The sequence below is a fragment of the Cinclus cinclus genome, chromosome 2, assembly GCF_963662255.1.
Source record: "Cinclus cinclus chromosome 2, bCinCin1.1, whole genome shotgun sequence".
NCBI classification, from domain to species: domain Eukaryota; kingdom Metazoa; phylum Chordata; class Aves; order Passeriformes; family Cinclidae; genus Cinclus; species Cinclus cinclus.
The window spans coordinates 88137573-88425930 of record NC_085047.1 but is presented as its reverse complement, the minus strand read 5'-3'; the positions used below and the strand labels follow the sequence as shown (position 1 = coordinate 88425930).

Genomic DNA, 288358 nt, shown 5'->3' with positions numbered 1-288358 from the left:
TCTCTGGAGATTAATCTTTGACTCAAAACAATTTCTACAACATCTGCATATGACAAGTGACTAAAAATGGCATTGATCTTTCAAATGTAAAAAAGATCAGGGAAGAGTATTTAAGCTTTGTCAGGTTCAACAGCACTTTTGGAGTGCTGGGATTCTCTCTTACCTTTTCTCCTGGATGATAACGCACCGATGCAGTAACACAGGGGGATTTACCTTTCTGCCAACTGAACAAGGCAAATAACAAACTTCTAACAAAGAAAAGTTCTGTGCCATTTGATTAAAAAAAAAAAATATTTACTGGCACCAGCCATGCACGTTACATAATATCACAACCATAATTAGTGTAATTCCCTTCATATTGAAACTTCAACTGTAGAAAAAAAAAATTCTTCATTGGTTTCAATTTTTTTGAAGTTTTTTGTCCTTTCATTTTTAATACAAGGGAATTTCACAGAATCACTCTTGGAAAAGTACTTGTGTACTTCCTACATTTCCTACTGATGATATTTCAAAGTGTTCTGTTGATCCAGCCAAAAGTAAAAACAATTCACATCTGTAGATGAAGCTGTAATACCTTCACTCCAGTAAATCTGGATGAGATTGCACAAAACAGACACATGTGACATCCAATCAACCCATCACCAACTGTGTGAACTGAATCAGTCATTAAGTGTCATTTCTCATTTGTTATTTAAGGCAAATTCAAGTCTTTTGGTAACAAATGCAAACCTGATAAAGAGCCACTTTTTCTGGATGGCATCTGGTAGCGCACCTTCTTCCAAAATCTGGTACTTGCTGAGTGGGACCTTTCTGAGAAGTCCCCTTTCCATCGGATAGCCCCATGCTTTTGCTTAATATATCTGATGGATTCTGGCATGGTTGCATAATCTTGTATTTTTTCAAGTTCAATGAGAATTACTTTAATGCCATCTTGGATAAGAGCACTGTGCATGGCTAGCTGCTTTTCAGACTCATCTTCCAGAATGCTGTAACAGGAGGGCTCTGGTACTAAAACAATTATCACTCTCCTACTTTGACGGATTTTTTCATCAGCAACACTGATCACAGCTGTAGAGAAAAAAGTTGTGCAAAATTAAGGTTGCACATTTCTATTTCCTGTTACCAGTATTCTGCAGCTGGTTCATTAACTATTTGATATTTAAGCCAACACACTTTACATCAAAATAGGGAAAGGATATGAGCATGCAAGCATGCTCTTGGGTTAGCCAATCACAGAGATCTGGCCAATGCAACACAACCTGACCCCATCAAATTCTATGTCTATAGCCCTTTTTACCAGAAACAGAGAAGAGCTACCAACTATCAACTTGCTAATGCCATTTTATTACCATCATAGGTACAAATGCAAAAAAAAAAACCCCAAGTTTCACAACCACAGGACCTTTTTACTTTAAACAGTCTGTTCTGATACATGTACAAAACCAGTTGAGTGTATAAGTGGAAGAGAAAAAAAGATTCCACCCTTCAATGGCATTCCAGTCAGTTAACTCACAAACAGTGAAATATGGTAAATACCACACAAAAACTCCAGGCAAAATCCTGGGAACAGACTATTGCATTTTTTCAAACTGGAAAAATTAAGCAGCACTTTAGATTCTACTTCTCAGGGAACCCTTCCTTCTCAAACCACTACTAAAATCCTTCAACTGTTATTAAAAAAAAAAAAAAGCTCATTTGATGATGAGAGATATTTAGAATCCCATCTGACTGCCTGCTTCTTCTCAGTTGTATTCTCAGGTCAACAAGAAAATTCAAGTCAAATTTGTCTTCAGCTAACTTACCTTCTCCTGGTAAATCATCTCTCCCAAGTATGAAGAGGTTATAGCCACACTGTCTTTCTAAGACCTCTGGCAGTAACTTCAGAGCAAAAATATCTGATGAATACGAGCAGCTTTCTCTGTTCTTTGGATACAGAACATAAGCATCATAGATCTTCTCATCTGAAACTAAGGAGTGAGCAATAGAACTTCCATGAAAATGAATTCTGATGTTATAAGAACAAGCAGGCAAACAAACAAAATCTCTAAACTCTGGGGGATTTTCCCTTACATGAATCATTGTTTTAAGTCCTAACTGCGATATATTAGCTAAGCATATATGACTATACAAAGCCTGAAATATTTGTAGGATCAGGCCTTCTATAATTCAGAATGCTGAATCTGAATAGGCAAAAGAAACCTGCAAAATTAAGTTGCAACTTTCTCTTTTGAACACTAAATTTAAAATGTCATCATTGAATTACCTGGAAAACAGTGAACCCAGTGGTAAAACTGATATTTAAAATTCCAGTTGCCATGTAATTCATAGGTGGTGTTGCAACCTGGAGTTCCAACCCACAGCAACCACTTAGATATGACAATAAAAACAAAGTAAGTGTCAAATTTCAAGATCCAAATTGTTTTGGATATTTTGGATCAAACTTTTCAGAAGGACCTAATTTAAGAGACTTCCAAGAAAATCTAAGAGAATATCAATACCTGTAGAAGATACTTTCTGTTTCTCTAGCCATGTATCTCCTCTCAGATGTTTGGAAATTATCCATACTTCAGCATACTCTCATAGACAACATTCCTATCAACATTTTTTTGAATGCCAGAAAAGCAAAATTTGCAGAAAGTAAAATAATTATGTCTTTAAATAGAAAACAAAAGAAAGTTATATTTTTCCTGTGTCATCTATGGAAAATAAAAACCACTTAACAATTCTAATGCATTACTGCTTTCTGTAACAACAGTAATTAAAAGTAATCTGAAAAACTGATGTCTGAACAGTATTCAAACCACTGGGGTGTGTCTTCAGGAAAAGCAATGATAGTTCTGGATTCCTGGAAAGTTGCTGATCTTTTTCCCCTTTAGATGCTTTTGTCATCTGAACTAATTCTAAACATCCTATAAACAATATTATCCTTTCAAAAACCCCAAGGAAGATCAATCACGATCCATGAGAGTAATAAACTGCTTTACAAGTAAAGGTGGAAACTCAAAACAACACTAAGCACTGTTACATAAACATACCCTTTTTCCCCAAGAAAGGATGGCAGGAGTCCCGATACCAAAGTACGATATCAATCTTGAATATCTTGTAGATAAAGAGAGTAAAAAGTACTAAAAATACCAAGGAAACTCCTCCTCCAATTAAGTATCCCTGAATGTTTCGAGCTGCAGCAGCACAGGATAAGAAAGAAAACAAAGTACAACTATAAACTAGAACCAGAAAAAGACAAGGATTATACAAAGTTGTTTAATCATTCGAATATTTTTGTTCTAACAGGAGTGAAAGAACAGGACAAACTGTTTAATGTATGCTTTCTGTTTATTACTGTTATCTGATAAGCCTACTTTATCTTTCAGAGAAAAAATACAATATGGTAAATGAGACTGCTCTTCAGCTGAAAAACCAAAATAAAATATTGACATATAACCCAGCAAAGCAGTAGAGTGAGAATTATTGTACAATCAGTCAGAAAGCAAGGAAGTCAAAGGTGGGGAGGTGATTTCCCGACCTGCTAATCTCCCCAGACCAACTGGCCTTCCATTGTCTCTGCCCCTTCAATGACCTGTCAATGAACCTACTCATTTACTGTCCTTAAAACAAAACTGCACTTTTTAGTCAATACATTAAAGAACTTCTGAGGGTAAATCCTACCCTGATAATCTTTATGAAGAAATTACAGCCAAGTAACAAGTTAGAGCTCATATCCACTTTCATTCCTAAAATACTGAATGAGAGAAGACAAAGCAAATCAAAAGTGTCATTTTCTTTCATTTTGCTAAGAATGTGATAAAAAAATTCACAAAGAAAGGTATTGAGATGCACTGCCCATTTTGTATAAAAGTACATCACACAGCTTTAAGTAGGGCATTGTCAAACTAAACTGAGAAGTAAATCAATTATAGCAATTTTATCGAGAGATCTCTTACCTGGGTATTCCAATTTGATGTAGGCTGTAAATTGTTGAGAACCATATATGAAGTGGCAAAAGAATTTATGAGCATAGTCCTTTACTTTCACATTTGAAATGTTAAATTTTGTTCCAGATACAGCAAGACCATGAGGCAACCCCTCTCTGTCATTAAACAAGGTAAAAGGGAAACATCTGTACATATCTGAATATCTATGCTGAATAGAAGACAGATTTATCTATTCAAAGACACAAAAACATTAATTTTTTTATCTGTATAAACCTAAGAAGCTAGTGAAGCACAATAAATATACCCCTGTAGCAATTTCATGAACTAAAAACATACTGGACTTAGTTGTTTTAGGGGTTTTTTGGGTTGGGTTTGTTGTTTTTTTTTCCCCTGAGTTGGACAGAGTGCACCATTCGCAGTTTTTGCAGGTGACACAAAACTCAAAGGGATGTCTGTTACAACAGCCAGCATCCAGAGGAACCTTGACAGGATGGACAAATAAAAAAATACCTCATAAAGTTCAAAGCAAAATGAAAATCCTGCATATGAGGATGAATAACCAGATCCCAGGCATCCTGGACGGCATTAGGAAATACACTGCCAGCAGGTTAAGGGAAATGATCCTTCACCTCTGCTCAGCACTGGTGAGGTCACATCTGGAGTAATGGGGCTGGTTTTGGGCTGCATAATACAGGAGATGGATTTGCTGGAGCAAGTCATGTGCAGTGATGTGACAGATAAGGAATTGGAGCATCCATGACACAGGAGAGCAGGGACTGCTCAGCCTGGAGAAGAGAAGGCTCAGGGGTAGAGGATGGATCTCATCAATGTGTGTGAATACTTGATGGGAGGAAGGAGTGGAGAAGAGGGAGCCAGGCTCTTTTCAGTAGTGCCTACTGACTGGACAAGAGGCTATGAACACAAATTGAATCACTTTCCCATCTGAAATTCCACCTGAACACTTTTTAACTTCAGGGCAGTCAAACACTGGAACCCAAATGTCCTGCAACAAGAGTTTCTGCCTTATGTTCTTGAGGATTAGCAGCTGTGTCTGTACTTTAAAAAGGACCATTTCCACAAATAAAATAAGCTGGGTGACTTTTTATTTTGGAACAATCTATACTACCTGTATTAATGATAGAGGACAGGCTTTAACGTACTAGTAAAAAAAAATCATGTAAGAAATCATGAATAAGCGAGCATTACAAAACTGTACTTCACAACACCATTATAAAAATCTACATGATTGCTTCATTCCATTTGTATCAGACACAGTATTTATAATAAAATTTTATTCTTTTAAAACCAAGCAATAAGAAAATACTGTGTTTGATACAGACTTCTAATCCACCTTTCAATGACTAGTGGCATTTGACCAGTAGTCTACTTTATAGTGAATTTACTGTAAATTACTGCAGATTACTTCACCTACATATGCACTACACATTCAGTGTATAAAAATACTTACTCATAAAACTGTTCCCTGTAGGTTTTATCAAAGATATCAACATCCTCATCATTAACCTGCCAGAATGGAATCAAGCCATTTATGCCACTTGATATGTTACATTCCATAACTACATGAGAACCTACAAAAAAAAAGTAAACACAGCAACTGAAGGTCTTGTAATAAGAGGAGAATCAAGTGATGAGGGAACAGCTGGGAAAAGGAGGAATATAAAAGAAACCTCTTCACCTTATGAAAAGCAAAGTCCTTAAAACTCATCCATTTGTATTCCAAATATGGGTGTCTATGATCTGGATATAAATTCCAGCCTAAATGTAGGTGTTTAAATGTTTGCATCTATATGCAAGCTAGATGTCTAAGCTAGTAACAGAGTTCATCTCTGCTGAAGTCCACACACACAGTAGATACTTTAACTGAATTACTCTCCAGACTCCACTGAAAGACCTCCAGGGCTCAAATCAGTTGCATGTACACCTATGGTGACATCCAAGATGCTCTCCTGCATCCAAGGTATCCACATGGAGTTGTCACACAGGACTCCAGATCTTCAAGAACACCATAGATAGCCAGACCACCCAAAACAGCACTCTATGTGTAGGCAACTGAACTGAGCCCCTGTTGACACCTGCCTGAGTTAAGGACCTCTGATCATGTGCACATACCCATGTGCAGACAACTGCATCTGGGAGCTGAATCTCTTTCTTAGTGATCATGTATATCTTAACTCCAAATCAGGGTTTTGTGGCCTGTCCACTGGCACTGGAATGGTTTCTGAATATTATCACACTTTATTTCCAGAGCAAGCTCACCTGTCACTCAGCTCCTTTGTGACCAAGAGTCCAGATCTTACAGAACACCTCAGTATTAAGCAAGCCAATTTGCAAAATATATTTACTGCCAATGTACCTCAGCAAGCTCCATGTACAGGAAGGTAAGCAGCTTTCTTGGATTCCTTTCCTTCTGTATTTTACCCACGGAAGTTACGATTTGATAGGAGAAGGTGGGCTCTCTCAGCTGGCCTATGTAAAGATCTTAGTCTTTCATTTCCTAGAACCGCATCAGATCTAGATGCTTCCACCAAGGGATGGTCTCTAACAAAAGTATGGAATAAACCTTTAGCTCACATGGAAAGCAGTTACTTGAAAAAGAGCTCACATAGAAAGAGATGCTCCCCGATCTCTTCCCTCACATCATTCCACCACAACAATTAATTTTTTTAAAGATGTGGTTTAGTGCATTGCCCAATTATTCAAAAAAAAAAAAAAAAACAAAACAAAGCCCAAAACACCTCAAGTGTTCCATGGCCTTCATGGAACAATATGAATGTATTGTTACATTTCTACACCACCTTTTCCTGACACTTCTCATTCAAAAATCAGACAGGTGTTTCCATACAGGTGTTCATGCAGCTGCTTAGAGATTCTGCCCCACAGCCTGACACATAGTAGGAGGATTTATTTTTTCCCCCCCAGTACCCCATTGAAGGTACTGGACAGAGAATATCTAATAATTGAATACTTGAATAGCAATGTCATTTCAAAACAAATAAAAAAAAAAAAATCTCACCAAATTCCTTTAAAAAGTGCCCCCCATGTGCCCCTGTAATAGGGAATCATTTGTAGATCTCAGTAGTCAAAATAAACCCACTTTGTGGCTGGAGCCTCCTTTTAGTCTCACCTGTGGCTATTACCCTAATGTATTCAAGGCAATCAAAGTTTGCTCATCCTAGGTGGTCCAAAGCATCCAACAATACACCAGCACAACTTTTAATTAATGCTATGTGCAAGCCATAACAAACGTGGACCAAATTCTACAATAAGGAATCTAAACAAGATGTCCCATAACACAGACTTAATGACTTAGGCTGAGAGCCACAGGCAGCCCCTGGAATAATAAATTGCTCAGAAAATACTATCAAGTATAGAAAAAAAACTAACACTGCCCTCAGTAAATTTAAGAGCCTGCAGATCAGACTCCTGAGTGGAGGCTGCATCAGTAAGAACTTTTCTGAATTAAATGAGAAGTCATAACCAGTCAAAACTAGGGATGAGACTTGCCTGATACTTTAATGGGTGGGAGATACAGTACAGGGAAGCCCAACTGTAACATTACTTAATTTCTTCTATAGTTACAATTACAAAGAAAAAGGCAAGTTTTCTCACAAAGATTAGGGTTATGTGAGGTAAAATAATTACTATGGAAAGTCTCCCTGTTTTAATCCAAGATCTCTTAAATTTCCTCAATTGTGAAAGAACCGCAAGTTTTGTAATGAAGACAGAGAAGTTGTAATTACCAGAAAATTAATATCAGCTCAGTGGCTGCTGAGCGATTTTAGACTATTTCAACAGAATTAAAAACCACCTGAAGAGCACAGGAATGTAAGCCTTTAAAACTAATACTTTTTGTATCGGATCATGAATATTCTCACTGTTTAAAACAAAGCCTTCTGAACTTCAGAGGAACATAAGTTCTATTAAAGCTCATTCACAATTCTGGTCAAAATCTATCAATGCTCACCAGAATCTGGCAACTTCAGAGTGAGTTATCTTTCACAAGTTATTGAGGCCAAAAAGAAAAGAAGAGAACAAAACAAAAAACCACCAAAACCCCACAAGACCCCCAAACACACATACACAAAATCTACCAGTGTTTCAGTGCTGTCCAGTTTAATACCATATATTCAAAGACAGAGTTTGGGACAGACAAAAGTGTCTCACATGATATAAAAAGAAACATGAAGCTTTAACAGGAGAAGAAAACATCTGTTAAACACAACATTTACAAGCTCACTGTCAGAAAAAGCAGCAGCAAAAGTAGCTGTGTTATGTGAGATTCCATCAGGGTGACACACATAAAAATAATCCACAGTGCTCTGGCCTGACCTCACAAGTGGTGTCAGAGTCCAAATGCAACCTTTGCTCAGAGTTTCTCTGGTGATCTAATTCCTCAGAAGATTACAAAACTGTTTCCTGTACTAGGAAATTCTAGCAAATAGCCAATCACACTTCTCCAAAATCAGTTAATGCCCATTTAAATCAAATATTTTGTTTGAACCGCTACCTTTGGTACAAAATGATTTTAAAAAATACAGTTCAAGCAGCTCCAATCTCATTCTTCTGGACTTTGTCACTAGAACACAACTCTGTCCAATATGTGGTGCACTTTAAACACATGCAACTTTGCTTAGGAAAAGACTGCAATATCATATACTTGGCCCAGAGAATTACAGAATAACTGAGGTTAAAAGAGAGGTCTTCAATCCAATTCCCTGCTCAAAGTATGGCCTGATTCTGAGGTCAGACCAGGCTGCTTAGAGATTTATTCAGTCAGGTTCTAAAACCTCTAAAGACAGCACAACTCTTCTGTGCAGCCTGCTGCACTGCCCAACTGTCCTCCCTGTGAAGAAGTTATTCTTTATACCCAGACTCTTTTATTTAAGAAATTTCCAAATAAACAGTACCTGGGATATGCATCAACTAGCAGCCCTTTCAGAAAAGATCAGTACTGAAAATTTTTATTATTCTAAAACAAGGAATAAAATCCAGGCTGTGGAGAGGGGAGACTGGAAATATACAAGAAGAGAAAGAGCTGCTACTGAACTGGTCAACTGCTACCTATCCTAATATGGTTTATGTACACATAGCACATCATGAGGACACATCATGACACAAACACCGAGAAGTGGTTAAAAGGACAGATAGCAATAATAGAAAATAAATAAATAAATAACAAATAAATAGTTGCATCCTGCACAACTGCTGGTCAAGAGACCCCAGTTTTAGGCACAGTCACTTCCCCCTACAAATTACTTGTGGGAATCATGTTCTATTATCTATCCTCTGTCTTCCAGATATTCTCAATCCACATGGTAATCTCCCAGTCTTGCTGAAGTCTGTGTAACTGTTCCCATATCATTTCACAAAGACCAGGAGCTTATTTGTTTCAGTTAAAGTTAATAATCTCTTCAATAGTCACTACTTACCAAGTTCAACTTCAATTGTATTGTTCCTTGGATAAATAAACTCCGGTTTCATCTGCAGTGGTTTTTCTAACCAAAACAAAGAAAAATAAAACCTTCAGGCAGGAAAAGTTAGTTCAACTTACTTAGTTCAACTGACAATAGTTTTGGTTTTACAGTGAGTCTGGTTTTGTCATTTGGTATTCTTGTAGTGCCATAATTACTACAAGTTTCAAATTTACAACAGAAATGTCTCATATTAGCTCTACTCTCTCCAAGTTATTCTATTTTAGCTCCCAAGTTAACAAAGAAAAAATTACCTTTAAAATTCTTTTTAAAAAAATCTCAAATTTACTGGTAGCAGAAAGGAAAGTAACACAAAACCAGAAAACAAAGACAAAACCAAAAAATGCAGTTAACTTTTTCAGAGATGGTTAATGAAGAGAAAAGTGGTTGTTTCAATGACCTCCTAGATAAGGTGAATATTTTTTAAAGTAAAAGTTTAAACAAACATGTACTTTAACTGGGCTGGAATTGTATCATTCTGCATGATGTATAAATTGGTTGCCAACAACCTACTATTCTTTTATCACCTATATAAAGTCAGAATTTTGGTTTAACCTAAAAAGATGGACCTGCTGTCTCCAGCCAACTATTCTGATAGGACTATTATCATGTTACTAGTCCAGTCACCAGCATCATTGCCCAAAAAGACATAATCACAATGGTAAGAGCAGTAAGTGACACTACCAGCAGAGTGAGACAGCAGAAAAGCACAACCAAGTGCCAACAGTAAGCCAATCCTTTCCAGAGGAAGATTTATTAACTTTATATTATTTATACAGCTTGTCACATCTTCTTTCCCATCAACAGAGGAGCAAGCTCACAAACAGGGCTTCAAGCAGGTCACTTGCTGTGATAGTCTCACAATAAAAAAAGCTTCTATTTATAAGTTTATTTACTTTAATGGTGCACTATTTGTTTTGGCAAAGCAATACCTCCACTCCAGGAGGATACCTCCAATACCTCCACAGCTTTCTTGTAATTCTCATTCCTAACCCTGCACTACTCATTTCCCCACAATTCTTCTTCAAAAGCAATGCTCAATGGTAGCAACATGCCTCACTGCCTTTCAGTTTTATGTTCAGGAATAAATTACAGAAAACTTACAACTCTAATTTCACAGAGCAGAAAAGCAACATGCCAAATACCTTATGTCTGCATACAAATGTTTAAAGCAGAGTCAAAAAGAGAATAACCTCATGCACTCACCTTTAACCTCTAGACTTATGGTTCTTGAAACATTATATTGTTTTCCCATATATGTGTATACCATATGGCAAGTATAGTTTCCTCGGTCTTGCACCGTGACATTACGAATCAAGACAGCATTTTCACCCTCTGCCAAAAGAAGTCGCTTGTCTTCAAGAAATCCAGGTTTACACTCCTAAACACAAAGGTACCTGTGATTTAAAGGGAACTAAAACAATCTGACAAATCTGTTACTGTACTCTACTGATGATTAAAATATTTGGCAAACACTGACTTCATTGAAAGCCGTGACATAGATTCTTTTCCAAGCTCACTACAGTCCAACAAAGTCTGATATCTTGCTCTTTTAAAAAAAAAAAAAATCACTGCAGTCAACCTTTTACATTTTCAAGCACTGTGTTTTAGTTGATAGCCTTCCTAAATAGCTGACACTTTCCTAGCTCAGGTGTGGCAGAATTTATTACACATGCAGCAGAGTATGAGAATACATGCCTGCACCCCTACTTCTCTGTGATGAAAGAGCTGCTGTAGCAGTGCCTTGTGCTGTTTGGGTGTATTCCCATTTCTGTGGCAATGCAAATTCAGGGAAAAAGGCTTCCTTCTCTTCCTTTACCTACAAACAGTGGAGAATGTCTTCACCTCAAAAGATGTATAGGTGCTGCACCAAGGTTAGTTAACATGTATAGGCCCATGTACCTGCTTTATTACCAGCATCAGAATTAGGAGTTGAACTGTTCAGAATTTTACCTTAACACAGATAAAATACATATTTTCAAGCTTGCACAGTCTACAGAGCATTTTCATAGAACCAAAGCAAGCAGCACAAGAATCATCAACAATGCCTAGTATTCTGAGAAACTGAAATAGCTATGACAAGCCTTCCATTTACAGAAATATACAAGCTTTAAAACTTATTATCTACATAAAAAAAAATCAAAGGATAAACCAGAATTTCACAAATCTTATTCACACTCAGGCCTTACTCAAACTGTAGAGAAAATAAACCTTCCCTTCCAAAAGCTGCTTTACACAGTTACTTCATAAGACATTTTAAATAATAGATTTTGTATCTTGTATGTATGAAATACACACGTTCAGTACCTTATACCATTGTACTTCAGGCTGATTATTGTCTTCATCTTTAAATTGCTCTAGATCAGGACATATAATCTTTCCAGTATTCGTGCTCATCACTTTTTGTTCAAACTTCATTTTTCCATTAAAACACAAACCATTATCATTCTTAAAAACTGTTAAGTTTATAGTTTTTTTGTTAGAGTGGTTAAGGCTCCTGTAATTAAAACAGCAAACAAGTCAGGTCATTAACAGTAAGGTTCATTATTTCCAGCAAGTTAGGGACAGGGACTTCAGCATCTCCACCAGTCTTGCCTCTGTAACACCCCTGCTATATTCCCTTAATTCGTAAACACCATCCTCAGCCTCTCAGCCCCTGTTCCAGGTGAAGAGATGGGAATAAGCTCTGAGTTCGTGTTGTGAGCAGAAATGGAGTTTGCTCTGGACACATGAGGGGGGATGTCAGGACTTCTCAGAGCTGTAGTTAAGGCTTAAGTGTCTGATGTACAAAATGTTGCTTACAGTAATACAACTGAACCTTAGCAAGTTATTTGTTCTGCCAATATTATGCAAGCCAAGGATGTGAGGTGTCCACAGGAACACATCTCATACCTCAAGAAACTAAAACCATAGCAGGAAAACTTAAATTAAAATTATGCAGCTGGGTAGCTTTGAAAGGATTACACGTTATTACATTATTCTGACTTCCAGTTTTGGTTTCATGGTAAACTCCAGTGAAGAAACATGCCTATGACATTGGAAGTTTTTACTGACCATTGTTACTACATTCACAACCCAAACTCCCCCAGCATAACGGGTGTACTCTATGCACACCAGTACACACAACTACACTCTACTGAAACAAATTTAGGGCCACCTGAAAAGCCTGTATTGGCTGCTCTCAGTGTGTTGTGGCAATACCATGAGGAAAAGAACATTTTATGCATGTCTTCCCAAAATTAATTTCCTGTTCAGCACACAGTGAATTTCAACCACTGTAAAAAAGATTTAGCGACCTTAGTAGTGAAGCCCACTGCATTAATCTTAGATATTGATCTAGCAAGAGCTTTAAAGAACTATAAAAGCTAGATATAGATTATTTTCAAATAATCTGTTCCTTTTTAGTTCTCTGTGCTCAGATCATTTGAGTAGTACAGGAGACATTATTTTCAGTCTCTAAAGCTGTCTAGCACACTGCTTTGCTCTTTTAATGTATTCTCATTTTTGATCAGTAACACATGGTAATATTTTAAAATTAATCATAAAAACTTCTTTCAGCCTTTTGATTCAGCCTTTTTCAGCCTTGTAGATTTCTAGAAAGACTTCCAGAAAGCTGCTAGGCTCTCCAGAAAGTCTGTCCGGTGATTAAAATGCAGAGTTTGCTCCTCTTAGAACCTTCCTGCATTTAGTCTTGTCCTAACAAAGAAACCAGCGTTCTTCTGTCAGCATCAAACAGCAATTTTGGAATTGCCACAACAGGAAGAGCCAAAGAAGTTAAGGCATTTTCCTGTGACTTTACACTTCATCCAAAACAAACAAAGCAAACAACCAACCCCACAGACCATTTTTAGTATGGTCATGCTTTAAGACAAAGACAGCCTTCTGTATGACCCACTTTTACAGTGCTAAATATGCAGAATAGCAGAGAAACACAGGCATCATGCAGAAACAAAAAGCATGGTCCAAACAGTGCTTTCAACTGATCTAAGCATTCTGGTTAAATTTTGTACACTCACGTTCCACAAATTAATTGTCACACTTGCAAGCACAAGCAACCCACTTGTTTCCTTCCTTCCTTACCTTACATTGCATTCATAAAGTCCAGAATCTTCCAGCATTGCAGGAATAAACCAAAGCAAGCCCTCTCGCTGGTGGATCCTGGCATCTGTCTCTGTGGTCACTGGTGTAGCACTACCATTTTTATACCATGTCAAATTGTAATCAGAGTGAAGCATTGGCAATGTAATTATTGGGCAAGTAATAGCTGCAGGCTCTCCAACAAGCACAAAGTAATCACAAATAACACACCCTTCTGTAAAAAAAAAAGGAATAAAAAAGAAAAATAAAAGAAAAAATTATTAATGCTTTTAATTTGCATACTTTTATGTTTAAGAAGTATTACTATCCATTTCAAATTACACAGAATTAGAAAAACTTTCTGTGACAATTAACCATTCAAACATCAAAAGGCTATTATTTTTTCTTTGTTACCACCTTCTGGTTGAGATCATGAACACATATTTTACAAACTTAAGGTACAACTTCCCTCTGTTAAGGTATCCAGCAACAAGCACATGCAAGCCAAACAGCCTCACTGCAAACCAGAGTGTAAGAAGATCCATGGCATTCATCAGGCAACTCCAAGCTTCCCAACTTACCTGTCATGTCCTTGTTATTTAATCATGCTAGTACTTTTGCAGAATTACCAGATTCTTAAAGTAAATACTATCTATGCAAAACACAGTGCAACCAGTAGCAGGGCAGAGCTCCCGACAGTATTCTGATATTATGACTGGAGGCCAAAAATAAATCAGGAAAAAAACTGGAGAGAAAAAGTATTTATATTAAGAAGTCTTGTCTTTAATATATTATTTCCTTCTGACATTTGCACCTTTATCCAGAAGGCCTATTATTCAGAACATCACAGAAAAGGCCAATAACATAACATAGTTTTATAATTATGCCTGTGCAACAAGTTGACAAAAAACAAGTTTGCATATCAAATATGCAAACAAAAACTTATGGGAAAATATTACTGTAGCACACAGAGAGCTGACCATTTGGCTATAAATCAGATTGTAAAACTTTCAAGCTTTTGCATACATTTGTCCAGAGAAGCTGTGGATGTCCCATCTCTGGAAGTGTTCAAAGTCAGGTTGAATGGGACGTTGAGCAACCTGGTCTAGTGAAAGGTGTCCTGCTCATGGCAGGGGCGTTGGACTGGTGACTGATGATCTTTAAGGACTCTTCCAGTGCAAACCATTTGGTGATTTTATGTTCAACACTGAATTTTTATGAAACGGCAAAACATCTGGTTGAACTGATTTTGCAAATCTTGCTGAATAGCTGTACAAATACAAAGTTAACATATTCCATTTAAAAATAAATAAAATCTTCACTAATCTTTCTAATATCACTACCTTCCCATTTAAAGACTTCCAAATAAGTCTCTATATATTTCAATATAATTCAGAGACATTAGTATTTAGACTGCTTATGGAAAAGTAGCAAGACAAGCAGAATTAACTTATGTAGTTCTAGACTTTATTGAAATACTAGGCCTAGCTTAACTGTAAAGTAAACTCAGCCCTACTGCTTTCAGGACTAGACATACAGAATATCTCATAAAGAAGGCACTCTCTAGCTAACCTTAAGTAAGGAAGGCAATCATTTCGGGATTTCTTCATAAGAAACATGGAGAGGCTAATCCAAGCCTCAGAGACCTAAATTTATGTGCCTGGATTTTAAAAAAAAAAATTATCTCCACTTGTTCATGGCATCTCTAGTGCAATTTTAATCCACCAGAGGCATTCAGCTATCAACATGCTAAAGCAAAAACAAACCTCAAACTCAGTACTCGTTCTTGGTAACTCTTTCCTACTAAATACACATAACTAATCTCTTTCAGATGTTCTTTTTTAAAATGGTAATTTCAACAAAGTATTTAACCTACCAGCTCTGAAGAGAGGTATCAGTACAATGAGATGACCAATGAGCAAAAATACAGATGTCATATTTTGCTGCAAACCAGAAGTTTTTTCCATTGGTGTAGTAAGACTGTTCAAGCTGCACTGCCCTCTGGACCCTGCATTACTCCTTAAGAAAAAAAAAAAAATCAGAAGAAGCATTAGTCATCTTGGGAAGGGAAAACATGGATTTGGTAATTTAGCCCCAGACATTGAATATTTCAAGTGCAGAGACTCTTGGCTTTCACAAACAGCTGCTCAGTTTTCAGCTTTTGACTAGAACTTTTCCTGGAACCAGAACTATCCTAATGGAGTAACTCTTGCATAAGTGTTATATTCTTTTACCAGCATAGTTAAAAAAAAAAACAAACAAAAAAAAGCGATTTAAGCTATACTGCACATTTTAAAAACCAAACTAGATCAAGCTACTCTTCTTCATCTTTCCAAATGCTTACAAGAGAAACAATCACAGGGATTTACAGGTCTCCTTCTCTGAACTGTTCTTATATAGCTGAGGCATCTTTTAAGAGCAGTAACTTGCAGTTCTTTGCAGCAGGACAAGCATGTAACTCCAGTGTAATCTGCTACTTAAAACTGGCATCTAAAGTCAAATGTCTGTGGAAACCACAGCTAATATGAATTGCTGCGGTCAGACACAAAAAAAAAAAAAAGTGTCCAATAATTTTATTTTCAATTCACACCTCAGGTCTTTTTTTTTCAGTTTTCTCCAACAAAGACATGAGTGAACACACATCCCCTGCCCTCATGGCCCACAAGTGGCTTCTACGAAACTCTAAACTTTAACCAAGTCCTGCTTCCCTCTCAGATGCACAGCATTTTTTTGATAAGGTGTCATCAGAGATCTCCCCAAGCTTCCTATTGTCAACCAGCTGGCAAACAATTAAATCCTTCCCCTTCTAGTAGCTCATTGTAGGCTAAGATCTGCATTCAGTGGCCTTACCTTTCCTCAGCTTTTGATTATTTTGCATGCTGCTGCCTCTCACTCTAAAGCAAGCTGGTTTCACAAGCAGCAGTCCATTGCAAGACATTTATTGCACAGGTCCCAGTTAATATTTGCCTTCTACCCAGCTACAGACGGCAGGAAGAAGATAAGGTACTCCATGGAAAAGTAAGCTGTGACTTACTTTTATATACAACATAATTCACTTCAGTCATAAATAAGCCATAGCAGTTCCTTTTTTTGAAGCATTTCATATGCAGAAGTGCCTGGGGTATTAGGGAGGGTCACACAGTGCAGAGGTCAATAATTGAATATAACAGTCTACAGGTAAACAGTTCTTTTGGATAGTTTACCTGACAAAACCCTCATGCCACAGTCCTTATTTAGTTGCCTTATATGCGCTTTTCCTGTAACTGGCCAATAAGCAGCTCATCATTTTTGGAGTTTCAGTTTACCTGTAAAAAGCGAAGAAAAGGAAAAAAAAAGACGTTACAAAATATATCATTTGGACAGCAACGTACACATACAAAACCAAATTTTCTACAGACATCCTAAATGTAAAAGCAAGAGCATCCTCCTGTACATTAGAGATATGACTTAAAAGAGCATCAAATCTTGCAATAGACACTAACCAAGAATTGTAGCAAATATCTCAGGGAAAAGAACTTTCTGTCAAAAACAACACAATGCTACACATGAGTCAAGCAACTTTGCAAGACAGGTTCAAGGACTAAAAGGAAACAAATACTTAAATTTAGGCCAAGATAAGAAATAGCATTATAATAAGGGTATTCTGACATTGACACAATGACCACAAACTTTAGTCCTTTAGTCTCCTTTCCAGACAATCCTGCAAGCTGCAGAACTATAGAAAAATTGTATCTTTAAGACAAACCCATTATACAGGGCATTTTGGTGAAGCTCCCCCAAAATGCAGTCAAAGCGTAATAACAAAGAAGCCTCTAACAGCTAGGTCTTTTAAGAGCTAAATTCCAGTTCAACTTTGAGATGGTACTAACTGTTCTAAATCTGAACTTGAAGAACACGTACTTCTTCAAGTTCAGGTGACTGCCACAACTTTTACCAAAGAACAGCAGGAAGGAAACAAAAACAGTATCTGTAGCTGTATATAACTGGCCACCACTGATTGACTCTACAACAGTGAAGTTCTACCTATTCATTGTGTTCCACATCAAACTTTTCTCACATAGAGAAAAGAGCAGCCTTATCAATAATCAAATTGAAAATGGTACCTTCTTTCAGTATCAGGTAGAAGCTCATTTCACAGTCCACACTTTGAATATTTTTCTAAGCCATTATAACTCCTGATACCTGTCAATATGAAGCAATAAGAATTACAGTGTGGCACGTTTTTTGTTCAAATCCAAATTAAGTTATTAAATTTCCAATATCATTCTCAGTGTACTGTTAGGAGGCATTTAAAAGAACCTGAATAGCCTCATGCAGACAGAATTATATTTATAAAAAATGTAATTAAAGTATTAAAAAAAATGTCCTAACCTCAGAAGGAGAGAGGAAATCAGTAATACCAAAAAAAGTAATAGGTGCTTCTCATTCATCACAACATATGTGAATTAAAATATCAGAATTAAGGATTCTGCATTCTAAAACTTTTGTGCAAAACTTTTTAGTTTTTAAGGATATAAACATGTCCAAATGGTCCAAGTCAAAGTGCATGGTGCTGAATTTCTGAAGAAGAAAAACAAAACACATCCAGCAGCTTGCTTGAGTCCCTGAAGAAAACACTACAAACCTAAGAGCTACTGCTGGAGGCACACCAGAGCCTTGATTCAGCTCGTTAACTTTTAATGCATTTCTCCTACCAAGCTGTGGCTCCCCAGGCTGCTGGCAAGTACCATCAAGGCTGTGACCAGCACAGGTCTGGGACTGTCAGAGCACCAGCTCCTTCCTGGGTTTGATACAGGCATCTCTTTCACTCAAAATCTTGCTCTTGTCACACAAGCAGTTAATAAAGAGCCCCTGCTTGATCATCGTTATGCAATAAATAAATACAGAAATAGTTTTTTGTAATGTTTTACCAGGTCAGGAAGATTTACGCCAAGCATTATCCTGCTTCCTGTTACAAGTGCTTTAAAAAATGTGGCAGCGTTAGCACTTCTACAGCCTTCATTTGTCCATCGCACTTCCTACCTGAGCGTGTACAGTGCGATACAACGAGGAAGCAGACACAAAGGCAAACTAAAAAATTACTTCCACGGAAGGTATTTGGGGCATAAAAGCTGAGAAAGCAGCAGCTACAAAGATTGGGAGAGTGCATCCCGCAGGAATATACACGGCCTCAAAACACAGCAGAAAGTAACAAACCGAGGCGTTCGGTGCTGGTTTTCTGGAAGCCGTCAGCACTGCAGCCTCACCTGGCCAGGGCACCCCGACCGCCCTGGGGGCGCCGGCCCCGCCAGCCGCGCTCTCCACGCAGCCTAGGAAGGCAAACGGGCCCCGGCACCGCAGGAGAAGGAGAAGCCCAGCCTCTCTCCCCTCTGCTCCCCGTCACGCAGGCGGCACTGCGAGCCCAACCCAGCCTAGCCCAGGGACTGAGTGAGGCACTGTCCCCACAGCACTCACGGCCCATGCTCACCTCCCGGCGGTTCCCGGCGGCTGCCCCGGCCCACTCCACGTAGCGGGGTGAGAGGACAACGCTCCCCGCCTCACTCGGCAACCACGGCCACCGCCCCCAGACCGTCCTCGGGCTGTCCCGGACCGCCCCCGGCCCGGCCCGGCCCGGCCCGGCCCTGCCCCGGACCGCCCCCGGACCGCCCCCGGACCGCCCCTGGACCGGCCCGGCCAGGCGCGGCTCGGTGGTAAGGGTCCGGCGCGGTGAATGGCTGCTGGGATCCGGCGAACCCCGGCGAGCCCCGAGGGCGTGCTGCACCTGGCACAGGGCGAGCTGGTTCTCACGGTGGCCTTCTGTATGACCTCCTGGGAGGCATCTCCCCGCAGTTTGGCTAAGCCCGTTTTCTCGGGCATTAGCCCGCTTCCTCTGGCCGTCTCGCTTGGGTTTAGTTCCCCTTCAGGCTGTGGTCCCCTGGGCTGGCGAGCTGACTTCGGCGCGCAGCTTTCCCTCAGGCTGCCCTCGGGGCTGGGCTGACCTTGGAAAGAAAGTATGAGAGCCGGAGCAAAACCGAAGCCCATTTGGAGACGTTTCATACATTCAAAGAAACAGATTGTACCCCAGTGTATCCAGGGCATGCCAAGATTAACCGTGCCTGCTCTGGGGAAACTGTCACACAAGAGAAACCAGTCCCTGGCAATCCATCACCCCGCTCATGGAGTCCAGGGACTCTCACATCTGTCTGGTATCCACCGGAACAGGCAATGTGAGCGTCTGTTGCCACTATTCCTGTGTTCCATCACCTGAAATTGCTCAAGCTCTTTTTAGAGCAGAGCTCTTGTTTGTTCTCCACCATGCAAGTTGGACTTGGAAGTAGATGATCTTTAAGATTCCTTCCAAGCCAAACCATTGCTTGATTCTATTATTCTAAGTGTTTACTTTCTTTCTGGTTTGATCAGCCATCCTTCCACTGTGCCACGATATCACTTCTTTGGTTCAAACAACAGTTTCTTCCTTCAGGTTTGTGTAGAAACTCTATACAGTTCTCTGTTTAGTCTGGTGGTAAAGCTAAACTTATTCAAACAGAAATTGAATTTTCCAGGGTGAAGTTTCCCTGGAATTGTTTCCTTGTACATAGTTTTCAGAACCTTTTCCCCCTGTGCTTACCTTCAACTCCTTTGTTTTGGTTCTCATAAGCTTACTTTCAGTCACTCCTCAAAGACATGACTATAGGCTATTCAGTGATTGCTTACCCCCATATCTGCTTTTGTTCAAGATCCACATTCATTAACTTTATTTACATTCTGGTTTGAAGTAAACATATGCTTTAATAGGAATAATAAAAATGCAATGTAAGAAGAACCTTCAACTTGAGATTTGAACAATTTCCACATGAGTGTGAAAGGACTGTCAACTTGATTAAGGGTTTGAAAAAATGTGGGAAAGCATGTTTTAATTTTTTAAATGGTAGATGAGAGCTCTGATCCAGACTCACAGAACCACTCTTTTCCAAATGGGAGGCTTGGACATTTTTGTAGTAGAAGGGTTAATTTTCTTCCCTCTTGGTTGCAACACTAATTAGAGGAAAGAAGTGATTTTCATGCTGGCTTCTTCCATGTCTTCAATATCAGGATGAAGAGCTGGCTTGAGCAATGAAGCTCTCAGGGAGGAAAGCTGTGAAATGTTTACCAGCTTATCTGATAATGTAAATGGGGAGAAAGTCCTTTATGAGCTAAAGGAGTAAACTTCTATTCCTGTTGCTATGGATTTGTAAGCCTTTGCTAACTCTATTTTAGCTGTACAAAATACTTTTTAATCTGCTTTTGCCTTCACTGGTTTTGAGTCAAGTTTGATGTTAAGGTGACTGGCTCTATTGGGGAAACTTCATAGGCCTTAGAAATTTAAAAACAAAGACTTTTCCAAGTGTTTATCTGCCCAATAGATTTCTTCACAATATCTAACTAAAGGATAACAGCAACGCTTCAAATTAAGCTGCACAAAGTTTGAAAGTTGACTCGGAGGGGTCAGAGAAAGAAGAGTCTCCCAGTAGCCAGCAATGATCAGGAAAGCTCTCCACCATGTAGAAAGAGAATAGGGAGCATGCCAGAAACCCATCAGTCTCAAGCAAGTGTAATAACTTATATACTGGGTGTCCAGAATATTTGATAAATACTAGATAAAATGGTTATATGTAGAATGTGGCATACATCACTATATCCATATTCTGATGTGTGTCATGACCACACTTTTAAAGTAACTCCCCAAAGTACTCTCTGACACTGAGAGAACTAATCACTATGAACTGAAAGTACACTTCTGGAAGAACGCACGCAACAATCAGTACTGCCAAAATTGTGATTCAGGAGTAAAGTATGCATTTTTCACAGAGCAGAGGATCTTTCCTCGACTTTTTAAAGAATTATGTGAATGAATCAATCATGAAACATTAGTAAGATTCCAGTCAGAAAGCAGTAATTTTGCAAATTTCTGCCCTTCTTCCACTGTAGAGCTGTTTTCCTGAGTAGCCTTACAACCCAGTCTGTTACCTCAATTGCTCTGTTACCAGCTGAGTGTACTGTTACATGTGTACACATTCATATATAATTGGGAAAAAATGTGTCATTGTTTTGCACTGCAGGCCTCTGAGGTCTCAGATCTCTGGACCAATGCCTGTGTTTCTATCAAGACTTCATTGCTGAGAAATCAGTCAGCGCCAAGAGGCCAGACAGAGGTTTGTGTCCTTTAGTACTCAGGAGAAACTGGGCAGAGTGAACTTCAGAACAGCACAGTAAGATGTTCTAGTTGGCCCTGAAAGGTGCAGCTCCTCTCCCAACACATCGATCGCTGATGTTGTAAGCAGTGACTGTGTCACAGGAGTTAGTTCAAAGACTGTTAGGTAATTCCACCAAAGTTCTCCATGGGACTCTTTTGACTTGTAGTTTAATATAGGTTAATGTGGAAAGCAAGCAAGAAACACAAATTTATGTCAGAAAGACTATTTATACTTAGTTAAATCTTGCTATAACTTGCTGCATCACAAAAAGCTATAAATCATTGGAAAGACAAACCAGTTCAGAATCTCCTACAGTCTGAACATGCCTACTTTAGCACAACAACAGAAGTTGTGGCCACCAAGATCCTTATTCTGGAAAATCTTAAATCTGGAGGTTGTTGATTTTCTTATCTGAGTTGAAAGTCCAAATCAAAACTGGCTACATATCCTAGTAAATCCCATCCATTAATTTCCTCTTGTACAAAGCTCTCTCTTCTTAGAGAGGACAAGGTAGCAACAGAAGGAGGGACACTCATAACAGGGATTTTAGTATTACTCCTGCAAAGGCATGTCAGACCTATTTTTGGACACATGGCAGTAACCTAAAGCAGATTCCCATGTATTGAGATTTGTTCAATCACGCTGTTTGGCATTTCCACACGAAAGAGGGAGAGAGACTTCATTTTGATCCAGGCATCCATCTGCACTTAGAGCAAATTTATACTGGACAGAGCAACAGATCTCAAATTGACATTTTAAGTAAGTGAAAAGTGTGAATATACCAGTTCTCTCACGAGACAACTTTTACAATTAGAATCTGGTTTAAAATAAAAAAAATCAAGGTTTAATACTTCTTTTGTAAGAAAGCTAGAAAATCTACCACCAGTAGAAAATCTACCACCAGTTCCACAATCTAATCACTTCTTCACATGTCTCCAACTGCTGCTTAAGTAGGTGCAGAGGAGGTCTTGGCAATTGTGTGTGACTGTCACTGCCACAATTAACCAGGAATGTATGCTAGGAGCACCTTTCTCCTCCTGCGCCACCCAAGTTCACTGTGGATTTCTTTGCAGAATGCTTCTCTCCTGTCCTTTCTGTGACTCTTTTCCATTCCTCCTGAGAACAATTGTGGGGAACTTTTCCTTTTTTCCTTCAGCACACAAAGCTCTATAGCTTTGTTCATTTCCACTGTGACTAAACAGGCCCAAAGTTTTACCACATTACTGCTTCAGTAAATTAGCTGTCCTTGTATTAGTGACATTACCTGGATAGTTCTGTTTTGAACCAAAGCTGTTCACAAGACAGATCTGGAATGGTTTCAAGATTCTTAAAACTTGCTTGAGGTGGAGACAGTTTGTTGGCACTAACAAAACTCATCAGAGCCAAAGCAAGTAACGCCTTCACTAGCCAGTAGTTGAGTCATTGAAATGAAAATCAAGTTTCACAACTTCATATCTCTGCCCAACACTCATCCACCTCAAGATCTTATCCTGTTTTGTGGGTTAGAGCTCTTGGAGTCAGCAGAAGTGCAACTAAAAAGGCTATAATTAATTTGCAGTGAGGTCTGTAAGATGAATGCAGTGGTTTATCCCTCATATATAAGTGTGTATATAAGTATATATATACACACGCATACACATAGTGAGTTTAAAATGTGCTAATCTGTTAAAACCAAATCTGTCTGCTGTTATCATAGAGCAGCTCTCTAACTTCTGCTTTTGCAATTTGCTCATTACTTTGTGCAATGTGTGCTCAGAAATTACTCTTAAATATTGTACAGTAAGGGCTGATGTGCAGAAAAGAAACCCGGAACTGTGAGCAAAGGACTTCAAGATTTAGCCTTCTCACCCAACCAGAAAGGTACAGCACACAATAAACTCTGGACAAACTACAATGGCTGCATGTCTCTCATCAGCTTACCCAGTGTCTTGCTAGAAAACCACTAAAATTCATAGAATCACAGAATGGTTTGGATTGGAAGGGATCTTAAAAATCATGTAGTTCCAACATCAGTTCCTTGGACATGGACACTTTCCCCTAGACCAGGCTTCCCACAGCTCCATCCAGCTTGGCCTTGAACACTTCAGGTGATGGGACATCCTCATCTTCCCTGGCAACAGTAAAGAATGTTTCCTAATATCTAATCCTTTCTTTCAGTTTGAATCCATTCCCCCTTGTCCTGTCATTACATGTACAAAAGCAACAAGTAAACTGAAGTAATGGCCCAAGGAAAGCCATACAAGACTGTTCATGTTTAAATTATTAGAAGAGCACAGAAAGGATATCCACAATTACAGCAGACCCTGAAATATGGTAGCTGAAACAGAAAGAATCTTTAAAAGCTGTAACTTGCAGTGGATTGGTATTTGAAAAATAATAGGACTCCTATCTCATCAGACATTAGGATGTGTTGCTGATTTTATTCTAAATTAGAAGGAAGGCTTAGTTGCCTTAGAAGCATGTAGAAATTGCTGTACTGCTGCTTTCTTCTACCACTGTAAAAGCTCAGAACTGTATGAGACAAAAGAAACCAAATTCAGAGCTACTTTTGCCTGAGGTTTAATATTCCTTTCAGCTAAAAGGCAAGAAAATTGAAGTAGCAGTTGTTTGGAAGATAATGCTTGTGATAAAAAAATTAATTATCTGTAGCAATTGATTTCCCATGACTGGAGCATGAACCCTTTGCCTCTAGAGAGTAATCTGCTGTCTTTCTAAGGCTGAACATGAATCACTGTGCTAAGTGCTGCCTCAAATGTTTCCAGAGACTGGGCATAATATTTTGATTAATATAAGTCAATTTTTTTGTCTGATGGATATGTGTTTTGGGGTCTTGTGCTGGCATTGCCACTGTGCTCTTGCAGATGCCTTGTTTTTGCTAAAGTGTTGTAGTAAATAAACAGCATTGTTAGTAATTTTTAATTAGTCATCAGAAGCTTTGTGCACAAGCTAAATGGGGCTCTGATGTGAAACTAATTGCAAGGAAGTCTTAGGAAAAGCCTAAGTAATTTGGAGTGCTGAACACAGCCAGAACTACAACATGCTCATTCACTCAATAATAAGTTATGCTTCCTAGTTTTTTGTTTATTAATAATACCTATCCACTGTTCTTTAGTACGGGATCTTTAGGATCCCTTCCAACTCAAACCATTCTGTGATTCTCTGACTATATGTTATAAAGTCTAAAATCCATTTCTTGGCACAGCTATTTGTCTTTGTGACCACTCTGTACCAAACCTACCATAAACCTCGGTTGCAAAAATAGGAGCCACAGACAAACAGGAAGGACAATAGAAACAGTCTGATAAATAAGAAGTAGAAATAAGTAGTAGAAATTGGTTTGCAGTTATCTAATTAGCTGTACATGTGGAAGAACATGAGTAAAATCAAATAACTTTAAACAGAAAATTGCTGTGGTTGTGTCATGACATAGCTTTTTCTCAGTGCCTCTATATTAGGTCTAATTAAAATTGATCAGCCTTAAAAAAATGGAAATCTTTAAAGCCTATGAGGCCGATTTCAATTCCATTCCTGCATATAAACCAAAAAACTTACCTGTGGCATTTCTGTAATTCAGTGGATGCTGATCAGAAGCAATCATTTTCCCAGCAGGCTTTTAGTGATCAGCAGCATTCACAACACATAATACTACCCAGATGGTTTTGCTTCTTTGCTTTTCCTTACATGTCTTTCAAACACTAACATTAGCTCAAACTTCATGAGAGTAATTTGCAATTCTCTCATCTTACCCAAAGGAGACCAACTCCTTTCGGCACAACAGCTTCTCCCAAATCCTATTCTTGTCCTACAGCCCTCAGCAGGAATTAACAGTCTCCGGCTTTCCTTCTGTCAAGAGTGCCCCCTGCCACACTCTTGTCCTAAGATCTTCCAATTCTCCAGCTGCATATGTCACATTGTTCCTTATCCCCTTATTTTCAGGGCAAGGTCTTCAGACCTTTAAGTTCCCAGGTCTCTCAGACTTTCACAAAGACTTAAGCACTTAGAGTTCATCTCATCAGACAATTCACCTGTGGCCAGTAAGAATTGTGGGGAGCAGTTCTCTGAACTGCTCCTATCTGTCTGCTTCAACATTATCTCAGCCACAGAAATGTATCTGTACTCTGGATCCATATGCTGGGGAAGATTAACCCAGTCCTCAGACCTTCCAGAACAGCCTAAAGCATCTCTAATAAATCCTGTAGTTTTATTTTAATAATTTGTTTTATGATAATCCTTTTCATTGGGTCATGTTACAGAAGAGAAGGAAAATAATTTCCCTTGTGCGTTGCATTATGTTTTGAGACAGCAATTTCTTGTTGCTTCCAGAAGAACTTGTGAGAGCTTTTTTTGTTGTCCTAGGAAACTTTCCGTTGCCTGAAGACCTGGCAATTCTCCTCAGCCAAAGGAAAGCAAACGGTAATGTGAAATACAGAAGCAGTTCATGAGCTGGTTTTCTGTGAGTGCAACCTTTAAAAATGAGTTGACAAATGCTGACAGTGATGTTAAGCAATCCCAGCTCTCACTAACCTTATGTTTTCTCCCTTGGAGACACTCACTATGTGTGTTTTCATTGCTATAAAACACAACTGGACCACAGCTATAAATTGGCTTTTGAAGATAAAGGGGAACAAGAAAAAGAAAAATTTAAAGAACAGCCAAACAAATTCTAATACTGTTATTTTCAAGAGCCACAGGAGCTTTTTTCTCATTTTCATTAAAATTTCTTCATTTTTCCTATTGGCAGTCACTCAAGGACTATCTTGCTATGGGAGTAGAGGAAAGAACCTCGTGTGTATGCTTTTGTTCAGCTAGTGACATTTTTTTCCCATGATCCTTGCTTAATTGTATTAGCAACTGACTTGTGATATGAAAGTTATGGTAAAATACTAGTGCTCTGTTTGTCAATTTATTTGGCGTAGATAATATTTTGCCTGGATTTTGGTAATCAAAGATAGGTCTCCACTCACAGTAAATACAGCTGCAGACGGCACAGTAAGCTGCTACATTCCAGAAGCCATGAAGTTAATTTTGAAATTCTTTGAATTCAAATGTTTTTCTTCCCTGGATTTCCATGTACTCTTTTTGTTCATCATCTTTTCTCTAGATTCAGTGTGAGTACCTGCAGAGATGGGCACTGCATGAATTCCTGCCTGTGGGGGTTACCTGACTCATAGATGTGTAAAGATGGTGACTGTGTCATTCTCAGGATTTGGCAGTACTCGAGGACACAGAGGCCAGGGGTTGTGTGAATTTCTTTGCTACAAATTACAACAAAACTTATACTAATAGTGGTAAAAACAAATATAAATATATGCTAGAAGTAATTACAAAATTGCTATGAAAACAAGTATATATTTTGCAAGAGTAAAGCAAATATAGATATATTAGAAGCTATTTCAGAATTCCAATGAGTGAAACAAGTACATAAAAACTTTTAACTGTGTGCATGCCTGTAAGTATATTATGCAAGGTGCTACTAGTATGACGGTCACCAAACCACTCCAAAGTGTGGGTCTAATTGACAATGGAGAAGAAGTTTTACTTCAAAGATCATCTATGTGCATCCCCAACAAGGGTCTGGTCTGTATGGGAAATCACCTGATGATTAAGTCTTGCAGAGAAGTCCATTTTGGGTAGGCAGCAAGTTACTTTTTATACCTTTATGGCATAAGTATCTGTGTGTAGGATATCAGTTCCTACAACAGTTGTTACTGACTCCTGTCTTCATGGAAGGTCAGTTTGTTTGTCCTGCACCCATCAGGGATTCTTTGTTCTGCTGACTGCTCCCCATCAAGAAAGTTTGGACCGGGTTTGTCAGGGTATGAGTTTATCAGGGATGTCTTGGAGCTCTTGCTAAGGAGATACCTTTCTTTGTTGGTGTGTTGTCTTTGTGGGGGCTGCACTCAGGTGCCTCAGTGGTCAGAACTTTCATTCTGCTGTAGAGTGGAGGAGAGGAGCACACAAAGGCAAGAGGTGCAAGGTGTGGAGTGTAAGGATCCCCCACCTTCACTCAGCAAAAAGTACTTTGGTTCAGGCATCACCAACAGGTGGGCCTGGCTGAAATCAGCCTTGCTCTGAAAGCCAGGAGAACTGTGCAAAGCCATGTCTTCTCAAAGACCAAGAATTGTAGGCCATGTCTTATCAGGAATTAACAGTACCAGCCTGAGCTGGGTCTAGACAAAACTAAAACAACTAACCAGTGTAGTGTTTAATGCTGGTGAACGTAGAAGGTTAAGATTAAATTTAAGAACATATTTTATATTCAACTATTTTCTTCACCTCTTCCTGGTGTATCAAGTTACTTCATGCCCCAAGTAAAGTACCAGGTTCCAATATTATACAAGTTTTAGAAACAAAAGTGAACATACCTCCCATATGCATCCTGAATTCAAATATTTCATAGTGAAAACAATTCAAATAATTTGACTTGTCTCCACACCAGCTGAAGCCTGTTTTCTTAAGATGTCAAGGCAAAATAGAGGGTGATAGTATAGGAAGGTTAAAATCTTCCTACCTCCCAGCATCCTACCAAAGAAACAGCTTCCTCTGAAGCACCCAGAGTGCTTCTGCTGCATAGTGTAGAGCTTAAATTAATTCTGTAGAAAGCAACAGAAATGCAAGTGCTGGAGTCCCTTAATTATGCACCTTTCCGATTCTAGTGTCTCTTGCCTTTTTAACTGAGCTTAACCATTATATGTATTACTTAAAATAATCATTTTTATAATATTGCATTGCAGTCATGTCTTGTCCCATTATGCAAAGCAGGGCACAAACATCTGCAATGTACACTTTTGCCCTAAAGGTCATGGAATACATGTAAAATTAAAGGATATTACCAAGAGATTTATATGAGAGGACAACCGTGGTAATAACAATAAATGAAGATTCTTGCTATGGTCTCCCAAAGGAGATAATGCAATGTTTTCCAAATCCCCTATTCTAAGGTAAACCTCATTATATTTTGGTAATTTTAATTTTATAGGAAATATTACTGTCACTCTCTTTGTCTTAGACCTTCAAAGCCTATCAGGTCAGCCAGACTTATACAAGGAAGAGAAAAAAGTTGACCAAGACCTACAGGGGCAGTCAAAGACAGCCTTCTCAAAAATTTGATCTTATGCTGAGTGAATGGCAAGAAGAGTTTGTATTAGTAGAAAGAAAGGAGGATGAACCAGATTTCTGAGGCCACATCTGAGTGCAAAATTAAGAAAAGTGAAGTGAAATATTATTATTTAATAAAAGTATGGTACGGCTTGCTTGCAAGTAGAGAGAGGTTTCTTCATGATTTCCTGCAAAAGAGCAATGAAGAGTTTTGAGAACATGTTTGTGACAAACATGTGAACTGGAATCCTTATTCAAATCCGTCATTCAATGTTCATCATGCTGCTGTGGCAAGGGGGTGGAGCAGCATAAACAGGAGCCACAGCTTTGACTCAGAGGTTAACCACCGTTTTACAAGTGTAGCTGGAGAGAAATACGTCACTGTTTCCATTTTTGTCCATTTCAATGGAACTCTCTGGATTTGGGGGCCAGGGTGTTATTGTTTGTCCATGTAAAGTATCAAAAAGTTGTTAAATAATCAGGAGGTCCAAGTGGGAGCTAATATTTTTTGAGGAGTCCTGACCTTATTTACAGGATTCAGAGACATCAAAAGGAGATAATCACTGATGTAGATTTTTGGGGGGCTTCTTGTCTATTGTTTTGCAAAGAAAGCTTGTGACAGTAACCTCATAACCTCCAGTCAACTATCTGCTTTCTTTCATGCCATATAATTTCTATCTTTTACTATTTTTATGAAATCCACTTTTACTGATTTTATTAAATCAACTCTTGCTGATCCTGCTTTTTGCAGTACTCTGTAATGAATTCAAACCCACCTCATTTACCACTGCTCATAGCAGCCTTGCCATTTGTCCTGCTCAAAGTTAGATCACTGAAATGGGGAAGGTCGATGCCTGTGAGATTGAGCAATATAATCAATTTAATAGAACACACTGGTCACATCAAGGATTCCTCCTTTGGGGCATTCCCTAAAACTGGTACTAAAACACTGAGAGGCTGTTAGCTTGACCAGAGTATGATGTAAGAGGGGACAAAAGCCTGGACCAGGGTCTACCATTTAACTGGAGTCACAGTTGTAGTTTGAGCTGATGGTAGTGTAAGCTATTAAACTGGTAATAAAAGACTCTCATCAGTGCTAAGCATGGAGCTTGAAAATGAATTAAAATACTCAAAGCAGCTGTGCTTCTTCAGTGTTTTTTTTACAATGTATTAAAAAGTTCAACTTACTGTAATGACCAGTTCCACACATCCAGAGTGGTCTCTCCAGGTCAAAGAGTGGCCACTCCTTGTAGACATACCATGCGAGGAAGCATCTCTTCCAGCCTTGGAGCAAACATGAACAACAGTTCTGAGCTCTGAATGCTCCCAGGCTTCTTATGGCCTCCCTTATGCCACCAGGTGATGAGTAAACTTCACATCCTCCTGATTTCAGTTTCCTGAGCTTCTGCCTGAAGCAGGGGTAGAGGAGTCAGACCACAGCACATTGTTGGGGTTTTTTTCTTAAACAAGGACACACCAAGGGTGGAATTTCACATTCCAGGCAAACTGGAAACAGCAATTTTTGCTCACATGATTCAACTGTAAGTGCTCTTTATTTCCCCAGCCTTTGTGTGTTGTTGTTACTGTGCTGCTCAGAAGCATTGCAGGAAACAGTTGCAGGATTATGGCATACTTGGGTGGAGGAGCAAACAAGGCAAAGGATAAAAAGGACTGAAAGGGAAAGAACAGAGCTAAAGGAAAGAAGCCAAATCTATACTTTAGATAAGCTGTCTCAAACACAGCTCTTATTGCAGAACAGACTTTATCTGCATTTCCAGAAAATTAAGTGCACAGATTCAACAAGTTACAAAACTTGTCTTTTCCCTTGTTCTTTTGCTTAGCAGAAGCTTCTCAAAGCTTTTTTTTTGTTCTATTCAAGAGCAGCTTTTCAAGGACATGTTTCAGTTTGCAGAAAACATAAATCTGGCAGACTTTTGTGCTGACCAGGTGAAGTTGTTTGTTGACATTCAAATGCATCCAGCAAGGAAGGAGCATGATCAGCAGCATGTGTCCCAGTCAGAGGAGGTCTCCTGGCTTCCAGAAGATTCTGTGCTGGTACATTCCTCCCTGGACCTCCCCATGGCATTTGCTATCTGTCCCAGCTGTTAATCTCAGAGATACAGTCATTAGGAAAGTCACAGTAGAGAAGGGAAAAGAAATAGTGTAAACAGGGCAGAGTGGTATGGTGGCATTGATAGGCTGATGTGAAGGAGCTACGGTTTAGGGAAGCTTTTAGAGGGTTACTCAAAGGCAGTCATGTCTGTCACATCAAATATAGGACACAATAGCAATCAGTGCAGCACTAAGGCAGTTTAGACTGCAACTGGAACGTTTCTCAAAAGATGCCAGCACACTGTGCTTGGTCCTCTGTGGTTTGCCAGGCTTCCTGCCTCTCCTTGTGACATTCACTAAAGGCAGAACTGTCATGGTCATAAACAATAAAAGTATCATCAGCGTTTGCAGATGTTGCAAACTTGATTCTTGTTAAAGAAGTGCTTTATATATTTTTTTAAGTTCAGTATTTTCAGATATTTTATAGTATTTGTCAATTTGATTCAAACAGGATGCTATTTTCCTGGTTGTCTACAATAGATACAAGTTAGTTCACAGCTATGCTTAGCTCTGGACCCACATATACAATATGAATGTGACCCATGTGTGGACTAGCAGCTGGGACCCATGGGCAGATGCTGCTTTTCATTCCTGAAGTCATATTTCTCAAGCATCCACCATTCTGAAGAGCTGGGAGCCACTTGTATTGAATTTCATGTATCTCATCTTTGCATGGCCTTTCATTATTTATATTGTTTAGCTGATAACAAGTTTCTTGATGCTAAGATATATGAGGCAGGTAAGTTTTACTGGCAGGTTTATGATGTGCTCTTCTTTTTCTCTTTTTCTCTTTTTTTTCTTTTTCTTTTTCTTTTTTTTTTTTTTTGGTCAGTGCTCTCAACAGCAATAAAGAGAAAAAGATGCATACATCACATTAGTCCACAATTTCTTTATTGAATTGTAAGTGCCAGTTCTACATTCAGAATTGCATAGACATGGGCTAGATTATTTTTATCTGTATGCATTATGTTACATCTATCTATATGACATTTATCTGACCTCTGTTGGCCTACTTTTTCAGTCTTGGGAGATGGAGTTTCTTATCATAGTCTCTGTTTTCTTTGACTTCTATCATAGTCTTCTTACATGGGCAGTCTCATTGTCTTCTACTCCAAAGCAGGTGTCTCCAGTCTCCCTGTTTCTGGAGGCTTCCACAGTACATCTGTCCATGAGCTCCTTCCTCCCCAGTGACTACCATTCCCAATATATTCACTCACCTCCTCCTTCAAACAATACCTTCACCATACCCTGTATTCTCACCAGTCCACAGTTTCCTCTTCTCTAGTTCCTGCACACATTTATTTGTCTTCCAATCCCTGTATAACCATCTCCTGTCAAATTCCCCCATCTTGTTTCTCTCTTCCTACAAAAGTGGCTAATACCAGTCTCCCTGCCTAGACAGTCTTCACCTGCTTCAAAAAATTTATTCTCTTTATCACATTCTCTTTCCTACCACTTTTTGTTTGTTTATTTGTTATTCCTTCAAACTGCTCACCAGAATATGAACCACTTGATCCTAATCTTTAATGGGAGTTAGTTCTCTTCTCAGTCTTAGGCTCCATATTCAGTCTGTCCCAGTTCTCCTACTCTGCAGGCACACCCCTCATCCTCTTCTTTGAGATTCACCATGTACTTCTTTCTTTCACTCCTTTCCCTCTTGCCTAGGGGTAGGCCCCTGTGCACAAGGAGATCAATTCCTGCTGCCCTCTTTCCAGATGTGGGATTAGCACCAACATCTGAGGAGAGACCATGTTTACTTCTCTTAGTAGTAGTTTTCAGCTTGATTATCATATAGTAAATACAAGATGTCAACTTTTCTTCTTAAACTTCAGAGTCCTATTGCTGTGCAGACTTGTTCTGTCTCTCAGCACTAAAAGTCACAAAGCAATGGAGCATGTTCAGTAAGGCTAAAATCTTCAGAACTGTAGGTTGCTAAACCTCAAGACTGTCTTGAACACCATATCGGGCAATTTTACATTTTGTATTAAAGCAGCAATTTGACATTTGATATTTGATAATTAATATTTCCTCAAATACATTTCATAACTGAGCTAACAAGACTGAATATTTTATGTCTTTTCAGTTTCAAAGTTCCTAATTTTTCATAATGATGGAATCAAGATTAAATAAATCAGAGAAGAATAATGGGAAGGCAAACCTGAGGTAAGAAAGAAGAGGGGAAAATAAGTATTTTGAACTTGTAAATAATTGAGGATATAAGTGGAAAAATTGCCATGTGTGCATAGCTTTATCAGAGAAGCAGTATAAAACAAAGAAGTATGAAAGAATCGATAGAAACAAAAAATGCTTAAAGAAGTTACAGAAAAAGGTATTATAAGGAAAAAAAACAAAACATTCAAAATTTAAAATAACTGAACATATGAAAGATGAAAAGATTGAATTTTATTTTATTTTATTTTATTATTATAAAAATAGAAGAGCAGTAAAGTGGAGAAAAACAGAAGAAAAAGAAAGTGATAAGTGCAAAAGGAACATTGATGATGTTTCTGAAGTGTTTCAAAGTATTGCCATAAAGCTGCAACTTTCTGAGAAGCCACCAAAAGACATGCTTGAAGAGGAAATGAGGCATGTGCCTTTGCGGTTAGCTGACCCAATTAGTGATGGAAATTGTCCTGATTTAGTAAGAAGAATATATGCCTTTATAATACAAATATTTTTAAAAATCTTAAATATAATCAGCAGTTTACCCATTTTAACAACAGAGTGTGATTCTTTGATCCTTGGTTATACTTTCTGTTGAAGACAGCCTGTTGGGGCATTTTTCTCATACACAGTGCTAAGCAAACTAGTATTTTTGTATAAGTGCTCACTTCATAATGTCTTTACTAAAAATAATAGACTGCTTTCACTAGGTGAAATGCTTTGTGAAGTCTTAAAGATCAGATTCATTGTTCATTTTGAGTAGCTCAGTATTGAATAAACAGCTGAGCCATCTTCAAATAAAAATGGTTTCTTACCTTAATTTTACCAAAAAATACTGTGAATTATGGCATAAATTTAGTCTAAACTCAGGAGGACAGCAAAGATATGCTCAAAAGAATTCAAAAGTTCTTCCTTTGTCTACCAGTGAGCATAAGGTTCCATAATTAAAACATAAACTAGACAAACATTTTAATCTAGAATTTCTTTCCAGTATTACATAAAATCACATTAGACAATAGGTTTTGGCAATGAAATGAGATTACTTTTTTGTATAAGATAAAATGCAGCTGTTCAGAAGGGAAGGATTTTGCCCAGGCCATAAGAGGCACTACTTAAATCATGCTGTGACATTTCCAGTATTCAACTAGTTTTGGCTAAACCTTGAAATTTGTGCCTGAAATGATTGTCATCATCACAGCCCTTATACATCCTTTTCCTTCCCCACCTAATCCTTTTCCTCTCTCTGTCATGCCTTACAGTTCATAAACCCATTCATAACTTAGAAATACTTACAAATCTGTTAGAAGCTGGAAACTGTCATTTTCACTGTATGAGTGTATCAAATTATGAACCGCTAAGGTTGTTTTGACATTTCTGGAGATAGTCTTGGCTTTACCTCTTCACATGTCTCTCCCCCATTTCCAGGCAATTGGAAAAATAACAATGAAGGGATGTGCTGAAGGTTCGTGTTTTATCTTCTTCTGTGTGTGGGTGGGAAGAGAAGAGGCTGCCAAACCATCTTCCCCCATTGTCAAGTTCTGCATATTTTTAGATTAGAACAATAGCATTCAACTTGAGAGCAATTATCTAGCTGCCTAAAAAATTGCCAAAGTGCCTAAATATTTCCCTAATTCTCACAATATTTACATCCTTTGCAGGTAATCTTTCAGTTCTCTTACAGCTTCAGAATTGGAAAAGTGACTCAGTGCTCCTTGTCTTCTCACGCTATGCATCTCTGCCCTAATGCAGGAACCCTGGAGGTGTCCACAAGTTGCCAAGTGAGTGGCACTCCCAGGCTGATGCTTCTTCCCTGTGTGCATCAGCCTGCTCTTCCTAATAACTAATCTCCTTCAGCCCTGTGAGGAAAACAGGGGCTTCCTGAGAAATTCCACCTCTAACTGGGGAGAATATTTGCACCTCCCAGCAGCTGTATGTATACACACTTTACAAAACTGAGCAAAAATCTCTGCTGTGCCATGATAGCCCAATACTGACAGAACTGACCATACCTAGACTGGCTAGGGGTGGAATGTATTTGGTTTACATGGCCTGGTTTTTAGTAGTTGGAGTGTCACAGAGGTGGCTTCTGTGAGAAGCTGCTGGGAGCTTCCACCATGTCCAGCAGAGCCAGTCCCTAGCACAGATGGATGTGCTACTGGCCAAGGCTGGGCCACTTATAAATGGTGGTAATGCCCCTGTGATAACATATTTAAGAAAAAAATCAAAGCAAACATTGTGATGCAGTTTTAACTGGGACTAGAGAAGAATGGAGTGAGAACATGTGAGGAGAACAACCCTGCAGACACCAAGGTCAGTGCTGAAGGAGGAGCAGGAGGTTCTTCAGGCACTGGAGCTGAGATTCCTCTGCAGGCTGTGGTGAGACCATGGTGAAGCAGCTGTGCCCCTGCAGCCCATGGGGATCCATGGGGAATGCAGAGATCCACCCACAGCCCGTGGGGATCCATGGGGCATGCAGAGATAGATCCACCCTCAGGTCACTTTGAGTGGGGAAGGTGCCCACATAGGTGCAGGTGGATGCCTGGAGGAGGCTGTGATCCAGTGGGAGTTCCAGTGGAGAGAGGGGCCCTGGACCCAGGCTGGAGCAGCCTGTCCTTGGAGGACTGCACCCCGTGGAAGAGTGACCATGACACAAGCAGTTTGGAGAGGAGTGTTGCCCATGGGATGGACTTACATTGCAGCAGTTTGCAGAGAACTGTTGCTTGTGAGATGGAGCCACATCTGAGAAGTTCATGGAGAGCTGTCTCCTGTGGGAGGGACCCCACAGTGCAGCAGGAGAACAACTCCTCTCCCTGAGCAGCAGGAGAAGCCTCAGGTGATGAACTGAGTGATGAACTGACCTTAATGCCCATTTCCTGTCTCCTTGTGCTGCTAGGGTAGGAGGTAGAGCTGGAAGGAGGGAGCAAGGGGGAAAGGTGTTTTTAAGGGTTTATTTCACTTCTCATTGTCCTGCTCTGATTTTTTTAGTAATAAATTCACTTCATATCTCTAAGTTGAGCCTGTTTTCCTGTGATGGTATTTGATGAGCGATCTCTCCCAGTCCTTATCTCAACCCATGAATCCTTAGTTAAATTTTAAGCACTTTTTAAAGAAATATCTGTTCCATTGTCCTGGTTTTGGCTGGGATAGAGTTAATCTTCTTCCTACTAGCTGGTACAGTGCTGTGGTTTGATTCAGTGTGAGAACAGTGTTGATAACTCCCTGATGTTTCAGTTGTTGCTGAAACACCAGCAAGCAGGTGCACCAAATACTGGGGGGGGCCATGGCCAGGACAACTGCCCCAAACTGGCCAAAGGGGTTTCCCTTCCACAGAACATAATTTCCAATACATACACTGGGGGAAGTTGGCTTGGAGGGGCTGACAGCTGCTTAGGGGTGAGCTGGACATTGTTCAGCAAATGAGGAGCAATTGTATTATGCATCATTTGTGCATCTTGGGGTTTATTCCTCTCTCCTTTTCAGTACTATTATTTTTATCATCATCAATAAAATAATTAGATTTATATATTTATTGTTGTTGTAGTAGTAGTAGCAACAGTATATGTCTCCTTTTCAGCACTGCTATATTCATCATCATTTTATCATAATCTCTTTTTTTTAATTATTAAACTGTTGTTATCTCAACCCACAAGTTTTTCTTATTTCTGATTCTCCTCAACATCCCACTGGGGGCAGACTGGAGGAGCAAACAATTGACAGCGTGGCACTCAATTGCTAACTGGAATTAAACCGCAACAGCCATTTATTCCATTTCCTGTGACACCATCTTTCAAGTAATTTAGGGGTTTTCTTGCTAAATATTAAAAATAACTCAAATTGAATACACAGGGGTGAGAGGGAGAGAGCATCGGCAAGCAGGCAGCATTCTGACATCAGTTATCTCCAAGGGTAATCTCAAGGAGTGCAAGTACAAAGCCTGCAGTCACTTCCAGATTTGCAGAGCTTGTATCTTCATCCCCAGTTCCACAAATCCACATGAACTGAAGAACTCACAAAACTCTGTTGAAACCCCATTGAAAATTACCAGAGAATTCCATGGGAGACTTCACTTCTCATTTTGCAACATTCCATATAATTTCTTTCCTGTCATATCTTAAGTGCACTTAGTGCCTCATCCAATCTGTTCTGATTTTATCCAAATATTCACGGTTTTCCTTCTGAAAACATAATTCAGCAAAAAGAAACCCTTGCTGCTCTGGCTTGCCATGGATTTCCTAGAACCTGTACATGTGTGTTTTGACCACAGATACCCCCACTGAAGAAGAGGGTGAAGGACAACTGCTTAAATGTTATATTCACCATTTTTTCCCCCTTTTATAGTTGACATTTAAACATGCTTTTCTATTTTTCTAGCTAAAAACTCATTCTTTTAGTCTCTCTCTTACCCAGACCTTGTGCAGGATGCAGATTGGATATTTCCTGCTGGACAGCATGTGATTAAAGTTCTCTGATTATTCATCCTTGAAGCTCTTCCATCCTCTTTCACAGTCCTGGTTCTGCAGTGTATGAACCACACAGGAAAATACGTTCCCAGTCCATATGGTAAGGAGAGCTTGGTCCTTAAGGAGTCCATAAGAGCTCTCATCCATTCAGACTCCAGTTCCATCAGGATATACCTGCAAGGTCATCCCATGTTCTGTTAACAGCCCATGCTCTCAAATCCATGCCTGCTGAATGTCCCTGAGGTCAGAATGTCTCATCCCTGCCAGCTGGGAGCCCTACTGAAAAGAGCACTCTGGTACTCAACCTTGTCCCTTTTTGTAGCTGTTGTATTTTACTCACGTATGGGAAGACTACTTTCTGCTGTCCCACAGTTCCATGTCCTTCATCAGAAGAGAGAGTTGAGCAGAGAGCTGGGATCTTTAGCAGAACTTTGCAGGAAAATGATGACTTTCAATTCTATGGTTATGTGCCACACACTGTGTAGAAAGTGTTACATAAGCAACAAGGCATAGAATAAGTAGAGCTCAAACTATCCTGAAGTAATCACAAAAGCTCTGGAGGTAACAAGGTAGAGGCAATGCCTGTGGAAATGCCAGTCATCAGCCTTAGAAGGAATTTATGTCTACAAGACACTGTACAGATTTTTTTAGATGAACATATAGTAAGTATCCCTTTTCTATCTCCCTGCCAGTGTCAGCTCTATAAAAACAGAAAATAGTAAATCAGGTCAACACTGCTGCCTGAAGCCATCAGTTCCTGCAATCGATACCCTCTTGGTCACTTCTAGGAAACATCTATAACTCTTGGGATGCCAAATCCTACTGGGTAAAACAAGACTGTTTGCTCTGACTTTTTTTGTTTTGCAACAGATTGCTGGTGACTCCAGCAACAGTTTCAGTGCTGCAGGAATTCTACTTTGCTGCTTTTTGCTAAACAAAATACTGCTAGATGACCACTTGGGCTTTTGTTCCTGTTGTTCCACAACACAGCATTGTATAGCAATCTCACTTCACAGCCTTGCAAAAGATGCTTTTGTGTCTTGAAACAATTTTCTGTGAGCCAACTGGGTCAAAATAATGACCAATAGTTATGAGTCTATAACTCTGCTTTTCTGCAAACTGTTCAAACACAGCAACCATCAAACTGAAGCTTGTTAAGAAGTTACACAGCAGATATGCAGCATATAATTAAACTAAAACTGGAAATCACAGCCACAGTTAATCTAAAGTTCAAGAATAAATCTCATAAACTACCAAATGAAACACTCATAAAGAGGATTTGGAGTTGCGAGTAAAAACAGTTTCCTACGCAAAGCACTCTGTGGTGAGGAAATAAGACTTTATTTGCAAAACAAGAAGTGCATGAAAGATATCTGAGTCCATCATCAACCTCTCCTTGAGATAGAGACAACCCACAGGATGCTGAACTTTGGTTAACCAAGTAGGTCAAAAAAGCAACACAAGTGGGAGATTTTACAGAACATGTTGAGTTTCTGGAGATAAAGAAATCTTACATCCCTTCAAACTGAAATGGAAAATGGAAATAGTAACCCCATGAGGTGGCTCAGACACTACCATCATTCTGTGCTGTCTATTCCCAAGGGGATGGGATGATTTTCCTCCTGCAAATAGCTTTTGTAATGCATTATTCTATAAGGAAATACATAATGTAATCATATTACAGAAACGAGACCACATAAGCCACAGGAAAAAAAGTTTTGTTGAAACAGAAATTATTTCGTGTAACATGGCAACTGAGAGCACATTATAGCCCTAAACATTTGAAGTTTTCTGAGCAATGTGGACTGACTCTTTTAGGGAAAACCACAATTTCTGAAAATAATTTTAAACCTACCTTCTAACCATGTTTGTCTTCCCCCCACTTCCCATTATCATTTTGCACTGCTTTTATGAAGACAGCCATAGCTTAACTTGCCTCTAGTGCTGAGGTCTCAGTACCCTAGAATTAGCCCCAGCTACAGGCCTCAACCTCTTTGGGGAGGCACCTCAGAACATGGTAAGGACCCTTCATCCCTTGTTTTCTATGCAAATTAAACCTTACTTTGAGGGTTGAAGTGATACTCTTCCTTTATTCAAATTAACAGTAAAAATATATAGAAATTCAGAATTAAAGGGATGACACAGCACAAGCGTTCTTTGAGTCTAGAGGCTGAAAATGTTAGTTAATTAAGAGTTCAAGTAGTTGGTCTTTCACCTGAATAACTTTATGGAGACTGAGCACCAGGATTAAAAGTTTTAATTGCATGTGAGATTGGCAATATCAGGGGATTGTTCTGTTCATTTTAATGATGCAGCTGCAAGGTTATGCTATATTGAAATTTAAATGTAGTAATGATTATATTATAAAAGGAAAACAGAGAGTAAATCTGAGCTAACAGGAGGTGACCTATATGTGAGCTATGCAGATCTGCAGGTCTGGACTATTTGGTGCACAACCTGGGATTTAAAATGGTGCAGTTCATATTAGATTTTTCCAATTACATGGTCTGTGCAACATCTATGGGCCTATCCTGCATCTCTGAAAAACCATAAGTCTCCTGCATCCTTTACTCAGTAGGGTGATGCTTCCAATTTTAGAAAGATGAGTTGAGTCACGTCATTTGGTTTTCACTGGCCAGATGTAAACAGATCCCATTAACAGCTTCCATGTGTTTAGAGCAAAGATCTAAGCAAATGACATGGTCAGCAACTGTCATGACTTGGAGGATTCTCCAGAAGGTATCATGGGTATATATCTGGTATAATTCTCACTGTATTTATCGGTTTTTCATACCTCAGTAGTGAACTAGTGTTAATCTGCCTTTCCCCATTCACAGGTAACAAAATTCATTTAATCCAATTAGCTGTATATTCCTGTTACAATTCCTTCAGTGATGAGAAATCACTGGAGAATATAAATTCAACTTTATATCTATATTTACACCTTGCAGATCGCATCCTAAATTTGTGGTGTGGAAGAGAACTCTATTGTCCTCCAACAGCTCTGGTTTAGCTCCTAGCCAAGATCCAGAGGACATTCTGTCAGCTTAAAAACACTCACAAAAATGTCAAATGTCTGACTAACATTACCTAATCCAAAGATTGCTTTGTCACAAGCAGAGCAAGATCCACATCTTTGTTTCTTTCTTGCATGAAAGGCGCAACTTGTAACAAATAATACTGATCTGCAACAGGTCCTTTAAAATAAATTATTGACCAAATTCATGAAAAAAATCCTTTCATTAAAACATTCTGTGCACAAAGTTGTGCAATCCAGATATTGAAGCACATGGACAGCATGATGTCCCACTTTTGTGGCTCCTAAAAATTATTGTTATATTTGGGGAGGAGCCATAAAAAGAAGAGAAAGCACTGTCTGGATAATATTCCCTTCATTATGCTTCATCATTTATTACTTGTATCCTTTAGGAAGTCCAAACAGGAAACTAAGCAAGCAGTGTTCCTAAGGAGCCCCAGAAAGTGTCAGAACATAAGAATTTTTAATGTTTTGGTGACCAGGAAGCAGCACATTGTTTGTCTAAACCCCATTCTCCCATTTTTCCACTAAATAACTGAGTTAGAGCCTGGTTTAGGCACAGAGTTCTGTCAAATAACTAACATCCATTTGAAACCTTTTCATATCAACCTCCACTGCACTGCCTTCCCACTTTCTTTTTGTTAATATGTACAAATAAGGTGTTATCTGATCTCATGCTTATTCTGTATCAGTTCATATTTAAAATAATGCTTATTTTTCCAGAAGCCACTAGAAAAAAAAATACATTCCCTACATTTGCTCTGCATAGTAACTTACGTGTTCACAAAATAAAAACAATTAAAATTTGCCACTTGTTAGAGGCAACGTGCCAGAAGAACAGGCATATAAGGCCAAATTTAGAGGCCATACAACCTTTGACAATCTCTTGTCTCACACTATGACCAGCTGCAGGTACTTGTAAAAACAGCAGTTGAACAAGGCTAATTAAGGTTTTGTCTGTGTTTGTTATACTCTCCTATTTTCCAGTAATAACATTTCAAGCATCCTGTCTGCAAAAGGCCATGTTTGTATTCAGTAGTTACTAATTAACTTTCCCTTCATAGCTCTCTCTAGTCTCTATTTAAACTTATCCTCTTTCTTGCTTTCATATCTCATGGAAATGACTTGCACATTAATCATTCAACACTAGCCACACACTATGATTATAAAGGAGCACTGCTGCTTTCTCTTAGTCTGCCACTCAGTAATAGCTGGGCAGCCTTCACTCTGATTATGGGAGAAAGCATGAGCACCTCTTTTCTTGCTCACTTTCTCCATCACTACTGGTGACTCAGAAGATGCTTTTTGGACGCCCAAGCTGAAGAGCCTTCTGGCAAAGCCGTCCCATACCACCAATCATCTGTGACACCCTCCTCTGTGCTGAATGTGTTAGTGGTTGGAGGACTAGGATTGTGTGCTCCTTCCAAGGCACTGGTGTGCCTGCTTTGGTGCAGCCACTATGCACCTAAACCTACAACAAGTCTGGACCCTTTTAGTGACATTCTGCTTTCCTTTCCTAACAGCAAGAGAGCCCATCTGATCGACTGCTGCTCATCACTGAGCTTTTGCTTTCAGAGAACTAGTCACAGTGATAACCATATGAGAACATAGCTAATGAAGAGCCAGCTGTTTGGACAGTGATTACTGTCTTTCCGGGTACAGCTAATACTGGTTTTACACAGGATTTCTATTTTTCTACACTAAACTTAAACTTCTAATTTTCTCAGAAAGTTCTGTGAGAAGATTTAATAAGGCCCTTTCACAGCCTTTACAGTATGTTTTAGTTTATTGAGTAGCCTAAGTAATTCTGAAGTACATACAAAGTCTGTCACCTTGCCTTTTTGAGAAAAACAAACCTCAAGTACCAGCACAGAGGTCAGTAGGATCCCTCTGAGATCTCTCCTTATAGGTTAGCAGCATCAGTGGCCTGAATCTGCATAAGGCAGTATGAAACACCATCATTTTTTACTTAATAGCACTCAAATAAAATTGCAGGCTAAAGTACCCCTATCAACAGTGAGTGAGAGAGCAGATACAGCTCTTCTCTCCTTTGTAGATTGGGAGAGAAAAAGTAGGAGAAGAAAAGGAAGGAGAGGAAGGAGAGGAAGAAGAGGAAGGAGAGGAAGGAGAGAAAGGAGAGGAAGGAGAGAAAGGAGAGGAAGGAGCGGAAAGAGAAGAAGGAGCGGAAGGAGAAGAAGGAGAAGAAGGAGAAGAAGGAGAAGAAGGAGAAGGAGGAGAAGGAGGAGAAGGAGGAGAAGGAGGAGAAGGAGGAGGAGATCAGTGCTTTCTCATGTGAATTGCATTTGTCCTGCAGCTGACTCATATAAGCAAGCCAGGTTTGATGTTGCAAAAAGCTCCAGTTTCTCACACTGTGCTACTCTGAAATTGCCCCTGCTTCTTGCCAGTGATGATCCAGATATTGCAGTCTATGAATGAGGAAGCCAAGTGAGTTGTGAAAATATTGCTCTTTCTTCTTGTCTTATCAGTACAGACTGAGAGGAAATCCAAAAAGATCTGTGGCAAGCCACATACTCCAACAGTATCTTGATTTGGATATGAATGGGAAGTGCAACCACCAGAGTATTATCTAAATTAGGTCAAAAAGCCTGTGGAATCTCACTCCTAAATCTAAAGGATTTATGAGGAAACAAAAAAAAAAAATCCTTTTGGTGAAGAGATCAAAGCAATTGATATTTATTTTCTTAGCACTTTGGTTTGAAGAACAAATCTTTCTAAGTTTTTCACCAGAAACCTAAATAACATCCTAGTTCCTGAAGAAAAGCGAAAATTGCAAGGGTGAGAAAGATTCAATCTCATGCTTCACTTGCTTTGGGACAAACAATTCAGCTTGGCTCTCTCATGTCCCAGGGGAAAAAAATCGTCACAGAAATTAATTTGGCCAAAAATAATTAATTTTTATTATAAGCTTAGGTTTTAATAAATTAGTATTTTCCAGTAATAATAATCAAGAAAACTCTGTCCCCAGTGAAGGAAAACGTTCTATCTTTTTATGAGGTTGTCTGATTAAGTAAATTCCTGTTGTTTCTCATTTTTAAAGCACTTGCAGTCAGAACAACTTTAATTTGAGCCCAACTATACCAACTTACTCACTGCACAACACACATAGCCAAAAAGTATCCTAACTGCTCAGGCACTGAGACCAGAGGCTTCTGTCTTTTGCAGAGCATTGTTAAAACCAAAAATCCCTCTCTGTGTTTTTGTAATTTATTTCATTTGACAGTGACATACAAAAGAGAAAACCACTTCTTCCAATATTATTTGGATTACTGGGACTTTAAATGAGCCACAACAAAACCAAAGCTCTGGCTGGCAGTACATAAGCCCATGTTATGGCAAGGAAAGTCTACCTGGAGCAGTAATCACCTGCCCTCAAGGAAGAAAGCTTTTATTCTCTTACTTAGCTTCAGTCTTCATGTAGTAGGATCTTAACAGTTAAATATTTCAAGGGTTGGTAAGGAAGAATGGGAAGCTGCCAAGCCCACATTTATAGGAGTACAAGTCAAGTGAAATCTTGCTTTTCTGCAAGAGTATTGTCACATATCTCACTCATACTCAAAATGTGCCAACAGTGCAATTCTCACTGTGCATGCAGGATAGGAGCTTTGATGTTAGTGGAAGCACTGCCCTTAATCTGAGTGAGAAGAGCATTATACCCCATTCTGTGCCTCAGGTATCACTCATCCCTAAATATGCTCCATTCAGGTTCATTGCAGCATCTACTCCTGGGTCATGCCAGTGACTGGGAGCAAGCTGTGCTCTCTGGTAGCCAAGTGCATGTGCTAATTATTGAAACAAACCTTTAAACCCTGACTATGCAAGAACTGCATCAGCACGCTGTTTCCAGCATGAGTCCTATTTGTTCTGAGCCCTTTGTGCAAGAGTTTTGGGCAAATGGATTTACTGGAAAAGGCATCTGCAAGTCTTCCTTATCTCTCTCAGAAAGTCATTTAAAGGAAGAGCTGTCACATGTCACAACCAAATTCCCATAAGGAAAATCTCCCACCCTGTCCCCCAAAGTGTTACTTGCTTTTTTACTTCACCTTTGAAAGCTAGGTTCATTCCACAGCTTCTCTTTGCAAAGGAAAGTGTTATATATCCCAGTGAAGCATGCATGTATTTCATGCAGCTTCTTCTGCTTACAGACCTGATCTGCTTCTGATTAAATTTATTGGAAAGGATTGGCTACTTTCAGAGTGATGTTGGTGGAAAACTGGAAAAAAAAATGAGTTTTAAATAAGTTTGGAGAGCCACAGTTATATGCATATTCGTATAAAGGCAAATCAGATTTTCTTTTGCTTCTTATTCTGTGAAGTGCAGAAGACAGCCCTGATCTTGCTTGGGATACTGATATGAAATAATAAGCAGAAATAATGAGTAACTGCCAGACTAGACTGCTTGACTGCAATTACTAATGTATTATATTTTGTGTAAACTGCGGCTCACAATAACAATCCACAACTGCCTTTGGGAATCTCAGTCTTAGCTGGAAACATGCACAGTTTCTGCTGAAAATGTAAGCTACAGCTCTGGCTCCTTACACTGAATGTTTTTCCTGACCTAACTCATATAAGGCCCTTTCACTTCTGGGTTCATGTTATCCACTGAACTCATATACCCACTGAGCCCTTAATCTGAAGAGGAGCAGCATTGAAGCTAGCACAGTACTAAGGAAAAAATATTAAGGGATAATCAAACAAATACAGGTGCTGCCAACCTGACTGCCTTTTCTCCAGCCATTGCCTCTTTCTAGAATCCCAGTTTAGGGCATAGTTTCTCAACTTTCAGAATCATAGACTGTCTCAAGTTGGCAGGAAACCATAAGGATCACTGAATACAACTCCTTGCTCCTTCCAGGATTATCTAAACATAAATCATAGAACTAAGCATATGGAGACTAAATTCTGTTTTGCTTTTGGACAGGGCTGGTTTTATTCTGCTTGCCTGACCGCATTTAGCACAGTTTGCTCTCACAGGTACTTGATTAGGTAGTAATACCAAAGCTGTCAGGGTGGAATGTTCTTGTCTCAGCACCTTCAAAAATCATGCAGCTTCTTCAAAGCAGCATCCCAAGAGCCTTCTGAGCTGTGCTGGGAAGGGATATGTGCTTGAATAAGAGGCACATTTTGGTCACCAGCAAACTGGCAGACTAGGTGTGAACTGAAAGGACAGCTGTGTGTAATTAAAAATACATGCAAGCTGTACAAAATGAAGAAAGACCCAATTAATCTCAGGCTTGAACACTTGGTTTCCATCCAAATTATTACTGAACAATCTCTCTGACATATCTTATGTCATAGTTCTATTTTTTTAAGAGAACACTTGATGAAAACTCCAGAATCTTCCCCAGCACACTCCACTGCCATCTGCATTGCTTAATTAAAAGCTGCTCTGTGCTCTCAAGACCATGTTTTTTCTCATGGCTGCTAGTGAGGACAGCATCACAACACAGTTGCCAATAACTGCAAATTTCACTCAGCCTTTGATTAATCCTTACAGGAATTTCAGCCCACTGTAACACAACATGGATGGTTGCCAGCTTTGGCTGGGTGTCAAGCCACATACTCTCAGCTGGCACATTTGTGGTATGTTCAGCAGGGATGTGCAGAATGGGAGTGGATTTTGCTCTTCCTGAAGGGTTCTTCTCCTTGCAGCCCTGCAGAGGCTTCCTGCAGCCTCTCAGTCCAATGAGCCAGCTGCCACATGCAGGCAGGAGCTCATGGTTTGTGCCATCTGCAGCTTTAAAAACACAGGCTAACCTCCATCACTTGACCCTCTTGGAAGCAGGGAGGCAAGGTGAGGAAAAGATCTTCTTCCTTACCATATTATAATTGATTTTATCCCTGGCATACAACCTGAGTTGCTTTCAGCTGATCTTTAACTTTGGCATGTAAAAATCCCATAAACGAACTAAATGTGAGAAAAAAATTGTGAGGGAAATTATTTTGTTAAAGGAAGCTGCTTTACAATTAACTTCATTAGGCAACCATCTGACTAGCAATGATATTTTTTATGATGAATAACCATTAGAAAACTACACACTGGCTATGACCTTGTAGTTCTGAACTATTTCAGATCTACTTTTTGGAAGCCATTTTTATTTCCTTTGTAATTTCTTCCAAGGTGTATCAGTGTTTTACAGTACCTGCTACTGAAAATGCAAATGTGCTTATTTGAGACTGGTTACAGAATTACCAGAGGACAATCAGAACCCTAATTCAATAGAAAAGCCTTGAGCAACTTTCACAGGCTGCATGATCAATATGAGTGTCAATGTGAATAACCCAACCTGTTTGTTAACTGACTGCTGACGTCCAAATTCCTGCATCCAGAATAGCTGTTTGTAAATCACACAGAAATCAAACAGTGAAGAAACTGCGGTTTCTCTGATTAAAACAAATAACATAGGTCAGAAGCTTAGAAAGAAAGAAAATGCTGGGAAAAGGTCCTTAGGTTCTTTTGGAAGTACAAAATCACATAGTTAATTATAGAGCTATATTGTTATTTGATCTGTGAATCTGAACTAAAATTGAACTGCATGTTTATGCAAAATGTGAATTTGTGTCCACAGACTTAGAAAGGCAGAATGAGGAAGAGGTGTTAAGGTGAATTTTAAATCCTGCTATTCATAAATGTCACCAAAGGCTTGCAGAGAAAGTCTCTCAGATTTTATGGCACACTGAGCTCAAACATTCAACAATGAAGTTCAACCTTAGAGAAGCAGACTTGGTATTTCTGTCAAGAGGTTAAACTGCATCTGTCCCTCAACAGAAGCAAAGGAAAAATTTGGTCTACTGGAAGGGGACTCGGCCCTCACTTGCAGATTGAGTCTGGTTTTTGCTCGCTTAAATTTTTCTGATTAAGGAATGTTTCCAGCCTGCTTCAGGAAAAGGTCTGATGGATTATTAGGGGGGAAGAACAAATAAAATTTTCTCTGCTTCAGTGCACACAAAGAAAAGGTTGACTCTGAAGTAGTCCATAAAACTCTGATAAAGCTGTTTGAACTGCAGAGAGAAGCCTGACCTGACACGTTAACTGATGCATGTGTATATTTCTGCTTGCACAAAGAGGGAGTGACTCCATAAACCTTTGCACAGGACTCTGAAGCTAAAAGCTGGGATGAAGTAGATCATGAAGTATGTCTGGTAGATCTGTAATATTCAGATGGATATTTAACATACTCATAGAGATTTCTTAGTCCCCTTGTCATGGTTTAAATACCACCTGGCAACTCAGCCCCACATAGCCACAGCCATTCACTTACTTCCCCAGGCCCATTGGGATGCAGAAGAAAATTGAAGAGTCAAAGTAAGAAAACTTGTGGGCTGAGATAAAGACATTTAAACAGATAAACCATGCTAGCAAAGCAGAACTCCCCACTTCCACTGGCAGAGACATGTCCAGCAATCTGCAGGAAAACCAGGCTACTTCACACGTAATGGTGACTTGGAAGACAAATGCAATCACTCCAAACATGTCCACTACTTCCTTCTTCTTTCACCAACTTTTATATGTTAAGTGCAGTGTCATGTGATATGGGATATCTTTCTGGTCAGCTGGGGTCAGCTGTCCTGACTGTGTCCCCTCCTAGCTCTTTGTGTATCTTCAGTCTCCCCCCTCTTGGGGTGCGATGAGGGGCAGAAAAAGCCTTGGTGCTGTGTAAGCAATAGCTAAAACATCCCTGTATACACAGCACTGTTGTGCTCACAAATCCAAAGCACAGCCCCATACTAGCTAATATGAAGAAAATTAAATCCATCCCAGCCAAAACAGTGCACAATCCTCCCCATCATAGTCTACTTCTGCCCTTAAACTAGAAAAACTTGCTGTAGTTTCCCTAATACAGTACATAAGTATTTCTGTTCCTATGCAAAACTAAAGACATTACTCCTTGTCTTCATCCAGCCAACATGGAAAATGATTATGTCCTACCTTCTTGCCATTTTGGAAGTCTGCTATCATTTAAGCAATATTCCCTTAGTCCTTTCTTATATAAAAATCTCAGTTGTTTCACTTTGTTCCAAATAAATCATATTTTCCAAAAATCTCCTTCCTGTATATCTATTCTGGATCATCTCCAATTTATGTGCATCTCTCTCAAAATGTGATTTTGAAACTCAATGAATTTTCAGTGCCAGATAAGGTCTTCCCAATAAGGATACAGTTGTATAAGTACTTCTCATGTTACATGAACAAGAACACTGTTACTATATGCAATGCAAATTGTCTTTGTTGCAACTGCTTTGCATTATTTACTAATTCCATTTCTGGGTGATTTTGTTTTCCATATGCCTGGCAGAACTGCTATTGCCTAATCAGATCCCTAATTGACACTAATTCTTTTTCTGGTATTTTCTTTCTTGTATTTATAGTCACATACCATCACCCCAACACACCAAACCCACTTTGACCTTTGTGGTGTGTCTCCAGTGCTTCCACCCTTTCCTACTACAATTTGAAGCATAAATTCATTAATCTATTCCTTAGTCCATCACATACATTTTTAACCTGAATCACTGGATTCGGTAAAGTCAAGCCATTTACAGGAATTAAATCTGCAACATTGCCTTGAAGTATCTCTCATTTCACAGAAATCCATTGTTGACTCCTCTGTGAGCAGAATTTGCTGTCTGAGCATCAGCCGTTAATTCCCATAATCTCCATCATGTTTTCCAAGCTTACTTATGACATTCCTCTAAACCCTTCCTAAATCTGAGATAATAAATTACTGTCCCCTCTTTAAGCTGTTATCCTGAAAAAGAGGAAACAGAACTGAAAAGGCATGTTTTGCTCTTGGCAAATGCACTTTGTTTTTAATCAGCTTTTTGTCTCCTACTTGTGTTCTTGCTCCTTAGATACTCCTTGAAACACCTTCTAAAGATATCCTCCTACCTCTCTGCTGTAATTCGATTCAGCACTTCCTTCCTTTATTTGGAACACTATTGTTTTGTAGTGTCCTGTAACTCACATTACAATGTAACTTCTGTCTGAATTTAATTTCAAAGAGATATAATTACTGTCACTTATCTATTAACTTCCTCTGCCTCTGCAATAAATTGCCATTAACACATTCCCAGAACCTGCTGAATCACCTGTGTCCTTCTCTGTTTCTTTCCCAACAGATATTTGAATAGTTCAGGTCTCCAGTTCTGGCAAATCCTTAACTCTGTCTTGACCACAAGACTGATTATATGTCATATTTTATTTTTACCTGAAAGCATCTTAGTAGTCTGTCTTCCATCTTTTTCTGGACTTCAGAAGAATCATATACAATAAAATCGTGCAGCCAAAAACATCTCATGTGCCTTTTTTATTCTCTCCCATACCCTTGTTAATCAACATGCTAATATAATCTAGCTATGATATTAACTGGCCAAATTGTAATGAAATATCTCACACCATATTGTGAAAAAAATAACATAAACTATTATAAGAAACTTCAGAATATTTGTTGTGGGTTTATAGCATGTATATATATATATGTATATATAAAGATATAATAAATTCAGAGGTAATATATTTTATTTGAAGTAAAGGAACATCAAATCTTTTTTTTAAAGCGGATATTAACTACTATAGACTTTTTAAAATGTTTATCTTGAAAGACTTTTCTCATATGGAACATATCTCTCTGACAAAAAACTGTGAGCAGGAAATTAGCTAACACAAAGTATTTCTCACATTTCTTCCACTTTCTCCAATGGTGTTATTATGTATCAGGAATGACGTGAGTAAATCTGTACCACAAGTTGCATGAGACTGGAAAAATCTTTGATCCAAAAGAATGCAATTAGCCTACTACTCTACTACCCATTTGGAAGGAAATCTTAGGTTTTGTTATGGAATAAAAAAGAATATGGAAGAGCCAGCAGCTGCTGTCAGAATTTCCAAAATCATCAGTCTCAGTTCAAAGGAAGTTCTTAAGGAAAGCAAGGACCAAAAAATTTGCATAAGGTACTCTCTAAAGGAATTGTACAAGTGGATCAACAGCCATGGCTATAAATAAATAGGTCTCTGAATTCATAAAACAGAAAACACTAGCACAGACAGAACTAGGCCCAACTAGTTTATTTCTTCATATGAAGGACTGCAGATGGAGACCTAAGAAGGGCTAACCCTTCTTCATCCTTCCCAAATCCTACCAATTCCAGACAGGCAGAGGCACAATGCACTCCAAGAAATAGACAAAAAATGGGCCAAGGGAAATGGAGACAGGCAAGGCTGGAGAGCAGCACTCCCTGCCTGTTGGGATGAACCTGTCTCCCTCCACAGCCACTCATCAGAAGCAGCACACCATGCCAGTCACTGGAGCAGACATTCCCACCCTGTCCTTTTCCCTGGCTGTTTCAGGCAGGAGCAGCCTGGCACACTGCACCACTTTTCTGGGACAGAACTTCAGCTTCCTCACTCTAAAATAACACCTTAGATCTGGTCTTTCCCTTTCCCAGGGGACCTATAGCTGTGTCAAAGCCCAGATTTTCAGGCTGCTCTCAGTGCCAAATTTGTTTCTTGTAGAAGTCAGCAAACAATTGGCATAGGTTTAACAGCACATCATTCTGTAGCAGGTGCTTCTGTGCACATATCAGCATCCAACTGTAGATACTTAGGAAATTTTCAAGCCACATTGAATTAGACCTGGAGGGTTAGAAATGCTAGAAATTAGGAGGTGGAGTCACTGTTGTTGCCTTGGATCTATAGGCCAAGGTGCAGGATGCGCAGAATTTAGACATGCTGCAAGATCAGGGAGACAATATTCACATTTAAAGAAAAATATGGTGTTTCAGTCCATAGGTCTGGTTGGCCTAGTCCAAGTCACAATGGAGAAAGACAGATGATCTCTGTCTTGAGAGGTGCTTAAAAAAATATACTACAAAGCAAAACACAATCTCTCCACTTTGTATGTTCAGAAGCATGCTGTATATGCTGTGTGGAAGAATACAAGTTAAGATGCAAAGTGCTTAATAGTTTCTGAAAAAAAACAGTTCAAGAGCCCAATGGTCTTCAGCATTATCGTATGTCTTTCCAGAAGAAGTGTAGGCTTGTTCCCAGACATGGAAAGAAAAGTACTTCTCTATAGTAACCAAGGAACTAATTTCCAGTTTAAGCAGTCATCAGCTGGCAGATGCTTGTGGAAAAGCTTTCCTTCACAACTGGAGCCAGGAAAGCAGCACAGATATACTGAGTAAGAACATATGACACAATTTCACATTTTATCTTCTCATAGCCAAATTGCAAAAGACAGTGTGCCCAAAAACAGGAAGGAGAGATACAAAAAATATCAGGGTGGAGGCTGAGATTGGATGCAGTCAGAAGTGGACAAAAGCAAGTGGTCAAAGGATCAGGATCGGTGGGAGAAGTAGTCACTCAAAAGGCAAACAGTATAAAAGAACATCACAATCCCTTGTTTTGAATGTCAGTATTTTTCTGTGTTCACTCACAACAAACATGCCATATGCTGCAGTACTATTTCTCTGACATCCTCCATCCCTTTGATTTTAAATACAAGATACTTGATTTTCTTTTTTCTCCTTGGAGATCACAGGACACCCCAAACCATGGAAAACAATCAGACCTGCACCATACAGGAGGTTGTTTATGGGAGGATTCCTGTCTTATCCACTGTAAAAGCTGGAAGGTATGAAGCAGGGTTTGGAGTAAAAGCGAAGGATTTTTTTAAGGATGTGAATGTTTCCTTTGAGAATAAGATTTCATGCTTAGCTCTGCCACAAAGCTCCTGTGGAATGATAAGAAGTCACTTAAACCATGCACGGATGATTAGTCCACCCTTTGACAACCAGCTGGATCATTAAATTATTTATTACAAATGTTGCAGCAAAGAATTAATTTACTGGTCAAACAAGATTAGCTGCATGTATTACTGAGTTATTAATGGTTGTTAATGAACCTGATAAAATCAAAGACATTGCAGACAAGCAATAGTTTGGAGTATCTTAAGAAAGCTTTCTTAAGGGATTTTTCTTTTTCTGCAGTAGTATTTATCAGAGTCATCCTGTTGACAAAAAAGCTCAAAACACACAAAAAATTCATAAATTTCATCAAAATTAGGAGAACGGTTGGACACCTTGTTTCTTTCCTTCCATGCTGCTTGTGTGTGTATTCACCGTGAGGTATAGAAGCACAGAGCCCATAGAGCAAACATAGCTTTGAAAAACAGCATTTGAGACCCTGCCTTTAAACTACGGAAAGCCACAAGTTCCAGGCAGTAGGTACAGGAGACCCGAGCTTTTGTGGTGTTCTGAAATGCTCTCTGGGGCTTGTGAGAGAGCAACAAATAGCTCAAGTTCATTATAATTTTATTTTAAAGAATGCATTAAGTTATTTAATAGTAAGTTGCAAAAGTCTATAATACTTCAGAGTGATGCATATGTCCCTCAGGCTAATGGCATGCCAAGCTAAAATATTCAAGCTCTTCTGTTGGGTTTAGTCTAATTTTGCTATGTCCATGAATAAAGATGTAGATAAAGTCAATGACTTTTGAATACAAGAGGTCAACAGGTAAGCAAACAAATCACATGCAGCAAAAATGAATTGTACTAACTTTAAAATTGCCCCTTTCTTCAAACAAAACTTGCACATGTTAACTAGTTGACCTAAAAGGACAAGTTCAGACCAAGTGAAAAAAGCTGCAGCCATGTTAGGCACTACTTACCAACCTACTGTGCATCATTAGGAGTCTGGCATTTATTTTCATGATCTAAATTTAGCTGTCTTACATGAATCTGTAGTCATCATTTTTATAGGTTTTTAATGACATGAGAAATGCAGGAGACTGAAAATACTGTATTATCAATGTCTGGATTTAAAAATAATCCATTACAAATGCCTTGACTCATTTTATTGCAATACAGAAATACTTTCTGAACTCTGATTTCATACATTAGAACTTTACCCAGCTCACATGGAAAGGCTGAATGAGAGCATAAGACCACAAGCATCCATGAGCTGGTGATATATTTCTGTTGGTCTCAAAAAAAAATAATAAGTATGGGTCCAGTTTTAAGTTAGATATATAGTAAGGAGTCAAAGGCTCCCACCTCATGAGTTGATCTGAACTAGTCCAGCTCCAAGGAAAACATCCCAGGAACTAAACTCAAAGCAACTGCACCCAAACACACAGGAAGGGCAACCAGGCCTGGGGCACTTGGTAAGCTGGACATCACCTGGGACTTTGCTGGCCAAAGAAAATAGCCTGAAATTGAGTACAGTGCCTCACAGGTAGAGATGTGCCACTGATATAACTTAGACAGGTTCTGGAGGGCAGGCAGGGTGCCCTGAGGAAGAGAGGAAGCAGAACTACTGCTCACAGGTGAGCTGCACTGACACTTGTCTCTTTCCTCTCCCTCCCACTCCACCAACCTGAGGAGGCTCATTTTACAGTTGACCCTCTTGCATCTACTTTGCTCAAATATATGCTACAAACATAATAAACAAAAGAGAGATGGCAAAAAAGGAAATGCTGAAACTGAACCTAGAGAAATCTAGGAACAAGGATATTCTCTGAAGATTAACTTCTGCTTGTGCAAACAAGCTGTGGCATGCTCAGACCTCAAAGTATTGCATCATAATTTGTTTTCAAGAATAACAAGATTTCAAGATTTAAGTCATGATCCACTTCTAAAAGTCATTGTAAAAGGAGGATTTAATTAGTTTTTTTAAGTAAAAAGAAACAGAATGAAAGCAAATGCTAAATATCAGAAGAACTAAATCTAAAAGACAAAGTTGGTGATTGGCATATACAGTCTCTGCACAATCAGTGTGTCCCACACAGGGTAGACAATGAAAAACTTGAGTTACTGATTTAAGAGAGATTAGAGGATTGCATTTGGGTAAATCAGTATTCTGCTTTAATAGTGAAGGTTCTAAAAAACCATTGTGCAGGAGCAGGCAAAAATCCTGAAATGTAATCCCATAAACTATAAAATACTTCTGACAAGCCTCCAGCAGTCATGGTTCAGCAGCTGGTTTCTATGTTCTAAATCACTCTTCCAGGGATGGAAGTTGGATGCCACTGCCAAGTATCATTACTGCACTCTGCTCCTTGGCTCTGGTGACCTCACAGTCACAGAAGAGACCTCAGTCCTGCTACTTGCTTGTTTGCAGACTGCTGGCCTGAGCCAGGAAGCTCCTGGGACCCTCGCTGGGGTGACATAGCTCCATCTTGGTTCCCAATGCACAGCCAAAAGTGAATGCCACAGAAGCAGCCACTAAACAGTAAAATAAAATAAACAGAAAGTGGCACTTAAAAGAATGAGTGGAAAACAACAAAGTAGAATTTAAGGACTTCCTTCTCCTCCTCTTTGCATAACAGAGGCACATGGGCCATATGAAGAGCTAAATTATCTCTTACAACACAATTTTGTTTAGAGACTGAATCACTCCACCCTTAAAGCCATCTCTCATTAAGGGCTATTTTCCAGGGGCAACTGGCATCTCCTGGCAGATTTTAAAAGACTAGAACTTTGGACATATCTACAAAGACATATCCAGCAATTGTGTTTAGTGTTTAATTCTTTTGATCTTCCAGCCCTTACAAGCTAGTAAGGTCTGTAAATAGGAGCAAGGCAGATTTAACTGAGGAAATAATAATAATAACACAGTAATTAAACTCTTAGATGGCATTTTTTATCTTCAGCTGTCTAGCCCTTTTCAATGAAGGTAAAGAACACAAAGCCAGAGGACATGATTCAGCCTTGCAGGAAGACCCCCTGCTGTCACACGCATCAAATCCTATTCATAGCTGTACCCAGCTCTAGGTTTGAAGTAATTTCTTTTTCTACCATTAATCCTGTTGAGATGCTCTTTCAGAACTGCATTCCTGCAGTGATTAGAGGCATCTTAATTTTGGTTATGTATTTCTTATTCCAGTCTTACTATGCAGTCTCCTTCATTAGTGGAAATAATTACACACCCTTACTTTTTTACTCTCCCTTTGGATGAACTTATGGGCGGTTATCATCACCTGTTCTTGCCTTTCCAGGCAGAAGATAAGCTCATATTCCTTAGTCTCACAAGTTCTCCATTCCCCCACACTCTTCCTCCTGTGTTTATGTTCACCTACGCAATCCAAATTTCCTAAATGGCCACCATTCAACGTGGTAGTAGTAATAATCATCATCAACAAGACAGCAGTAATCATCATCATCATCTTATATGTTCTTTCCTATTGAAAAGTAATCAGTCATAGAGTTCTGCCATTCTTAGGTGGAATGAAGCTCAGTTCTTTCTCTACCATGCTTCCTCCTGCATTTTACTGTCTTAGATTCATCTGAAAAACTGCCTATCAACACCAACCAAAGGCAGGGCACTTGTTTTTTCCTGAGCTGATAGGATTTCTCTACTCATAAGAGGAGGACCTATAAGAAAGCTGGAGAGGGACGGTTTACAAGACCATGTAGTGATAGGACAAGGGAGAATGGCTTTAAAAAGAGAGAGTGTAGGGTTAGATTAGGTAATAGGAAGAAATTTGTCACTGTGAAGGCTGTGAGGCACTGTAACAGGTTGCCCAGAGAAGCTGCAGGTCCCTGAAAGTGTTCAAAGCCTGGTTGAATGGGGTTTTGAGTAATCTTCTAGGGGAAAGGGTTCCTGCCCATGGTAGGGAGATTTGAACTAGATGATCTTTGACGTCCTTCCAACCTAAATCATTCTATGATTTAATGATAAGAAGGAGGCCCGAGTCTCCAACATTCACAGGCTAGCAGTGTAGTGATGATGAGACCAAAGAAACCACTGTTGTCTTGCCCACAGTCTCCACTGGAATATTCTCAAACCCTCTGAAAGATCAGCCATGGTAAAGCCCAGTCAAAGCAAAAAGAGTGGTAGTAGCATACTGAGGGTACATATAATCACACCCTTTAATTACTTTGTTCAGCAGTGTTTCCAGCTTGAAAGCCACAAGTCACTTGAGAGTCCTTTTTGCAAGTAAACAAACATTATCAACTACTTCCAGTCATAGCCTGGCCTCCTTAGCACTTATGACGAAGCATGTTTGGGAGCCAAAGCAAGCAAACATTATGATTCATTTATACCACAGCTTAGCAGATGGATAAATGATACCTTTATAACCAAGGCACAACTGGACCTCTACATCTTTAAATGAATAGTACCATTCAAGCCTCATGAGACAGAAACACAGGCAATGCCTCATCATCCACAAGGGAATCAAAATGTGCATTTCTATGAAATTCATGTACATGTAAGTAAAGTTCCTAGGGCATGACTCAAAAGATGACAAACTAGCAAAAATTGTGAGAAAGAGAAGACATTCTCCTCTTATCTGGACTGAGATACTGGCCTTTTCAGCATGTTACAAAAGAGTTTGCTATTTACACCTGAAGTCATTGTCAGGTTCTGGGAAAATTTAAACTGGGGCAAAAACTTAAAATGGGTTGAACAGACACCCAACTATAGGAGCCAAACTACACTTTGCAGTTAAAGATTCAGAAGTGGATGAATTTCCCAGGCTCTAACAGCTGAGCTAGGTCCTACACGAGTTTTCAGAAGTTTCCTCATTATTATTATTGCCTGGCTGAAGAATTTCAGTAAAATAATATGCTCTTACTGAAAACTGACTGGAGTTCTATTTCAGCTGCTTTATTAAGCTCTTAACATTGTGTAGACTAGGTAATGTATAGACTGATAGAGACTAGTTTCCAGTGCAATGAGCACAGTAAAGCAGAAATACATACACATATGCATATATGTATGTAAGTGGTTTTCTTATCAACGACATGAGTTTGTGCACTGGAAGCAAGCTAGTTTTATGATATTTCCTTTCCCATATAACTGTTTTTTTCCAATTTTCTGCTGTAGCCCAGCAGAGACAGGAAGGAGCAGGCAGACACTTGTCTGCCATGTCTCAGCTGGCTGAGAGCTGTGGAAAGGGTGACAGGCCCCAGCTCACCTGCAGTCACTCAGCAGACTTCTTCCTGGTCCCAGAAGAGCTCTCTGTACTTCAGCCATGCACACGGGACAGCTCTTTCTTTTCTTTTTCTTTCTGTGGCACTTTATGACCACACAATATGTGAAGTCACAAATGTTTTTCCAAGGCACCAGCTAGATATTTTCAGCCTCCCTCTTATGTTGGATTCTACAATATATAGCTTTGGGCCTGCCTCCCAACCTCTTACAGTATTTTAATTTAGTGTGAGCCTGCATTTGCACTGCACAGAGCTGACAGCATTAATTTCCCACGGAGGCCCAGAAGCGACTAGATGACAAGGTGTCTCTGGGTTTTAGACTGTTTCTTTTTGTAACCTCTCTGATAACCTGAAATCCAGTGATCCACAACCAGTCATTCGTGTATCCATGAAACCATGCAGAATGGGTTCATCTTGCTTTGTCATAAACTGGTGGAAAAAGACAGAAACAATTCATCCCATTTATTTTAAGCACCAGAGAGAAGTCTTTCTCCACTGAGTAGAGAGGAAACATCAGTGGCTATCTGGGATTACCTCTATTCCTTTAGGCGGTGAGAAGGCTGGATGAGAGGTACCCCACCCAAGGCTATCTTTAGCAGCTGCAAGGTTATGAGTGGACAGGGAGTACTCAGCTCCAAAACACAAGAACTACTGTTTACTTTGTTTTGCCCTGCTGGACCTGTTGCTTTACAGACTTGAGGCAGAATAATCATAAACACTTTAATTAACTGTTCATACCTAAAACACTATTCCTGGCAATGGTATTTCAATGAGGTCCTTGACCTCCTGCATGCATGCCTTCCCTCCCCAGTTAGCAGAGTAAAAAAATATCACTTTCTTTCCTTCATCAGCCAAGATCAACTCTATTGGCAGGTCAACCTTTGTTTCCACTTGCTCCCACATTTATTTAAGGATTTTTGTTTGGGAACCATCAGATTATTACTTACACCAGCAAATTATTTGGTGCTCTTCACATTATATTTAGGTTCAGTTTTGCTGCTGTTGTGGTCAAACATTAGTTATGCTGCCTGTTTAGGTGGATAAATGACATCAAGATCACATACACTGAAAATCAGAAAATAGTTGTTAATTCAATTCATGTTTCCTGAAAACAACTTCTGTATGAGAAGTCTCTGTCCTGGATGCTAACTCATGCCAAGACCATGTACACGAGTTTTTCCCCTCTGTAGGTGTGCCTCTGAAGCTCTGGCAGATAGACCAGCTCTCTGGAAAATGCTGCAAATGCACACAGTCCCAGGAAGGAGGTGACCTTGTCCTCATTACATCCATAATTTTTCTGAAGAGAAACATTGTGGTGCAGAGCCCTGAATCTTTGATGTGATGTTCCCTAATGCTGTACTTCTTTTCAGGTCTGGGAAAGAGTTGCCATCCTCAAAGAGCCATCTCATATCTCACATCGTTCTTCCCACTCAACTCACACACCAGCATTTTGGTTTGGGTTTATTTGTTTTCCATTTTTTCACATAACATTTTCTACACCTAGATAAACCATGTTGCCCTTGTGTAAAATGATACAAAACAGTACAAAGAACTTACATTATGTAACTCACTTGTTCAAATCTATCTATAAAATATTTACACTGTGTAGCTCACCTGAAGACATCTACTTATGAGGAAAGCCTTCAGAATATTATTATACTAGGAGTCAGAGACAGAAATATCACTTCATAAAAGGTAAGCCTTTGTTTCTTTACTTTTCTATTGTACTCAAGATGCCACTGAGTATGTAACAGCAATTCCCTAAATACCTAATTATTATCTTACAATCAGATTTTTTTCTCCTTCTCTGGCTTTGGAGAAGGATCTGAGGTATTTAACTTATGGCACCAGTACTCAGTATACAAAAAGTTCTGCTTCTTTTCCAGCACTTAGTGAAATCCAACCCTGCACCTACAGCCAGGTAGATGACCACACTACTCTTGGAGGATACAGATGGAAAGGAAGAGCAAATCACATTTTTAAACATCACAGTTATTGACAAGCCTAATGTGTTCTCTAGGTACAGATTAGCATTGCTTGAAAGTAATGAGCGTCCCTGATGCTCTTAAAACATTTTCAGTGTTCCCTCCAACACTGGTCAATTCATCTATAGCTTTCTCCCTTCAAAGAACAGATATCCAAGTGGACTGACTGTTCTCCACACTTGCATCCACCTTTTTCCCATCTGCCCATAAAAAACTTGTAGTCCTTGTAATCTTTAATGTTCTACACCTGGAAGTAGTGAGTCCTGTGCAGTTCTCTGGATGTCTTGGACCTAAACTGCGTCAGAACTCTAATCCCTGTGCCTGTATCTTCACAACAAGCATTTAGAGTTATTTAAAGGCAGCCTTTGGTTTAAATCTCATTACATATGAATGTTCTTGCTAATAGAGTGAAGATTTCTTAACTCAAACCACATCCTACTCTTTAAAATACTTCCAGACATTTATTGGGCCAAACTCAGAGCCAGCTAGAAGCGGTGGAAGAAAGGCATAAGGTCATGGTCTCTCCCAGGTGGATGTGAGCCATTCACTTCTCTAGTGTGTTACAATTTGGATTTTGGAGCCAAGGTTTTTCCTATTTTTTTTTTTCCTATGGAGTTTGAAAATCCTCTGGGATGATTTACATGAACAAAAAACTTTATATTTGGTGCATGTGAGAGATGTCTGTTATGGATCTGAACTAATCTAGGCCTTAATGCAGGTTCTCTTCCCTCCTATACAGATGAAGATAATATACATTATATATCATGTAATGATTTCTCCGCTGTCATGAGCGGTATCTCTTTGAAGAGGAAGAGAGGAAGTAACCAAATAATTTTACTCATTCTGAGCCTCAAAGTACAACATGGTCAATGATTATTTATTGCTCCCTTATGATTTATGCCAAGACTAGAATCTAGTTAAGTTAACCTAACAGGCAGTGTTTTGTATCCTATATAACCAAGTTGCATATTGCAATTTAAAGGACACAATCTGAAGCTACACCATACTGGTCACAAAAGGGCTGGAGGCACAAAGGCATGAGACTGTTCATTATTACTGCCAATCTGTCCAATCACTTCCAGGAATAAAACTTTTTATTAGTCAAATTATTCTCAGAACACTTAAACATCCCTCCAATTCTTTCCTTGGCAAAGATGACAACATGTTACAGCTGCCTATGAATCTCTAGCTACAACATATTGGTAGATAAAACAGAACTGAATTCTTCTGTGTACAGTTATCTGTTATACAGATGGAGTTATCTCTGGGGGCGGGATATTCTGAGACAGTCTATTTAAGCAAAGTGTAATCCAAATGGTGAACAAAATTAGTTTTTCTGTGGAGAAGTTCATAGATATACGGTTGCTATGACAACTGCATTTGGCTCTGGCAAAGGGAAAACAAGTGGTTCTTTTTAGACTGAAGTAAAATAAATTTAGTCTGGTTGCACAGAAAAATTGCTTTTTCACTCTAGTTTCAAATACTCCTTCTGTAGCAAGCTTCCTTAGCCTCCCTTTTTAGATTTTAGGGGAGTTCTTCTACTTTAAAAAAAAAAAAACAGTACATCTATTGGAATTACAAAGGGTGAGCGCACCTCCCTTTCCCTGCCCTTCCCATATCCAGAGCACAATTTTGTGTTCCAAAATTCTACAGATTGCACCCTAAGTGCAAAATAATAGAACCAGATTTCCTGCATCTAAGCAGCATAAAAATGCAAACTTGTATTCTTAACTTCATCAGATCATAGAAGACTGGGAAAAGTGGGAAAGACCTGTTATTACCAGTCTGTTGGGAATTCAGATATATGGGGACTGAAATGCCCTCTCTGTATCTGATGTGAAAGACAGCCAGGTTGATTTTTTTTTTGTTCTGTTGGCAGTTGGAGAACCAAGTGGATTTTAAGCCTCTGGTATTTTATATCTTTTTTCAGCTCTCCGCTTCCAGCACTTGTTCATGCATATCACTCCCACAATCACACAGGCCAGTGCAGCAGGTATCACTGCAATGTACCAGGACAGACCAACAGCTGGAAAAGTAAACAAATTAAATATTAGAAAAATTGAAAAAAAAACCCAACAAACTCCCAGGAGCATAGTCCTCTAAGCTCAAGTGGGGAGAGGAGAAATAACAATAAAAAGGATGTCTGCAAGTTAATCTTCCAGCAGGACTTAACAGTTTTGAAAAGAAGAGATCTATTGATTGAGCACTCTGGGAGATGTGTTCATGAAGACAGGAGGAAGGATTGGAAAACAACAGAGAGTGAGAATTTAAAGTTCAATCTTTTGCATACACCAAACTTTCTGAACTACTGATTAGAGCAGCTGTGTGCTTTCTATCTTGGTTTGTTAAAAGCAGACACATTCCAAGCAGGAAATCCAAGCACTGCATGGAGCAGGAATATTTAACAATTAGTCCACACTCAAGTCGTGTGAATATTTTTTTCCTACAGAGCAGCTTATAAATTAGTAACAATCAACCCAAGACTCAGAACTTCCTAGATCTGGCTAATTTCCAACATCATTGTCTGTCCAGACCATTCTGGATTATTCCAATGCATACTGCCTCCTCTGTAGTTATTCCTGTTTAGCTCATGGAAGACAAGGGCAGCACATGATCCAGCAAAATGAGTACAAAACCCTCATCATAGGGTGCTGGAATGAGTCATAACTGATAAGGAAGTCTGAAAGTGTTCATGTGCCTTTCTAAAACAGTGTGAGCAAGCTTTGGTGGTTCACCAACGTCATGCAAAGAAACAGTTAGCATTGCTTCACACTGTTTATACAGCTGGCTCTTGGCCAAAGGTGTATCACACTGCAACATTAATTGCACTGAGTTTAGGTCTTCTCTTCCCATGACTAGGAGCCAAAATAACAACACCCATCATAATTTACAGTTCTTGTTATTTTGGCAGCAGTCTGTGCATGAGGAAAAGGAACACTAATAATTCATTCTGTTACTGTCTTCTTTTTTCCCCTACTTGTTGAGGAGCTGGAGGAGATTTGGCACTGCTGCAAAGAGAGTTTGCCAGTAGTCTCACTGGAACAGTTATTTCACAAAATGTATCTAAACTGGAATCTTATCCAATAAACAGATATACCAGCACAGAGGGATCCTTATCCCTGCATTTACTGTAGGTCAGTAAATTACCTACAGAAGGTGCATTTTGTGAACGGGGTGTATCAAAGACTACAAGTGAAAGAGGCAATCAGATTTTCACTAGGCAGTAACTCATCCCAACATTAGCTCTTACAGTATAAAAAGATCAGCTGATAATTTAGCATTATAATAATAATAAAAAACATAAAAAATAAGCAGCAAAAATAACTACCTTCCTGCTTGACCCTTGTTGGCAGTACTTGGTATCCATATCTGTTCTGGGCCAGACAGGTAAAGTCTGTATAAAAGTCCACTTCTTCAACAGAATCAAAAATCAGTGGTACTTCAATGAAGTTTTCACCGTTTTCTACAATTTCTCTGGAAGAATAAGAAAGTTTTAATGTTAAACGTTTTAATAAGGTGTTTTTTCTCTATTTGATATGCTCATTCTAACAGCACATTGCAAGGAAATGCATTGGATATTGGCTCATTTCTGAACGAGCCCCTCACCATGCAAGGATGCCTGTTGTCTTCCACTCAGCAGTGCTAACTACTTGAGTCTCAGTGGGCAGTACCTATCCATTTTTTGGAGTCTAGAGGAAAAAAATACCTGGACTTGTCTTCCAAAAATAAAGAAAAGGCAGGGAAATATGGCAAGTGGAATTCTGTGTATCTTTGAGCTCACTTCACAGCATTGTTCAAGGACCTAATTCCTTCTTTCCCACCACCTGAGGTTAATTCTTACAACCAGCTGGAAGAGGACATATGGGGAACATAACCATGCAAATGTTCTCGGAGAAAGCTGAACCACTATTCCTGTCTATCACATACTCAAAGCCAAGAGCTCAATACAAGAAACTGTCCAAGAAGTTTCCAGCTAATTTCAACATAATTATTTTAGGAGTCCCACCATTTCAAAGTGTTTTTTTTTTAGCTGGAGTCAAACATTGTCCCATGATATCTTTTAGTCATTACCAGAGCAGTTGTCCAGCTGCTCTTTAATGATCTGATCATGAGCCTGCGCTGCTTGACAGCAACAGAATTCCCTGGGTCCTCCTTCTGGGAGTTCTGTGCCAGAAATTTCTGAAGGGAATTTGTTTTCCCAATGGTATTTGAGCTGTTTTGTCATGCTGCCATAATGAGGACTTCCAGCAGAATTTGGGTGTCTCACGCACTGTGGGTCCAGCAGGAACCTCAACTGTCACTGTCACTGTCACTGTCCTTGTGCAGTTGCCTGATAATATATAACAGCAATAATGATAGTGATAGGCATAAGGAAAGTAATTTTTCAAGTCCAAGTAAGAAAGTGCTGCTCTATTCTAAAGCCAGCAGAGATTATAACTGCCACACATTTTATGGTTTCTGGCCACAGGTTCAATGCATTTTCACTTATCCATATAAACAAGGTTATAAATCAATTTTCCAAACCATGCTGTGGGGAATGGGAAAACACCAAAAGGCTTGGGCATAGAGCTGAGTTCCTATGTTACCTCTGGCTGCAGCATGGCCAGGCTGTTACCTGGCACTGGTGGCCACGAATTGCCAAAACCATCTCACATCCATAACAGTTAAACATTCTTGTCCTTCAAAATATGGATGCCACATCCCTAAAATGTGTTGGAAACAGCCTCTAGTCCATGCTAAACCCTAATCAATTGGTAGAAACCCTTTGGGAAGGTGTGTGACTAGTTTAACAAGTAACAGATGAGGAAATGGCATCCCAGAGACAAGGAACCTTCTAGGCTCTGTCCACCAGTACAGGCAGAGCTACCAGGCAAGGGTAATGATCTTTTTGGACACTCTGAGCTTCATGAAACAAGAAACAAAACAAGCTAACTTGGTCCTCAGTGAAGAGATTTCAGTCAGAAAATTTAGCTCAAATTTACAAAAGCACCAGAGGTATGCCTGAATGTAGTGAGTTACTCAGGTAACACTTCACAGGTACAGAAAGCAGGTATCTTTCCCTTTCCTAGCGGGAAAAGCCTTGAGGTGTGCAGCTATGTAGCAGCTGAAAGAAGGCTCCTCAAGACTAGGAGACACAATGAATCACGGCAAAAGGATGTGGAACATCCTGTTTTTCCCTCCCACCAGCATTCCCTTCAGTGCTAACCTCTTCTAGCACTCAGCGGGTGCCTGTGTGAGTCAGTTTCACTCACTAACATGGAAAAGAACAAGCTTAGGGGGGAAAAACAATGTTATTTAGAAAACAAAACAAAAACCATCAAACCACTAGATAATTTTCTGTTGTCTTAGTGTATTCGAGAACCTCTTGAATGTCAGGGAGAGAATTTTGCCACTTTGCTGTTGTGGGGTAAGGAGACAGATAAGAGAGGCACTGGGAAGGTTCAAGTCTCCTTGCTTTCCACTACAGTCAGCCCCTACAACAGATCAGTTGTTCACGAAAATGTGCTTAAAGTTTGTCTCAAAGTTGCCTCATTTGCAAAATACCATGTAATAAAAACAGAGATAAAGAATTTATTTCACTGAATGGGGTTTTTTTGGGGGTTTTGTTTTGTTTTTGTTTTGGTTGTTGTTGTTGTTGTTGTATTTTTGGTTGGTTGGTTGGTTGGTTGGTTGGTTGGTTGGTTGGTTGGTTTTTTTGCTTGCCTGCCTTTTTTTTTTTTTTCTCAGCTCTCACCTTCACTTCAGATCTGTCTATTTCCCATTTCATTACCTGTCATTCACCTGCACCGAGAGCCCCTGTAGTACTGCAGTTTAGAACAATAAGCACAAGGAAGCACATTCAACCAAACTTACTGTCGTTCCCCTTCTGTAACTCTGTTTTGTTTATAAACCATGTCGACACTGGTGTCATTTGCCAGCCATTCCACATCAGTTTGAAAGTGGCTGCTCAACCCAACAAACACTTTGCAGGGGAGAGTCATCTTGGAGCCTGTCAAAAAAAGAGAAAGACTGAAAAGTAATTTGGACACATATGAAGAACTACTCTCCCTTTTGGTGGAAACCAACAACTCCAGTGGGAGATCCCACGCACCTCAAGTACCACTGCTTTCAAAACTGAAGTCAATCTCCAGATCGCTTTTGATCTCCTTGGCAGCAAGACCCTTGAGCGTGGCAGTCCGTCCTGCTGCTAAACAAATCATTTCCCTTTTGCAACATGTAGCAACTCTTGCACTAAACACACTTTCTGACCTACTGCCGCCCAAAGGGGAATGTGTGATTTACCCCTCCGGAGCAAATGCATCAAACCAGCAGCACAGCTTCACTCAGAAGTGATATGGGTGAGGACATTCAGCTGAAAGTGGGACTTCCAGGGATAAAATGATTCTGTAAAATTTCTGAAACGTTTTAATTGTTGTAAGTACTTTAACTCAGGGATAAGGAGACTCCAGACTGATGTGTACCTGTATTCTATGGAAGTATATCTATACACCCAGAAGACAGCACCTGGTCGTAGACATTAAAAAGCAAAGAATGCTCCAGCACTGACCCTCAAGTAATATAACTGAGATTAAAAATCTACAACAATTTATGCCAACAAATTATACCATTAGAAGACCTGCTCTAGTTTTTCTCCGACTAGCTGGGCCTTACCAAGAGCAGCCGATGTTGTCTTTTGGGCTGGATACACAATTATCGGTGTAATTCTCTTCTCTTGTTCTTGGCAAAAAAAAAAAGAGAACAGAGTCAGTGCTAAGGCAAGATAAAATGTGGGCATGGCCCCAGAACCAGAAACATGCCACTTCACCTAACACATGTCGTCTCCCAGGAAAGGATTTGATTGCTAAACCTTCTGGCAAGCAGAGATGCTGCGGTTCCAAGCCGGAGCCCCGCGGCTGCGGGGACGGGCGGGATCCCGCTCCCGCCCGAGCCTCAGGGACGGAGTGAGGAATGTGCGGCACGGCCGCCCCCTGCCGGCCGCCCTGCGCAGCAGCGCCCCGGGCCCGCCGCCGCTCTCCCCGCTCTGTGGCACAGCAGCACAGCGGCCTGTCCCTGCCCTGTGGCACAGCAGCACAGCAGCCTGTCCCTACCCTGTGGCACAGCAGCACAGCAGCCTGTCCCTACCCTGTGGCACAGCAGCCTGTCCCTGCCCTGTGGCACAGCAGCACAGCAGCCTGTCCCTACCCTGTGGCACAGCAGCCTGTCCCCGCTCTGTGGCACAGCGGCCTGTCCCTACCCTGTGGCACAGCAGCACAGCGGCCTGTCCCCGCTCTGTGGCACAGCAGCCTGTCCCTGCCCTGTGGCACAGCGGCCTGTCCCCGCTCTGTGGCACAGCAGCCTGTCCCTACCCTGTGGCACAGCAGCCTGTCCCCGCTCTGTGGCACAGCGGCCTGTCTCTGCCCTGGGCCACTGCCAAATGTCCAACCTCCGAGCTCCCCTGAAGCCCCATGCAGTGACAGCCCCTCCTGCCCTCGAGACATCAATTATTCCACTTAACAAACACAGCTACTTGCAGGACAGACCCCCGCCCTGCCAGGGGTGCTGTGGGAGCCCCATCAGGGACAGGACAAGCACTCCCTTGGCATAGCTGAAAGGTTGAGCATGAGCTCCTCTGAAGAGTTTCTTTAGCAAAGAAGAGATTTTCTTACATGCTGTAATGTTTTAATATTTCCATCATTGAATCATAGAGCCACAGGTTTAGGTTGGAAGGAACCTTGAAGGTTCCTAAAACCTTTCCCAAAAGGTTCCTAGGACCACTAGATCCAACCCTTCTGCCATGGGCAGGGACACTTTCTACTAGACCAGGTTGCTCAAATCCCCATCCAACCTAGCCTTGAACACTTCCAGAGGGGGCATCCACAACTTCTCTGGGCAATTTCTGCCAGTGCCCCACTACTCTCACAATAAAAACTTCCTCCTAACAGCTAATCTCAACCTGCCCTCTTTCAGTTTGAAGCCATTCACCCTTGTCCTGTCACATCATGCTCCCTAAGAAGCCCCTCTCCGTTTTTCTTGTAAGCCCCCTTCAGGTATTGGTAGGCCACAATTCAGTCACGCCAAAGCCTTCTCTTTTTCAGCTGAATAAATCCAATTCTCTCAGCCTTTCCTTGTACGAGAAGTGCTCCATCCCTCTGATCAACTGATACTATATTTACCAACAGTTTCCAGTTGAATTGTCCTGGTGATTTCATACGCCACACCTTCAAATGGAAATGACATCTTGCAGGTGTAATACCCCGCATCTGTTGGTAGCACAGATGTCATGATCAGAGATGCTGAACCTTTCAGAATGATGAATCTTTCATTGTCATCTTCCAAAGGCAGAGCATCCTGGAGAAAGGACAGAAACTGGTGTTATGACTCAGATAGCTATGGTTACACCCTGTGTAACGCTCAGACAAATTATCTCTGTCTCTCTGTTATTAGTTCACTTATCCCTGGGAAATCTGAGAAGTTCTGCTTTCCCACCAAAGCACAAGTTCTTTTAATGTGTATCCATCCCTAAAATACCTTATGGTGCTATATGAAGTGTGAAGAACTACTATTTTAATCTATCTATAATGTGTGTGCATAGCACATTTTAAGATGGAAAACATATAATAGGCTCTTCCTTGAGCCATCTTAAGAGCAATCACATATGATTTTAGTACCCATGGAGGTTTCCACTATGTTATCATTTTCCATACATGACCTCAAAAGAGTAATATTATTCTAAGGCTTAAGGAGTAATATTCTAATAATTGTCCTTGAAGACAAATACATGTAATCATGCAGGATTTCACGTAACTGTTACTTACCCTGTAAACTATTAGAAATTCCTGCTCTGTATCCCTAAGGTTCCGTTCATACACAGTCTGGAGACCTGCTAGGAGAAATTATGTTCCTTCCTCGTGAAGTTATGATAACTCTTTCTTGCATTTGTAACAAGAACCATATTGAGGGGGGCAGCCTTTTGCTTAGATAAAGTGGGTTATGTTCCCACTTCTGAAGGGAGTCCTGTGCAGCAACATTTTGCTGATATGGTACAGATCATAACCTAGGCACTGCAAGCCAGCTTGCATATTGCATCCTATAGTAAGGCTACAGCTTCACAAGGCAGAGCATGTGATCCTAGTGGGAGTGTAAATAAAAGCTAAACCAAGGTATTATGCAAATGGAAGAATCCCCTGCTCTCCATTGTGAAATTGAACAGCCAAGGATGTTGTATTTGATGCTAGAGTCAAAATCAATCTTGCCTACTTGAAAAGCAGCAAACTGGCCATTTAAGCAAGAGAACACTCCAAGCATTATGTAATTCATCCAGTATTTCCAAATGCTGTATTCCAGTTGATTAATGAAAACTACCCCACCTGAACATGATGTTCAGGATAAACATAAACTGGAGATTTATGTGCCAGCTTGGGATGAGGCTATGCACAAAGAGGAAGTAAATGTTCTACCTTGTACCACTTGAGCTCCAGGCTTGTCCTATTTGGTGTAAAATCCCACAGGTCAGGACAAACAATCTTTCCAGAGGTGAAAGTGAAAAGGACCTGGGGATAGGCAATCTCCTGAGCAACTGTTTTCTCCACAACTGTGAGGTGGATGGAGACCTCGGCACAGAAGGAGGAGTTCCTGCCAACAGAACAGGGAGGGATGAGCCCAGAAGAGTGATCGAGGGGAACTCAAATGACACCCTTGGTTTCCTCCTGACTCCATTTCCCTCCTTAACAGAGGCCAAGACTGAGATCATACTAGGAGGGATGCTGGAAAATCACTCTTCCTTTGGCATAATCTAAACATGTTGTTGGTATATCTGCTTTAGACCTTCAGTACACAAGTTTCCTGTGCACCTTTAGGCTACAGCACAATTTTAATTTTGTGAGGAGGGGGAACATATTAACCTGAACAGTAGCAGGTGTGTCGTGAATCCTGCCCCATTTCCTTGGAAGAGGTCTTGACTAATGAATAAAACCCTAATGATTAAATAAAAAGCTTAAAGCATGTATTACAATACACCTGCAGTTACTATTGCACAGCCATAGACATTTCTGTGAGTACATATAATTTTGTGTAGCAAAGAAGGCATTCTGGCTCTGAAAGGTTTGCAATATTCAACTTTTCTTTCTGGCCCCAAGGAAGACCACACTGGAAGAGATAGATGCTTAAATTCCATCCTTTGCAACCTCTGGAAGGCCTGTTTCAGAGATGCCTCTACTCAGGGCAGCACATGATCTTTGAAGGGGCCAGCAAAGCCAGGGAATGTGGGCTGCCACCTCCAGGAGAGCAGCTGCAAGCAGACAGCCTGACACTACTCCCAGGGCACTGTGGCCATCTGTCACATACAGGCCAGACACCCAAATCCAAAATATTTGCTCCACAGAACCAGAGATCTGTGATAGTTCGCTGCTACCTTCATTTTACTGAGTTGATAAAAAGATCTGCTGGCTTCCCTGTGGGATAATTTGCAAAGGAAATGCAATTTGCTTGCACTTTATTAATCCTGCAATAAAGTTAGCAATGAAGTTACCTACTTGGCTCTTGCATATCTTTTTCAAGCAAATTTCACAGCATTTTACTATATCTCTTAGTACGCTGCCATAGTGTTATATATTGACAAAGTGAGGCAGAATTGTCCAAAAAGGGGATTAAAAAGCACTGTTGAACATCTCAGGCAATACTCTGCTCTAGAACAGTATTTGCAACCTTTTGCCATTTGGGCTTTGCTGTTAACGTCTTCTCTTCTGCTCCACAACTGAAATTGCTGCTGAGACTTGCGAAAGGCCAACCTGACATGCTGAGCATGATTTCTCAACTTGTCCATCTCTTCTACTGCTGACACGCATCCCTCACAAGATGTGCCTTGCAAACAAGGAGACCATGCTCTCCACAAGCAGCTTCGGGGATGTAGAGATATGTTCTGCAGCATAAACCCCAGAGCTAGGTGCCAGAACTATACTGAGAGGCTGGCTGCCTGCAGGAGATGGCAGGGGACAGGGACCTGGAAAATCTTCAAAAGTTCAGGCTCTAAGAGTGGTGGGACTTTTTGCCTTTCACAGTCCTCAATAAATCCAGACCCTGGAACCTCTTTTGACATGGTACAGTGCGCTGTTAGATTGAAAACACTCAGAAAAAAATTTACCAATAGGGCTGAAAAGAGCCATGGCTAAAGTTTCAACTAACTGCAATATCACAAGTCTGGTACCAGTCTAGTAAACACACACTGGGTCTCGTGAACAGTCTTCCAACAACACCAAGTTGATCAAAATCTGGTTTAAAACGTGACTCCAAAGAAAAGTGAAGACAGGGATATGGAATAGGGAAGAGGAAAGCCACTGCAGAGCCACAATGCCTTATATATGCTTCATAAGGCATTCTGAGGTGCAACAAAGATATTTGTGCTCAGCAAACCTGCTGCCTGCAGCATGCCCCACTTGCCATAGCACTGACTGGCTCAGAGGTAACTAGAAAAAACTATACACTATTCTCCTGTGAGACTGTCGCCAAAGTGACAACCCTGTGTCACAATTCATCCAGATTTCAGTACTGGTAAGGATAGGAGACACACTATGCACTCCAAAGTTCTTGACTTCACATATTTTTTCTCTCTAATAAGGTCAGCAAGGGAATTATCTTATCCAGGAATACTCTAAATATAACTGGAGTTTAAAATCTAGGTAATGCATTTAGACTTAGTAATTTTGTTAGTGAACTAGATTTTCTTTTAAATACCCACCTTTTTGTGCAGATATATACTCCTGAGTCTTCTAGCATCACTGGTAAAAACCAGAGAGCATTTCCTTTTGCCCAGATTCTTGAATCTTCATCTCTTCCTGTTACCATGTTGTTTGAACCATTTTTATACCATGTGATATTAGGGGTCAAGGCAGAGAAATCCAAATGTTTGTATCTGGGGGAAGGGCATTTCAGAACCACAGGTTCTCCATGGAGTTCATAGTAGTGTTTGAAAAACACTGTGTGATCTTGGCAGTTTTCTATATAAATCAGAGATATTTTTTACATTACTGTAAGACAGGAACATTAAAAAAATGATAGGGGAAAGAGAAGGGAAAGAGACAAATATACATTTACCTGTGTTTTTGACTTGCTGGAGTCTGAAAGCAGAGACACCTACTGTGCATGTCACCAGGACTAAGAAGAGCCCATGCATTTTTTTCCACAGACAATCAGGAGAGGGTCGAAGGAAAGTGTTTTGAAATCTACAAGGAAGTTTAATACAAGACAGGTTATATAATCAAAATACTCAACATTATCTAAAGAATTAACTGCTATTTATCTCACTCTACAGAGTTTTGGTCCATCTTCAGTGAGCAGAAAGGTGTCTCTAGTTTATGGGGACTGAACTGTGGAACCAGAACAGCTAGCTTGGCACACACATATCATTTCTGGCCCTTCCCTTTCAGTCCAGAAAATCAAAACAGCATACCACAAGATGCTGCCGTCCCCACGGCTTTTCCAACCAACAGCTATGGGTGAAAAAATTTAGCTCTGCTTATTTTGCAATAAGATGTGACTGAGGCACAGGTCAGCTACTTCGAGTGAACTGTAGTGTAGTAGCCTGGGTGAACACAGGAGCAAAGTAGGCCAGCTAGTGTTAAAAATTCATGCTACAAGTAGAGCCAAGATTTCTTGTCTCCAACAAATGTTTCTGTTGGGACAAAAACCATTTACTCCCATGACATGTACACCTATCTTGCTGGCAGTGCAAAAATAAGTTTTCAGCATGGACACTTACCATCTGTTCTAAAAAAAACGATAAGGAAAACCCTGAAAAACCTCTCCTGAAAATCAGACAGGGTGACTACTAAAGGAAAACAAAATTCTCCTCTGCCAGTCATTCATCAAGTGTCATTTGTATGGGCCTGCCATATATGTATATACATATGGCAGCATCTGTATACATCACTGAATGCTTCTGCTCTGCCACGAGGCTTCAGCTCCTGCTACTCAGCTGATTGATTATGCTTTACCTCAGTGTGCCATGGGCAAAAATATATAAAACATGCTGGATAGAGGCACTAGTTTATGCTCTATGTAAGGAATTTATGAGAAATACAGCACACATATCTACATGATACATTACACTATTTCCATTTTATATACAGAAATGGAAATTGCATTAATTTAACATTACCTTAAAGTGATGGTGAATATTAAATGACTGTACAACTATTTCAAATCAAAACCAAAAGGAAAAGTATTTCTATCAATATAACAAAGCCATGTTAATAGGTATACACCTTTGGGCATCTTTTTTTATCCTGTCATGCTCATACTTCCATCATGGTTTTAATCCAAATTTCTCCATCTTCTAGTAACTATACTTACTGACATCTGATAGTTTGAATACAATAAACTATTTCCAGATTGCTGTCATCTCTACAACACCACAAAACCAACCTCTTGCTCAATAATACTGTTTCACAACCATGGGTTATCTCCCCTACTCTTAGGTCTGCATGGGTTTCCAGGGAATTGGTATGGAGCTCTAGCCTCTCTCAGCTGCATCTGAACCAGGTGCTAGAGGCATTAACAAGCCCCATGGTTCACATGGATACTCTGTAACAGGTGAGTTTATCTCTCTTCAGATCCTTTGCCTGACAAAATGCTTGGTTATTCTGTTCATGGCTTTCTTGTCCCTTTGGTTTAGTAACTAAAAATCTCCATAAGCCCCACATCATTTGAGGGTTTAGGGAAGGTTTTCTTTCCTGAATTTCAATCAGATTCACTTACCTGTGTTTCTGTAGTCTTTCTGACATAATCGTCTCACAAAAAGAAGGTATCAGACTGAAAATTCCTAGTGAGGACCTTATATAGGGTTGCGCTCAACACAGAGCGGAAATTTGTCTGTCATTGCCCAATCAGATTTGTGTCAAACCAAACAACCTAACTTTCTTTCCTTCCGTAGAGTGAGGATAAGAGAAACAGAGGCATAGACAGAGAGAAAATATGTGTTTGGATTTCCAAAAAAAGGGGAAATGACTGCTAAATATATGACTAATTTTCCTCTTTTCTGACGAATGGTCGCCTGCATACACTCATGTTCTCACATGACTATTTCACACACTACCTCAAGTAAAAAATTTTCATGGGTAACAAAAGGTGCACTGCAGCGTAGTCAGCAGCTAAATAATTGCAATCTTCACATTTTGTGGTTTAGTTAGCTCTTCAAGGACAACATAAATCTTCTGTGATTTCCCAGATCGCTGGTGAATCACAAATGTGCTGATTCCCCTTTCTTCTCATAGCATCCATTTAGTGTGACAGCCTGCATTAAGGCTCTCTTGCAATGATGTATAAAGAAGTAACAGCTAGAAGCAAATCATGGTTTCCAAGTTCATGAGGAAGAGTAAGAAAAGGATTATGAATTGTGGCAATTTGAGACTTTTAGAAGAGGTCAATAAAGTGAGGGACTGCCGTTCCCAGATAAACTAATATCCTCAGATACATCTAACAAGGATCAACGCTTTTCAACAGCTTTCTTCAGAAGAGTTCTGCCCTGGCTGTCATTTTATCCAGAAAATATCTTGATCACATGCAGCAGTATGAGGACCTCAATTTTCAATTGTTTATCTGGAGGTGCAAAAGTCTGTCTTAGAATAACTCAGGAAGAAAAAACAGGACAAGAATTTTACTCTTTTTTAGTAGATGTCTGCTGAGAAGGCCACGTCATTTTGCGGTTAGATATCACTGAGTATTTATAAACAGAAATATGCAAGTCTAGCAGCTAAATATATAGAGAGACTCTCTTAGGGAAGCTGGTGTCATTCTGTGGTTTCGCTCTGCTGATGATTCATTTATACAGTTCAAGGTGCTGGAGCGTAGCTGTGAAATTCCTAACTTGAAGACCAGACTATTCCCCATATGTCTCACTCGTTGCTCATCTCACTAGATAGATATGTCCCACACCAGGGCTACATGCAGTGCCTTGCCACAGTTGGGTGGATTTTGATGTCCTTGGATATGCCAATAAAATAATCAAAATATCAAGAAATATCTAGTGTTCTGGAAGTTCCTTGCAACTGAGAATTTTAAAAGGTCTCCACAAGCAAGCTGTGTCTGTTCATTATCCCTAGTCAGTTGAAGGGGAAATGGAAATTCAGGCATAATGGAATAGGGATTACACCATTTCTACACAGGGTAGTTAATGTGCCAGCTTCTTATAGCAGCTCCCAGCTCCCAGCAGCTCCTCCTGTCTCTCCTGGAGGAATTTACCCTGTTATAGTGGCTCTGCGGCTGATAATGTTTGGCATCCAAGAACTGCAATCCTTTGGTCTTTGTTATTTATTCTGTTATCCAGTTTGGCTAAGAGAACTTAATTCAATTAAAAACTGAAGAAAATTTCTCTGGTTCACATAAGAATAAGGTGACAAGACATTAGGAAATATTGAATGTTGAAAGCTGACTGGCAAGCAGATGCAAAGTGAACCACAACTATTGCACCAACACACTTTTTGGGCTTATTGATATGAGCAAACCTGGTTTTAATAATTTATAATACCCTTGTGCACAGTTCCAAGCTGGGGTCTTGAGGAGCACAGAAAAGGAAAGGAACTCTCCAGCTCTGAGAAACACCAAATAACTGGGACAGAAAGAGAAAGACTAAACAGAGGGATTAGCACAATGCACAACAGACTCTAAGAATACAGGAATTTGCATGCTTAGCCAGAGGAATAAGTGCTGACATACCTCAAGTGTATATGGCTAAGCAGGAGAAACAGAAGGTGATGTGCCAAACGATCTACTTTGTCATAAAGGAATGCTAGTTTGGCCAGAGCAGCCATGTCTGGGTTACAGATTGTCTCACCACTACAGGTTCCTGGGATTTCCAAAGACCCTTTCTCTGCAACAGAAAGCAGGCAGACTTGAAAAATAATTATATCTCAAGAGCTGGAAGGGTCAGGGAGGAGGAGATCATCAGCATAGAAATCAACAGGGTACAAGGAACAAAGTAACACGCAGAGAGGCCCAGAGTTCCTGTGCACAGGCACACAGCCATAGACTGGTGAAATAAAGAAATTATTTCTGAAAAAGTGGCGTTTTCTGGATTTTATGTACTGTAAAAACCATCCCTGGGCACAGCCTACTTGATATATGATGCTATGTGGAAAAGTAGTGATGGAGTATTGTTGCAAAGCTGAGTTTGTTGAAAGCAGTAAAGTGATATTAGTCTCCCTATAAATTGAACTGAAGAAGACAATCTAAATAGTGACAGTCTAAACATCAATGCATCTTAGTGTATCTCTCCAATGAAAAAGAAAGAAGTAAAAAAAAACCTCTTACTGCTCTTCCTTCTCTTATAGATAAAATGGTGCGTAGATATACTGAATTTTGATCAACTATATGGTTAGGCTTAGGGATTAGAGAGTAAAAAAGCCTAGGGCTCCAGGGACACTGTGGATGGAGAAGGCATGCTGAGAGGACTGTAGCAGGGTCCCAACATTGCTGCCCCTATATCTTTCTAATCTGGGCCATCCACAGAACCACTGAGTTTGGAAAAAACCTCTAAGATTACCAACCATTAATACAGCACCACCATGCTCATCACTAAACCAAATCCCCAAGTGTCATATCCACATGCCTTTTAAACACTTCCAGGGATAGTGATTCCACCACTTCCCTAGGAAGCATATTCCAAAGCCTATCCATCCTTTCAGTGAAGAAATTTTCTCCTATTATCTAATCTAAACCTTCCCTGCTACAACTTGAGGTAATTTCCTCTCATACTGTCACTTGTTACCTGGGAGAAGAGACCAACCCCCAACTTGCTGCAACCACACTGAGGTTCCTGCTTCTTTCCCAAGCTACCATCCATCCTCCCTACTCAGATGGAGCAAGCCTAGAGTGCTACCATGCCTCAGTGCAGGGCTCCAGGCAAGGCTGCAGCACCCACACAGTCACTTGCCATAGCAGGGCTGGGAGGTAGGGCTAGCTGGGAGCCAGCAGTGCTGAGGAGAACAGCAAGCAGACATTTCCTACAGCTCTGGCATCTTCTCAGACCACAGGCAGTGAGTCAGTAGGGGCACTAGGGACATGCTAGAGAAAAAAAGCAAACCTAAGACTACTGACTAGCTTTTTCTTTTCCACCAGTTCCAAAATCATAGTGTTTGCTTGCAGTCATGATCAGTCTTTTTTTATATATATATGAAAAAACTTAATGTGCTCGGTGGTCTTTCATGTGAGAAGTGTTGAGAGATTTAAAAACACAGCAGTCATGACAACAAGCCCACAGGAACAGCAGACAGAAGAGGAACTGTGTCCAGTTATCATATAGAGTTACATGAGCCAGAACAACAGGGACAAAAGAAAATTTCTAAACCAGTTATGATGCTTGACTTAAGCAGCCAACCCAGCAAACAGGGATTTCAGAGGCAAAGACAAAAGCAGATGACAGAGATTTCTGTTTATAATTGCCTTTTTGTTAGCTGAACTTAAATTTAGTAGGTAAAAAGTAACTTCATAGCTACAAAAAACAGCGACAAACATATGGTCTGTGATAAAGGAAAAATTGAGCTGGTACGGATCATACATTATTGTAGGTAAACTGGGAAGGTAATGTTAAACATTACTTTTTTATTACATGTTCCTGAATCAAGTATTTTTCTCACCAAGAAGATGAAGTAATTTATATAATGCAGACAGTAAAACTCCCATTTGTCTTAGATATGCTGTCCTTCTGACACACAGGTATATTTCACACACTTGTTTTAAGAAACAGTCATGTGAAATATGTGCAGCAGATACAACTACCCAAGGTATTTGTTCTCTACTCCACTACATTAATGTGTAATTCATTACCACAGGATTTGGAGGGGACTGGGTTCGGAGACAGCAAATGAGAGAAACACATGAAAATACATGAAACACATGCAGATGGTATAGAAACAGACAGCAAAGTTGCAGTTGTACTTGGCATTCTCTCTTTGTGCTTGTCCTCTCTGTAGTGTCACAATGACCAGAAATTCTGACTGGCAGCAAGAATTGCTTAAGAAAAAGTTGAGCAAGACTTGCTCTGGATCTGTGATATAATGGAAGAGGGGGTTACAAATAAATGAATAGCAAATAATTAGATGCAACATATACTGCTTCTAAATGAAGAGGCAGGGGAAGAACCTGTGTATTTGACAGCAGGAATTAGGAGAAATCAGATCAGTTCAGAAGAAATAGAACCAATCCCAGCAACACTATTGTTCTAAAAAAGAAATACCAAAGCACGCAAGTGATGTTGCAAGACCACAATTGCAATAAAGAGCAGATAGGCCCAGTCAATCTTTTCATCTTTTATCTGTTCAGTTGGTGGACAAACACTGTGAAGAACTGAAGAAAGTCAGATTTTGTATCATTATTCAGGTTAATGAACACATTTGTTTTAATAAAAACAGTTACCATCAGCCAAGCTTGGAGTGTTCTGTTATAACAGCTGACCACGTAACAAGAGTACAAATACACGTGGACTAGCAGAACTGATCTTGGGAGGATTTCAGCCCTCAAATGCACTTACTTATGCCCTTCTCCAGTATATAATGATCTGTACCAGGCTGAAAGGGAACTCATAATTACAGCAACTGTTTTTAAGGACTATGGGAGGATTTTACACAATAAATACAATATTGAATATTATTTGTTTACATCTTTGCTATCAGTCATATCTTGAAAAGAAAAGAGAGATTTTAATAACAGTATTGCTTTACTATGCAAATTTTCCTTAATTACAAGCTGGAAGAGTTTTCATTCAGACTTAGTTAATTAGAAGGCTTTACCGTTTGCAGGAAAATTTGGGTAACTTTCATTAAAGTTTGCAAGAAACTGGTGGGTGGGTTTTCCTTCAAAACATTCCTGGATTGAGACCTTCCTTCTCAATAAAACTCAGATCCCTGCTGGTCCTTCTGGCTGTAACTTCCAAGACCTATTATCTCAGAGACCTTTATTTCACTGGGGACCAGTAGAGCCCTGCATTTACTTTAATGCCAGTTCATAAGTGCTGAGCCATTCCCCTTGTCTCTGCAGAAAACTGAAAGATCCCAGGACCTTTACAAGTTTCTATTTTGATTAATGCACAAGTTTTGTGAATAGACTTCCCAGGTAGAAGGGTTTCAGCAAGGTATATGAATTATGGATATAGCTCTTGGCTTGATACAGTAGCTATGGGAACAAAAGACACACAAGAAAAGGGGAAACTAAATTTAACCCTTTCATATCATAATGATATGGCAGCAGTGTTTGGAACCTTAACCATTGCTGGTTCCCTTGAAGTTGTTAATGGCAGCTCTGCACAGCAAGGACATGGCACTCAGTGGTTCAGAGCTGCTGCCTGTTTCATGATGTGTTTATGATACTAGCCTGAGATGAGAGGCTTGAAATTACATGTCTCATGCAGAAGCCACAGGACCTTTTACTGGACTTTTAAATATCAAAGTGAAATACTGAAGATAACAGTAAGAAGGCACATAGTTCTTGGCAACTCTCTCCATAAATAGATTGAGACAAAGAGAAAGAAAAACTATATTAGAGACATATATGTATCCATACATAGAGAAATTTAGAGGCTGCCATGTGCTGAGAGGAAAGGATTGTATTCAAATTGAAAAAGTCCCCAAAAGAAGGGTAGACAAGAAAGAAAGGTAGACAAGAAAGCCCTGCAGGATTTCTGTTCCTGCTCTGCAATCTGTTTTTCCATTTCCCCCATGCAAAGTGGAACAGCTACAGGGTGCTGGCTGTGCTCTATAGGAACACCACAGTAATCTGGTCAACACTCCTCCATGTAAACTGATAAATGTTTGTGATAATTCAAAGCTATTTTACAACAAAACTCCAGCCAGAAAAAAGTTTACTTTTTATTAACACAGCTAATAGCATTTTAGTGATGTTTACATGTGTAGGGAAAGCCCAAGGGCTATACTAAAAAATATTTACTTTATATAATAGGGCATAACTAAAAATTTCAGTAGCAGCATTGCTGAGTCATTTTACATCAAAATCCATTAATCAGTTTGCTGATGATACCATGTCTATTAGGGGCTGAAAGTATCTGGCAGGGCCCCTGCAGCTCAATATTCACAGAATCATCAGAATGGCACCTTCCAGACCTTGCTCAGACCATTTTCTCTTTGTCTTAGGATAAATTTGCTTCTTCATTTTTCCAAAGAACTACTATAAAAGAAGACTATCATTTTTCTAGTATACCCTCATAAAATCACTCATTTCTGAATGCTTTGTGGGACAGGGGAAAGGTCTGAAACTTTCTGGCACTGCAATCTGCCAAAGGGATATTCTCATTGCTTTCTTAACAATATATGCAACCAGCAGTTTTAACACTCATTCTAACACTCTTAGTTGACCTTTCAAAACCTTGTAATGCTGTAATGAAGAAAAGTGCCTGGCAGAGCTCTGCCTTAAGGTTGTACTTCCTGAGAAGATGAAGAAATACCACCTTGAGGAAAGGATTCTGTTAATGTGCCAAATACGATGTTTATGTAAGAGGGCTTTTCATCAGAAGCTGGTGCACAGGAGGAATAATGAATTGAAGAGGCTTTCAACACACCTCATGCCTCATTTAGGATCTGCCATGGATAAGGTCATGTGGCTTTGGGTTGAGCTGTTCCATGTTCAATGAACAAAATGCAGAGTTTGCAAACCCTGTAGTATTTATGTGCATTATCCTGCCCCTTTCAGAAACAAACCTTTCTAGATATGAGCAAGTTCACCTGCACCAACTGGATGCAAATTTATCTACACCCTGAGGCAACTTCTGATGTGCCTCTGATACATGTTCTTGTCCATCTCTTAAACTGCTCTAATCCACAATCTTCACCTCTCTGCAGATCTGTGTCCTCCCCATGCCCTTATCAGTCATGCCCAGGCTGCTATAATCAGAACACATATTTCAGTGGGGATTTTGTACAGAGGTAAATTACCTACTGATACAACCACAATAAAAGGTAGGTCATGAGGAAATAGGCCAGGACGCAGGAGACAGACAAGGCGCAGTGTGGTACAAATGCAGGAGAGACTGTTGATCTCATGAAGCGTTTTAGTGCATCATTCTCTCTCCACGTTTGCACCACGGTAGAGAAGCCTCTCAGCCACAAACCTGGTTCATCCATGAAGGCTGTCCACACTGCAGCCAGCAGCTCCTGTGATATAAAGATGTTTCTCAGCAGCGTTCAGCAAGGATCACAGGGATCTCTATTTCTCTGCCCTGAAAATGCATTCATAGATACACCTATGTACATGCTGCAGCTAACCCAGGAAATAACTAACTCTTCTGCCAGCAAAAGGCTTTGTAAGACAAGAACAAAAGGTGTTCAGGATGTTTTGGACATCAGGAGAAAAAGCAATACATTGTATATGGAAAAATTTCCCTAATAAACAAAGTAATGGAAAGCACTTCCAGGTCTTCTTAAAACCCTATAATCTGTCATAGGACATTCAACAGTCAGGATTTGCAGGACCTGTTTGCAGGAACACTGGAGTTGCAGCAATAATACCAGTGGGCCCAGGACGTCCTGTGCTGTGTAGGGCACTGTGTGGAGCACGCATGAGTTTCCTGAAGACTTGTGGGAGCAACGCTTGGCAGCTGACGAGAACGCACAGCACTTCTCGGCAATCTGTGCTCATGCAGGAGATAGTGAAGCGGAATCTATGGACACTGATTGCAGAACAAAACGTTCTGTACTTGCACTCCTCACACAGCCTTCACCTGCTCCAGCACAAGTGTGGAGCTGGACATGTAGATGTTCACAACTGTGTGAACAGTTCAGCCCTTGCAGCCCCAGTTCAGCCCACACCAAACCTCACGCTTGGTACTCTGGCTTATGAAGATGTAAGGTCTCAGGTTTTCTAGGTGAGAGAAGTAGCCATGAGTTCAGTACCAAGAGCATCCCATTGCTACCCAAGTAATAAGAAAACACACTTGTGAAACACAACCCTGTGACTGTGGTTACTTAGGCAACATCTCCTTGCAAGTATTCATTGATCTGCTGTCCCTGGGGGTTGTCCAAGATTGCGTGTCACCTGCCCTGTTCCGGAAGAATTGCCACATATCAAGAGGCTTCAACTTGCTTCCTCTTTACAAATTTCATATGGTTGCTGGTTGGTTGACTACTAAAACCTCACCCTAGCTGAAATGATCCAGTTTTCAACTGGAGCAAGTCAGTAATGCTGTGGAATGAGATATAAGAGGAGAGCACTCAAGAGCATTCAGAATTCACTCCTGGAAATCCTTCCTAGAAGAAACCAAGCAAAATGGCCATTATAATCACTCATGTCTTAAAGTATAATGTGGCCTGCTGATGCATATTTGCAATTTCTTTTCTGCAGTCCCTAGGATATAGGAGTTTGGGAATCAAATTACTAATTATGACATTTGCAGGACATCTATTGCAACTAACATTACCTGCATAATTTTCTCCTAATAACTATGACAAGGAATTTGTTCCACATCGTGGCATGCTTCCAAACTGTTTTTTCTTTCCTGGCTCCAAAAATAATAGCTCTCTTCTCCATCTGTGATGCATAATAAATATTAATTTTATCATTAATCCAGAGGTTTAACAGCAGCATTAGAGACTAAAGCAGCTTGAAATATCTTCCCATTTGAACATCAAAAAAACCCCATACTTTACACAGAATATGGCCCTATTTGTTAGAAAAAATATATCTAGTTTTCATCTTTTTATTCTACAGGGTTAGCAGTGTTCAGTTAAAGTACATTCTTCTTTCTCACTTCATACAGTATATCTTAGTATCCACCAAAAAGACAGCTGGTATCCATCTGTCTTTGCCCAATGACACTTTTATTGCTAACTTTACCTTTTTTCGCTGCTTGAACCCTCCTCTTCTTTCATATATCACATGCTGTTCACTTCAAGGATGTGTACTTTATATATGCCTCAAATGCATCAGTTCTTAAAATTAATTTCCAACAGTGGTAAAATAAATGCGTTTCAGCCCATCAGTTTAAGTCCCAACACACCATCGCAGACTTGAGAGGGAAAACAAGTCCATTCATCTATCTATTTACTCACACAACCTTATGCAACAAGGTTAACTTAGAAGATCCAAATGGAGACATTTGGCATAAACAGCCTCAGATCTGGGCACTGAAAAAATCTGCCCCTGTCCCAGTACTACTGTAGTCACCTCAGGACAGCTACACATTCCAGCACTGCACAAGCCAAAGGTGACAGTGGGGGTAACTCAGTCAAATATGGCCAGACCTGTTTGCCCAAGTCCAGTTCTTGAAGAATTCAGACATATTCTCTCAATGAGGTAGGCTCTAGGTCTCTAAGCAGGGTCTGTTTACACAGCATGCTTATTTCCCTGCCAGTACCTTTTAAAGATCATAAGTAAGCTTAATATAATTTCTCTTGCAGTAAAAAAGCAATATAAAACTGTAATAAGCAAAGCAATATAAAAAGTGCAATGTATCTATGGGAAAAACTACTGACATTTACACTTGAACTATTTCAAGATTAACTTGTGAAATTATGCACTCACAGTTCTTCAGTACTCAAGAAATAGCAGACCTGCCAGTTCCTAGATCTGGAGATCATAGACTTAGAAGAGAACAAAACATAAGATCATTATACCTCAAAGGGACTCTTTTGGTAAATGACAGCAAAACGGACTACAAACCATTTCAAACCTTGAAGAAATCCAACTACTGATGCATTCTGCTGAATGCACAAAGGGCTTGCCAGTGTTTGGGTGCCTGTAGTAGGCTGTGAGCAGCACATTAAGTCAAAACATTCTGAGATGGCCTCCTCTCCTGAGTAGAACTGGACACAGTGCCTTTCCAAGATGGATGGATCTGCCACTCACATCATACTCAGATGAAGTAGGCTGAAACTTGTACATGTGGTGAAGTGAGAAGTTTCATCTCTTAACACATGAAGACATTGAAATGTATTCCTAACACATCGAACTGAAAGCACTTAGACAAAACCTTTGGAGGTTTTGGTGTTTGGGTTTTGGGGTTTTTTGGAAGAGAGAGAAAGAGGAATCTAAAGGAGAAGTTAGAAGGATGTCTCCAGTCTTACTCAATGTCTCTTTTAGAGGCTGTTCTCTACCAGCTTCTGCAGGCAGTGTTGTTCCACCAGTCTCAGACAAATATGAAGGGAAAAATATCAAGGTGCCACGAATGAATTTTCATGGTTACCAGCTTTGTCTCTTGAAACTTCCTCCCACAACACATCTTAAAAACATGTAGCTCCTCCAATCAACTGAGAATGTAAATTAAAAATGTGCCATATTTCTACTGCAAAAGGACTGTTACCTTCTATCCATTACTAGAGTTTGCCTGAAATCCTCATCAAAGCAGCAGTATAGCAGTGACATAGAAAGTCCTTCCAGGAAAAGTCTCCCTACTTTAGGAAAACCACAGCAGAAGTACCAAGTGCTAGACTTAATCAAACTGCTTTTTAACTGTGGATGGATGAAATTTTGGGTTTTCTGGAGGCCTTTTTATAGTAGGCTTACATGTTAAAATGTAATTAATCTGAGAATGGATACAGTCATCGTTAAAACTTTCCAAGGTGAGAATCACAACCTCTTACTATAAAATAGCAATGAAGACTTCTTCAGCTGAGATATGAACCTCTCTAGATTATGGATTGAAGAAGGTTTACTTCACATGCTCATCCAAACAAGGGGGGGAAAAGTGAAATGTTGTCAAGATATTGCAAGAAGTAGATTTTGGGCCTCACAATTAGAAGTATTTACATGCATAGCATCAATGTTACTCACCCAAAAAGGACACACTTTAGTTTTTTTTATCTCTGACCACAACAGCTTTCAAAAAAATGTTTACTGCCACTGCCTCTGCAAACTTCAGATTTTTAAGTATTTCCCAGTCCACTGTCATTGCACAAAACTCCCACAAGAAGCTATCTTGTGCCAGCAAGCACTGAGAGATATAAACTCATCCCAGATCTTATAGGAAAGAAACTGGATGCACTTTTCTGATGGCCATATCCTCACAAGAATTTGATGGCCACATCTTCGTAAGAATGGTGTTTCCTAGAACTTAGAAATTGAGCTTGCTTAATAGCATCATATTTCAAATCTAAAAGGAATTTCTCTGCATTTGGTGTGTGAGAAATATCAGCATAGACAACACTTTCCCAAAGTAGTGAAGGTGGCTATTACAAAATTCCTTAGTCAAGCCTCAGAGTTACCACAGTCAACTTGAAACTAAGTTGTTGTGAAAGTGAAAGTATTGCATTTGCTGATACACATTTTACAGACAGGTGGCAAATTTAGAAACAAGGTTTAGATTTTGCCTGCTCAAATCCTCTTAGAATCATAGAATAATTTAGGCAGACGCAGACCCTTAAGGTCATTGAAATTGAGTCCTACAATAAACCTAACACTGCCAAGTCCACCCTTAAACCGTGGCTCTAATCATTACATCTAAACTTCTGATGCTGAGCAAATGTCCCAGCTGCAGTTTGCTAGGAGAAGTCCTCCTGTTTCTGCAGCATTTATGTTTTCTGCAATTTGCAAGACAATTGCCAAGACAATGCTGCATGCAAAGATTCAGCCTCCAGCTAATATGTCTCAGACCTGGATTTGGCCACAATGTAAAACTCAGCAATCCACATAAAATCAAATGGGATATTTCCATTATTTGGTCCCCAGTCTCTTGCAGGTTCCCTCCAATCTCACTGCAGATCTTGCAGACTGTTACTAAATCTACAGAGTATCAAAACTTCCACAGAGAAGAAGAAAATACTTTTCAGCTTCTTGAAAATACTCTTTTGCTTGAAGCCTGAAGCTGTTTGATTGAAAGCTGGAGTGTCTGCCCACCCTGGCAGAGTTTGCACCAGGATATGAGCACAGTTACACACTGCACTGCAGAAATACAATCCCAGTACCACACAGTTGTGTCTTCTCTAGAAGCAGCAGTAGCTGCATCCACTAAAATAATCTCCCAAAAGAATGTGTTGCTTCAACCCATTACTTTGCAAAAAAACCACTGCTTTTTGGCAGGAACAGAAGTATGATTGACAGTTAAGGAAGGAAGGAAAGAAGGAAGAACAGAAAGCAAGGAAAAAAAAAACCTGATAAAAGCAGAAGGAAGCAGAAACATCAACAGAAACACTTCTTCAAGTAAGACAGAATTTACAGCAGCCACAAAAATGGAGGCCTCTCAGACTTCTGAGAAGTTAATGAGTCTTGCAGGGCCTTGAGGCATTGTTGGCAAGAGAAGAAAGCTGCATCTCCTGCTGCAGATGCAGCCAGGTGTGAGAAGATCCTAAACAACAGGGGTCACCCAGCTGTGGGATCTGCTGATGGGAGTTTCCCACAGCTGGTGGCACCCAGCTTGGCCAGCCCCAAGATGCAGCACCAGGTGCAGAGCCTTACCAGCCTACCCAGACCCTGTGACCTCCAGCTGTGGGGCACAGCCGTGGGCAGTATCCAACCACAGCTCCGCTGGCATATCTACTCCTTCCTCCAGAGAACTCTTGTATATTTGGCCTCATCATGCAAGCATCTTGCAGATACCAGGAAATCATGTTTTCTTTCCCCCAGAGCTGTTACCACAAAGAAATAGGGAGAAGATATAAGTTTAAGCCATTTCAGTTTACAGGAATGAGAACACCATGGTCTTCATGACTAGAAACAAAACTGAAGCTGAAAGGGTTGGTTCTATTTACAAAAGTGGGGCACAGAGGGTGACAGCTTCATTTGGTTCACTGCAGCAGTAAATCTCTGCTGCAAACTGATGGCAGGGGAACAATATATTGGACTGATTTCAGTTAAGAACCCAAATTGTGAGACATCCTCTGTGACAGTGTGATCAATGGCAGTTGAATAGAGCCCTGTTTGACTCGTAGACACATGTGCATGTGCCACAGGAACACCAGGGATCTGCTCCTTTTGCCCAAATGCTGTGGCATTAGGAGTTATGCTCACCACGCCATCAGTGATGCTTAAATTAACTGCTATTTAAAAGGCCCCCAAAAAACTGCTATTTAAAAGCCCCCAAATGAGTTTAAATGATGCCACTGAACAGCTGTGTGACATGAAATAAATCACTTCATAAAAATCCCTGGTGTTCTTCCTAGTGTAAAACTGAGATCTGGCACATTTTGAAAAGCACTAGAAAAATGTTTTTATCTGAATGGCAAATAATAGATGAATTCATGCTTAACTTGCATTTTTCCATTTTAGAAAAATTAGTTTAAGAAAACCAATCATAGCAGCACAGTAATGATAATTGCAGCTTAATTACCCATAACTGATTCTTTATGCCCTGAAATAATTTATTCTCCTTTTATATTTGTCTCTGATATCCATTAGAGTCATTACAACTGTGAGTCTATAATTACATATTTTCCATTTTAACATTCTATGCCAGTATGTGCTCTCTTCTTATCTTTCAGCTAATTTCATTACCGAAACACCAAGAAAATTTCCACATGAATTTTCCAGAAGGTTTGGGGGTAGGTCTAGCACTTAATGAAACCTAGAGAGGCAGTTCTTAGGACAGAGCTTTTGTAAGTGCCCACCAGTCAGGCATTGCCAACTACTCTGTATAGGCTACACCATGGTGGGATCATCAGGGCAGGAAACCTGCCCTGAGGTTTGGGATTACACTTCAGCATTAGGTGGAGGTTAGGACACAAGTGACTGGGAGGAGAGTTTTATTGTGTCTTTGTTTTGTTTGAAAGTAAAGCTGAGAAAGCTCTTGACAAGGCTCTTCTAGGAGGACCCAGGTCCATTTCTGCCTAGTGGCACCACCAGTAGGAGACCCAGGATTGCCAAAACCCGGGACTTTTACTTGTTGCACATAAATATGCTCCATGCCAAGCTAGATGCACTTGCATCCTTTAGCAGTGGTAAAAAATCTGGTAAAATCATTGCAATAAAGCAGAAAAAGTGATCTTTGCTCTCTCAGATCTCACCTTGCTAAATGCCTTCCTGTCTCAATTACCAAAAGGTTAGTCAGCATCTGGCCCAGAAATGTGACCATGTGGGCCACACTCCACTTCCTTCACCCATACCCAAAGGGGCCAAGATGGTATAATGGTTGACTTGAAGAATCTTAAAACTAAAAACCTGTTTTCTAACTATCCCTCTGACTCACTAAAAGCTACCAAACACATCATTTACTCTGTCTTTAAGCTTTGCCTGTTTGTAGGACTAGAGTCTTGCTAACTATACTGACAGGATTCTACCAGAAATTTACTGTAACTTCCCTGTGACAAAAGCTAACACAAGCAGCATTTACAATCCCTTCACTCCAACAGCTATTTCAGAGACAGAAATGCATTTTTTTTCCTATGGGTAACATGGTCTGGGCAAAATTGCTCGGAAGATGCAAATATTACAATAAAATGGAAGTATGGTAATGCCTTTCAGTGGACAAATTAGGCTGAGTGACAAACACAAGATTGGGCAATATAAATTTCACACAGAGGACAAGTAAAATCTGAGCTGCATGCAGCAATTGGAACAAATTAATCTGATTTTCCCATGCCACATATTTACCCCACAGAATCAGAAGAGCTTGAGAATGAAACATTAAAGTGAATTTCCTACTAGAATTTTACAAAGAAAGTACCCTGTCATTTCCTCAGCTGGAAAGGGCATGTTTTGATTGAGTCAGGGATTTATTCTCTTAAACAATGAAACACCTTCCTCCCTCCTTCTCTCCCAAGTTTGTTATTGTTTAGACCAAGAATGGGATAAACCAGTGAAATAAGGACAGTAAGATTATCAGTATTTCTGGGGCAGAGTTTTTACCCTTTTAGAACTTACGCTGCATGGAGCCACACAATCATGGAGTGAAAATTAAGTGACTTCAATTATTACCTGATGTTCATCTTTAATTTCCCCCAACCAGTAACCTTCACAGCAGTCCAAGTGGCTATAGTGGCTGTGCTACTTTTGGCCTGATGCTGCATTTTCACACCTTCCCAGGCAGCACCAACATAGCAGTGTGTTTAAAAAAAAAAAAAAAAAAAAAAAAAGAAAAGAAAAGAAAAAAAAAGTTAAGTCAAAAGAAGACAGTTGTTACTAGCTTTCATGCTTTTAATGGGCTTGAAATAGGCCAAAAGCTGGGTGCTGGGGCACAGCAGTGAATTTGTACATACTGGAAGACAGCTACAATTGAACTTTATTACAGCTGCTGAGCACACACATGTTTTTGGACCTGTATCTCCTTACACACCCCAATATAATAGTCTAGCAGGCAAGTGACACCCCTCATGTGCAGCTGGAACCCCGGCCACAAACCATATTCCTCATGGGCAAAAAAAGCCATCTCACAGTTAAGTTCCTGCATTGTTTCCCTGCTGGACTGGTTGAGATTCCCTGGCAAAGTAACAGCCAGCAGCTAAACACAGGCTGGCCATGACAACTGCTCATTGAATACAGCTTAGGCAAAGCGGCACAATACAGTGCTAGTTATTTCTTCAGTGATTATAGAAAAGATTAACAGCTTTGGGCTGACATGCTGGAGCTCACAAGGCACTGGATCTTAAGGTGGAAATGCAGTCCCACTACTGCTACTGTATTTGTTCCCACGGAGCATTTGAAGACTGCAGAGTCCTGCGTTGAATGAAGTCCCCTCTCTGCCATCAGCTTTTTTCTTGCATTTGAAGTTTCTGCAACTTCAGCCTCTTTTCAGCAGTATTGCAGTCCTCATCCCAGACACCAACATGAATACAAACAGAAGTATTAACAAGGTCTCTGCACAAAAGGTAGCAGACAACAGAACAGGACTTTCTCTCCTTCACATACATTTCTATGCAATCCCATTGCTTCAGCACCTGACTTTCAGCAGAGCAACCCGCTGAAAAGGGCTGGCTTTTTTATCTTTTCTAATTTGGATTTTTAATTTTCTAATTTGCTTCAATCTCCTGAGTAAGTGTTCAGTGTTTCGCTAATATTTAATTTTATTTTTGAAAGCTTTGTAAAAAAAATTGTTTCAATTTTGACATTTAATCATTTCTTTCGCTGGTTTGACTAATTCAGTTGTTAATTTTTAAGATGCCCCTTTGTTGCACTGTTTGTTCTGCCTTGTGAACATCCCTCCCTCCCTTACAAAGTAAAAATTTGTGTCTCTCACCACTGCTACCTACACAAGTCCCATAGAAGAATGAAATCCGCTATATGGTTTCCAAGGCTTTTTTATTTCCTTCTTACTGTAAGTCACCATTATTGCACCTTTCTTCACAGAAGCACAAAGGTTTTTCCCTGTTCTCCTTTGCGTCTGCCAGCACCTGCTCCACAACTCACAACTGGGGTTGCTGCTTTCAGCTACTTACTGTGCACTGGAGCGAGCATCAGCTCACATCTGTCTTCACAACCAGCTTCTTCACAACCAGCAAACAGTGCTCACCCAGCTGCACCTAAGCATGGTTAACAATGGGTCAGGGATGACGGAGGAAAACCAGCAGCTCTGAAGCAGCAACTGGAGCGGAGCCAGCAGGAACGTGACCAGCAGATAGCTGGTCCTGACTTTTTTAAGCCTAGTAGTATCTATCCTTGCAGAAGCGGAAAAGCTGTGAGGCTCATGGATTTCAGATACCTTTGTCTATAAGGAAGCAAATGAAACCCTAAAACATTTTTCAACTTACACCACATCCCATGCCTTCTGCAGATGAGAGTGAAAGGAAAGGCAGAAGTCTGGGACCACAGACTTCCTCCTCCTTCTCTCCTCACACAAAGACCAGCCTCGTCGGAAGGAAATGTCTACTGCTTATCTCCACTTCAGAAAACAGACACAGCCTGTGGTGGGGAAAAACACAGGCAAAGCCCAAGGGAAACCCTGGGGGTGAAAACAGCAATTTTGCATCAAACCTCCTCAGTATTTGTGGCTTACTACTCGGGAAGCCTGGCTTTTTTGGAGCCATGCTTTTATGCCATGTAAGAGTCCAGCTCAGGACTGCTGTTCATTGCACTCTTGACAATAAGCAATGCCAGCTTACGACAACCACATGCCAGAAGGCAGTGTGGCAGGAGGGCACATTCACAGTGCACCCAAGCTCTCCTTGTGCAACTTCTTTCCAGGCCCACACTCCCATTTCTAAGATTTTCACTCTCTCTGTAAAAGCAGTAACTGCGATTCTCAAAAGAGCAACTTTACTGGGAGATTGGGCTTTAAGAGGAAAAATAAAAAAATAAAAAAAAATAATAAAAAAAAACCAGCCCACATTTATTGTCAATGTCTCTAAAATTATGAGATTTGACAATAAGTTTTTGTTCATATGGTAACATGCAACTAGGCAACATGCAGCTTGATTTCTGCGGCCAGCAGGTATTCAAAGTACTTTCCACATACAGTAGGTGTCAATTTGACTTTATTTAAGGAAAAACGGGGAAAAAACAGTAATTTCCATAATACACAGAAGACAAGTTAGATAGCACTGCAAAAAAAGGCTGAGTGTTTTACTTGTCACCAGTCTGCTTTGCAGCTCTATGATTAGTAATTTTAATGCAGTTTGTCATTTTGTATTATTGTTTAGCATCTTTATAATCAGCAGAGTTTGGGGTTATAAATCACAAAAAGTGTACTACTACTACTATGAAAAACTAAAAAACCCACAAAAATCACTTTCAAATAAACCATAAATATGTGATGCACATTAGTGTAACAAAACCATTTTTGTAAACATTTTCTCCAACATAACATGTGCATAAGATAAAAAATAAAAACACTGCAGTCATACAAGTTAGGGTTACTTTGACTTAAAGATACAGAAAATTATTACTTATTAAAGCTTAAAACTAAACCTAGGAGCTTTTCTTTTCTTCTTTGCTTACAAAAGCACTGTTTGAAGAGTTCGATGTTGGTATACAAATTGATTTTGTAATACTGTTTTTACCTTGCCATGTTGGCACTTCTGTGGAGGCAGAAGCTGCCAGATGGGCAGACTCACTGAAGGAAGGAGATTTCCACCCTCCCCTGGAGCCTCAAAACTTCAACAGCACATATCCATGACCTGGGCATCCCTACAGCACAGGAGCATCTTCCTCTAGGTGAATAGCATCAGCTTTCAAGGACTAGATTAATTTTGACCACATAGCACTGGAAGATTTAAATCACGCAGACTGACATTCGATCGAATCAGCTTCGGCAAACTACACTACAGGGCAGCTCTGTGATTACACCCACGTCTACCATCACGCTGCATTTCCGAGTCCCCTTTAGTCATTATAGTACAAAAGGTTGATCGTTCTTCTGGCTGACCACACCGGGCCTGAAAAGAACACATCCTTCACCTTCAACACTATCCAAAAGTCATACAATTAAAAAAAAAAAATAGTTCTAGGTATTCCTCCGCCAGCAAATGTAAGGCTTTCTTGAGTTTTGATTCTTTTTGGGGGATGGGGGAGTGGGGGTTGCTGTGTGCACACGCATGCGCTGGAGGTACGCATTTACCGCTCGCTTTTCAACCATCTACGATGCTCGAAGGAGAGTCTTCAGCAGCAGCGCTGATCGGGGTTGAAGGATTTACAGCAGTCAGATTTGACACCAAAAGAAGGGTCTGTTGAGTCTGAGCTTTGCACACGTGGTGCTCTTGGCTCTTAATTGATTGTGTGACCAGTCGCTTGAGCCACCAGCTTGAGTGAATTGAAGAATACGTGTTTAAAAAGCCCTACCTGTCATGCCATGAAGGGAAAGTCAACCACAGCAGAAGACAAAGCCCATGAAACACTGAGAGCCTGTTCACTGAATGAACAGCTTAAGGCAGCTGTCAGCAAAGTACCCCACCGAGGGAATTAAGGAAAAAAAAAAGAAAACACAAAGGAAAATGGCTGAATCGTGACACTGTGCATAATTACAACACCAACGGATTATTATACACTCAAGATTTCTCAAGTAATGAACATGTAGCCACTAAACAAATTATTACTCTCAAGACATTTATTAAAAATGTCAGAACTTATTCATAAAATAAAACTGACTTAAAAAAAAAAAGAAAGGAAAAAAGCCAGAGCTGGGATCTTACATCTAAACACAGGTATACGCTGTTTTTATGAATAAGCAGTATTAACTACATTCTTAGAAGAGTTTTAGTGCATTGCATTCTTAAAAAAGAAAAACATCACCGCCCCAAAATGTTTCATACAACATTTAACAATTTATAGAACTAGCCTAGTTACTTTTAACCTGCCTGTTACTAAGCCCATGTGTTAGAAGAGTGAAACCTCTGGTTTAGGCTAAATTCAGACTTCTATTAAGGATGAAACTGGTTTACAAAATGCTTGCTTTACCAAATTTTGTAAGCAAATTACATTAATCAGTGTCTCACTGCCATATCGCTACAACTATTGCCCCAATGGACTACTCTCTCCTCCTGCTGAAACTTGCTATGCAATAACAGTCAGAAACCTTTCAATCTTGTAGTTTTGGTATTAAGATTAAATTAGACATTAATGGTTTTCTTCTAAAAACGTATAAACTAAACCACCTCTTTTATTTTATGCATTAAAAACAATGAGGTAGGCACAAAAAAATAAACATATGTAGTTTGGATTTTATTTCTCTTTTTTCTTTTTTTTTTCTTTTTTTTTTTTTTAGTTCTGCGAGTGCAGACTGTGGTAAAACTGTTCTGTTGTTGCACTTCTAGGTTTAAACAAAAATTAAACCTTTAACTGAGGCAGTGCTAATACTGTGACATAACCAAGTTCTGGCCTAACACAGAATCATTATAGAAAATGAATTTTTTTTCCTTATTTTTTTTAATCACCTGCACATGTTTCAGGCAACACCTGGTACACAGAAAATTACTAAAGTTATTGGCCAGGCCAAAATAAAACTGCAGAAACCAAACAAAACAAAACAAAACAAAACAAAAAAAAAAAAAAAAGAACAAAAAAAACCCCTAAGAATTCCACCCCAAGACCCTTCCCACCCTCCCTGTCCCCAAGAAGAAGATATCCTAGTCACTGTGTCTTTCACATTTTATAAATATTAACTTCTTAAAACCTGCACCTTCCTCTTTGTCCACATATTGTCACATTACAAAAAAGAAATGTCAATTAAATACATTGTTAACATTACTAGACTAGATCTGCCCTCTGTTTCAGCCAGTCTGACTCTCTATACCACTTCTCACCTTCTCTTGCCTGCCTCCTGTCCACTCAACCAACAGCATGTTCAAGGTAAGCCTGGTTTGTTTTTCTTCCTTTTTCCCCCCCTCCTCTGTTTTAACACTAACAGACAGAGTCCTTCAAATCCTAGGAATACTGGAGCTGAAGGGAAAAGAAGACCTGTAGCTTTCTAGCGTGATCCCAAATCTCAAAGACATTGTAGCACCTGATGGCAATATCTTTACAGCACCAGCTGCCTCGCAGCCTCAGTTGAAAAACATAAAGAAACCTAACACCAGTGATGCCTGCACACACATTTACACAGAGTGCTGCACTCGTGCAGGTCTGTACTCCAGTTGAAAATAATTCCAAGTTATGAAGATCTCAGACTCTGGATGTCAGCAATTCCTCTCCAAATCCCACTGCTTCTACCAGCTCAGAAGTGAAGTCCTGCCAAGGGTCATAAAATAGACTTGACTGCTTCCACCTGACCGCACGGAGGCAAAGAAAACCTGCAAAGAAAAGAGATTGGCAAATTCAACAGGTAGGATTCAACAGCAGTGGTTCTAATGTGCCTTCACTGTCACCAATACAATTGCAGTGCTGGTCTGGGCTGGTGGGGATGGAGCTGATGCTCCTCATAGCAGCCTGCAGGATGCGGGGCTCTGCATCTCTGTCAAACAGTGCTGTTAACACATCAGTGTTCTGGCTACTGCTGAATAACACCTACTGAACAACAGTATCAAGGCTTTCTCTCCAGCTCCCTCATCCCTAAAAGGCCAGTGGGCTGCGATGGGCAAGAGGCTGGAAGGGGACAATGCTGGGACAGCCGATCCAAAGTGACCAAATGGATGTCCCATAGCATACAGCATCACCAATAAAAGCTCAGGAAAAGGAGTGACACTGTGGTAGTGACATCTGTCTTCTCAAGCAAGCATTATGTGTCAAAAAGATCTGGACATCCACCTGCCCATGGGAGACTATGTCTTAACTCTTTATTTTGTCTGGCTTGCATGTAGAAGCTGTCTTATTAAACTTTTGCTACCTTATTAAATTGTCCGTATCTCAATACATGAGTCTTTTTGTCTTCTATTTTCTTCCCCTTCCATGGGAAAGGGGAGAGACCTTGAGGCTGGCTGGGTGTTTGGCTGCTGGTCAGGGTCAACCCAGCCTAAGTACCCAACTGAAGCACACGTTTATCATCTTGGCAAAAAGCTGGGTGGGAGGGAATGTACCTTGTCGTTGCGTTCACATAAAAATTTGAGTCTCTGTGCCCTTTTGTGCATGAACACACCATCCAAGTGTCCAGTTTCCACTGACCGGATCTCGATAGCTTTTTCTCCCCAGCCCATGATCTGGTTAGATCGGATGTATGCTTTGGAAAGAAAACAGCACATTAGGACAAGCAGAGGGCAACAGGAGGAATGCAAAAAGCACAGAATATCCTGACACATGCCAGTTAAAAATTACCTGCATGTGCGTTATTGTAGCTACACACATGTTCAGAGTGCTACTTCTGGCCTCAGAACACTCAAGATGCCTAAAAAATACCTTTTTAAAAATTTTAATTTCTTTTGTGTGTCTTCTATGTTATATAATTCTTCCTTGAGCATTCATAACAAAGGAAACCTTATAACCTTTAATTAAACAGAGGGAACATTGAGTTTTTACACAGGCCCTGTGTTCCAATTCTGGGACAAAGAGACATATTAATTAGGTGTTGACTAGGAGAAAGCAGAAGTCAAGGTTTAAACAGACTAAGCCATCCACTACAGTGTGTCCCAAGCACCAGCTCTACATCTTATGTTTTATTTTCCCTCCTTGATGGAGTTTGTCAGCAAAAACAATGAATGAGAGGGGAAGGTAAAAGTAGAAAAAAAATGACCTAGCCTCTCTTAATAGGAGTAATAATTGAAAAACTGATCTCCTTGAGAAAGCCAACAGAAAATCATTCTGTATCTCTCACAAGAGGTTCACATTAAGCTGTCAAAGTAGAAATATTATTATTTGACATACTGTGTCCCTTTGTGAGCAAATAAAACAACAAATCGAACATTTTTCCTTAGAGTGTCACAGGTAACACAGATTAGTAGTAGCATGAGGGAAAAAAATCTATTTTTGATAGCAGTAAGAAAATGAAATAAAAAGTAACGTCACCAGCATTATAAAAAAGTATATTCACAAAACAATGTGATGGACAGTCTTAGGAATGCTGTCAAAAATAACATAAGGGAATTTAAGGAAGACTAAGCTGTTACCTCTGATTTGCATGCATACTTAGCAGAAAAATAAAAAGGACTTCCTAGCCAGCAGAATTTTAAAATATTTAATTTTACAGTACTTTCCTTTTATATAACATATTCATATCAGCTTTCAGTGCAATTAAATCAAATTTTCTACAACAGTATAATGTACACCAACAGTGCATATACCATCCCAGTGGAAAATTATTTCTTTTTAAATATTCCACTAGTGCTAACAGGGCCAAATAGTTACTAAAAATTGCCAGGTGAGATGTTCAGATGGTGTTGGCTGCCTCAGTGCCATTTACTACTTCACAAGCATTCAAGTCTCCAAAGGCTCTAGAATTTGCCAGCCGATATATTCTGCTTGTTTTTAGATCTAGTCAAGAGTTATGCAGCACAGGAGGGAACATGCTGTGCATTTGACTTCTTTAAATCTCCTCCTGTGTTGTTGCTCCTGTTGCTCAAACAGCTACCAGCAGTCATCTCCCAATACAAGCAGCCATCCCACAGCCCATAAAATGCAATGTGCTTGCCCAACGAAAGGAGGGTGTGACTAGAGCTCTGCACTGAGTTACAGCAGCACAGGCAAGAGGGATTCTGGTGTGCACTTGTGTACTATACTCATTGTTCTCACTCTCAACCTTATTTTGAGCTGGACAGATGAGGGACAATGCTGCTAGGAGAGATGAGCAATCTGAAGGTGAATTAAAGACATCAAATGAGGTACACCTTTTGTTATCTACATAGACTTACCCATAATATTTTACTCATCTACCACTTTATATGCCTTTAGACTGAAAGGCAACGTTGTGGCTGTCTAGCAAAAATTCTGCAGCAGCCTACACAGGTCATGGTGAGTTTCTCAATCATGAACTCCACAACTTGACTGTTTGGCTTTTAGTCACAAAAACATCAGCACAAAGCGGATCCATATGATTGCTCTTCACCTTGCACAGCTGTTTTCCAGAAATAATACAGCACTGACTTCAGATGCAGAACCAGCACACTCGATGTTCCCTCCCTCTGCTCACGTGCAGGCTCGCACTCCCTTAGAGCTCACTGTACATTGCTCACCAGAAGAACTTACCAACTGAAGTTGGCATTTCTCCCCACTGCAGAACCACATCCTTGGTTATCCTTCCATATGTGTTGACGTAAACTCCTTCATCCTCATAGCAGACCAGTAGCTCCATCCCATCCGTGTTTGGGAGGATGATGATTGCGTGAGGTTGGATACTACTCTGGATCTAGAGAGACAGAAGTGTTTTAAGGCTGCAGAGCATTTGCTTGAAGAAAGGGGTGGGTGGTTTTTGGTTTTGGCTGACACATCAGGGATTCACAGAATCATAGAATGGCTTGGGTTGGAAGGGACCCTAAAGATCATGTAGTCCCAAACGCACTCATTTTACAAGTGCTGTATCTGCTGCCCTCAAGCTAGACACCACAGTGACTAAGGCCTGCAAACCCTTGGAGCAGAAATCCTCTCATCTTAAGGCAGACATCTAAACTGAGGAAAGATTAATTTCTCTGCAGGGGTGCCAATTTCTTTCCATGCACAGAAAGGGAGCCTGGGCCAAGTAGAGCAGATGCAGACCTCAAATCTCTGCACTGCATTGAACAGTGCTTGGGGTGGCCCATCTGACACATCTGTGTACAATGAACAACAGGAAATCTTGGTAGCCAAGGTCACCTGGTATTTGCCAACCCTTTTGAAACCCATCCTTGGGCTGTTGTGTCATTTGTTGTGTGGCTGCTGGACATCTGCAAGGTCATTTAGCTGAAACAGTCACACTGGTCCTCATCAGATCTGAGTGGGCAACTCCAAACCATAGAGACATAGTGACTACGAGGAGAGGACTGACAGTGAGACACAAACTCCACAGCACATGTGGCCATATCTGCTCAGACCCCTCCACCCAATTTACTACTGAAAACATCTGGCAGTGATCCACAGGGACAGCCTGACACATTGGTCATTTCGGAAAAGGAAAGGGTTGGATGTGGGTGGGGTGATCCACTAGAAAGAAAGAGAAAAACCCAGACACCACAGCAGCTCTTACATGTGTTGGTAGATAAATATCATAGACCGATCCTGAATCCACATCAACAGCATGGAAGCCAGCGCAGGAACCATAGATCACTTTTAGTCTCTGACCCTCTTCTACGGTTAGATCCACCAGCAATGGCTTATGTACCAATTCTCCAAATGACTGCGAGACAACCATCAGTGAGATTTACTTTACTGCTTAGAACAACCACGGGGTTTACAAAAACATGCTCGCATGCACACAATGTGGGTTTGTTTATTCCTCCACATCCCTCTGGTCCCTAGACACCAGACCCATTAGGCTGACACATCTCTCATGAACCAGGACAGATTACTCTGCAAATTGCTGCATTTCAATCACTTAAGCTATTTACTTATTATTTACTTGGTCCATTCCCTTTTTTAGTAAGAATTGTTTTCCCCAAAGTTCAGTGCAATTAGGGACTCTGTACTTTGATTTGTACAATCCACAGTAACTGTCTGGAAACCAGCCTGACAATTATACGAAGCCAACTAATTTCATTCTAGCAGTATTCAAAAACAGTCCCATAACATTGCTGAAAATCACTTCTTGGCTTGTTCTGCTCAAAGAATTTAGACTCAGTCCACTTCTCTCTGTCCAATATTTTATTAATAGAGAGAGCAAACATGAACTTGTGATATACTGTGTCATTATTAGTTTATGCTCAGTTACGATTTAGACCTTTAAATGTACTGACTCTTAGAATTTTAAAAAAAATAAAAACAACAAAACCCTCCTAAATTAAAATATAACACTATGTTTGTGGAGGTTTACCACAGATCTTGGAATGTGGCCATAACAGAATGTCAGAATATTTTTGTAAAAGGGATAACTGCAAATAGTTATGAGAAAATCCTACCTATGGCTGAAATATACTGTACCTTAAAGGCCATAAATTTATGGTATGGCTTTGGAGCCCATGCATAGACTTCCACAGAACTCTTCAATGCAATTACCAAGAACTTGATTCTTTCATATTTTACTGAAATAAAAGAAAACCAAAAAGAATTCAGCATAATTCCAAAGTCATTCCAGCTACATCAAGAAAGAAGACAATTTATCTAAATATAAAGAAATACTGTAATTTTGAGAGTTTAGTAGCATTACATTTTAGGATTGCTACTTCTATGTAGTTAAATTATTTGATATATTTATGCTACAAAAGTCATTATTCTTATTAGCAACTGACCATGTCACCACCTTTAGAATTATAATTAGTCAGTAAACATTTATTTCCACTCTTTTTTTTTCCCCACATTGGACAGTGCCTAGTCAACAAGATAGGAAAAGCAGTTTTCAGGACATCCCAATAAAAGAAGGCCATGACTCTGGAAGAGTCCACTACCAGCAGTTCCAGTCACAGCACTGGCAGTGCTAGTTTGAGCTGAGGGAAAAAATACCTAGAGGAAAGGAGGAAGAAAGGAAAATTACAACATAACTGAACTTCAAGAGCAAAAGGCAAGCTTGATAGTGGAGCACTTTGCTTTGTCCCTAAGTCTGAGATAACTCATTTGAGAAAAAGGAAAAAAAAAATCACATAATTTATCAGAAATAAAGTGTTATTATAATAGTGATCCACGCTACTACTTGGTCTTTTAACTGTGCAGAAAAGCAAGACTGAACTGTAAGTGTTAAGAGACTTGACACTTCTTCAACAGACAAAGAAAAAGTCTCTCAACATCCACAGCTGTACCGACTGAAAACAGAGCTTTTGTTCAGTCTTGTCTAGCTTACTGAGACTTCCTGGAATTTTTTCACAGGGAAGAGGGGAGTGTTGAACAAAACCACCTCATGTGTGAAAGGGGACATCTGATAATTCTTATTATTTGCTCTGGGTGCTATCTGGGAATTCACCCAAATCTTAGGTTTCAAAAGAGCAATTTCTCATTTAGAGGAGCCAAAAGTTGCCTGAAGCAACTTAGATCCATCAATTCCACTTCACCCTGACATCGGAGACCCCCGATTCATCAAAGAGACAAGGAAGTGATCAGTGCCAGCTGCCTGGGTGACAGCGTCCAGACTGCAAGCCCAGCTACTGGCAGAGCTCTCCTTCTTGGGAACTGAAGCGCAGCTGTCAAAGAGGCCTCTCACTACCTGAAAAAAATCTACTGTATTTCTGTGGTTCAGAGGGAAGTTCAGTGCCAGGCTGCAGCCCAGGCTAACAAACCCCTCTTCATCTGGCAGAGAATGCTCTTTGTTTCAGACGATTCCCTGCTGGAAAGCCTCCTTTCACTAGCTGTTGATGTATTGTTAACAGGCCACTTCATTATGCTGCGGACACCCTGGGGTATGATACCAGAGAAGTGCATTATTAATTGTTTTCGGGGTCAAGCTCCTGGTTCAGCAGTCACTTACTGCCATTGTTATTGATTACACCCCATTAGCAGGTGTTTCCAAGAGCACACGCTGACAGGAGGAGACTGAGAACAGTTTGATTGCTGCTGCTCTACACTGACTGACACAGCTGGAAAGGAACTGAGTTGGGAGAAAATCAAATCAGAGGCAACATCCAGTGCCCATTAGGAAACAGCAGAAAGAGCTCTTGGTTCATATTCCCACCTGCAGGGCAGCAGGCTCACTGAATATACTCTGTTGGCTGTGAATGCTACGTGTCTTTCATCACTAGCTTTGGTGGAAGTTTCTATAGCCAAAGCCATTTAAATTACGTAAAACCACTCCAAGGGCACCTGTCTGGCGAAAACACGCTTGATTCTCTAACTGTACTGCATCAGATCTGAGATGGATTAGGGAATTTCATGAGCTAAGAGGAATCAATGAATCACCCTGAAGTTACAGACATGCTTCTGTTCCCAGATTCTTCCCCCAAAGCTTGTCTGCTACCTGGGTTTCCCTTCTCCTACCACTTTTTTTTTTTTTCCTCCCAGTGTCTAAAATCTGCATCAAATAGAGACTTTTTTCAATCTATTCCAGAACTTAAATTCATCATGGTAAAAAATCCAGGAAACTTGTTAGTAATGAAAACATTTGCTGGGGACAAGAATCCTTCTATTACCTAAAGAGTCTAACAGAAGTGGTGAAAGGTTACCAGCCCTCACTGCCCATATCTCTCTTCTGGAAGCTGCATCCATTACCGGAAGGAGATAGATGGGATTTGCACACTCTCTGGTTCCCAGCCCATCATCCCACCACGAAACCCCTCTCATTTTCAATTTAGCCCTATAATTTGCCATCAGTGCTGGTGCTTTGCCAGCAAGCTCACCGTGAGAAACACATAAGACAGCTAGAAATAAAACCAACGAAACTGTAAATCCAATAGCTACATGCACTGCAGTTCTCTTTTTCAGCCATCCTCTATCACAACTATTTGATTAGTGCATTTGCTACTCACCAACTTTATAGTGCACACAGCCTTCCAAGTCGCCCACCGTTGTCCAGCCCTGTTTCTTTTCTACTTCAGGATCATTGTGAAGGATTTTGTTTCTTAACCACGACAAATAGTAAACTCGCAACTTGTTCTTCTTACCTGACCACAAAACAAAAAACAGGAATGGTTTATTTCCATAGGCAGATAGCTTCAAAAAGCCCTACCCAGGCAAACAGAAAGCTCTGCAAAACAAACCAAAACAACAATGAAGGAGAAAATGCTGCAACCACAGAAATCTCCCTCAGTTTTTCATCCACAAGAGCTTCACTCCAGACTCCACCCAGACACGCGCTTTCCTGATAATCAATGACAGATACACATGGTAATACTACACAAACAAAAATGACAAACTCAAGGGAACAACTCTTCAGCTATCTGGTTCTTAGGACCTAGAAAACTTCCATCAGAACAGAGGACTCCCACAACAAAAGCACCAGAGAGCCCTGCACATAGATTAAAAAAAAAAAAAGTAACTAAGTCAGAATGGGTCTTTTTGATACAAAACTGTAGGAGAGCAGCAGGATGGAATATGAGACCTGAAACTTCATCTACTTGCTGAACGCTGATGACTGCTATGTCAGCAGCCCTTCCCTGGAGCTGCAAGGGTGTAATACTGCACACAGAAACCTCCCACAGAAAAGTGAGAGGTGTTTCTGCTGCACGGGTGAAAGAAGCTACCTGCCTGGGCTGCCCTAGCTTTCACTGACAATGCATCTGCCACATCATCAAAATAGGCTCAGACTTTTAAGTCTCGATACCTGAAGGCCTCTTAGAATGCAAAGCAAGGTTCATGATAAAACTTTACCAGTGTTTCTTTAATAACTAATGGCCTACAAAGCATTAGCTGAGCTAGTGAGAAGATGGCCCTAAACACACATGCTCAAAGCCTGCATCCTCCTTTCTCCAGCTGCTTTGCTGCTTGGAACCATTACAGTTCCACAGATTAAGCTGTGGCTGAGGAAGGGAGATCATCCCTGCTCTGACTAGTAGCTATAGATTTGGCAGTAAACAAGTACCCTGATTTACTTCCTGACTTAATATTAATTAAGCCATGTTTACCACTCCTGCAGCTTCCTCAAGATTTGCAAGACTAAAGCAGGAAAAAGTATTTTCAGAAGTCCCACATATAACCCAGAAAAGGTCCTTCCATAAAAACACTGCAAACGATAGCCACAAGGGCTCTTTTAAAAACACTGAAAAAATAGGAAACATAGTTCAGATCAGAAGCCACTGCAGTTCTGGGCAAGAAAGAGCTCAGAGGGCTCAGGATCTCTACAATGCTTTCAAAACCATGCTGAATCCCTTCCCACAAGGAGACAAACTTCTGCCTCAGGTATTTCCATGGTTGTAGCTTTCCCAGTAGCTTAGTCAAACTTGAAGACTCAGAACAAACAGTACACACTGGAATTTCCCAGCATGTGGCTACATTTTTTTCCTTTTGGTTCACATGATATGCACCAGGGTATTTCTCTCCAACCAGAAATATTTTTCAAAACAACTGAGAAGTATCTCAAGCGTGTTCCCATTGTGTTTTGGTGTCTAGACCACAAGGAAAAGTCACAAGACAGGAAATTCCTCTGCCTTTCTGCAGCCTGACATGAAAAGAGCAGGACCGGTTAGTTATATAAACACAGATATGCATGTATTTCAACAGTTATGCTGCTCTTAATGTTCACATTTGGAGTGGGGGAGATTAGATCCTTCTCCTTGTAAAGCTCTACCAGCCAGTTTAGACAGCTCTCAAAATTCTGGTCCTCTTTATTTTTTGCAGGGATCTAGTTATTATGATCATGAAATAAGAAAGAAAACTCTGCTCCAGCTATCAAACAAACCAATCAGACAGTGAATTTTATCAGAACTCCCAGCTTGGATTCTCCCACAGACATAATTTCAAATGCAAAGTCCTTTTTCCTATATTGAGTTTTTTTTTTTATTGTCACTGTGGTTTTAATTATTAAGCGGGCAGATTCCAACCAGTTCTTCCACTCTGACATCTCTTCCTGCCTTCCTGGTGCCACCATCAGCCAGTTGGACTGGCAAAAACCCTCAGGGAGTCACAACTGGAGGTGTTCTGTATGCACGTTGCCATTCTCTCCTGCAGCATTTTTATGACTCTGCACTGTATCACCTGAGCAAATGAAACTGTGCTTTTGCCTCTCAACAGCAAGAACTGAAGAACCAATCAACTACTCTTGCTTTACCTGTGAGGCTTTCTTGTACCATTTCTCGCAGGCTCAGTATCTCAGTATCAAAAGCTTTGTTGTCAGAAAGTTCTGTATTTCAAAAATAAATTGGGCCAAGAACTGATTTTATGTTTTCAGACTCAAGAGTGTGTCTATTAAAAGCAAGTTCAGATGACAATCCTCTCAAAATCCTAACACACTGCAACTTCTTCGCACAACGCAGTGACACCTTTCAAACCCTAGCACCATCAGCATATCACTTCCCAAAAAACTTAGAGGAACATAGGGCTGAGTGCACCACACTGAGCTGAACAATGCTTCCAGCGAAGCTGTAGCAGTGCTGGGACAAAGCTCAGAGACAGTTCCATTATTAATCTGCCAAAACACACCATTTGCAGAAACATACCCTCACTCCAGCATTCTGATTTTGCCTGGAGAGGTAAAGCAACTCATCACAAATAAAAAGATATTTAGGCAAGTCCAGCATGAGGATAAAAAACTGAAATGTGCACCACAGAAGACAAAAGCTGGATATAAGGGGAAGCTTGGGCATTGATAGCATTATGTTTTCACTGAATATGCTTCCCAGCCCTGCCTTTCACTGGACAAGGATGCCTCTTCTGCCTCATACTCCAGTAACCTCCCATAAAACACAGGAGATGGCACAGGCACAAAGGCATAAAACAACCAAAACATCAGCTGATTTCTTAAGGGTTAATGTAGCGCGTCTCTAAAGAGGAAGCAATAGTTTTAAAGGAAACAAAGAAAACGGATGTGCCAGGGTACTCCAATTGTGACTGACGCAAAAATAAATAAACTTAAAACAATTATACACAAGACTGAATCACAGACACTTGTGATTTGTGTAGGGTATGTTTCAAACCAACAGATTTTACACAAGTTTGATTATACAATATTTTTGTTTACAAGGTCTGCTATAGAATAAACTTGATCAAATGGTGCCTTTCAAACAGCTTATATTTTAGCATACAGCATAAGACATCAAAAGGACACACAGCAGGTTGTGTATTTTTAAACGCTGCTTGATTTATCTCTTTCTTTTTATACATTTCACAGCATAGCTGTGTCTGAGAACGTAGCAAGTGACAAGCCAATAAAATTCAGTTGTTACAGACAGAAACAAATCCTGTGTTGATGACAGCAGCATGGGAATGGCTCTTTGGATCTGTGGTAACACAGCATCACTAATGCATTAAATTCCACTGAATTGTCTACTGTGTGTCCTTTTGAACAAGTGCTGGGAGAGCCAGAGACCTCCTCCAGCAGACTTAGAGAGGTTCCAGAACTTCGAAAAAATTTAGGTGGGTCTGAACAACAGCAAATCCTGTGAGAAACCTCATGTAGCATCCTCTCCCTGTCACACACAGCATAGCAAAGGCTGATTTCCCAAACAAACCAAAACAAAAGGTAAATGGCTGAGCAACACCTGTGAAGAAAGACTAACAATGCACCACATCAAATTGTTTAACAGCAGGTTAAACTTACGCCATAACTTTCTGGAGCCAAAGAGTCTGGAACCTCAAGCTTAATTTTTCACATTTTTCATCAGCACACACAAAACAAACACAAGCATCGTCACCACCCTTCATCTCCCATTGCTTTGCCATTCCCAAGTTGCACCCAGTGAGAGTCCAGGCACCAATCTGCCTTCTCACTCTGGTTATTTCCATACCATATACACACTGTACTCCTCTCTCCCACATTTTTACTGCACATCACTCTTACTTCCCTATTTTGTAAGAGCTTTCCCCATTCTACAAATCTTAACACACAAGAGAAACGTCTTGAAACCCAAGTAGTACATTGTGTTTTGGTTAGAAAGAGGCCAGGTTGAAAGCAATCATGACAGAGAGGAAGAATGCCATTTTCCCAAACTTCACAAAATGTTAACTTTCAGCTCTCAAAATACTGAGCAAGGAAACAAAACGAGACATTTCCCACAAACTCATGCAGCATTTTTAAAGGTCAGCCCACAGAAGGAAGGACAAGGAGCAAGCAGGCATGGGTGTTGTGTGGAAAACGATTCACTTGCAGAAATAAACTGTAGACGCAGAGATGAAATGATGGAAAACCCACTGACTTCAGTCAGGACTTCCCCCTCAATACACAGGCTGCCAAGAAAACCCTTCTGCTGTACCATGCCACAAGGAGGAAAAATACAACGTTCAACAGTTAACTTTACCAGAAATTGTCACCAAGACATTCAGCCCTTCAAGTACATCCATTTGCTGGAATCGTCTTCGATTGATGAGCGGATAAACTTTCCCCTGCCCACTTCTGTCTAGCAGCATCAGACCACTTTCAGTGCCCACCAACAAGTTCACTCCTAGGAAAAAAAAAAAAAAAACAAAACAACAAAAAAGCCCACAGAGAGCCAAGTTAGTAAGCATTTTTTCCATGTATTCTGAGGAACTGATGATTGATACAGCAACTGTCTTGTTTCAAGCAAGTCTAACCACTACTGGTTGGGTCTCAATTGCCTGTAGCCTAAAAGATCTCATGATGTAGAGGCTCTTTTCATTACCTGCCCACAGTGACTATTGACACCAAACAGTGTTCAAGAGAACGGTAGACCATGGAGAACTTTCTAGAGCACCAGATCCCAAACAAAAAGGCATGGTAATGTTGTAGGAGGGGTGAGGCACAAAGTGGTATGCAAGCCTATGTATTCCAAAGATGTATTAGGGGGATGGTAGCGGGATGCTCTTGACAAGGACATGGCAATAAAAACAGTTCCCACTGGGAGAAACAGGTTGCATTGCAGCCCTCCCACAAAAGGGTAGGCACCAGGTTTGTTCCCAGCTTCACAACAATCTTTTCCATCTGAGTGTTAAAACTAGAGCAACTACAGTCATCTTGTATTTCCACAGGCTTCTTCTAAAGATCAAGCAAATATAGATGAAGCAAGTCACTAGGCCAGCTTCTTTACACAAAGTTCCAAAGGTTCATTGGAACACTCCAAGTATATAAAACCTTACTATTTAGAATCAATTACATTTTTTTGTATCATAGATATATGTGGGACTCAGTTTTAAATATCTATTAATATATTATCACTCTTAAATTTCATAACTACTTATTTGTAATAGTGTTCAAGTACAGAAGCTAACAAATTTTGCTGACACAGTTCATCTTCAGTGCAGAAAATGGAAATCAAACCAAATGTATGACTCACTTTATTAGACTTCCATGTTGTAATCCCGATATAAAACTTGCCATGCTTTAGCACAATAAAATAATGAAGTAAGAAAAGCAAAACTCACACAAGAAGATCATAGTTACCTAGTTTAATGGTCTTAATCCTTAGTCAGACAATTAACCCCCACATACAACTATACTGGTGCCAATGGGCCATCTGAGCTGACCCCATAATGAACCTTTTCTGATAGAGCAGGTGGGCCCAGGGCCCAGATGTGGGTGTGTGTCTCAGTGCAGTCTGCACCTGCAGAGTGAGGTGCCTTCTCACAGTATTGAAAAAGGGCATTATTGCTCACCTAAATAACACCCTGGATAAGCAGGCATGGGAGAGGCTTGCAGAAAGGAAGGCACATTAAGCCAGACCCAGGGGGCATAAGGTGTGTTAGGGGGAAGCAGAACTGCAACCAGGAGCAAGTAATGATGGGGAGGGGGCTGAGCTGCTGGAGCACTCTCAAAAGCCTTTGGGTGGATGAGAAAAACAAATGTATCCCACAGTGAGTTCAGAAATAATTGTACCTCTCTCCATTATCCTCTCGCTAGTCTTTTCAGTAAGAAAACTTCAGAGGTCCAGGCAGTCCCAAGGCATCTTTGCTTAGATTTGCTGTTCTGCTACTTCTCCTGGGAGGCCTGTCGCCCTCCAGGCTCTCCTTCAGCTGCTGACACTTCCTTCATGCCTGTGCTGCCCACCTCTCACCTCTGCATCTCTCATGTGGTTTGCCCCCACTGGATCCCATCCCACAGCCCCCGCAGGCAATGGCCATTTCACCCAAGAGCATTTCACACAGACTGTCCCTCTTACTGGGAGACATCCTCAGGTTGGGAAGTGGCAGAAGGAAGCAGGGAGGGCGAGCAACACATGAGTCAGCTCTTAGCACAGGCTGAAGCAGCACCAAACCAAGCCAAGCCAAGGAAGTGCCCAGCAGATGGTCTCCTTCCTGCAGCTCCAGTACGAATTGACTAAAGCTGTAAGCTTCAACATGCATTTCTGCACTTTTTCCAGTGTGGGCTACAATTCAAAGCAAGCCACATGCAAACTGGTCCCTCAGGGTCCCTTCCCTTCTTTGTACATGAGGACTCCACTGCTTCTGCCTCCACCCTCACCTCTCCTGCCACTGCCTTTCTGGTGCAGTTGTTCCTGCTTTGAGCTCTCATGCACACCTGTCCCCAGCCCCTTCCCTTAGCTACATGCACTCTGAGATGAAGCTAACCAGGTACTACACTGGTGGCAAGCAGTGCTTGTATTTGACAATGCAGACACCCTCCTTACTCACAGACAGCAGAGCTTTTCTACTGCCACTCTACAAATAAGCAGTTCTGGCTTTTTCAAACAAATGGAAACACTTCCTGAAAAAGTACAGGCTGTCTGTGGAGGCTGAGTGTAAAAATCTGTGTTACTGCATCCATGTCATTAACACTGAATTTCACCACTCAGAGCTAGAAGGAACAGAATCAGAGACCTAATGCAATTATCCGCTTGCCAGATACTACTGGTGTTACCACTGGTAAAGGCAAAGCAAAGCAAGTCCTCCTCTTTTTTAACAGAAAACATCACCTCAAAATGGTTTAATTTTTCTTAAGGGTAAAGAAGTCAAATGTTATCAAGAAGTAAGCATGTGTACCAACCTGTATCACCATTGGTTTGGCCCTAAATGTTCAACCAAGGGTTGTTGTTACAGCTCTAAAATACCTCTAGGATTTTACACCTATTCTTTAAACCACCCTAACAGTCAGATATATAGATCAAAGAAATATAAACCCATTAACACAAATTGCTACTGGCAAAACAAGGCAGATCAGAGAATTTTGAGTCATCTTTACCGACATTATATGACTTCTCTCTACCTTTCTCATCTCACTGCCTAAAAGTTTATATTTGCACAAGTCTTAACTTTATCAGAGAATTTTACACAGGAAGTCAAGCAGAAATAGTGTAGGGGTAAAACTTCTTACCAGTAAATTTCGGAAATAAAGGAAACAGCAGATAGGAAGACAAAGTGTTGGGAGAGCTATTTCATTGACACAGCTTTGCAGGCAAGAAGACTGGGACTAAAGTGCTGTTCTGAGAAACAGAAAATGCTGGAAATAACCCCAAAGGAGAACTAAAGCTTTGGAAAGGGTATAAATATGTAAAAAAGAGAGGGGACTTGTTACCTTTACAATAATTGTGTGCCTTAGGGGAATGGCCAATTCTTGTCTTCCTAAGTTTTTTTAATGACCTGCATGTGCATTTATAATCTACCCAATTTAGGGATACTAGGTAAATAAGTATGTAACATACACAAGCATCAACTCTTAACATTTAGATAATGAAATAATTCCGGTGCCCCCATGGATTCAGGCCAGAAGACAAACAACAGAAAAGCTTTCACTAGGTGCAGCAGAAGAGTTTCTACACTGCAGCAGGCAACAGGCACTGCACTAAGCCTGATGAAATGTGGGAGCCTGACTGACACCAACACAAATTATCCCTAGTGACAAGAAGACCAGACACACTTGGTCAGCTGACATCTCATACCCAGCTTCCCTTTGCAGTAATCACTCTTAACAAACCTAAGTCTCAGAATGGAAAATCTTCCTTCTATTCTTTTCTTTTCCATCTTACTTCCTACATATACTGATGACTGACAAATCATCTTATGCAACACACCTTAATCAAGCCCTCCAACAATACATTAGCAAGAGCCTCAAGAAGATGATTATTTTTCAAAAGAATATCCTGTGTGCACCAGGTGTACACTGCAAGGACTACTACAAGCTCCCAAAAGCTGCAAGAGATGCACTAGCAGAGTTTAGAAAGAGCTGAAAAGGACATCCTGATCAACTGCATGAAGCCTCTCCCAGACAATCTGTGACAAGAAAAGAAGACACAGCCTCAATCTACTCCAGGGCAAGTTCAGGTTGGATACCAGGAAGAACTTTTTCACTGGAAGTGTGGTTAAGCATTGGAAGAGGCTGCCCACAGAGGTAGTAAGAGTCATCACCCCTGCAAGAGTTCAAAAAACAACTGGATGTGGCACATAGTGCCATGGTCTAGCTGATCTGGTGCTGTTAAGTCAAAGGCTGGACCTGATGATCCCAGAGGTCTTTTCCAGCCTTAATGATTCTGTGATTCTCAGTCTAAACTGTGCCATCAGAAGCGTATATGTACCAGTTGGAAATTACATCAAAGCAGAAGCAACATACTGTAAAAAACACAATAATAATCAGGTCTTGCAACAAAAAAAGATGTAAAAAAGCCCTGAGTAAATGCAGAGAAACAGCTACAGTTCTGGAGATACATTATCAAAGGCTGAAAGCTCCTACTGACATGTCTACATTTCAGGAATGGCAAGGGAAGAAGACTTTTGCATTACCCCATAAGGCTGCACACAGTATCTCGGAATTGAATCTCTTCTTGTATTTGCGGATCTCTGGTGTGTCACTCTGTGGCCGTGTATTTGTGGGATTCACATTGACAACTGATCCTTTCCGCGTAGGGTCTTGCCTTATTGCCTCTGATCTCATTGCTTCACTAGAAAATCCTACTGAAAGAAAAAAAAAAAGTGCATGTAATACCCTTCAAGTGCTAGATTCTGGACATATGTTTTTACCATCATACAACCCAAATCAGTAACAGAGAATATTGAGAAAGTCCTTATTTTTGTAAGAAATGTAAATGGAAAAAGAAAAGAAATTATGCAATCCATTGCAAAACAAATAAAAAGCATGATGGTAACATTCTTAAGTACTTTAAAGAGCCACTGAAGTCACTGAACCCTTTTTCAATTGTCGTCTTCAGCTGCTTTACTTACCCACAGAAGTCACAGTTGTCCCACTAGATGGAGAAATCTGTAGTAATCTGGGGTCTATAAAAGGTGTAAAGGAGGAGGAAGATTTGTGTTTCTGGAGTGTGTTACTAGCGGACTGAGTCTGCAATGTAAATTTCAACTTTATTAATATTAATGACAATAAAAAGCATGGATAACAAACACCAACATTTTAAAGTCACTATGGAATTATGCTACAGAAGCTCCCCAAGCTTTTACACTTCCTTTATATAGACACACAGTGCACTGCAGGAACCACACCTGAACTAGATACATACGCACACTGCACATGTTACAGCCAAATGTAATTAGCTGAATTGTCATCCCTGACTCTCAGCTGCCAGCAAAGCTTTTTACTACAGACCACTACAGTCAGGCACAAAACGAGGGAATGTCTCTCCTTTTGAAAATCTGCTTAAATGTATGTATGCTATTTTATCTGCAAGCTGTCCACTACCTACAGTTTCTGAATTTATGAAGCATCTCCTGAATTGAGGTAGTTAATTAAATTATGAAGTTTGATCTCTTGGCTTGTGCAAAAAAAATCAGAAGCGTCTGGGACTAGGCATTCACTTCTATGATGGATTATGTTTCAATGTTCACTACTGTTCTTTCTCCCTATTTTAACCTGAGCCTCTTGCCAGAAAGCTGCAGCAGATTCTTCCACCTTTATTTGACAAAGCAACATATTAAACCTGTATCGAACAAAGGGGCTCATTAGTGTGGAAGGTGCAGCAAACAGTGACATGACACTATGAATATGTGGTGGATAAAATCACTGGTGCTTGTTGAGTTATGAGGTCCAAACATGAAAAAAACAAAGAAAGAAAGAAGACAAGTGAGACAATGAGCTGTTAAAAGTGGAAATGGAACAACTTAAAAACCCTTGCCAGTTTAGTATTATAGTGACAACATATCATACTGAAGCAGAATGGGACAAGTGGAAAAAAAAAGTGTGCCTACATATAAAGGGTGTGCATGTGGTAAGTTACACCAAGCAGTACTAGGTTTTTGCTCAGTTGTATGCAAACGTAGGTACAAGACACTCCTTTAGCATCAACTAATCTTCAACCTATGATGTTCCTAAGCCTCTACAGAAAAAAAGAAAACCAGCAATGGGTCTTTGGAGTGTCTCCTTCCCCTGCACAGTCCAATACCATAAGGCTCCTTTGTCAACAGGCACTGCCCCAGCCCCCAGTTCCCAAGCTGAGTTAACTGAACCCTGCTTACAGATTGCTTAGACCAAAGAAAAGTAATAAGCACGCGTATCTCAGGATCTATCAACTGATCTCTATAACCTACAAGAATGTGCTTTGAGAAAGATCAAAGACCAATAAAGCATAGCTGAAAATGCTAAATTAATTTCCAGGAGGAAACTGGAAAGTTTTCCTCCTGCTATGTAGTTAAGAAGCATTTTTGATTATGTGGTAAACATGGGCATTGCCATAAACCTACCCAGCTCACTGCAACCTCTCCTCATCACAACACTTGCACACCTCCATGGCAGGACTCTACCCTGAGAAGCAGCAGCTTCTTTTCACCAAGTTTCACTTGCCCTGTACCAACCCCTGCTTGAGAGGATCCCCTTGTAAGCCAGGCTGGCCACCCAGCCAGGAGTGGAGACACCAGACAAGGCTCCTTGCTCTCTGCTGGGGTTGGTAAGGGGCGAAGGGCCCTTTGCTCATTCACATGTGTGCATCTCCTCTGCTGCGAGAGGTTACACGCGTGTGAAGGACCAGGCTTTCCCACCTGCACTCTGTAAAGGAAGGCACCATCCTGGGATCAGCCCAGGACAGCAAGAGGAAGCTTCCCCCATGGTATAGCATTCTCCACCTGGACACAATCAGCACTGGTGGAGAACAGTCATCTTTACACAGCTGCTTCTCAGAGTACACACATACTTGGAAAAAATCCCAAATTATTTCCCCCATTCATTATTCCCAAATACCTCAGACTTTTACAACCCTCCCAGGCAACACCTGATTTGTTCACCCAGCCCACATGGCAAGCTTTACTGAGCAAAATCCCTCCACGGCCACTTCCTCTCTCAAAGGGCGAGTTCCCACAAGCAGCTCCTCTTATGTGTGGAGACACTAGTCCAGCCTTTACTGATAAAACCAAAATTAACTGCTAATTCTGAAGCGGCACATTGCTTGCAATTAGCCCGCTCCCAGAATAAAACAGAATTAAAAAACAGTATTGGCTTGAAAATGCAGTAGTCAAGTTTAGTTTAAAACGAATGCCATGCAATTAATGACTCACTAAAAGGAAGCAAAAATAGTAAACTGGCAAGTTTGGCGTGGGACTGCTCTAGAGTTAAGGGCTTCTTACACAGAACTGAAATGTGTTACTTGGGAGGTGGGAACAAAGGTGACAGAAAAAAAAAGCAGGGGAGATTGGCTGGAGTTCCTTTGCAAACTAGCTACTAGGCAATGCTGCTATAACCCTATGAAAGCAGCCAGCTGTGGTGTAAGACATACCTCATTAGTAGTTAGCTTGTCCTGGGGTGTCTGTGGGGACATGGTGGGTGTCGGCTGGCTGGAGGATGGGGAGGAGGAGGTGGAGGAAGTGGAGGAGGAATGGCTTTGCTGTAAGAGATCTGGCAAGAGGTGAATGCGACCGGCAAAGCCATTGCTCTCATGATGGCTGGCACGCTTTTTGTCAACTGTACTCTGCAGAAAAAACAGGCACACTTGTCTTGCTCAAGTGCTGCTTAAAGGTCTATATCCCTAACAACCTCTCTCCTTCACTTCCTACTTTTTTACATCTTTTTTTTATTTGTCTTTTAAAATAAACTGATAATCCATGCTTTGATGCCTGCATAGAAAGGGAAAGTGGGCAGAGCTACTAACATTCATGAAATTCCCACCAGCAGGCAAAAGCTTGGTTCATGTGGTTGACTTGCACAGCCAATTCCGCCTATTAACAGAAGAACAACTGTGCTGCTGCTAAGTCCAACACCACAAAAGGGACAAGCGCATTTTTTGGGGGTGGGTGAGGATTTTTTTCCCTATTGTTTTGTTTAAAACTAACTTAGGCCCTATACAGATACCAGTTTGGACTTTCTGGAGAATCCCTTCAGCTAGCTATTTAAAACAATAACCATGAAATCTTAATTTTCAAACAAGAGGACTCAATTAAGAAATTGGAATTCAGTTATGAAACTCAGAAATGCGATTACTGAGGAAACTCCTATAAGCTAGCACGCTCATTAACACACAAGCTCATTTAAAAACAGGAAACCATTATCTTTCAGAGGCACAAGAATGCAATATTTTCAGAATCAAAGGCAACAACACAGCACTCTAGCTATGTCCACATTCTCTGCCTCACCACCTATTTTACTTCTCCCCCACACCAACTGTTGTGTGAATTTGCATGTACATGTGTGTGTATGTTATCTGGGTGGTCTGTATGCCCTAAACTACAGGTTCGAAACAATTTTACAAAACCTTGAGTGCTCCCACCCCAGCTCCCTCCCAGCCTCACTCCTGAGACACATATTTGGTTCTGTGGTAAAACTAAACAAGTTTTTGCTCCAGGTACTTGCTCCACACACCTGCAGCTTTTCTACCCTTCTCTTCCACAGACTTGGAAATATTCTACATGGTGCTGCCATGAGTGTCACTGGAAAGCATGCAAAACAGAAGCAAGGGGTGAAGGGCTACTCTCCTCTTTGCATGCATCAAACACCTTGCTCATCTGAAATTCACTACAGCTGCGTCTTTGATAACACGAACAACAAATATAATGTAGAAACAGCATGGGTGAATGAGCGAGTGGGTTAATGAGCACAGAAAGGGTGCAGCACTGCACAGGGAAGGAAAAGCAATACCTGTCGAACAATTAAGGTGCCCTCCTTAGAAGGAGTCAAGGCAGGTTCACTCTCCACATCATCATGGACAATCATGGTTTTTACTGACTCTGTTTCACCATTGCTCAAGTTCAACGTTGACCTATTTGTCAGACAAGAAATAACTGGAGTGAGATTACAGCACTAATGCCCTGGCTGTCACTGCCCTTCACCATGGCATATTCAGAATTAATTTGTATTGTGGCCAGAGTGGAATATTTACATACGCTGCCTAGAAAAGCCTCTCTCTTAATTAAAAAAAAAAAAAAAAAAAAAAAAAAAACAGTCAAGATATTACTAAATAGTTTCTTGTTTGGCAACAAATCAAGGGAGAAGAGCGAAAGGACATTAAGAAGACTATCCTCAGTGCTTGAATATATGAACATATGAGACTGCTATGTCTTGCTCATAGACTGTAGTAAGCTGAAAGAACTAACACACAAGCCAAAATGCTAACATCCTTTTCCTTCAATCCCCTATAAGGAAAAACAGATGCAAAAGACTGTTAGAAGGACTAACACTGCTCGGACATCATCTGGTCCAGAAGTAGATTCATCTGCTCCTTCTTGTTCCATATCATCATCTTCCTCATCTGTTGTCCCTGACTCCTCACTTGAGGATGAGTAATCTGTTACTTTATGTGGAGGTCGCACATCCTCTACTGCTCGCAACTCCTTTGCCAATGCAGTTAAATCCTGATGGGAAAGGAAAGAAAAAATAATTTAAAACTGATGTTGCAAATAAGAGAGAAGAAGATTTTGCAACACAAACCCACAGGATTAATGGCTGAGTTTGTTCACTTGTTCACTTCTGTGTTTCCAGCAATACTGTTTCCTTTGACTTACTCATTCCTAACAGTTACCAAAGCTCACTTTCTCATAAATTCAGGCACCAGAACAGTCAACCTAAGGGAATCTTGCTGTATCATAGCATAGTGTGCATACTCTGAAACCCAACTATCCTCATTTATGACTAACTGCAGTATCATAAGAGATACGGCTACTCAAAAAAGTTTCAAGGAGAGACAGAAATACTGTGAAAACCCATTGAGTTCCCCAGGGTACAACTGGACACAGAGCTGTAATAGCAGCCAGATGTACATAATGTCAGAAATTTTTCATAGAAAGTAGGAAAAATTTAAGGTCTTACCACTTCTCCCTGCACCATTCAGCCCAGCATTGGCACATTCAGGTCAAATGCACAATCGGTGGTCCATCCCCAGGAAGGAAGAACAAAATCAAAAGAGAGAAAGGCATGGATTAGGAAGGCAGAAGACCAGAGAGCAGAAATCAATCCCGGAAGCAGTGCAAAATCTAATGTCTGCAGTACTGATGTGCACAGACAATTGCATAGCTCAGAACATGCTGCTAGATCCACAGTTACAAACTCAACTCCAGCTGATGTTCCCCCCGATGGTACTGAACAAAGTTCTCAGTGTACTTTTTGTGAATCTGTCTGGAAGTGAAAGAGGACAGGGGAGGTGAATACAACTCACAGCAGGCTTGATAGGTCTGAAGACTTCCTTTTTCTCTTCAGGCTTTTTAGGTGCACTTTCATGGCGCTGTGATGGCGAACCCTCTGATTTGGATGATGCTGCATGTGCCAAGACACCAAAAAGAACACAGAACAAAGCAGATAAAGCAGGGAGCTAAATTATGTTTTCTTACTTCACTCTGGAGTGGGAAAGAGACATGAGATGACTGTTAGGGGTGTCTGGCCACTAGACTTAAGTTTCACTGGTTCACTGTTACATTGTCCCTGAAGGACTATAAAAAAACCACCATAAGCTGTGATTTGTGTAGGTGCAACTGACCTATGCTTGAAGCCAAAGTAAATGGTCACAACAATCATAAATCAAACACTCAGGTGTGGCTACAAGCTGGAAAACCTCCATCATCATCCAACGTAGCCCAGCTGAGACCTATCCATTGCAGTCTACATTCTACCAGGGTTCCAGACAACAAGTATCAGAACGTGCCCTTGCACACATGAGGAAGGGAAGGAGCTGTGAGGGCATGGAGACCGAGCTGCTTGCACATAGGAAAGTGCAGCAGTGGCTGGATGTGAATTAAAGAACAATGAAACAAATAGTGTGATGATGATTTCTGTGCCTAGTGCCTTTCCCAAACAAGGACATATGGCCAAGACCGTACAGGAAGCCATCCCATCTCTGACACTGCATGCTCAAAGGTTCCCTGTGCTGATAATTATGTTAAATTACTGAGTGATTCACAATGTAATAAAATTAGAAACACATGTTACAAAGTGCAGAAAAGGACTTACATCTCATCCTGAACCGCTCTCCGGACCCACTCTGAGAGCCAGGGTGGGAGCCAGGTTGGGAGCCAGAGTTGCTAGAGCCAGAAGAACTGCCACTGCCTGGTCTCGGTACAAGCTTCTCCACCCTTTCCCATAGCAGACGAGGCTCTATATTGCTGTATCAAGGGAGGAGAGAAATTCTTTGTCACACACACTTGAGTCCCCAGATCCCCAGCTCTAAACTGAAACATCACTGTTTCAGCAGCATTTTGCTAATAACTCAACTGAAAGAATACTTTAACACTGAGATCAGGGCATCAGTAATGCTTCACAACCCAGGCAGTTGCTCCCTTCAAAGTAATTATTACCTTATTTATGATGGTTAAAAAAGAAGTCTAGATGGATATAAGCTATTCCTTTTACCTGGAATTATCTACCTGCCATTCTTATGTATCTAACCTGAACTGGACAATTCTCTCAGCCTGCATGCAGCAGGTTTAAAATTGGGTCAGAAGTGTCCTAGACACTAAACACAAGCCAAAAGAACACCAGAATACCTTCACCCCCATCCAGTCAGCTAATTCCATGGTGGCCTGCCTATGTTGCTCTGTTGAACTCAGGAGTCAGCTCTCTCCTCCCGCTTCCCGACCTCGGGTGCTCTGTGTCACAGCTCATGGAGGATTTTTCCCCCTCTTAAAATCTGGTTCTGGCTAAGAGGCCAGGAAGTTTCTCAGGTCTCTTCACTGTAGATGTTACAAGCCCTTCTGCTGCCAATAATTCCCACAGTATACTCAAGCTGACCTGTTGCACCGAAGGGCAAGACATTCATAAACAGCCACATTTTTTCCAAAGTTTGAAGGATATTTGAAATTATTGCAAAAATTAGAGGGCAGGCAACTCAGATGAGAAGAGGAAAGAAGAAATTATTTCAGCATTTGTTGACACATGTGCTAAATCAAGAGAAGTTAATCACTACTGAAAAGGGATCCAACATCATCTTCCTTTCACATCCTACAGGCATTGCCCAAAAGCTGTCTGGAAATGCCTGGCTTCCCATATGCCTTTTCCTTCCAATTCAAGAAAAGCAAGGACACATAGGCTTACAAACCTCGTGGAATTTCTTTGACCTGCTTGGTTATTTTGCTGCCCACTGCCCTGCAGTGGGGAATCACGGCGGGACAGGACTGGTGATCGGGACGTTGTTCTCACAGGTACCTTGGGAGAAAAAAGGTTGCGTTAAAGCCACGAAGAGGATGGAGAGGACAGGAAGACAAAACTTCTCTTGCCACAGAATATATTCTAAGATCTTAACAACATGTTCTGAAGTACAAGCTAGCATCAATGACCAAAAGCAATAAACAAACACCCACAAAGCCAAAAGCCTTAGTTGTGATGCTGTTCAGAATTTTAATAGAACTCAAAGCTTAGTCTTAACATTAAATAGCGTTTAACAGTTATTACATGAACACGTACACGCCCCACTACCCTCTCAACTACTGAGACATTTGAAAAGAATATGGCATTTTGACTGAAGCAGGGGAGGCACAAAGCAATTTGCTGAAACAGCATGAGAATTAGGAGAATAAGCTCAAGGGAACCAAACAAATGCCTGGGAATGGATCAGCAGAAGGCAAAGACTGGTGGGGGGAGCAAGAATATACTCAGAAGAAGCAAGTCCCAGTGGATGGGAGGGGGGATGGAAGGGGGAGAGGAAGAGGAAATATATTGAATGTTTCCTTTTTGTTCAGATCCATCTCAATTTCAAGTAAGTGTATGATTCATAGTTTGGGTTGCGAACAGATGAAGAGGAATATTAACTCTGAGCAATAACCTCAGAGATATTTTGAATTCTTTCCTGAATATGGTAATGATTTGTTAACTTTGCATAATAAATTGTTTCTCTGAAATAGCTGCATTCTATAAATAATTACCAATTTTATATGAAGCTTCAATATTGTACTTCAGGTTGATTATCATTATTAACCCATTGACTGAATACCTACATAATGATTTGCCTTCCAAAATACTGTTACCAGTGCTGGCACAAGGGTACACTCTTCCCAGTGCCCAGGGTATCACATCCTTAAGAAAACTGTAATTAATAATAAAAAAATAGCACACATCTGTCTTTCTACTCCTTACCCTTGGAGGCACCTCGTCACTGTCTGATCTAGCCCAAGCCTTTTGGGTGGGGTCGGGTACCTCCGACTTAGAGTCAGAACTCTGATTAAGCACTTCACTGCGTGAAGGTGGATATGGGTCCTGGGAACGAAGATGGTGATGAGCAAATTTGGGAGAAGGGTCACTGAAGGAATGGGATCGCGAGACAGGGGAAACATTGTTCTTGAGAGATGCCAGATGGGACCACTGTACCTTACAAGAAAACAAAACATAAAACATTCAATGCGCTCAGTATAACCAGCTTTCCAATTAACACAGAATAAAGGCAGGTGGGGCAGGCAGAGACAAATTGGTTATGGCATTAGGTAAGCGTGGGGTGGATTCGATGCATTTAAAAGCAAGGCAAGCGCCCAAAGAACGTAACAGACTGAAAATACAGCACATATGCATTTTTTGTGTGATACGCTCTCCACATACATGTACACTGGTGCCCAGAGGAAAAAGGAATCCAAGATCTGCACCATGAGCCTGAGTTCAAAGGCCACTCAAGACAGAAGTCACCTTCTGTTCCCTGGTCTTCAGTGGGCTTTGGCCAGGTCTCATGGTGGGCTGGGAAATCTGAAGTGGACATCCAATTGGAGCAATGTATAGAATTAATGAATGCTGTAAATTGGGCAAACCAACGGACATTCACGTTTCCTAATAAATTCAGGGACTAGATACAGCTCAAAACTTTTGGAGAAAGACCATAACACAAAGCCTTTATTCCTTTACAGTTATTGCAATATATATAAAAAACCATAATATATATTGTGTATAGTATACATATGTACAATGCATATTATACTTACACTATATATGTACCATACACTGTACATATATACATATTTATACACAAAGTACACACACACACTTACGTGCACACATATTCAATTACACATACTAAGAAGGCATAACAGTGATTATGGAGTTAAAACTCCATTAGGATTTCCAGTGAAATCCACATTGACCCTTCAGCCTACTTCCTCTTTGTGCATAAGCCTGTGTTTCAGAGTTAATTTCTGAAACTGAGGAGGAGGAAAAGTCATAACTGAGGAACATGCTGTTTTCACACCTAATGATTAAGCAAAATTCTGCTTTCAAGCCCAGTTTCAGTAGGCTGGCTGTATTTGTTTTCATGTTATTATTTCCTCAATTTTAATACACACAGCTGTTGAAGAGCCTTATTATCCTTAATATGAGTGAAAGACATAGACTTTAAAAGTAACTGGCATACAGTATGAAGATACAAGTCCAATATTTTGAAATAGTCATAGAGGTTTGAATAAAAGCCAGGAAATAATGAGCAAGAGATGAAGCTCTGTCCTGATTTCTCCCACTCTTCCGTCTGTTCAAATTCTCCTGTTGTCCCTAAGATTGGCAATACCTAGTTACAATCATGGATGGTTTTGGCTTGCACTGTCATCTAGAGACTTTATTTGAAAGAAGAAAATTCTGCATGGAAACAGAGGTACTAAATGCAGAACTCTACTGTTTAATTTAGCATACCTAAATTGCTCAGAATTCATGGGCCATGTCTAAATTTTAGAGCAAAGGTTACTTTTACAATTCATGCCATAACTCCAATGAGATCAGGTATCCAGATCTGGAGGCTCTTCATTTGAAAACAAAACAGTGGCTACCATGCAGCTCAGTGGTTTTAATCTCTTATTGATTTTCCGGGGGTGGCACAGAGTTTTATTTAGCAACTGCAGGCATACTGGCAACAAATTTGCTTTTCTTAGACGTGTTTTGCAAACTCTTTGAAACAATGCTCACACTATTAAAACCCACTTGTTTAGTTAGCTTTTTTCTGCAAGAATTTTAAAAACCAAGCAAGTGTGCACTTTTTTCCTGAGCATCCTTTTTAGTTGTAAAAACCTTGCACAGAGCAAATTCTGAATTGGAAAATGCTCTGCAACTGCCACCAGCATTTAACCTACTAGGTCACTGCTGCACAGATAATAATGGGATACAATAATTCTAGTCGAGCTCTAACATGAAAAAAGCCCAAACCAAACAAAAACCACCAAACCCACAAATCTATCAGTTTGTCAATAAAATAAGCAAAAATTGACAATGAGCAAGTCCACAGAATAAGCTGTTTTGAGTAATGATACTACACTTTACAAAAGGCTTTCTAAGTGCAAAGATCTGCAAATTTGCAGGAAACATGTTAGGACTTCTGCATTCCCTCCAGGCTCACCAAGCTTTTCCTGGGCACTTACCTGGGGCTCCATTGGCCTCTGCAGGGCAGGCTGAGCAGGTTCTGAGTTTCCATTGGAAAAGGACTCTGATCTTGAAGGCACTGGTGGCTCCAACACTTTGCCCATCTGTTTAGACTGTGCTTCAGGGGAGCCCTGATTAGTTTTTCTAAATCTCTCCTCCACCTAAGCCAAAATAAATGGAGGTTAAGCCTTGAGTGAGTAAAACCAATTACAGTAGAAATACAAAGGAGAGTACCATCTTTACCACAAAGAAAGCAAATACATTTGGGGTTTGGCAGGATCTTTTCCCTACCACTTTTACCAGCACTATAAGTTCACTGAGTGAACTACACCAAAGCTCCAAGCACACCCATATGGATAATCCTTACTAGGAAGAGAGGAGATACAGGAGGTAGCAAGATGTGAGATAATATAATGAAAGATCATAATGGACCTTCTTTCTGCCTAAACCGATTATCCATCAGTACTTTCCTCACAGATAATAAAAAGGATATACATAAACAGAAACAACTTTACAATATAAAGGTACATTCCCACTGCTATCCCTTACTTTAGCTGCCCACCTTATGTAACCAATAGTTTTGGATTATCTGCTTTCCTGTGCTTCTCTCTTCAGCAACAGAAGAAGAGATAGGAGGATATGTTTCTCTACCAGGTAATACTGGAGTCTGTTCAGCTTCAGGCAAAAAAGTGTAGGACTTATCATCACCTCTCTCATCAAATACTCTGAGCACAAACTCAAAGGCTGTAGAGGACAGTCCCATCAGCTTGTTTCCTGTTCTCAGGAAGGTATAGAATTGATCTTATCTTAACCTCAAGAGCTTGCTGAGGGGAAGACTATATCAGAATGTGCTCAGTCCTCAAAAGAACATCAAGCAAGGTTCCTATGCAGAAATATCGCCTCTTTCAAGGCCACAACACTGAAAACAATGTGAGAGGTATAAAGGACAAGAGATGGAGGGAAGCTACAGGCAGAAAGGAAATAGCCTCTCATTTCCTAAGAAAGTCTGTTGCTAGAACCAAGGCAGCATGTGCCAGGTAAGCTGCCTCTGAGTAATGTTAAACTCACAGTATTTTATCAAAGCACAAAAGATCCGACTGGAGGCTTGGGATGATTTAATTTGCTCTAACCCTTGTGCCCAGAGCACAAAACCAGTACTGGGACAATTTCCTAATGTTCCCTAGCAGTGATGATCTGGAGAGACTGGCTTCCAGAAGACAGTCAAGTTTCCAGACTGCTCGCCTCAGGTGGGCTTCCTTTACAAATCCAACCTGCCTCTGCATTCCAAAATTTGAGGATAGTACCAGGTTGCCTATAGGGAGAAGCAGACAAGCTTCTCTAAGGTCTACACAAAACACACCATGTCTTGGAAAGTACAACAATAATGGAGGCAAGCATCTGCACCATGCAATCATTTTCACCACTGTGTTCGACTTCACAGAGCCATTCTTTAAAGTCTAAAAAACAGGCCAGACTCCTTGTTATGAATAGAATAAGGAAAAGCCTCAAGTCCTTCTGTCTGAAGAAACAGGTTTTTACATCTCTAGCTGTAGATGATAAGAAGTTTCTTCCACAAAGCACTTAAACTGCATGAGTAACATGTGCTCAAAACCAGACAAGAAGTGGCAAGGAGATAGACTGTATTCCTGGATAGAAATCCAGTCATTTGACTGTCTGGACCTGAAAGTGGTATTAAGTTCTAAGCTCCCAGCTGTTTCCCAAAGCCAATCTTGGAAGTCCTTTTCCTTACATCCTCATTGCTACTGCAGTGAGGAAAAAACCTAATCACCATAAAACTTTGCCAGTCAGGAAAGTTAGTCCTCTTCAGCTTAGCATCCCAATGGTCAGCATCTCTGTAGGTGGACACTTTCTCTGGAGAGAAAGTATGGCTGAAAGTATGAGGTACTGAACACTCGTTCCAGTTCACTATTTTATGTAGAGAATGATGTCAGAGTTAATGCCTGCTGTTAGGATTAACTTGTGGCATTCCCACTGCCAGGTATCAAGACATTATTGCTATACTTCTATTACCCTTTTTAAAAAGACAACAAACAATTACACAACAATCTCTGGGAAGATCTGACTACTAACCAATTTTTCTGTCTTTACTCTTCTGGGCTAGAGCAATAACAAAAGAAAGACTACGACAGAAAAACAGCTGAGTCGGTGGTTCTCCTAAAGGATGTAACCCTTGAATATTTTTGAGTTTCTTTCCTTTTCAGCTCTGAAAGGAAAATTAAGGAGATACAGTTCTACATCCCTCCAAACCCCAGCCAGCATTCAGGCTGGACAGAAGTGCTAGCCTGGCACTATGCTTTCATTGAAGTGGGCCAAGAGCATTGCAACAAGGACAAGAGGCTGGTTCCATGTCTGCACCATCACACACCAGACAAGTCAGAACTTCTTCCAAGTAAGAAACACATATCAGATATTTCAACCATCAAGTGGAATGGATGAGACAGCATAAATACAGTTTATCAAGAACTTGGACAACAGCATCTAGAATAAAATGAGTTTGTGTCCACCAAGCCCAAACAACAGTACTTCAAAGACTAAGAAGTGCTGTTGGATGAAGCTGAACTGAGAGTTATTTTATCATGTTTAGCAGGCTTAAATATATTTTCTGTTCTTGTTCCAAAATGTATTTGCCTAGTTCCCACATGCAGCTGATGAATGCCATTAAGAGCTTTGACTAACATTGCCCAGTCTGGTGGTTTGTGGGCAGTATGGTGCTCAAGGGAAACGTAAGAATAAGATCACTGAAAGAAAGCCAAATATACATCAAAGAGGCCTTTACTTGCTTAGCAATGTTACTCATGGACCAGCGAGATAGGGGACACTCATTGAGAGAAACAGCACTTCAGATCAACCTGTGAGTGCCTGAAGTCCAGGCAGGAAGGTAGCACCACAGAGTTTCAAAAGAGCCAGACATGATCTTAGAAGAGAATATTTACCATTTCAAAAATGAAACTAGCAAAATTCAGGTTTGTGTTCATGAGAAGGAAACCTTGAAAAGTGTAAGTTAAAACACCACATGTGGAACCGTGTGCTGAGTGTTAACATCCACCATCGGTTTGTGCTTTCCAACTGCCTCTCTGTTTCAAATCACCAGTACTTGCCAGAGACACAGAGCACTGCACCAATGCTTCCTAAGAAAACATGTCTGATGAAGCACACATATAACTTCCTGACATGATACTTCCAAAACCAGGTCCCCTTAGTCTGCAGCCTTCCAGACTTTCTTTCCAACTTTTACACCTCAAAAAGTCCGAACTCCAGTGATTGCAGAAGTACTCAGAAGTTGCCCTAGGGCTTGAAAACCAGTAACCAGCAACTTAAAATATCATGTCCCTTTAAGAATGGTGCTTTGTCCTCCAACTATACTGCAGCAGAAGTGCATGCTGATGCCAGCAGGCAGAGAAGCAGTTAGCAGACTCCTGTTCACAAGCAGGACTCACCTCACGTGCTCTTTCAGCAGGCTCATAGTGGGATTTTGGCTCAGGAGTATGATAGGTCTGTTTATTTCTTTCTTGCTGCTGCTGTTGTTGCTGCTGCTGTTGCTGCTGCTGCTGCCGCCTGTGATCGTGCTGCAGTGACAGGAGGTAGGCTTGCTCCTGCTGCAACTGGCGCTGGAGTCGCTCTGCCTGTCGGTGCTCCTCCATCTCCCGCCATCTGTACTCCTTTGAGAGAACGGGTGAGCAATTCAAGATGTGACACTGACTGTATGGTGGATGTGTCCCTACCAATCCCATTAAAAATGGTTTCTGGTTGCTGTTGCTTTTTTGTTTGTGTGGTTGTTCATTTCAATGTTAATGTGTAACCAAGAGCTATGTTAGACCCATATGATTTGTGTCTTATGTTGGGAAAGTCGTGAGTGTACTGCTAAGTTTGACATGATTGGGGAATTATGTCAAAACTGATTTTTATTAGGGGGAAAAAAAGAGTTGTTTATACTAAATCCAGTGTGAAGTTCATAAAACAATGATTTAGACCAACACTAGGCCATTGTATCCTGGGGTGGATTTACATATCATGTGTGCTTTTGATCTGCAACACAAGCACTCTAGTTCTTCACTGAATGCCAAGGTCTGTTCAGAAACTCGACCACCACACCAGAACTGTTCCACTTTAACATAAAGCCTCCTCTTATTGCCCAGAAAGCAGTGTGACCATACAGCACTTCTCATATGTGCCTGTCAGCCCACAACACTAGCATAAATGGCCTTTTAATCAAGCTCCTTTGTTGTCATACTGTCAGTGCAGCTGTGCCCGACTGAGGGAAGCCTAGGACTGGCCAGATAAATGGATCCTATTGCTACTGAACAAAACAGATACAGTGCTTTACCAGTAACATGGCCTGCTCCTGGAGCAGCTGCTGCTGTAGAATTTCCAAGTGCCGCTGCTCCTCTTCTAGCTGTCGCCTGATATACTCCTGTCACATAGAAATTACCCAGCAATAAATTTATTCAAAAGGAATGCATCAGAACCCCCTGGGTGGAACACCACACACTACTTCCCCAGTTCAGCTTTAATGAGAAACGCACTTCAGGATGGATTAGTGCCTGCAGAACAATTTGGGAAGCCCTGCCTCCTGAGCATTAGATTTTGGCCCCTTCTGTTCTGAAATTTGCACTCCTGCAAATGTTGCTGGCACAGGCCAGAGCTCATTTATGTATTTTGGAAGTGGTTTCAAGAAGCAGCAAAATGCACTTGAAGGTTTTGGGAAGTTAAAACACAGCAAGTCTGACTCAATACAGCCAATACAAAGTCACATGCAAGTTGTAGTAAACATTAGTGTGTTGCACTGGTGCGATGAACTGTTAGCAACAGCTAGAGCCAGGCATAGTGTAGGCAGAGCTGGAGCAAGCTCCCCCAAATGGGCTCTGCCAAGTGCACTGGGACCTGCCCTGCCGAGTCTCCCCTGCCGCCCTCACCAGAAGCCTCTCCTGAGCAAACACTGCCAGCCTTGCTGAATTATGCGATGGTTATGACACAAACAAACATCCACCAGGAAACAGATATTAGACCAAACTCGCTTGCTCCTGCCATCTAGCCATTTCTTCACCTGCAGCCTCAACGGGTCAAGACATTTACCCATCACCTCACCTACCCCCTACAAGAAGTCAAACTCTGAAGCACCAAACCCAAGCTGGTAATAACATCCTATCATGCAATTAATGGAAGTATGCAACATGTGCATGCGCACACACACAAGCACACGCACACATTTACAGTGTATGCATAAAGAAATTAATGGATCAGTGATACAGTGATGGGAGTTATAGAAAGTCTTGTGACAGACTGATGAGATACACCATACTGCTGTTACGCACATTGGCTGAGCCACAGTTTGAGTTAACAAAAATTCTAAAAGGGAACATGTCTTTTCTTCTGAAAAAAAAAAATAATGAAAATTCAGAGTGGTTCAGCTTGGCCACACCAATTAACCATTTGTCATTACTGGCACTGTGCGTAATTACAATTTCAACAGTTTAAAAAGCAGCTGGGGGAATACCCGGTGTCTGCCCAAAAGCAAATTGCTATGCTGTAATTAGAGATTTTCCATATATTTATTCCCATTGGTTAGTCTTCTCTCCTTTTGACTCAAGAATCTTTGAAACATACACAAACACAAGGAAATTTCCCAGTAACACAATCATCAGTGATCTCAAAATAGTGAATTTATGTACAAAAAAATTAAGGTATGTCAGGCCAAACCCAGCATATCTGAAGTTAATGGGAAAATTTACAATCAATCCGCCTCTAGAACATAAGTTTTGGCCCTTTATTTGCAATCAGTATTTTGCAGTACATGCACAGTAAATAAAGCCCTGATTATCACCTTGATTAAAGTTATTAAAGGATTTTAAAACATGCAGATTTCATGCATAAATATAGCAGCTGAATTTCACAGTTTAACAAGTTTCTCAGTTGTACTTTGAATGTATTAAGGCACACTGGCATAACTTAAGATGTACTTGTTGCCTGAATGGGTATATTTGACTGATTTTAAAGAGAGTAAGAAGGGAAATTGCATATTGAAGTTTTAGGATGGAAAATCCTCTGCAGCTCAAAGATTCCATCTCAGATTCAGAGTGTTCAGAGTTCATGCCAATGACCAATTCTGTGTGCCAGAAGCTGACACGTAACAGAGCTGCCCTTCTCTTGGGAGACCTTCTGAACAGAGGCATGTCCTGCAAGAACCACTGATCCAGCATGACAAGCCTAGAAACAGTTTTCAGCGCCAGTGATGATTTTGCCAATTCTGGTGATTTTAGTCTGGCCCAGGGGCACGAGCTGAATTTAGAATGAGTACAGCAACAAGACCTCTCTTTTTGAGAGAATACTGAGGCTGCCAGAATTTTCCATAAAGCCCTACAATCCTATGTTAGTGCACTTGCTGTCAAAAACAACGAAGATGAAAGAGTTAGTGTTATGTTGCCTCTAAGCTGATTTAGGCTTACTACTTTTTAAAAAATTAAATTAGAAGAAACAAACCTATTACACATATATCTGTATCATGGACTCACCTGCTCCCTTTCTACCCTCCTCTTTTCCTCCTCTGCTCTTCTTCTCTCTTCCTCCTCCTTACGCCTCCTCTCCATTTCTTCCAGACGTCTTTTTTCCTCCTGTTCTCTCCGCCTTTGCTCACGCTCCTGCTGCCTTCGAGCTTCCCTTTCTCTTCTTTGTTGCTTCAAAAAGGGAAAAGCAACCACAGAGTTTTACTTTTGTTGTTATCAAAGAAAGAGGTGGGGTTGTTTTCTATGGTGAAGAGCGGGATTTACCAGGACTAGCAAGCTCTGCAACAGAGTGACAAAATATTTTATGCAAGTGTTCCACCAGGAAACTAAACTCATACCCAGCACACATCTATCCCTAAAAGCAGCCTCACTTAGTCTCTCTGGTTTCTTCATGAACACACAGAGAGTCATGTACCATATTCCTGATGACAACCGAGATGTGGAAACTCACTCCTCTCTTCAAGAGAGGCTAACAGAAATCCCAATCTTCAAACAACTGTTGAACTCAGAGGTGACAATTTTCTTGACAACAATCTACTTGTTGTCAAAAGGGAATGATCAGCCCTACTGAAACAGCTAACTCAAATGCCAGCTACCTCAACTTTCTGTAAATAGCTTGTCTCTTACAACAGTTGCTGGTCTGCTAAGAATTTTGTAGTGTTGGCCCAACAATCAAGCTTAATTTAATGCACTGCCCAAAACTTTGCCTAAGTGAGAAGGAAGGCTGACCAACAGCACCTCAGCTCCTCCCAGAACATCAAAAGCACCTATACGTAAAACAGGAAAAGCAGCTGAAGTAAGATTTACACTTACACAGATAAGCTTCCACACATGACCCAAATACAAACTGGTGCTGATTAGGTGTGCTCAAGCCTGCAAAAAGCCTGGAAAACAGCTCTAGAAAGCATGAACTGACTCATTTATGTCTGTGGAGCACCATGTATGACTTCAGGGAAGACATTTAAAATGCCCATATAGTCGTGACCAATTCTTCCTGCACTTCAGCATAAGCATCCAGTTACTCCACCTACCTCGAAATCCCAGGCAGCCTCCCACAACTGCTTAAGTGTCAAAAAGACCCAGCTGTCTCCTGTTCAAGCATCAACTGGGAATATCACTACATTTACTTTCTTTATAGGTTTCTATAACATGCTAAAAAATATGGAAGAAATTTAAACCAAAAAACAGCATACACAAATTTAATCCCAAAAAAAGAAATTAAAACCTACATTGGTTATTCCCTAACACATTTATGTTAAGGTCAATACTATCCCCGACTTCTGTTGAAGCAAAGCTGCCATAGATTTGCCTGTCTTGGGGCACTCCAAATAGTCTTGGCAAGAAACAGCACTCACACTTAAGCTTTAATTTGGGTTCACAAATCCAGCTACTGGTGTGACTTCCATAGCTGTGCTCAACTGAAAAAGCAAAGGCCAATCTACACTTGTCATGTTACTTTGTGGGATGAGCTTTCTCTACTTGGAACATTTTCCTGCATTACTATGAAGTAACCGAAATATCAACAGCCTTTCCATCTTCTGGGATCTATACTAACATGATAGCAGAAAAAAAACACCAGGAGGGAAAAGAAGGATAGGTCTTGGGGTTTTCTGAGTTTCTCTGCCAAGAGAAGTTGTGGATGTCCCATCCCTGGCAGTGTTCAAGGCTAGGCTGGATGGGGTTTTGAGCACTGGAAGGTGTCCCCTGCCCATTGCAGGGGAGTTGGAGCTGGATGGTTTTAAAAGGTCCTTCCTACACAAATCATTCTGTGATTCTGTCAATTAGTAGCACTTAAATAATACAGGCTGCTTTCCAATTCTCTTTCATTAATTACAGTTTGGGGGAAGATGTGACTTTCCTGAAGACCACTGTTGAAATACACCCATCCTGGCCCCCCTTCCTGGCCCACAGTATCATCCTGGATTCACTACCACCTTCCTGTGCCACAAGACAACAAGCCTTTTTATTCCCCCACACTTTCTGTATCTTCTCACAGCTTCCTTGCTCTTGCATCTCTTCTAACTAAATCCATTTACCAGCCTTTTCACTTGTGCTTAAGCCAGCTCTCTTCAATGAATGTAGATATAAAAATAGCAAAAGTGCTGCAAGGCACCTACGGCACGCGGTGCATTTCATAGGTTTCACTGCTTCCCCTCCCTCATTTATTAAGCACTGTAAAAGGATTAAGCAGGCACTTTTATTTCTGAATATATGCATCAGTGCCAAGCAATTTCTACATTTAAGTCAATATATTCAGGTCCTTCTTGGCTAATCAAGTCTGACAGGCTTTTGTTTAAGAAAACTAAGATATGAAGTACAATAATTCTGCTGCCTTAAGGATGCAAGAGACAGCACACTGCTGACTGGTTAATATAATATGCACATTTATCAACTCAAACAATATTGTGTTGACATTGTTAAGTGGATATATTGCAGATCTCAGGATGGCATCATTCTCACTACAAGGAAGACAGGCAAATTTGTCACTTCTTGAATTAATTCAGAAGTATTCAGCAATAATTATAAATAACTGAACATAATATGAGGAAAAATAAGCTACAAACTGATTAAGAGAGCCAGTTTCCCATGGCAGCACAAAACAAACAAAATCAATTGTCAAAAGACGAGACTTTTAATGAAACCTTGATCCAAATATTTAACTCAGCACATCAGTAGATATTTATCACCCAGCAAAAGAACAGGGGGAGAAAAAGGATTTAAGTCAAATCTCACAAATGTGCTACTGTCTATGCACTGAAGTATGCAGGGAGATCAGGTTACTCAGTATCACTTCCACCTTCCCATCAGACACTGCCTCAGCCTCCTGCCAGGTGAATGGGAAGGGAGGTACCCAGCACTGCAGGAGCCTGCACAAAAACATTGCATGATCCCCTTATTCCCAGCCCTACCTGTAAAAGGAAGGTTTCACTTCCTTTGCACGTGGTCTTTGAAACCTCAGCATCAAACCAGTGGTCACTAACAAAGGGAAATTTACTTTTAACACATCTAGGGAGAGGAAACCTACAGTGACAACCATCTCTTGGGTCCTAGTCCACATCTTGTCAAAGCAATGCCAAAGTTGTTTGGTAGCCAGTTGGGTTGACCCAAGTGGCTTCAGAGCAAGCCCTGTAGCTGACTTTCTTGCATCCATCTGTTGGCACAAGGTTGCCTTCCTGACTGGCTCTAGCAGCTCCTCCAATGAGTACACCAAAACCCTGATCACTGTGCTCCTTAGGCTTGCCCAAAGGATAGGAGAGGGACAGGGAAAACCATTAATTAAAACCAATGTCATACTTCTGCATATAAAAATTTGCCTTCTAAATTTAGTTTGCATCACTGTCAGATACTGTCATTTTTTGTCACGCACTACAAAAAGGGCCTGACATAAAACACTGCTGTCCAATAAACAGCAGGTATAGATCTGTATTCCTGAACTTAAGGATGAATATCCAGATCTTCTTTAGTTCGGTATGGTATTACCAAGTTTCTTGCACATGTCAGAAGAAAAGCTTATTTCCAAGGACTGTTCCCAAACTGTTAGCCCGAAAATAAGGCAAGAACTCTTCAAAAAAAAAGTCAGACATACCAAACCAGAATTTTGACAGAGCCCATACTGCCTCAAATTACTGCATTTCACAAAATGGGCATTTACTATACAAACAACACTAAAAAAAACCCACAAGGAAAATACAGTGTCAATACTCTGGCTCCTTATCTGGCTTTAGGGTGCAATAACGATAATCTCATATGGAACCTGACATCTCCAAACTGTCCATGCAGTAAAGCATGATTTACCAGGAGGGGGCAATGCAACTACACATGCAGTCCATCTATACCAATGAATTCAGGCCCTCGTCCATACAGTGAAATGCTCAAGATAGATACAGATCCTTTAATTTTGAATTCCTAAAATATTATTACTGTGTCTCATATTCAGAAGAAGATTGATGATACCTATATTCATTATTTCTTTCACAAAGAATTAGGTAGCCTGGTATCAGCTTAGGGAGAGAATCGGCAAGATTAATGAAGAGATTTTTGCATTATCCATACTGGAGATAAACCAGAAGTAGAACTTCTTACTCAGTACCAATCCAAGCTGCAAGCAATTCAAGTTAAATAGGTAAGAATAAGCTCTCCCACTGTAAAAGAAATAAAGCCCTGGCAAAAATTGCCTGCAGGCACACCTACATTAGCATCTTGGTTCAGATCAGGAGTGTTCTTTTGAAGTGAATCATCCAAACATCTCCACTTATCCAGTTTTGTTTCGTATTTTGAGGATGTCTTGGAGTGCCAACCACACCTTTTGGATGAAATTAAAAAGGCTGATGCACTCCAACCACAAGCAGGCACAGAGTCTAGACCTCAATGAGTCCAAAGGAATTCCTCCTCTCTTTAAACACACGGAGTCTTCAGGTCCTCAGCACTTTAATTATTGTGCTCCACAGTATGCTTCTACAGGACTGTACTACTTGCCAGTGTAGCTATAACCTACCACTTCAAAAACATCCATCTTAGGTTCTCATAACCAGGGACAGAGACACCATTTAATGACACGATCCTGAACTGCAAAGGTCCAAAGAGAATGGGATTCCACCACAGCCAATTTTGAATTTCCTGAGCCAGACTCAATTTTGCAAAATACAAATTAAAAATGCCTTCTCATACCCAGCAGTTGTCTCCATGCTGCTGAACAGAATCACAGAATCACATTGGAACAACCAGGAACAGCTCAGACTTCTCGTTTAAACTATCTAAACACCTACATAGCTGAAAGTCTTTATATGTCTTTTAAAGGAGGGTTGGGGGTAGGACAAAATCCCCTTCCCAAAATTCTCAAGTAATTTTCTGTAGTTTGACCACATGTCATTTTCACCTCCTCAGTAACACACAAACTACAAGGCTCATGCAACAATAACTTTTAGAAGTCACCTATATGCCTTTTAAAAAGTAATCTTTTTTCTAATACTGCTGAGAATTACAGTTTTTGGCAGATGTCCTAAACACCGTTCCTGTTACAGTCTCGGTCAAAACTGTCTAGGCTCTGTGCCAGCATTGTAAGAACAAGCCTTCAATTTTAATTTAGGAAGTGGGGAGGGGGGGAAGTATATGCAGCTTATTCAGGAAGATTATCTAATGCATAAAATTATACCAAAGAACATTAAATAAGTATATGCATACATATTTTACACAAGCAAAAATTACAAGAAAGCAAGTCTGGTAAAAATATCAACGATTTATGAACACCCCAAGCTTCAATGCCTGACACTAATCTTGACTCCCAATACCAAGGGAGTCTTCATTGTTTACTGGCTTCATCAAAACAGGGGGGTGAGTTAAGGACAAAGTGACAACATTTAAATATTTTGGCCTTCAATTGTGTCACAACGTTGATGTTTATCTAAATTTGTGTCTACCACCCTTCCCCCATCTGAAAGATCTTGTTTTGGCTGCAGTTTTGTTAAAAAATCGCTTGGGATAATACATTTTTCCAACACAAGATCCAATTAACTAAGTAGGATTTTTTTGAAAGCTAAATGTGAGTCATTTTTTAAATGCACTTGATGAACAATATGCCCACACCATCACCTGTAAAAGGAAACTTTTGTAACTCACCATTCCTATTTATGCCTCCAAGGGAACCAGGCAGAGGTTACAGACCCATTCAAGGTAAGAAGCTTTGATCTTACATATTTTGCATGTTTTACCATGCAACCTTATTCAGTAATACAATCTACATTACATGCTGTCTTGTGGCTGTGGAAGCTGTCAGTCTTATTTTGGATTTTAAAAATCAGGACTGATTAAACATAATTTTCAGGTAACTGCCTTTTCTTTATGCTTGCTCAATCAGTTGTAACTGCAACGTCCCCAAAAAGTTCAACCCATGAAGGGAAAATTGTGCATTGCTTTGTTTCCACTACAAGCAGCAGCAGCAGCTCCTTTATTTTAAAAAGAAAATCCAGATTTTAAGAGTTGCACTGATTACTAAAGTTAAATGACCTAGATAATTTAATTGTAATCCTCCTCCTCCTCCTCAACAAAAAATACTGCCTGCAGAACCTTAGAGATTAAAGGGGCATTTAAAAGAAATCATTGACTCCCATATTAAGAAAAAATTGAGTGGTTAAGCAGTAGCTCAACTTTTGCCCACCTTTGACAATATCAACATTTTATTTCAGATTTTCCTAGTATCTTTTTTTATTACTTACTCGCCCCACAAACAGTCTAAAAACAGTTGGAAGTGCTATGAGGTTTATCTTGGCATTCTCTGAAGGGTGGGGAAGAAACATAAGAGAAATGGGGTTTATATGGCTTCCTCTCATCCCTCCCGACGGATTCATGTGTGGCTGAATCTTAGCTACCAATCCCTCCTTATAGCAGCACTAAACTCATTTGCACTTTGGAAGAGAAGGATAAGGAGCATAATGTGACCTGGAAAGGTATTTGGAACTTTGTATTACTTGTTATGCAAACAGGTCACGGGATGCAAATCAACATTTGGTCCTGGTTGCATCCTCATTAAACGCTACCAGGATTTGGAAAACCAGACTGGGTGTAGTTTTTCCATCACTGCTAAGTGAAAGGTTGAAACAGACTCAACCAAGAAGTCATTTAAGGACAACTGGAATTTGACCCTGCACTTCCTGAAGAGCCAGAGGATTGGTTTCACTTCAGCTCTGTGTCATACCCAGCTCTGGCCTGAAGAGATGTTTTGAAATCCTCCTACATGTGAAGCCCACAATGCATATTCCATCTACATATATATATGTATGTATGTATAAATGCACATGAGCTCTTAGGAGGTGAAAAGTATGACAGGACAATACTGTCCATGTATATTCACTTCCTTTTATCTTCCAGTAGTGCACAGAAATTTCATACTTCATATGCAATTGCATATCACAAAAGTATGATTTACATATTTGTAATTCCTGCAGAATTATAATTTTAACACTGATATACAAAACATATTTATAGTTCAACATTTAAAGGCCCCTTCCAATCCAAATAATTCTATTATTTTATGGTCTAGGTGGCTTTTAGTCATTAAGCTACTGTGCATGAGAAAGCAACACATAAAAAACAGGCTTCTATCTATGAATGAGAGCCAAACACAGATGTTTGAGAAAGATGTTTGAGCTTTAAAGGGAAATCTGAAAAATGTTACGGTCCTCAAAAAAGTACTCCTGAAAAGTACACCTGGGAATAATTTCTGTCTCCTCTTCTCTACAGCTACCTAAGCCTAGACAGAGACCAAGAAACAGCCTCTTCCCTAAAAAACACTTTCAAAGAACCCAGCTCTGGCTCCTATTGTCTTCATAGGAGCTGCTGGATATTCAAATGCTTTGGAAGGTATCTTTTATTCCAGTAGTCAAGTATGGATTTAAGTGCTTTGCTCTGCATTTGCAAGTGGATTTTCACATGATGCTTTCTTCCCCGAGATATCCAGGGCCTACAAGGACTTATTTTTAAATGGGTGCAGGAATAGGAAACAAAAGAGGGAAAGGGGGGCTTCTGCTCCCCAAACTCCAGTCTCCTGTTTCTACCTCTTCTAGCCGCCTCCTCTGCTCCTTCTGCTGCTCGATGCGTTTCTGCCTCTCTGCCAGCAGCTGCCTCTTGTACTCCTCCTGCTCACGGAGCTGCTGCTCCTGCAGCAGCTGCTGTCTCCGAAGGGCCTCAGACCGTTCCTTGTTTTCCTGCTGCAGCCTCAGGAAATCACGTCGGAGGGTTGATTCTCCAGGCACATTGACAATGGAACTGCAACAAAAGGAAGGTAAAGCCTTCTGGATGATAAAGCCTGATGGGCCATTAAATACCTTGGCCAAAGCAAGGGAACATTAATAAAGTATATCATGATGTTAAAGTTTAATCTCATTTCTTTCAGAGCAAAGACACCAGATGTATGTCATACACACGCTCTCAGTGGAAGGCGTGAAATGAGGCCAAGCAAAGTAAGGACGAATGCTAACATTGTGGAGACCCTGATCAGTCATATTTGCCATAAATCTCCTTCCATCCAGAGTTTGTTGGCTCTAAGTCATAGGAAGGGGAGCTTTCAAACCCTTAATAGTCACAGCATAGGTATTCAAACCCTTTGAGTGGCTTCTGCATTCACTTAATAAGAGACAGAAATTTAGCATGCTGGTTTATAATCACAGACCTTTAGACTTGACATGGACTGCCCAAAGCCATCCTAAAAGCAATTATTACCTTGGCTCTCCTTCTTGTTCAGGCACTTCCTCCTCTTCTTCCTCACTTCCACTATATTCATACTCCGTCTCATCTAACAGGAAAGAAACAAAGGCCTGAATAGTACTTTAATTTTAGGGCAGTGGGGAGTTGCAGTAGCACCTCAGTAAACCAGCTCCTGTCCCCTTCAGTTAGATCTATCACAGATTTAGAATACAGAATTCATTCGATATATATAAGCTCATCTTCCCAGCAGCACAGTGGTTTGGAGAAGACTTCCAGCAAATTCCCTGAACAACACCAGGCTTGACATGTAAGACAAGACACCTGGAGAACTTCAGCACCACCTGAATAAGGAAAAAAGGCTGCCCAAAAGATTTGCTTCACAGCTCTTGTGACGGGTTATTTCCTGTGAGTCGGATTTATGGCATCATTCCAGGAAATGAACCTACCACAGACTAAAGAAGGGAAAGGCATATATGCCAATATCCTCCTAAATACTGTTTAACACTTGTATGGAAGAGCCAGTGGCCAACAAGTGAGCAAATTTATTGTATCAGAAAATACAGCACTTGAAATTGATACTTCCTCTTTAAAGGACAGGACTAAATGAAGACTTCTGACAGGAAAACTATGAATTAAAAAGAATTTTTTAAGGATTTGGGCTATAGGGGCTTCTCTCGGGGTGGGTATTTAGAATGCAAAGCAGGACAAAAATAAGCATTTTTGACAACAAAGACCTGATTTTTAGAAACTGCATACCTTTCTCTCCTCTCTTCTTCCTGGTCCTGTCTATATGGTCCTTAAGTTGGATTCGCACTTGCCTTTCATTTGGCTGATCACGTATAAAGGGATGTTTCAACAACTGTTCTGTAGAAGGTCGCTGCATGTAATTCTTCACTAGACAACCTTCTATAAAGCTGAAAAACTTTTTTGACCTGAGAAAGCAGGAAGGAGAAAATAAAACAAAGCAAAAGATGAGAGGTAAAACTCAGCTGAAACATTTTTTCTGCTCTTCCTCAAATTCATTTCCTCAGAGAGCATCATGTCTCAGAGGACAGTACAAGTGCTGCCTGGAAGAGTACCTTCTAAACAGATCTGAGTGCATGCTAGCTGAGCATGGGGCTGGAGTGACACAGGGCTGGAGGGATACAGGGTGACATAAACATACTTGGAGTGCTCAGGCACAGCCTCACCGTAACGTGCCCTCTTTCAGAGGTATAATTGCTCTGAAAGTCAGGATCTATGAGTGAGGTAAATCATGTAAACTCAGCCCAGCTGCTTCTGGATCAGAGCTGGATAGAATCCAGCCTGCTTGGAGCAGAGGCAGGGCAGCTCTGGTGTGCCTCCACCTACCCATGCTACAGACAGCCATACCCAAAGTCAGGAGAACTGTGTCTGCCATTCTCCTGACACAACCAGCTTTTGCATGCACCTGGGCTCACAGAGTCAGATCTGCCAGAATTAAATTATTTTAGATTATTTTATTTTTTTACCTTAAGAGTGACACACAGGAAAATTTTTACAGAACAATAGGTGGGTGTTGGTCAGTGTTGTCTGTTCAACACAGTCACTTTGGGTCAAATTCTCCCTGATGAAATTTAAAAGCGTGAACTAAACTAAACCCCTCCGGCACACAGCATAAAGGGACAGGGTATGGGAGTTAGCTAAGCTGCAGCACCACCTTCCAAAATTTGCACTTCATTTGAACCCTTTAAAGAGGAACTCTCCAGAAAGAAGTTACAAGCGACCTGCCAAAATCCAATAGTGGATATACTCAAAACTGCAGTGAGGCACTGGAACAGGTTGTCCAGAGACGTTGTGGATGCCCCATCCCTGGAAGCATTCAAGGCCAGGCTGGATGGGTTTCTGAGCTACCTGAACTAGAGGATAGCATCCCTGTCCATGGCAGGTTTGGAACTAGATGATCTTTAAGATCCCTTCCAAACCAAGCATTCTATGATTATTCCACAACTTTGTCATCATTTGGCCTACCTGCCACTGAGCACATTATCAAAACAGTCGAGTGACAACAGCACTGCCTTGAACCAGAGCTGCTTTTTAATTAATAGGAGCTCTCAACCTGTTCCAGTGCTTGGAGAACAAACATCCTGATTACACAGTTACGAGTAAAAACAATTATTTCCATCCATCAGTTCACTTCGCCATTGCAAAAAAGAAAGGCTGAATCCAACATAACTTGGTTGTTCAGATTTTTTTATTCCTCACACCTGGAATGCTATTATTTCACATAAAAAAGTTAATGAAAGACTAATGCAAATGTTGTATATGCATCTCTATTCCCTTAATATATGCAGAAGGCAAGTAAGAGAGAGCGATGCCTTGACAGTATACAAGTGCATAAATAAGTCAATCCAGGTAAAGACCAAGCTCAGCAAGCAAGCCAAGTTTATACTATGTTGATATTGAATACACAGTCAAATCACTTCATTATTTTGACAGGACCACAGCATCCCATGATCACATTCAATCTATAAGAAACCTCTTTCTAGGGAGTATTTTTGTTTCATATGTGCCAGTAGTAACCAGTAACTGGGAGGAAATCCTCTGATACTAATGGATTCTTCTCAGCTGGCAAGAAGCAGGCACTCAATTCCAACGGTTTACAATAATTATAGTAAAAGCCTTCATTAGTTTTAATAGCTCCTTTCTATTTAGCAACTAGAACACCATAGTACTGTTCTGTTTCTGTGTTATGATACATCTGAGAAAACATACTGCCTATTAAGAGTGCTGCAGGAGTTTGTATTTTTGTATTTTAAATCATGGATCCATTTATCACCTTAATACAGATGCTGCTCGATCAAAAAAAGGAAGAAAAGCTTGGTATTTATTTTCATACAATTTGAGATGGAATTTCTCTAGGACAAACAGAACTAAATAATGCAGACATTTTATTTCATGCTCTGATTCAGAAGCATGAAAGATAACAGAGATTTTTGCTAATTTAAATTGCTTTACAATTCTGTGAAAGGGGTAACAAAACAGTATGCAATATGAGAAAACTTTGTGCTACACAAGACTACAAGCAAGATATAATTAATACATACCATTTCTTGGACTTTAACCGTGGGGGAGGGTTCCTGGGTATCAGAAAGAGTGCCCTCATGGGGTGCATGTCACAAAGTGCTGCAGGGAAGAAAACAAAACCACACAGAGACATACAGACACAGGTTTAGTTCCTTTCTGTCAGTGCAGTGACTTCAGCTTCCACAACCACTCCCACCATCCCAAATATCCATGCAGCAGGTGCAGTCAGCAACACAGCTAAATGGAATTAGCCCAAAATGACAACAATTCCATAGCTCCATATGCCAATGGCAGCCCAAAAAGAGAAAGAGATTAAAGCATGGATCAACCTCCAGAATCAACCAAGATGGGAATATCTGAGCATGGTGCTCCTCCAGCCTCAAGTCATCTGAGTTATTCTCCAGTTGATAAAATATTGAGAGATTATGATGGTGGAAGAGAACAATGAGAGTTACTGTTTCATACCATCTTCCCTCTACCTGTCCTTCTCTCCCATTATGGAAGGTGCTGCATTTTTACTTTCTACACCTGGGTATTTTCTTTACCTCACAAGGCATGGTATTTTCTTTTACCCCTGGGAGGGTATGTATCACACAAAAGCATTGCCTGCAGAACTGAAATGCAAACCCATAACTTTTGTCCAAAGAAGTTCTGTTTGTTTCAGTGGACATTTAGTGGGAGTCCAGGATCAGTGTTGGACAGCTTTTCCTCCTGTTCCTTAGCAAAGCAACATGGCAGAGCCAACACAGGGAAACAAGGGAACAAAGAGAGAGGCAACCCAAGAATTTTTTTAACCATCTTCCTATGTTTGATCTCTTACACCCTCAGTCTCAGCCTGAGTGATCACTGCAGGATGAGGTGACATTTACCACACAAGAGAAATTCAGGAGAAACAGACTGATGCAAAGAGAATTCTGTCTCCAAAAATAAGGGGCCACAATCTTGGCAAAGAAGTCCCTCAGATGCCAATGGATCCCTGCAGACCATCAAACACAGAGATGGACTCTTCAGCTGCCACTGGAGGAGGAGATAGGGCCCATGTACCAGAGAACAAGAGCTGTTCAGCATTTACAGAGGATCTCTGCTTACTTCTAAAATGCCCCTCATGATTTTACATGAAGAGGGGCCAAACTCTGCTTTGGTTTAGAAATGAACAAAATATTATCATCCAATTCTAGGCTTACAAAGCCCACAGGTTTTCAATTGAAAGTCATATAGGTAACCCAATGTGCTGAACAAAAAGGTATGGCAAAAAGGAGGTAGTTCACTACAGTGCTGGCTGAAGTGTCCTGGGAGCAGCTCTCACTTGGACATTCATGCAAATGTGCAATTAGGAAGGAAAAAGGAAACAACTCCAAACTATCAGGCCTCCTAAAACAAGACCATTGTGATTTCATTTTTAAATCTGACATTAAAGTCAGTACGAACAACAACAAAATCAGGCAGCAGCTACAACGAAATGACCAATTTTTAGCTGGAAAATATCAGTACTTTATTTCAACTTGATTATTTCAAAGACATTTCAAGCTGGGCAGTGTTGTGGTGGTAGATTTTTATGTGCAAAAAAAATTAACCCGCTCTTAGGTGCCCTAGGCTCTTATTTTTTAAATACAGAGCTCCAGCTGAGGATGAGGACAAGTATATTTGCAAGTACAATAAGGACTTTCATTAAAAGTATCATTAGAAGTCAAAACAAGACTAACACCATGCCTAATTTCTTTTCTTTTCAAAAGTTTCTGTCCTCCTCACACATTTGCTGTTTGCCTTTATATTCTGAAAGAACTATGTGAAAGGAAAAGACCTATTAAAAAGTTGGGCATTTTTGGTTTCCAGGTTTTCCTCTTAAATCCAAACTAACCAATAATGACCCCCTGCTTGAGAATACCTAAGTTCAGTGCTTTGTCCTGAAGAAGGATTTACAGTTTAAGCCATGTCACTGCTAAGGAAGATTAACACCACCCACTGATGAGTGGAAACAAAAGGGGAAGCAATGTTAGCATTATCCAGACGGACAGAAAGCCAACATAGAAATAGCAGCTACAAATGCTTTTTTCATTAAGATCTGTTTCCTCAAGGCCCCACTGACCCTCTCCCCAGCTGAGGTTTCAGTATTCCAGGCCAGTCCATAGACAAAGTGGGACACAACTCCAAAACACAATATACTACCCATAGGAAGGAAGTCAGACACTCGATTAGCTTCCAAATATTCCTGCTATAGAAATTAAATTACTGCAGTCTGCACTGTAGTGTTCAAACACAACCCTATCTTTATCAAAAGCATTGCTATTTATGAGATTTGATATTTATAGAGCAGGCAAAACCAAGGAGAACAGAAATAACATGGGGATACTTTCAGAAACCTCAAAACTAGGTTCAGATTACAACCAGCATGGCCCAAGTGTATGTTTCAGCCTTAAGGAGCCCACTGGAGAAGCAGAGGTATCACTTACGGGGAGCTCCTTCTGCCATCTCTATGGCCGTAATGCCGCATGACCAAAGGTCACTCTGCAGAAAAAGAGACACACCAGATGTTAGTAGGTGGATTCACCATTCACACAGTAAGAGATTACTATTTAGAGAGGCCCTGTAGGTGAGACTGAAACCAAATACCATGGCTATTTAAATAATGTAAGCCTCTGTTATCTTGTAACTGTATAATAAAATCCTACTTTTCACATAATACATATGTATATGCAGAAACACACACACACATATTCTTACAGAGTGAGCAAACAACCCTTTCCAATAGTACATAAAAATATATTCACATTAGGGCAATGGGAAATACATTTGCCTGAAATCTAAGCCTATGAAACAATATTCCCTTGTCAACAAAGAACTGAACAAGGGCATTCTCAGGGTGTGTAGGGATGCAGCTATAAAAGCAAAAACTCAGCTCAAATTTAAAATGGCCAGACTTGTCAAAAACTACAAGAAAAGGTCTTCAGGTACATAAATAAACAAGCGAGAACAAAAGGAAAATACAGGCCCACTGAAAGGAGAGGTGAATTAGTCACCACTGAAAAGGCAGAGGCTCCCAAAACTTACACCTCTGTCTTTACCACAGGCATTACCTACAGCCAAAGCCAGCATTCCTCCCCCAACATCTCAGCTTTCCTTAAAACACTACAGAACAAGAGTCCTTCAGTGGCAGCCTTTCAAGGTACCACCTCTGGCCAGCACCTCTGACTTGGGAGAGCCAAAAAAGAGCCAGGAAGACCAAACACAGGGAAGAGCTGGAGGAATCCTGGCAAGGAACCAACTTCAGAGATTGACACAGCTTAATGGGCAAAATATTGGAGGTAACTGCTGTGAAAGAGAGCTGTTCTTGAGGAAAGTAGTCTTCATTTCTGGTCATAATTGTGATTTTTTCAAAATTACTTAGAACTAATGAGCAAATAAGCTCTTCATGCACTACAAGCAGAGAAGCATTTCTAAAGACTGTATTTTCAGACCCAGCAAGGCACTCTTCTCTTAGTCAAATGCAGCCATTTAAGCTAAATTACACACGCTCGTGATCTTACAGAATCTTTCAAACATAATTTTTTTGTGAGCAACCACCCTACAGGCTCCACCAGGAACAATAAACAGGTGTTTTCAGAGACCAGAAGAGTTATTTTTCATATCGCTACTGCACTAACAAATATTGCAGGGAGCTTTTCTGCTTTATTAAATCATTCAATAGCAAACCTTCCTTACTAATAATAACAACTCCATCTGGAAAGATGTAAAACATTAGGTTTAGTACAATGAGATGCTGAATGTAAAAAGCAATTATATCAAGAGAAATAGGATCAATCTGATCAATCTTAGTCAAAATGTACAAAAACAACAATTCAAATAATAGGGGTATTTTACAAAGATTTACACACACGCACAAATGTACTGATAGCTAACACTATCAGTCTCAGCAAAGTGATATAATTGATATTCAGCTCTATAATTCATTTTAAGGCCTTAATCCCTGGCTTTCTGATATCCATGTTACCCTTGGTTAAAGTTGGAACAATGCATTAGTCTAACTAAAAATTTCTTTTAAAGCGTCTTTTTTCATTTTTTCTTTCCTCGTGCCCTCATTAAAGCTGAGGGGAGCTCTCAAGATTACAGTATGTTTTCACTAGATATATTTAACTTTAAATACATATACCTAATATTCTTAAGGGTAGTGCAAATACCATCAAGCCAATTATGGTTTTGCAGAAATTAAATCCTTGGTTTGCAGCAAGCTATGTAAAAAATAATCTTTGTTAAGAAATGTTGTTGACAGATAAATTTTTATCAAAAAAAATAATGTATATGAATCCTGAAATCAGCAGTAGTTTTAAAAGTTCTTTCTGTACTTCACTGGCTCTCCAGACAGTGGTTCTATTTAAGGCAGCACCTCAAATGTATTGTTCTAGGTTACCACAATAACTGGGACATAGTGTAACACAATTTAATGTACAACCATTATAAAATTGAGAACACAAGCATTTCCAGGTAAACTCTTTTTTGCCTTCTCTGAGCACCTACAGCACCCTGAAGTCCTGTATTTACACCTCAAAGCCATGATAATACAAGCATCAGAAACTGTTAAAGGTCACAATTTGACAGTATCCTTACCTTGTACTTTGGTAATAAGAATGTAACTACAAAAAATAGTTATTGCTCCTACAAAGCATAAGAAGTCTCAAAAACTGCCATAGTTCACAGACATTTATATTGCACATGGATGTTCTGGGTTTTTCTTTGAACAGGGCTCTTACTCTGTAATCATATGTAGCATCTGGATTCTCATCACAGGCAATAACTTCTGGAGCCATCCAGTATGGAGTCCCAATAAAAGTGTTTCTCCTGCCAACTGTCCTGTCCAGCTGAGCGCTCACACCAAAATCCACTGTGGGTGAGAAAAGAGTAAAATGAAATAAGAGGGGGAAAATAATGCAATGATTGCTTTTGCAAAGTGATTTGAAAGTAAAGCCCTGTAGATGTCCCACATGGGAGGACCATGCTGAAGAGAAATAAGAGGATTAATCCTGAGGGCAAGTGAACCCTCATGGTTCACACACAGTGTGCTTGGGCACAAGTGTCAAGGGACACAGCAGCACACAATCACCTCTCCTGTACCCCTCTTCCTGCTCTGCCTGGACAGCAGGGAGAGCACAGCTGCAGAAGTACTGCCTGGGAGGCTGAGAAAAGGCTATTTATTCCCTTCCCACATGGTGAAGCCAAGCACCTTTGCCTATACAAAAACAGCTACTTCCCAAAGGTACCTCTCATGCTATGGGAAAATTGTATGCATAAACACATCCCTTTCAGACCACCTCCTTTTCTGCTCTAAAATTGGACAACAAAAATAATCTGCAGTTCAGCAAGCTCCTCTCTGCTTTAATGCACAGAGCAGAAACATCAGTGAGAGCAAAAGATGAGGATTATTCAGGAAGTGCTAACTCGGAGCACACATGCACACAGGCTGTGAAAGAGATGCCCATTTCATTACAAAGCAATTACATCATAAAGGTGTTTTCTGCCTTTCATTTTGCCCTGCTCATGATGACAGAGCTGCATGTCTTTCTCTACCAGTAACTGCATCTGCCCTAAGAGGGCTGTGTCAGCTTCACTGCATCCACCATCTGACAGACTGGTGTAGACAAGCTCAGTGGAAGCAATGGTTTGGAAGCTACCATGCTCCATTTTGGACCAAAGGAAGGAAAGCTCTCCTGAGAGCTTCCTCCTCCAGCAGCCGGGACAACTTCCCATGCCTCATGCTGCAGGAAGGTGTAATGCAAACCAGAAGGGATGTGGGCTGGGTGGGAGGGTTTCAGCATGGCTCTATATTTAACGAAAAAAAGGTGGCGAGTGTAGCGTGATACAAACACAGAAGGTTGACATGTGCACTAACTGAAAGAGACAAATTAGAAAGGAAACAAAAAAAAAAAAAAAGAGTATGTCCACTTGGCAGGAGAGAAGAGGCCAGGGATGAGCACGATTTTCTGCAGGCATGCCAGAGCTGGAACTGTGTTTTGAATTCAATGCCACAGCTCCCTTGAGAGTGCTGTCCAGATCATATATTTGTCCAGAACCTGAACAGCAGGTGCTATTTTAATTAAAACAAAATACAAGAGAGACTCCTGTCACTTCCCAAGTCCAGAATAAAGTGAATTAGAACAGACTCAAGTTACACACAGCTCAGTGGGGGAAACAAAATTATCCCTGCACTGATTCTGGCATGAAAACCAACATCTTCTAACAAAATTCAACAACAAACTGTGCTTTGTCCTCTCCAAGCAGGAGGAAATACATGCAGGCTGTCATTCCACATGGAACCACTGACAGAGTAGTCATGCTCTAAAACATGTTGCAGGGCTCTTAAAGGGTGAAATTAATTTGGGAACATCATAAAACTAAAGGCTGAAAAAATGAGGAAGTGGACATGTGTACCTACTTACCAAGTTTCACTTCTGCATTCTCTGTTAACAACACATTTTGCCCTTTGATATCCCTGTGAATCACATGATGGGCATGAAGATGTGCCAACCCCTGCATAAAGGACAAGAGAGGAAGGAGAGGATGTTCAGAGTTAGGCTCTTGGCTCAGCAACAGACTACCCATAACCAGCAGCCCCAAAGGTCACAGCACTGTGCCTTAACCTCTTGCAACTGGGTGCAATGGGAGCTGCAGCACACCACCCACACAGCTTTTGGTGATGGAGCAGAGACACAGGCCTCAGCTTATGCACACCCAGTACCTAAACACAGCCCAACATCTGCACTGTGCAAACACCTCCCAGCTGTCCTGTGAAGAAAGTTCAGCCCCCACGAAGTCTCCATGCAATTACATTGTAAATGACATCAGTGTCGGTGTATGCCACTGACTTCTGACGTGCACAGGGTCACACAGAATTTAGCTGGGAAAGGAGGTGGAAGCAGAATGGAGGCAGCATCCACATGTATATATGCATCCCCGAGAAGGAGGTGGGGGTGATGGACTGACAGTCATGTTTGAGGGCAAGGGAGGACAGATGACAGAGAGATACTGTTCTGCTAAACTGCAATTCTCTTCTCTAGCCTCCATAAACATGAAGCCAGATAATTGTACCTCAGGAAAAAAAAAAAAAAAAACGCAAAGGAAAAAGAAAAATAGCATAAGCTTTATACTTTCCAAAGGAAACAAAACCTCCTGGCATACGGTGCTTTTTGTTGAGACAGCACCTGGATACATGCCCCAAAGCATTAGCCATGTGGAGGGAGGGCTGAGAAAGACATATGTTGCATTTTACTCTCTAATGTAATTGGGAGAACAACAGGCAACCCTCTTAGCAACTGCCTGTATTTTGGGCTCTCCTCAGTTTTCTGCTTGGAAAATTGTAGTCTCCAGTGGGATCATCTTGCCTGTTCTGTTGCCCTCATAGTCTTTTAATGTTTTGTGAAAAATAAAGGAATAGAACCTTTACAGCTGCAAGAGGTTAAGAGAGTAGTGGTTGCTGTAGAGAAGTATTTCTTAACACGTGTTCTTCATTAACTGATCATTTACCAGTTTGCCTACATAACCATTGGGCTGTTTTCCTTTTTTAAAGCAGTTAATGAGTGTGACAAAAAAAACCACCATCCACTGCTTCTCTTCCACACCTCACAGGCAAATCAAGTGAACAGCGGATGTCCCTGAGACCCTTCTCTGACTGCTAATGCTAAGTGTGGTCTTATTTTTCACAGGAATGAAGGTTTTTCCACAGCTTCACACAGGATATTTCTTAAAGCCTTCTGCTACTCCAACTCAGCCAGAGAGATAATCGTCTGTTCTCTCCAGAGTACCATTTAACCTTCCTGAAAAAATACATTTGGGGCTGCAAAGGGCTAGGAGGAGACAGGGGGGCTCGTCTCCACTTTCCTGCAGTCCCCAGACCTTTCCAACCACACATGGATCCAGTGGGTCGACCTTCACCTGTGTCTCCACCTACACCAATCTTTGGCACTTTAGCTCCTTTTAACTTTGTGTTACATGACTTCTCTCCTCCACCTCTGACAAACTCTGTGTTGAATCAGGGTTTGAAACATTGCATTGTGTGTTTAGCACTCCTTTTTTCCAGATATTTCAGTTCCTTATAGTCAGTAATTAATGCTCTTTTTGCAAATCTCTCACTGGAATGAGAAAATAGTTTTCCCCGACTCTTTTCTGAGGTAAATAATTTTTTCCTCTTCTCAGCAACTGTTTGACTGCTTTATCTAAGGAGGATCTAGGATGAATGCAACATAACACTGAACACCTCCAAGCCCATGTCTCTCAAACCAAGGATAAGATATTCCTGCAGAAGTTAGTTTTTCTCATATTAAAGCATACTAACAATTTGTTTTGAAATATAACTTCTTCCTTGTAAACAACTTAAAACATGCCAAACATCAGCAGCTGGGCTCTCCTCTCGCATTTGAAATTAGAGCAAGAGACCAGAACTACGTGTCTCCCTCCATCCTCATCTTAAAAATTGCCAATGCACAGCAAATGTGTAACAAAGACAACAGCAGCATTGATTTATGCAAGAGCCAGTGCTCATTTCCTTTAACATAAAGCCCTTCAGAACTTCATTTATGATTAAGCAATTGAACAAACATACTGTGTAGTGGTATGGGTAGGAGGCAATTTGTTTTACAAAGAAGCACAAGCAAAACCATCCCAGATTTACTCAACGAAGCGAAACAAATGCCAATTGAAAAAGCACTTAAACTGTACCAACTGGAAATTAAATATTAAGAGTAATTAGTTAAAGTTTCAATTTTAGAACAACTGGTAAGCTGCAGCCCTCTTCCTGAAAAACAGTGCACAGGGCATAGCCATACATGACAGAGCTGCCTGGTCTAGACAGACTGCAGGGATAACACAAGATGAGAGCACAGCACAGCACAGGAGTCCTGTCTGCTGGCCTGAGCCAACAGCTCTTCCTCCACAGACTTGATTAGGAGGAGAGAAAGGCAGCTGCAAGCATATTTAGAAAAGCATATTCTGTACGCTACTGTGCTACAACGCTACTTCAGCCTCAGGACTTATGGACACTGTTTCACAGCTTCTGCAGTAGGTAAGGTCACTGGCTCCTCTATTGGCTTCTCATGAGTAGAAACTGCAATTTTCTGCAAGGCTTCTGCTACAATGCAGTACCACTCACACCAAGTTAAATGATGTGGAGCAGACATCTATCTGCTCCTATGTACTCTTCAAGTGATGACATGGCTAATGGGATTGATCAGAAACAGCTTCTTGCAGAACCTCAAGCTAGGCTACATTTTTGTAAGACTGTTTCTGTGTGGGGCAGACTATTTTCCTTACCCGGAGAATCTCTCTGGAGATATATGCTATCCAGTCTTCTTTCAGGGTATTCCCTTTTGTGTTCTTCACAAGGTCTGTGATAGAGCCAGCTCCACAAAACTCCATAACAAGCTGCAAAACAAATACCAACATTAAGCACAGGTCTCAGCTGTTTAGCAAAGCAAAATAATCGGGTTACAGCATTGATTTGGGAAGCTCTTATGAAGCAGAGAATGTATTTTACATCTCTGCCTGGAAAATGGATTCAACCAAATGTCTTCAATGTGTGTCAGACATATATGGAATATGTCTCACATTAGTTACCACATTTTCAAGGACTGATTTAATCACTGTAATTTAATGCTGGGAATCTGGATTTGCTCAGCTATGCAGAATGCATTAGCAGAAGAGCACATCCAATGCTGAAGGAATCAAACTGATCACATCACTGCAACACTTCTTATCCTTTAACTTCCATTTATTTATGGAATAACAGTCATCCTGCCATTTCAACCCCAAACTTCAGTCCTCTAGAGGGTGTAGATGAGGTGGGATAAAAAATATACAATCTCAAGTGCAGTTTTCTTTTTACAGTCACATATTCTTACTGCTCAGCTCAGCTGTCTTGTTCCTATGAAACATGTTACTATCCCTCTGGGAAACAGGGGGGAAAAAAGTTACTCAAAGAACAAATCCACTGCTTATAGCAAATCTTGGTTCAGACATCCCCTTAAGGATATGTGATTAGCCTCTGTTATTCACTTATCTAGCAGTTCAGGCAAGCATCAAACTCCTTTAGTTTGTCTTCCCACAAAGTGGTATTTCTCTCATCATCCATCTATAGCCAATAGGAAAAGACTTAGGAACATGTCTGAAAAACATCTGCTTACCCACAGTTGGTCATCATGTCCTGGAGGACTTTTCTTAATGAAAGCACCATAGTAAGTTGCAATATTTCTATGATGAGAATATTTCTTAAGCATATTAATCTCCAGTTTGATTTCTTCTTCTTCATCCTTCGGAAAAAAAATAAAACAAACCCAAATATGTTTAATACATCATGCATTATTGATTTATTCTTCATCTTCACACAAGTAGATTTTTTCTAAACTTCAATTTATACCAACATTATGTTCAGTAAACCCCTCTGATATTCATGCCATCAAAATCCTTTCTACTGAGATGGTCTAAAACAAATCTTGCTCAAGTTTTTAGTGGCGCAAAGAAGCAAATAAAAGACGCAATGGATTTGACCTAGTGATGGAACATGACAATCTGTTTCAAAAGCCCTATGCTTGTAATACCTTTAGCAAATCCATAGCTGGAAGGCTGAGAATTTATGACAAAGGAGTATTATTTCCACCTTCCTCATTTTTTCTCCTTTAATTTTGGAAATTTCAATCAGTTCTATTTAAATGCCAGACAGTGGCTTTGTGAAATTCGCTGCCCAAGCAGGTTCCCATCTTGGTGCCAGCATGGGACTAGCACAGGAAAACAGAGGTGGAGATCAGGAATTCCCCTTATTGCAAGAAAAAGGCATTTGCCTCGTGCACAAGCTTCCTTCTCCTCCTCCATCTGCCTCTGTGGAGGAAGAGCAAGTGCATCAGGAAGAACAGGCAAGGAGCCCAGGCAGTAAACAGGATGCTGAGACACAAAGGCAGAGGAAGGATTTCCCCTGGCTCCCCCCTCTTCAGCAAGGTGCCAAGCAAAGAGCAGCTCAGGTGAAGGGAGGTCAACCCTGCCAAGAGCTGAAATGGGTAACATAATGAAACCACTCCTTGAAACACCCACAACTTGCTTTTGAAGCGATAGTAGAACATGTTGCATGGAAGGATCCACGCACACTTTGAGGTGCTGCCTGAGCAGGCAGCCAGCAGATACAGAAGAAGGAGCAGACACCAACCCACCCCTAACTCTCACTTCCCATACCTAGACAGCAGGAGTCTTCTTCAAGCACCTATCAAGGCAACAAATTAAACGGCAGATGGATATCCCGTCTCCTCCACAATTTTATATCCATAGATACCCAAGCAGAAAAGCATCTACCTTAAACTGATTCCAGGAAGAACCCGAAACTTCTCCTCCCTACGGTTGCTGGCTGATGGGAATGGCAGCACATATTCTGATTACCTTGTGATGTCAAAGCCGATTATATGATAAAATTTTAAGCCTTTAACTTCCTTGCAATTTGTACCACGCTAGCAATCAAATATCCTATTCATGACATACACAGATGTTAATACTAGCTACATGTTAACTGTTTATACACACAGGTACACCAGGCTTGAACAAAAGATGCCACTCTCTGCTACAAAGCTAACAACTATTTCAAATACTCTAACAGTGGGATGCAATGCTTACTCGTAAATTATTATGACAGAATTCCCAAAAAGCACCAGGGATAAACTATTCTTAAATCTTCTCAGAATGCATCTTTGAACTAAAATACTGTGTATTTCTGGAGCACTGAACAAAATAGTAAACTTTGTAAATCTAAGTTCCCAGTGAACAGCAGCCCTGGGAGAAAGTGGTGTCAGAAAAGCTTTCTGAGCCAAAAAAGCTAACTTGGTGCTTCCTCAGCTGCCTCTCTTGTCCTTGCTCTTTATTTATTTATTCAGACTATATGCAAAAATAAAAAAAAAAAGAGAGAGAGGAGGAATATATGCTTATATTACACTAAACCTCTGAACTATGCATTTAGGCAAAAAAAAAAATTAACAGGAGCATTGTTAAACTTGATGCTTTGGAACTTAATTGCTGGTAGGTTAATATGTATAATTGGATTCATCTGCTATTTTGAACTGACTTTTTAGATAAAAATTACTTCCTACCCTCAGCACATGAACACAATAGATTTTACAATACAATGGGCAGGATGTCCTAAAGGTTGTTTGTGTTTATTTATTGTAACAGCAGCCAAAATGACAATACTTAAACAGGATCTATTTCTGAAAAATAAAGTATTAAAAATCCCAGCCCCCTCCCCTTCAAAATAAAAAATCCTGAAGAACAACCAACAGAAAAGGCACACATAGAGCCAGCAGACTGCTTCTGTGTCACAGCACCTGCTCAAAGGCCTGCACCAGAATCTCTCTGCAGCAATATCTCCCCAAATATCTCCCTGAACCACGACTAACAATGGTCCTACATTCACATGTCAGCCACCTTTGAGCACTTGTCCACAACACACATAGCACCTCACCTACAGTTCAATCCAGTACAAAATCCAGTCTGCAATATTAAGTGGATTCCGTAATTTTTGCCAGGCTTTGGAAGACTCCACTTACTTAGTGTGGATCGATAACTCCCTGGCAATGAATCCTGAAGACTTTGTGGCGACAGGAACTATTATGAGGATTAATCAGCGCAGAAAAGGCTGAAGCACCAGTGTGGTACAGCAGCTGGTGGAAGACTTTACAAAAAGGAAATTAAAAACAACAAGTTGGCCAGACCAAAATTGTTCTGTTCCAGATTCAGGAGTGTTTATTTTTTTCCAGGGTACAGGTCATTTCATCCCAGTGTGGACATCTGAAAGAGGCCAAACAATGTACACCCTACCAGTGTTTACTTCTCCCCACTAACTACAAAAGGAGAGTGAGGTCATTAGCCAAGATGCAGACACCAATCTTGCAGATGTCTTGCATCAGGTTGAGATGAATCCCACCCAAAAATCTCACCGGATAAGGCCATTTCCGCACAGGTCTCCTTATGGACACACGTGCCTCAGGGAGGGTAGGCTGCAGCAGGGATCTCCTGAGGAGACCAAGGTGTTTCGGCAGCCATCCTGGGATTTGGACATGTGAGACAGCCTCAGAGAAGGAAGGTCTGTTACCTCCTCCAGATAACACATGCACTGCACCACCACTTCTAACAGTCCCTCCATTTGTAGAGGCAAGGGTATCACAAAAGCAGAAAATTAAAACTGATTGAGGCAAGAGACTGTTATTCTCATGAAGTAATACAAAAGTACATCCTTTTTTCTTGAAGGAGAGAGGCAGCTGGTGAGCCCTTCCTAGTGATTTTATGCAGCTGGCATCAATTACCACTTTAAGCCATTATCTGTGAATACAAACTCCCATTGAAACCCTCTTTGTCTTCCCTCTGATCAAGCTGGTGGAAGTGCTTTATACTTATACATTTGCTGTCTGTTTGTGACAGCACGTCTGATTACCAGTAATTTTTGCAGTAAGCTATACTTTTGCAAGACCCACATGGTTAAATCAAGCTTGGAGCAGCTTTCCTCTCCCTTTTCATGTGTTTCCCTTCAGAGACTAAATGGATGTGCCAGCATCCCTAGGGGTTTCTAACTGCAACACTCTTTTACCAAAATAATCTTGCCTGTAAAATTAAAACCTGCATATGACTCCTACACAGAAATCCACCTATGTACCTTCAGATAATTTCTAACCATTTGAATTAGCATACTAAAAATAAACCCAGGTGTGTTAGCTATCAGCCTACCACCCAGCAGCACCTGATCAGCTTGCTTACTGCTTTACCACAAAGCTCAACATCCCTTGCTCTTCCATTCATCACTGCACGCTAAATAACCAGTGTCGGTTCTTCTGCGTGCAGATGACAAACAAACTTCTTGTTTTTATTACTGCAGCATTTACAAAATTGCAATTATTTAAGTAGCTGAAGATTTATGTATCTGACCATGGCTGCCACAGGAGAAACTAGTAGTCAAAAAATGCTGAGTGCAGATCCACGTAAGGAAGACTATCAGGTGTTTTCCAAAAGTAACATACCACCCCCTGTATCATTACTGAATGAAAATGCTGATTGTTTACACAAATTTTTAGAAGATAAGGAATTCTGAAACACTTTGCTGGACATTTTTGAGGTATGGAAAAGAAGAGAACTAAGCTCTAGAAATGTCAGAATCGGGGAGGACATAACCAAATGAAAAGAAAAATCACTTCAAGTTTGTCCCTAAACTTCATTGTCTAGATGCCTCAGGAGACCCAGCACAACAGTCCTGACCTGTTCCAGCACTAAAACTGGTATAAGATGTCTATGAGAAGCTCTTTCTGAGAAACACACCTGGAGAAGTAAGGGGGAATAACACTGTTTCTCAAGCTCTATAGCATAATGAAATTATTTCAGGAGCTGAATTTTAAAATTTAAAAAACCCCAAACCTCTTAAAGGTAGAGCAAAGACATTCCTCAGGGCATGTAAGTGGTGACTTTCCATCCAAACTCCCCCACCTGCAAGATCTGTCTGACCGCTGTTCTTGGCTGGATATTTGTTCTGCCAGCTCAAGGAAGAGAAACTCTTTGGACTATTTCCAAAGTTTTTATTTACCCTAATAAGATGAGGGGAAATGTGAATGAGAAAACACAGTCCAGCAAGACAAGCTTCTGTGATAAAGGAGAGAGCCAGTTTACTTATCCTACCAGATGATTTATATGCTGCTTGAAATCTCAAGTGTGAAGCAGAATACAAATTGGTCCCTTCAGTAACTCTGCTTTCTGATTGATTTAAGAAAAGATACAGTGACAAATCTCTGCTCTCCCCGCACAAATGGCATCCAGTCATTTGAAGCTACAATCAAGGGTTTTTTTGGAATTAGTATCACTACCAAACAGTGGAAAGTCAAACACCAGCAAAATGGGATGGAGTGAGGGAAGCCTTCAAAATCTCCTTTCCTTTGCTTTCCCAGTGCTGCTCACAAAGCTTTACCTGCCTATACTCATGGAGCTGCCCTGCCTGGAGAATGGCAGCTGGTAACATTCTGCCTAGGGTTTCAGAGTAAGCTGAGTTCCCAAGCATCACAAGCTCCAGTGGTAGCTTCTGGAATTTTGGACTCTTGAGATCATGGCAGAGTTGGGATCTGTGTAACACAGCAGGCAGCAGCCTCATCCCAGCACTAGGAGTGAAAAGTCACTGCTAACCCACGGACCCCCAGAACCCAAGGACCCCCCAGTGGAGAGGAAACCAGTTTGCCTTCACAGGCATGAAAATTATATGATTTTCCCTTTCTTTTATCATGTACCCCTGACACACTAATTGAAGAAAAACACAAGTCCAAAAGAAACCCCGCTTATTTTCCTTTCTGCTTCCTCTCACTTTTCATTTCTGTCTTCCACTCACATTAAAGAAAAAAAAGTCCTAAAAGACACCAAAACCACAAACAAAAATCTTCCCGGATAAATTGAATCACAACACCAACTTTTGCAAACCATCATTCAGCTTGAGTGTCACAACCTCCCTCCTCTTTGCACTTCAGATGTGGCCAGCATCCATTTGGAGTAGAATCTGTCCAGGACAGAGAAAGTCTGAATAGAGCCTAGCACAATAGGTGACCTTTTCTGCTGCTGGAATCCATAATATATACACTCGTTAATAAAGTTCTCACACACGAGGGAGATGTTTTGGCAAGGAAAGTTGGGGCAGTATTGCACACAGCACAGTACTTGAACTGGGAGCTGTAGCGCTGCCTCCAAGCTGGGAAGGAGGTTGTAATTTCAGGAGGAACCAAACCACAAGAGAAATGATACTCCAAGTGGGTAAGTCCCTGCCAGTGACTGCCAAGGTAGGAAGTTTGTATAAAGCAGAGCAGCTTGCAGTGCATAGAGTGCAACGTGGAAAAACGTGATCCTCTCCAACACCACAACTAAGTGTTGGAATTGGGAATACAACATAGAATAGTTTGTAAGAAAAAATATCAGAAACAAGCTGCTTGGGAGGGAAAGTCTAAACTGTTTTAAATATAAGACTTTAATCAAGAGGTGCAATAAACATTTAACAACTCCTTATACAATCCCTCCTAAATCTTAACTTTCTTATTACATCCCATCCTTCTCGAGAGCCTTTTACAAGCCTTTGAGCTTTGTCACCCTAAAGCTAAATACTTCATGTAAGTTTACTTCCCATCTGTTTCTCTCCTGTTTTACCTTCTCACTCCCAGCATTCTCTGTGCCTGTTTCATTTCACATGCAAGGTCTCTTTTTCACAGATGCCTTACCCACATACACTTCCCACCTTGGCATCAGCAGGTGCTACCTGATTTTTCTGCACTGTCCTTCAAGTCCTTCCCAAACACAGACTTTTCCAAGGCCTTCAGACTGTACCCTCTTATGAAAGGGATCCATCATGCCACACACTCGGTGATGCTGACGGAGCACAAGCCATCCAGCAAGCAGTGGCATGGGTGGTGAGCATCCCTCACCACTGCTGGGAGGGAGCCTCAGCCTCTGCCCCACATCCACATGCACAGCCCATGCAGAGAAAGGCCTTCATGGGTTTTACCATTTGGGAGCTTTCTGGAAACCAGGCATCCTGTCACTGTGAGCAGCCCACCACCCTGCGAGCTGCTGCCGCTGGCAGCACAGAGCCATGCTGCCTTGGAGCAGCAAAGCAGCAGGCACGGTAACTGCGGAAGATGGCTGTGAAGCTTTTTCAAGGGTCAAAAAAACCTCACTTTTGTGAGGGCCGGCTGGCAGAACAGTGCTGTGCTTATGACCACATTCAGTTACCTTCAGTGGCAACATTTCATGAGGCAGGTGAGAAACACTTCCGAACACGCACAAAACAGAAGCTGCTTTGTCTCCCCTTGGCACAACACCCTCTCTACTGCATGCTAAAGGCACTGTGTGAAGCAAGAAAGTAAATGAGCCAAGCTGTTCAGGACAGTGCCATCGCTGAGGCTGCAGCCATAAAGCAGCATTTAAATTAGCTGGACAAAGAGGCATGAGGAAGGACTAGCTCCTAAGCTGGGTCCCGGTGCTCCCCAAGGAGCCTGTGTAGCAGCATTGTGCGTGAGATGGAATCACGTGCGGGCGGGAAGGAGCCAAAAACCACGTAAAGACAATACTTGTCTATTGTCCCCCCTCTAAACCACCTCCTCTGCCAGTCACTTTGACAACAACATTTTCTTTCTTCCCTGACGTGCCTTCGGTGCCTTCACTGGTCACTGAATGAGCTGCTCTGAAGGCACGGAAACCACACCACTGCTGAAGTCCCCCAGTAAAATCCCGGGATGCCACAGGCTTTTCCAAAGACAACCAAGAGAGAAACCTCCTAAGGGTAAATCCCTCCAACTATTTCCAAGGCTAATTCCTGGATTTTACTCATGATTACTTGAGTTTCCTGCTCAGATTGCATGTTTGTCCCAGCTATACAATTCAACTGTCCATCCTCATCAAGCCTAAATTACTTAAAAGTTACACAACAAGCTAGCCTTATACTGACATCTTCCAAGCACTCATAAAAGAGGGAAGGACTAGTCCACTACTTTTGTCACTGTTATTTACACTAAAAATGCCTCTTGCTTTACAATTTCTACATCCAGTCTCAGGTTTCTTGTGATCAGAACAAGCCCTCCCTAGCAGATATTAAAATTAAGCTTGCATGTCAAAGAAAAAACATCTCCTTTATGCCAAGCTCCGGGCTCAGATAATTAGAGGAGATGTAGACACTGGAGAGAAAATAGGCTGATGCACAATGACAAAACGTTGCCCAGCTTTTCTACTTCCAATCTCAGCATGCATTTGATGCCAAGGAAAGCAGCATCTCAGGGGGTGACAGAGACAAGGAAGGCATTTGCCCACTGCCTGGTCCCTGCTCTGCCCTGGGCAGTATGAACCTCCACTGCTCCCAGCTGGAAGGCAGATCTCCTTGCCAAAGGGATCAACACATGAGTCCCTTCCCGCATGTGCAGTCCAGACACTGCTGGGGCTGCAGTTTGGTCCTGGGAGGTGTAAAAGGCTCCCAAGTCCTGCAGGTTTCATGCAGCTGGAGAGATTCAACAAGAAACTCAAGTTCTGGCTTGAGACTAAGCTTTAAACTTAGAGGGAGGCAGAAGGCAAACATCTGAGAGAAGAGAGGAAACAAAAGGTTGAAATGACTGAAAGCAGATTTCCTATGTACCAAATGCCACACAGACATTTTATTAGCAGAAATGTAAGCCAAGAAAGTAAAATACATTAAAAATAGTGGTTGTGGCATAACACTAATATTCTTCTAGTACATATGTAGTGAAACCATATAATTACACAAAGACACTAATTTCCTTACAGGACAGATTTACTCAGTATACAACCTCACACCAACACTGACCAACAAGTCTTGTAGATGAACAGGGAAGAGGCATTTATTTACAACCTCTCTTTATTTCATACTCTGAAGGAAACCCAAATGCTACAAGACAAATAAAATATCCCAACAGTTTGGGATAACAAACATAAAATGTATAACCATGCACAGCCAAACAACAACAGAACAATTGAGAGGATGGAAAAGCGATCCCACTTGGGCTTTCCTAAGGGCTGTTTCACATAGGAACTTTTATCAAAATGAGATGGGGCTGGAGAAGCAGTTCACAAAGAGAAATTCAGCAACTCTATCACATGCCACCATTTCTTTCCTGAAGGGCCTGGCACTGCTCAGTACATTATATTATTTAGGCCAAATGCAAACAGACAGGTTTGCAAAGCAGAGGGGGCAGACTGGCAGTGGTACTCCAAACTCAATCATACATTAATAAATAAATTTTTAAAAATAAATAAAAACAAAAATTCCAAACCAAACCCACAAAACAGACAAACAAAACTACCAAAACCAAACCCAAAACACAGAACAGCACAAACAAGTACCCCCACAACTGCCAGCAGTGAGCAGCTGAAGCAAGTACCATGAAGGAACTACTTCATAATTCCAGGAGACATAGTGCCACCAGTGACCTTTACCCCTCTACAGGACAAATACCACCTCACAGGGACAGACCTGTCCCTCACAGGCACCTTTCCCCCATGTTAAATTGCATTTCCTCACGTCACTTACACTCCAGGCTTCAGCACAACCACTGCATGCCTAAAATTAGACAGAATTAATCCAGGCTTTGGCCGCTTTGGTCACATCAATGGTTAAGACAAGCAAACAATTGCTGGAAGACTACAAATTTTATTATGGTCTTGGTCTTCTGATCCCAAATCAGGTAGTAGATGGAAGAATTTTGTAACATATTGCTAATCCCTCAGCTGTCCACATTCCCTAAGTCTTCTAAGGCTTTAATTAAGGGAACTGTCCTCATTAAAATGCTGTGAGTGCAGCAATTTTTCCTTCCAAATATTTAAAACAGTCTGCAACATGAACAAAGCCCTGCATTTTGTCAGAAAATGAACACTAAGAAAAGCCCCAAGCCTGAAATTACTGTGTTTTCTTTGCAGCCCACCGATTCACTTTTCTAAAGTGACATACACTCCACGGAGTCTGCTACTATGAAGAAATAGATTTAATGCCTCTTTTCAAAAGTGGTGTACCCTTGTCTAAGGTACACCTGCCAGGCAAAACTACTTCTAACAGACAGCTGTCGCATCTGCAAACATACAAGGCCAGACATTGGCTTAGGAATACCTATGCTTAATGCCCATTTTTAGTGCAGCCAGTAACCTATGCTCTGTTTCACACCCACAAAAGGAAAACTCAAAATTCTGCACTATGCTACAGCTTCCAAAAATCTTCTTGTAAGCAAGGATTGGTGTGAGATCATGATCTGACTTATTCAACACAAGGTTTCTTTTGTGAAGCAGCCAAAATATGTAAATTGCCCAGGAATAAAAGAAATCGTCCGATCTGTACATGTGTCTTACAAACACGACTGAATGACACAATGTGAGAGCACAAGTCCTTACAAGTTTTAATTTCAGGTAATCTTTGCCTAAAGGTTACTTTGCACTTTAGCTCCTCTGGTCCAATATTAGTCACCGCTCAGCCTCTGTCAGTAACCCACAGCCTTCCCCCTAGCCTTATGCAGAGAAGTTACTGCAAACCCAAAATACCAGGTGCCAACAGGGAGGACCCAAGAGGTTCAAAGTCCCATTCCTCTCACCTGATGAGGGACAGAAGGGATCTCAAAAACAGCTGTAACACCAGCCCACTGTCAATGTGTTTGAGAAACAGGCTGAATAAAACACTGTCTGCACAGACCACAGGTGGCTGGGATGAGGAGAAGAGAGGAGACCAGACCAAGTCCTACAGGTTTGTCAAATTCAATTTTCTAAATACACCAGAAAATGCCTTTGGTTTCTTACACCAACACTGCAAAGATTGCTTTAAAAGCTGGAAGGAGGAGGCTCACTCCTACTCCCTTTGTCACCATCTCCACCTTCCCTCTTTGTTTTGGTGAGAACTGCTGCTTGTAACAGTGACAGAGCAAAAAACTAGTATCAGGTCAGTAGCTGTGACACCATCAGACCTGCACAGACCTACTGAAACCTGTTCAAGCCCTTAAAGCATCTGCTGTTTCTTGGGAAGGAATGGATTCCTTCTGCAAAGGGTAAACCCAGACCCTTGATAGGTAACCAGACCAGATCCTGGATTTCTGCTCCTCCCTGCTCTTCTTCTCTCCCCATATCTACAATGTAACAACAGCTTTAAGGATGAAAAAACAACACCATGCTCAGCTACTGGGTAGGAATACACAGAAAATAAGTAACTGGAAATATGTATGCTGAGAGCAGCTTTCCTGAAGCAGACCTTTCCAACTTGCTTGTTCATGTATGAATGAGATCCATGTTTATAACCCTAGGGGTTTTCAAAGCAAGAAGGAATATGGATATTATATTTTACCTCTAAAATACACTTCTGCTCAAAAAACCCAGCTCTTTTAAAAATGGGAAATCCATTACCAAATGATTTACAACTGACTGACAAGATGATGATGTCTGTAATTATCAAGTCCAATCACTCAAATTACCATTTACCAGCAGACACACAAACTATTTGATTCACAGTTAACATTTCTTCTTCAGCAATTGCCAGGTCCTTTCTAAAACAAGAGGGGAGACAGACAACCTCTATCAGTAACAAATGCAGCTGCTGACGAGCGGAATTCAGGGATGTCTGAGAGGGGCGAATTTCCCTTCATGTCTGTGCCAAGCCCTCCCGGAGGACAGATGACAACCAGGGCTGCAACCAAAAGGCTTTTCCTTTGTGTTCAGACAGGAACAGCTGTTAGACAGGTACAAAGGTATAGCCACGTCTGGGCACGTGTGATAAGCAAGTTCTTTATAAAACTGGGTTGCTGAGGTTTTGATTTTCCTTGGTAGATTAACGCTGACTTATGCACAGCATTTAAAATCGCCCTGCACTGCCAAAGCTCTATAAAGGCTGTGCACTTTAGTGCACAAGTTAAGTGCATTTGGCACTACGCTACGATGTACAAAATCATTTTCATGCAGCTGCCAGCAGAAGGGAGCTATATTCTTGGACCAGATGTTTTTGTTGTTGGTGCTGCCAAGCACGCCTGGAAGCCTCACAGCTGAGCAGTGCTGCAGGAGTGAATTAACAATGAACAGAGTCACAAGATGATCTTGTCCATATATTAAATGGGGTGTCACAGTCCCCTCTCTCCCTTACGCCTGTTCTATGAGCAAGGAAGCTGTGGATGGCCAGCTAATTATTTACCTGTCCGAGAAGAAAATCCTTTCTGCCTACATCAGGATAAATAAAAGCAACAAATGCTTGCAAATATTACACCCCAGCTGCATTTACCCTTAGCTGAGAAGTTGACAAAGAGACCTTGATTAGCAGCCAAGAAAATAGGACTGGAAAAAATATAAAACAGTCCTAATGCTACAGTACATGTTTGTTTTTCCTGCTGGGCTGTGAACAGGCAAGCATTTATTAAAAGGTATTTCACTTCAAAAATCAGAGCTGCTATGGCATCTCACTCTCCAGTTTGAAAACAAACAGCTCAGATCCCAGCACAAGTCTCTCACTCTTGAGCTGAAATGCAGAGAGCAGGGGCCCTTTGCCCTGCTGCTCCCATGCTGAAAAGCAGGGGCTCCTGCCAGACCCTAACCTGCCAGCCATGCCTTGTCTGTCACAACTGCACCACAACTAGCAGAGGGGACCTGCAGGGACCAAAATACTGAATGGTCAGACCTCTGCTCAAAAATGCAGGTGTGCATGCGCAGCAGGCAGTCCAAACAGGAACAAGGGAGTCAGGCACCAGCACTCAGATGCTGATGAGAAGAAAATTAAGTTTATTCAGTCCAAAACTCTCCTGTGGCAGGCCCTACATCAACCACAAAGCCTGTAAGAGAAACCAGAGAGGCCAAGCCACCTCACCCAGAAAGAACAAGCCCTGCAATAGTCCAGAAAGAGGTGGAAGCACATCCACCACTCCATCCAGGTTCCTGGAATCCTCCCCGGGCAGTGATGGGTAACACCTCTTCCTCAGGCTTGTGGTCAGGGGCTCACTTTGGTTATTCTACTCACTGGGCACCACATATGTTCAGAGAGGAAGGTGACATGGAAAGGCTGTGTGTGTGTGTGTCTCTGTGTGTTTGTATTATGAGCCTGCTGTGAGCTGCTCTGGAGGCTCTTTTCTCAAGCAGGCAGTTCAGACAGGCACAACCCACTCTTGTAGAACGAGCCCCTGTTAAAAAGTGAAACTCAACAACCTGACTGTAAAATAAATGCAGGCATAACATGTTTTACTGAAATCCCCCAATACATAATATAATCTGATCTCCCTGGCTTGGTTTCCCCAGCTTGCTGCAGTCACCACATTTCCTGTGCCAGCCATGGCCCCAGCCAGCCCAGCCAGCATCTGCATGGGAATTACACCCAAAGCAGTGCCTTCCTTAAGGATATATACAAAAGTTCAGAGTTTTTAAAAAAAAAAAAAAAGCCAACAAAAAACAAGAAACATGGCCTCCCTTGTTCAGATAAATAACTGGTTGTCTTCTCACAGATTTTTCTGTTAAAATAAAAGTAATGCTATCACTACAGAGTCTCAGGGGAAGATGACTCATGAGCAGGAAAGGGCCTGTAATTCTGTATTCAGGGTATCCACCCCAACAGATATTACAACTCTTTGCTATGCTAGTCTGGTAACATGATTAGGTGGCAGTCTGAAGAAATCTTCCCTTAATCACACTTGATTTGAAACAAAACTAAGAGCAATTAGCCCAGCCAAAATGTGTGGGGGAGACAGGGAAAGCATTTACATCCAAAAGACGAAACCTAGATTGTTTGGAGAGCTTCAAAATTCAGGAGGATGAGGTTCAAGGCACCAAATTTGCTCAGAGCAGAGCTGTGTGAGAATGAAGTAATGCACAAAGGGACAGCTGCAGCACCCCTGCCAGCTCCAGCACCCCTGCCAACTCCAGCACCAAGGCATGGATTCCCTGGTTGGTTTGGAAACATTACCAAGCAGCATGGAAACAGCAGAAATCCCACACACAGCAAATCAGATCTCTCCAATAGCTGGAGAGAGGCAGCTAAATGAAAGATCATGTGCTGCAGAGGTCAGCTTCTGCCAGACTAAGGTATCTGAACAAAGCCCGTCATGGCTCAAGGCTCCTCTCCTGCAGTTTCCTGCAGCCTAGTCCCTCCAAAAGGCACACGTAGAAATCCCAAAGCCCACTCAAAAGAAAAGTCTCATAGAAATTGATGGTTAAATTGGTTAAGCTTGTCTTCGCTGGTTTACTAAAAAATGATGCACCACTACAAAAAGCTTTTAGCTGTGCTCCGGCTGGAATGAATTGAAAAGGGAGGTTCAGGGGGTGCAGAATAAGATAAAGAAGAATAGGGAGGTGATTATAAAGACAGAAAAATGCAATATTAGTACTACTACCCCTGATAATAACAACAGTAGAACATTCTATGGCTGTGGGTGCCTTTTTTTTTTTCTTTAACAAAAGAACTCTCCCCAGAACAGCTCCATCTGTAGTCTCTGAGCATCTGGGGCTTCCTGCCAAAGTGATCAGTAGCAAAGAGCTAGCATTTGTCTTTGAATCGCAGCCATTATGTGCTTCAGTGTTCCCACACCACAGAGAAGTTGGAGGCACTCACAAGTCTTCCTGGGCTAAGCTGAGCCACTGATCCAATGCACGAAGGATGAGGGCAGTGCATGTGTGCTGCTGCATATAAAGGCAGGGCACGATGGAGAAAAAAGGGCATTGCTGGTTTTCATGACCTATAAAACTTCCTGACTGAAAGGGGGCTTGGCTGAGGGGCAGCTCTCCAACTTGCTGGCAAGCCTCTTCCAAGCAAGACATCCAGCTAAAGGTTGTCTTTCATACAATACATCCCTTATTCCCTCACGCCTCTGGTTCGTGAGTAGACACTCTTCCTGAGGAACCATAGAGTGCACATCCATGCAAAAGCCACGACCCAGTTTTGGCCACCTCTCCACAGTGCTGGTCTGGAGAGTGGGCACATACCCATCACTCCAAGAACCTGCATGCTGCAGTCGCTTTCCTTTGGGGAAGTGCAGGGCTCTGCAAAACCCTTTAAGTGGTGTCAGCTGCCCACCAGCCCTACTCACCTCACACCTGTTTTACCATTCATCTTGTAGAGATCATTAAAAGAGAAGATTAAAAAGAAAAAAAAAAAAGAGATATTAAAGAATTTCCCTGAGTGAAAGATGCAAAAAAACTGCTGAACACCAATAAACTCCCACTAGCGTTAACTTGAATGTCTCTGTAACAACTCTGTGTATCAGATTTCAGAAGAAACTTTTGGCTCCTGACATCATGTGGGAGGCAAGCAGGTTTCTCCCTCTGAAGCCCTCTAGTGGTGGCCAAAAGCAGAGCAGTCACACATTCATTTGCTTTGAGTGCAATCTGGAGGAAAAATGCAGAAAACCACTTGCATGAGATATCACTGCTCATCTGCCACACCAGGTGAGGATGGCCACGTTTCAAGGAGCACAGAACAGCTCATGGAACCATGCTAAGCAGAGTGTTTATCCATGACTGTGACTGTTTACCCATGCTCTAAGTAGCCATTTGTCCTCCAAAGGCTGATGAATATGGGTATTTTTATAAACAGTCATGGATTAGCCCTCTAATCCTAACAGGAACCAATCTGTTCAGAGTGGTTCTTAATCAAGACTCACCAAAAAAAGTGGAAAATTCATAAGGATATAGGCTTGATACTAAATGTCTTTTCTCCCCCAATCTCAAACACTGAACTCCAACTTTTTGATCTATATTGACCTGTAGCAATAGCTCAACCTCTGTTTTCCAGTTAATATACAGCTCCCAAACATATGAGCTCCCACAAGTGTATTCATCCTATACATCATCAAGCTGCAGAGAAAACCAGTAGAAGAAACATCTTCCTTTTTAGCTAAGAAAATTTCCTATTAACTGCCAGTCTTCATCACCCTCTGGATCCAGCACTGCCTCAGGGATGTTAAGTGTACAGGCCTTTCCTATGAAACTGCAACACGCTGCCCAAACCCAAGGAATTGCATTCCTCTGCTTTATCAAGCAGCTGTATGAAATTCATTTATTAAAGAACTAGCTATATAAAATATATTAAAAGGATATTGAGGTGCTGAAGTGTGCCCAGAGAATGGTAACAAGGCTTGTGAAGGGTCTAGAAAACACGTCCTATGAGATGCAGCTGAGAGAGTAGGATATGGAGGCTCAGGGGGGACCTCATTGCTCTACAACTGTCTGAAAGGAGGTTTTGGTGAGATGTGGGCTGATCTCTTCTGCTGTGCCTTCAGTGAGAGGACCAGAAGAAATGGCCTTAAGCTGACCCAGGGGAGATTCACATTAGGTTTTTTTTTGGTTTTTTTTTTAATTCATTGTTTGTGATGTTGCAATTGGAATTGTTTGCCCAGTGAGGTGGTGGAGTCATCACGGTGGAGTCAACAGGTGTGTGGATCTGGTGCTGGGTGATGTGGGTTAGTGGTTTAGGGGTTACAGTGATAGTGCCAGGTGAGCAGTTGGACTGGATGATCTTGTAGGTCTCTCCTAACCTTGATGATTCTGTGATATTTTTTATATATCAGAGTGGCAAATTATTAGATGCATCATATGCAACAATGTTAAGATGAGCACAGTTTCTCACAGAAAGTTCTGCTCCAACATCTTATGCAGCTGAAGAGCACTTCATTGACAAAGAAACGGTCAATTTAAATCATATTTAACTACTGTGTGAAGGAAGAATGAGTGACATTCAGCAAATTAGCAATGGTACCATCCAAGCACACACAGCAAGGGCAGGCTGGGCTTTTGACTCTGGACTTCACTTAAAGCAAACAGATGTCTTTCAGAGGTAGATCTACTTTGGCTACCTGGATTAGTCCACTAAGGGGTTGTTTTCTTTTGCCATTCACTAACCAAAGCACAGTTAAACTCAGGGTTAACGAGGCTCTCTGCCTGCAAACATGGGGCATGATCCACAACGGAGTTCATGTCCCACAGGTCACCAGGTCAGAGGCAGCTGGCATCGCACATCCCACATCATCAACACAGGTATTCTGGCTCCACCACTGGAATTGAGGTTGCCACACAGCAATACTTTGCTTTGCTTTTACCCTGAACACTGGAATACAGAATCACAATGAATGTTATGGAAATCATCCAAAGCAGAATGTGAAGTAAGTCTTAAAGCAAGCAAAGCAGACTAAAAATAGCCTGTTGCACAGCGGAAAGAATTAGAGGGTAGGGGAATGCCTGCAGAAGACCTTTACACCCCATTCTTTATCCTAAATCTGCAGGTTGGAACACTACAAACAGTCCCTCAGCAGTCACTGCAGGTGGCTGAGAAAGATGCAGCCAAGATGTTGGAAAGGCGTCGCAGCCGGCTTTCCTCTGGGATTTGTACTGCAAAAGGATGGCCTTGGGTTCCTCATGCAGCCTCCTCATGTAACCCTGTGGAGATGCTGCTTGCAGGTCAGCTCCCAGAAGCTGCCACTTCTACTCTCTGTCCTGCCTGGCCCCTCTCACCTACCCTTTGGCCAGCTTTAGCAAGGGCAAAAACAGTAGAAAGCTAATCTGTGGGGTTTTTTTAATACGTACATTTCATATATTTCATATACATTAAATAAATAAATAAATAAATAAATTATATATTACTTTAAAAAAATACATATATTTCCTGTACAGTGGAGCACAGGATGGGACCTGGATAGATGCTGGTGTAAGGGGAACGGGGAAGGGGAAGGCTGTCCCTGCAACAGCATCCAGACACCCATTTATCTTTCTCGTATTCTAAAACCTTATCTCTAGGGAGAAGTAACTAGAAATGGGGAGATCACAGACAACTATGTCAGGAGGAAACACTGTTAACACACCAGGATGCCATCTGAACATTTACAAATAGAAAATGTAACTATTCCACCTTTTTTTCCTGCCAGTGAGAGAAATCCTTTCCCGAATTTACACACAGTTTGTTTACATTTGTAGGCACAGAGGAGTTTGCATTTACATGCTGATCCATCCACTTTTACATGATCAGTGCAAACTCTTAAAATTTGTATTGCAAATCAAGACTAGGCTAGGTACATTTCCCAAACTTTTCAATCAGAACTGGGGAGCAGCAGCAATTCTGACACAGGAGCAGACACCCTCAGGGACTCAAATTTGAGTGTAGACTTGTTTGACTATGCAGACCCCTCTGATCTATAAATCCATGTGACTCTGTCATTTTATAATCAATGCAAGGCTTCATATTTTAAAAATATCTGCAAAGGAGTGTAGTAAGAGAAGCAGGAAGAAAAATTCAGAATGAAGATCCAGCAAACACATTTATAAAAAATTACTTTGTCCTACAGGCTCGAGGAGAGGCAACTACAATAAAATCTAGTGAAAAGGGAGCTGCGGTAAAATATGCAAGAGACAAATAAAACCCTCTGTAATAATTCTGCCTTTGCATGAGTGTTTCTACAGCAGTGACTCAGGGCTGCCTGTTTGCCTACAGCCCTGCCAGGACAGGTTAGCACAGGGGGAGCCAAGCAGCTACCAGGATTGTTCTCTCTCCATGCTGCCTCTGGTCACTCTGCCCAATTACATTTCCATTCAGTAAAATATTCCACATGAGAAAATTATTTTCAGGGATCATGGATGTTCTCCTTTCTTACTCTTGCAAGCAGAGCCATGGTGCTTAGCCAGGACAGTAATAGTTATCCAAAGGTCTGCGGCCTGCTGCATTTACACTAGGATTTCCACTTAGTTCTTACCACATCTAGAATAAAACACTGAAACTCAGTTCAGGAAGAAGGTGTTAACAGTGGAAAATATTCCTGCTGAAGAGAAACACTGCAGAAACACCTTACACACCAACCAACACACAAAAGCTGTGCTCACTTCTGGAACTGACCCCTCTACTAAGCAGAGAGAGGGACACCTGTGAAGGTACGTACCCATCACCTTAGAACAAGGTGCAAAACGGAGAAGGCTGTTGGAACTCCCACCTCCATCTTTTGCACCAGCGATGTGCTAGGTAAAGAAACTACCATTTTACCTGGTGTATGTAAGGCAAAACACAACATCCATGTGCTTGCTGTCCACACAGGAACAGTAGCACTTCTGCTGTTAGCTTGTTCACTTCTCACAGATGCATCTGTCAGAACAGAACACTGATAAAGTGTTCAAGAAATAAAGCCTGACATTAAAAAAATCAACAGGTAAACATCACAACAAAAATAATGTCCTCTGTGGCCAGACTCCCATTGCTCTCATCACACTCGAAGCAGGGTCTTAATGAGAGAGAGCAACACTAAACCGTGTGCTTACTAGGAAGCACCAATCTTCGGCATTTAATGACAACACCTTTGCACTTCAATCTAAAGTGTTCTCTGCACTTTATTGTTTTCTGACAGAGAGACTACTTTCTGTCTAGAGGTATGTACACAGGAGTCTTGTTGGAAAGGATTTGAGACACAGGCTCTGGAGACAAAGAGAATCTTCTACACTGATCAACTGAACTAGTTTGCACAGCATCTTCAAGGCTCTTTTAACACTAGCTCAGCTGTGTGCTTTCCATTGCATACTGAAGAGACTGGGCACAGGGGAAGCAGAATGCTTTAGGCACAAGGGCAGCATTTATCATGGTTACAAACCAGCTTAGAGTACAATGAATTCCCAGGTCCTCAAGCATTAGCACTTGCTACCATAATCTCTAGACTCAGGAGCTGGGCTTTAAGATTATTTTTGCCAACAGTTTTGTGTACAATCATTCAAACTGTGCCTTGCAAAAGAAGTACTGTCAAGGGACTTAAAAAAAGACATTTTTGTCTCATTCAATGCTGGAGAATAAGATTGCTATTTTATCTTTTTTATATACATATCTTATTTTATATCTTATATAGAAATCTTATTTTATCTTTATATATACATAGGCATGTTAAGAAAGGAAGGGAGAGAGATCACACAGGATAATCTCAAATGTACAGTACTAGATTTGTGGATCCATAAACTAAAGAAAGAACCAGAGGAGATTTTAAAATACGTGAAAGTAGCTGCATGTGCTACACTGCACAGAACTTTTTCCTTAAATAAAAACAAAGTGATCTACTTTCTCCTCATGATTTACTGCGTAACAGTGGCCAGCTGACTGAAAATGGAAGGTGGCTAAGGTCTGCCTACCATTTTCAAAGCAGAGGCTAGAAATTTCAACCCCTGCAGCCTGCCAGTTTGCACATAACTTGTAAGGACCTTTTATCTCCAGAATTTCTCCTCCTCATTAAATCTGGCTGAAGTTGACCAGCAGATCCAAATGGTATTTGGTGCAAAAGAAGGCAGGACACACTCAGTATCACCAAGAAGCCTCATTTCCTTAGGAAGTCAAGATAAAAATATGGAATGCTGCAGCAAAAACAGGAGGGGCCCACATGCAGGTGCAGTTTATGAAAATACAATTAAACACAGTCAAGAGAGATTACATTTCAAACAGATATATCTCCTTTAACATAAACAGAGAGTTAATTCCCCTGACTTTGGTCCTAATGCCCAAGCCAGATTTTAAAGTGCATCCCTAAAAGATAGCAGCTTATATTGGACCTGGGATCTTTTGATTGTTATGCAGACAGGAAGAATACTCAGCAGACCCAAGCTCAGCCTAGAAACCTGCTAAAATGAAGGCACAATGCTCTCTCACAATCGTTATTGGTTTCACTCTGCCCAAACTGGCAAGAGCACACATGCTCTAACACTGTATTGACAAGGTTGCCTTGTTATCCCTGAGTAGACAGTGTCTGACTCACTGGGGGTAAACTGAGCTGTGCTCTGTGTCTGATAGAAATTATATAAAATGCAGCCCCATACTTTTTGCAATTATCTGCACACAAAACATTTGTTTCCCATCAGAACTCGAACCTCCTTAGACAGCTGAGACAATCAGAGTTCAGCACTGGGGAAGGCAGCAGCAAATCACCTGCACTGAGGCCACCTGCACAAACGAACACTCCTCTCAGCTCAGAAGAAATGCTCCATCACTAGAATTTGCACAGGCTATTATTGCTCAAATTCATGTTAGAACAAGTATGACCGGTAGGTAAAACATCTCAACTGTGAAAGCATCTGCATGCTACCCACACTGAGCCTTCATCACTGTTAGTATTAGGGTCTAGGACACAGCCCTTCACAGAGGACACAGCAGTCATTGGTATACATATGAAATCACGTGTCATTAGTGACCTCAATGGGCCTCAAATGATTCCAGGTATCAAGCCTAATGACTGAAGAAAAATAGGCACAGTATTAGAGCCTAAATGCATGAGTATTGCCCACCTGGACTGGTGACAGTGCCCAAGGATGGGAGCAGATGTTAATGAATTCACCTAGATTACTTTTTCTTTCCCAGTGTGTCATTGCAGCTGCACCACCAGACCAAAGGAAAGAAATTTCTTAACAAGTCCAGACTTGTCCAAGGAGCTCAAGACTTGCAGAGAAATCTTAATATGCAAGTGTGCCCTCCTGCCTATACAAGTCAGCTGCAGCCATTTCCATTATGCTCCAATATTAAACACATGCTCTTACATACTGATGAGCAATAACAGATCTCAGTGCCACAGCTGAGGAGTATATCCTGAGCATTGTCTGCTGTGCTATAGCAGACTGTTATCTGGTTCTCTTAAAGCCAGGTAGGCAAAATTTTAAAGCCATATCCCCAAAACAAAGGAGATTATTTTGTGCTCCAAACTACAGCAAAGTTCCCCTTATGTGTGGCCGTAACTTCAGGTTGTGTCATCTAAATTACATTTCCATTTACAGAGCACTGGTAAAACATTTTCTGCTAGGCAGGACAAGAGCCTTGCTCATCAGACATAAGCATACAGATGAGGAGAAGGCAAAGACAACACTGCTTTCTTTACACTTCATTCACACTGTGTTCCACAATCAACTTTGAGTATGAAGCCATTGCCCAGCCTCAACTGCAAACACCATGCAACAGGAATCCTACTAAATGAGCACCATGAAGCCTTTACAGCTAAAACTCTATTGCTGTTGACAGCCGCTGCAATGGTGCCCTTGAGAATACTCATGGCAAAAAGAAAACATCTTCTTTCAGCCTTCTTTCTTCTTCACCAATTTTTCCCTCAAACACACATTATCAGTGCAAAGTTGCTCTTCACAGGGACACAGTAATGCAGAGTCTTAGTGCTCAAATCAGCTCTCTCTAGCAGTATAATTTCCCAAGCTGCTTGGTAACAGCCACAGCTTTTTGCCCTGATCTCAAAGCACCTGTGAAGCTCCCTATTGAGATTCCTTGCAACTGCATCAAACCAGACATCCTGCCCTTTCCAAATAAGCTTCTTCACCCTGACAATCTTGCTAAACACCTGAGTAATCAGATGAAGAGAGTGGAAGTTTGCCCTTTAACCAAACTGGTGCCAGCACTGCTCCAGGAAATTTCTTGGACTGTGTCCAGAAATTGCAGCTCTGACTTAAACCAGGTGCTAGACGTATTTGCCTTGCTGGGAGATAAAGTTGCTGCTCTTTGTAGAGCAAAAGGCACTTTAGAGTTAAATGTCATTCTACTCTGTTAAAACTATGAAGAAATTTCCTGGCCATCCAAGGGCAGGAGTGTTGTGACATGTCTGGCACCCCTGCAAGGCTCTATGCACTGCCCTTGTCCTGAAGATGGACAGAACCACCTCTGCCTGACCCTAACAGGAGTCTTGCACAAAAAACAAGCAGCACAGCCCAGTCCCACACAGACATCAGCCAGCACCCAGGGCTGAACCTCCTGGCATCATGTCCATGGTAAAGCAGCAGGAAGAACTGTGCCAAGCTGCTGGGTGAGGGCATGCAGCACAGAGGTAGGTGAGGGATCTCAATTAAAGAAGGAAATAGTCAATTATACAAATACTCTGCAGTTCAAAAAAGGCTGCCCTACTGGCTGCAAGACTACTGTAGCTCTTTTTAACCTCCTCCAAAACCAGATGTTACAGCTCAAGGGGCTCTGTTTCCCTCTAATTGTAATATGTAGTTCCCAGCTTTTTTTTTTTTTTTTTTTTGGTTGGTTGCTTTTGCTTTTTTGGTTGTTTTGGGGTTTTTTTGGTGTTTTTTTGTTTGTTTTATTTTTGGTGGTGGTGGTGGTTTTGTTGGGTTTTTTTTAACCTAATCCCTAGAAGAGATCAGAGGTTAATCAGCTTCAGGAGAACTGGACAGCAGGGCTGTCAAGACTGTAAATAGCTTTCCTATTTATTTCTCTGCCAGAGAACGATTCTTTATTTTGCCAGGTAACTGTTTAAGCAAAGACTGCTTCCTACTAGTCTGTACAACATTTTGCAATCTAATTTCAGGGACAAGAAAGCAGAGTGCCGGTACTGTCCATGGAACAATCTGGATTTTTAGGTCCCTGAGATCCATTTTACCCAATCCACATTAAGAAGTGACTCCTATGAAACACTGCAAGGGCAAAGGCTTTTACTGATTCTAGTGACTTTAGGTTTGCTTTGGCTAACTTCACTGTAAGTACAGACATGGACTGGTATATAAGTACTTTATCAGGCAGCTGCACTAAGCCAGATAAAGCCAGGTAAAGCACTGCATTCATATCTCTACACTAAAAGAATAGCCTCTATTCAGCTTCTCCAGGCTGGCTTGACCCAGTTCTGTTGCACAGGGCCACAAGGATCTGTATTTCAAAATCTTCCAGAGTGAGCCATCAACTTTTAAATTTATTTCCCCTTCAAACAGATCAAAATCCATGGATTGTCTTTGAATTCTCATGGGGAAAACACGAACATAAATAATAGGGCAAACTTTTGGTTTGGTTTATTAGTTTATTTTTCCCTCACTTTGTCTGCCAATTTACGTGGGAATCCACATTTTTATTTATCTGCAGTTTTTCTGCAGACTGCTTTGAGATGTCCTATGGAAAATGGACAAATTATCCACACAACTGCAGCTTATACCCCCTTGTAGGCCAAGATACAGACTGACAACAATCAAAGTGACTTTCCTATTGCAACAGAAATAAGCAGTCAGGAGAGTAAGGAAGATGGCAATGAGTAACTCAGGGAACTTTTCCTGTCTAGGTATGGGAGATGTGCCATGTTTCTCTGCAGGCCTGGAGGCTTTGGTCTGGGGTTGTTAATTTTTCTGCACAGGACACACAGAAATGGCAAGACTTGCCAGCACTAAAAGCAATCCAACTTCTTTCATAAATCAGCAGGATACAGTATCCAGTTGTTTACTTAGCATAATTTTACACAGACTAGATTGGACAAGTCATGAAACACTGGGCACAAGAGCTGAGAAATGCTGCTATTAAAAAAGGCATGCAGAAAACTTTCCCAAGGGATGCCAAGAGTGTGTGTGGGAAGAGGTAGGAGGAAGAAGCAGCAGCGTCAGGGGTTATAACAAACAGAAGAGAAGCAATTGTGTTTTTCCCTCAAAATCAATTACTAAACTTTTCAAAGAGAAAAGCATCACTGGAAGTGGAACACAGGAGCAACACTGGTAACAACCATGCAGCTGCAAGGAAAGGCTCCAAAGCAGTTAAAGCAGAGTCAAGCTTTAGGGTGTAATGCAAGCTAACAGCTTGGATACAGGCAGGTTTGCCAAGTAAGCTTTGCTAAGGTTTTAAATGATGTTTGCTTCACAAGAAAACACATTCTTCTAACTATACAGAGGTTGCTAAATCTTAGGAGTCATGGCAATCTTGCAATCCTGGAAACCAGGAGTATGGTCAGTGAGTGGAAGTGATCAACATGGACTGAACACCACCTTCTCCAAATCAATGTCACAAAAGGAACAGAAACCTTACAATACAAAGATTAATTACAAACTACATATAATGCCTCCCCTCACAACAAGCATGCAGCATGAGAGTCATCCTACACATGTAGATTTTGTAAAACAATTTTTAAAGTGCACATACGCTGATCGTTTGCACTGTTCCCCTTTTATGGTCATTGGGCTCATTCCAACAAGGAATAGGAATAGCTTTCCATTGATGAAAACTGGTGGGTTTTTTTGTTTTATTTGTTCTATGCTCCAGTGAATTTTTTTCAGCCTATATTCACTGCAGCTTTGCCCTCCAAAAGAGAAAACAAGACCTACCTGTGCACCATTCTGCAGTAAAACCTATAGGTCTTTAGGTCTTACAGTTCCATTAGTACTTCTTGTAGTGCTGTAGATCTAAAGATCAGTAAAGATCCAGTCTTCTAAGTATTTTCCTTATTTGTTTAGAAAGGAGGAAAGTAGAAGAGGCAGGGAAGTTTTATGCACATCAACATCCCCCAACGTTTTAGGCAGCAGAACTAACTAGTCATAATTTATTCAAAGATCAAGCTGATAGGCTTCAGCCCACCTCCTCCTTTCTCATCCTTGCCACCATTCTTTTCAAAATTAAAATCTAAAGAGAAAACCACAAGAAAAGATGAGAAGGATGAAGAGTATCTCCACAGTGCCATGCGCACTATAGAGCTGTAATACCTCCTCCAATGCCTCTTGCCAGAGGTTATACTACCTCATTTTCTTCATGCCAACCAAAACTTTTCAAGGAAAGCCTTCACTTCGACTTTGACATCCCTCCTATTTGGGGCATCAAAGCTTTACAGCCCAGAACAGACATAACTTCACGGATCCTGAGCAGGATCCTGAGCAATGTGTGAATTGCAGAATCATGGCCTTGAAAACTGAAAATCTGGGGTGTGCCCACAGAGCATGCCAATACATTAGGTTTTCTAATTTGTTAAACATTTGGCAAAGCAAGCACTGGATCAGAGGTATCCTGGAAGAAAGGAAGTCTTGTGTCTGTTCTCAGTTCAGGTTAGTCAGAATAATCAGATATTCCCCATGGCACTGCACACATTTAAGCAGAAAAGCATAACACTGCTAATAAAATATGCACATAGGCACAAATCACCTACAGCTTCAAGCAAGCACTCATCAGAAAACCACAATTTCAGTTTTGTGGAAGTTTCCACTCAAGCCTCTTTCTCCATGGGCATTACCATTAACAGTTCATCTAACTGTAGTTCTTAAAGCAGGCAGAGAAGGTGAATTTGTGGCTGTGGTTCCCTCAGCATTTCTTTTTGAACAGTACTAAGGGTGGCAGTCACTGCCCTCTCTGTCCCCACGTTCTCTCATCTCACTGTTGTGGCAAGCTAGAAGCAGGATGGACCTGCGCCGACAAAGGAGGTGTTAATGAAGCAAACCCTTGAGGAATGGAAGCTATGGCTTGAGGATATGGTCATCTCCAGCAGAAATATCAATTTGAGCTACTGCTCCTTCTCCCTGATGGCCAGCAGTGGCTCTTTTCCAGTCTCATGCCACCTTCTTCATAGCAACTACTCAACAGTTTGCAACATCATGTGCTCTATTCAATCAATGAACCAATCCGGGTTATAAATAAGCAGGGGAAGAAGAGGAGTAAGGGTATTTTAAAACTGGAACCAGAGTCCATTCACTGATCCAGGTCACCATCTGGCCCCAAAGCAGCTGTGTTGGCACAAGTGTTGGGAAATGGGCAAGGAATCAGAAAGCAAGGCTGGACAAGAACATCCGACAGCCACATCTGCCAATGAGAAAATGGTACATGCAACAGTATCACCCATGCCTGCTGTTAAAAAGTGGAGCTGACAGTACAACTTGGAAGAATTTACACATTTTTAGTCTCTGTAAGCTCTTTACTTTGAAGCAAAAACACATGAGCTCCACTGGTAGGAATGACAATGCTTTTAAGCTGCATGGGGCTAACATCTCCAAACTCCTCCCTCTGACTACCCTTCATCCCCTAAAAAAGCATTGCACTTATGAGATAAAAGACAGTACCAATATACAACTTGCTTTTCAAAACCAGACAAGAATTACAGTAAGTTTCAAAATTTAAGCTACCTCCTGCAATATGAGCTTAGTCATACTATAGACAGCGTTTTTCAACTGTTTTCCTTTTTCTGTGCAACCTCTCTGTTACAACTGTTTGTGATTAATACATGCTATTAAAAACACAGGGAGTGTGCAGTAGAGCCAGTCTTAGTGTTATGGAAGAAACCATTGTCATGCACAGTCCAGCAAGCTGCCCTGTGTAAAACTGCTGCACAAAGGAAAACATTTGCTGTGCAAAGAACATTCACTGTGTGTCAATGTACCTTCATTCTTCTCTGGTTTCTCTGTCTGTTAACTGCAGCAAAAAGTGTTGCCTCCTCATGAAGGCAGCCTTTGAAAAACTTCAGCTGAAAATTGATCTTTATCAAGCTATCTGACAAAAAAGGAATATCTAGCTGTTGGCAGGCACAACAGCAGAATTTAGAGAGCAGCAGTCACACTGCCCATCAATCAATAGAGATTCAGAGATAAGACTGAAGTCCTATCAGTTTACCTAACCCTGCCTCTTGTTTTCCTCCTCTCTTGCCTGTTTACCCACTACACCCCACCACCCATCTAGGACCTTGTGTCCAAGGCCATTTTTACTTGTTGCACCTATACACACACTAAGCTATAAAACATTCTGCAGCAATATCCTTGCAGAGGTTTTGCTTGCTATAACCATCTTGGCCAAAGATTCCCTGCTCTGTACATATCCATTGATGTAATTATTTCCCCTGTGTAAGGCTGAGGAGCTCAGAAGATTATGACAGTTTGAAAAGACAAAGACAAAAGACAAAAAGACAGGTATCAGTCAATCTTTACAGATACCACATGGGAGGATCTCATTCGATTTTAAATTTGAAGGTGTTAATTTGTGAATGGAACTCTATACAACACAAATGGACTAACAAGGAGAAGTCCATGCTTTCTTTCATCTGTTTTGAAGACTTAATTTAAACTGATTGCTTTCTGAACAGCATAAATTGCAAGACACCCAAGGAATTAAATATAGGCGTCTATTTTTTATCTCTTTGACTGGGTTAATTTCCCCTCTTTCCCATCTAAAGCTCCACAGTAAATCCCCATGGGTCAGTTACTACAACTACTTTACATTGCTGAATTCTGTTAGCAGTCTGCTCATCATTCCTGCAGATGTTTTTTCTTTTAGGCTTCTTGGAACTATAATGGACTCACTTCCATGAATAAACATACACCCTCTGTAGGCTGGAGATGTACCAAGGAGAACACTGTCCTCTACATCAAGCAGATACCTCACCTTCTTTTTTGGTAAATGCAAGATGATGCATTTCAGAGAAAATAGTGGGCAGCAAGCAATCTGGACTTTCTCCCCTTCTTAGAAATTTCTGAAAAGAGAGTGCTACATGCACCAATATACCCTGGGACTGGTCAATGAAATTTGTGTAGGACAAATGCCCCAGCACACAGTCACACACACTGGAGAGCTCAGGTCCTACAAGCAGAGAGCAAACATTCACATGCAAGAACCATGCCTTTCAACAGAAATATGAGGTAAGCATTATTAAATTTTACATGTTGCTAATAAAGCAGAAGGTTCCTCTACTCACCTCAGTAACATCCATGACTTTGATGGCTGCCAGCTGACCTGTTTTGACATGGCGACCCTGAGAAAGAAAGATAGAGAACAGTGAGCACCAGCATCTCACCCATCCCTTCAGTTTACACAGAGCAAAACCCTTGAACAAGAGTTCCAGTCACTAGGTTTCTCCCAGCTATTCTGGACCCTTCTGATACTTCCTAGGAAATATTACAAATACTCTAGATGGCTAAAACAACAACAAAAACAAACTTGAAGCGTTCCTCTTCAAATTTTAGCATTCATTTCCTTTTCTCCACATCAAAATAATGATTATCAAGTACAAACAGGTTATATGCACAGCTTCCCTTTGTTAACTTTAGCAAACCTCGTTGTCAATAATGATAATTTATTAACATGTCAGAATAAATTCCACGTGTTACATATTTTATTGGTATGAACCACTGCGCAGTAGCTAGGCGATACATTACATTACATGCTTTACCTAGTAAGCATGGTTAACCCATGCTTAGGGCTTAGGATATTTCTCACTGGTTTGGTCTTCCCAAGTACAAAAAGTGAGGGTTCTGCAAGGGGTGCATCAGACTTGCAAGAGCTCTCTTTTCTTGTCTCACAATGGCTAGACAAGAACAAGATGTCATCTCCCTTCAGCTACACCACAGTAAGGGTACAGTTTCTCAGTACAGCTGGAGCTGAGTTAATAGATCCCAGCTCCTGCAGCAGGGAGCTCCTACCCTTCCTTCCTCTGCCTCCTTCCAGCCTCCTGTCACATATTTCTCCCAGGAGCACTGAGCTCCTTCTGGCACTCGTATCATATGATAAGCTGATTGAGATCACTAAAATGGCAGAAAGTTAACATAGAAAAAGCAAACTGTGGGGTGGGGCAGGGGATTGCAGTCCAGGAAATTAAACTGGTTTGTTCTGCAGTGGAAACAGAGCCAGAGCCAGCAGGATGCAGATCACAGGGCTGAGAGGCAACCAGCATGGCAGGCCCCTCCAGCCCTGGTGGGCTGTAACTCGCCTCAGCTGACTTCTAACAAAAGCCTTTTTCTCTCCACTGTATGTTTACATGAGGTAGAGACATCAATTAGCTGTTGTGTACTTTTTTTTCTAAGCAGGCACTTAGAAATGGTCCTAAATATTGGTATTTTCCAGCTCTCCACTTAACACTCAGCAGTGTAACACCCAGCAGTCTATCCTAAGCTAGCCAAACAGTCCTGTCTACCAAACACTTTCCCAGGCACCGTCTCCAAAGGTTCTTATCTGCATTAGTCAAGCTCTTTAGCAACAGGTAGGCCCATTAAATTCCTCCACTTTAATCACAAATAATGATAAGAACACAATGGAACATTTAACTGAAGTCACAGTTCCTTTATTTCTCTCCTCATCAATTTCTGAGTTTCCTAGGCAGAAACCTGTAGGATGGACAGGAATAGTATATTTTTTTGCCTGGACAAACATGTTAATCTCTTTACAGGGTCTTTTGAGACTGGCACCCCAGAACTGAAGCACCCCAAACCACTAGTCTCTTTGGAGAAATCCTGACCCTTTCACACCTTATGATGCCCTCCATGGAGATGATGGCCAGACATTGCTGGTGAATTGAAAAGGATTAAATGCTGCAGAATTTACTGCCTCAGCTTTCTTCCACAACTCTTCTTCTGCTTCACTCTCCCCCTTACTAACCAATCCACGTGCTTTCTATAAATACATTACTGTGCTCAGGCTTTTGCTTGCTCTGTAAACTCGCTTTACCGCAGGCATGTCTTTTTACAGCTTGGTCTCAAGCTGGTTTTGATTTTGAAACAAAGTTAGGGGTCGTAATATGTGTGCAGTAGCCAACACTGACCTCACCTTGACCTTACTACTTCTTGAACCAAAGTCTTTCAGCAAGCCCAGGAGATTTCCAACTCCAATTTCCCATCCTGGACCTCTGCCTAATGACAAAGGCTTGTGGTCTTCTCCTCAAGACTTACCATCCCACAAGGAAGGAAGGGAAAAGGGCTTACACCAAGATGGAAAAATACCTACTCTCAGCTCTACCCCATTCTCCACAGCTTTGTTGAAGAAATTTGAAAGCTCAAGGACATGGGAAGTACAGTTTTAGGTACAGAAAGAATATGCTAAAGATAACAGAGAAGCAAAGACATCTCTGACGAAAAAGTCCTCACAACACTAAGGAGGTCTGAGGAAATAAACTTTTTTTTAAAAACAGTGAAGTACAGCTCCCCATTCACTCTGCAGCTAAGTGGAGGTGCTAAAATGGTGGTAGAATATACTCAAGCAGAAAATGTGGCATGTAGAAGAGCAAACTAGCAGGACAGGATGTCATTTTCATGGAATTTTTGCTCTATTTGTCATTCTAAGTCTACTAACTACTAGTGGGCTTGCTATTTCCAGAGAGACACCTACAATTTCCCAGTGCTCGACTTCACAGCTTTTCTGAAGTCAATGTTCTTCCCTGTGAAACTGGCCTGCTCGGGATGACTAATGTGCACCAGCCCTACCATCCTCCCCCTGCAGCTTTATGGGATCCTGCTGGTGCCTCCACGAGTGTCCCTACAAAAACTGGGGCCAGCTACAGCAGAACACAGACACTGCTCATGTTTCACTTTGCTTCTTCTGGGAGGGAAAAAGCTTCTACATAACCCTCCTAAGGGACTGAAAGCAAGGGAACTGCAGAGTGTGGGAAGTGTGGTCTGCTCAGGATCCCAGACCAAATTTAAACCCTGGTCACTTCAGAATATTGTTTAAAATTACTCCAAATACCCTTTCCATAATGTATGGAGCACTTATATTCTAAAAATCTACAACATATGGAGAGGAGGAGGGATGGCCTGCATGACATTAATTTATATGAGAGAAGTAAAAAGATGTTTTGAAGCCACATTTTTTTCATTAAAAATATTTTCAGAGGGCAGGAAAAAACAAACATCACAAGCACAGGATATAAACATGAGCAGAGTATTTGTTTGTTTGTTTATCTGCTTAACAGCTCTGCTCAAGAACAGACCTGTCAAACTATTAGCATGCGGGTATAATTTTCCTTGAAACATGAAATGGCTAAGCATTCCCATTTTGGAAACCATTCATCAGATTTTCATGGCCAGCTTTTGCTTTGGAAAAATCTCTCTATGTTAAAAAGAGTAATAATAAAATTGCAAAGTAGTTGAATGTGAAGAAAGAGCTGCAGAAATCATAGATGGGAGAAACCCTGTGAACTCAATCTCCTGGGATTAAAAGTTATTCAAATTCTGCTCACAGGGCACTTCAAATGCAGCAACCATCAAGGCTCCACCCAGACACCATATCTCACACAACACCACTCCACTGGGATAACATTCTTCATGGAGAATGAGGCCTCTGTTTTAGTGCAGTGTGGACACATGGCCCCTCAGGGCATCCAGGGATCCCCATCCCCATGGCAAGGCAGAAATTCTTGCAGCTTTGTTTCTCCAGGCAAATGGTTGGCAATTACCATCTGGATATCTGAAAAGCTCTGCAATATTGCAAAATGCAACCCATGCTAAATGAAAACAGCAGTTTCTTAAAATATTGCTAGACACCAAATATCAGAGGCTGAGGATTGCAAGATACTACCCCTATCCAGAATGCTGTGTGGATATGAAATGTGCAATGAAGACAACAGCAACCTGGCAGCATCTTGCTAAGCATAAGGTGATTGTCTCCAGTGCCAATGGACTGCGGAAGCTGCAAAGGTTTCTTCAAATAGTGGCAGCAACAGGTAGAAAAGGCTATGTCATCCAGGGAGTGAGAGTTTGCCTCTTACTGGGTTTGAGCATGGGAACCACAAGAAAACATCAGCACTGTCAGCTTGTCCCCATGGAAATGAGCCCACCAACACATTCCCTTCATTTAGACCACATTAAGATTTTATTCACCAACATTTTTTAACTACTTCTTGTTTCTTACACATTCTCCCCACTTTTCTCTCCCTCATTTCATGGTTCTATTCATATTAAAGCACTTGGTTTATCTTCCCAAGGAAGCAGCATAAGAATATTTTTAAGAGTGCTACTTGTACCACTGCATTTTTAAATGGCCTGTTGGGATGAGCAATTCAATGGAACTGAGACTGCCAACCTCAAATCTTGTCCTGTTTCTTCTCATGCAGATGACTGCAAGTTCATTTGCATAGAAGCTGTAGCTCTTCTCATCAACACAGCAATACTGCAGCATTTAACTGGATCTTAAACTGAATCCACTACTTCAGCACATTCCTAGTCATGTCTGATAGCAATATGGTGTTTATTTCTATCTCAGTGGGCTTTATGCATGTTGAAAAGCAGAGGGGACAAGGGGAATCCGTGGTCGACTGCCAAGATCTGCAGAACATTATAAATTTCAATCCTTCCCACACTCTCCAAGTCAGTTAATACATCTACTTCTTGCCTCTTTCTTCCTTTGCACATGTTATTACTGTAAAATTTTTAGCTTAGACAGGTTCAAAGGCAAGTGATGTTATGCGGTGTTTTTCATGGTGCGTTTTTTCTCGTGCCTTAGTGTTATCAAAGAGCTATGCAAATGAAGTGCAGAAGAAATTCTATCAGCTAATTTACCTCTTTTCCCCACACCCCCCTCTCAATTATCCAAGATATTTATGTCACAGTAATGTAATTCTCCTACTAACACAGTTTCAGACCTGCATACTAACATAACTCTAGGAGACTGCTCCTGGAACCTTGCTCCCCAGCTAAACGACATGGAAGTAGCATATGTGACATCAAACATTAAGGAAGGAATGCACCATTTGTGATTCATGACTTGCAAGTTTGGATTATCCTGTGCACTGTACACAATCAAGTCTTCAGTAAACTTCTCCCAGATCCCAGTATTCTATGCTTACAGTTGTAGAAAGAAGTAGAACTTATTTGAAAAAAAAAAAAAAAAAAAAAAAAAAAAACAACTACTAATCCAATTTCAGTTGCCACAGTGCACACAGGAGCAGCAGATCAGATTTAGACATTCCATCAAGTGAAAATTCACCATAGTACCACCTCTTAGTAGGGAGTGCTGTACATTACCCCCATGCCAAACTTAACTTTCCATTTTGCTTCTCATTCAGCTGACTCTTAACTCCTACCAGCCTGAGGCAACAGGCCATGAAGCAATACTCTGTTACTAGGTTGCACGCCCCAGTGCAATAAGTGATAACTTATTATTCCAAGTCATGTTTACCATCAGCTTTTTGTGTCACTCGCCAACACAGAGAGTTGTAGACAAACCAATTTTACATTGTGAAAACTTGGACTCCACACAGCATTTCTTTCCACTCCCTGAAAAGCCCAGGTCTACATTATGGAAAGCAATGGGAATAGTGCTTGTGGAAGAAACAGAACATATTTTTGATGGGCAAAAAGACAAAATGGCACAAAGTGAAAACAACCTCCCCAGTCAAAAACAAAAACTTAAATATCAAGTGTTCCTAAGCATATCTAACTGTATTTGTAGTCCAAATTACACTGTTCCTACTGATACAGCATTCTGTAAGGTAAATAATCATAGGCTCCAGCAATGGAGATGAATTTGTAAACGAAAAGGATAATGTTTATCTGACATAAATTCTTCTAGAATAAAAATGAGAAAAAAAACCTCAGCACAAAAACCCGGAAAATCACTGCAGAAATACACGAGAAGAAGTCTTCCTGTTAGATGACTTCCAAACCCAAACCAACCAGAGCTATTAAAGACTGTCGCTGTTTAAGTCAAAGACAGGACAGAGCTCTTGTGTTTTCCTTCTGTCTAACTCCTGACATCAAATGCCTGAAAAGCAAAACAGAAAATAACATACTCTCTACCCTGCTTTTGATATCCACAGGCTCACTAGCTGTCTATTGATGAAGAAATAATAATAATTTACTTGTGCATAGTTCTGCATTCTGTGAAATAATGCACAGAAAGATATACAGTTACTATTGGTTTTGTCCTTCTGGGGACAGATTGAAAAGACATTTCCCACTAGGAAGAAAAAATGAGAGTTCTATTCACCAATTTTTCACTTTGATTCCTAGTTTTGTGGTAGCTTTCCCACTGTGAAAGATGCTGGATATACATTATCAGAGGCATTTCCTTCTCCCAAACAGCTCATTGCCTAAATAGGAAGAAAAGAAAGGGGAGGGGGGAGAAAGGATGGTGGGAAAAGCGTGGCAGAAAGCCCCAGTCTAACTTTCCCAGGGTAACAACAGGTCAATTGCAAAGCTCAGTTAGGAGGCATCTGTGCTGACTCCCAGCACACTGCCCAGCCCACCTCACTCATCAGTAGGAGATCTTTCGGTCTGATGGGAGAAGACAGAAAGAGAACTGCAAAGGCAGCCAGTTCTCTTGACAATTCACCTGGAAAACAACACCAGTTCCCCAAGGAGCTTTGAAAGATTTGCCTGAGGCCTGATGTTCATGCTGGTTTCAGTTCATAGCCACTGAAACACTTCACCTGGTAATAGATTTTAAAAGGTAGCAAAGAAGGGGATGTTGCAGGGCAAGGGGAGGGTAAGAGGAGTGCAGCTGTGCAGTTTAAGACTATGGATGGTCCTCTGTCAGCCCAGTCATGTCAACTGCAGACCATTCAGCCAACTGGGATCCCTTCAAGACTACACATTTCCAGGCTCAAATGGCACAAAACATTCCCTTACCAAGTGAAGGCTACAGATTTCCCTGGTTTTCATTCCTCAAATACCAAGCAGGAAAGGCTGACAAACAGGCACCTGCTGGCAACAGTGGCAGCAAGGCTGTGATGCGTTTTTACACAAGGCCATAGAAAACTTTTTGAAAGATACACTGTGCTGAGTGCTGACCTTCTATCAGGCACCCCAGCCATCAGCTGAGTGCTGCTCTGCAGGTGACCACCACAGCTTCCTGCACCAGACTAGGTGCTGCTTATAAAGGGACGCTTGAGCTAACTGGCTTGAAAACCCAGCCTGGCAGATGCCCTCTTCAAGAGCCATCCCATTCTTCCAGTCACCACCATGCTGCGCCCAGAGTTAGTGACTTCTACTGAAACCACCATCAGTCATTTTCTCTTATAAAATAGAGTCTGCACCGTCAGCAGTCCAAAAAGAGAACTTTATTAATTTTTGCACTTTTTTTCTGGTTTTAAAACTTCCTAGATGATTTGTTAGCACACTACTGAAAGACACCAAAGCAGCAACAACAACAAAAAACACACCAAACTAAAACAAAAGAAAATACTGAAATCAGAATAGAGGCATACCTCCTGTGTGAACACAATTGGCTTACAGCACATTTGTCTTCCTTTGAAAGCATCAACTAAGATCAGATGGCCCTCATTCAAACCAGTTCTTCACCCTACCTTAATGGCTTTACCAGTCACTAAAGACACCCCTCCTAATACCAGTTTGACTCTCTGGATGCCCTGCAATGGTCACTTTTATACAGAACAATTTATTTCTGGCAACTATAATTAAAAATGAGCCAGATAGAGAACATCAAGAAAATAATTTAGATCAAAAATTCTAAAACATATACTTGTAGATACAAAATTACAGGGTCTGTCGATACAGACTGCTACTGATTGCTCATACACCTTGACAGGCACTTTCACCACAAAACACTTTCCACGGAGTCTCGGCCACTGCCAGAAGGAGCGGCAGGCCCAGTTTGTTGGCATGGCCATAGCAAGTCCCTGCAATAGGGGCTGTGTTACTCAGGCTGAAGGGAACCAGCACGAGTGACCAGAGCAAGCCCTGTGCGTGCCACATGGCATCACAAACACCCAGCATCACCTCAGAGACATCACGCACCACTCAGACCAAACATGGTCCAAACTGACCTACCAGGGTCCCCACATGGGTGCACAGGGGCTTTAAAACAAAGCTGCAGGTGCTTCTGCAGCTGAGAGAGATGGCAGATAAAGGGCAGTCTCTTCCATCCCTTCTGCAGAGTGACATCAAAAATAGCCTGGATGAAAAAAAGCCTGGGGCTGCTTCTCTTTGTTTGACTGCTTTTTAAATGAATTCATATTGACATCTAATCATCATCCTGGATGAGCAGAGCTTTCCAGCTGAAAGGAGCAAGTGACACCTTGTGACCAAGGCCCTCTGCATACCCAGGCAAGTCTGCACCCGTTTCACTTTGCTCACACTCGCCATCAACTTGCAGAGCAACCACCTCAGTGCTGAGCACACCCCTTCAGAAAGAGGGCCTGAGATGGACAAATTTAAGTATTTAGGCACTGAGTATACAAAAGTGCCACAAAATATGTGTTTTTCTTTGGGGGAAGAAAAAAAAATAATAATTGAACCCTAGTTAGTCCCAGCCCCTCCATGCACCACCACTGTTTTAAGCAGCCTGCATTCTTGTGGGGGGCATTGTCATAGGTAGTACACCATGACAGAAGGAAAAATAAGCCCACACACACTCTACCAGCCTTGTTGCAATCCATCTACTGTCAAAAGAGATGTGCTGCGAGAAATGGGTGACAGCCATCGCCAGGAAGCAAGAGGTCAGTGTCCCTCCCTGGGCAGCATCCAGCAGTCACAGACAGCAAGTGTCCAGCTAGGCTGCTTCAGGTCCTGGCTGCCTGAGGCACCATACTGAAATGTCCAGCAGCCTCCTGGAGAGCAACAAGGAGGGGTAATAAATGGAAGTCAACCTTTTCTTTTATTTCAAGAATGCTAAATGGATGCGTCAGTTGTTTTGGAAGGCATAAAACCCCACTGTAAATGCAAAATACATAGTGTGAAGGGAAAAGGGGGAGCAATTGCCTTTGCTGCTTTTTGTTTCACTTTTTAGTATGTTTTTGGGGTTACTGCTGCACAGAGAAGCCCAAAACACACTGTCCCGTACAGCTGTCCCCCCCATCAAGAGTCCCACCTTTTGTCTAACTGCATCACAAAATGCTAACACACACACTATGTGGGGAGGAACTGCTAGCTTTAAATATTAATGAGGGGCAAGGGGAAGGGGAAATATTTCCACATACAGCTTCCCAGCAGAAGAATACAGCTGAGCAGAGCAAGAAAATCAGGATATGTAATAAATTTTATTTTAACATGGTTGAAATGAGTGATTTCACACTGGCAGCCTTAAAAAAATTCCAGAACATTAGCATTAAAGAAGAAAAGTTAATGAACTCTTAAGTGTACATTTATCTATATACACATATATCTACATAAACTTAAAAAAAAAAAAAAAAAGAACTTCCTTCCAGTCCAATAGTTAATACTTTTCCGGTGCTACCCCACACAACAAAAAGGGCTGGAATTGCATGGTTTTGAGCTTTTTGCTTTTCCTACTGAGAGGAGACACTCCATCAAGAGTTGTGGGTCCCTTCCAACTCAGGATATTCTACTCTACAATCCTCTTTTCTTTAGCCATTACAAACACCATCAGTACCAGTTTCAGTTAATCACATCTCCTTGCTACTATGGTCTACGAAGCCAAAATTTGCCAGGCAGAAACTGTTGAAACTGAAACACATTGTGCAGAGCAAAAGGTATGCTGCAGGAGGACTACAGTAAGATGCATTCTTGAAAAGAATAGGGACCATGCCTTATACTGTAACCCCATACATAAGAACAAATTCAGAAGTATTTTACCAAGTTGCTTGCAAGCAACATCTAGCCTAAAATTGTATGTATTTTAATTAAATGAGGACTCACACCAGGAGACTATTTCCAGCATTTTTATCTTCTGATAACCTGCCAAGTACATCTGTGATTCTAAAGGAAAAAAAAAAAAAAAAAAAAAAAAAACAAAACACCTTATCCTTGAGAAACTGGCTGGTGGCCAGTGAGTGATCTGTAAACAGCTTTGTGTCCACACAACTATTTTCAAATACTCAGGCAGTATTTTCAGTCCTCAGACTATTTCTGCTTTGTCAGCAGGAGTTTGACTCAGAAATTCAAGCCTGTACTAACAACCCTTTCTATACCAGAGTCAGTAACAATTCCTCAATCTCAGCGATTACAGAACCATTTATTTATTTATTTAGCAAAGAAGGATCAAAATAAATGTCATTTCCTCTCTGTTGCTACTTCAGTAGTGTGTAAGCTGCATTCCCAAAGCCTGTGGCCAACATGTTTATTATGTGAAAGGGTCAAAAGACAGAAAAGCCATTATGCAACACATTCAGCTCACAGGTTAATCCACGGAAAAGAAAGGCATAAAGGAAATGGAGGCTGTGTGTTCTCCAATAATGACTTTTTACAAAGCACTCAAGAACACACCAAGTGCTTCACAAAACAACTAGTCAAAACATGTTCACCACTCTTAAATAACACACTACAGGCCGTCACAGACCAAGTTATGGCAAACAAAAAGGGAAAGAAACTCTTTGGGAGAATTTGCAAAGCAAGGCCACAGTACTGCTGCCACTGCAGCTGGTTCTTACCTGCCTTGCTGTGAACTCAGGGTGCAAATAAAACACAGATTAAGCAAAAGTTGTTTTGGTGCAAAAGGCTTTGTTAGGTTTCTTTCTACAGGAAGAGTCAGCAGATCAATACCTGGCTCTGAGCCTGGTGTCCCCAGCAGAATTTTGGGGGTTTTGGTCATGAGTTAGTCTACATGACAGCAGGACAGGTACACCTGTCCCAAAGCGAGAAAAGGATCTCTGGACAGCAGTTCACAGGGTTCATTGAAACAGCCTTGAACTAGGTTTGGAAATGGAAAGGGATAAAACCAGAGTCGCTAGAGATAAGCCTGGGAGAACCATGCCAATGTTTGAGGGACAGTGTGCTACCACGGCCCTTTAGTCTGATGTCTCAGTGATGGCTGGAGATGGAGGCTCATATGACAGCAAAGATGGAATGGGTTACTGGTGTTTTAGAAACCACTGAAGTATCTGAGAAGGGTCATGCAAAAATCAGTGCTCTTTCCCACCAAAAGGTGGAGAAATCAAGAGAACAACTGAAGCACATCTACCTCAATGCACACAGGACGGGAAACAAACAGGAGGAACTGGAAGCTGTCACGCAGCACGAAAACCATTATATAGCTGCCCTCACAGAAACATGGTGTGATACCTCATACAATTAGAGAGCTGCAATGGATAGCTATAAACTGTTCAGAAGAGACAGGCAAGGAAGGAGAGGTGGTAGGGTAGCCCTGTGTGTTAGGGAGTGTTTTGACTGCCTAGAGTTTAATGATGGTGATGACAGGGTGGAGTGTTTATGGATAAGAATCAGAGGGAAGGCCTAGGCAGATATCCTGGTAGGAGTCTGTTACAGACCACCCAACCAGGATGAAGAGGCAGATGAAATATTCTACAAGCAGCTGGAAGTCATCTCTTTATCACTGGCCCTTATTCTCATGGGGAACTTTAACTTACCAGACATCTGCTGGAAATACAACACAGCAGAGAGGAAATAATCCGCGTGAGTCTTTGAGAGTGTGGAAGATTGTAACTTCCTGATGCAATTGGTCAAACACGGACAGCTAGGGAAACTGCCCCATTAGCAATGATGGTTGTGAACAGAGAAGGATGGCCGATGATGTGATGGTTGGAGGACTCTTGAGCAAAGCAATCACAAAATGGTGAAGAGTTTTCAGCTCTTAAAAAGGAAGGGGGAAGGCAGCAGAACAGCCACTTTGGCCTGTCTGGGGAACTGGTTGACAAAGTCCATTGGAAGGTAGCCCTGAGGGAAAAAGGGGTCCAGAAAGGTTGGACATTATACAAGAAGGAAATCTTAAAAGCACAGGAGCAACCCATCCTCATGTGATGAAAGACAGGCTGGAAGGGGAAAAGGCCAGGTGAATAAAGCACTTTGCGTGGAACTTCGAGAAAAGAGGAGAGTTTATGACCTTTGGAAGAAGGGGTAGGAAACACTGGAATGTGCCAAGAGAGCCAACAGCACCCTGGCCACAGGGTGAACCACAGCAATAGAGTGGTTCACACCTCAAATCCTGCATCCCATTCTGGACCCCTCACAAGAAGGACATTTGAGGTGCTGAAGTGTGCCCAGAGAAAGGGCAACAGAGCTGGGGAAGGGTCTGGAGAACAGATTCCATGAGAAGCCGTTGAGGGGGCTGGGGGTGTTTGGCCTGGGGAAAAAGGCTCAGGGGACACCTTACTGCTCCCTACAACCACCTGAAAAAAGGCTGTAGCAAGGTAGGGGTCAGCCCCTTCTCCTAAGCAAACAAGTGACAGAACAAAAAGAAATGGACTCAAATTGCACCAAGGGAGGTTTAGACTGGATATTAGGGATAATTTCTTCACAGAAAGAGTGTTTAGGCATTGGAACAGGATGCCCAGGGAAGTGGTGGTGTCACCATCTCTGGAGGTATTCAAAAGACATGCAGATGTATCTCCTGGGGACCTAATTTAATGGTGGATTTGACAGTGCTCGGTTAACATTTGGACTTCATCTTAAATGTCTTTTTCAACCAAACAATTCTATGATTCTGTGGTTTTGGTCCCCAACATACACATCTCTAGCTGTAGGTAGGATATACACTGAAGACTTTTTTAGTATTTCTAGTAACAACTGCACTTCGGGAAAAATAAAAATCTCTTTTCTCATGACACCACAACACACACAAAAAATTCAGCTCATGATCCAGCAAAAGCCATTCCTGCAAACCACAAGTCACTGCTCTGGACCACAACTGCCATTAGATGTAATATAAAAATTTCAAGTCAGAAAGGCCAAGCTTTTGTTTGTAAATAATTTGGTAAATTGGAACAAATAAAACAACTTACTATTGCCTCAGACTGCAGAAAAGGAGCAATGATGAAAATTCAATCTAGGAGCACGACTCATACATTTTGTAATTATAGCCAGGCAGTTCAGCCCAGCATCACTATCCATGAAACCTCTATAATACTGCACCACTTGTCAGGTGGCAAAGGGAAAGAAAGAACGCTCCACCCACAGGAGCAACAAAGTTGTGCCTCTGGCCCTGCAAATATCTTGGCAGCCACACTCACATATATTGGAGAGGCAGCACGGACACGTCTTGCCAAGGGCCAGGGCACAGCATAAAGGAAGCAGACAGTGGACCAGCCCTGTTGATGACTACAGCAGGCTGAGCATTTCTGGGCCCATCACCTCCTCTTCTCTCAATACAGAAATTGGAACCTATAAACAGTTCAGATGGAAAGTCCCAGCCCCCTGCAAACAAAAAAATATTTCTCCAGCAATCATTCAGCCCTGACTCAGGACCACTCTACACACCCAAAGTTTCCATCCCCCACTGGGTAGCTTCCAAAGAGGCAGTTATTAAAGATCCCAAGTATTTGCCAACACACCGGTGTCTCCAAGAACAGATGCTGCTGACTGTGATGGATGCACCCAGACACATCTGGATTGCAGCACAGCTGGAGCCATCACACTGCCTCCTGCCACATGGCTCTGCAAAATCACCAGTCATCTCAGCTACTGCAGCTCAAAGATGAGGGAAAAAGCCTGGAAGTCTCCAACCAGTTTTTTGTTATCAGTCACAAGTGAAAATACTGCTTAATCCCACTCAGAATTTAAACCTTAAAAAATTTTAATCCTTAAAACACAGATATAAATAATGCCAAAGCTGTAGCCAAACTTAATCTTTTACCATTTGTTCCACCACTTCCAACCTTACAAAAAGGATTGAAGAGGGGGGACTGGAAATAATTTTTTTTAGGGGTTGAAGCCTTCCACTTGTTTTAAGGTTTCTGCTCAGTCACTTTCCTAAGACATATGGAAAGCTACCTACAAAGTTTGAGTAACACTGCCTGAAAAGCTACCCACCATTTAAACAAATCATCACTTGAATCTGGAAAACAGTTGTGCTAATCACAATCAGGTACTCAGACCAAACACTACAGCCATGACCTAATTACATTATGTGGTATGGTGGTGCAGAACAGCAGTTCCTAGAATTAAGCAATCTTCCAATTAAGTGTCAGGCACTGAAAACAAAATTAAATCAGCTGTGATGCTGCCCTACTACTACTACTCCCTTCTCCCATCAGGGAAAGAAAACAAAGTCCTTTCCACCAGTATGAATGTTGTATCACCAGCAAGACTGGATTTCCAAGATTCTGGGGAGGGGTCTACACACCCCAGATGTGCCTGTCCCAAATTACACCACTATGAGGACAGGGAGAACTAAGTAACTATTTTTAAAATTGCGATAAAACTGAATTTACCAAAGTTCCAATGCTCTTAGTTTGCCTTATAAATTTACAGCTACTTGTCTAATTACTGAAAGAGCATTACAGTTTATTATAATCATGTTTCTGCACTGAAAGCATGAAGATGGAATGCTGGAATAGATTGCTCAATTATACAGGGCACAGCTATTGCAATTGCTGTCAAAGTAGTTTTCAGAACAAGTCCAAGCGCTTGTTTTGCAAAACACAAGCCCAAGCAATAGTTAACACTTAAAGTAATTTCACTGAACTACTGATCACCAGGCAAAGCACATGCAAGACAAAATTTAGCCGAAAGTGCTGTTATGGATGCACACATGGACAGATGTGTATTTATGCCACGTGTGGGGCAGCCCCATCAAACACACAGACAAGCCAAGGGCTGACTATGGCACCATGCTCTAAACCTGAGCATCAATGATGACTTCACCACCAACATCCCCTACTCTGAGTGAGAAGACCCTGATAAAAGTCAGAATCCCACCAGACCCACCAGACCACTAGGTGAGGTTGCTTCACTACACAGGGAAACTACTGACATTCAGGAACTACAGGGCACGAAGGAAAGGAGCGCTGGATGCAGCCAGCAAAGCGCAGCCCTCGGAGACCCAACTCTGGCTGGAATGCTGTTCCACTATCACTGAAGGTGAAAAACACACAAGGAGTCATACATGTCAGTCATGCCAAAACACATTTTCCGTCATCACTCACCTCTGCCTGACTTTGTCTGTGGCAGGGAGGCAGGCTCCACAACCAGCTCTTTTCAAGAGAAAGCCAGGGGCTTTCTTACCCTCCCCAAGGGCACCTATGGGGCACCCACTGCAGCTACACACAATCTGAAGGAGGGCAGTCAGGTCCCCATAGGTACACAGGTCTGTCCCAAAGGTTTTATTCTACGTAGATTAGGGCATGAGAAGCTATTTTATTAAAAAAAAAAAAAAAAAAAAAAACAACAAAAACAAAACAAAAAAAAAAACCACCCCACACAGAGATCTTGTGCTCTTTCTCACCATCTAGCTACAGCACATCCCAAACTGAGATGCCTAGAAAGAAAATAAACAAAACACAGCTCAAAGCTGCCAATGAATTTCCATCTGAAACATCAAGAAAACCCCCAAAGCTAAACTGGATGTTACACTGGGCTTGAGTTCAAATAAACATGAGAATTCAAAGCTGGAAGCATTTAAGATGCCCATATGGCAGAAAGAAGGGAAGGAGCTTGTACCTTCTACCAGCAGAAAGGTAGAAGGATTTCCTTTTCTGATTTTTACCACAAATCCTAAGTGCAACCAAGAAAAGAGTGAAGCTAAGAGATCAGAGATAGAATCATCCAAGATCCAAAGAATTAAAACTGAAGAGCTGTTAACATCCAAATATCTGCTAGAAGCACAGAGCAAGGGTTCTTCAGTGTGAAACCAAATGGTTGCGACAAAGGAAGTAAAGAGATACAAGTTGCTGGCAAACATCAGCACTCCATTTGAGAAAAAAATAGCAAGTGCTTGGTTTTACTTTAATGGATTTTGATGATTCTGCTTTTTATTTTAATTTTTACTATCATTTCAGTAGCCAACAGTTTTCTACACACTTAAAAAATGATAATGCTCGGCTTCCATTTAGCCTGCTCATTAGTTCGAGAATTTCACGAGACACTATTCCAGAGCAAAAGGAAAAAAAAATAGAAGAAACCAAACATTTCTCCACTATGTGATTAAGTCTGTAGCTAAGAGAGGTTTAATCTACTTAATTATACTGTTTGCCACTTGCATTTATAGCTAGCATTGAAATCAGTGGGTGAAATTCAACAAGAGGTGTCAAGCAAGAAAAGAGAGGTCTAGTTGACTGCTGCAGTAAACTCTTCAAGAATCATCCTTAGCTACAGGACAAGCAATTGAAAATTAACAGAAAAACCAACTAGTGGGAATTTGAAGTAGATTACTCCAGCTCTCCAGGTTCCATTTTCATGTTCATTGCAGGCAGAAAGTCATTTGTTTTGCTTCTATGATTCCTATGAAAGTGTCACACATGCAGCAAAAAGTACACCCTTACTAATGACAAATTTTGGCTCGGTCTCAGGATAGAAATCATTCAATGCATAGGCAATGCCTGTGCAAATACCTTCCAAGCAAACAAACTAGAGAGATACATTATATGCTGAAATGAAGTCCGATTCCTTCAAGGAAACTCACTTTTTAAAAAGGCCTTCGGGCTACATTTCTCGAGGCTATGGAAGAGACCAGAGAGAAAGAGTGGGTCAAAAACAGCAGAGAGGACAGATGAGCCCCAGGGAAGAACCAAGAGGGAGGTCTGCAAGTCTGGTTTGGCACAGCTACCCTGGGGAGCCATGCCATGCTACAGCTTTGGTAGAGCTCTGGGAACTAGGAGGTAAGGACTGTAAACAAACAACAGACTGCATTTTTACTGCTGGATGGGTCAGTGGCAAGGGAGCCAAATTTATGGCATGTAGATGCAAGTACAGCCTTATCTGTCATCACTTCCTCCACATCAGATCTTCAGTACTCCCAGCCATGACAACTCCCTTCATCTCAGAAAACAGAATCTCAAGAGAGAACACCTAATAAATTAAAGTATTGTCAGGATTTCATTTCCCCCAGCTAGAATCACCTATTGAATGATAAGCAAAGCTTTTCTTTCAATCAAGATTACCTGATACTGGATCCCATGTGACACTCACTTGTAGCCCAGCAGCCTAAAAATCATGTGAGGGAGGGGAGGGTGGCAACACGCAAAGGAGCTTCTTTCCTATTACCTCTGCTCGCTTTGAAGGTCCAAACTCGGACAAAGAAATCTTTCTCATAGATACACCATGACAAAGGAGGTGGCACTTACTCTATTAAGCTAGAAGGAACAGTGAAAGGAAAAGCAAGGAGGAAGGAAGCAAAAGAGGACTGCTACCAGTACCATTAATCCTCACAGAAGGTCCCTGCCTAGTTACTACTAGGAAGTCAATACATGACAGCAGGGCCTTACATCAGACAAATCCAGGAAACAAGTGTGCACACAAGAGATTATAAGGATGAGCAAAGGCCAGCATTCAATAATCCCATCTACCATCACTACCTGCCTATGTGCCTTTTGCACAGGGGAGTCTCCCTTCAGAGTGCCAAATTTCATTCCTAATGGGAAGAAAAAAAACATTGCCTCTAGAATGTTGGTAACTTATTGCCAATATAAGATTAAGATAATTTGATTCCTCAAAGCTAGATTTAAAGAAGGCTTATCCATTTAATGATGCCGTTAATGACAGTTAACGATAATTCTCTCTACCACAGCTAAGACACAGAAACTTCCAGGACTGGACTCTACTTGTCTAGTCTGGCTGTGATGGAAGATCTTCATGAAAATACAGGCACTTCAAATTCAGGGGGGCAGAAAATAGGGCCTGATGTTCAAAGATGGGAAGAAACTACTTTCTGTACTGTCTGCTGCAATTTCCAAAACATGCTTCTCAAGTCTACAAAACTAAGATAGTTAAAGGCTATTAAAAAGTACTAAAAACAAAAATTTTAAAAGTTTAAGCAACAAATATCCATTAAATGTTTTTGCAAAACTCTCTAGCAGACCATAAACCCTCTGCCAAATTACATCTGAAATCAATAGCTGTACCAGAGGACCTCTGCACATAGAAAATTACTTGTGGAGAAGCTTCTATACACATTTAGATCTTAGCATTGCTACCACTTTTCATCCAGTTCATGCATGCAGTGACAGTCTGACCCAAACAGCATCTGCATTTTTACCCGAGTGGCCACTCCTCTAAATCTTCTCAGTTTGCAAATGTTTCTTTTTACTCTTTTCAAGCCTTATTCTGCCAAATCTGCTATCTAAAAAAATAATTTTCTTGTACCACCTTTCACTTCCTCAGATGTGAATTATCCAGCAGGTAAAGAGCACACATTTTCACCTTGCCTTTTCATTGAAAAATGTGCCAACCATCTCTTTTTCCTCTTAAACCCAGCAAGTAGCTCTATCATGGCTTAAAAGAGAACACAGAAGCATCAGAAAGGTGCTCCCATGAACAATGGGCTTCGGACTGGAAGACAACATGGAGATGTGCACATTGCCAGGATCCAGCAGAGAGAGTCCGTTCCCAGGATAAAGTCCAACCTTGATCCTCCCACCCCACCCCCCATCTCTAGTTTGTTGGTTTGGGGGGTTTTTTGCCATGAAAACTAGCAGAAACTTCAAAACATAAATTCAGAAGAGGATTACTGTCTTGAGCAATTTGAGGCACATTGAAAGAGACACATGAACACAAATGTGGGGTGTCTGTCACCACAAGACAGTGGGAGATGGGAGAATGCATGTCAAGAAGAGAGGTCTGGAAGGAGATGACACATTTCCACTTCAATTGTAGATTTCCTGTGCAATTTTGAACATGCAACTCAAATTTGTTTTGTTTCAGTTGTTTTCTTTTAATCCACAAAAATACCAACTCCACAGTTGTGTTGTCAGATGTAACTCATTAATGTTCAGTAAAAAAAGTGCTTTGATGTTCCTGAGTGAAAGCTGCTGCAGATAGATCACATATTAAAGAACAGCTAAATATTACCAGCACTAATGCCTTATATGAGTATTTGAAATTTCTCTGTACTGAGTGGCCATTTGAGACCAGGAAACAGCATTGGACACATTCATCAGAAGCATCAGGCACATTCAGTGCCACGCCAGATCCAGAGAAGAGCAGATGACACCACAGAAGCAAAGAGACAAAATCATGGGTGCTGAGGGAAAAACAAGGAAGCTGAGTCAGACTTCCTCTTCCTCCAGCAAGAGGCTGAGGCCAGACTGCCAGCATCCTGCAGTTCAATTTTTGTAGCATAAATATGAGTGATTGATGTTTTGTGGGACATTCCAGGGCAAGTAGAAAAGAATGCAAGTCCTGTTATAAGTCTATGTCCTTTTTGAGCAGATGCTGGGGGCCAGGAAGGACAGGATGCTCCAGCACACCTCTCCTTGATGGAAAGAAGCAAAGGGGAAAGGGTGTAGGGGAAGAGAGTAGGACATGGTCCCATCCCACTGCCCCTGAGGTACGATGGCAATGGTGTCACCAGCAGCATCCCAAAGCCAGTGTCCCAGCTGGATGCACCTTGGTTTTGAAGGCAACTGGGCTGTGGTGGCCCCTGAAAGCGGGATCAACCCCCCTGACTTAGAGCAAGTGCCTCAACATGGCTGGAACAAAGCACCCAAGAGCATCTTAAGAGCAGGTGTGGCTTCCCAGCCTTCATAAAAAGGCATGCTACAAACAACACAGTTTGGCAGCCAGGATGAAAAGGAAGAGGAGTGCCTATTCCAAAAGGCACTACTGATTACTACTAGTTCACGTGAGATGAGATCCTGCCACCTTTTAATTCTTCACTCTTGATCCCATATACTAAAACAAAACAAAAAAAAAAAATCAATCAAACAAAAAACCCAAAAAACAAACAGAAAAAAAAATACCCCTCCTATTCCTGAAAAGGTGGCATGGTTTTTCAGAGTATATGCATTCTGACTTTGAGCTTCTGAGTATTAATGTTTTCCACGGTAAATACAGAAAAGAAGAAAGGGGTTATGGGAAGGATTATTCTTAATTCTTGCACTTCTCTTCAGCACAGCAAAAGGGAATGAGCAGGTTAAGACAGAATCCCAAAAAAGTAGCTTTTTTAGTAAGGGAAGGTCTGTTGAAAAAATATTAACAGCATCATGTAGATGTCTTCAAGAGGCTGTAAATCCAAGATTTGCTGATGTAGAGAAAAATCATATCTTTATCTATAAGCCTGAAAGCAAAGCAAAATGAAATAAATTTCTGAATTCCCTCTCTGCAGAGACATTTTGTCCTTCAAGACAAAACTCCACCGCTTCAGCATTGTCACTTCTACACCTTGCCTGGCTTGGAGCTGGAGCTGCTGGTATTCTTTCAGATCTAAGGTGTTCTTTTTTCTAAAATTACAAGTCACTAGATCCTCTGAAGGCTCTATATTTCAGGGGTGGTGAGAAAAGGCTGCCTTTAATGCAGTCCAACTCCTCCCACACTTCGTAACTGATGGCTCACTCTATGCCAAATTATTTTAAAATTCTGCAAATCCAAGAAAGAAGTTTCCAGAAAGAAGGAGCAGACTGAGGTTGTGCGGCACCCTCCACCCTCTTCTGTACCCCAAAACCCACGTAGCATTTCCTGCAGGTTTACATCCTACCCTCAGATTTTTGCAGAGCAAGCTGGGACCCCTGAGGAACTGCACTGAAGCAAGAGATTCTCAGCTCCCCAAGTCATGATTCATTCAACACTGTGATGGAGGCCCACCAAGAACTTAGGTGTAACCCACTCCTCTCGTGACACTTCAGTGGGCACACAGCCTCATCCTTCTTCCTTGCTCAGCTGCAAGAGTTATAGCCATTTAAAGAAACTGCACCACACATCCAGCAGGAAGGACTTGTCACCCTCCTCCCCTAGGAGCAGCAGACATCATTAATCAGGTCCTAAGATCACCCTCTGCCTGGTGCTTTTGTGTGTCTCGGAACCATTAGAATATTACTAAGGGCAGTTTATAAGATTACATATAATGAGCACTGGTTAGAGGAAAGTGCATCATGAATTTAACAGAACAGTAAGAAAAAAGAGCAACAGTCCAATTATCTTCTCCCTATGCCAAGTTTCACATAAAGCCCTCTGTGAGGCCCACACTATAGCACAGTAGGGAACAGCACAGTGGGCTAAAATTGTGTTATTATTCTCTTTGTTGAGAAAGGAGGACGAACAATTTGGACTGGAAGGCATTTAACTATCTATTTGATTAGTCATTCAACAGAATGACAGAGGTCACCAAAGCACCACTCAGCACAAACGCATATCTGACCTCACATCACATGCAAATGTGAAGTGCCATTCCTCCCTGAGCCCTTTCTCTGTCTCTTTCCAGTGCTGGGTTTGATACCAACAATCTGCTTCATCCCATTTCTCTTAAGCTATTAGGTTTTCGGCATTTCAAAAGAAGACCAAGCATATAGCAAGAAGTTGTGGGGGACATAAAAGTTACATGTGCTGTATTTATTTGTGTTTTATACCCCCAATGTTACCTGGTTTATATTACTATGCCCAAACACCAACAGCTAAAGCAAAGCAAGGGGGAAAATCATGGCAAAAAAATTAAGCTACTACAGGAAAAAAAAGACACAGAGCCTTTTTTATTGAGTAGAACAACCAATTACCTTCAGGTTTACACAGTTCACTCCTTCTTAGGCGAGCCAAGGATCAAAGAGAATCCTAAACCTCAGAAAAATGTTAGAGAAAGGAGCAGAGGTTGAGCAAGAGCCTACCCTGGGTCTGTGGGTAGAAAAGGCAGACTAATACATCTGCAGCTACAGCTGCAGCAAGCTATAAATTAAATTAATCCATCTAGGCAGAACAGATGGAGAAACTTCATAGTGGGTATCTATAGCACGAGTAAATACACCCCTGCACACAGATGTTCTGCAGGTTATTTTTCAAGGTACAAGATGTCCATAGGAACAAATGAACAAGGCTGGATTTGCCAGGCAATTTTTCTGTATCACTGAAAATATACATGATGTCACCAGCTCCCCAAGGGAAACAGTTGAAGAAACCACACAGGGACAGTGTGAGGCACTCACATGGGGTGAGCAGGAAGCCTGCAGCTCACACAACTTCCCCACCAGCCACGTCCTGAGGATCGGACCCAGCACGAAGCACAGGAAGCCAAAGAAGCCCTTCCCTATGGAATTGCACTGCAGGCAGAATAGAGGAGTCTGGGGTGTCCCCAGAGCTCAGAGAGGCACAAACTGATGTGCAGCCAATGAATTCTTCAGTTAGGAGCACAAGAGAACCAGAGAGCTAACTCTGCAAAGGGAAAAGGTAAGACTGCAGCCTCTCCACCAGCTACCGATGTGGGGTCTGGGCATGGGGGGAAGCTCGCCCTGAACGCTAATTAAAGCTGGAACAGCAGGCTGTTGGGACTGAATAGATTTACACATGCTCAGTGTGAGAGCACAGCTCAGCATCAATTCATTTCTTATTTACAACACAGTACCACTCAGTGGCCTCAAATCATGACCAAATCAGCACTGTGTTAGACACCATCCAGCCACCCACACAGGCAAACCACTTAGTCCAGAGCATTTACAGCCTGGTGCCCTTGCTCAGGAAAGCATGTGCACTCCAGCTATCCCAGACAGCAAATACTTCAATAGTTTAATCCTGTCCCAGTTAGGGCAGAAATGCCCATCTGGAAAATGCCTGGCCTGAACAAACATTGCTTCAAATTCAGGTCTTTCCTCTGGCTGCCTTATGTCCAACACTCAGGTTCTGCAAGTTCCTAGCCACTTGGTAACCTGGAAGGAAAAGCCTTAGGATGCTTAGGATTAATAATATGTTCTCTAAAGTGATCAAAATGCAGTTTTGATATTCAAATGGAAACCATGCAGACAAGAAAAGTATTAAAATCCATTTTAAAAACCCACATACATCTCAAAAAAACAACAAACTAAAAAAATCACTTCTTGAAGCTTGCTCCTCCTGTTGCAAGGCTCAAAGGAGGTATCCCATGAACAAATTTTGACAATGTTTATCAAACACACTATGGCTCCCCATAAATGCGATTTTGTTAGAATTGCCACAGCTCCAACCTATAGAGTTTGCGATACTATTTACAGTTCTTGTTCTAAGAAAATATTGTGAAGTTCTGATGGAGATAGTTTCTCAGGGCCCTCTTCCACCAAAGGACTGCTTTATCAATACCAAAATATTTCCGTATCTCAGGAGCTATCAAGTTTTCCCATAATGCCAATTTCTCTTCTAGTTTAGAATGTTTGTTGCAACCCACTGTAAAAGAAAGGATAGAATTCAGTCAGATGGAGGGAACTAATTCCTATCACCCTCCTGATTTCCAAGGCCAGAACAAAACCACAGAGCCCAAACACTCAAAGCACTCTAGGGACAACAAGCCAGATGAAAACTGTCAGCCAAAACAGCAGGGAGGGAGGGGGGAAAGAGGGTCTTAAATCTGAGGCTCATAACAGAAACTGTTTTACAACTTGAATTACAACTTAGACTAGAACCCAAAGTTGTAGTATTTTCTTTGCATTTGTATACATGCCTAAATCAAATCAATAATTAAGCTTTAGGCATACAGGATTTACTTTGTTACAGTATTCTACTTGGCAGAGCATTTTACAGCAGCAAGTTTACACAGCAGTTCATCTATAACCATGATTTACTTCATTTTCATTAGCTTAAAGACTAAAATCAGAAGACATTTAATTCTTCTTATTTAATATTTATAAATTAAGGAAGTAGGTTCATGAGTACTGGGTTGCTAATAGCCACTTCCATGCCAAAAAGTTCAACAAGAAAAACTTAACTGCTGCCAAGGACATCACTTCCAGCATGGGTTCACAATTAACTACCATTGTGCTGTGTGACTGGAACTGTGATGAACCCTGACAGGAGGAGAAAAATATCTACCTTTCCCCTTTTCAGGCATGTATTCACTGAGGTGCCAAGGAACTGAGAAGTAATTTGGAAAGGCTAAGACAGACTCCTGGTTCCATGACTTTAGCTGCTGTTACTAAAAGCATGGACTTCAAAGATGGATGGATGGATGGATGGATGGATGGATGGATGGATGGATGGATGGATGGATGTCCAGCTGACTTGGAACATAATGAGGAGGAAGAAAGCCATGTTAACAAGAAGAACAAGCAGATTAGATTACAGACCACTAATAAAGATCAGGAGCTCAACAGCAGAGTGGAGTTTCTCCAGCTCTTGTCCCTTTCTTGAAGAACAGAAATTGGCACCCGACCTTTCTGCTGCGCTCATGTGATGACAATGGCTTGTACTCACTCTCAACCCAGGAAAAAACACGTAAGTAAATAAAATAAAATGTTAGCTCAGCTGTAGACAATTTTATTACTACTCTATTCCTCACAATTTTACTAAAAATACTGTCATTTAAAGAAATCAATTTATTCTGCCCTCAGCTATGAAAACAAATTCTGGTTTTTTGAGGACAACATAACTGTAACTTAAGCCTTTTCAAAACATGCCTCCATGAAAGCAGGCTCTCTCACACCAGGGAGATGAATGCAGGACTATTCAGGATGTTCTTTCAGCTAAAGCCAGGGAAACAGAAAAGTTGGTGGTGTTTATGGGTAGAGTAAATCACATTTTTTTTGATGCCAGAGGAAATGAAAAGGTCTAGTTTGCCAGAAGTTATTTCTCTTGAAGTACAGGATCACTTGTATTCATGGGTGACTTGATCACTTTCAGTAATTATCATACCTGAAAAAAGAAGCATTGATCCCAAAACAGGGATGCAAGTGTGGCACAAATGTTCTTTCCAAGACATTTCCCACCTTGCCCACCAAAACAAAGTGGGTGTTTAAGAGAAGGTTGTTTTGCTTTCAGCTTCAGCCAAACTGGAAGAAGTTAGTTCCTGTCCTTGTCTGGAGGTAAGGAGGCAAAGCAGGGAATCTGCTATGTGCAAGATGGAACAGGCAAAAGCCAAGGGTAAGAAAGCATCTGAGAACATAAGCAGAAAGCAGAGTGTTGAAGCAGCCAGGATGGAAAGCCCATGTATGCACAACTCCTCCTGAGTCCCTCACTGTCAAATGAAGCCTACCCATCCTGAGCAGACTATACTGCTGGAGTCACAGCTTAGACCCACATCTCGCCCCATCGCCAGGGCACCAGCAGTTCATGCCTCACTCAGGCCAGACCTGAGCAGATGTCTGTGTGTGACTTGAGGATCCAGCTAAAAATGCACCTAAGGGTGAGCTACTGTCACCAGGAGCAGGCTCCTGGCAGCTCCCCTCCCTGCACCTCCAGCCCGGGCCTCTGGCACAGCAGCAGCAGCCACTGCCAGAGAGCCAGATGCAGAAAACTCCAATCGCTTCTCTGTCGAGGAGAGGAGGAAGAAAAGGAAAATGACCATCCGCAGCTAAGAGACAAAACCAGTGCTGCTGAGCTAGGAGAGGAGGCTGAGCACCTGCAGCCAGCAAACAAGTAGACAGAGTTAAAGACTCCTGACAAGCAGATGCGGCGGAGGTTGCGGCATTCCCACCAGAACCAGCATGTCTCTTGAGGATAAGACACAAACTCCTGATAATTTTTATTTATCAGCTGGAAATCAGGGGGCTTGCTGCTGCAAACTACAGGGTCCTCCTTACTGATGATGTTTACCTGCAGAAACTGATCGCCTGAGGATGTAGTACCATGAGATCTGAGGCCACACAAAATAGCCATCAGGAACAGCCTAACAGACCAAAGCTCTGCAGTCTTGGGGCATGGGACTGGATGATCTCCAGGAATGCATTTACATGAATGGATTGCTTGCCTGTACATGCATACATGTATACACACACATGCATATATATATACACACAAACACGTACACATAATTATCGATTCTGAGGCAAGAAAAGATGGCATATGTAATGTCCTTAATACAGTTTCCAGCTCGCCTGGAACTTGGCTGGAAGGAGAACAGAAGTCCAAACCCCCTTCAAATGACTTACACTATAAAAAATTCCCAGTAACACACGACATTCCCATACATGCCAATCCAAGGACTGCAGTCAACACCTTTGGTCCCTTACATAAGGTTCAAGTCCCACGTTCAGTAAGAAAAGAACAGGCTTCCCTCTCAAAGCAGAGGAAATCTTCCTAAAGTTAATCTGCCGGTTGTTAAGTAACTTAGGGCAGACACCGAAAGGAGACCGATCACATGTGGGAGATTAGCACTCTGCAGACACGGGCACAATGGTCCAGGCAAAGGCACCCATGAGGATGTGTGCTCAAACCTCTGCTGACACCCTGCCATGCCCAACACGCTCTCAGTGGGGCACTCCATCGGGCAAAGTGGAGGTGAAGGGGGCAATGAATTCTCTTTTGGTTCCTGTCTCCCTCTGAAAACTTGTCTATATGGTCCTCCCCCAACACCCCCCACTTCCCAGTGGCTTGGGCAGGGCCAGGGTGGTGTAGAGGATCTGAGCTACAAACTTTCCTGAGGAAATGCCACCAAGATGGTATCATTAGATCCTTTGAGAATAGAGAGTAGATAAGACCAAGTTCTGGGAGATAATTACCCATTTTTGCTAAGAACATATTTTTCTTCACAGTAGCCAGACTTTTATTCTTAAACCTGTTGACAATTGTTTTCCCTCAGAAAGGTTAGCCTAGTATTACAAAAACAATTATGGAAAGTGCCTACTGAAAGCCCAGGATGACACAGATGAATACAGATTATGGTCCCCACTAACATCCTATGCTAGTGAATCCAACCTCGGCTCTTCACTGCCAAACCCCCTCTGCTTCTTCCTCCTGTCTCTTCCCCATCAACCTCTACCAAGTCCTGTCTCATCTCCAAAGCCTCCTTGTCCCTAAAGGAAGGCAGGCTGGAGCAGGGCAGGGCTCAGATGCGGCTGTGGCCAACCCAAGCTGTAACACAGGTCAGCCTGGCCAAGTGTCCCTGACTGCTGAAGCTCTCCATAATTTCACAGCAAGTTTTTATTCAGAAGGTTCTGACACCATTTGGCTCCCACCACAGTGCTGGCAGAAGTGTGTTGTAATTTTGCTCAGCCATAAGAATTTTAAACCATGCTTAAGCATGCTTGCTAACCACACGTAAAAGATCTACCAAAGTGCAGCCAAAAATGACTGAAGCCCTCCAGCCGACCAAAGGGCACCTGGATAAGTAAGTAAATAAACAAGCATGCACTCACAGAGAATGAGAGCCTATCTGAAATACTTCAAAAACCAAATAGCAGCAAAGACATTTCAATGGGATTTGTAAGTCAGCACACAGGAGTACCATATTTACAGGGACAAAAATTCAAGCGCTGATCCACTTCTTAAGGCTAGCACAGGGACTTCTCACAGGAAGATTAGTGGGGAAAAGAAGGAAAAAACTGATTAGTAACAAGACCTGACATTTGCTCAAGGCAGGAGAGGAAGTCTGGTATTTTCCAGAGCAGTGACGGGGAGAGCAATGGGAGATGTGTTGATTACCACAGGACCATCAGCAACCTTGCAGTCAGCAATGCCAGCACATCACAGGACACAAGGACCTAGGGACTACCAGGTTGCTACCCAGACACAAACTATGTGTGCCTGCTTTGAGCTAACCACATTCCTGGGCTTCTGCTGCCCTTCAGGGCACCTCAAAATCTCCACGAAGCAGCTTCATCCCCAAGGGCCTGTATCAAAGAGCCTTCTCCATGGCAGGAGGGAACAAGTCATGCTCTCCAGCAAGAGCACAGCAAGAAGGGAGAGAAACCAAAAGAACCATCTGCTGCCTTTACTCAGGCAGTCCCTAAAACCTCATTGCCTCTGAAATGGTATCACACTAGCAATGGCATTTTTTAAACATCAACAGTAAGAAAGATTAAATGGTAGCACTCAATGTTACTTCAAAGGTAATAAATTTTAAAAAATTAAAAATAAAAAAAAAAAATGGAAAAAAAAGAAAGAACCAGTCCACAATTTTCAGAAGTCATTCCAAAAAGACAAGTTTCTTTAAGCACTCCCAAAAACTGAAGGCATGTGAATAGTCACTTGTCACATCTAAGAGTTTGAGCTGCAGGCCCCACACTACCTGGGAATTAATTTAGAAGCTACAGGAGTGATTCAAAGACTTCTTATCCAAGCCACATATGCAAAATAAAAACCATTCCTTCAGTCTGTGCCCTCCAAACCCAGATATTTCATCTGGCATAAATGCGCTCTAACAACAGGAGGACAGCAAGCAAAAGGGCACATTTAATGCCATTTACCCCTAATGAAAGCTAAGGCTTCCCTAATTCTGGCTTGGGGCAGCCAGAGGAAGAGAAGCCACAGGTTACTGCTATCCCTCAGGGTTCAGCCCCAAACAAAGCCCCCTCTCCAGGGCTCCTCTGGACACAGGTAAAATGCCAACAGCTCCACAGTGCTGCATCACAAGGGCAATAGATGGAGGGAAAGTGGGGGGAAGAAATGATCACCAGGAGCTACTTCAAGCCTCCAACAGAGAGTCACAAACCACAGAGTGACACTTTCAGTAACAACTACAGGTCACCAAGGGACAATGACATGTAATATTATACTTGTACCAACTGGCGATGTCAAGGCTAATGAATAGATAATTTTCTCTTCTGATGCCACCCTTATAAAATGTCCAGGGTCAACAGCCTGTTTTTTTCCCCCAAACATAAACCTTCCCATAAGAACCAAGAGTGCTGAAAGCCTAAGCTGCAAGAAGTTCTGACTAAACTTTAGTATTAAAAGCTGTGAAAAGAGCCTGTTATCTTCATAACTCGTGGCAGGCCTAACCTGTTGTGAGAATCTGCAATGCTTCAAAGGACCTCCCTGAAGCCCAGCCATCCAGAGAAAATGGATGTGCTGAGCAAAACAACAATACTCCATGAGGGAGCAGAGCCATCCATCACACTTGTACCTGAAATAGTGCAACATTTCAAAGGTCTGGAAAACTTGTAGGCCGGAGCTGGGACTGGCTGAATCTTGTGTTGAATAAAAAACCAGTATCTAGGAGCTTTACATAATACCTGGTTAAGTACGCAACACAGGAAAGGCTAATCACTGATGGCTACTCACTTCTCCCTTAAAACAAAGAAACATTTTGTGTCCTAAACTCCTAAATAAAGAATTTAAAACAAAAACCAAAACCCAAAAGTTCATGCATAACCCGAAGAAAGTATTTTCATAGCTTTTTGAAGTTGCTGTAAGCTCTGTGGATCACCAGCCTGAGATCAGTGATGGCAAGAATTTGCTGCCCTCCCCCCCCCTTCACATTTGTATTGTTCTTGGCCTCCAAGAATTCAAAAGCTTCAGGTAACTCTGAGACACCCACGCCCACATTTCTTTCTTGATGTCCTCACAAAACAAAGGGAAAAATAAAAGAAGACCAGAACTAACAACTGAGGAGTTGTATTTCATGCCCTCTTCCCATAATCAGATAAATGTAGGTCCAAAACGTGCAATGGTCCGGCTCTCTCCATAAAGATAAATGATGGGGCTCAGGGAATTAATACCTGCTGCACTTCTGAAATGGCCAAGCAACTTTAAATCCCTTAACATACTTATGGTAAGTTTAAAATGTTGAAATGAATTCAGGGTTGAATAGGCCCAGCCATCTCGTTTCAAACATTTGGCAACTGAGACTTAAAACCGAGCCCAAAAAACAGAAGTAATAGGAAAAGGCAACAATACAGGGGCAGAAGTCGAGCCTCAGATCCCCAGGGTGGCTCTTCCCCCCTTTTCCTACAGTCACTACAAGGTGGTCAGAAAAATAGCCAATAAAACAAGAAGCCAGCTGAGAGGATTTGTAACATGAAACCACCAGGCACAATACTAAAAATTTCCTGACTGAGAGGGAAGGGGGGGGGGGGGGGGGGGGAATCTTTTTTAAAACCCCAAAACTGCCCAACCCCCACGAGAGGTCATTAAAGAGAGATGGTTAATTTGGAGGGTTGGTAGGCGCGTGCTCCTCAAACCCGGGCACCAGCACCGATCACCTACATATCTGCTGGCAGAGGAAGATGCCCACAGACAAGACAGAGGGGCTGTGACCAGGACAGATGTGCAGCACCTTGCCAGGACAGAACACCCAGCTCCACCATCCTCACCCACGACTGCTACCACAGCGAGCACACTTGAACCTGGGGAGATGGATGAGAAGGAGAACAACGGTGCAGACACAAATGACTTTTGCGTTTAGGTTTCCTGGACGGGTATCAGCAATCTGTCATAAAAGGAAAGGAAAGCCCTAACCGAACCATCAGCTACACTCATTAAAATCCTAAAGACGCCTGGAGAACTGCCCTTTCTACAGCATTAGAAAGTCATTGGCAAGTTCATCTTAACTGGGATGGAGATTTCCCTCTGCACTCCACCCCCCTTCCTCTACTCACCCCAAATTTAACTACAGAAGAGAGAACACTGGATCATATTATAAATAAATAAATAAGTAAATAATGATCCAAGGGCCTGCAGCAGGGTGGGAGGGTGGAGATGGCAGGAAGGGGGGCTGCAGAGATAAGTCAGGCTTTGCTGTGCACATGTCTTGTTGCTATTTGTCCCCTCGCTGCCATCACGTGAGCCTGCACAGGAACAAAGGCCCTTTGCTCAACCAGCCACAAGGAGCCCTTTAAACAGCACAGCCCAAGAGTATCCTTCCAATTAGCCTTTAAACTGTGCCACTAAAATAAATAAAGAAAACCCTTTTATGCAACACTGTTAGCCCTTCACCACAGAAAGTGGCACTGCTGGGGCATATACATCCCCCACCCACAGGGAGAGAGAATTCCTACGTTTAGGCATGTTTTCTGCCTCCCTTGTATCCACCAACAGATCAAGCTCTTCATTAATGATGTTTATCTAACTTGCTAATTTAAAGGACGAAATCACTCCTGCACAGTACCTAAAAGAGGGCAGTAATTTTAGATGCTCATTTCAGAGGAAGCAGTATAAAACAACTTATCCTCTTTATTTCCAACTCGCAGCAATGCTCTAAAAAGCAAATGCAACTTCAGCCCAGAGTTCAGACCTGACAGAGACCCAGAGGATTGGTGCCCAAGGATCAGTTCAATGCTTGAATCCTTCTGGCTCAGAAGGCAGTGACCCAAGTGTACACGAGTGCGTCTATCCGTGTGTCCACGCATCCATGTGTGTCCGTGTGTTCGTGCATCCATCTGTGCGCTAGCAAGCCCTGTGCCACAGGAGGGGTGCCTGCAGAGCAACAGACCTGTTCCTGAGCACTCAATCCTGCTGGATGTTCCAGCAACCCCTACCTCACCTGAGCCAAGTCACCTGATTTCAGCACCTCAAAATGAGACGAAACGTGCAGAATCAGGCTCTACAGCAGAAAATCAGCTCCTCTGCTTAAAACCACAGCAATCCTCGCCTGCCAGTTCTTTTTAATCGCTAGACTGACAGCCATGTGGTCAAGTCGACAGTGCCAAGTACTTGTCATTTCATCGGTGCTGCCAATTCCCATCTTGCTGAGACAATGACACATCAAAAATAGCTTTCATCTGTTTATATACTGCATGCTCGGCAAACTATGTCACCAACTGCTGGTGTGGAAAAAAAAACCAACCCTTTTTTTAATCAACTCCATCCTGGAAAAAAGTAAGATTACGCATTCTCTGAAAAATACAAAAAATGTATTCCATATCTCGGGAAACCTTCAGTGCATGCCATATTTCACTGTAGATTACTTTATCCTGGAAATATTTATTAGAGCAAATCAGAATTCTCAGTCTTTGCTAACAAAGAGGAAAGAAGTAATAACCCAAACCTTTGTTCTGCAAAATCTTGGTTTCTGAAACTGCTGGAAATATTCAGAAGATAGAAGCAAATAGCCAAAAGCACTTTTCCTAATAAAAATTGAAGCCTTTTGCACACCAACCAGATGCCAAAAACAACATACACAAAAATTCAGTCTTTCTTCACAGTTTCATTGGTCTCCCTGAAAGACATACGCGGCATGAGTCACATCCTTTTGTTCCTGTCTCCCTGGGCTATTCAAATTTGCTACTTTTTGGTGGACACCAATTCTAGAAAAAACTCTGCTCCTTACTGATCTGATGAACACTGAGTTCACGAGAATATACCATGCATACATAAGAATCTACCATGAAACATTTATATGTGCATTTTTCACTTTCTTCTTCCCTCTTTCCACAAAGGGTAAGAACAGTTCAAAGCACCAAGTTCCACACACAAAAATTTGAAAGGAGACCAACACGGAAATCCATACACTTAGAATACAGGGTGAAGAGCCAAATTAGAAAATTACATCAGATAACCCTATAGCTGAGGAACTACACCAAACAAACACCATGTGGCAAGCAGCACCTAAAACTTGCTTTGATTCTTCATAAAACTCATCCCATACTTTGTTGAGAAGCATGAAAGGAACGGCAGAAATTCAGGAATAAGAGCTCTTTCACAGCTAAAAAGAACCTTAGGCTTGAGTTCTGTATTTCCTGTTAACAAACTAATTTTCATCTCAAGTGTTCTTCCTTTAACAGCAGAACATATGAAAGTGTTTCAGCAAAAATGGGATTCATAGCAGCTTTGGAAGGGAGTCCCAGTTGGGATTGCAAGAGAGAGGAAGATTCAGGCCTGACTTAGGGAACCCTCATGACAGCCTAATAAATCAGAAAAACATATTTTTCCAACTTGTAGATTAAAACAAATACCAATTTGGTGATAGCATGCTTTCGAGCAGCCATGCTTCCAAAGGAAAAATGACTGCTTACACTAGCCTGATATTTTAATAGATGGACACACACAGATCATTAATTACGTCCGGCAGATGGAAGTGAGCTGCAAATCCGTGCAACACAACCCACAGGTCATCAAGCTGCCAAGGTGTAGGTGTAACTTTGCTATCTAGAAATTAGTAGAGAAGTAAGGCAGGAAAGATGAGGCTGTGCCAGCTGCAGACGGCTCTTTAGTGCTCTTTCACCCTGAAGAGTCACACCATGGTGCTCCTACCACTGTTTACTGAGTAGCAAGTTCAACCAGTACTTTTTCACACAGCCAGACTCCTTCCCACTGGATGCCACTGAAGCCAAAGGTGGAACCATGGTTTGTATCATAAGGCTTATTAAATATGGATGAACTGAATGCAACCACAGTCAAAAATAAATAAATAAATAAATTTTAAAAGGCACCCACAGCAAACCCCCAGCATCAGCTGCCAAGGGTCGGTAATATGGGAAGTCTCTCTTTTTGTCTGTATATGTATTTTTAATCCTTTTCTCAATCACTGACAAGTACTAAAGATACTAAAGACAGTAGCCTAGGCAGTATAGATCTTCAGCCTGATCCCACATGGAAGTTCTTAGGCTTTCCCAAGCAGACTTAGATTTTTGTGCAGAGAAAGTTTAAGCTCTTGGAAACAGGCTTTTACACCAACAGCGGCAGCTCACTGGCATCTTAAAAAGTAGGACACAGCCCTAAGTGCAGTTGAGGTGTAATGCTGACATAAAGCAACTAAGCAAAAGAGAAGGCTCCTATTTTCTCTTTATCAGGACTTAATATCAAGTTGGCTAAGTGGAGCTGCACAGCTCTACAGAAAAAGCAAGGTTTTTTTACCCCTACTCCTCCTCTTCTTTTCAGACATTTTCTTCTTTAGAAGAAGCAGCAGGTAAATTAAAACATCCCTCCGTGCCCTTCAGGACCAGCCAGCCTGCCAGCTTCTGGGAGGAGAGCTCAACTCTGAGCTTAGAAGAGTGCTTTTGAAACACTGCTCTGAAAGCAAAAGCTCTCCCCCGAGGAGGTGGTGATGTGGAAGCAGATATTGATAAACACGGATATTAGCTGCTGCTCTGTTCTCACAGTCCAAATCAAACAAGTGGAAATAGGAGAGAATTATGTATGCATTAACATTAAATTCATACTTTAAAATGCCATTAGTGAAAGACTGGTAAGAGATCAAATGCAATGTGCTCCCTGTAATTGCTGAATTCCTTTGGGGTTTGTTTTCTTTTTTTTTTTTTAAGTAAATGTATTCTGTAAGAGGAAAGATATTCACATATGGTTAAATTTTAATTTGGTTAGTTATATAAACTACATGCCACTATAAAAATTCTCACCAGCAGTTTCAATTCCATAATCACAAGCTGTTATTCACTTTTCATGATTACACGTTCTGCCGCTCAGAAGTTTGTCCTTCCACTTCAGTCATGGGTTAAGCAATGAACAGATGCATTTAAATCATACTGTAAAAGAACTTAGTGAACTTTCCAAGTACAAAATATACTAAAATTAAGCCTCACTTTGTCGTCATACTTCATCAACTTGTCATCACCTTCATCATGTACCCAAAGGTAGCATTGTTCAAAACCACAGCAGGGCACAAGAGCATTGCATAAAAAAGACAAAGTAAATTATCTTTCAGTTTAATACTCTTTAATATCTCCAAGTAAAAGATAGTATTTTTTTTATAAAAACACAAAGCAAAGCTTCTACAGGAAAAAAATCCCCATCAACTATCTTAAAATGCCATGTAGCAATGACTCAAAATGCAGCCTTACTATAAAAACACAAAGCATGCTCTTAGCATAAAAATAAAGATCATGAGATGGGGCTTTATTCCAAATTTAAAATTAATTAAAACTTATTATATGCAAGTGTTGGATGGGGCTGAGTATATGACTCAGTCCTCATGTCACCTTCAGTCAGAGTGACAAATCTGCTCTTCAAGACAAAGTCTGAGAGCTATGGGTAAAATAATTCATTACTGTTAGCTCTAATTAATCCAAACCCAACTGTTTCTAGTTCTTCAGTACACAGAATAAACTAGATACAGGCTTCTCCCATGCATCTAATTAAAACAGGGAAGTCTTCAAATCTAGGGTTACAAAAATGTAATTAATAAATTTAAATAATTTGCCCCTTTAGGCCCCTAATCAATGGAATTATTTGTGAATGTAAATCTGAGAGCACATCTGTATTTTCCTCAGTAACAATGCCCTAGAACATCCATCCAAAACTAAAGATAACTCCTCATACAGCAGCCTCCTACATACACCAGAAAAAGGCATGTTCCCAAGCAATCAAGGTGAACAAGTACCAGGAGGAGAAATCTAAGTGAGAAGGAGAAAGAAACCAAAATTGCCACTTCTGAACAAATATTATAGCATTTTCTCAGTAGTGCTTTCCACAATAAGATGCTTCCAAGGAGTGGTTAACATGTGCATGCAATTCCCAAGAATACAGGCTACGATAAAAATATTTACTTTTAGGCTACAAAGGCAACCCAAATAATACTGACAGCCTCAACCTCGTGGCAATCAGCATAACTTAAAGCACAGTAAATAACCTCCAAGGAGAGTGATAACATACAGCCAATCCCCAGAACTGTGAACAGGGTTCAGGGAACAAAGACTACTACTGTGTTATGAACAGGCATCTCCAAAAGAGCAGTTTCCCACTCTATCCAATATACACGGACACATGACTTGTAACACTCTGCTCAACCCCAGAGGTGGAATTCTCATCTCACTAAATGTGGGGATTATTTGGGATTTGGCCTGCATTGTCCAGAACAGAGTTGAACAGCAAATGTATACCCACCCTTCAGAGCAAGAGTAGCCTAAGGAATCATTATTTCTAAAAAACACACACACACAAAATAGTGTGCGACAGCTACGCTGTCAAAAATAAATACTTTCCAATCACTGAAAAATTAAAAGCCCCCACCATTCTCTACCTAAGCCTACAGCAGAAACCTTTTCCTTTGTGCTGGAGTTATCCAATTCTGGGACCCAAATTTTGGACCAGCTGGGACTGTTCTTGTATCCACATGAGCTTCCATTCAGTTTTCCTACAAACTGACAAAACAACAAAGTGTCACCTCACTCCACTTGCCCATGTTTTAGGCTACACAGAGAAAGGGGGCAAAAAGAGAGCTGCAGCAAGAAAAGCTGCACACCTACTGCTTCCCGACTTCTGAGGAAAGAAATCCAACATACTAATTTGGGTTTTGCGTATTTTTGTGGGGTGGAAGGTAACTTCTCATTTCTATCAACTTTACCAAAACACACTTACTCATATACACAAGGCAGAAGAGCACTGGCTGGTGAGACAGTGCTTGCTGAAGGTCCTCCTCATTCCAGGTGTCCATCCTTGCCTCTGCAGCCAAATTCACCCACTGAAATTCACCTACATGCTTTTTGCCTGCTCTAAATTAAGAGTGGCATCAGAGCTCCAGCTACCTCTGTCCACGGCTGTGTGACACTGAAACTCTGGAGCAAGCACTCCTTCCCCTCTTCCTGGCTGCCACAAAGGAAAGACTTCCAGCAGTACACCACCCACCCCCATGGCTCACCTGCAAGCACTCAAGGAGGTGCCTGGCAACCCCCCCATAGCTCAGTTTGCTTGTGCACCCTTAGTGAATTGAAAAGGCAATCTCAAATGCTAGCTCAGTTAGTTGTTTTGCCAAAAAGTTGAGCACAGGAATTTAGTCAGGAGTCCAAAGGTCTTTATCCTAGAACCCTGAATCATCCATCACAGCTGAGTACTAGCAACTGAACACACCAGCAACTACTTCTTGCAAGCTGAATATGGGAAGCATAATAATTTTCCTAGCAAAACAGAGGATACTGACCACATGACCCCGCTTCATGTGATTAATCAAAGCGTGTTTTGAATTTAAATAAAAACTACAGCAGAAATTTCCTTGAGTCACTCAAATCTCACCATAAAAGCAAATTCTGGTTTGCTGCAGGCAAAGCATGCAAATATTCTTGAAAAATCATAACAAGCAAGCAAAGAAAAGGTTGGTCAAAAATCCAGTGTCATCTGCACTTCTTTACACAGCTGGATAGGACTTGAAAGAATTGGAGGGTCACAGTTATGCCAGACTTGCTTTTCTACTGTCTTTTCTAACACCTTTCCTCACAGAAAAATTACCTCATGCTAGCAGGTTTGGGGTTTCTTTGTTTTTCAACCTATAATATGGCTACAGCAGTTCTTCATCTATGAGACATCTCATCATTTGCTCCCCTTCTGAATTCAGTGAGCAAGCAGACCTTGACAGAGATCTATTAACACGCACATGATTCATGGCACCAGTCAGAAAGCAGAGCGAAGCCATCATTAAGAAAGATAAAGGAGAGAAGCTGAGGGGATATTCCCTTAAATAAAGGGATTCAACTAGGAGGTGATTTATTAATACAATACATAATGCCGAACACCTAACTGGAAAACAAAAAAAGAGGCAATAAAGAACAGTGAACTCTGTAACTTGGAAGGAAATCAATTTCTAAGACACACTGCCAGCCGCTATAAATGATGCTGCTTGCTTCAGAGCAGTTGTTCTTCTGTTTTTTGTTTGTAACAAAAGACTTGTGTTAGCACTTTTTTCAGAGAAACCCATGAAGCATCTGGGTGAACACAGCAAGAGGTTTTTCTGTGTACAGGGATGCGTGGTGCTTTGAAGCAGGCTGCACAGTAACAAGCACCCCAGAGCATGCAACAGGCTTCACTCCCTTGGCTGGGGCTTCCTGTGGGTGTGCCTGAAAAGCAGGGGGAAAGCAGGTACCAGGGAGAAGAATGATTGAGCAGACAGGCCTTTGCATCCTGCAGCCAGGCTATGGGAGGGGCAGCTGCCTGCTGCCCTTCTTGGCTCTGCTTCTAACTTCAAACCCAAACAGCAATGACAGCAGCAGACCACTATTTTTAATTATACAGCTGGGACTGTCTGTTCCCTGAAGAACTCTTCAGTTGCTCTTTGCTTTATAACCTTATCCCCCTTTCACAGCACCTCACCATAACAGCACTGAGCTTCCGTGAAACAAAAGCACATCATTTTTGGAGTCTTTTACTCGGGTTCTTTCTTTCTGGAATCAAGGAAGTCTAGACATACAAGGTCTGAGTAAGTCATCAGAGACACACACATATTTAAAAATCAGAACATAAATATGAACACTTCCCACACAAGTATTTCACTAACTAATCCATGTTAGTATGGCAATCAGAGGGGCAGAGAAGCCTCACAACAACAGCACAACCTGCACCGTGTGCTTCAGTTCCAGAGCATCTGGTTCTACTGGGTCACACACCTGGTACTACCAAGACCCCATCTGTGCACCTTGTGGCTTACAGGGAGCATGAGGAAAGGGCTTGATGTGGGACCTCTGACACTCCTATCTGGGGTTTCCAGGCCCCTACAGAAACAGAAAACAGCTAACCTATTCAGGCCTACCTGTGGGAGAAGATAAGGCATACACTGTATCTGAGAAAACACTGAAACATTTCAAACATTAATACTTTCACCTTAGTACACTCCCTATGAAAACCCTAAGTGCAAGCACCTACAGAGTAAAAGGTATTTCAAAGAAGATTCCTTCTGGGCAGTCACAGGAATGGGAGGCTGCCAATCCTGCAGGGTAAGCCAGCATCAGGGAGGTGACAGGGTGGGAGTCACCTGACCCTGTGTCCTCACAGTGCCAGCAAGGTAGCCCAGACTTCCAGGGCTCAAAACTCAAAACTTGCCACCCCCCCACACAAATGGTCATTCCTCCAAAGCCTGTGAATCTACCAAGTTAATCCTCTGTGGCAGGTAGCATTGGTAAAGCACCTATAGGAAAATGAAGTGCCATGGAAGAAAAATATTTGGCAAACACCACTGCAGTTTATAGCAAAGAAAGATGATAAATCTTATGAAATTAACTTTGTTTTTTTGTTTTTTTTTTCTTGTTCCATTGAAACACCCACTCACACATCACAGAACAATTCAGAAATATCATTCTTCCCTTTCCCTCTAGCCCTTTTCCACTAGCTCTGGAGGTAGTAAATTAAATATTAAGAAAGTTTCCACTGTAAGTTTTGGCTTCTGACTTCATTTAAACTTCATCATGCTCCAGCTATTTCAAAAATCCCCAGCCAGTCCAGAGCTGCAAATGACACCCATCCATAATGGGAAAATTAAGTGCTTAAAATTAAGTACCTCTCACTTAAGGTAATGAAAATATAAAGCCCAATCACAAAATGTTTGGCATGTTCTTTCTCACTCTATGTTTCTATAACTTCTTGCTTTAAATGAACCTTGGGGAGAGAAGATGTTTATTAGCATCCTCTGCTCTAACATCAATTATTCTCAAACCATCACCGAAGTATGTGCCCCCTCCACTGCAAGAGCTTTCCTCTGTTATATGAAGACTGTGAATCCGTTTAGTTACTCTCTGGTCCACCCTGCTGTCTAACATGTTATCAGGGACATGAGGACAACCCTAAAGTCTCAACTTTGATCGCCGTCATTATCTTGAAGAGCTGCCAAGTCTCCTTCAAAAACATGGCTGTGCACAAGCTGGGGAGAGAATATTCCAGCTTAGGAAATCACTTTGAGCTGCATCTTCAGGGAATATGGGGCTGCACAGCCATATCAGGATGGAAGTCTGCAGCTCAGTCATGCAAAGATCGTGGGAACACGAGGTCTACATGTATGTTACAGACACGTGGACATATCTCTTTATACATACCTACATACCTGTATGTACACGTATAGACGTACGTCTATAAAATATAGAGAGGCACATGTGTACACCACATACCTGGTTGGGAAGCGAAGCACAAAGGCACATAGCCCCACTGCTGTGAGCAGAAGCAGTGCAGGTTTACACAGGCATATTTTCACCAACCTACCACAAGAATATTAACGCATAAATACCAACACCAAAAATACTAATGAGTACAAAAGCCGTGTAATCATTTTCCCAGATTAAATCCATCTGTCCAACAGAATCCATCTGTCCAAGGAGCTTATTAAGGCTGGAATAAGTCTTTTATTAGTCGGGTTACTGGGATCCAAGCCTTATCTCTGCCACCTTCAAGTTCCTCCCAGGCTGCCAGCCGGCGTGCAGAGCTAGCTGTCCCCCGCACAATGAGGCTTTGCCATGGCTCCTGCTGCAGCAGTGCCCCCTGCACCTCCCAGGTCCAGAGAGGAAAACTGGGGATGTAGAGAGTCCCTTTTCCCTTCTCTTTCTTGCCCTGCTTAATTGTGTTCAGGAGTTTGATGCTCAAATGGCAAAAGTAATGTTCTGAATGACTCTTCTTGCCCACAGAAAACAGGAAGAACTCCAGTGCAAGCTCCCCAAGCTCAGCAGAGCCCAAGCTTTAAGGCATGGAACAATCCCATTTCTGTGCCCCGCTAGCTATGAAGGGAGTCACTCAAACTCAAACTTGGGCAAAGAGAAGGTGAGTAATGTCTTCATAAGCCTGCTAGGGCACAGTCCCAGCAGCCAGCCTTGCTTTGCCTAAGCACAGCAAAGCAGGAGGCGAACAGTGCCTCGTAAGTCTCCCCAGCTTCTATTCAGAAGCAGGCAGGCGTCTGGAAAGTCAAGAGACTGCTGAAGTTCAGCTTTGTTCACTGCTTGGCATGGTACAGAGCAGTGGCCCAGGGAAGCTGGCAAAGGGAAAATTTATAGGAGAAGGGTCTCCCAAAAATGGAAAGGAGGGGAGGAGCGGCTAAACAGAGACATATTCCCACCACAGATGCCAGAAAAGAAAGGAAATGACCAGACAGATTAAAAAAAAAATGCTCAAAACAATTTATGCAAGGTTACATCAGGCAAGAAAAAATGGGCATAGATCAGTTTAATTTGGAAGGGAAATTGCAGAAAGAGCACCTATCACATCAATTTTTTTCAGGCTTGTTTATATAAAAGACATCATCAACAATATGTTAGAATTATAATACAAGGCACAACTCCTGCTCCTTAGCAGATATACATTGTGGGTTTATTTATTCTTCTCAAACACTACAGGAACTTATTCCTGTGTTTTATAAACTCTCTATAAAATAAATATATGTTTACAGGCTGACAAAGTTCCAGCGGATACACTGCAGCAGACAAGAAACAGTGGTAAGGAAGAATTAAGTCAAAACATCCCAACACAGTGGCACACCCATGTTTACTGCTCATGACCTCTTCTACAGGAAGCCCAAGTCCACTAACTCCCCCTGCCACATGAGCCAGGACACCAAGCAGAAGCCACCACCACAATCTCTGTACTTTAAAGACAGACTACTTACCAAAACTACACATTCTGTTGAAAAGAGGAGGATGATAAAATTGCTTCCAACCCCTGTGTCAGTATCTCTAAGTCATTACAAGAGTAGATCGTTAAGACAGAATAGATGGGGAGGATCCATAAAACCAAAGCAAGCTCTGAACACAGCCTGTTTGCCATACCTCAGTGAGTACAAATCCTTAAAACAAGATCTCTATATCAAAGACAGGCCTAGAACTTCTCTTTTACCCCCAAATCACTCACCCTCCTTTGCATTTGGAAACACTGGATGAAATGGACTGCGTCCAGCATAACCACACACACACACACAAAGGGCGCGCGAGCACATGCATACTGGACAGAGGGAGGAGGGAAGAGCCTGTATCTCCCTCCGCATCAGGGCTGGGGCAGGCATGTTGGAAAAGCACTCTGTGAAACTCCACCACAAACCAGGATATGTGAAAAGCCAGTACGGCACAACATTGTACCTGACCTATTTGATTTGGCTTAATTTAGCGCAGCAAGACAAGCTGCAGAAGAGTTTGTTTTCACACATGTATGTAACCACACCTTCTCACCCAATTAAGAAGATGAAATGCAAATTTTCTTTCCACTATTTAAGTTACAAAAACAACCTATTTCTCAGAAATCTGGATAGAAAATATCAGTATGAGATAGCCAAAATTTCATATGCTAAACCATCTCAAAAATGAAAAGGACTGATGGCTCTGCATTTTGTACCAGAACATACAATTTTCCTTCTCGTATTTCCTACCTCCCAAGAGGAAATAAATGGAGATAATAGGCAGTGAAATGTGCTGAAAGTAATAACCATCAGTGAGTATAACCTATTAAAAAATTAATTTGTTTCTATAATTTCCACAACACTAATCTGTCCTGATACCTCAGGAATCAGTAAGAGAATTACTGTCTGTACTTGTTACAAGAGGGGCTTTTTATGGGGCCCCTAATAGTTGAAAATTAAACAAGCTTAATGCTGTGTCTACAAAACATACAGTTTCATGTATAAATAGCTTCTCATCTTCTAAGCAAGGGGAAGTACTTTCCTCTAAATGACTATGCTCTTCTAGGTTTTGGTTATACTGTTTAAGCTGAGTCAAGCACACCTTATGCTTTGGACGACATGCCCCCTTCAGCATTTTACACTTGCATATGATACACCTTCAGCCCTCCCTCTGAAGTAATTTCCTCATTGCCTCCAAATTTATGTCTACAGACAGTCTTCACCAGAAAGACAAAGCTCCAATTACATTTAATCTGCACTGAAGAGAGAAAAGGAGGAGAGAAATGGAGAGACAAGGGAGGAAAAAACAGAGGGAGAACTGGGGGAGAAGACAGAAAGGAAAGAACAGTGAAGAAACAACAAAGCAGAAAGAATTTAAGCCAGACCTCTGAACAAGGACTTTTTACTGTAGCCTTACAAAGGGCTTGTCTACATGGGAAAGTCAGGGCAAAGGAAGTGGCAGTGTGAATTTTCAGCACACTTTCTTTCAGACTAAATTAACCTGCTCAACAGGCGCTCTTAGTGCACACTCAGCATCCACAGGGGGAGTTAGTGCAGAGCAGCTAGCGTGCTGTAAATTCACACCCTAGCTTACTGCGCACTAACTTCCCCATGTAGACAAGCACTAAGCTGCAGAAGCCTTTATTTGCCTTCCCCCCCCCCCTCAGTGGACTAGTTCTGGAAAACTCAGGCCATCCATATTCTAAAGCAGGAAAAAAAAGGGTCAAATGCTTATTCTTCCAGTAAAGCAGTAAAGCAAATTCAAAGCACACACAAAAGTACCTGAAATGATCCACAGGCTAATTTGTTTTCCCTGAGCCTAATCCAAGACCCAGAACCCATTCAAACGAAAGCCCCCAGCACAAATGGCACCAGTAAGAACTCACAGGCCAAAGTGTTTGGTTTGGGTGGCATGGAACTGATAGCCAGGGGGGTTACAGGGATTTCTTCTCTGAGAAGTTGCCAGAAGCTTTCCCTGGCCAACAGGGCCAACACCAGTCAGCTCCAAAACAGACCTGCTGCTGGCCAAGCCCAGCAGAAATGTTAGTAATCACTCCAGGATAACGTATTTAAGGGGAAAAAATTATTGCATGGAAGTAATTGTGGCCAGAGAATTAAAGAGGAAGAATATGTGAGACAACTCCACAAACACCAACAGGTCAGTGAAGGAGAAAGTGCTCCAGGTGCTGCGAAAGATTCCCCTGCAGACCATGGTGAAGCAGCTGTGCCCCTGCAGTCCTTGGAGGTCCATGGTGGAGCAGACATCCACCTGCAGCCCCTGCAGATCCCACACTGGAGCAGAGAGATGCCCAGAAGAGGCTGTGACCCTGAGGGGAAGCCCACACTGGAGCAGGCTCATGGCATGGAGGACCTGTGGACTGAGGAGCCCACAGTGGAGTGGGTTAGCAGACAGAAGCTGTGACCCCATGATTGACCCAGTCTGTTCCTGAACGACTGGGGCCCATGGAAGGGACTCATACTGGAGTAGTTCATGAAGAACTGCAACCCATGGGAAGAACTCACATTGGAAGAGTTGGTGGAGGACTGCCTCCTCACCCTGAGGAGGAAGATGTGGCAGAATCAACCACTGATGAACTGACCACAGTTCCTATTGTCCATCTCCCTAAACTGCCACACTGAGGAGGTGGAAAATAATAAATAAAGTTAAGCCTGGGAAGGAGGGAGCAGTGACAGGAAGGTGATTTTAGAATTTGTTTTACTACTCATTATCCTACTCTGATTGGTAATAAATTCAAATAACTTCCCCAAGTTGAATCTGTTTTGCCTGTGATGGTAACTGGTGAGTGACCTCTTCCTGTCATTATCTCAACCCACAAGCCTTTTGTTATATTTTCTGTCCACTGTCCATCTGGGGAGGGGAATGATAAAGTGACTTTGGTGGCACCAGGCATCCAGCCAAGGTCAAACCACCACAGCTAACAACTGGTCTTACTTCCCCCAGATTCTGCCTGTCACACCCATACAGAAAACCCCTGAGAGCAGCAGGGAAATGGGTTGCACCCCATCAGTGTTGAAGCAAGATACAATCTCCCAGTGCCAGCAGGTTAAGCTGATGGTGCCTAAGAAAAGGTCTACACCATGGACACAGTTCAGAACCAGTTGCTCCTCTCTCTGTTAGTTAATTAAAGAGGGCATTTTCCCCATATTGGATGATTTGTATCAAATTTGTCAGCCTTTCCCCAAGAGCTGCCTCTTGCCACAGTAAGGTACCGACATGGCTCTGAGCACGCTCCGACACCCTGATGTCACTGCCTCAGAAGCTGCCCATACCAAGCAGGGACTTTTCCTGCCTCAGTCCCTTCCTGCTTTTGGGTCTAAACTCATTGCACCTTGCTTGCTGTCCCACTGGGGGGACAGCCAGGCACCCCGCAGCAGTGACAGATTAACCAGGTGTTGTCATTCTCTAGGAAAGCAAAGCAGCTTAGCAAGCCTCTAGCTCTGTCCTCTTGTCTGTCACTGCTTCCAACCACAGATTTGTCTAAAGCAATCAGACTTCAGACTCCTGAACTGCTCCCAGCACTTGTTTATCCCTAAGACAATTACAAGGTTAATATTGCATGGGAAAGGACAGAGAACCTCTCCTGACTCACAACTCTAATTTTATATGATATTTGCTTTTCTGTGCCTTACCTTCCCCTCCACAGTGAGAAGAATAAGCAAAAACACAGGGTGTGATCGAAGGTGTATATGCCCCAGGAGATGGGTGATCTGTATTCTGAACAGAAAGTAACTGGTGACATCTTTGACCTCCCACACCATCAAGAATCATGTTTCTCATTTACTATTGGCAGTACAGAGCTAGAGCAGAGACTATAAAAACTACAGGACAGATGTAGCCCTACATGGAGTTTTCTTCATCTTAAGGATCACTGCAAGGCCTCAGTCCCATCAGGACACCCCCTTCAAGGAGGACACCACCAGGAAAAAGCCACCAGTGAAGAGCTAAAGTACCACTGACAGTTGGTTAGAGTTCTGCCTCTTAAGCCTCAAAAAACTTTCCTTCAAACCAAACCATAACAAACAAGGAAGCCAACTGGGTGACTTCAAGTTTACCTCTTCATTGAAAGTTCAATGATTTTTAGGGCATGAACTGGAAAGGCAGGAAAGGCAGGAAAACTAATTCCTCTGAACAAGTTAAAAAAAAAACAGACTGAGGAAAGTGATAAACCCCATGTTTTTCACACAGCTCTGCTGCCTTCTCCCTGCAATACCCTGAGCTCTAAATGACCTGCAAATTAACCAAAACATGAAACCTGACTCCATGTCTTTGCTCTGCACAATATAATCAGCCTGCCAGACAGTCCAACCATGACAAAAAGGTTTCAAGGAAAGTTATTTAAATATATTACTGCCTGTCAACATTAGAATTTCTACAAATAATGTACTAAACACAGCAGCCCCTTTTAAATATGGTTGGAAAGACTACCAAAGGAGGAGTAAAACTCCAAGATAAAGCAACAGTCAGGGAAAACAAAGGATGGCAAAGTGACTTTCAGCTCTTCTACCTCAAGCTATAAACAAGTTAATCAGATCAAAGCCAGATCTAGTCCTTGCATGCAACACAGACTTTCAGTGCAGAAGTTGATACTGACAATTTTTCTCCTACAGACTTCTCTGGGACTAACAAAATCCTGATGGTCTGAAACAGTCCTAGCAGGCACAGTACCATTGGAAGTACCTTGAAATCAAGTGAATACATATTAGAGAATGCTACCAATCTCACCTTGGCTTTAAAAACATAAAAGCACAGCAAGCAGGAGAAAAATAATCTCAGTGTTTTGACTCAACGCCAAATGCTTCTGGTTTCCATTAGCCTTTACAGCAAAACTCATGAGGAAATTTTGCAGTAGTAGGTGGAGAATTTTGTGACACACTGTCACATCTCCACCGGTAGGAGCCCATTCTCACAGGCACAGCTCTCTCAGGACACCAGAGACAGCACACCACCTCAGTGGTACGGACAGCCTCGTCTCATGCAAGCTCCACATTGGGAAATGAGCACCACCACCCTCTGAAGAAGCATTTTCTTTGCAAGAGATTACTTCTCTAGAGCCTGCTGCACAGTTCCCTGTTTGGCCTCAGGCAAACAAACCTGGCCCACTCCAAATTCAACACTCCTTAATTTCTTAGGAGGTCTTAATGGAAGGGAAGTAGCCTAAAATAAGGGCTTACACTTTTTCAACAATAGAGAGAATGAAAGGAGAGGGTCCATACACAGGCTCATGTATGAACAAAGCTACCAACCAGGTATCCTTGAATCTTACACTTTTTCCATCTTGAAGTTTCCTGGAGCAGATGCATGCACATCGGATTAAAAGTAGGTATTAAGGCCTTTGCGCCTGTCCTGCCATTAGATGTCCTGTTCTGGGAAGCAGTGTTCCCTGGCCCATTGTTACCCAGAACTACAAGCCTGTCCCTCCAACCATCAGTGACAAGGAAGGCATTCAGATGAATATGCCAGGTCGTTAAAACAAGTTTTTCATTTAATTCCACAGCTAAGAACGAAGGTGGGAGCTGTAACATGAAACAAGTTCTTTCAATTTTTCTTGGCAACCTATAGAAATGCTCAAATTTTCTTTCAAATTAAGGCCTCCCATGAAAGCAAAGGCTAGGCAGCAGTTTGAGCTTCCTAGTGGGGTAGCAAACCTACCTTTTGCTGTGAGGAAATGCAAAAACGTAAGAGGAAAAAAAAATCCATACTAAATTTAAGAAGAAGAAAGGAATACAAGCAATCATAGGAGGGCAGGAGTTTCACTTCTGGTTTGTTTTCTGGTTTTAACTTCCAATTCAAAATGCCTCCTATGAAGGGCTTTTAGATTATACAGAGTAGTATTGTAAAAGCTACAATACAAACCCTTAACACAAAAACAAGAGAAGGATTTTTCTTCATGTTGACAGACCAAAACCCCTCTTCAAACACTTATTTTCACATTGTGAATGTCAACATTCTTTTCTGTCTTCAGGACAAGTGGGTAAGGTACAGTCACTGCACAAACCAAGGTGAAACACAACCCTTCAGGGTTTCATTTGGTCAGGTAACACTGAAGGACTTATTTGTGCAAGCTTGGAGATACATAATCAAGCAGGAGACTGCAGAAATTCCTGAGCATCTGGGTAGAGAAGGGTGTATTGATTAGTGTTTTGAATTATAAATGGGTGAAAGATTAGTTGTTAAAACAGTAAGGGGGCTAGAGCAGGCCCACAAGTTCCTGTGCAGCAGGGTTCCCCCTAAAAGCACAGCCACACACACACACACATGCCCTGACCTCCCAGCCCAGGGAGGGAGAGAAGGCTTGTGTAAGGCAAGGACAAAATAAATATCTGAGGTATTTAAGCTGTATTCTTTTCTACACTTAGATTTCTTTCATGACAGTGGGGCTGTAAAACAAGACCTTTCTGGCTTGAACCCACCATTCTTCACGAGGCTTTCAAGGAGCATATTTTCAGAAAGGGTTTTACAGTTGACCCTCTGCAAGGCAAATAAATAGCTTTCAAAAGTACATGCACATGCTTGTACTTTTCCATGGAAGGAGAGGGATGTCAATCGAACGATTTCTCAGCAGAGAGCCCATGTGCATGCCTTCCCACCGTGGGGATTCCTGCCCTCCAACAGATCCCAACAGCTAAACTAGCAAGTGCTGTCAGAATGAAAAGAATTCAAGTGCTATGGCTACATCATGGCTACACTGTCTGGAAGCACAGGAGCCACATACCAGGATCCTAACAGCTGCAATCAACTTAACATAATGCTAATTTTTTTTTAAACACTACCCCCTCTGTCAAATAAATTAAAAATAAATAATAAAAAAAAGAAACAGAGATATATAGCAATTGCCCTTGTTTAAAATCAATCCATCATGAAATAACAGAATTTTATTTCCAAAGTTGTTCAATATTAAAAGCTGCATTCAATATCAAAATCTTTTAGCAATACTTGCAATTATACACTTTCATTGATAACTTGAATTCAAGCAGAGATATAAACTTAAAGGTGTAGAACACAAAAATACAAAATTGCACATTGTGGGGTTTCTTTTTGTTTTGTTTTACGTGGGTCCACTGGCAGAGTACACAGGTCCTATGTCTCAATTTCACACACACACACACACACACACACACACACAGTGCTTTGAGTCATACTATTCTGAGATACCTCTAGTTTAAGATTTGTTGAGGATTCAGAAACCCAAAACTTTTTTTTAAAAATCTGAACACTTCCAGTGCTGCACTGGGGGAAGTTATTAACAAAAACAGCAAAGGAAACCTCCAACCATTAACTTTAGCCAACCCATTTATTTCAACCAGCTACACGTCAGACCTTTTCACCTTTAGCTGATCCTACCAGCAAAGCCTTCCCTGTACAAACTCTGTGAGAACCTCCAGTACCCTTTCTGTTTCAGCAAAGTTTGAAGAGGGCTACTCCAGGAAATAAAAACTCTGTTTACATTTCCAGTGTTTGTCCAGCATATAATTCATTTTTGGGGTGACCTCAGAGCATTTACTCTAGTGCAGACACACACAGTGTCTCCAGCTGCCACACTGTTAAGCAGGAGAGGCACAGAGAAACAGCAATGAGATCTACTCTCATAAGCAGAAACTCCAAGCAGATGTTTTGTCATCAGCACTCCGAGCCACCCTTCTGACGACTCAGGGTCATGGCCCTGAGCAAGTCAAGAGTGATGTCTAAAGGAAAAAGTGAACATTTCAAGGGGGTTGGGTTTTTTGGTTTTGTTGTTTTTTTTTGTTGGGGTTTTTTTCTGGTGTGTGCATGTGTTAATCATCCTATTGATGAGGGGTTGTCAGTCACTCCACCTACAGACAAGATTGGCTTTGGCTTTTCTCCTAATACTGCTATCATCAAGCATGTCTTTCAACAGTATTTACTGATCCAGCATGTGAAACAGCAATAAATAAGTCAGATAGGCAAGTGTAATGCTACCTAAATTCAGATCTGTGCAACTGGGAGCCAAACTGCACAATAACCTGTACAAAGGGCTGGCTGCACGAGAGGCACACCACGAGGCACAGGTACAAATGCTGTGACAGAAACTCAACACGCAAGAAGACACATCCTTGGGTGACACAGCACAGAAAGAACCCAACTCACACTGCCATGCTTCAAATCATTCTTTTGCTCATGTTGCCATGACATCACCACCTGCAGGTACTGCGTTGTGAAACAATCCCCTCTCAAAGGTGTTCCTGAGCGATGCCAAGGATGCCTTAAGCTAAGTACAACAGATCAGAAACTCTGACTTTAAAGGAAACATGAAGGCTGTGTTTCTAGGAATGTAAATGAGACACCTGCACATCCAGAAAAATAGGAACGTTATAAAAACATGGAGAAGGTATAAAGGTCCCCCACTGGAGTTTTGTGTTTCAGGGTTTTTTTAACAAATATGCAATGCAATATTCAGTGAAACGGTAACTGGTTAAAAACAAGTCCCAGTTAGCTGTAAGATTTCAGAGTGCTCTACAGCAAGTGCTGAGTACCACAGGCAGTGTAAAACTCAGCAAGCAGAGTAACACTGTACTACACAGCCCTGTTCGGCCCAAACAGATGCTATAGCAATCCAGGCAGGAAACAAAGGCATCTAAGACTGCAGCCTGAGGCTCCAGGCTCCCGGCAGTATGGAGCCTACAGCGTTCATGCTTCTCTCAGTGAGCTGTGCAAGACCTCCCAGGGACCACCCCGGAGGGCTGCCACCACCCAGGCGCTTTTGCTGGGAATCGGACAGCAGAACGGGCACGTTTCCACGTACTGATGGGACTTGAGCTGTAGGGTGGCTGGTTTTTTTTCCACTGAGTGAGCCATCTGACACCGGGTGAGAAGCCTCATACTCTGAACTGCATACAAGGTTAAGAGCTGAGTTAAACTGCACAGAGTTTATGAAACACTGCAGGGAAAAAGAAATCAATAGCATCACATTCCAAGCCGTTGGTCATGGCCTGATACACAAAACCTGTACAACTGCCGGGCTGGGCAACTATGTCAGTAGGCTCCAGCTTTGTCTTGTCTTCTCCAATGTACTGTACAGTCAAACATAATCCCAAAAAAACAAATTAGGATTTGTTTCTATCCTCATACCCAGACAGTACACAAGCACCTCCTGTGTAACAATCCCTTTCACAGATTATCTGGTATTTGGCATGTGGCTATAGATCATCTTTTCAAAGTTCACTGTAAAAAAAGAAAATTAGCAAGGCAATTCACAAGTTTTGTCCAATACCACCAAAAAACATTGCCTATACCTTCTTCTGCAACCCTGTGGCTCAGATGTTTAGACCTTAATCACAAAAAGGTACATAGCTCTCCAGTGGGAAAAAAATGCAAGGAATAGAGAAAACTCTATTTGTAACTTGCCTGTTTTGCCTTAACCACCAGTGATTACTCATCTCCACAGCACGAATCCAGAATATGTCTCTTCCTGCATATGCTTGTCCTCCTCTTGCCTTCAGTCCCACCCACCCAAACTGGCTCACCCGCACACCTGAGAGATATTTGACTTGCAAAAGGAAAAAAACAGTAAACATAAGGAGGGAGCACCCTTGGTTCAAGCAAATAAAAAGGCTGTGCAGCCAAAATACAGTTTCAGGGAAAAACTTAGCAAGAAAGTTGCACGTGGTTATTACAACTGGGTAAAACTAAATGCTCTATCAATCTATTTTCTGATGTGGTGTTTGCATCTTGATTCCATCTCTCATCAAGAAACAATAAACTAAAAAGAATGGATTGGGTATTACACTGCCCAGTGCATCCTCTGTCCCACAGACACAGGGATTGGGAGGAGGAGGGAAGAAAAGGGGCACATGTTTTTTTACCTCTATTTGGGGCAGCAGAAGCCATCAACTAATTAGGATTTTTGCTTCATTTCAATATTGCCCTGTGTGATGTTCACTCAGAATCAGCAGCATACAGTGAAACTGTTCAAAATAATACTACGAGCATCTGCAAGCCCCGTGGCCCCCTTTGAGGGAGACAAGCTGTGGGGTGCTCCTCCTCAGCATTGTTAAGAACCATTTACTCAGGCTGCGCTGTACTCCAGGGAAAGAAGCCCGGATGATTATCTTCACAGCACAGGTGAGACTCGAGGGATCTCCCACCAGTGCTCCAGCCTGACATTTTAAATATGTTTTATGTTGACGCATGTGCTCCCCCTCCCAAGATAACAGTTTCCAGCTGACATGGCACCCCAGCGAGGGCAGTGGGGATCTCATCTACAGAGAGGGCACCTTGCCAGGGCATTCTGCCCAGCACACTGTGCCCCCAACATGCCCAGGGAGGCAGCTGAAGCCCTCTTTCAGCTGGGTACCCACCACGGTGGCTGTCCCTGGGCCAGGCGAGCCGAGCAAGAAGCACCACGCTGCCATGGCTGTGCCAGCACGCCAGTGCCAGCTGGGGACCGTCGGACCTTTCCCCACCAGCTGCCAGTGCCAGCCAGCAGGCATCCGTGGGGCAGGGAAAGCTGGCTGCAGCCCCACCCCAAAATGCAGGCAAGAAGCCAGCAGCCAGCCAGCCAGCCAGTCACATTACTCTTGCACTAGCCAAAGCTTGGACACCCTGCCAGCTTTCCACTGGCTGCAGGAGGAGGACACCCAAACCAGCACAAAGCCCCATCAGTAGGAAGTTAACCTGTTTAAACAAAATAAATAAATAAATGCTAACAGATTTGAACCAGCTGAGTTTGTATGGCAAAGATTCAGATCTGATGAGAACACTTCTGATATCCAGTATTAAAAAGCCCTAAAATGAGCTTACACAAACTGACAGCCTCCAACCACAAGCTCTTGTTTCAACAGCACAACCAAGCCCAGCATCCCTCCTCCTCCCTCCCCACTGCTCTGGCACCTGGAGCCACTTTGTGCAGCTAGACAGGGACTGAAATTCAGCTGCTGCCAGGGCTGTACCAGCCTGGCCAAGGACATGGTGGTGGGGAAGGGCTGAGCTCTCCCAGCTGATGTGTCTGCTGAAAGAAACGCTGGAGAAACACCTGGGTTTAAATTTCGAGAATCAAATTTTGAGAGTCCCCTCCAAAGAGAAGTATATGAGTAGCTGTATCCCCTCTCTCTGTCACCTGAACCCTCCAAGGGTAAAACCCTAAAAGAAATATTGAACAAGAACCAAGAGAAGCTGAACTCACTGTACAACCAATCCCTCACAGACTGAATTGTTCCCTGTACTCCACCCCTTTTCCAAGCTTGCTTAGACTGTAATTATTTGCAAGGTAGGTGCCAGCTTTCCTCCACAGACTCACCTTGCATGTCACAGGGGCTGTGTCACTCACTACTCCCAGCCTGCACAAAAATAAGGCAACAGAGTGCTGCTTCTTACCAATCCATTAATAATTTCCCCCTTCCTAAATCACATTAGAATCACAGAAACAAAATATCCTGAGTTGGAAATGACCCACAAGAACCACTGAGTCCAACACCTGCATCTGGACAGGACAACCCTAAAAATGTTCAGAGCATTCCTTTATTACTGTTTTTCTTAATGCTTGGAAACTGCTGCTGCTCTTGAGGACAGGAAAGCTGGAACAACCAGAATACAGATATGGCAAGAGGATACAAAGCTGCAGATGGGCACATAGGCTCCTGAATGTAGTATGTGATCACAGCAGAGGGCACATGTTTGTGAAATAACCATGCCATCTATTATTATAATTATACTCAGAATTTTTAATGTTGAAAATCCTATACAGATAAACAAACAAGCAATCTCATCATGAGGAGACACAGACACCCAGTTCTCCCAGCCAAATCGGAGGGAGTGGATTTGCATAACTAAGAAACAGCTGAGTTCTCCACAGCCAGCATCGTGCTGCATTTCTGAAAGCCCTTGGTCTGAATCACCACCTCCCAAGTACACCTACCCCCAAAACTCACCTAACAGCTGTGGACTTGGTTTGGGAATTATCAGGAATAGACCAACACCACCCTCCTCATCCTCTTCACAAAGTGACCTGAGCTGGGGATATCATGCAGATGGAGAGAGGAAACACTTCTGTCCCAAGCCAGAGCATCTAAATGCTAGTTTCAGCCAGTCACCTTATCATCGGGGTCTAAGACAGATCAGATGAATCACCTGGAAGCACCATTCATCTCTCAACCACAGATGCAACTAAGTCTGAGTAAACAGGTAAGCCTTAGACATTAATTGTAGGTATCTGAAATAAAAAAAACTGAGGGGGCTGTGTGCATAAGGTGCCAAAATTTCACCACTGTAAATAGCAAAATTAAAATGGAAAACAGACAAAGAAAGGAAAGGAGGGGGAGAACAACTCATTTGCTCTCCACAGGATAAAAAAAGGGATAGAGTTACACCAGGCAGATATTTTTTTAACACATTTATTATTTTCCATCTTTTTTTCTGCCCTAAGTGCAAATATGCTGGGTTCACTGTAACTTCCATAAATGTTGTACCTTTATATTAAGCTGTTTCAGTGGGTCAACACACTTTATCCATTACTCCCATTAAGGGACAATGCATATTACAAAAATAGCTACATTTAAATATGCATGGTTTTGTAACGTTATGCAGCAAAGCTCCAATATAACCTGGTTTATTTTTGCTAGCCTGGATAGAAGAGACAGGTTATAATTACATTAAAAAACCTCTTCCTTAACCCTGACAGAGACCTAAAGAAGATAAGCCTTGTTGACATTTGGGCTTTGTGCTCTGGTTTTCTGTTTTGATTCTGACATAATTTAAGGCAGAAATGTGTATCACAGTACTTAAGCCAACCCATAATTCATGGCAGCATCCAGAGCTGATTAGTCCTGTTGTATAATCAGGTCTCCTTGATATATCAGGGGACTGCTGTTCATGCAGGAGGAACTTACTGTGCCACTTTCACTGTGAGCTGTATTAGATGGATCCTTTTTTGTCTTTTATCAACCTGATCAAGCCTTGCATAAAGCTAGTGATTGATAGATGAACTAAAAATGAATATACACAGACAAATGACCAAGGGACAGCTGTCATAGCTCCATACTTTGAGGGGAGGACATTGGTTTGGAAGTCCTGATTATAAAGACACTATCAACCTGACAGAGCAGTCAGCATTATCCCTTTTGTATGTCAACATGCATGATTTATATTATTCTGATGTGCTGTACACACAGTTCTCTCATACACTGAAAAATTCATGGTACCGACACAGAGGAGGCCAATCAACAATACGGTTATGAGAGCTCTTAGAAGCTGCATGAAATGCCTGAATATGAATATTCTGCATGGGATTTTAACACACTAATTCCACATCTCTGCATTACATCCACCCTTCTCTACATCTTCCTTTTGTTGTCTTACCTCTTGAGTCAAAATTAGCACCTCATGTGATTTCAACATTCAAACCCTGGTTAAGATTTAGCTCAGCATTTTCAGCAAAGAGAACAATATCTAAAAGCAGATCACAAGCCCCAAGACCATTCCAGCAAGCTTCTATTTGCTTTTTGCTATTTTTCTAGCCCATGTGAATATGCCACCCCTAGGAAAAAAAAGAAAATAAAAAACAACACAACCATGTCTGGGATAATTTTTGTAATTTTTTTTTTTTAATTTGCTGAACAGAGATAGAGATAGGTAACTATTTTTTAAAGATACAGCAAGAATTTGAAGTGTACAGCAGCACAGCATCACTCTGCTAAAAATTCCACTCTGTGCATCACAGTACTTCAGTATTATCACATGACAATCATAAGATCACACGATCTCATAAGCACACCCATGCGCCAGCAAATGCTTCTCTGTCCCAGTCCTCACCTTTCTGAATAAAATGTTTAAGATCAAGCCCAGAGCTCAGCTCCCAAGCGAAGATGTAACAGCAGCTGAAGGTCACTCAGCTTTAGTGCTGGGCTCGGTACAGCAAAACTTCAGAACAGATGAAATAAAAAGAGTGACAACCACCTGAAACAATTTTTGACCCTCCTTTAGTCCATATTCCTGACTTAATGATTTGGGGCAAACAAGTATTTTCTGCTACCAAAGCATCACTGAAAAAGGCTCCACCAGGACAAGGACCAGCCTCTAGGAAAACAGTTACAAAGCCTTCTCCCAGTGTGCAATCTTTCATTTCTGTTTAAATTGATTAGATCTGTGATTTGGGAGTGGGAAGAATCCAAAATGAAAAGGCAAATGCTAGGCTCCAGGTCAGAACTAACCTCAATGCAGCACTGCAAAATAAAGGAGTTAGTTTCTAAAGTAGCAATGTCCTTCCAAGTGGGCTGTTTAAAATCACTGACTAGTATTTCAGCATCCTCATTAAGGGAAAAAAGAAACAAAGTAACATTTCAACACTGAGTAAATAAAGAAACTTAATTAATAGTTACCACGCTGATCCTTGAGTTTTCCCCCAGTCTGGGAGAAGAAACTTTTTTTTCTTAGCTGACAGGACAAACATAGGTTGGATTTACAAACCAGTGGGCTTGATAAGGGAGGGAGCTTCCTGCTCCCATCAAGGACAGATTTTACAGAAGTATTAGACTCCCTCTGCTCCTCAATCCGTCACTGGGGGTAAAACTGGTACCCTACCAAAAGCCACTCCTCGTGTCAGCCTGCCCTCCCCTCCTACCCCCCAGCAGTACTGAGGCACTCCGCTTTCCCTGGAAGTACACTCTTGGGAGAGGGCTGAAGAAGGTAACAGCATCCCCACCTCTCCTCTTCCAAGTGGAAGAGCTGTCAGTAACCTGCCATCCTCTCTTCACCTGAACAGTATTTCAACATTCTTAGATGTGCAGACATGGAACTTTTTAGGAGACACTCCACATGATGATGTACCACACAAAGCCATATGCATTGTATCACCTCCTTCCCAAACCAATCAGACTTTATTCACACAAGTATTAAAATTTCAGAAAGAGAGCAGGATGAAATCTATCAAGACTTTCCTAGATCACAGTAGCTAGAGGGAACTAGGAGGGAAAAAGAGATCACATCCCAAAGGAAGAGCTTGCATCCTAACTCCCTACTAGCCATGTGCTCTTGCTAACACACTACAGAACTGTCAGCACTCCCTGTATCTGACTGTGAGCACTCACACACTGCTCTTCAGTTGGGAAACTCCACCCAGACTTCACGGTTCATCAAACCAATGGCTACTATGCCTTCCATGCCCACATTAATGTCAATACACACAGAGAGGTGAACCCTGACGAGCAAGAAGAACCAATATCTGCTTTCCAGTTCCCCTTTTCTCATCTGTGTTTTCCAGTCCCACTTTCAGCAACAGCTGTCCTCTTCAAAGTGGAAGAAATCCCCTGCACAAGCAGTAGAAACTGCCAGGCAGCACGTTTTGCAGCCCAGGCCCAGGAAGCCCACAGAACTAGGAAAAGGGCATGTGGTACAGCAAATTATAAACTGTGGACTGTGGACCCTATAAACTCAGGATCACAGACCGCAGAGGCCTGGCTGTGACCTTAAAAATTAATTTCATGAGTAATTCAACCTTGACCGGTTGTGCACCCACATGTGACCTTGGCACAGTGTGTTCAAAGCAGTTACAGGATGATTGTTATCAAGATGAAAGTGGCACCACCAGACTCTGCCTATAAGCAAAGGCAACAATCATCTTATACAGTTATTATTTATTATGGCTGTTACAGATGAAAGTTAAACCTGCCGATCACACTTCCAGGTGCAAAAGCACAAAGAAAGAAATTATTTGCAAGGACCACCACCAAAGCCCCCTCACAAAACCAAAAAATCCAAACCAATCAAAAAAACCCAAAACAATCCATAGTGATCCATATATCTGCATTAATGTAAAGACAGAAACCCGCACTCCCTAAGGCACCAGTCAAATGTTGAGCAAACAGCCGGGCATTGTATTTTGAAAGTGTATTAGGTGAGTGTGTGCTAAATTGACAGGTCTGCAGTAGGATGCTGTGCTTCTTAGGGGTATCCTTATGAGGCTGGGTTGACATTGCCTTCTCAGAGGAAAGGAGAGCTTGCTTGAGCAATTTGCCTAATGCCAAATCTATTTTAAGAGCAGTGACCCAGATCTTTGTTTTGTCAGCAAATGACTTGTACAGCAAGAGATGAATTGACAAGGAGTTGAACTGGCATTGAGCAACACCAAGGTGCTGACGAGCATCAGCTGAGGCAGGAGATGGACGAAGACAGCACCAACAGGCTTTCCCACCTGAACTTAAGCTTTGAAACCTGCAGTAAGCCAGAGGATCATCCATGGCTAACACCAGCCCTGAGAGATCCAACCCTCATTGGCTATGTGACCAGGACCCTATGACCCAAAACCATGCTGAGAGCAGCTTGCCATGGCTCCATAGCAGCAGAACCCCCTTATAACACATCTGGTCTCAGAGCAAGGAGCAGGGTGAGCTGCAGCCCTTCAGCAGAAGTTTCACTAGTGCTGTGCACGCAGCAAATACATCCTCTACCCAGCCATACACAACACACCCTCCCTGATATCTCCTGAAAAATGAGGATCTGCCCAATACCTGTCCCTGCACAAATCAGGGGGTCAGAGCAAAATGGCCAAGCCTGTATTTACAGGCTAACTTCTCACTCAGGTGCACTTTGGGGGTCCAAGTCACTCCATCCACACTCACTGCTGGGAAAAAAAAAAGCTGCAGAGACTGAGGAGACAGACAGTCTTGACAAGTATCCCTAGACACAAGCCTGATCTTAAACATGCTTTTTATTACTGGTGATTAACAGGCAATGAAGCACTTGGCAAATCTGGAGGGGAGAGACTTCATGGAGGCCCTGAGGCTGAGGGGAAAAAAAAAGGAGGCTTTCTAGAGGGCAGCTGGACGAGACCAAGCTACTCAGGTGGCTTGTATTATATTTCTTGTCTGGGAAGGTCTTTTGTTTTAGCTGTCTCCAGCATTTCTTACATACCTATAACCTTACGGAAAACAGACTGAAGAAAGATTAATGTCTCAAGTATTAAATATTCTGAAGGATGGAAAATGCAAACTTGAGAGACCAAGAAACTACCATTAAGGGAGGGGGGAAAAAATTATGTCACAGAAAACATCTCCAGAAAGGGTCCGTCAAAAGACAAATAGCTGCAGACCTGGTCAAAATAATGAGAAATGGGGAAAGACCACCAAACACCAGACTGCACCCCTAACTGAGTGAAATAATTTTTTAACAGTCCTGCTTTGCACAGGAATGTATTCATTACTCACAACAAAATACCACAATTGCTCACACAGAATCAGAACTTTTCCCTTAAAAAAAAAAAATCTGTGTTCTGGTAGGAAAGATACCTGTACTGTGAATAAGCAAATCAAGTTCTCTCTGGAGTAGATTTATATTTTTTTTCCTTATCCTCTTCAATCCTGAGTCTGCAGGCCCAAAGAACATGAGTTAAAAAGCAGCAGCAAGAAAAGGCTGCCTGAAACAGCTACAAGCAACTGCTCAAGGCTGAGTTGGCTGGGCTCTTTTCCCCTTGACCTCCCTCCTCTCCATTCAGTGTTTTGAGAACACCAGCGCACTGGCTGATATAAATTACACAGGGACATAAAGCAGGTGCATCTACTCAGCAGAAGTCACCCGTGCCCACGGCTCTCTGACAAGACAAGTTTATCCAAAGGGTGGGAATGCAATGCATGGGGCAGGTGAAAAGGCTGGGCTGTGCCCAGCTGGTAGTTGGAGGTGAAGAAAGCAAACAGATACAGAGGCCAATGACATCTACACATAGCACACATCTACATACAGATGGGCAAATACACTCCAAATATAATTCAACAAGAGAAGATCCAAACTCCTGCTCTAGAATGTGCTCTGCGTGGGAGAATTAAGCTCAAGTCTTATGAGAATAATAGTAAGAGAATAAGAGAATCCAGCTTAAAAAAACAAACAAACAAAAACAAACCAGCCAACCAAATCCCTAAATATTTTCTGATTTTTTTTTTAATAGGAGGAGCAAATGTTTCTCCATCACTCCTCCTACTCCTCCTCCTCACTCCCCATCCCACCATGCCTGAAAGCACTGCCTGCTAACAATCCTATAGCAAACTGCTGCTAACAGCAGAAAAAGAAAGGATTCATTACAAGGAAATACATATGTTTGCACTTTTAATAATAGATTTTTAATAAGGTATAGGAAATAACAATAAAACCAACCTTATGATAATACAAAGTTAACCAAGTATTTCTGAAGCAATAAATTTCAAGACCAGAGCTTTCTGGACCTCCCAGAGGTCCTGAAAATATAGCCTTATGGCCAGCTCCACAGGGATGGCTCTGCCCATCATCAGGATGTGGCTACGAATGATTATACCCAAGTGCTCATTTCATGATGGAAAATGATCACAATAAAAAAGATGTCAGAATCCTGCAGACTTAAAAAATCAAAAGTAATTAAAACCACACAGAATTCAAGTCTACTAGAGATTTATCAAATATTTAATACAGAAAGCCCTGAAGTGTATTGCTGTCAACTGAGCTTGAGAGAAATGTGCTCCATTCCCAGCATACAGCTTAATCTGTTCCCAGGATGCATTTCTTTACTCAATAATTTCAGTTCAAACAGAAATGAACTGTGGATGTATATTTTAGCTAAATTACTGCCTTTCTTTAAACAGACCCTGGGTAAAAGGGGCATTAACCCCCTCTCCATCCTGTGTGCTCGGTGCTGCTTATCAGCAAGATGAAGTATTATCTTTCCAAAGCATGCCCTTTAATCCTTTCGGTGTCTAAATGTGAAGCCCCACCAGTACAATGCCCCCAGAGTGGGACGTGTGGTGTGTCCACGCAGCTCTAATCTTCAATCAATTCCAGCAGAGAGAGCATTAAACACAGCCAGTTAAATTCAGCAGAGCAGGACTAACAAGATCCATGTCCAAGGGCAAGAGCCAAACACTTCAAGGGGTCAGGTTGGAAATATGCTGCAATTTCAATTCTTCCCAAGAACCTAAGCTGCTTTCAGCAATTCCTGTATGGGACAGGTACAGGACCAATTACTGGAAGGAAAAGGTGATTCCCAAGTACCTGAGCACCTATATTATCAGTGAATTTACCATACAGGAGCAATTAACAATGATTAGAGTCTTTTGTCTATCCAGTACATTACAGAGGTCAGCACCAAGCCCATCTGCAAGGACTGCTTGCTTTTTTTCATTCAGTAAAAAAAACTTCAAGAAACACAGTGTCCTAAAGTAACCACAGAGCACCCTGTATCTTCCCTTACTGCCTTTTCAGCCTGCTGGTGCCACACACAGCCCATGTGAACGGCCTTCCCCTGGAACCGCTGCAGCTCCTCAGTAGATGAATCTTTGTCCAGATGGTGGTCTCAGCAGAAACTGCTCTAAGTACCTCCTAATACTTAAAAAAACAGACTTGGCTCAATCCTTCCACAACTGTCACCTCTTTGGAGATCAAGGGGGGATTGGGGGGTGGGGGAGGGGGAGAAAGGAGGGAATCTTAAAAAATAGATGCAATTATGGTTTTTCTGAGGGGAAAAAGGCTATTGTGAGTACATTCAAAACTGCAGATTTCCAAGTGAGAGAGTTTTGATTTTTACAGTTTGCTGCCTGCTGCTACCAGGGAGACCACTGCATTACTATCCAGCACCTAAAACACTGAATCTGGGATAGAGAGGCAATCAGCATGTGGAAGGCTGGAGATGAGACCTACAGCAATTTCTTAATCCTCCACACCTCACTGTATGGCACAAAGCCATAGACACCCTTACACACTTCTCAGTCCATCCATGAGGTGAAAAAATTCTGAATAGATAACTAATTTTATTTCATCTGGTAAACCTGGTAGGCTGGGAAATTGAATATAATAAGCCTGCTGTCCCTACTCTCCCATCCACTCCATGCCTGGGAAGGACAGGAAAAGCAGTTCCTGGGCAGCAGAGTCTGAATCAAAGCAAAGGGGTGAAGGGCTCCCAAGGGGAAAGCATCACTCCTGTGCATGGAGTGGATCACCCTGAACACATCTGGGGAAGAGAAACACAACCAGCAAGGAAAACTGTGACTAAGCTCCAGGCTCCAAAGACAGTAACTCCACATTTAAAGCTTCCCCCATCAAATGCTATTATGATCTAGACAAATTAAATGGACCATTTCTTAAGGCCATGATGCCCACACAGTCTCAGGGGGACAATCACACGGACTAACCCACAGAGCCAGAGACAGGATGTGGTGACAGTGCATGTGGAAGCTCCAAGACAAGCTAATGAAGGCAGACCCACAGAGACAACCTGCCCTCCTCCCTCGATTCCCCCACTTCCTCTTTAACAGCTGCCTAGCACCTACTGACTTACAGACTGCCATTCAGCATTTACACAGCCACTAGGCACCTCCTTGCACCTAGAAGCCCAAGAAATAAAAGTTCATGTATATTACATGTCCTACAGTGAACTTCGCTGGGTATCTAAATGTCACAAAACACTTTGAAAAGGCAGAAGTGTTGCAATAAAGAAGTCAAAGCAGGATGTCAGGGGGTGAGAGTGCTCTCCTGGATGTCAGTGCTGGTAATTTACAATGCAAAAGGAGAAAATTTTAGAAAAGATTGTTAAAAATTTGTCGTAACAAAATTTAAACCAGTCTTTCTCCTTTCGTGTTTCTGATAGAACGTCCTTTTACCTGCCACACCCAATCTCAAAATTAAGTATCAGCTAAACTACAGTTTATCCAACTCAACACTGCATTTTCCTCTACTGAATAAAATTAACAGCCACCCCCAGTTTAAAAAGAGATTTCTTAAACTAACAGCTGCATCAGAACCAGCACTGAAATGCCTTGAGAGTTTCTGCTTAAACCCACACTTTGAAAAGTCATGATGGAGTTCATTTTCATAAATCTGAAGAGAGAAGAAAGTGAAATGCTTTGCTAGAATTTGTTCTGCGTTAGTATAAGAAAGGTACCCTCTGGAAATGCTTTTTGCAGGATCATAGAGAGAAATAGTTTGAAGCCATTCTCTTTTATAAAGAGCAAGCTGATTTTCAGAGGCTGTGTTTTAGGCTTAAAGGGGCAGTTCAGAGATAAGATGGCACTTCAGTTTTGTTTTTTACAGTAAGAGTTTCCCAGAACTCTATAATACATGTGTCCTACATATGTATCCACACATTGGTTATAGCCTTTGCTTTGTTTCAACTCTGTACCAACACTTGCATGGAGTAGTTTTATTTAAAAAAAAATCCAAACAACAAAACCAAAACAAAAATTCTAACGAAGTCCACTCAATAACTTAGTGGAAGGCTGTATTTTAGCAATGACTGCAAGCAGAGCAGAATAGAATTAGCTACTGGCTAGCCCACAGGTGGGCTGCTCTTGGATTAAACAAGAAGGATGAGACCCGTACTTGAATTGGCACCAATCACAAGGGGCTGCAACTCGTTTTTGAACAAATTTGAAGCAGACTTGACAATGTTTTGCCATGACAGGCAGAGAGCACAGGCTGGGGGTTTGACCCTGCACTCTTTGGGTAGGATGGTGGTGCCTGTCCCAGGAGCACCCTCACCATCACACCTCTCCTCTCTGGTGCCCTTTTATCCTCCCCACACCAAAACCCTGATGTGCCCCTTTTCTTCCCACCTCCCCACCAAGAGAGAAACAAAGGGTGGCAGTGTCTAAGAGTAATCTGGGGCTTGCTTTATTACATGCTTAACAGAGCACTGAATTACTGGTGGTTATTGCCTAGTTTAACTGCTTTCCTTAAAAGAGAAACATGAGCAAACAAGCATGGGTCATGAAAATGCCCCTATTCAGACAGGAGCTGACAAGAGAAAAAGCATCCAGGGTTTATGACTGCTTACTACTAGTTTTGCATTCAGGCACCAGCTGAAGTGACAGCAAATGCAAATAAATCCCCACCTTGTCCACAGCCTCCTTAGGGGGCTTGTCTAGCCCTGGATTTACCTCCCGAGGTTAGCACACACTAAATACCCAAGGCTTTAAACCACACCAACTTAGCATGTGTGAAGGGCAGCGTGCCTTGTCTAGACAAAGACTTTCAATGCACTTTAGTGAGCACATCCAAATCTCACATCTTCAATCCCAGTGAACTTTCAATGCACTTTAGTGAGCGCATCCAAATCTCACATCTTCAATCCCAGTGGAGACAGAAACCCTGAGAGAGACCAGAGAGCATCTCCCCTCAGAGCTCCTCGACTGATGGGGAACACCCAAACTTCAGAAAATGGTACCACCCTTTTTCTCTGAAAGACCAGGATAAAAATAAATACCTCACTGGCGCAGAAGCCAGATCTGCAAGCAGGGGTAACCTGAAGCTTGGGCACACACCTTCCCAACGACCAATAATGAGGGGGTTTAACTCAGAAGCAGGGGGAAGGAGAAGAGCTAACAGGCTCTCTTATCCCCATCTACCTAGTCATCTATTTTTTTGTGAAACTTGTTTGGATTTCAGACCCATAACCCAAACCAAAACACAGCTGAAGTCAGCCCTGAGGTGGAAGAAGTGTTGAGGACTGACTGAAATGGACAAAGCTTGATTTCTTCAGAAATCCAGGGTAAAAAGAGACCACAAAAAAAAAAAAAGCCTGAAGAAGATACAGAATGCATGTGGAGCGACACAATAATGTAAAAACAAATATACCTCATTCATCTTGGTAGAACTATAGCCAACATACCAGACGTCATGTGGATTTAACCATATCATTTCTATTTGTTAGTTACTTTTAGAAGAAAAAAAAAAAGCCTCAGATAAGCCCAGAGGAAGAAATGCTAAGGATGACGAGCAGAGTTTAGAGGAAGGGAGACTAGCAGGAAGAATTCACCCACATTAGATGACTATGAAGGAAGACAGCAAAGACAAAACAAACCACACAAAGGGGGAGAAACCTGCCACCGCTAAGGAAAAGAGCAAAATTACAAAATTCATTATAGAAGAAAAGATTAAAGAATAAGTCAAAGAAGCTAAGGACCTGAGGCACTTCTGAAAAGTGTTATTTCTAGAAGAATACTTCTTTCTCTCAAGTCTGACATGTGAACATTATCTCAGACCAAAAATGTGCCAGCCTTTGCCCACACAGCTCTAACCACAAACTCCAGTGCCAGGCTGACACTCACTTCAGTTCTTCTGACTTCAGCAGACAGGGTCTGCTCCTGGACAGTCAAAGTACTTCTAGCTTGACAAAAAAAAATCTAAGCTAAACCAATACACACCTCAACTCTGCACAGGAATTGCTTCTCTCATGCTCTTTTATTCCATATTTCTTCATCTCTCAAACGACATTTAAATTTCTTAAATTATGAGCACACAGGTGGTTTCATAATCTGTTGAGGTTTCCATTCCTGCTGGCCTAAGACAGCAAAGATGTTAAAAAGTATTTCCCTCAAAACATTCAAACCATGAAATCCCGTATTTGTTGAAGAGAAGTTTGGCTTGGGTGCTCACAAGACTTTCTGCTGTCACGCAGAACTGTTCCCGAAATGAGGTGGTTTTGCTGATGGCTGTGATTCAGGCACAAGTCCCAAGTCATTTCAGCATGTTGTTTTTATCATCTGTCAAAGCTTCCATAGTAGCTATTAAAAGAAACCCACAAAATCCAGCACAGCAGAGGCAAACTCAATCTCTGCCTTGCAAAGAAACTCAGGACTGAGCATCTTTGGAACAGCCCTGTCTGCACCTTGGAAAGAGCAGCATCTCAAGGTCAGGTTATAAACACATCTCTCAGGGAAACACTCTGTACTGCTGCTGGGTGCACACAATCTGCACAGGAGAAAAAGAAACAGCCTTTGAAGATGGACAAGCTATTAAAATTTTACTAGGTGAAATGTTTACTGAAATAAAACTAGTCTTTTCCACTCCTGGTTATTATCGCAACACATATGGTAACTGACACACAATTAATGCAGCTTTAAACCAAGAGCTCTTGCGAGAAAAACGCAACCCAAACTTTTCAGCTAACCTTGACAAAAGGACAGGTTTTGGTAAATTTCAGCAACACAAGTGGCTTTGTGATATTCCCCATTTATTGGGCACCTCTCACTCCCACAAATGAGCACCATCTCTGAGCAGAGGAGGTGGGAAGCAGCACTGTCAAGTCAGCAGCATCCATCACCACTGAGAGATCCACAAGCAGTCAAGGCTCAGCAGACACGACCACCACCCCAGAGGTACCGTACCACCCACACCCTCTTCAGTGGGTTTTCATCTACATGTGCCATTTCACAACAGCCAACAGCTGAGACAATGGCACCCACAAAAAGAATTCTTAAAGAAGAAGGAAGAGCATTTCGGATTCTTCCCTTAAAAAGAATCTTGTCTTTTCCTAAGCACAGGAATCCTACAGGGTGAACAGATTTTAGCAGTAACAAAACACTTTAATACTCATCTAATGGCTTTCTTTCCAAACTCACAAAGACCTACAAACTACTTTGATGCCATCTTTATAGATTTGAAATGCTGTTCACATTTCTTTTTCCCATCTTCTCCTATCTGAGTTACAGAGAAAGATTAAAATTCAATTATGGTGCTGCTGGGTCAAGAGATTCTCCAGCAATCCCAGGTATCTCCAAGACCCAGTGCTTTCAGCACAGCTCTGAATCATGTGAGCCAACAGGATCCCTCTTCCTGCAGGAATAAACCAATCAGATACCACCCAAGGTGTTCCATCTGTCTGCCTAACCTTCCCTTCTCCTTTCTGCAATAGGACATCCTTCTGATGGGGAGCACAAAATAAAACCTTCCCCTTTCCCACATAACCAGTGCAACCACAGCATATGTATACTAAACATGCTTTCTTGCAACACCAGCACACACTGACTACACACTCTGTTAGCGAAGAGTTTAGAGGTGCAGAGCAGCAGCAGATGAGGACACTCTGAAGCCAGCCATGATCACAGCAAGGACTTGATCTGTGAAGAAAGTGGCAGGGTCAATGACAGTGGTTTCGTTGCCCACTTCTCTCATCCTTTCCCAAAGCCCAGCACAAGCATTGCCACAACACTTGGTCCATGAGAAGGCACCTCCAAATTCGCCAATTAGCCAGAAGAAGTCTTCTCGATAATGAAAGTATCTTTATTCCTGAAGAAGAGACTAGCGCACTCTTCCACTACCTCAGAGGAAACCTAAGGAAAGGTAGCATTACTCAGAACTGATTTAGTGCCTCAAGCCATTCAGAAGACCATAAAGCCACTGACAGACAAGACAAGCAACTCATTCACAAGGGCTCTTTGATCTTAAATACAAATAAAATTAGGTCAATATTAAAGATTTTCATTCCTTGCCATATAAGACTGCAAAAAGGCTAAGAAAAGCTTTTCCCATTCCTTCTTTTAACACCCAAGTTATTCAGCAAGTAACATTTCTTTCACATGACTTGAAACATTTTCTCCATATTCACTTGTCATCACCCCAGAACTTAACTCTTGGTGAAAATGCACAGGGGTGGCTGTACAGAGTGTTCTCCACAGTCGCAAAAGACAAGTCAGAGCAGAGAATTCCAGTGTGCTCCACACAGGGGAAAAGAAGAACAAAGTACACCTTTCACAACACTCAGATTAAAAAAAAACAAAAAAAAGGGAAAAAAAGAAAATATTTTTCATTTATTTGTTGTTCAAAGCATTCCAGTGATTTTTAACAGATGAAGATGACAAAGCCTGTGCTGTCACTATTAATAGGCTGACATTCTTTCTTCTCCCACAAGACCACACCAGAAACACAGGCGAAGGCGACAAGTTAAGGGAGTCTGGAGTCATGCCAGCTCTTCCAAACCCCAACTCTGCAGCACAGGGACTACTCCAAACAGACCCCAGGACAAGCTCTCATATTCCAGGCTCCCCCTTAGTTCTCAATGATGCACCTTTTGTTCCTTCCCCTGCAACAGTACATTATTAACTTCATCTACTGAAATAGCAGTAGTTGACAGGATAATCTAGGGATATAGCATCACCTTGCATTTTTGATTTAACATGCTTAGCTGTGTTAGGGTACCTTTAAAATTTTATTTATTTGCTTTCTAAAGCAACCAAGGGCTCTCATAGGCAGCAGAAGGCCCCTGAAGCTATCACTGTTAATGTGATATCTGCTCATAAATGTCAATATACCAATTTTAAAGGTATTAAAGCTGCTGTTTAGTCATGGTAAAATAACCTAATACCTTCCTCACCTCCGTTACAGACAGCAATACAGTTAAATGTGAGCAATTCAGTTCAGGCCTTTCTGCAAAAGACAGCTAAGCAGAAACCTCAGCAACTGCAGGCCAGCACATAATTCCACCACAAATACAAATAAAACAAGCAGGAGTACCATGAGACTCTATGAGATCCACCCACCTAGTCACCCAGGGATATTTAGACCCTTTCTCTGGGCAGTTTTTAAGAGATCAAAGGGTCATCATGCAAAGTCTTCCCTCTCTTTAGCATGGGTAAGCATGAAAACTGATCCCAGCCAGTTCTAAGGCAAAAGAAGGGATCTCTCTTGATTAAATCACGTAACTATTCCGTGTTCAGAGGTTTAGAATGTACCTCTGTCATGTATTTCCTGGGTGGCTAGGAATAAATTACATCAGTTCCCCACCATAGTTCCCTCTCACCTCCTCACCCTGAAGTAAAGCACAGTGGATAACTTAAGTATCAGAGAAGCACTTGAGAGTTCCACTTCCTTCTGTGTTTATACAGGAGATTACCATGCAACTGAAAGTTCAGTTTAACAAATGGTGCAGAATCTGAAACTTCAAGTACTTCAGGAATGTCCGCTGTAGCTGCTGAAGGAATAGCCAGGATATTGCCTCAAAAAACCCCAAGTGTTAATTAAAGAAGCGATACTTGGATTTACAACAGGTTGAGATTTAAACACAAGATTCACAACCAGACTAAATTCTATTAGCTGAATTTACAGATAGGAAGAAGCAATACAACAATACAGGTGGAGAAAATAAATTTTAAAAAATAAATAAACAGGTTTGATTGCAAAGGACACCTTACAGAGAAGCACACATTTAAAAAAAACCAGTTTGAATGTCAGGTACTTCATTACAACTCTTATCAACATCATCAAAAAGCTAAAGCACCTCTATAATTCTCACCTGATAAACAGTAACCTATATTAAATGCATTCTCTAGAGATGTATAATCTACCTGAACAGGAAAGAACCCAGTGCTTACTGCTGAAGCACAGAGAGGAGACACAAGGCAATGAGTGCTTTTAACACTGGTAGATTTATTTCTGCAAAACTTCTGAGGGATCTGATTGAGAAAAACTGTCTCATGTAAGTTACAATACTTCATATAAGAGTGCAGAGAATCTTACCTGAGAGCAAACACATTCACCTCTTGGTATATGCAAAAACAGGTCACTTAAAAGGTTTTTTTGAGAAAATTGATGTTTCCCTTCCATGATGGGCAAGTGGGGTTTTACATGCCACACACTTTCATATATGCACTTACAAAGGCATCTTCACTCCCACTATATACCCCACAAAGAACGTGGACTGGAAGAGTTGCTTACATGCATGGTACAGAGTGGGGTGAACCTGACTAATCTTAAGACTTTCAGAAGACAGACATTCATCAAAAGTTCCCATTTTAACTAACAGACAAAGACTCAGGTAAAGAGCGATTTACCTCATCCTATGGTAGTTACCTCCCGAGAGCATTCCCATGTCCTATTTCTCTCCACTGAGTCCAAGAGCACAGATCAGACAGCAAACGGACAGTAAGCAGCCCACCTACTTAAGCACCTTCAAAAGTACCATCCAAGCCCACTGCACAGAAACAAGCTGTACATTACCAAGCATCTGCGTGTAAAAGCAGCTCTCACTACAAAATGCGTTTTTCACCCATCAGGCCACCATAATACAACTCGAGATACACAGCACTATCAGTTTCTTGGGAAGCACAAAACAAATTTAATTAGGGCTTCCAGTCAGCAAATACCTCATTTTTATTTGAAAACTCTGCTGCACCAGTTCCTCCAAGAATTATTCTGATTATTGCAGTAGCTCATGGTAGTGGACTACAGCTAAGGGTTCACAAGCATTTTGATTTTCTTTCTGTACCCCTATCTGTAAGGGTTAATAACTCAATTACAAGTGTTCCCTCTTGACAACAGCCTTGTAAGATGGGTATAGCTGTGCTTCCTTTTAAATTTTTTACTGATTTTCATTTGGGAATCACAAAAATAAAGGAAAATAACGAACCAAAACAAGGGGGGTCCCTGACTCCAAGATACATAAACCCAAGCAAGGCAAAGAATACTTTACGATAGCATATCAAGACCCATAGACCTTAAGCATTTATTTTCTGTGTTTGAAAACAAAACAACCCAATACCATTAGACAGCTGAAAGTTTAGGGAGCAAGTTTTGAGACAAGTTTATTTTGTTTTGAGCTTAGAGTTTAAATTAGAATCATGAACTTTTGCCCACTGTCATTCCCTTCAGCTACTCTCTCAATCCTGGGAAGAAGCTCTTGAAACTGCCAGAGCTTAACTGAAATTGTCGTATTTTTAAGACTTCAATTTTTAACAGTGCCAGTCCCAGAGTGCATCAGCTTTGGGGTAAACCAGAAAGAGTAAACTATTGCCTTGGTAGTCCACAGGAAGTTAATAAAACAGATTTGATGCAACCGATTATTTTGAGCTGCTGCCATTCTTTTACCTAACAAAGTAATACTTTCCCATTTCACCTCTGTTCTCTGGTGAAGTTTCCCAGTGCAGGAACTACACACAGGAGCCAACAACTCCATGGACCATACCATGAACTGGTACAGTATTAAAAGATGGTAACCCAAACATTTACACATAAAACCTGCACGACTTTCAGAGCCCTAAAATACCCAGTGAAACTAAGGGGAACTCCATGGACAAACAAACTGAAACGAAAAGCTGTTTTGGAGATTAAGATATCACGGAGTGAGTAGTCAAAGAAGAAGCTGAGGAATGTCATGGACAGATGCATGGACATGCATTCCCATTGAGCAGAGCGGCACTAGAAGGAAAACCTTCGGAAGCAGGTACAGAGTGGAGCTGCAAATCTATGGTGGCCAGAGGGATGGATCTCAGAACTTTCTCAACCAGGGTGATGACAAGAACACTAGGCAAGTGGACCTCGCCAGCAGCCCCAGAGCTACTGGGGTGCTCAAGGCACACAGGGGCAGGGGAGAAAGCAGACAAACGTCGGTGGCACACCACCAACAGCCCCAGCAGCCACATCCTGACCACAGCCCACAGCAGACCTTCTCCAGGGGTAGTGCTACCTTGCTCCAGGAAGAGAGTGACCACAGTTCATGTGGCTCCTTCAGCCGCAGGTACAAAGTTGTGAGTCACTGCAATCACTGCACAGAGAGCAATTGTTATCAATGCGCAACAGGACAGCTCCAAAGCGAGGTGAGAGAGACATACTAGATAAGCCCTACAATACCAGTATAACTGCATCCATGTTAGGAGTTTTACCACGTTAGCTGTTTTATTGCTAGACAGGCCAATCAAGACCTGTTGGCACTTGCAGTGTCCTATTTGTACAGTGGTGATAGTGACAGCCACAGTGCCAGAGCAATCCAGGGAGGTGCGGCTTCAGTGGGAAAGAAACATTTTGCCATGAGTGTGAAACTATCTCCCCCAAAAGACATCCTTATTATTCTGGCACACAGTCACAACACAGCTAGGTGAGCTAAAGGAGGTCTCCTCAGCCTGGGCTATGCTGAAATCATCACAAAAACCTGCGTCAATAAACATTCCCCTGGTGTGCATAAACCCAAAGCCTGGCTGACTAGTGAGCTGCCACGGCTAAAAGCTAATCTCTTTCATAATATATATTTTATATATTTTAATATATTTTTTAATATAAATTACATGTGCTAACATGTTTCTACTACCAACTAAGGTGTTCCTCACTTTTTCTTATATTAAGCCCCACTTCACTTTTTCTTCCCCACAACTATGAACAATCCTCTAATTCATTCACTACATTTAAGCCATGTTCTCCTTCATCTTCTGATTTCCTCTGTAAATTCACCTTCAGTAGACTGCTTCTCTCTGAACTGCCCTGCTATCTCTTCCTAACTCCAAATCTTTCCATAGATTTCATCCTTCACTTGCAACTATGATGCAAGGTCAAGCAAGAGGCCATAGAAGAACCTTTGGAAGACGTCAACACCCTTCATGCCCATACAGTTGAGCTGGACAGGGCATTAGAGATGGGACTTAGTTGCACCAATTTCTAAGTAAAGTGGAGAGAAGCCTACTCCATCCATACCTCCATCTGATCCTTATGTGCCTCTAAAGCTTATATCCTCTGAAAGGGTGAGTGTTGCCACTCCCCAGTCTCTGTGATTTCATCCTTCTTTCATGGTGGTTTTCACAGATTTCCCAATAGGCAGCAAATTAAGAGCAACACCACTGAGGTCAAATTGTAATTATTCACTACACTCAGAATAGCAGATTTGACTCTGCTGCAGGACAGCAAAGCCTGGGAGAGCAGAGGAGTGCTTTGCTGGCAATACTATCAAGTCCCCAGTCAGTATCTGCTCCCCTTTCAAAAGGCTGCTCTGTCCTTTTTTGCTAACACTGAAATAGAGTTAGGGCTACACCAGTTAGGGCTACAGGGCCCCATGGCCACCTTGGAGGAGATGCATCAGGCCTTGCTCAGGACATGACAGGGGACCAGGAATGAGGCTTAGGTGGAGGTATCACGAGCTTCACAACAGCATATTGGCCATTCAGCAGTAGTACTCTGCAGCTTTTAATAAGTGTCATATTTTTTGTGCCTCCGTGAAAGTGTTTCACAATGCATCCAAGGCAGAAAATACACTTTGGAAATAATACTGAGATGCAATGTGAAAATCCCCAAGCCCTCTACAATCAAAGCTGCCTCAAGCTTCCCAAGAGGTAGGCACACTTGAGGGTTTTTTCTTCCTCCTTCCCACAGCTGTTTGATTTTAGAGCCAACAGTATCTTTTCTTGAGCCCATACTAACCTGAGAAATAATTAGGGACCCATCATGTCACAAACAAAGTATTTGATAAGAGAACTCTTTTGTAAAGCTATGAGATCCCCTCCCAAATCCACCTCTCGTTCAAGCAAGCTAAATTCTTCCCACCACTTTCTGTGGGCTGAGACCTAAAATAAGGATGCAGATAAGGATCTTGCTGTAACTTTGACTATAGTCAAGCTCACATTGTGCAAGTCAATGCTGTTGAGCTTAAACATCAACGTCATCCAAAGCCTGGTGGAGCCAGAGTGTACAGTCAGAAACATAAAATGGAAAAACAAAAATACCACTTTCCTCCACAGAAAACAGATCTCAGGAGGGTAGGTATACAACATACTAAGCTGAAATGGCTCTTGCAACAGCAAGTACCACTTGAAAAGATGACTAGGACATAATGTGTATATACAAACACATGCTAGACCACATGAGAAAAGTTAGCTACCATTATAGTCCAAAAATTTATACTAAAAAATGTATATGCTGAAGGCAAGGAAATGCAAAGGGTGAGCACCTCTTATAATGTTTCATTGCCTTTGGGGACGTTCCTCTACATCACTCCTTTGGGTGGGAGGTGCAGACCTGCCATCATCACAGAGACCAAAAGGATTTCTGCACTATCAGGCCAAGGCTCTGGTGCTTGGAATTCAGACAACATGTCACCAAACTACATGATATTTATAGGAGAGAATAAAAATTAAGTAAGGAATGGAAGATGTACATTCCTGGGTTTCTCCTTTCTTCACTATCCCACAATGACTAAGACCCCCTACTCCAGGCCGTATAGATGAAGCTCACCTTCCTCATGCGTGGTGCAAGAAGAGACTTTGATGGGGAAAACCATCCACCCATACAAGCCCAGGGAAACAACCCCTACCATTGCCAAGGGGGAGAGAGCCCACACATGCAAAAAGCAAGGAGAGAGTACCAGATTACTTCAACTGAAATTTTATCCATACCAGTTGAAATATCTTCCTATAGAAAGCTGAAAAAAAGTCTAGGAGTCAGCACAAAACTCTGGGCTGGATCTTGTTACATCCATCCACCTAGAAGCTCTGCATACACCAAAGTCCCAGAATGCTGGGACTCTTTTAATTAGTTCAGAATAAGGAGTCCCTGCCCCAGGAGTTTACAAAAACCCCAGATTTTGCAAACAGACAGATGGGGCTGGGGGGAAAAAGAACAAGAGGGACATGTGGTTACCCACAACTGGCACATTGCTTTCTTTTCTCTATTTCTTTTTTTTTTTCTTTTAATAAAAATAAATACCAGTAATCCCCACTGGCCACCTGCCTAGCTTTTGTATATTTAATTAAGAAGCATTTGGGTGATGGAGAACTGGTCAAAAGTTCAGTCAGTTTAGGGGAGGACAGGAAAGTAAACATCTATCTGCAGGACCCAAAGAAATACCAGTATTCCAGCCGCTGCCTGGTCCTTCACGACTTCTAAAACAGGAAGGTCTCACTTTGCAACACAATCCACAAAAAATCAGGAGTAAGGGAAGAAGCGCAATTCATACTTAAGAGAGCTGGTCTGGACCAGTTCCTGAAAGCCAGTGACCTCACTGATCCCCAGTACAGTTTGTCTTTATAGTGATAAGACTGGAATTGTATTCATGTTTAACAAAATCATTTGAATCCACAATGATGTCCCTTTAGCAGTGAGAGGAACAAAGGGGAGAGCGAGCAGAAAAAACACCCTTAACTGAGTTACTGGAGAATACCAAGAGCTGTCCTATCTTCCTACCCCTGTAACACAGTCACCTTGTAAGACAGAAAGTCCATTAAGACAAAAATAGGGTATCCTTAGCGTGGGAAAACATTTAGCCAAGTTTTAATTTACTTTCAAATCAGCATTTAAACGATCACATCTTACATCACTTCCTTTTACGAGCCAGCAGTTAGACAATACACATCATTTACATGCAGTTTTGGAAGGCTGCAACATAGATCAACAAAAGAAGCCTTCACTATGAATTAACTATTACAAGGCTCTTAGAAAGTCACTCCAGCCTTCGTTGAGGGCAATTAAGAGTATCATCCCTAATTCTCATCTTTTGGTGCACTCCTGTTATGCCTCAGAACTCCCACAAATACATCCTTCCACCCAAGCCATTGCTGCCACAAGACAATTACAATGTCCGTGAGATGTAACAGTACACTCAAAATGGTTAAAGTGTTAGATGTCTTTAGAAACACAGACATACACAACAAAAGAGAAAGTGACTGAGCAAGTTAACATAGATCAGTCTCAATAGCAAAATTACAAATGAATGATCAGATGATTGAGATTTTAAAATTTCAAAAGTATTGAACAATTGTCTTTAGGTCACAGGTAATTTTTTGCATTAAAAAAAAAAATAAAATCAGAAGGGAAGCAAACACCCAGTTAAGACCTTATCTTGACACAAATTCCAGGAGCGTCCTCATTTGGTGCAAGCCAAACTTCACATTAAGCTTACTGCTGGATGTGAAAAACTAAAATCTAACCGCAGCAATGCTAAAAATGCTTCTTCCACTAGTTGCAAAAGATCAAAAAAAGCCCTTAAGGCAGCCGTTCACTGGGTGAGCTGCCTACAAATCCGACTTAGGCGGGACCGGGCTCAGGAGGGAAGGAGAGGGGCAGCACATCCCTGCTCCTCCCCAGCCACAGCACCAGCCGGCGGCGGGCCCGGAGAGCCCCGGTCCGGCCAGCAGCAGCCCGGGTGCGGCGGTAGCAGCAGCACGGCCCTGCCGGTCCCGGCTCTGCCCGGCGGGGCCCAGCGGCGCTGGCACGGGCGGGGCCGCGGCCCGGGGCTCCCCGCCCGCCGCGGGCACAGGCGCGGCCCGGGCCGGCCCGCACACGCCGCTCGGCTCCCGCCAGCTGATACCGGCCTGCCCAAGGGAAATGTCTCCCTCCCAACGCCAGAGCTGTCCTGGGACTCCCTAGAAGTGTCACAAGGACCGACCCAGGGGGTTCTGCGGCCCGTCCTTCCGCCTGGGCTCGTACTTGGCAGCGCTTAACCCTTTGCTTTCTCTCTAAGTGGTGCAACTTCCACGCCATCATTCTCGGGTTTCGAACCAACCATGAAAGGGAGAACAACTCTCATTCCCCAGGATTTCAAAGCAGCGGTAGAGAAGCTGTGCTTGATCCTAGGACGAATGAGCCAATCCCCAGTGCCCCTTCCCCTCTTCCCCAAAACACCCCTTCCTTTTACCTACCCGGGGCTAGGGAACCTCCTTCCCCCCCATTAATTCACCACTGCATTAACAAGCTGCTCTTGACATACGAGGCTTCTTCAGACAAGACAGGTGTAAGCAAGGTTATGAAGATGAAAATTATAAAAACTCTATAGATTTCAGAATCATAGAATTGCAGAACTGTTTGGGTTGGAAGTGATCTCAAAGATCATCTAGATCGAACCCCTTTGTCACAGGCAGAACTTTCCACTAGGCCAGGCTGCACAAAGCCCCATCCAACCCAGACTTGAACACCTGCAGGGATGGGGCATCCACAAGTTCTCTGGGTAACTGGTTCCTGTGCCTCACCACCCTCACAGTAAAGGATTTCTTCCCAATACCTAATCTAAACCTACTCTCGGTTTCAAGCCATTACCCCAATTCAAGCACAACATAGAACACAGTATTTTTACCACCTCACAACTGAGGTCCCAGGGCCACAGTAACACTCCACCTAAGCCAACCCATTCGATGCATAAAATGTGTGAGCAACTCCACTTGCCCCTAGGTGCCAAGCATCCAAGGGCTGCCCTCACATTTCATACGTGTATAAACATCTATACACCTACATATAGCTAAATAAATAGCAAAGGTAGAACTAGCTACAGAAATATCGCTAGCCAGACATATGAGCTATTCCCAGCTAGCTCAGCTAAGGCAAGGAGGAGAAAAGCAGGGCTACTTCCTGCTTTTCAACAGGTTGGCACAGTCCCCTTCCCACCGCTGCTGGCAGGCTGACCGACTCCCCGGCCGGGCAAGCGACCTTCGGCATCGGCGGCGGGTGCAAGAGCCAGACAAAGAGATAACGTCATGCCCTCCCCGCTCCGCTCGTTCCATGTCCTCCCCGCAGTGGCAGGTAGCCAGCCAATCCCGCTCCCGGGTGACATCATCATCGCTGATGCCTCTACACGAATGTGGAAGTACATCAAACTACAGCTCCGAGCCCGGCTCCTCAAAAGCAACCAGCACCCCACCCCGCCCCGCTCCCCTGGGATGCCAGACCGCTTAGAAGGGAAATAAGACCATCCAGGAAGAGGGATTTCAAGAAGTGGTTGCCGGGTAGGAGGAAAGCGGAAGGCAGCAATCAAACACAGCGTAAACACGTTTTTCCCTCGGCTTTGCAGTTCCTATGAAAGCCCTCTAAACATACACGTATAGTCTCATCTTTGGGTGTCCCTAGCCAAAAAAAAAAAAAAAAAAAAAAAAAAAAGTGGCCAAGAAAAGTTAAATACTATGGCAACAACTTTTTAATTTTCTTTTTTTTTTTTTTTTACATAACTTCATTAGGTTAAAAAGAAAGATGTTTATCACAGCAAGGAAGTTTTTTTTGTTTGGTATTATTTGTTTACATACAGCCCTGTTAGGTGTCCACATTATCAGTGTATGTACACAAATACGGGCAAATGCCTAAGAAGAAGCAGTGCCAACCCAAACTTAAACACCTGTCAATCCATTACTGTCTAGCAGGCTCTAAAGCAAGAAACGAGACTGCCTGTTGCTCCCCATTATCACAGTGACACCGATGCCCTTAGACATGAGGTGTTCATTCAACTCTTCCAAGACAGTAAATGCACGTGTTCAGTTTATCTTCTAATGCTAATTATTCTGGGATATCTCTACCTTGCCTAAAGAAAACAAAATTTTAAATTTCTATTGTCAAGACTGATAAATTAAGGAGAACTTTGCTCATTAACTCAAAAACATTAACAAGTACACTGAGAAACAGTGCACTAAATTGCAATAATTAATAGGAGAGTTTCAAGTCACATATTCACACCCTATTAATTTTTTTTAATAAGGTTTCAGATGATGCAAGCTCTGGGAGCTAATGATTACAGAAAAAATGGTGTCATTTCAAATGGCAGAAAAAAAATTAAATTGTCGAGGTTGTGTCAAAGTGCAGCTTTTTGCTCATCTTCCCCCTCTCCTGTGGCCTCTAGAGCTACATTCTTCTTTCCAGCTTTATACCAACAGCAGCAGCCTGGCTATTCCAGCTCAAGTCTTAAAAACCAACTAATACACTGCGCAGGCAGACTAATTCTCCATCAGGAAAGCTGAGGTTCATGCCCTCAAAACAAACTGACATGTGTTTCATTTGCAGAAGAGACACCAAAGCGCTTTATTTAGTTACTGGAGCTGCAAGCAGCAGTATCTTGCCATCAGGGAAACTCACCAATTACACTCTCTTGTTTATAAGCAAAAAGAAAAACAAAACAAAATGACAACAAAAAAGCAACCAAACAAGCAGTTAAGCATCTTCATCTCTCTCTTTCTCTCTCCAAATGCATCTTGCATTTCTACAGTTTAAGGCTAGAGCCTCCAATCTTCAGCCAAGTATTAAGTCTGTGTGAATAATTAGTCATCCTGGTAGCTAGAACTCACTGCAAAGTCATGCAAGCTTAAGATTTGTTTGTTCCACTGACTGCACACTAAAGGGGAAAAAAAGAAAAAAATTTAAAAGTAGGCTAGTTTCACACCCACATGGGCACTCTCTGATTTCTAGTTTTTAAAGTCATACACTTGTCAAACAGGTTATTCTGGGAAGTCTGATTTTCACAAAATAAGCTGCTCTGCTTCGGTCACTTATTACTGTCACTCTGCACCCCACATCTCTGCACAGCCCATAAGATGCACTCGCCCTCAACTCCATAGCTTCAACACTCTGAAGGTTTTCCAACAAAAAAGCTGGGTGACAATTTTAATTACGACCAATGTATTTGTCTAAAGTCACTGCAGCAGCAGCAACTTCCATAAGGATTTCCAGCAGCAAAGCTGAATAAGCCTGCAGACATGTTCGTATAACCCAGCCAGACTCTGACAGCGTCCACTTGGTTTGGTAATTTCTCTGGACAGAGCACAGAGAAGAATAAGGACAATAAAGGCGCATTTCATCAATACTGGATGGGTACTTGGGAGAGTAATTTGTACCCATCTAAAAAAGCAGAAGCCAAGAGGCTGACAAACTTGACAAGGCCAGCAACAATGACAAGGGCATCACTTCTACCACCCCTCACTGTTCCTGGTGCCAGTGCGGGTGGCTCGCCTTCAGCCGTGTGCTCAGCCCGGCGCAGACAGCGGGTACCCTCTGGAAAATCGACAACAATAAAAGGAGAAATTCTGACACAAACCTTGTAGACTTGCCCGTACGTGCCATTGCCAACCACTTCCACCAGCTCAAAAATCCCAGCGGGGTCCTAGGGGGAGGAAGGGGCAGAGGGGGCGGGGGAGGAAAAGGCAGAAGAGAAGCGGGGTTACATTTTTGTTCAGGCGATGGCTGCTGGCAGAGCCCAGCCAGCGAACCCGGCTGCTGGCAGCGTGCAGCTGTTGCGCCCTGTTTTTCCACGCACATGCCAATACATGCAAACAAAGGAAAAGCAGCCCAAGGCCCGGTCCCCCCGCCCGCCCCTGCGGGAGGGCTCCCCCCATGCGGCCGCGGCCCCCCGTGCCCCGGCCCCGGGCCCGGCCGCTCCCACCCCACCGGCCCCGCAGCCCCGGCAAGGGGCGCGCCGGCCCCGGGGGCCCCCGCCCCAAACCGGCACTCACCCGCAGGGAGGAAAGGTCGATATCCACCAGACTTTTTGCAGGAGAATCGTTCGCCATTTTCCTGTCTCTTCTTATTTTTTTCCTTTATTTTTTTTTCCCTTCTCTGTTAAATAATAGCGAGGCCGCTCCCCCCTCTCTGGAGCAGCTGTGAATTGCACGGAGCTCCGCTCTTCTCCTCCCTTCCGCCCTTCCCTTCTTCACTCCAGCCCCGCCGGGTTGAAACTCTTCAGCATTGGGAGGGGTTGGCGGGGGGGGGGGGTGGTGATGGATAGATAGATAGATAGATAGATAGATAGATAGATAGATAGATGGAGGAGGAGAAGGGGGGAAAGGGAGGTGAAGGAAGGGAAGGAGTGCTGTGGTTTGTCCGTCCGTCCGTCCGTCCGTCCGTCCGTCTCCCCGCGCTGCGGTGCGGGGCTGGATCCCCCCGAGGATCCCGGCCGGTCGGTGGGTGAGCGGGTGAGTCGGTGGGTGCCCGCGCGTCCCCGGCGGCAGCGGGCTCACACCATGTCGCGGCGGCGGCGGCAGGAGCGGCGCCGGTGCCGGCAGCCTCTGGCAGCCTCACGATACGCCCCGCACCCGGGCATGGCACGGCACGGCTCGGCTCGGCTCGGCCCGGCCCGGCCGGCGGCGCTCACGCCGGGAGCCGGCAGTGGCAGCCGCGGCCCCGCTCTCGCATGGGGGGGCGGCTCACGCCCAGCGCCGCGGCGGAGCCCCCGCCGCCTCCGAGCCCTTCCCGCGGCGCTGCCCTCGCATCAAACGGCGCCGGGCACCGGCGGGCAGGGGCTGCACGTCCCGGCGGCGGCGGGGCAGGGGCGCGGGGCTGGAGCGGGGTGCTGCGAGCCAGACAAAGATAGCCGGGGAGGAGGAGGAGGAGGAGGAGGAGAAGGAGGAGGAGAAAATACACTGCGAGCGGAGAGAGAGAGAGAGAGAGAGAGAGAGAGAGAACAGCTCCCCCTTCCCTTCTCCAACAGGAAAAACTGGCGGAAACGCGCCCGCACCAGAGCACTGCTGGGTAAACTCGCGGGGAGAGAGAAAGAGAGAAGGGAGGGAGCGAGCGAGCGCAGGCGGGGAGAGGACCGGCCGCGCAGGCTGCCCGCCCCGCCGCCCAACAATAGCCCCACGGGGCCGGGGCATGTGCCCAGCGGGGAACCGGTGCCGGGCCGGGCCGGCGGGAGCCCCACGCGTGTCCGCGCAGGGCCGTGCGGCCGCCCCACCCCCGGCTGCAGTGACCGGCCCACGCTGCCTCTGCCCCGCGCCCAGGGCAGGGACGGGGCCCTGCAGCCTCCGCCTCGCCTCTGCGGGACCGCGCGGCCGGTGTGGGTCTGTTCACCCTGGGGTGCGGATATTTTCCCATCCCCGGTGAGATGACGAGCAAGATAGCGCAGTTCCCCCCTGCCCCGAGACCCCAGGCCCACAGGAAACACATTCGTGTCCAACGAAGAGATGTCTACAGAGAGTGACTCAAATCCTGGGCCTCAGAACCTGACCCATCTCTCATATTTTAACATATCATTTACTGACAGAGCTGTTTCAAGCTCCCTTCCTACCCAAAAGAATCCTCCAGCAGACTTTGAATCGTGGAAAAATGTCATTAACCTCACTTGAGGAAGACACACCAGGCAGTTGCATGCAGGTGCAAACCTTGGCAGGATTTGTTTCTCATTGAAGTTCTTTATCACACTGATATGGCAAAAATGTTACCTGCTTGCAAGAGGTCGAGTTATGTTTCCTGTGGGAACCAAGGTTTTCCTCTCTCTTCTAATTTAACCACAAAATTACATATACATAGCTATAAGTATCACAGAAACATGCTTTTGAAACAAAGCAAACCTGTTGAGCAGAAAGTGTGAGGATAAATTACCATAACAGTTTAATGGCGTACTTCATTTTCACTTTAAGTGTAGATACAAAGAAAGGAAACTCCAGTCTAGACCAGGAAATTTTTTTCTCTGTACGGGAACCTATAGTCAGGAAAAGGCAAATAATTTCGAATGGATTCGGTGCCATGTCTGCCTGAGTGCATGTGCAGGAGTAAGGTCAAGTCTAGAGATGCAGTAGGTTTTGAAAAGTGGATTTCCATAAAGATTTATTATCATCAGACTGGTTTGCAATACATGGCTTATTTAACTCAGCCTTTTTATGTGTAAGAGAAGCCTTGGTAGGTCAGTTCCATTTCCCGTCTGCCCCAGTGTCCACCTCCAGATACAGCCAGTAGTAAACAGTGCGAGAAGATCATAGGGATATTTTAACCATCCAGTAATACATCCTTGGATTATTTTACCAGCTCTCTACAGACCAGGGAGTTCTTTAGCAGCATTTGGTGTACTGCATTTAATTTTTCCTAAATTATATTTTCCTTCCATTAGATTCCTGTATACTTTGTGGAATCATACATGCTTCTGACTCTTACGGTGTCCTCTGGCAGGGAGTTCCAAAGCTGAGCTAGCATGTTATCTGGAGAGGACCTTTTGCTAGATTGGAGAAAAAAAAAAAAAAAAAAAAAAAAAAGCCCTGCTGGTTCTTGTTTTGGAAGAGATTTCCGATTCATTTTCTTCATTATATTAGTTTTTAGAGACTTCTGGTGTGTTTTCCCACTGGTTTTTGCCAGCTAGCAAATTCATCTTTTTGGTGATACCATGAATGGAACTCATTCCATATTTGCCCTTCATTGAACCATTTCTGCTTCTAATGCCCTCCTTTTTAAGATGGATAAAAGGATTTCCATATCATCTTCATACTGGGTTACCTATGCAGCATCATAATGATGTCCTCATTTCTAGTCCCCTCTTGATCCTTCCTTCCTTCACCGTTGTTGAGTGTGAATATGACATTTCTGTGGAACATGTGTGTTGTAACTCCAGAATCCCCTTCTGTAATGTTAATAATACTTCAGAGACTGTTGCTGTGTGTTTCTGAATGCTGAAAGATTTCCAAGCCCAGACTCTGAACTGTAAGTTTTCCAAACCCAGTATGTAACAACTTTCTTGTGCCTCTGAAAAGTAGAGCCCAGTTTTTTTAGACATGAGGATCTGAGCCTAAATATGTATTTTCACCATTCACGTTTTAACCAACACATTGATTCTCCAGACCTCTGATGTGGCTCCACCACGGTGTCCCCTCTCTCTTTTGAGCTTTTGTTTTATTAGAGTGAGTTCAGTTCTTTGGTGTGTTCTAGTATTATTCTGAAGACTGCTAAAGTGCTAGCAACAAGATTGTGAATTCTTGAAAAGTAAGACATCCCCTAACTTTAGGGAGAAATAGTTTTCATAAAGCAATAAATGCCACAAGAGAGCTTCCTGCTAGTTCCCAGGGTGATGTGCCACCTTCCTTTTCCTTCCTACTCAAGTGGAAGGATGAAGGGCTTGCTTTCTTGAGGCAGAAGGCTCTTTGGCTGTGGCCAAAAGCACTCTGTTCACAAGTTCATCATACTCCTTACAAGCTCAGTGTACTTACCCAGTGTGAAAGTCTAAAGGTTAAAAAACCAAACCTAAAACCACTGGAAAGAAGATAAACGGCCTGTTTTAACTCTTCCTCGTAGTGAAACCAGCAATCCTGAAGAAGATGGAGTGAGACAGGCATCAAAAATCCTAATGAATGCTAAATGCAAGGAAAGGGATTTTCACCCCTGTAGATCGTCGCTCCACAGAGCACAGGTGGTGTTTTTAATGACAAACTTCAGTAGAAGCATCCGAAAATTTGAGTCCACTCCATCCATTTGGGAACAAAGCAGGAAAAATCTGGGGCATGCGTTCTGCTTTCCATCACCTTCACACACAGTTGCACCCATTTCTGCTCACTGTGCTAATAGCAGTGAAGGGAACAGAGGAGTTGGAGCTCACTGAGTAGTTTCAGCATCCCTGAAAGAGGGGTCCTAAGCTTCCCTTTCTCTGGCCATTTATTCCTATTGAATGGCACCTCATCCCTTGTGTGGTATGAGCATTCCTACAGCTGTGTAGTGAGCCAGGACTCATAGCAAATCTAGCCCACAAAAGGAAAATAACTTTTAATGTTACTATTGATCAGTTCCCTGGTCTGGTTCATCACATGCCTCCTTGAGCAGTTGTGTTAACATAAAGGGAAGCGGAGGGGTCAGAGACTTAAGTGGAGGGCAGGAAGTGTAACCATAGCATTGCCTCTTGGTTGTGGCTGTGGCTTAAGCCAATTTCAACTCTCAGTGGACCCATAGGGGTAAAACTAGAGAAACTTCCTTCCTTACTGGAAGAGATACCGTGGGAGTAATGGGAACCTAGCATTTATGTTGTAGCCACAAAAGAAATTCCTTGCCCTCTATTTTTTTTCAAGTTCTTTGAAATTGTCTTTGTTCTATAATTTTCCACTTTTAATGTGCTGGAGCCCTAATCACTGACCAGAGATGCAGAGGTCATCAACTGCACTAACTTTTTATGAGCTTAATCATCAACAGTATTCAAGCAGATGAGTAAAGAGACAGGAAGTTCTGAATTTTCATTTTGTTCTACTACTGATTCATCCCATAGCCTTGGGGCATCTCATTTCCTGCTTCCACTCCTGTTCTCTATGTGGAAAATGGGAGTGATTTTGACCTCCTTTATAGTGTGAAGTGTTAGACATGTGCCCCGTCATACTCCAGGGAAATGATTCTCTCCTTGGCTGAAAAAATCCCAGAGGGAGGCTCAAGCTAGGGTGATAAGTAACAGAGGACAGGGTAGTGAGTGGAGCTGAGTGAGGCTTTGCATAGTCCAGCTCTCCTGCTGTAAGTGGAATCCCAAGAGCAGAGGGAGGCTGGGAGGCTGTTCTCCTCATGCTATTTATTACAACACATACTGGGAGCAGATAACTTACAGAAGGATGCCACAAAATCAGCCTCCCTCCAGCTTAGGCTCCTTCCTGCTCTGCTGTTTCCACCACCCCTATCTCACACCTCCATGTGAGAGCTGCTCTGTGTGATTGCTGCTGACACACCCAGGTTCTTTCATGCTGCATCTTAATGTCATGTGGGGTGGATATGTTCCTGCAGCTCTGGTTGCCCAGTTGCACACACACTGCTGCTGGTGACATCCTGCTGCTTCCCACTCCTCAGGATACTGCACTACCTCCCAGACTGATGCGTTTCCATCATTACAGCACGCAGCCAAGGCTCCCACACATAGCTGGACCCAAGCTTGGGGACACACATGTAGATGTTGATGTAGGTAACACAAAGTTGCACAGGGCCAAAAAGGAGCAGCTTTCCACCACCAGCTGTAGTCTTTGAGGCCATCACTACCCAAACCCTGGCTGGCTTCCTCCATTAGCTTTTTGGGGACTGGATTGAAAGGACTCCTGAAACACGGGGGCTGTCTAAATATAGCGATCCCTCTAGTGCAGGAAGAGTGGCAAAGTGAGTCAGAGCCCTTTCCACAGCTGCATAGTACCATGTGGGAAGGCACAGTACAGTCAGCACTGTCAGCACTTTGGAGGTGCCCACCTTTCTCCATCCCCTGCCAGGCTCCACATCTGTGCTGTTTTTTCAGCTGTGCTAGTATGGCTTCCCTGTATTGTGGTTAGGTAGCTAGGCTGATCTTAGCAAAAAAAGAATGCACCATCTTTATTTTTTTTGCAAGCGTTGCTTTACCTCTCATTAGCACCCTGCTTTAAATGAGTGGTGGACAGTTATGTGAGAGTGGGAATTTCTTAAGTTGTTATTGCACAGGGATTTAGGTACCATGAAACCATGTCCTGAAAGTCATTTTGGGAAGAGTTACCTTAAACGGTACTGAAGTATAGCATAAGGGGAAAAGTTAACCCTAGTCCTATAATAATTAATATCACACTTGTGTAGTACTGGAGCACCCAGCAGTTCTAACCTCGCCCAGATCACAGATGAGCATATGAAAATGTTCTTATGAAAATAACATAATATTATTTCTATGTAATGGTTTTATGCTGATTGTGATGAAGAAAGATGGTACCTGCTCCATCTAGAGTCATAGGACATGAGAAGCTGATGGCTGAAATGGTATGAAGTTTGCCAGGACAACATGCTTCCAGAGAAATCTGTCAACAAATCTAAACCAGCAGAGTGAAGTTCAGAAATTTGCATCACCTAGCTGGGGCATTTTGAATCCAACTCTGAACATGCCCACACAGAATTTGCATCCATGGAGCCATGGCCTCTGTGAGGAGACTGCTTTTGCACAGAAGAAAGGGTGATTTCATGTTGCCACAGTCTTTACTGACTCCACATCCCTAACTGATCTACCCAGACTGAACTCACGGTACAGTCCAGAATCTTGTACTTCATATCAGACAGTTGTCAGTCCTGCAGCTAGACTTAAACAGGCAATGATGCACAAACATAGCATGAAAAATACTGTTGCATGCTTGGGCTAATTGAGAAGATCCTGTGTATATTTTTGTACCCTGCCCATGCTCTAGGGTTTTAACAAGCTAGCTGTTTCTGGGTCTGCTATCTGTCGCACAAAAGCACGCAATTACTGAGTGTGACTAGCTGTCACAGGCTATCTCTGCTTGTAGCTAAGCTGGCTTGTAGCTATATTCCCATGACCCAAGTGTGACACTTATTTCACCTCTTATACAGGGCCCTGAGCCATATCTGTAGAGGCTGTGAGCAAACTCTTTTCCTCCCCATCTGAGTCAGAACTCCTCAAGGAATATTGTATCTCCTCACATTTGTCTTGATGTGCTTTAACTTACCCAAGGGCACCTGGGGATGCTCACCCAGAGTTTCTGGGATCTGTCTTCAGGAGAGAGACAACCTGCTTATGCCACATTTGTGCCCTGGAATAAGAAAAGTTGCTTTGCCAACATGATAGTGACTGTGGCTGTGGCTGTGGCTGTGCAGGTATTTACAGGCAGTGCTTGTGCAAGGATCTCCCAGGCCTTCCCCACAAAGCACATGTATGCTATGCTTTTCTTCCCACTCTTTGGCTCCTGTCACTGCATTGTCCTTACAAGAGCCATGTGATCAAACAGATAATTATTGGAAGTAACACCTGTTTTCAGATTTTATTTTGTTTTATCCAGCTCTGTTGTGTCCACAGTGTGGTGAAAGCAGAAAGGCAGTGATTGTGGAGGTGGTTGTTCTTCAAGAGCCTTTCAGCTTATATAAACAGAGCTCAAGTTGAGTCTGCAAGCCTGCCAGGCTCGTGAGCAGATCAGTGGGGATCACTTTTCAAGAACTTGGGCTTCGTTTTGGCATGACCCTGAACATAGTCTTGATGTGCCATATAATGAGTCAGAAATGCCATGACGACGTGATGCAAATCACTGAATCTTTATGAACTTATTCTGTCAATTCAAATGTGTTCAAAAAATTCTGAGGGAGTCATTTTGTCACAGAACATCTAACAGAGAAGATACTGAAGTCAGCTTAAACTTGGTAAAAAAGACCAAAAACTAGCACAGAAATATTTTTTTTCCTTGGGCTAACTGAATGGAAACATGATGTTATGTGTCTGCATCTGATGCAGAGCAAGCTGATCCAAAAAAGTTTACAGGTCTGGTAATAACCAACCTTTAAATGGCCTGAGGTGGTACAGAAGTCATCATGTCCCCAGAATGAAGCTAATGCACTTCTACGGACAGTGGGCTTCTGCAAGGAATCTGTTAGAGCATAAATTCCTGCAGTGCCCCTGGTCTGAGTACAGCCATCTTTAATTCTGCAAATTTATCCCAGTGTTGAACTTCATGCATTGTGCAAGCTCCCTGTGAATTCATAAATCTTTGGGAATTGTTACTTAGTGAGGTAAATTATAGAAGTTGAAATTAAAGTGTAGAGCATGTATTTTAAACAAACATTAAAGGTGCTGAAGTCTTACCTTTGAAAGCTTTCTTCTTCAGTTTCCAAGTCACTTTTATTTGAATGTTGAAGGAATTTTCATTTTGTGTTATATTTTACAGTGAATAGAGTTGTGTTTGGAAAGTAACTTTAAAATGAAGAGTAAATTAGCATGAAAATGCAAAAGAAAAGGGGGAAAAAAGCTTAGCTGAGAATTAACTTTCCTTTCAAATGAAAAATTAAAACCCCAGTGCTGTTGAAGGAAATTTAGAACCACGTAAGAATTTCCACAATTAATACGCAGGCTTAATTGGTTTAAGTTTCCCTTTCATTTTATACAGCATGAAGTCCACAGAGCCATAATTTTAGGAAACTCTGGCTTTGTCAGTGAAGCTAATTTAAAATATTCCCTCTGCTCCCGTCCCTAGTGCCTTCTACCTGGCTTCACACCTCTCCATGGGCAACTGCTATTGCCAGAACAAGGATTTGCAGGGCTAAGCCTACATCAGCTGAAAAATAACACTCCCCAGAAAGAGTGAATTAGTTCTGATACCTGGAAGTGGCATCACCAAAAAGGCTATGACAGCAAAGAGGCACAAGTGAAATGATGAAACAGCATTGGCAACTTCCTAAGTTACCTCCAACAGCAAAACCAAGATCTCATGGGGCTGCTGCTGACATGTCAATGGAAATACTGAAGAAAGGTCCAAGGGAAAGGACAAAGCCTGTAGGCTGATATCACCTTAGAGGGTATAATTTGAAAAAAAAAGACACCCACTGGTCATAATCGATGGCTGAAATGGAAAGAGCTGCCGACTGACACAAGATAATCCTCCAGGTGCTGTTTCTTAAACAAAATGTTGACGTCAAAATACAGTAAAATATTGAATGCTATGGAGCATTACTGGATTTTGATAGAAGGCAAAGTATTTTAGCTGCAGTTTGGCTTTCAGAGGCATTTTCTGTCTATTTCTAGATCTTGCTAATTTGACAGGGGGCTCTTCTGTATCATACATTTACCCTCTGTGATCTATCTGGCTTTAAGTAAGCCAAAGATCAGGCCTGCTGTGACACAGCAGTTTGATGTAACTGTTAGTGCAGAACTCCTAATCAATGCAATTACTTTTTCTTCTGAAATGTGGACATTTTAGGGGTTTTCTGGTCATAACAGAAACACTGAATATACAGGGTCTACAGAGAACTGTTATCTCCAGATAAAACGTGGGTTTCACCTGTCCATTTGAAGAAGTGATCACTTCCAGGGTGAACCTTCAGGTTCCTCTCATCATGGTGCAAACAATGAAGTGGCACAGAGGAGTGGTGTCTTAGCAGTGACCATGAAGAAATCATGGTGAGTTTGGAGGCTGAAGCCTGTGCTGAAGACATCTCAGGCAGATGTGATGAACCCTTTGCAGCCAGGCAATGCTTCCACATGAAATGCCAGTTTTTAAGATTTTCACTGCAGTCATGCATGCTTTGGAAACGATTTACCCATCTGACTAGCAAAGGGAAGTCAAGGGGACAAATATTTAACTGCTGTGAATTAGGGTAGCTCTGCTTCTGATACTGCATGGAAGCTCTAATGACCAACTTTTCCCATTTAAGACTGCTGTTTTTACTCTATGCAGTCATCATCTGAGACAAGGATGTTGTTAGGCAGTGATGAATAAGCAATTTGGCCTTGGCTCAGTTAGCCATGAAATGGAAAAAGCAGGAAAATTTATACAAAGGAAAGGAAAACAACACATGATTTCCCAACAGAACTTAGAAAACTTTTTCTGCTGCTTTGATCATTGTTCTTCCCTCCTCTCACAAGCCCAGCCTGGAGCTGTTATTTGAGCTAGGTGTAAATACATAGGGAGAAATGGTGAGATGAAGGCATGCGCCACAGGAGGAAATCCCAGTTCAGAAGACAGCTCAAGGACTAAAGGTGGTAGGATGGCATGCAAATGTGCACTTCTGAATAAGGTCATTCCCCCAGATCAGATCCTAAATACTTGGCAAGAAGCTTTGCAGAGCTCCCCAGGGCACTGCCAGAGGTACTCAAACCCTGCCTGCAGCTCCCTGCCTGCAGCATCCTTCCTGATCAAGTCCTTGATTTCCTCCAGGAAAGAAAGGCTCTCTTTACACTCATGTTGGGATCTGAAAGTCAGCACACTGAGAGTGAATGTAAGCTCACCAAAATAGTTCTGCCTTGCACATGAATTTTAACAAGACTGGGGTTAAAACATCTGAAGCTGGACTGTTCTTGACCTATATGGAATCACACCTCTGAAGCTGGACTGTTCTTGACCTACATGGAATCACACCACTCCAAGAAGAGGTGGAGGTCATGCATCTCTGGACACCTGCATAGCAGAAAAAAAAAAAAAAAAAGGCCCTGTCTTGCTGTTCACTGGGCTCAGCTGGAAGAAAAAAATGTATTTTCATACTATTGAAAAGGCAATACCAAATTAGGGAAGTTAATGAGTTTTCAATAAGGACCACTAACCTTAGCACCAGATATAGCAAGCATTTTGTTACAGTTAGTCACTTTCCTCTCATCACCAAAATAACATAGGACAGAAACACTTTATTATTTTTTTGATGATGAAATTTTACACTGGCAAGGTGTAAAATTATATCTAAATATCAACCTTTTCCCTGCATCCCACAGCAGTTTCCAACATGTTTGCATACTACATTTTGCAGGACAGCTGCTAATATTTACACTTAATAACACTTGAATCTTACATTGTTATCTGACATCTCTAAGCACTTCACAAAAAAAAAAAAAACAACACATTATTGTCTTTATCAAAGTTGTGAGAAATTTGAGGTCACAAGTTCTTTTATAACAGGAATTAATTTGAGATTTGAAGTACCTAATTTCAGATTAACTATTTTCTTCACACTTTGCATGTTATTTTTCTTAGCAGTTGACTTTATTTACTCTTTCTCAATTCTTTCTTTTTCTGCAGTGTTAACATCCCAAAATGACGCAGCTATCTAGAAGCTGTCACTTCCCTTGAAAAATCCTGGGGCTAAGCATCTTTCCCAAAGATCACCTGCCTGATGGAATTTGGAGCTATGCTGCCTTTTCCCAGAGCCCTTGGTACAGCATTAGGGTCAAGCTCCTAGACTGACTGTCTGAGGCACCCAGGACCACACTGCACCCCAGCACCCTTAGCACCACCACAATTTGTTAATGCACTCTGGCTTTCCTATGAGGCATCATGCTGCACAGCCAAACCACCTCTGCCAAGTCTGATCACTGTCCAGATGCTCTCCAGATGCATGCCAGACAGTGCAAAAAGTCTTATGCTGTGTTGCCTCATCATATTTCAAAAGAAAAAAAACAAGAGAGTTTGTGTCTTCTTGCCATGCCCTTCAAGCCTTTGACCCAGCCTAGGGCTTGTCACTGCCAAGGACACACATTACCTCCTTTCTGCTTGTCATTGCAGGCCAAGGATAATTTATGAATAAGAAAGTTCAATCAACAGTGTGATTGAGGTGAAGATCTGCCCTGGTGAGACCCTATTGACAGATGTATGCAAAGAATCTGCAAAAATTGCAAAGAATGCTCTTAGACATATCTTTACCAAGCCATCTTGTCCACAGCCCTCTTCTGTCCACCCCAGAAACAGTAGCATGGACTGATCAAGTAAGTAGTTCTCTAGACTCCCCTGGACTCTAAGAAGCCCAGGCACACAAGGAATCTGTAGGATTGGGTTTAGGGTCCTTGACTTTGGTCCAATCTACTAGATAAAGTCCCATTACTCAAAGTGCCCTTGACCTGTACCTCTAAAACACTCAGTCTTGGAATAAAACAATAGGATTCCATCCACCCCCTAGATCACTTGTATGAACTTTTAATCTGCAGTGCTCTGAGGTTTGCCTGTCCTTTTCAGTTGTCTGTTTGTTTATCTTCTCTGTAAGCAAAGAGACATTCATCAATTTTGACTGCATTTTATAGTGTGTAAAACTTTACTCGAGGCAATAACAGACTTCTGCACAAGTATCAGAGGTGGGAATCATCCTAAATGTTGTAAGATAGCTACAGTATAGAAGTCCAAACTTGACCTCTTCACTCCTCACCCTCCTCACAGTAGTCACCAAAGAAAGAAGGGCTGCTCTTGGTCATGATTCATCTCATGTGAAATAGGTCACGAGTCACTTTCTAGAAATGCCTATTTCTCTGTGTTGACTCCAAAGAGAGTCTAGATATACTACTCAGACATAAATGGTTACACTGCAAATGTCCAGAGTTAGAGGGGATGAATCCCCTTGTCTGGATTTAGTATCTTATGGAAAGACCTTTTTTCTCATCTGCTCCCCATATCAGCTGTGTATTTGACTGCTGCTCTGTCAGATACTCAGGTGTCTCTGAGTATCTGCTGCAGGAGAGCGTATTTGTTCCTTGACCCAGGAGTGCCAAACAACACTTCATCAGGATGGCTAAGGATAAGGGTAGTGGGACTGGCTGCAAGGCATGAGAATCAGCTAATAGGGTCACAGAACTGTTAAGGCTAGGAGGCAGGCACCTCTGAGAATTGTCTAGTCTGACATCTGGTCAGAGCAGAGTCAGCTAGTGCAGGTTGCTTAGGAATGAGTACAGTCAGATTTTGACTTTTTCCAAGGATGGAGACTCCACAACCTGTCTGGGTGGTCAACCTTTTAGTAGAGAAGTGGAGTAGGGGCAGGGGGGCAGTTAATGTTGAAATGGTATTTCTTGTATTTCCATTTCTGCCAATTGCCTCTTGTCCTTTAACTGGACACCACTTAGAGTCTGACTTCATCTTCTTTAGTCGCCCCACTGAGCATTCATACACAAGGGTCAGATCCCTCTGAGCCTTTTCCAGGCTGAACAATGACAGCTCTCTCAACGTCTCGTCCCTTCATCATCTTCACAGCTCTTCACTGACTTGCTGCAGCAAGTTCCTGTCTGTGTTGTACTAGGGAGCAGTACAACAAGAACTGGACCCAGAACCCTTGATGTGTCTTGTCTACCAGTGCTGAACTGATGGGAATAATCACCTCCCTCGACCTGCTGGTGACCCTCCTCCTAATGCAGCCCAGGGCCTGCTGGCATCATCTTGAGGTATTACAATAGACAGGGGCAGAGGGCAGCTGCCAACATGACTGTAATTCACTGCCCAGGAATGCCAGCAGCGTGTCTTCCAGTTAAAGGGCAGCAGCCTTTAGGCAAGCCAAGTACAGCACACTAGGGATGATTCTTCACAGGGGAAACTGTCTGGGAGGGCAGGTAGGAAGTTTATAGGGAGAACCACTATTCTGGAACTAGCCTTCCATTGCTGGTGAAAGAAGAGCTATATGGAAGCATGGAATCATTTAGGATGGAAAAGTTCTATCACTGTGGGTGATGGGTTGGTGGTAGGGAAGCAGCAGCTGCTCTCCATATCAAAGGAGATTTCCCTTTTGCTGGCAGATGGGGAAAAAATAAAATAAAATAAAAAAAACCACAGGTTAATTGTGACTTGAGGAGAAAGGAATGACCAGACATGAGCAGATATCTCCAGGATCTCCAGGGGAGTGAAGTCTCTGACATTTATGCAGACAAAATTGTATGTGGTCTTTCCTGCTCCAGTGCCACATTTCCTAAAGTCTTTGCCATGACTGAAGGTGGATGGAGTGTCCTTTTAAACAGTCTTTTAAGGATCCTGTTGGAGCTATTTGTATTGGAAGAAGCCACCACTACCTTTGCCTGGACTGTGAAGAACACAGATTTACCATGCTGTTCTGAAGGATGTTCTCCACTCTGGCTCTGTTCTGTATTGTGCACAGTACTAGCAAACCTTCAGCCTCTCTTCAAGATCTGCAAGACAGATAAAAATGGAATTCTTATTCTTGTGGAGATCCTCAGGGAACAACTGCAGAATGTAAAGGACCAACAGCCATGACAGAACATTATTTCTGCTCTCTGAAACACACTCCTTTGCCCTAGAAGTGGATCACAGTGTATATGGGACCAAGCACCAAATCTGGCACCAAGACAGAGCCTGGGCAGGGAAGAGTGGGGTGGTAGCCCAGCAAAACACCATTGTCATTCTTCTGCACACAGGCTATTTGCCTGTGTGTCCTGTTAGCTGTGAGGGGACATTTGTAAAAGCTTTAGCCCCCTGAATGGGTCACTGAAGAATTTTGCCAGGGATTTTTTTTTCCCCCTGGTTTTCCTAGTGCACTGAAAAATGACTCATGTATTAGTGGAGATAACAAGGAGTGTTCACTGAAATAAAAATTGCCAGCATTCAGCAGGGTGGCACCCCTGCTTGGTGCCTGCTGTAAAATTCCAGCAGGCTAGGAATGCCACTTGGCTCTTATTCAGGAGCTGGCAGGAAATAGCCCCCACTAAGCTGTGATTCAACACCAAGGGGAAAAAAAAAAAAAAAAAAAAGGAAAGAAATCTCTTCCTCTGTAACAGGGAGCATGGATGAACACAGATTAATAAAGCTATGCTGCCCTGTCACATCTGGAAACCCAGGTTGGGGAGGAAAAAAAAATCCAATTAGTTCCAACTGGCCTTACTGTAGTGGCCCTAAATCAGTCCCTAGAGAGCTGTTGCACCACATAACTGCGTCCCACAGTGATTGACTACATGCTGTACAACATTTGCCACAGATGGCAGCCACCAGCCAGCAGAGAGGGGTACCCATCAGCAGAGAGGCAGAACTCAGCTAAAAGTGCCTCCCCCAACCTCAGAAAAGTGGTAATGGCTGGCGGCAGTGCTGCTGCCTAGCAGATGCCCCTCCCATGCAAAACAGGTTGCTGGTCTAAATTAAAAGGAAAACAAAACAAAAAACAAAAATAAAACAAAGAAAAAGAAAAAAAAATCACAATAAACCCCATAGACCCTACAAAATACTATTTTTCCCCCCTTATTTTTTTCTACCTCACTGCAGGCAAAGTGGGAGCTTATAACCTTCCCGTATTCCAAGTGCTAAAGCTTGCTGGGTGGGGAGAAAGAGAAAAAAAAAAAAAAAAAAAAAAAAACCACCGTGAGAGCCTGGCTGGATTCTCTCAGCAGGTGTTGGAAGCCTGCAGGGATCTGCAGGTTAATTAATACTGACTTACCAGGGTTGGGGAGCTTATTAGCCTCCACCCTAAAAATGAGGAAGACAGGAGGAGCCCTCTGGGGGGAAGGCAGGCAGGTAATGTTTGTGGGGAGGGAGGCTGAGGCAGAGCCAACACTGGGGAAGAGGCTTTAGGTGGGGCTTATGAATTAGGTTTTTATTCCTTTTCTTTTGATAAAAGCAAAGTTGAGGATAAGTGTATTTTTACTTTAAAAAAAGCCTCTAATTCGTGGATGGTTAACAGGAGTTCTGGTAGCTGCTGTGCAGAAGCCAAATGAAACTTTCCCACTCCATACCCTGGAAGAGCCAGGTGAACACTTTGGTTGCTCACCTTTGCTGTCTCTAGCCCTAAATGAGGAATTTTTAAGGCTTGTAAGGAAGTGGGGGGATATATTTGACTTGCTGTCAGGGTCTGTGAGATCACATGCTTGACTTGCCAGCCTTGCAGTGCTCACCTGCCTGCATGGATATATGTTATTTTCCAATCAAATCCAAAAATGTCAGGGAAGGTATCACTGGGCAAAGCCCTATTGACTGTGGAGGAGAGAAGGAGGAATGGGAGCAGCACAGCAGGTGGATGGGCCAACTGTTAGCATAGCTACAGCTCCCAGCATCTCTGCAGTTGTTTATAGTTCAAACAGTCAGCTGATGGAACCTTCTTGCTCAACGATGTCTCTATCTCCTTTTTCCCCCTCCTCCTTGCCTTTGAGGTGTTGACACCCTGACAAACTCAGCCCTGGCCTCCCCACGGAGCAGGGTGAGGTTTTCCAGGCAGCGCTGGGCTGTGCATTCTGCCTTCCCTGCTCCTCCTCACTCCTGGCTCTTGCCCACAGCATCCTCTCACATGGCCCCAAGCACCTGGGGCAGCTCCGGAGGCAGGAGGGAGATGTCCCACCACCGGCACAGGGGGTGTGTGCCAAACCCAGCTCTGATGCCCAAGCAGGTATCAGTGAGGAAGAGGGACATGGAGCACCCTGGAATGAGAGTGAACAAGAATGGGCAGAAAACACAGAGTTTGGAATGGAGGGAAGTGAGGAATGGGGAGTAATCAATTACTTCAGGGTGTTCTAAATTACTCACCACAATAGGGTAGGTCAATCAATAAGGCAATTTATTAATTTGTTGATAAGGAATGGGCAAGCAGCGCTGGGGACACAGGGAGTCCACACTCCACCAACACATCCATCCTACCCCTGGTCACTGCCCCTTTTATAGGCAGTGGGCTCCTTGGGCTGTGTCACACCTACTGTGCTGAGGAGCAAGTCCAAGCAAGCCCGAACATGTTGGCTAGCACTCAAGCAGCAGTGGCTACAAGCCCCCACCAGGTCTGGGCAAGGCTGGAACATGTTGTCAGGTTACACTTCCAGCAAGCAGGTAACAGCAGTAACAAGTCTGTTCATGTTCGCACAAACCTGCTTTTTCTTTATATATAAAAAGTGGATACCATTCATAATTCTAGTGGCAAAATAATAAAAAATACATAAAAAACAAACGCTAAAAATTCACAGAAAAGTGGTTTAAACAAATATAATGGAATCATTATATTTTCCAATGTCTCATGTCCATGCTTTGAGTTCAGTGTTCTTGTTTATATTGATCCCATGGTGTATTTCTATAATGACATGAATCACTATGTAATATTTCACAAGGGCACCTCTGAGAAAGAGGTTTAGAAAGGTGGCAGGCATAAAACTGATGCCTGTGGCTCACCCGTGTCATCTGCTGGGTGTGTGAAAACTCTTCTGTCCTCCAGGATGTTGGATTCAGACCTCTCATCCGTGGTGAGTTCTCAAAGCTAACTTGTGTCAAAATATGCCCCTGATGATGGTAACAATTGCCTTTGAAAAAAGTTTAAAAGAGAGGAATAGTACACATTTTTATTTGGGGCGGCAGCATGGCTGGTATTCCAGGGAGTACTACTAGGCTGCAGGCTATCACTAGTCCCAGTTCTCAAGAGAAAACACTGTGTTTCATTTCACGTGAGAAATAAGAACGAGCTCGTTCCCATTTCAGAGGGTTTGCTGGGATGCCCCTTTCCCCCCTCCAGCATCTGTAAGCAAGATCTAAAAATCACAGAAGCGATGAGGGTGGTGCGCACCGCCCAAGGATAATTCCCAAATAAATTCCTGCCCCCCACACACGCACATCCCGCTGAAAGCTGTTGCCTGCAGGGGTTCAATCTCGGGCCACCTAGTGGCACTTCATAGAAATCGGTATTGCAGGCGGCTTCAGGATATGAAGTCCCCAAAAAAAGGCAGGAGACTGAGGAGGAGATTCAGCGGCAGCTTAGAGGTCCGACCGCGCTTTGCCGCGGTTGCAGCGAAAGCCTTTGTGCTGCTGGTGTGGCATCCTTCGGAGCGTGGACCAAACGCGGAGCATCCCGGCTGGAGGCCGCAGGGGGTGCAAAGCCATGCATCCCCTCCCCTAAAACCTGGATTTCCTTGTTTTCCTGTGCTCCGGGCTGAGAGCAGAGCATTGGATGAACAGAAAGCCCTCTCTCCTGCGTAGAGGATGTAGCGGGGAATGTAGGGGCATTCATGGGGCTCTGAGCAAAGGACTGGGGTGGGGGGGAAAGGTTTATTGTCCAGAGGTGGGGAGGGAAGGGGGGATATGTCTGGTGCCACATCCCTGCAGGCACTGCTGGGAGGCAAGTGGAAGTCAGTGAAAAGAAGTCCAGGCAGCCCCGGGATATTTTTTAAAGTCATAACGTGCTGTGGAATAGACATCTGAGTCTGCATTAGTAAGTTCTGAAACAGATGAAGCAAAATTAAATTCATCGTTCTGACTGCTATTCCTCGCATAGTGTCAAAGAAGAGCTTGACTAGTTCCTTTTTTTCTTCTGCTTTCTTGAGAGGGAAACCCAAATCTGCAAAAATCATAATTAATTCCCCCTAAAATCAGCAGGCCCCCCAAAAGGCAGGTCTTTAAATTTCTTTTGTGTTTAATGTTCCATAGCTGGGAAACTTTAAACACTGCAAATACTTGCTTTGCATGAGAAGATGCTAAGAGTCTCACAAAGTCATTGCTTGCCAGAGCTTGGAGTTAATAAGAACAACAAATGTCAAAGGTTTACAGTAAAATCATGGATATTCACAGTACTAATACAGGTAAATTTTGAATTAGTTTCAGTCTTCTCAAAGCCAGAGTTTTCTTTTTTCTTTTTTTCTTTTGTTTGTATGTTTCATTCTTGTTGTCTCTGCAGATCATAACCAAAAATATCAATAAGCCAACTGAGAGTCTGATTTAAAGGGCACAATACATAATATTTAGAGGCAAGGGTAAGGCAAGAATGCAATGATTTGACATATCAATCATTTCTATGGCAACGGAGGATATAACAATACTGTAGAACTGAGCAGAGGAGACTGAGTAAAAAGAGATCATTAATTTACACTGCCAGTATTTTCATTTACTTGGACAGATAGAATCACAGAATGCAGAAAACCATATGTGAAATATCCCAAATTATTATTTATAATTCCACATTAACAGTTTACAGAAGCAAAAATTATATTTTATACAGTGAGTGTATCCCTGTTCTTCCAGGGAGTGTTTGTAAATCCATATGACTGTAAACAAAGGATGTGTTTTGAGAGAGTGTATGTAGTACTCTTGGAGTGTGTGATTGCATGTACAGATACAGTGACTGAACTTTAAATATCCACAAAGCTTTTGCCTTTCTATGCCTTTCAGATTAAAATCACAATTTTAACACAAAGTTATAATTTTGATCTTTTTCTCATAAATGTATTTATTTCTTCTCCTTTTAGTCACCATGGGTGGGATTTAGCTTGCCTAAATTATAGTGCCTGAATGTGAGATACAGCTTCAACTCCAGTGGTAGACAAGGAAGACCAAGCCCATACAGCTGGTGGAGCCTAGCAAGCTACTTTCTTCCTGAGGCTGATCCCAACATTTGGTCAGCCAAATTACTCTCCAGACTCCACTAACTATATGGTCTAGATGCTTACTACCAAGAGCTTAGACACCTTGCTGTCACAAAGACACTTGGGCTTTAGACACCTGAGATGCAGCCCAGCTGCCTGCCCACTGATGTCTGACACTTTTTCATCCCCTCTGAGTTGTTGTGAAATCCCTGCAGGGCTGGTGCCAGACCTGTGGGAGACTACTGGAGCATCAGCTTGTAGCTAAGCAAGATAACCAACAGTAAATGACATTAGAGCTGAGGTGATTGGATCAAGCCCTTCAGAGGGTAGCAGCAGGCAAGGAGCCAGGTATGAAGTCAATGCAGGGAGTCCAGGGAGCGAGTCTGGATCAGCAGGGGATGGGGCAGAGGGCACAGATACAAGTACAGCATAGCTGGAGCAAGGGCTGGGCACCAGGGCCTGAGCTCACACACAACCCCTGCCACAGTGGGTACAGGGTACACGTCTGCAGGTCCTGGGGGAGGCTAGTCAGGACAATGACTCTAACACCCTGAAATCAGGGTGAGATTAATCTGCACTTTTGATGTTCCTAATGAAGATATCTGCATTTGAGCCTGCTACCCACACTTCCTTTTCAGTAGCTGGAAGAAAACAGGAAGTCATATAATCTATTCTGAAGATCTGCTATCAAAAGAGAGCAATTACTCCCTGAAAGTACCTAAATCTTTCCTCTGAAAAAGAGGGAATGTCAGTTAGATGAGTTTGCTGTAAAATGGGTCAGAAACACCCTACTAGATGTACCTCTAAGATCCCGAATGAGCCCATATATGAGTGCTTATGTCATCTGATATGAGATTAAATGTACATGGATGTAGCCCCACAATGTGCAGCCTTCCTATCCATTCACAGGCATTATCTCTACTGTGATATAGGAGGTAATATCAACATGAGTTGTTTAGATTAAACACTGATGATGTCACAGAAATATTTGTTGGCTGAGCCTTTAGAGGTTATTCTGTTTCCTGTCTGGAGGACAGAGAAGGTACGTATTACCCCTCACTGCTGCTCCCCATGGGTCTATCACTGCTTTTAATTCTCTTTAGCTGTCTCTGCATGGCAAAAACATGTTGAAATATTATTATCTTTCATTTTAGAGCAGGGTCAGGCATGGAGCAAATACCAATTTGCACACAAAACAGAGATGTGTATTGGGGGTGATAAGCTGTAGACTGACAGCTTTGTTCTTCAGCTCTTCCTCTGTGGGAGAGCACAGACCTCCTCCCATTGCCCAGACATCTTCCACACCTGACCTTGTAACAAGACAATACAGCCCCATATTCCTCTTCTCAAATAGGCAGTAATTAGTCTTGCACACAGTGGTAACTTTCACAATTCTGACATCTCCCTAACAGAAGTGGAAACAAAAACATGAGCTCCCAGAAGGTTATCTCTTCTCTTGGAGAAAGCCAGACACAACAGTTTTGAATTAAGGTACAAAACAACCTCCCACACAAGGCCAGAGATGGTGCTGGAAGTATCCTGCACACCTATGTATAAGCACATACTATAATACAATGTGCATCACAGAATAATTCCATTTGGAAAGGACCTGTCTGGGTGCCTTCCATCCACCTGGGCCACCCTTTCACTGGAATGTGGCTCTCTCAGAACACGTTGCTCAGGGCCGTGGATAGCTGATAGTGTTATCAGAATCTCCAAGGACAGGGGCTCCCAGATAAGAATCAAACCCTCCCTCCCCCCACCACCACCATGAGGTTTGGTTTTTCTTTTATCTGATTGGGATTGCCTTTGTTGCAACCTCTGCCAGCTGGCTCTTGATTTGATCTTGACCTTCACTGTAGCTTCTTATAGTATCCTTAGAGCCAAACTGCTGAAACAAATGAGCAGAGTGGGTGGAAAGCTTTAAGCTGCATTGCTGATCTTAAAGACTTAGGGTCAGAGGTACAAAGTTCCACTGGCAGCTGGTTGCTAGTGGCCTCCCTCAGAGGTCAGTGCTGGGGCCAGTTTAACATACATAACATAACATAACATAACATAACATAACATAACATAACATAACAACATAACATAAATGTTTAACATCTTTGTAATGAGCATTGCTCTCCCCTTGTTCACGGAGTCTGCCATCGCAGCACAGAAGGCAGGCAGGGTGGGCAGGCATGATTTGTCCTTGCTAAGCTGGCTGTTCCCTGCTTTCTGTCGGTTCTTCGTGTGTCCAGTCACAGCTTCCAGAAGATATGTTCATAATCTTTCCAGGTTACGCCAACCAGCCTGCAGTTCCTTGGGTCCTCTCTTACACTTCAGATGTGACATTTGCATCTTGCCAGACTTTCTTGATGACCACAGCCTTCCAAAGATGGCAGAAAGCCACAGCTGTCTCTTTTAGCACCCTGGGATGCATCCTGAGTCCCACAGACTTCTGTCCCACCTGTCTGCAGGCCATGTACATCTTACAATATCAAAGCACAGCCACCAACAATTTTATGTTCTGTAGCCAGTGCCTGGAAGTGCAATCTTTTAGCTGCATTTTTCTACAGAACTATTCATGTGTTTGTAGTTTTGGCTGAGAGATTAAACAGGAAACCTTTCTTCTCTCCATACCACTGCTTTGCAATTGAAAGTGGCACTGTAGGCAGAGAGATACAAGTCAAGCTTTTCTTTCCTAAAAAGTCTTGCAAACACAATCCACCCCACCCTTAGAAACTCTGCCTCTTAGAGGAAGCTTTAAATCCTCCCTCATAAATGTCTCCAAAACCAACACAACACTCCCTGGAGAATCAGGAACTGGAAAGCAGGGCTGAAAGGTTTGCTGTTTTTTTTCTTCCTTCACACTTTCTGCTACTGTAAATAGCACACTTGTATCAAATCCTGTTTCTTTCTCAGCAGCAAAGGGTAGGATGTCTGGTGGCTGCAGGTTTCCACATCTCAGGGTGCTGAATGGATCCCTTCACTGGGATCCAGCTGACCTATGGAAGCAGCTTTCCTACCTTTCTTCATAAGGCAGACATCTAAAACAGGTCAGATATTTCTCACAGCCACTGTTAGTTGAGATAGATGCTGCCTGGAATGCATGTTAAAAAGTGGCACATCTCTCTAAAAATGTGTTTCTGGCCCCTACACTGGCCCTCCAACTAAACTCTGAGTCACCAGATGAGGCCTGCTCAAACTACTCTGTCTTTGGACATATTTAAACACATTCGGAGGGGAGAAAATTCTACTTCTTCCCTGAAAGCACCAAGCCATGAATACCAAAACCAAGATGTTAACCTGACTTCCTCAGACAATTTTGAAGACAGTGATGGTTTCTTAGTAGCTGCAAATTTGCAAAAAGCTTTTGTGTGAAAATACGTTTTTTTGTGCTAGCTATGTCCTTATGCCAACTGTCAGAACATTTCACTGTACACTAGAAGTTCTCTCTTTCATTGGCTTGCATATGGTGATTTAGCTAGAAAATATGTGTAAAAACTGTGGGTGCCTATATTTCCATAGACTTAGCTGAGGAGAGAAGACAGTAAGGAATCCAAACCCTTGCTCTCAACAAACATGTTCAGAAGTTGAAAGCAGGGATTAGCCTAGATACTCCCTACAACATTGCATCAATGTCGTGTTTGCATAGTTACTCCCAGTCCCAAAACAAACAGTAAGGAAATAGTGAATCAGACCACAGAGGTTTCCAGAAACCTGAGCAGACAGACTGACTGAGGTGCTTGTGCAATGAATAAAAGACTGTCACTTCTCCCCAGCCAAAGTCACTCTAGAGTAATTTACTCAGTGTTGCATGAAGCACCTGTAGTTTCAACATGAGGACTTTTATTATTCTGCTGTAGGCTTGAAGTTGAAAAAATATTCACTCATCTGAACACAGAGTGCATTCAAGGAGGGCTTTCGCTTGAGGACAGATAATTCCACAATTAACTGAAACCTGTTCTTTCTCAGCTGAGCCATGTCTGCATTCCTAATTCATTGTAGGTTAAACTCTGTTATCCTGATTTGGGTTGTCTGTTAGAAATAAATAGGATTCCCTCAGAGAAGGTATTGATAAATGATGCAGGTCTAGAACCAGCTATACTAGACAGTAAAGTGTTTCCATTGAATGAACAAGCATTTTGAGGTGAATTAAAATTCCTTTAAATCATAATATGCAAAAAAGATAAAAAGATATGTGAAAATGTTAAAGCCAAAAACATAAATATTTTCAATTTCATGAAACTGCTTAAGATAGCCTTGGTTTTGCTTTGTGGCTTTTAATCAGCTATTGTCAGAGGGCTATAATCTGTGCAGCCCCAACTTTTTATTTGCATATTTATTCTCTAGTGGATCAAACGCAACAGATTCAGCAGCTCCCCTTTTTTCCACCGAAGTTAAGGTTAGAGAAAGTAAAAGCAACTGTAATCTGTATATTTCAGCTATGAAACACTTCCTCTAAAATTAAAAAGAAAACAGAAAACAAACAGAAAGAACTCCCTTTATCTCCATGCTGAGATAAATCTATCTGTGAAGGTAACATGGGTAATGAGAGAGGAAAAGGTGCCAGTAGACAGGTGTGACCTGGCTTTCATTAGCCGTATCTTTATCTAACTGGGTGGAGACACAAAAGAAACAAAATCTTTCCATTTAGCTGTGTCATTATGGGGTGAGGCACCCTGGCTTTGGTGCACTGAAACTCTGACAGTGGGTACAGTCATGCTCTCCCACTCCAGTTGCTACATCTCTTTCCCAGCCTCTCCAATGTCACTGCTTTCCCCAGCTTTTCTTGTCACTGGAAGGTGGTTATGTGCCCCAAAAGCACATGTCTGTATCCTTCCAACACACCAGCCCATTGGTGGTATTGCAATTCCCTTTGTCCCGTTTGGTCCTCTGAAGATCTGGGCAGTTCTATTCAACAGGGAAAATGCAGGTCTTGGATATGGACTTGCTACACCCACTGGCTGCTGAACAATTTGCAACTGCAGCACTAAATGATGATTTTCTCAAAGAAATTTAGCAAGACAGCTCATCACATAATATACACAGCCCTGACTGTGACAGAAAAATATGCCCACTGATAGTTTCAAAAAAGAGAAAATTAGTTTATAGCTCTTTTCAAGGGGCAAATAAAGCATTTAGGTGCACTGCAAGTAAAACCACATCATTTCATTAACTGCAACTTCTGAGATAGCATAATGGTTTTTATATTGGTAATTAGAAACTATTCTGCAAATGCTTCATTAATTAAGCATAAATTACCTGCAGAAGTGCAAAGAAAGAACAACAATGGTGTGCAAGTCACCAGCTGTCAGGAGGAAAGCTTTAGTCCTGCAGCCAAAAAGCATGTTGCTTACCGCTCAGCATGAGCTGAGAGTCAAATCCAATAGCTTGCAGACATCAAATATTTTGCAAACATCAAATAAAATATCTCAAAAAGAAAACATAGTTTGAATATTGTTCCAAAATATTTAGGAAATACTTTGAAATGTTTCTATTCAAGGGCAACTGGGAATTTTCAGTGCTTCGCTAGTTCAAACGGGTAGCTCCAGCATAAGTATTATTTTTCTCTGTTTCTACCAAGAGAGTACAAAAATTCTAACACTTAATATGTTTAGCAAAGCTAATTCCGTAGCTGGAAGGAGCAGAAAAGACACAAGATTTCACTGTGCTATCCAAGGATTAAAATTGGCAAGTGTATTTCACCAGCCTGGTTTTCTAACAGAGTCACAGAGCAGAAACAAGAGAGGCACTTATTGATTGCATGGGGATTTTCCCTCTCTGAATGAAGGCTTGCTCCCTGTGGAGTACTCTGTGGTGTCAGGGTGAGACCTCACACAGGGGGATGTCCATCCCTTACCTGGGTGACTGCCAGAGTGCTGGGGAGGATCTACTACTTAGGCACCTACTCAAATACAGCCTGGCTTCTTGGGTCAGGACCAGCAGCTCAGGAGAGCTTTCTGTGTTGCTGTGGTACACAGCTGGTTTTGCCCATACCTGTGACAATTTCTTGTCACCTCTTCCTACCACTCCCTTAGTGCACCTAACCTGCTGCAAATGCGTTTTTATTAATCACTTCCTGAAGCTTTCAGGTGTCACCGAAGGGTCACAGTAACAGAAAACAGGAACCATGTAATTCACATCAGTTTGCCTTCATCAGCCAGCCAAACAGAGCTGAGACCCATCCCAAACCCTCCTGCATTTCCCAGTCCTCAATGTGAACCTGGGGGAAGATGGGCAAAGTGGAGGGAAGCTCTCAGGACACAGCTTGTCGTCTGTGTTTGTGTCTAAGATGCCTACTGCAGTGAGAGCTCCTGTATTGACTTTAATGGCACTGTAGGAGATGTGGGCTAACTCTAAACCCCGGATTACAGCTCTGCAGGGCAGCCTCTCACGTCTCACCCTCACCACACCCCTGCCAAGAATCTCCCCCTAGAGCTGATAGTAAGGATCCTCTCCAGTAATGGTATCTGGGCAGCTGCAGCCTAAAACTAACCCTCTGCTGGCACTCAGGAGGGATTTTCAATAACCTGGAACACATATTGATTTTTCTATGTATAAATACTGGTGCAGCAACGTGATTAATGGCATTGTCTCCTGTCATGAAACAGGCAAGTTTGATCCAGAGCCAGTACTGGGAGGCAGAGGGAGAGGAAACTTAGACAAGGATAAAGGTGATTATGGCTCCTTTTCCCCTGAACTTGCAGGTCTGACCACTCACTGCTCAGGTCCCAGCTCTTTTTTTAGGCTTTGTGAGTCGTGTAAGTTCAGTCCGGTGTCAGTGGTCTGAGGTGGTGGAACAAGAGATATTAAAGAAAGACACTACAGAGAAAAATCCTCAGGAAATCTCAGTCCCAAGTGAATTATTTCAGAATAATTTTTTGATGATGTTTTTCTGACATAGATCAGGCTGCCCATGTCTGATTCCATAGAAGAGAAAGAGCATGTCACAGCAATTGCCTTGAGACAGATTGTCACACCAAGGACTGCCTTTCCCAGACTAGCAACGTGGCATGCCCTCTGGTGAGAAACTGATGGAATAAAACAAAAATGCCCAGATTTTATAGGCCTCCCAGATTCACTTGCTCACTATTAGAAACAGTGGTGTTTTTTCCCATTTGGTGGAAGATTTAAGACCAGCCTCTATCTAAGTCGCTCAGCTGAGCTTGCACAGTAGGAAGCTATTTCATATGTGGGTCCCTCCCTGGGACTCTGCATCCTCCTTGTTCTCTGATCTTTCCCACAGGATCTGCTGAGCCACTGGCTTCTCTGCTGCCTATGTAAAAAAAGCTTTCCACCAACCAGGTTCTCCACTTTCTGCGTAGAAAGAACTTTCTACCAGTTGTCTGTCATGTTTCCTTTGCAGCAGTCAAGTCCTCCTCTTACAAAAAACTCCTTTATGTGTCTGCCACACCAGGACAATGGCTCCCAGCCCCAAAAATGGGTTGGCCTGGCCTAAAGCATCTTCCTTGCCCACACTGCTTACTGGTGGTGTGGGGGAAGCTGGAATACAACATGATCAAGCTTGTCTGCCCGAGTTACCAAAGGTGAGTGTGTTTTGCTTCCTTGTTTGCAGCACCTTGACAAGGTCAGGTGGAAGCATCTGGCAATGAGTGACTCACTCAAGGCTGCCTTGTGAGTCAGCAGTGCAGGCTGGCAGGGCTCAGGAATGCTGATGGCTGGGTCTCCTGCTTTCCCTGTGGTTGCCCTAGCAAAGCTCTCATGGGTGACAGAATGGAAATGCAGAATGGAAATATCTCCCATAATGAGGATTTCCCACTGCAATTCTTGGCAAAGCTGAATTGCTGCAGATTTACGAGCTTCCATTCAGATCTTCTCTAATTCCTCTTTTGAAACCCCATTACCTCCATCTGTGTTGTCTTTTACATCAATCAGCCATTTTTACTTGATGGGCTGTTTTGGTGTTTGTTTAGTTCCTTGCAAACTCTGATAGAATTTTGCCAGCTGAATTTTGTAGACTCCTTCATTATTCACATCTTGTGTGCAAACAAATGCAGCCTGCACAAGGAAAAAATACAAATCAGCATAATTCTGTCTTTCTAAGAAAGCAGAGAAGTTCCGAGTTCTACCTAAATCAAAGCATTTTCATTGCTAAAAGAAGTATTAACTACCAAAAATGACAGTACTACAGCAAAAGGATTCATAATCATTGCCCAGAAATTTTCTTCCAGCCCCAGAAGTGATTATTTTGCAGCTTTCATTTCAATGGTATTCAGTGGCTGTGGGTCACATTCAGTCTGATGTTGAAGAGTGGCCAAATTTAAACCTTACATTTCCCTCCCCCCTCCATAATTAAGGTGAAATAGGGTCTTTTCTCACAGGTTAGCAGGGCTTGTCAACAGAGGGGGATAATGCCAGGCTTGCCTGTGACAAGCTCTGAGGTGACACACCAAGGTTAGAGGGACAGATTGCTAGCAAGGGCCCTCAGCCCATTGCTCTGAGAAAGTCCTACAGCTGGGTCATGGCAATCCCTGGGATCCATACAGGCTGGGGGGAGAAGGGCTTGAGAGCAACTCTGCAGAGCAGGACTGTGGATAAAAGCTGGATATGACTCGGCAGTGCATGCTCATAGCCCAGAAAGCCAAACTGGGCTGCATCCAAAGCAGCGTGGGCAGCAGGGTGAGGGAGAGGATTCTGCCCCTCTGCTCTGCTGAGACCCCACCTGCAGTGCTGCATCCATCTCTGGAGTCTCTAGCACAGGAAGGACATGGACCTGTTGGAATAGGTCCAAAGGAGGGCCACCAAGATGATCAGTGGGCTGAAGCACCTCTCCTGTGAAGAAATTATGAGAGAGTTGGGGTTGTGCTGCCTGGAGAAGAAAAAGCTTCAGTGAGATCTTATAAGCATTCCAGTAATTAAAGGGGGCCTACAAGAAAGAGGGAGACAAACCTTTTAGGCTTGTTGCATAGGGCAAGATGTTATGATCTTAAAATAAAATAGGGTACATTTAGACCAGATTTAAGGAAGAAAATTTTTACAATGAAGGTGCTGAAATATTGGAACAAGTTGTTCAGAGAAGAAGCAGGTGCCCTATCATTGGAAATATTCAAGGTCAAATTGAATGGGGCTTTAGGCAACCTTATCTAGTTGAAGATGCCCCTTCTCACTGCAGGGGGTTACACTAGAAGACCTTTAAAGGTCTCTTCCAACTTAGACTATTCTGTGATTCTACAATTCTATTAGTACTCCTGAAGGCCTCCATGTTCCCTCCAAAGTGATCAATGACAGTTTGCAGAGGAAAAGTGGGTAATAATTTTAGCTTTACAGAACATGTGGTATGTGCAAGATGGATGAATAAGTGTGTAGGCAGACATCCTCACAAATGAGCCCCACCCAGGACCATTCTCAGTCTGTAGGGATAGAGGAGATGGAGTGTAGCCCATGCCTGTTGTATTCAACCATCTTAACTTCTTAAGCAGGGTATCTGCTGGGAAGAGGGCCTTATTTGTGCTGGGTGCTAAATCCCTTGGAATAGCATTAGTCACCATGGGCCAAACCCTGGGGCCAGCACCTTTCAACAAATGTGTTGATCACTAGGGGACAGCAGCTGGGAGAGTCTCTGTCACTAATTAATTAATACAGGATGAGGGGTAATTCCATGAAATACCAGTCTCAACTGTGCACAGGGCTTGTACTCATCCCTTCCTTAGAGGTTAGTGCCTTCTCCTCTGCACCAGCTCAATTGCTTGCACCATTTGAGGACTAAAATGGATCATTTCACTGAGCAGCACTGATCACAATAATCACATGTGATAGCACACCCAAGAGGGCAGTGACCTGAAGATGGTCCAGGTGAGGGTTGAAGCAGAGGGGTAAATTTCACAGCGTCAAATATTGTACTTTTCTTAAGAAAAAATCTTTATTGCATTACTGCCTATTTTCAGAACATGAAGGATTTGGATCATTCATCAGGTAAATTATATATTTGTTTATTTACAAGAGATGCTAACATCTAGAATAAAAGAAAAAATATTATGTGGTCACACTGAATTATTGTTGTCTGGTAATATGACTTTTCTGAAGGATTTTTTGTCATCAAAATTTACACTGTACAAATATTCTTTATTATTTTAGATTGTGTGGAAGTTTTAACTTTGGATTGCGTCAAGTTTAAACTCCCTTGACAAAGAAGATACTTTTTTTTTTCTTTTTCAATTCACAGCAGAAAATTCTGATCACAAAAGTCCCATGCCAGAATCTTTTAGCCGGATTTGACCATGAATTGTAGAAGGGGATTTCTTTTAAAGCAGAGCAAAAAATGCAATAGAGTTTTTGTCACGTGTTCTAACAGAAAATGTTATTTATGATAACTGTCTGGAAAAACAATGTCATTTAATGGTCGTGAGAGTCAGCATCAGATGATGACCTGTTCCCCATTATACAAGCTTTTGTCAGCTCTTGTCTAGACCAAAGCAATGTCACACACATGACTGAGAAGTCATGAGCTCTTAGGAAATTCCAGCAAGTGCAGAAGGCTGCAATGTTTCTTCTCACCTGCACAGATTAGGACTGGTACCCTCTTAGTGTTTTCCTACTGACTCCAATGACTCCTACTGACTCTAATGCTGACTCCAGCTCAAGTCTGTTGTCCCCAAAGCACTTAGTAGTCTGGGTCCCAAATTCATCTGAAGTTCCCATGTGAACTTCATGTTCATATCCTGTGTGTCCATTCCCATAATGGCATACCCTATCTTAGGGGCAAGGAGCTCCCTTACAAACTATGAACATTACAAGGCTGGTTCTTTTGTGCTGAGTGCAAGACCTCTCCTTGAAGCCTCACTTTTTTCTATTTTTTTTTCCCATGGGTCTCAATAAAACACACTACATGTAATGCTAAGGTGTGGTGACAAAACCTTTTTCACACGTGTTCCTGCATATGTCAATGCAGCTGTTACCAAAAGGCACCAGCAAAGGTAACAACTTACACACTGAAAATTGTTTAGCACATGAAGGAGAAACCATTCATGAATGTTAAAACAGTTTTAGGTTGTTTCCTAAGTGTTCTTTTCTCTTTTTAAAACTCTGGGTGTCTGGCCCAGTCCTATGGAGACTCACAGAATACATCCTCATATTAACCCTGCTATTAAAGGGGAATGAACAGTTCTGATAACTGATCATAGAGTCATCAGGGTCTCATGTTTGTTGAATTAATTTCCCCTACTCAAAGCTGTAGTATCGTGTTCTATAGGTTTTCAGTGTTGTAGCAAATGAACGTAGGTCAGCAAAAATTTTTATAAAAAAACCAAATACTTCCTGCTCCTTGATTTTGTGTTTGTAGTGTGTATTTTTCCTCCAGGTCTCAAAAGACAAGCATTGACTGGAGCCATGGATATAGCAGAAGATACTGTTCCTAGGATGAGGACTCTTCTGCACCAGTTACTTTAATCAGCCAGCTTGAGATAGAGATATACGTCTATATATGCATAGGTAAGGGACAAGCAGAGAAAAAAAAAGAAAAAAACCCATAAATCTTTTACATTTCAAGAACTCCAAAGGCTTGAGCAAGCAAAAAGACAGCCAAGAGACATTCCCTTCAAATAATATTTGAGCTATGACCACCATGTAGAAAGATAAACAGCGATATAAAAGGCAGATAGGAATATGCAGAAGGGCAACAGAAATGTTTTGTTTTTTTTTTTCCAGAGGTAGTTCTGTCCTCAAATTGTTATGCTCTCAGCTGTACAACCTATGTTTCACAACATAGAACATTTCATGACTTAAAGGGGATAATTTTTTTTTTCGGATCCCTTCTATACCTACATTTCAAAGGAAGTAAACATTATGCCATCATTAAGCAGCTTAGTGAAGCTTGGTTTCTGTGGATGAAGAAGGATTGGCAGGAGATGTCATTACATGTCAGGCTCAAGTTTGCCAGTCTTACACCATGGTCACTGCACAGGGCCAATCTCCTCTGGCAAAGCAGGGGTTACCAGGCTTCTTCACCACTTAGCACAAAAACAGCCTAAGACTAAAGAAAGCAGTTGAGGAATAAATACTCTGGCAGAAAGATACTGAAGGTCAAATTCTGAGCTAGTCTATAGCTCTGTTGTATTTGGATATCAAAGCACATAGCTGAAGTACGCATGAGTGTGCATTCATTCACTAATAAGGGGTTACTGTAGTACATTTTCTCCTGATCCCTTTTTTCTCCTCAGCCCAGTGCTTTCACCCATGGTGAGGTCCCCAGAAGGGTAACTGTTGTAGAATGATAAAGCTGCACTTCGATAATGATGATGAGGGTTTTCAAAGAACTCTGTTTCTATGTGGGCTCATACATTAAACAATCCAAATTTTGCTGAGACCTCACTTGGAAGCACTGCTAAACCCAGCCTCTAAGAGCTGCTGGATACTAAGAAAAGGAGAGCTGTAAGGGCCTGATTAAAACCTCATGGCAAGTCCCAGTTGTTTCAGAATATCAGAGCTAGTGTAAACACTGTGACTAAAAGCTACATTGCATTGGCTTTGCAGGGTGACTGGCAGCACCACTGATGTGGCAAGCACTGAAACTGGCCACAGCCTGGGCATTTTACCCTCTCTGTTTCAGAGGCATACCTACCATTGCTTTTAGAGAAGTGCACAAGTAGGTTGTTCTTCTCCAGGCTACACAGCTTGTGGTTAAACCACGCTAAGCTGAAAATGTAAAAAACCTCACAAGGCTGCAAAATGCCTTCCACTGTCACATGTAGAATTAGCAGCAATATTTATGAGGGATGAACAGAAAAAAATCTGATGTTTTGTGTGCTGGTTATTTCTGTCCTTGAACAGAAGTTCCCAGGTCCTTATGCTTCAGGCATTTCTGCTAGAGCTGAGAGCAAGTCTTCTATATCTGTGTCAAGCTACAGAAGCTACTTTAAGAGCTCAAGCAGACTTTCCTGGTTTTATCCAAACCTGGATATTGTCCCTGATAGACAACACCACCTCTCTATTTATCTAGGTATTTTTAATTTATTAGAAGCAGTCACTACTTTATTAGGTACTTTGTAATTAAAACAGGCAAAAGAACAGGATTAACTGGCAGAACATGAGCAGCTATCTACCCAACAAAAATGAACAGGACAAAATACCACATTTAATAATATTACTAACAATGAAAAATTACTTAATTTTAACATGCATATCTTACTTCCCAACCTTTTATGAAAGGGTTAAGGGTTTTTAGCATGCATTAATAGTTAACAAATTTGGTTTCAGGAAACTGAAAAAGCTTTGTCATACACATGCTCAAATTGTCTAAATTATTTTCAACCTAGCAGACAGTGATTTTTCATTAATATGTTCATCCATCCCTTACTTGAGGTTCTTCCTAAATCCTTTGACTCCTCCCTGACGGTGGTAATCTACTTTTTAAGAGTCATGTCTTATTGCATTCAGTTTTGCAGGAGCAAGAAGAAAATTGAATCAATCAAACCTGCACAGAGTAACAATAACCACTGTAACTCTTGATTAAATCTCATTTTGGGAGAATTTGGCCCAAAGAAAGTTAGCATTTCAATGCTAATTAATCACAGCATTTAAAAGAAACCACATGGGGTTTTTTATACAGTTCTAAAACTATGCTAAATTACTGTAGATGATGCTTTGTGTTTTGCCTGTTAAAATACGACATTGCTCCGACCATAGCTTGTACTCTTCTAACCCTCCTAAGGAGGTGATGCACAAGGAACAACACTATCAAACTTTGCCAATGGCCTCTGGTGTGTTCAAATGCAATGTTTCAGTGTTTTGACTGACCATGGTAGCCCACTGTTAATAGGATTTGCTCAGGAGAGCCCTTACTGGAGGTTCTTGTTAACTCCCAGCCAGGCTTCAGCAGCCTGCGTGAAAGGAGGTTTCATCTTGATATGATTGTCTTGTGCTAACCTGCTTGTGTGCCAGGAACTGTTAATGAAGGAGGCCAGCTGAAGGAAACCACAACATGAAATAGGAGGGGGGGGGGAGGGGAGAAGTAATTTGGATGTCAAGGTGTGGTTGAGGGTTTCAGAGATGGAAGATCCCTTCAGAAAAAGTGGGGTGAATATGCCCCTTCACCAAAGCTTCCAAATAAATTGAAATGAAAGAACCCATGAGAATGAGCCAAAGATCAGAGAAGAAAGACTTGTGAGTATTCACCCTGCTGGAGAAGCAGAGGCTCACCTGCAAGGTGTCCCTTAGTTGTTCAGCTGCTGGAGTGCCATGCTCCTGGCTCCTCCTGGCCTTTCTGTGCCTCCCCACATGATGAGGAAGAAAACAAGGGCATGCACATTCATCCCTCCAGCTCCCATGGTGGTAGAGAGCCAGGTCCTGGCTGGAGGTCCTTCCCATTCATTTCCACACGGGTAAAGAGCATTTGAGTTTAGGGTATGAAAAATGGGTATTGCATAGGCAAGTAATGCCACAGTAAGGTAGGCTTTACATATTATTCATATATTTTTTCTTGGTCACACTACATTTCTACACAGACTGTAGCCACAGTTGTAACAGTGACCTGCCATTAAGATGCAAGCTGTAGAAAAATGTTCTTTACTTTCTAGAATTTGTAAAGAAATGACTGTACGTAGCTTAATACAATACTTACTGCAATTTATGCAGATATTTCTTAACTAATTGCATCCTTAGGTACCCTAATGCCTATAAATGGTTTGAGTGATAAAATAATTCCAGGGTAACTTCTACAAAAAAAAATGTTCAACATCTGTTTTGTAGCTAAGAAAATTG

The 288358-nt window shown here is 41.9% G+C and overlaps 3 protein-coding genes across 35 annotated transcripts; all 3 read right to left on the bottom strand.

Moving 5' to 3' along the window:
* Positions 1 to 691: 691 nt before the first annotated feature.
* On the bottom strand, positions 692 to 16336 carry LOC134057991 (interleukin-1 receptor type 1-like). Its single transcript, XM_062515041.1, has 10 exons — positions 15378 to 16336; positions 13505 to 13736; positions 11732 to 11921; positions 10631 to 10805; positions 9383 to 9448; positions 5401 to 5521; positions 3942 to 4087; positions 3036 to 3179; positions 1803 to 1967; positions 692 to 1068 (listed from the first exon to the last, which is right to left on the bottom strand). The coding sequence occupies exons 1-10, from the start codon at positions 15550 to 15552 to the stop codon at positions 692 to 694; spliced, it is 1791 nt and encodes a 596-aa protein (XP_062371025.1). The 5' UTR covers positions 15553 to 16336.
* A 42475-nt stretch (positions 16337 to 58811) lies between these two features.
* Positions 58812 to 90119, bottom strand: LOC134041323 (interleukin-1 receptor type 2-like). 6 transcript variants are annotated; one of them, XM_062487921.1, is made up of 11 exons: positions 90063 to 90119; positions 89800 to 89883; positions 88343 to 89172; positions 71594 to 71721; positions 71238 to 71496; positions 68962 to 69136; positions 67678 to 67852; positions 66176 to 66241; positions 65378 to 65513; positions 62853 to 62998; positions 58812 to 61550 (listed from the first exon to the last, which is right to left on the bottom strand). In XM_062487921.1, exons 3-11 carry the CDS (start codon positions 88432 to 88434, stop codon positions 61423 to 61425), a joined length of 1305 nt encoding a protein of 434 aa, XP_062343905.1. In that variant the 5' UTR covers positions 88435 to 89172; positions 89800 to 89883; positions 90063 to 90119; the 3' UTR covers positions 58812 to 61422. The 6 variants fall into 6 exon arrangements, with proteins under 6 accessions (XP_062343905.1, XP_062343902.1, XP_062343906.1 ...); XM_062487918.1 differs by lacking the exon at positions 90063 to 90119 and having other exon boundaries at positions 89800 to 90036; XM_062487922.1 differs by lacking the exons at positions 88343 to 89172; positions 90063 to 90119 and having other exon boundaries at positions 89800 to 90036.
* Positions 90120 to 91327: 1208 nt separating this feature from the next.
* MAP4K4 (mitogen-activated protein kinase kinase kinase kinase 4) lies at positions 91328 to 255199 on the bottom strand. 28 transcript variants are annotated; one of them, XM_062487889.1, is made up of 33 exons: positions 254940 to 255199; positions 254525 to 254590; positions 176626 to 176682; positions 148909 to 149034; positions 148040 to 148150; positions 145174 to 145264; positions 143491 to 143621; positions 141196 to 141250; positions 138766 to 138844; positions 136457 to 136632; positions 135716 to 135788; positions 135052 to 135262; positions 127511 to 127672; positions 125326 to 125412; positions 124439 to 124660; positions 120980 to 121141; positions 118734 to 118964; positions 117700 to 117806; positions 116616 to 116767; positions 115828 to 115925; positions 115482 to 115490; positions 114852 to 115027; positions 114315 to 114435; positions 112960 to 113151; positions 110465 to 110582; positions 110027 to 110197; positions 105658 to 105801; positions 101236 to 101370; positions 98768 to 98868; positions 97878 to 98027; positions 96905 to 97064; positions 94807 to 94946; positions 91328 to 94083 (listed from the first exon to the last, which is right to left on the bottom strand). In XM_062487889.1, exons 1-33 carry the CDS (start codon positions 254994 to 254996, stop codon positions 94000 to 94002), a joined length of 4155 nt encoding a protein of 1384 aa, XP_062343873.1. In that variant the 5' UTR covers positions 254997 to 255199; the 3' UTR covers positions 91328 to 93999. The 28 variants fall into 28 exon arrangements, with proteins under 28 accessions (XP_062343873.1, XP_062343874.1, XP_062343877.1 ...); XM_062487890.1 differs by having other exon boundaries at positions 124439 to 124567; XM_062487893.1 differs by lacking the exon at positions 112960 to 113151.
* Between the last annotated feature and the right edge of the window lie 33159 nt (positions 255200 to 288358).

Coding starts and splice junctions, on each gene's coding strand:
- LOC134041323 (XM_062487921.1), bottom strand. CDS start 88,434: ATGCAGCATCAGGCCAAAAGTAGCACAGCCACTATAGCCACTTGGACT. Junction 62,999..65,377: donor GTTACAGAAGGGGAACGACA/GTAAGTTTGGTT, acceptor TTATTCTTCCAG/AGAAATTGTAGAAAACGGTG. Junction 61,551..62,852: donor AACAAGGGTCAAGCAGGAAG/GTAGTTATTTTT, acceptor TTACTTTTCCAG/CTGTTGGTCTGTCCTGGTAC.
- MAP4K4 (XM_062487889.1), bottom strand. CDS start 254,996: ATGGCGAACGATTCTCCTGCAAAAAGTCTGGTGGATATCGACCTTTCC. Junction 254,591..254,939: donor TCGACCTTTCCTCCCTGCGG/GTGAGTGCCGGT, acceptor TCCTCCCCCTAG/GACCCCGCTGGGATTTTTGA. Junction 94,084..94,806: donor TATGTGAACGCAACGACAAG/GTACATTCCCTC, acceptor TTTTCTTTGCAG/GTTTTCTTTGCCTCCGTGCG.
- LOC134057991 (XM_062515041.1), bottom strand. CDS start 15,552: ATGCTTCTTCTGATTTTTTTTTTTTTCTTAAGGAGTAATGCAGGGTCC. Junction 13,737..15,377: donor GATACCTCTCTTCAGAGCTG/GTAGGTTAAATA, acceptor TTTTTTTTACAG/AAGGGTGTGTTATTTGTGAT. Junction 1,069..1,802: donor AGATGATTTACCAGGAGAAG/GTAAGTTAGCTG, acceptor TTTTCTCTACAG/CTGTGATCAGTGTTGCTGAT.